This window comes from Python bivittatus, unplaced genomic scaffold (genome assembly GCF_059951505.1).
Source record: "Python bivittatus isolate LINGU-HERP-01145 unplaced genomic scaffold, Pbiv_v1 ctg000080_np1212, whole genome shotgun sequence".
In the NCBI taxonomy this organism is placed as follows: domain Eukaryota; kingdom Metazoa; phylum Chordata; class Lepidosauria; order Squamata; family Pythonidae; genus Python; species Python bivittatus.
In genome coordinates this window covers 2,277,418-2,509,556 of record NW_028277035.1, presented here as the reverse complement: position 1 = coordinate 2,509,556, position 232,139 = coordinate 2,277,418, and the positions used below count along the sequence as shown (strand labels likewise).

The following is a 232,139-nucleotide window of genomic DNA, read 5'->3' as shown; positions in this document are numbered from 1 at the left end:
AACCCCTCCAGCTTCTCAATGTCTGCAAACTTAATGTTACTAACTTGCTGATAACTAAAGCGTAGTCCTGTTTGGGCCGCTGATGGTTGGCTCTCTTGGTGCAATTCTAGGCCTTGGAGACAGAGTCCTAGGAACCTTAAGATATACTGGATTTCCCCTTCTGAGAGCAGAGATCTTGAAAAGTACAAGCTGATAGCAGATTCACTTCCCTTTCCCTACTGGTCTCCAAAGCTGCCACTGTTCAAAGCTGGGAATCCCAACTCTGTGTGTGTGATCGAATGCAGGCCAAGCACCCGCCACCCCCGTTCTTCGGCCACACCCTCCAAAATCACAAGAACTAAATCCGTGGCAAAAAAACAACAGGAAGAGCAGCAAAGAGTTTCCTTCTGTCCTGTCCGTTTGCTGGTGGAGGGCATTTGGAGCCCTCCAATCACAGGACTGCTGTCTTTGTGGCAATATTGTGCCAAGAGCAGAAATTCATTAACAGCATATATTTCCAGCGAAGTCATAAATCTGGAATTACTGTGCAGTAGATAAGCCTCTGCACATCCACTAGCTTACATCAAAGTTAGTCACCAGTGCTCACAAACCCTACCCTAATGGGGCAGCAGTTAAAGACGCTAGCTCAAGGCAATGTTAATTATATGTAGTTCTTCCCCGATGACTTACATAAAGGAACTATAGAGGTTGAAATCTTCAGTAGAAAAAAAGTGCTGGAAGAGAGAAGTCTTTCCCCATTTGGAAATCATACTTCCAGCTGTGTTGAACCCAATGAGGGAAAGAAAATTGGCAACCCTCTTTGATTTCAGGGCAGCCACACTCCAGGGATGATAATCTATTCATGGGGTGGTGGAGTCCAGCCAGATCTTTACTTCAAAGCAGTTCGGGGGGTGGGGTATAGATTTTGATCTGAGCCATTGGACTTAAAGGAATAATTTAATCCTTTGCACAATTTCTGGATCTAAATCACTCTGAAAATGAGTTTAATCTTACAATGAAAAAAGTGCAAGTGATTTATCAAGGACCTATTCCCCTTCCCCTCATTTCTACAGTAGACTCATGACAGTTTTGTGGATTATTCTGATGGAGAAAAAGTTGAGCATTCCAGTTACTCTTTTCCTAGCTTATTTAAAAGAAGAGGAAGAAGACAAGTTGGTGATGGTAGTTGAGTGATTTAATTATCCAGATTGTGCTCCACCTGAGGCTTCCTTGGAAGATTTTTCAGATTTTTCAAGTACAGAATAAATCTGGACTAGTGAACTTGGCTGCTTCAGGGAATCTGCTGGCTTAGTTGAGAAGAACCGTTAGGCTGCTCCCCTCCTCTCAGTGTTTCCGGTGGCCCAGTCTGCAGGTTGGTGCAGCACTCAGGGCTTTGATCTTGCTAGGCAGTGTCTTCAGCTCTTATAAAATGTGTTGCTGCAAGCTGCAGAAAAGGATCCGGAGGCCTGCAGGCAGCCCATGGTCTGGAGGTTGGAGATCCCTGGTTTCAGTTGCCTCTTCCAGTGCTATGGTTTTAAGATCAGAGCTCTCTATAGTCATTTGGCTCCAAGTTAGGAGAGAATGGAGGGGTGGCCATTTCCCCCCATAGGAAAAGAAAGGTGGGAGAAAAAGGACTTTCTCTTTTGTAGCTTGTGAATCAGAAAGGATTTTATTAACACTGGATAGTGTCAGCGCTTGATTAAGGCAGCTGCAAGCCACACGAAAAGCCAGGACACCCATTCCTGTACCCACATCAGGCATTATTTTCATTAGCCAGCTTAATGTTCATAAAATAATAGGGTGCAGGTTCTGAAGTAGAACTATATTTGTACAATATTGTTTCAAGCTTAATCAGTCTGGAGTCAGGGACTCCACATAATGAAAGAGAAATGGAAGGTATTGTCGAAGGCTTTCACGGCCGGCATACGATGGCTGGTGTGGGTCTTCTGGGCTGTGTGGCCGTGTTCTGGAAGTTTTGTTTCCTAATGTTTCGCCAGCATCTGTGACCGGCATCTTCAGAGGGCAGGAGCACAGACAGGAGCAGTTCTCTCTGTGCCCAGTATGTCCCCCTGTGTCCCCTGGGCACAGAGAGAACTGCTCCTGTCTGTGCTCCTGCCCTCTGAAGATGCCAGTCACAGATGCTGGCGAACATTAGGAAACAAAACTTCCAGAACACGGCCACACAGCCAGAAATGGAAGGTTTTAAAAAATATCAGGACTGTGCAGCCCTTTGGATCTGAAGGAAACAAAGGTGCTTTGGAGCACACAGGGACACTCAAGTAGCACCTGCTGGCAACTCATTAGATTAAACATATTTTTATGGGAATCGCACTGCAGTTGTGGAGTGCAGAAGCAGCTATTTTAAGGGGTCTCTGAGAGGTGCTACCCAACTGCTTGAAGCCCCCTGAACTACTGTTGTAGAAAAGTTTCTATGGATACTTTTAGCAGGCTTAAATTTTATCATTTTATTTCAGAAATTAAGCACTGATGCACTGAACCTGAACTCAGCTGGAATGTCTCAACATCCACCCAACCCAAGAGCTTTTCACAAATTCAGTTTTCGCAATGCTTTGTTTGGAAGTGTGCCCACCAGCTCAGAAACAAAGACCTTCAAGATAAGCTGAGATAGTAGAATACACCCTTGGAGTTGTGGGGAGAGGGTATTCAGAAGGCAATCTCACCAGCTTAAACATTGGTGTGATAAATGGGCAATTGCATCTGCCCATGTTCTTTGTGGCAGAGGACAGTCAGAGCTGCAGAAGGGCTGCTCATATGCCTGGTAGCCCTGATAGCTAAGCTGACAAGCATGGACAGGCACTTATCAGAGGTGGACCCATATTTATGGAACTCCTTTCCGAGAGGTAGATTAGCTCTCCACTTATTTTCTTTTAGATCCTTCAATTTTTTAACAGTTGTTTAATTTTCTTGTTCTTAGCAGTTGGGTTTTTAGATTTTATGACAGAATGCCTGACATGAATTGAGCTGATGTTCTTAATTGCTCCTGTTTTAGTGCTTTGGATTTTTTGGGATAGTAACTTCAGTGTGACACTGACATAACCTGTCATTTTAGGTTTCTTCTCAGAGTTAGCAAGGGCTGAACACAAAGTACCTAGTAATCCTTCAGTAAGCCAGCAGCAGATAATGTTGAGCTGCATAGCCTCAAGGGTGGTAGGACACAGGTAGCCAGATGGCTTGATCAGGCATATTCACACTTAACCACAGTCTGCATAGTTAATGCATCATCCAAATTTAGTCATAGCATTAGCCCTATCAGTGACCCTTTACAAAGAATGAGTGGTCTTAGGCCCCTGCCTGAAAGGGCTTACAATCTAGAGATGAGATCAGAAGAGACCACAGAGGCAGCAGCAACCAGAAAAACACACTGTCCTCATGCATTAAAAGGATGATTTGTAGCAGGAGATGGGATATGTCGAGTTTAGGTAATGTCAAATTTGATGAGAGGATGAGTTGTCGCAAAAAGGCAATCCATCAGCTACCAAGAGCAAGATGTACTGGAAAGGCTCACAGGAAAGGCTATTTTGTCCTCCAAGAAAACACTTCTCACTTTCAGCCACTTTCCCTGTTCTACCATCCTCCAGATAGCCTTGCTGGCTGGGAATTCTGGAGGTGACAATCTCAACACAGCTGGAAGGCAGCAGCACGATTGGTGGAAGGTTTCTTTAGACAGTGCTCACAATAAAGGCTGCTCCCAGAAAATGGTATTTATATTCCATCTCTATTCAAACAAAACAGCGCAGTTCTGAGATTTTAGACCTGTGTAGACCATGACAGAGGATGGGTTGAAGTATTTTAAGAGTGATTTGGTCTGGCCACAAGACTCCTCCAGGAAATCCAAAGAGCTGCAAACAGAAGCACTCTTCAAAAGAAGGTGGGGAAAGGGAAGCAATCCACAGCATGCCTTTATGAGCTTTTTCCACCGGTTAAAACTATGCAACTTGTTTTTTTGTTTTTAATTTTGCTTTGCTATGCATGGGAGTGCTGTACCCATGAGTATTAAGTATTAAATAAGCTTCTACTAAGTTCTTTCTAAATAAATCCAGAGTCTCTCTCTTAGAAAAATAGGTTGGTTCTATTCCAGACCAACCTGTAGTTAATTTTATACAAAGGAGTGGATTAAAATTGGCATAGGAAAGAATGCAAAAGCTTCTGAAATGTTTGTAGGGTTGGACGCACTGAGTGATATCCAGGGCAATCAGTGCATAAAAATAGGTTCATGGATGAGAAGGCCTTCCTCAGTAACTTTTTGATTTAATTTCTAAGAACATTATATTGATGTCAATGGATGCAAGGGAATAGGGGAAAACTTGCAAAATCTACATCTTTTTATTAACCTTGAACTATGCCTGGACAGAAATAGGATGGTAGTTACTGCAGTAGAGGCTATATGTACTTACTCTTCTTTGTACCCTCATAAAAACACGGATGGTTCGTCCTGAGTTGCTGAGGTATCTTATGTAGCCTCTTTTGAAATATGCTAGGGTAATCAAGTTCCAGCATGCATCATCATTGCACAATCTTCTGGCCCACTTTTTCCCCCCTATCTTCTCCCCAGTGATAAAACAAGTTAGTTATGTAGTTTGGGTCAAAATGTTGAAAAAGATGTCATGGTAGGGCTGTTCTGTCACTGCAGGTCCAATAGCAAACAAATCATAGCTTACATGATACAGTGGTGCTTAAAAGTTTGTGAACCTTTTTGAATTTTCAGTATTTCTGCATAAATATGACCTAAAACATGATCTGTTCTCCACACTAGTCCTAAAACTAGATAAAGAGAACCCAGTTAAACAAATGAATAAAAAAACATTATACTTGTTCCTTTATTTGAGGAAAATGATCCAAAACTACATATTTGTGTGTGGCAGAAGTATGTGAACTTTGCTTTCAGTAACTGGTGTGCCCCCCTTCAGCAGCAATAACTGCAACTAAACGTTTCCAGTAACTGTTTATCAGTCGTGCACATCAGCTTGAAGGAATTTTAGCCCATTCCTCTTACAGAACAGCTTCAGCTCAGGGATGTTGGTGGGCTTCCTCACATGAACTGCCTACTTCAGGTCCTTCCACAACATTACTATAGAATTAAGGTCAGGACTTCTGCAAACTGTAGATAGGCAGCAATGTTCTTTTTGGAGAGTAGCGGCTTTCTCCTTGCAACTCTGCCATGCACACCATTGTTGTTCAGTGTTCTCCTGATGGTGGTCTCACAAACACTGACATTCACTAATGCAAGAGAGGTCTTTAGTTCCTTTGACATTATCCTGGGGTTCTTTGAGATCTCTTGGAGTATTACACACCTTGTTCTTGGTGTGATCTTGGCTGGTTGACCACTCCTGGGGAGCGTAACGGTGGTGTTGAATTGCCTCCATTTTACATGATCTGCTTGAGAGTGAGTGGACTAATGGAGTCCAAACTCCTTGGGAATAGTTTTGTAACCTTTTCCAGCCTGATGAGGATCAACAACTGCTTTTCAGAGGTCCTCAAAATCTTTGTTCAAGCCATCCACATGGCATGGGGCTGGGTTATCTGAGGGACTGCCTCTCCCAGATTATACCTGCCCATCCCACCAGATCTGGCAGAGAAGGCATGCTGTTGGTCCTGTTTGTCAGGGAACTCACTTGGTGGGTCCCCAGACATGGGCCTTCTCTGCCATGGCACCCACCTTATGGAATCTTCTCCCCTCGGAAGTGAGGTTAGCTCCATCCCTCTTAACATTCTGCAGGTCCCTCAAAACCTGGTTATGCCTTCAGGCCTGGAGGTTCCAGGGAGATCTTGTGATGGCTCCCTTACTGTGGCTAACATCATCCTCTCCTGTTTTTGTGTTTTTTATAGTTTTTAATAATGAATATTTTAATATATTTATTGTTTTTTTAAATTAAGTGTTGTATGCCACCCAGAGTCACTTTTCTGTGAGATGGGCGGCTATACAAGTTTGATAGATAAATAACTGAAACCCGTGTTGTGAAGATGAAACTTTGACAGCAAATATCCAGAATTCTGTTCTTTAAATAAGGCAGGACCTTCTACACTCACACCTGATTATCATCCCATTGATTGAAACACCTGACTCTAATTTCCCCTTCAAACGAACTGAACGAAAACAAATTTTAGAGGTTCACATACTTTTGCTACACACAGATACAGTATGTAGCTTTGGATCATTCTCAGTAAATCAATTAACAAGTATATTTAAGTGTTTTTGACACATTTAATTAGGTTCTCTTTATCTAGTTTTAGGACTTGTGTGGATAACAGATCATGTTCTAGGTCATATATATGCAGAACTATTGAAAATTCAAAAGTGTTCACAAACTGTTTAGCAACACTGTATGTGTGATGCCATTTCAGAAAACCTGTGGCGGGGTTGAGAACAGAAATTAAAACATCTCTAGAACTATCGTGTCCTTGAACTTATCTCAGCATCTTTTTCAGTCATATGAGAATATCTGAAAAGAACAGGTATTCCCTTCTGTAATGCAGCCATGCTTTTAGTCAACATGAAGTCAGCCTGGACAGCTATACATAACATTTTCCATGCTAAATAAATATGACCTCTAAAGTATGTTTATTTTGTCTTGGCCTAACAAGCAATTCACCAAAAGCAAAGAGAAGTACTAAACCGACAAGGATAATGGGGTGGGAGATTTTCGAACTAAGTTTCTGTTATTGTGGTTTTGAATAACCCCTTTATCATTCTGAAGATATGTTGACCCCCTGAGCACTTTTGTATCAGTAATTTTCACCTTAAGTCAGATGCAATTGTGTGGAAATTATTTGGCAGATTTTTACCGAAGTATACATTTGAATGGATGGCATTGGGATGACTGTTTCCAATCAGTTCGACAACACTCACATCTTATACAGAAATCCTGGGTGCCATTTAGGATTAAGTCCATGGTTACTTTGCTTGTGCTTAGTACAATCATTTACAATATGTACAAATATTAACTCTCTAATAATCAGGACAGGCATTTTTCTTCTCCGGCGGGCATAACATAAAACACATATTATTTCAATATTTCTCTTTTTGATATTTCCAATTTCAATGTATTTCAATGGTGGGTGCAGCTGAAGAAAGCAACACTTTTTTCTTGTGACACCCCATTCGTTTTTCTTGACACTCTTTTACGCCCATCCTTCTCCTCCTCACGTAGGCTGCCAGGGAATGGATAAATAGCTGTTCCCAGAAGTCTGAACTATGAAGAAGTCTGAACATACTGAAGTCTGAGAACTGGTGGGGCAAACAGATGAAGTTCTAATCCTTACAGAAAAAAGTTAAAAACAAATAACTGGGATGTTTAAAAGAACTCATATTTGAAAATGGAGAGTGACTAAGGTAATGCTAAATTTTAAAAAGCAATTTAGGAAACCACAGGCCTGTTAGGTTAAATCCTATCCCAGGATAATTACTGGAAAGCAGAAACCCATTGAGTCTTTGAGCATCAAGAAGCGGAGATAGGAAGCACAGAAACCTCAAAGAATACTGTGTCCAGTTCTGCCTGAACACAGTATGGCCAAAAGCTTATGTATAAATGGAAATAGTTTTTTTTAAAAAATCAATCAAATCGAGCAGATAGGATTTCCTCTTTCTCTTTAAATATAAGCCCCAGGATCATCCACCATAAAGGATGGAGGAGAAAAAGCACTACCTTGTGCAAATAAATGTACTGCCTCAAGATGCAATGAAGCCCTTTATTTTAAAAGGTTTTAGGAGAGAATTAGATAAGGATTATGTTAAGAACAGCTATTCCTTGTAATGTCTAGGACGCTCTAAGCTCTGCTAATAATTATTACAAAGCTAGTAAGAGTTGCTAAGGAACTTAGGTGGAAAGGTACTATCCATGTGTGGCCTGCTTGAGGGTTTTCAAGGGTACCCAAATGGCTAAAAAGAGAACAGATTCTTGGGCTAAAGGGGGCCTTTCATCTCCTATTAGTAATTTAAATTTACCAGCACTGAAATAATTCTTGTTGGAATGAAGAAAATCTGGCTGAACACTTTCATCTCTGCTGCTCCCTCTCCCCACCCCAAGTCCAATGAAATTCAACATCCTCTGGATGCTATCAAGTGTCCTATATAATTGACAGCTACAATGGAAGACAAACAGCAGCAATAAAACATGAGACGCACTTTCAAAAGTTTGTTTTTATATTCCAATATTTAAGTCAAACCAGTAAGAAAGCTTATACAAATTTAAACTGATAGTGTGTTTGCAATTACACTGCTGAAAATGGCAGTATTGTACAATTATGTACTTTGGAACTAGGGATGTGCAAAATTTAGAGCGCCGGAAAGAACTGAACATGTGTGGTGGTTCAGAGGATTTACTTCTGAAACTGCCTAACTGTCCCTGAAATGGCATGGTCTGGGAGAAGGTTCAGCATGGTCCAGAGAGGGAATAGAATGTTCTGGAAGTCTCTGGAATATTCTATTCCCAAATCAGTGAGTTATACACATCCCTATTTGGAATCTTTGTTGCTATTACATATGCACAAAAGACATTTAAAATGTATATGCAGAACTCTAACAAAAGGTGTTAGCATACAGAAACTGTATTTGATTCCTTATTCACAAACACCCTCCTTATCAGCTGCGTTCAGATCTGCACAAAGATTCCTCAAATACAGGCATGGCTACAAATGTTATGAATTGTTTCATCCCTCAAATTTCAAAGTGTTCCAGTTCCTGATTTGTGACATTTAATCTAAATGGATTGCATGGGAACAACTCATCCTAGTCCATATGATGACCTGCCTGAAACTGAGTTGTCATATACTCTTCTTTCTCTTAAATTTTTGAGAGGAGTAGTGAATCTTGCCTATAATTCTTGGAGGCAGAGAGAAGAATAAATGTAACTGAATGGTCCAATTCAGTACAGTTTTTCTAACATAGTGACAGTTGTAATACAGCTTTCAGTGAAATGTAAGATTGACACAGCGACGCTGGATTGCGCACAGTACTGTAGGGAGCAGTTATACCAAAGCCTAAGAGCTTTTTTCCACAGAAAACTCCATTATAAATAGGCAAGCCCACTCTTCGTCCTATTTCCCAACAGTCTTTCATTTTCACATCTGGAAAAGAGTGTCCCTCCTTTATTCCAAAGACGGTGATTTTGGTGTCAGTCAAGTCTGAAAAAAAGCTTCAGCCACTCAGTCAGTTTCTTTACTGTGCTTGTCACTGTTTTGCCTTTTTCACTATGGTGCCAACAGCTGAAATCACTGTTGTTTTGGAGCCACTTGCACTGGTGGTAACAGTTACAACAGCTGGCAATGTTGCAGTAGTTGTGAGAATGGTGGGCTGAGCTATTGTTGTCACAGGAATGGCAGAATCCCATTTGCTTTTCCTCTTCTGTGCATCTGTGTATTGAAAGAAGCATTTATTTCAACAGTCTTGGTTACATAAAAGTCTTTTTATCACAAATTTATTTCCTCAAAAGTAAATGTTTTTAAAGTCATTCTATCTCATCTCAGAATGCTGCTGGGGGTCAGCAGCTTTCTGAAATCATTAACCTCAAATGATTTATCCAAGGCAACAACATTTTTGTCACATTTTAGACTAACGATTGCTATAAGCTTTCATGGATAGGCTATCAATGGAAACCTTATTTATTTATTTATTTATTTATTTATTTATTTAGATTTATAAGACTGCCCAACTCAAAGCCAACTTTGGGGGGTGTACTATTAAAAACAACAATGAAAAACAACAACACAAAGAACATTAAATAATAGGAGAAAACATGCATCCCAACCCAAAGCAACAATACATATCAAATGGGCACATCACCAACCCACCCCAGAGCCTGGGGAGAAAGCTAAGTTTCTGAAGAATGTATAAAGGCTTGCAGGGTCAGGTCAGCTCAACCCCTGAGGTTCCAGGGGCAGGTGTTGCAACACAAAAGGTGCACTTCCTAGATCCCATCAGATGACAGAGCTAGGATATAAAGCATGCCCGCTGTGTCAGATCTTATGAGGCATGCAAAAATAATAGGAGAAAGGCAAACTCTCAGGTTTGAGTGATCATTAGGAGGAATTTCTGGTCCAGGAAAGGGCACAACTGGCAGCGCACCAGATGAATCTGTGAGAAGGTCATGAACCTGTACGAAGGCCCTCCAGTCCACAGCTGCCATGTGGTAATTGAGCAGAGGCTGTGAAGTCCAGGAAGGCTCCCAATTGCACACCAGCTCTAAACAGGACTGTGCAATCTAAACAGCCTCCAAGCACTGAACATAACAGTATCATTTGGTTTAGCAGCAGTCAAGATGTATAGTTGAGCATCATCAGTATTCTGAAACCTGACTCAATGTCAGCGGTTGGTCTCACACAGTGGTTTCATGTAGATGTTAAACAGGAGAGGCAAGAGTATCAAACTCTGAGGCACCCTGCAAGCCAGGGGTTTCAGGCTGGCCCTCTACCCAGGATTCTATTAGCATTATTTTCTGCCTATATGTTATTTTCTCTCAGAGTACCAGACAAGTGGTTTGTTACAAAATGATAGGAATTATAACTAGTATCCTCTGGTACCTTCCCAGTATCTGTCAGCATACTAATTTTTGCAAGAAGGCTCACATTCCATAACTATGATGACAAAGACACTATTTTTTGTTGTTCAGTCGTTAAGTCGTGTCCGACTCTTCGTGACCCCATGAACCATATTGCGCCAGGCCTTCCTGTCCTTCACTGCCTCCCTGGGTTTGCTCAGTTTCATGCTCATTGCTTCAGTGATGCTATCTAACCATCTCATCCTCTGCCGTCCCCTTCTCCTTTTGCCTTCAATCTTTCCCAGCATCAGGGTCTTTTCCAAAGAGTCCTCTCTTCGCATTAGGTGACCAAAGTATCTGAGCTTGAGCTTCATTATCAGTCCTTCCAATGAGCAATCAGGGTTGATTTCCTTTAAGATTGACTGGTTTGACCTCCTAGCAGTCCAGGGGACTCTTAAGAGTCTTCTCCAGCACCACAGTTCAAAGGCATCAATTCTTTGGTGCTCAGCTTTCTTTATGGTCCAGCTCTCACAGCCATACATTACTAGTGGAAAAACCATAGCTTTGACTATGCGGATCTTTGTTGGCAAGGTGACGTCTCTGCTTTTTAATATGCTATCTAGGTTTGCCATAGCTTTCCTCCCAAGGAGCAAGCGACTTTTAATTTCATGGCTGCAGACTCCGTCTGTGGTGATCTTGGAGCCCAAATAAATGAAGTCTGTTACTGCTTCCATTTCTACCCCTTCTATTTGCCAGGAATTGATGGGTCCAGATGCCATGATCTTAGTTTTTTTAATGCTGAGTTTCAAGCCAGCTTTCGCACTCTCCTCTTTCACCCTCATCAAGAGGCTCTTTAGTTCTTCTTCACTTTCTGCCATTAGGGTGGTATCATCTGCATATCTGAGGTTATTGATGATTCTCCCTGCAATCTTAATTCCGGCTTGTGATTCTTCCAGCCTGGCATTTCTCATGATGTACTCTGCATATAGGTTAAATAAGCAGGGTGACAGTATACAGCCTTGTCGTACTCCTTTCCCTATTTTGAACCAATCGGTTGTTCCGTGACTGGTTCTAACTGTTGCTTCTTGGCCCGCATACAGATTTCTCAGGAGACAGGTAAGATGGTCTGGTACCCCCATCTCTTTAAGAATTTGCCACAGTTTGTTGTGATCCACACAATCGAAGGCTTTTGCATAGTCAATGAAGCAGAAGTAGATGTTTTTCTGGAACTCTCGTGCTTTCTCCATGATCCAGCGAATGTTGGCGATTTGATCTCTAATTCCTCTGCCTCTTCGAAACCCAGTTTGTACATCTGGTAGTTCTCGGTTCACGTACTGCTGAAGCCTAGCTTGTAGGATTTTGAGCATAACCTTGCTAGCATGTGAAATGAGTGCAATTGTGCGATAGTTTGAGCATTCTTTGGCATTGCCCTTCTTTGGAATTGGAACGTAAACTGACCTTTTCCAATCCCGTGGCCACTGTTGCGTTTTCCAAAGACACTATTTTACAGTTTCATAATTCTGCACAATTAATACTTGCTCCAAAAAGCCTGACATTTCTGTTAATCAAATATCACTCCCTTGATGCATAATCTGAATTTTGGGATAAAAAACTTTCGATTGCCAACTATTATGGGCAATCTATTTCTTTTCTTTTCAATGTCAAAGAGTGGTGGATAAATGAGGAAGCATGGCTTCATGAAGTAAGGAAGAACAGAAATTCAAAGCTAGATATCTCACTCACCTCCACCCGCAGTGCTGGCTGTTGTGGTGGTTGTAGAGGGAGCGTTCGTTGTCCCTTTCTTAGTGCCTGTTACAAATTCAATCTAAGAAAAAAAAAGAAGGGCAGTTATATCCTGTGCTCGTGATTTTTATCCAAAGGAATTAAGAATATGGCAAAAAATTGTTATTAAGAGTACATCTTTGTTGCCTGTACTGAAGATAAACAATTCTGGCATGATCACAGAGATTCAATGAATGAGCACACAGCTGTTTACCAGGAAATAATAAAGATTTTTCTTCATGTATAGCAGACAAGAGGGAGCCACCTCCACTTCCTAACTTATTCAGTTTTATTCAAACCCTGGCTCTCTTAATTAGGATAAAGTGCTTTAAAACAATTAATTAGAACTTCGTATTATTTAACAGTAAAAACCTAAGGAAATTAGAACTGCTAGAATGCATGTCTCTACATGCATAACCTGAACAGTCTGCATTACCAATGGCAACTTAGTAACTGGGAAAATCCCAACAATCTGAGCATACATTTACAAGTTCAAGATCATTGCTGGAAGGAGGCAGAATCACAGAATTGTGTAATTAAAATATAATATAAGGAACAATTTGAATGGCTGTGACAAGAACAAAGGCTCAAACATGTGCTGCTGAGAAACTCTCGCATATATCTTGTTAACTATTTGGATAATGTTCACTAAATCCAGGCCTTTACTAGTTAAATATACCAGGTTCTACAGGAAGGAGGTCAGGTTGGTTCTGGGATAAACAATCACTTAACACAACTGTTTTTTCAAGATATAGATACACACAGAGACACATACACCCACACCCACAAACAAATAAAAATTGGAAAGCAATGGGTTATTGGGAATAGAAACACAGCTATATATCACCACACTTACTTTTCATCCTTATCTATGCTTTGGAGTACTTAAAAGATCTGTCATCATTGTTCAAGAAAATAATTTTTAATTTGCTTAATTTAATTAACTGCAGATTTATGAAAGTGCAAGCTGGGAATGCTAAACTTTAATTCTTTACATTCTAAAACATAACTGATACCTTCGTTCGCTCTTTCTTGGCCTTTTCCAGCTTGTCCATTTCAATTTTCTGTGCTTTTGCTGAAAAGAGAGCCACACAACAGTAAACACACCCAACAGATTCAAATATGTGGGTCAAAAGAAGTACTGTCTCAAATAATATTTTCAACATCAAACCCTATCTATTAAAAACATTCATTCTCCAGATTACAGAATACTGCAAATTTTCTCTAATTCAGTTAAAGGGAAAATAGAAGCCAAAACTAATGCTTTGAGCTCTTTGAAAAAAGACAATATAAAAAGACAAATGCATTGTTTTAACCAAATGTTCCCCAGATTTCACTAGAACTTAGAAATCTAGAGAAAGCCGTTGTATGCCGCCCAGAGTCACCTTGTGTGAGATGGGTGGCTATATAAATATGAGGTAGGTAGGTAGGTAGGTAGGTAGGTAGGTAGGTGGATGGATGGATGGATGGATGGATGGAGAAAGAAAGAAAGAAAGAAAGAAAGAAAGAAAGAAAGAAAGAAAGAAAGAAAGAAAGAAAGAAGGAAAGAAGGAAGGAAGGAAGGAAGGAAGGAAGGAAGGAAGGAAGGAAGGAAGGAAGGAAGGAAGGAAGGAAAGAAAGAAAGAAAGAAAGAAAGAAAGAAAGAAAGAAAGAAAGAAAGAAAGAAAGAAAGAATCTTCAATACCTAGTGCCTCATAATACGAATCCTCAGACCACCCATGAGGATCAAACATGTCCTAAAAGAAAAAAAAAGAAAAAAGCCCTGTTACATCTCTAGATTTTAAACTATGCAATGTTTAAAGAAAAGAAACCCCGACTTCACATCCTAGTTAAACAGATTATCATTAAAAATGTTATAGACATTTTAAACAGATAAAGATTCCCCATTAGAATCACAGTCATGAAAGATTGCGTTGTTGTTGTTTTTATCCTACCTTTTTTATATATAACTCAAGGCAGTGAACATACCAAATTGTGCTATGACAGTGGGAAGTAGAATGGACCACAAATTCAGGAAAGCAATGGTTCTAAAGCTTCTTCTTCATTTTTTTTGGTCCTAGCTATGAGGAAGAATAATTCATAATAATGGCAGAATGGTGAAGATTGTGCCTGTTTTGTGTGATATGATGCATCAAATACAGTACAATCCCTTTCCTCAGCTACTATAATTGCTGCCACTCTGGTGATTCTCATTTTTTCCTCAGGGCACAAAATAGGAAGTTGCTCCTATTTGGAAAAGAATATCATCCACCAGGCTAGATGTGAAAGAGTTTATTTTTCGTAACCAACAACAAAAGAACTAGAAAAAATTGTGATAAATCCAGTCTTTCAAATTTACTTACCTTGGGGTAATTAGTGCCGAGTTCATCAATTGCACAAAACTGGATCAGCTTCTCATAAATGCTGAAACAAATCATCCTAATATATTATTTCCAGTAATTGCACATCCTTTTTCAAATCACTGAATAGTTTCTTTAGAGAAGACCAGTATATGTTAGAAATACTTATGCTCAAAATTGATATCGCATTATATTAGTTGTATTATTTTCAGGAAGCTTTGATAACGCACTAAAATAAAATTATAAAAACACCACCACCACCACCACCAATGAATGTCTAATTTCTTTCTCAGAGGCCTGTGGGGGGAGGGGGGAATCAAGGATGAAACCTTCCATGGCTACACTATGCTATCTATTATTGCCATTCATTCTCTAGATGAATGCTCCAAGCCTCTTGCCTACAAAAGTCATTGTGAACCATTTGACTGAACTTGGGGAATGGTTAAGAATGAGCCCTCAATCATCCGTAGGAAATGGCATTTCAGAACCTAGAATGTTCATGTGGCTTGTTTAATCTCCTTATAGAGGTGTTTTTTTGGGAGGGGGCAGTATACCCAAGCATCAACCAGTTTGCATATTTTCATCAAGCTTAATGAATATATTTTACATAGAAAACCATTCATGTCATCCTGAGCCAGTTCCAGAAAAGAAAACTGCCCCCTCTCCAGTCCAACCCCAGCTCATGAACAGTACACAGATATCCTCTGAATGGTAGTACGATGTATACTTCTGGAACTCTGAGTCTTCATAGTTACATATGAACATGAGAGCTGGAGATTTCAACTGGCAATATCATGATCCCAGCAAACACTTAAAGTCTTTGTATGAACATTTGGCATTCACTCAAGTTTTGAGCTTGGTGGCCTACAAATGTGCTCCCAGACTACTTCTTACCTGGGGTTTCGGAACTCTTTTTTCCTCTGAATGATATAGTTCATGTCCATACCTTCCTTGATTTTCCTCTCATACAGTTTCTGTATTTTGTCCTAAAGGTAAAATATAGGAATAGAGACAAAGGAATGATAATAGTCAGGCATATAGTATTGAAAGAGAAGATAAATTGACACTTTTCTCTCAAAAAGCAAGAGATGAAGGATACAAAACTTAGTACTTTTCCAGATGTTTTGAATTACAGCCCAGGTATCTTCAGAAGGTAGGGTTAAAGAACCAATGGCTCTCAAGATGTTGCTGAACTAAAGCTCCTAGCATCCTCTCATTATTGACCCTGTTAGCTAGTGCTACTGTGGGTTTGTGTTCAATAACATCAGAAGAACCACAGATTCCTCAACCTTGTTTTAATTACATTGCAACAGTGTAATATTCATAATCTATTCTGAGTGAACTAGACTGTTCTTGTACAGAGTGTTGTACCTTAAAAAATTACATACAGTAGCTATAATTATAATTATGCATGGTCACACATTGACAGAAATTTTATTATTTATTTATTTATTAAGCTTGCCCCCACCCATCTCCCCCCAATGGGGGATTCTGGGCGGCTCACAACAAATTTTGGTTGATAAACTAAGGAAATGGATGTTTAGGCTGTAAAAAAAATATAGATCTAGGGCTGAGCATGTCTGAAAGTACCAAAGACTTCCTAAAGATATGTGAAAGGTCTCTTAAGAGTTCAGTGTGCAACAGTTTTTCTTGAAAGGAAAAGAACCAAATACCCTGATACACAAATGCAGACATTCCTCCCCTTTCAAAGAGCGCTCTTCATATTCCCACACCAATAAGCAGTGTTTTAGATATTCTTAATGATTTCAACCTACTTTTCATTAAAAAAAATCAGGTTGATTACTGTGTCAAGTGACACCTAACAGCATCATTTGGCTTAAAAGCATCTGACAGACAGGATCTCTTGTTCTAGCAATGTACAGTTCTTTAAATACATATTGCATATAAGTCTGGCTTCAGTGAATTTGAAGTTTTTTTTCCATCTCTACTGTTTTGGATACTATACTCTATATAACTGAACTCAGTTTGCAAATTCAGAATTCACTAAACTGCTTATCGAGATTCTTAGATAGTATTTTGAGATGTACAGTGTCTTTATGAACATAATTACAGCATTATCTTTGCATTTTTTAGCCTTCTCATCCACTCTTCTACTATATTTTAAATGGCACTAAAATTTCTATCAGGGATGTGTATCCCTTTAATTCAATCACAAATATCCACTACAACAGGTATTACTTACAAGATAGCATTGTTGATAGCTATGCTGTGCTCCTAAATCAAAGACAGGATATAAATCTAACAAATGAACAGTGTGTTGCATATGACCTTTGGTAATCTCTCAATATCAATATCAAATTTAGGACTTTATTTGGGGAGGGGCAATGGGGGAGTTCTTATAGTAAGACAAGTCAATGCAGTCAAAATACTGGCTTGAGTACAAGGACTCCTTATATATGCAAATAGAAGACAGTTCCAATAACAATAAGAGAAGGCCTCAGATTTTCTCCAAATCTTCATTCCTTCATCTCTATTCCATGTTCATGCCATTCTGCAACTTATCCAGCCTTTAGGAATAAACTTTTCTAGTAAAACCTTTCTCTGCTTTTAGATCACCTGATCTCAACTTATACAAATAATATTTAATAACAATAATAATAATTGTAAAGCTATTATAATAGGAGTCAACAATATGAGAGAGAATGTGCACACTCAAGACCTGTGTATAAGACTCCTGAAACAAATACCCTTTACAGAATCTTAGACAATACTTAAGATGGTAATTAAATATAGAAAATCTTGGTGATTAGAAAGAAGAAAAAATTCAGGGAAAATCTCACCTGTAAGTGGTTGGAACATCTCCCTTGTGGCTCTGGGGGGATTTTGATCTCATCAGGTGACATGTTCCTTACGCGCTCAGAGAAAGAAGCTAGAAAGAGAGAGAGGGCCATTAGAATTAGACGTTTTAGCAAATTAAGCTTATTTGTAAAAGTTGCATTCTGATCTTAGCAATAGATAATCCAAACAAGTAAGTGGTTTCTAAAAACTGGGGAGCAAGTTAACTGACAAGCAAGAATGCATACAATATGCTTCTCTCCATGTATTCTGCACTGTAATTTTCACTGTCTCCAACTGCTTGCTACTGGCCACATTGGCTAGAGCTGGTAGAAGCTGCAGTTCATACTAACTGAATATTTTAGGGATCAAGAATATTGGTGTTGCTATATAGCCAAAATTTGCATTTTACAACCTATGAGCAGCCTTCAATATGAGAGGTTGTCAATCTAGAAGTTTTTCAATATACAGGCAACCAGTTTGTTTTCCCTAAGTCATTTGTTAATGAAGGGTTCGATTATTGGATTAAAATGTGAGAGCTTCAACATGCTACAGGGTGTTTGTTGACATTCCTCATTTAAAACACATTGCAAGAACAAAAATAAAGGCATAACCTGATAAATATTCAGCAGGGTCATGTACAGACTGTTGGCAATGGGAGAAAACTGGAGACACAGGACACCTTACAAGAACAGAAAAAAGGCTGCTTTTCTAAGTGGATTATTCCAAGGCAACATTGTGTACTGCACTCCAGTTCTGCCCTTGGCATCAGGCTCTGTCTTTAGTCTGAAAAGCTCATTTGTGAACAAATGTTTTTACTGAACTTTCAACTGTTACTATAAAAAACATGGTAGGGAGGGGCAGTTCACGGAAAAGAAGAAAACCTCTTTTTATTTTCTACCATTTTAATAGTACTAAACTCTGAGCCTCCTGTTACATCTTTATTACCTTTATCTGCTGTCTACGAAAAAAAGTAAACACGAGTAAAGGTAATGCCACAAATCTGTGTCTCGCTTACCAATGGTGACTCTCATTCATGCCTCCATTGTGATATACAGGTAATACTTTCATCTGAATTTTTGTTCTACTGTCAAGCTTTGGAAGTCTGTTGAAGATTCTATAATTGGAACGATTCCTCAACAATAGCTTTTTTTCTAGGATGGTATGTAAGGCTGAATTCTCTAGCAGTCACAAGTAACAAAGAAATGTCCGTTGACATTTCCAGAGAATGTGTTTCCATGAAAAAAGAAATCTTGCCAGCGTCTCCAGAGAAACAGAGGCTGGCTCCAGAACCTCTGGACAACAAGCTACAGACTTGCTTCAGATTACAGCTACTGATGTGAGAGTTGGGCAAATGTTTCTAATTAAGAACTGCATTTCAGTGGGGGCAGGGAAGGCATAAAGCAACATACAAATGATGTTTACTTATCCTGGAGATTAGACCAGAGTCCAGACATTTGAGAAAAGGTGAGGTGTCGTTATTATTTTGGATTTCATGAGGGCAAAACTTTGAACGTATTACTTAGCCTAAATTGAAATCAATGGAGAATGGAGAATGAAGTATATTGACTGTATGTCACCTATAAACAAGACCTTTGGATTTTCCTAAAGCTCCTTTTTACTACCATTTTCTATAAGAAAATGAAGACGACATGTTCAGAGAAATCACACAGAAACAGCATGCTGCAGGAAGACTGACTTAACCATCAAATAGCAAATATTAAACCGCAGACGTTGCTGTTCTTTCATCTCTTGGTTCTAGATTATGCTGTATTCTACACTCATTTTCTAATGGGTGCCTAAAGTCACCCTCGGTGCTCCACGGTCCAATGGGTAACTTGATCCTGAGTTTTCCTATATCAGTCCAGCACAATAACTAACATATTACACTAGTCCTTTAAGAGAAAGACAATGAAAGACAGAAAAGATTATAACAAATGTTAAAAAGCAGCTAGAGGGGTAGGGAAAGCATCTGTGTGGGTATTTAAATCAACTGGATACCTAAGCCTGAGATTATTACAATATAAACAAAGAAGAAAACACAAGTTTATTGTATCTGCTATTTTCACTACCTTTCCCTTGAAAAGGAGCACAATGCCAGGATGCAATGGTAGACATTTATGTATTCTTCATTATGCTATTTTGGCAAAGATCAAATTTCACTTTTGCTTAAGTCCAAATCAGTGACACCGGCTGCAGCTCCTGACAAGGGTGTGTACCCTTGCTGCTTTCCAGACTAAAGAATACTACGTCACGAATCCAGGATGTTGACTCTAGACATGACTCACCACCATGAGCACAACAACCAGCACATTTGTGAAGTAAATAATTATCCATACCTTGCAGCTATGGCTTTGACAAAAGGTTTGACTAAGGCAATGCAAGCCACTTTAATAAGCTGGGGCTTGACTGGAATTGGAACGTATCACTAAAATATTTCTAACTTCAGCAGTATAAGAAATCTGCTTTGCTTAGTTGTTTTTACCCACATACTGCACAAATGTCCTTTATTGGCAGTTAATTGTTTTTAGAACACTACCCAACCTTAGAGAACTACTTTGGTGGAGCAGCTAAGGCATCGGGCTAGAAACTGGGAGAGCGTGAGTTTTAGTCCCGCCTTGGGCACAAAGCCAGCTGGGTGACCTTGGGCCAGTCCCCCTCTCTCAGCCCTAGGAAGCAGGCCATGATAAACCACTTGCAAAATCTTGCCAAGAAAGCTGCAGGGACTTGTCCAGGCAGTCGCCAGGAGTCAGGACTGACTCAGAGGCACAAAACTTCCCCTGTCCTTAGAGGAACTCTACAGAACTGTATCACCTTGCATTTCTCTAAGCCAAAAGCCTTCATTGTATTATTAGTATTCTGCCACCCATTAAAAGGATCCAGGTTTCTCCTCAAATCAGACACAGCTCTTTCCTTGTACCTCATAAGTTCTAAATTATATTATGGCTTTACAGTATTTCCTGAAAATTGAATTTTATATTAGTTTTCAAATTTTCCCTCTACGGATGGATTAACATGGTAAGGTTTGCAGCAACCTTTTGAAATTGACTATTCCCTCTAAGAAAGCCTTTCTGTGTAGCAACCCACTAGTTATTTATTTTTATCTACCACAACTGAAGGACTCTCAGCAAGTTACAATCATAGTAGTAACAAAACATCCATAGTACAATAACACATCCAAGTAAGCAATCACAAGAAGATTAAAACCATTCAATAAAAATCATAGAAACAATCATTAGGTAAGAAATAAAAATACCTAATAATTTCCTAAAGCATAATAAGGTTGATATTATTGCATGTCATCCCTGTAGTACCAGAGATTCTGCAACATGAACTGTAGAAAACGCATCACCATTATCCAGGTCCATGCTCAAAAGTGCAATCGTACTGCCCGCATCTTATCTTTACCAAGCACAGAAGAACAAGGTGAGTTTTCACTTCTGAATCAAGACTCCTCAACCATTTTATGAACTGTTAAGAATGCTAGTATAAAACGGCTGCAAACTGAGGTGCGGGCAATTTAGGTGCAGTCAATCATAAAATGATTCCTAAAAAGTTATGGTCAATCATTATGGCAATATATTATAGCAACATAATTCTCACATTACAGAAGGAATACAGCGAGACTGAAACTTGCCTTAATTAGCCCTTTGCAAATTAACTTCAGATAAATTATTTCAAGGTTATTTCTCCAAGGTCCCTCATAAGTCAAATCTCCTCATATTCACTGTCCAAACCAAATTCTTGTTCAATTAACACTCTATCTACTATTTTCCCTTCCGGCAGCTTACTAACACTCAATTTTTCTCTTTATTCCAGGACCATCAATCATTTTCAACTCTTTCGTGATAATCTTATCAAAACTGATTCTTTCATGCTTTCTCTCACTGACATGTCCGACTCCCATCTATTCCTGCACTATCCCACCCCTCATTTATGTGGCAATTCTGAGGTCACTTTTTAAATAATAATTTTATTAGATATTACAATCATACAGATAAAAAACTAATACAAACTATAAAAAATAAAAGAATAGAAATAAAAAATAAAAAGTACAGAAGTGGACACCGCAACTATGGGAAAATGGTAGGAAGAAAAAAAAAGAAAAAAGAAGAAAAAAATACATAGAAAAGAAATATATAAGTAACTTCCCCCTTCATCACAAGTATAAACAATTTTAACAACTTATCACTTTCTCTTAAAATAAAACAATCACTGCATCCCATATCTTACCTCTTATCTATAAACAAATCCTTAAAACCTCATCATTCAGTTCTGATCAGCAAAAGTCCATTAAGGGTTGCCAGAAATAACAACATATCTATTTTAAATGTAGTCAAATAAACCCACTTTATATTTCTTCCTTTTACTTTTATATCTCATCTCTTAACTATAAACAGAACTTTAAAACTTCATCATTCAGTCCTAATCAGAAAAAAATCCTTTAAAGGTTACCAGAAATACCAACAAAACTATTTTTTGATCAAATAAACTTAAAATGCATCAAATGAACTCTTTTTCCCATATCCCCTCTCTTATCTATAAACAAGACCTTAAAACCTTGTCATTCAATTCCGGTCAACAACAGTCCAATAAGGGTTACCAGAGATAGCAACACAGCTATTTTAACCTTGATCAAATAAGCCAACTTTATATTCTTTCCCTTTACTTTTAACAATCTTGGTCTTTAATCCCTTCAAATACTGTCCTGGAACTTGATTTCTTTTCATTTTTTCTTTATCTTTTCTCACAAAATCCTTCAGAACTTTAACAGGTCTCTTTTGTAAATCCAATATAAGAAAGTTTTCCAAGTCACTCTTCTGGTTTATTATTTGTATGTCCCTTTCAGTTATTAAAACATCAGCCAGTCTCATTTGTATATCCAGTGTTTCATCTTTTTCCATATCATTCTCATAGCCTGTCGTTTCTGAATCTACATTTAAATCATTTCAGTCTTGTCCAGTAAAACTTGTTCCTCTTCCATAACATCATTTACGCACAGTCTATCTATAATGGCAGACATTCTGAAAATTAACTTCTGAGTCCATTGTTCACAAATACCCTTCAGTACATCTAATGTTAAAGTATTTTGCTTCATTCTGTATTAGTGAGTTGAATTTAGGTGTTCTTCTCCTTTAATTGTAATCTTTAGCTCCTTCTGGTTCCCTTTAGTGCCCAAACTTCAAAGTCCCATCTTATTTTTTTTAAAATTTCAAAACATCAGCAGTTTTCCATGGGAAGGACTCTTATAATTAATTCCAAAATCTTATTTCAAATCCATCCTTAGTCCATTTATAACTTTCCAAAATCAACACTTTAATCACCCTTTTGCTGTTTAATTCAGATTTTTTTTTTCTAAATCCTTAAAGTCGTATTTAAAACTTCTTTTGCTAAGGATTGAAGGAAACTCACCTAGTGAATGCCATAAAACTTGCCATCCCAAAGGGTCTCAATACATGAAAGGCAACAAAAAAGCAATTTCAAAAGTGATTAAGAAATGAGGCTTGACTGAACCTATTGTCCATAGACACTACGTTACGACTGTGAGCTTTGATGGAATCCCTCCAGCCACTCCGATTCACAAGCCAACTGTAAAAACTTCAGTTCCTGCCATCTAATCATGAGGAGCAACTGTCTGGGGTACACATGGGCAATCTCATGGTCTTTCCTTTCTCTGGAGAGATTTCGCTGGTCTGCATCCCACATCTGGCCATGGATTTCAGCTGTAATGCTGTCCCGCTCCTTCAGGGAAGTCAGTTTGCCATGTCCTCACCAGAAGTCTCCAGCAGTCCCAAACAGTTTTAATGTTATGGAAAACAAAGCAGGTTTTCCTACTTTCTGGCAGCGGCAAAAGAGATGTATCAGGAGCATCAAAGTGCCAATCCATCATACATTTTGCAAGTGAACTACAGCTAACCAACTTCTTCGTGGACAAAGGAATGCACAAATGAAATCAACATATTTTAACATTAATTCCTGATAATGTGCATTTCCACTCTTGGATACCACCTTAATAATACCGGGAGCATTTTCACAAGTGCTAAAAAAAACTCAGTGTTGTACCAATTATTCTTCCTAAATTATATAGACAGAATGACCTTTTGAGTCTTTGATTCCTGCATCAGGAAGAAGCATCAATCCATTTATAGAAAGAAAATATTAAACTGCAGGACCAGGAAGCCAGTGAAAAGATTTGGATTTTTTTTTTCACAAGCAACTTTTCCCCAGCAATATCCTCAGTGTGATTTAAGAATACAAAATGGGTCCATTTAATAATTAAACTGAAAATAAACATTGTACTAGAGTGGCTGGTGGGTGGAACAGTGATTCTTCTGTAGTTCATCTAGAGTCTTTGAGCCAACAAAAGGATCCTTGCTATGGTTTATGATGTAGATGGGCAGGATAATCGTTGCCCTCTGTAGCCATCTGAAGGAAAGGAGGAATATTTGGCACAAATGGAAGAGAACAAGCATGAAAAAGAAATGACCACATAAGAAAAATGAGAGGGAGAGCTATGAATATGCATGCACTGGAGCAGACTCAAGCAAAGAGGAAGAAACCTGAGTAGGCAGAGAGAGAAGAAAAAAGGTCACAGGGAAGAGAAAGGAGTCAATCAAGTGCTGTTCTTTTAGTGGACATGGCCACCTTGCAGAAGTGAGGCCCAGGCTGTGGAATCTTTCTTTTTTCCCCTCTACCCACTGGCCTTGTTGCTTTCGGAAGCAGGTAAGTTCCCTCTTTCCCTACACCTAAGGACCACAGCAGCAGATTGCAGAAAACAACAGCACGCTGGTGAGGCGGAGTCTTCTGTGAATGCTTTGTCTCCCTTGATTCTACAGTGAAAACTGAACTGCATGAAAATTCAAAATAGCATTAATAGTACAAGAAAAACAAGATGAGCAAAAATAAAGCTTTTACAAATAGAAGATATCACACTTGTTAGTACTTACCAACTAATTCCTGGGGATCTCTCTTCTCCAGTTCTGAAAAGTCCTAAGTACAAGCAAAGAAAAACAACAACAAAAGATCAGCAAAAAGTCCTTTAAAATGTACAGCATTCATTACACAATTCTATGCGATAGACTGCTATTTAGAGACTCACAATACAGATGCATAGCATATGAAACTGAAGGCCTAGATTTAGAAAGAACTTGATATTTCAAATGAATTGTAGATATATAAAAATTAATCATATTCCCAATGTATCATCTCATAAGATGTTACAATTAAATGCAACAAGTATCTGTTGTCCCAGTAATTTATTTGTACTTTAATGCAATTTATTTTGCTTTTAGAAGCACCAAATTTAGGTTGTTTGAAATGAAAAGGGGGACCAAAGAGCTTGAAACGTGTTTTTCCAAATTGGCGGAATGGGGTGTTCAAACTGCAGAGCGAGATGCTACACAATGCGGCAAAGGACCCTAACTTCATGTATGTGCTAACGTGGTCTGAGGGGATGGTAGTTGACAGGAAAGTGGTCTGGGATTATGGCGGATAGCTCAATGAGTTCAATAACCCAAGGCCTGGTTGCTGTGAAAAAGGAAAATTCCATCATGAGAATCATTAGGAGTGGAATATAAAAGCTATCAGACAAATCGATGGTGAAATATTGGTGACAGTCCTGGTCTCCTCACCTCAAAGAGAGGCAGAAATGGATAACTGAAATTCTCAGAAGGTCAGAGCTTCTGAAGAAAGATTATGGTAATGGGGGTATTTTAAGCTTAAGGAAAGGGAAAATAAAAGGGATATGACTGTCCGGATATAAGTTATATATGATTATGGAGAAATGAATAAAGAAACGTTTTTCCCTCCCTCATAATGTAACCATTCATGAGATATCCAGTGCTGATCAATGCCGCAGTAGAATACAGATAAAAGGAAAAACTATTTCTGACAACTAAAACTATGGAATTCCCTGGCATGTATGATACAATTGGCAGTAACAATATATATTCTCATTATTATCTGGGAAACATGGGATGGAGTGGGCTTTTGCGTTCAGGCCTGGCTTGTTGGCTTACCAGAGGTGCCTAACTGCTTACCATGGTGAAAAAACGATTGGATTATAGAGGCTTTCAGTGCTCATGAGCGGGCCTAATTTTAACCCCAAAGTGTGAGAAAAGTATTAAAAACTTGCAGAACCCTCTCCCAATGTTGAAACATTGTTCATACATTTTTGTAGGCAAGACAGTACAGATATGAACTTGAATGTATATGAAGAGATAAAGGACTTCTGGCCCTACGTTTCTATGCCTGATTAGATTCAGCTAATAGCGAGTGACAGCAGTATCAACTAGCGTTATCGCTTAGCTTTATGCTTACGAAGAGCTGCATGGCAGAGAAGGGAAGAATTTACTCAGAACGCTCCTGAAAGATTAAGTGCAAAACATGAGAAAGCAGAGCTACCAGGATGAAGGGTGCAAGGGAAATGAAGAAAAAAGAAGCATAAAAAAGCACAAATTCTTATTAAATTAGACACTCGGAGCAGTAGCAAGTCTTTTGTAATTTGCCAGGACTGTGCCTTAATGTCCAGTTTCTCAAACATGGATACTATTCATTCAAATGGGCAATACTGTCCATTTGTCGCCTAGTAATATGACTGCCACAATACTTCTAGTTCTATTTCAGGTGGGCAAAGCAGGGGACTTTCCTTACAAGGAAAACATTCAGTAAGTTACTTTGGAGATTGGCTTTGCCAAATCCAAGATGCCAACATAACCTTTTCTAAAGAACCTCTAAGGGATTAAGACCTTTTTTCAACCACTAAAAACAGTTAAATAGCTTTATATAGTTTTTTCCTAAAAGAAAGTTATGTGGTTAGAAGAATGCTCAGGTTATAAATACAGAGGACTATAGATTATTATTTTTTTTTAACGAAGTATATTGTGGGGAGGCAAACACTTTTTTTTATTAGCAACAACCTTTTAGTGCAGCAAATTGGCCCTCTATTTTATTTCTCCATACTGTACAATTAATGATACACATTTAAACTCGTAATGGCAACATCATTTTAAAAGAAGCGTTTCCTTTTCATGCTCATAGAGGTATGGATGCCTTTTAGAAGATACCTGCATTATCTAAGCATAAGTTTTGGATCCTGAGTGTTTTCAAAAGAGAAAAAAAGAGTGTGCAATCATGTCAGCTGGAGACTGACTACCCATATCCATATTTTAAAACAAGATCTAACATACGAAGTATGTTTTGATTAATTGTTTGCATATAATTTAAGCTAATGTTTCTTATAACATGTGTTGGTTATATTTATGAATGCAGTTATTATAACCTTTACAATGAGAAATTATTCCTGTTCTGTTCATATGGAAAGAACAATTAAGATGTAATTGCCATTATCATCTTAATTATTGTTCGTACCACAGTTAAGTATACATTCCTGTGTATGAAGGCTAGTAAAAAAATAAAAAATAGCCTGACTTGATCCCACCAGATTCCCAGAAGCAGATTGTTCTGGGAATCTCACAAACAAAACAGGAAAATAGCAGTCTTTTTTTTTCCTGGTGTGTTTTTGGTATTTGTTGGTATCCAGGACACTGTCATGAACATAGATGTTCTAGTCTACTTAAATAAAACACCAGAAGAATTTAGAGCTATTGATTCAATTTATGAGTGTACTTTGATCAGGAAATACACAGAATAGAATCCTTCAAGCATAAATAGTAAGTGCAATTTGCATCCTTTGGCAAAATGGTTCAACATCACTCTATATCTTTCTTGGGCACCAGTTTAGCTGTATGGAAATCCTTCCTGGCTCACATTTCCTTATGTTAGAGTGTCTAACAAGATATACTGTTCTCCTTTAGCAAAAGTTTACATTCCCTGATGTTGTATATTTACTGAGCAGCAGCTTCTCTAATTTCTTATGATGTTGCCACAACACAAGGCAACTGCAATTTTGTTCTAACTCCACTCTCCTAGATTGAATTTTGTGTTTCTTACTCAATGCAGGTACAGCCCTCACACACTTCTAATTGGAGAAGTCATGCCAATTTAACCAGAATCAGAACTGCTTCAATTTTAGCCCTACTTTTAATTTGAAAAGTTGAAGAAAAGAAAAAAGAAAAAAAGAAAAATGCAAATATCTTAACAATAATAGCCATGATTTTGGAAGATCTCTACTGTAGTCTTTTCAAAAGACTAAATGGAAGCATCCATTCACTAAGTTAATTTGAATGACACATAAAGAGAAGCCTAAGATCTCCTTGGCCACAAATGCCTTTCTCCTTCCAGTACATGTGTTACACTAGACAGACTTTGTACAGAGCTAGAGAAACAAACCAGCTTCAAATCATAATTTAGGAAGTTAATATAAAGAAGTTAGCTTCACAAATTATGGTTTGAAGCTGGTTATATATCCATCATTAAAATTAACATTTTGGAGTTTGGAAGTTCCACCTGCCTGCAGTTAACCTGAAAATAAAACTTCTACTTTCTTCCTCAAAGCTCTGTATAAAGTATATGGAAATCCAGGAACAGGGAAAGCGAAGCTTATACCTATGGCACTCCACTATGTACTAACATTAAGTATGCCACTGCATTTTTAAGAATTTGTTTAAAAATGCTACTATTGTACACCAATTACTTCTTTCAGTGTTTGAACTGATTACCATATCTTTCCATATTTTAATTTAAACGTATACTGGACTCATTTGGGTAAATTTGACCAGTAGAAAACTACTAGAAACAGATACAGTTTCCCCTCCATTTGACTAGTAACCTCTTTTAATTAAAAAATATTGTATCAGCAGCCAAAAAAAATGGACTAAAATAAATTAGGACTATAACTGTAGCCTTTGGAGATTTGAGATATATCAAAACTATTAATCACACAAAGAATACAAGGTCCTCCTAAATGAAATCAACCTTTAAGAGCTCACCTTGCCCAGGGGATATGAATTCCACTGACATTGAAGAATTCCAGATGTTTCAAGACTGGACTAGCCCTAACCACAGCCTCTTACTGTAAGATTAAATCACTATCACTATCAAGTATACCTCTGGGAAAGCCAACACACACAGCTTTCAGTTTCATTTCAGAAGTTTAAATATTCATATACCAATCACATAGATTTCAATGTGAAAGAGACACAGTAACCAATCAGAAGTAGAGTCACCCAAAAATACCACAGCTAAACCTCTGGAAGTAGCATTTTCAATGTCGATTTTGTGTAAAGGACTTTTCCAAGCAAGAATAAGCACAGGCCCTTATATACCATATACAATGGTATATATGCCATCTATCTATCTGTCTGTCTCTCTGTCTGTAATATAAGGGAAAGGGAACAGAGAAGAAGCCAAATGGAAAGTCAATATGATTGCACATAGAACAATATATCCTTCACTATTATCTATAAAGCACCCCTATTGGGACAATGTAGTAATATGAGTAGGCCAACAGTACATACTCAATTTCTCTAACACATGTAAGAGGCAGCTATGGTCCAGCTGACGCTTGTAAAAGAATTCTTTTCTCTTCAACAAGACAACTCCTCACGAGCCTTTATTACAATTTCATTTCAAAATTAACTCAAGCTTTAAATAAGGAAGAAAAACTGAAAAGACAGTGATCTTTACGTGTAGGGAGGATTCAAATGAAGATATTTCTGCTAAACCACAACTCCTGGTTTGCACCTGAAGGAAATCAGAATCTCCTGTAATAAAAGTGAATTCTGGTTTATTTGTATTCTGGCTGTCCAATAGGAAAATAGGGAAGGAGAAGCAGGACAGCTCAGCATTGTATTTGCAATATGAAGTAACATCTTTGTACTATGTACAAACTGGCTCACCTAGAATGTAGATAAAGTTCTAGGTTAGGATGGTCAGAATTTCTACAGATCCCACCTGTACAAATTAGAACACCATCCGTTTTCTATACTGCTCACTGATTCTGAATATATGATTCTGAATATATAAATGCAAACTTTAGTTATCATAACCTTGAGTTCTGGAGTGCTGTGGGGGTGGAGAAGACAGGAGAAAAGCCACAATGTGTATTTCCTTATCAGCTCTATCTACTAATTGTAAAACAAGTCAGTATATAGATAAAGCGTGCACTACGTTTGCCTTTGGCGGCCTTGCATCCCCAGGAAAATGTGAACAACTAACAAGAATTAATATTGTGTGTTTCTTTAGTCCACCTCAATCAAATACACCTATCTAATAACTGATACAGGAAGACAGAAAGGCTGAAGCATCAAATAAAAGCCATCATATCATTAACCAACAGGCTCCAGAAAAACTGCCAACTTTTGTATTGCAATATAAAATCTCAATTCATATTAATAATGATGAATCACTGGGTTTATAGAGTTGAATTGGAAGAACATCACTGTTATATAAAGGGGCCAAATGTCTTTTTATCAGAAAGATCTGAAAGTAACTCCCTATCCTGCAAAGTTTTTTCCCATTTAGCACCTATAGAAAACATTCAGAAAAGTGCCTGCACTAACAATGTCAGTTATTTCCAAACTCTACGTGTGTGTAGAATATATGATTAGTGCTCCATACTGTCTGGTCCTTCACCTTTTAGTAAAAAAAATTCTTCTTAGCCAGAGACTTTCTTTTTTCAGTCTTTGTTGATTTCAAATCAGCTTTTGATTTCACCCCAAAAGAGAGGCTGTGGGAAAAACTAAGAGGATCCAGACAAAAGTTGCTTCTTCTCATTCTGTCTTCTACTCCAACACCTCTGTGAGAGTTAGATGTTCTCCTTGGGGACATTTCTCCAGAACTGTCACTACTCAAAGTGTAAGGTGGGGTGCATTTTAGTCCCCCTACTTTGTATGTTAATTCATCTTGCCCATCCCCCATTTTATTCATCACTCCCCCTCCCCTGTATTAGTGGTTTCAGCACATCCATACACAGGCGAGGTTGTAATCATGTCTCTCTGGGCACTCAGGATATTGGCCTTTTCTGCCTAGATGAAAATCAAGTAATAAAACATCAGAAAACTACGTTTTAGTATTGGCACAAAACAACCATAAAATCCATAACTGGCAAATTAACAGGTATGCGCTTATAAATATCTTGGAAGCATTTCTTCACAATGGTTTAGCTCTTAGAGACTACTTTATGACCTGGCTAAAAAAAACCCTTCCTGGCAAATAGAAGGGGTAGAAATGGAAGCAGTAACAGACTTCATTTATTTGGGCTCCAAGATCACCACAGACGGAGACTGCAGCCATGAAATTAAAAGATGCTTGCTCCTTGGGAGGAAAGCTATAGCAAACCTAGACAGCATATTAAAAAGGAGGGACGTCACCTTGCCGACAAAGATCTGCATAATCAAAGTTATGGTTTTTCCAGTAGTAATGTATGGCTGTGAGAGCTGGACCATAAAGAAGGCTGAGCGCCGAAGAATTGATGCCTTTGAACTGTGGTGCTGGAGAAGACTCTTAAGAGTCCCTTGGACTGCTAGGAGGTCAAACCAGTGAGTCTTAAAGGAAATCAATCCTGACTGCTCATTGGAAGGATTGATAAGCTCAAGCTCAGATACTTTGGTCACCTAATGATAAATTCCTTGTGTATGTTTTATACTTGGCCATTAAAGTATTAAAGTAAAGTAAAGTAATGTGAAGAGAGGACTCTTTGGAAAAGACCCTGATGCTGGGAAAGATTGAAGGCAAAAGGAGAAGGGGACGGCAAAGGATGAGATGGTTAGATAGCATCACTGAAGCAATGAGCATGAAAATGAGCAAACTCAGGGAGGCAGTGAAGGACAGAAAGGCCTGGAGTGATATGGTTCATGGGGTCACGAAGAGTCAGACACGACTTAACGACCAAACAACAACAAAAAACCCTATTGGCCCTCCCTAGGACTCTTTTCTAAAGCCTCTACCCATTAGGCTTTTAAAATGCCAGAAGTGTTCTTAAGCAGCATAACCGGGAGATTGATCTTCCAATCAATCCGAATCTGGTTGCCAGCCTCACAGCTCATGGGATTTTTCCAAAAGGGTATACCCCAGCTTCTTTTTCCTCCTCCGTCACAGTTCTGGAATTCTGTAAATCCCTCCTTTGGCCAGGTTGGACACACTTCCCTCTGTTTAACTTTATCTTTTATATTTATATATGTTGTGTGTGTGTGTGTGTGTGTGTGTGTGTGTATGTATGTGTATTCAGTATATGTTTTATTAGTATTTGACTGACTTCGGGTCATACATCCATAATATTGATTGATTCCCCCACAGGTAAAGAAAATCATGTACAATTCTTCAGAACTAGGTATATTCTTCAAACTATAACAACTTTATTAATAGAGAGCAGATGCCATCAATTTTAACAACTGTTTAAAATATATTTTAAAATTAACATAGGATATTGGTTTTTAATATTCCAAATTCAGATGTGGTTTCATCTGTGTTGTGTGTGTGTGTGTGAGAGAGAGAGAGAGAAATAGAATAGATAGAAATGAAAAATATAAATTCTTGACAATTTGGCTGGTAGGAATTTGTTTCCAGTCTAGGGACCAGTTTTTGATGAATATCAGAAAAATTTCCCTCTCTTACAAAGCACTTTATGCATGTTCTGCAACTGTGATAACTCTGTGAAATCTGGTACGTGGTGCCGGCTTCTCCTCTTCCCTCTTACGTCTCTGCACCACAATCTCCCAGGCAATTCAAAATCAGATCTATTGCACCTAAACCTGGGTCCATCCTAGTCATTCGTTATGCTTTTAAAAAAAATAAGATTTCTATGTAGCTTTTTCTTAGCAATAAACATGTGAGAGAGAGACTGAAAGACATTCAAGGGGTACAGATATTTTATTATGCTTATATCACTAGAGAAAAGACTGTTCTCTCTAAATAAAGAAGTTACTACCAGACTAGGTCCATGTATTATATTGGGATAAAACTTTGAATAGGAACTCAAGTAAATATACGGACATCCATGCCGCATACATTATAGATGTGGAAGAATGCATCCTTACCAGCTTCTCTGCTAACTAAATAAATGTTTCTGCAAAAATTACACAGAAGAACCTACTTTCGTCCCTCTATGCCAGGGCTTCTTAATCTTTTTGTGCCATGAATCCCTTTGAGAGTCTGGTGAAACCTACAGACCCCTTTTCCGAAAAATGTATTTAAATGTATAAAATAAAATACATATAGATTGCATCACAAAGGATACAAATTGTGTCCCAATACACTTATCAAGATAACAAATATGTAATATAGTAATACATGTGCTTTATTATTTATTTATTATCCCTTAAATCAATAACAATACCCTTTTCTAGGGTATAATAATTTTAGGCAGTGAGATTTATTGAAGTTAACTAATCTTTTTGGGGTCTAGAGGACATAATTTACTTCATTGCCTCCATATCTTATTCAACGAAAAGTTAAATTTCAATTAGAGTTTAGCGAAAATAAAACTCTATTTTTTTCCCCATGCAATTTCACAGGCTTTGTAAATTTTGTCATGGACCCATGGAGAAATGAACCAAAGAGTTCCATATACAGTATTGTCTTGATGGCAGTACACATTAAGCAGCTCTTCACTCGATTGCTACTCATAAGCAGCTATTTGTAAGATTATCCAGGTAATATGACTGTAAAAAAGATGATATGCTGGCACATAATCAAAAATCTTTAAAACAGTGTATACCCCAAAAGCCTAGAAGCATTTTATGAATGGCCCAGTTAAGTGGCAGCATCTAGTCCAGTGTTGTCCAAACTTGGCCACTTTAAGATGAGTGGACTTCAACTCCCAGAATTCCCCAGCCAGCCATGTAGAGAACCTTCTGTGTACCAAGACATTTCAGAAAATGAATCTGCCGTACAACTTAAGTCTTCAATGTGATTTTTTTTCTCTTGAATTCAGGTAGATTTTTAGATTTGGAATGTGTGGGGGAAACCTTATTAAAAGTTCCTTTCATATTAAGCTTGATCCTTGATGTCTGGGGAATTCTGGCTGGGGAATTCTGGGAGTTGAAGTCCACTCATCTTAAAGTGGCCAAGTTTGGACAACACTGACCTAGTCAATCATGACTGATTTCAAAAAGCAAAGCAGGGTTGGACCTGGTTAGGATTTGCATGAGTCACCACTAGGAAATCCCAAGGTTAGAGTGGGAAGTCAAAAAACATCCCAGAAGAATGTAACTGCAAACCAGTTTTGTACTGTTGTCAGAAAATGACATTGATGTGTCCATAAAGACATCAAGGATCAAGCTTAATATGAAAGGAACTTTTAATAAGGTTTCCCCCACACATTCCAAATCTAAAAATCTACCTGAATTCAAGAGAAAAAAAATCACATTGAAGACTTAAGTTGTACGGCAGATTCATTTTCCAAAATGTCTTGGTACACAGAAGGTTCTCTACATTTCAGTTTTCAGTGTACATGAAGCTATGGTAGGAGAATACTGTAAAGCATTTTTTTCCTTGCCCAACAATGGAGCGGGGGGGGGGGAGAGGTGGAATACTAGGGAAATGAAACCCTAAAAACATTTCCTATGGATGTATCCTGTTTGCCAGCTTTGTGACAAGGCTCCAGGCCAAATGCCAAACTCAGGATAATAAGTTAAATTTCTTGGATGGATTATGCCTCAATGGAAACAGAACATGCTATTCTATGAAGAAATTTGCATATATCTCTATCTAGAAATCCAATTTTCTAGATTTCTGCATGACAACCAGGTTTATTCTACAGAAGAAAGAAGTAATTCATTTGCAAATGGGGAGAAACAACCATCAAGGACTTTAATGTACTATTAAAGTTAAATTAAACAGCAACAAAATGTTACTTCTTTTATTTTTAAAATATATCAATACAGTACAAATCCACAGCACTGGAATGGCAGCTCTCAGTCAAGCAAAGAAGCTTTGGCAGAAGATTATTGCTTCATGAAAAAGGTTTAAAACAGGGAGTCCTAATATTAATACAGTAATAATAAATGATAAATCCAGTCACCTGTCATCAATACATTTTACTAGAATGATGTTCACTAGTCAGGAAGGTATGATGGAAACTGACTTCTCAGATTATGGCAAATGTTTCATGAACCCAATGTAGTATCTTTAAACTGAGTATAATCCAACAACATTATAAATACACAGATACCTTTTCAAAAGAGGAACAGTTGTATCTTTATCTTAGTATACTTTGGTATAACCTGAAATATTTGCATCAAGCATAAACTAACCTAATCGGCAAAGCTATGGGACACCAATAATCTTGACTAATAATTCAGAATGAGTGATGATAAGTCCTGAATCATTTGTTTAAGACTGCTACATACAGGTAGTCCTTGACTTACGACGACAATTGGGACCGGAATTTCCACTGCTAGGTGATGCAGTTGTAAATGCGATCGCATCACTTAGTGATGGCAATCCCTGCAGTTGGGTGCGTGAGTGGCTGGTGCAGCACGAGCGCAGAGGGGCTGGGGAGGGTTTATGGATGGGGGAGACTTACACCAGTGATTTGTGACCTTCCCTGCCGGCTTCCCCACTGACTTTCTGGGGAAGGTTGCAAATGGCGATTGCATGATTGTGGGGTACTTGGCAACCAGTCATAAGTGCGAACGGGTTGCCAAGCACCCAGATCATTATCATATGACCATGGGAATGCTCAGACGGCCATAACTCTGAGGACCAGTTGTTAACCACCATTTCAGCACCGTCATAACTTTGAACGGTTGCTGAACAAATGATCCTAAGTAGAGGACTACCTGTATTGCAGGTGGGGTTTCTTTAAGCCTTTACAAGCAAAGTTTTTTCTTTGTTTCTTCTTGGCCTACTTTTTGTCTTGTTCAACATAAAATTTGGGGAAGGGTACTGTCAACTGCAGCTCCATAGTTATATTTAATTGCTCAATACTTTATAATGTTTAACTGAGCCTAGGAAAAGTATGCTATCATTAATATATTAGTTCTATTTGGTGAATAACTGTTAGGAACACAACCAGTTAAGAATGGTAGGCTTCAACTGTTCTCGATTAGTTGGAGCCAAAATTCTTTACAGTTTCCAGTTATCTGCTGGTTTCAGCAAGTTGCTATGGATGTGTTACATACTCTCCAGAGAGAATACTCACTCCCTAATGTGGAGCTATATTTGGATAGCTACTAGTTACTTAAAACTACTATTTCTCACTGAAGGAAGCAGGAAAAAGGCACTTTTCCGAACATGTTTAACAAGCACTAGAGACTCTCATGGAAGAAAGGAAGCCTATTATTAGCTTGAATGGGAGAATCCCTCCCTCCAAAAATACTTAAAATGCTATACATTTTCAGATCAGTCAAGGATATACTGCATATTTCATTTTGTACAAGTAAACTATTCTTTTAAAGCTGTTTACTTAGTAATAGAGTGGGAGAATATGATCAGTCTAACAATTCCAAATTAATTTAGAAAATTAGCTGGAACAACGCTGTCTAGATGACCAGAGATGTGGAACCATTCATATTTACTCTGGTTTGTTTGACAGACTTAGACACACAGATTTTTTACCAAAGAAGTCAAATGCCAAGGAGCAGTCATAAGGCATCAGTTTGCCCATCTAAGTTGTTAGATCTGTCAGGAAGGGGCACATGGGAAGGATAACAATTTTTGGCAGCTAATGCCAACAAAAATGCCTTTCCTCATTTGAAAGCCACACCACACCCATGTCAGCAATTTGTGGTATTTAGGACTGAAGGAGTCAGGGGGTTGTTGTAACTTGTACTGCTGCTAAGGAAGTAACAAACAGGCATGTAAGAGACATGCCTTATCCTCTAAAAAGCACACAAAAACAGTTATTTAAGAACAGTACCTACAAACCCCTAGGAAAAACAATTCCTTGTTTCCTTCTATGGTATAAAGAATTGGGGAGAAAGGACAATTATATTGAAGGGACACTGGAGAACAACTTTTTGTGATCAGTACATGGCCTTAACACTGGATGAAATTATACTATCTGTGGTTGGTGACTACATAGCCTCTACTAAAGTATCTCCAGTGAAGACTACCACATACCCAGGGCTCCTTTGCTACTCCTTTGCTACTGAACATCCTTTGCTGAAATTCCTTTGCTATTGAACATCCCTTACTATTTTTCTCAGTTACTTAAACCAGCCCTACGTCTTTTCAATATTCCATCTACTGGCTCTAATCTTATCCTCTGGAGCAGGCTTTGTGCTACTTCTTCTGGGCAACATCTCGTCTGGTATTTGAAGATTGTTGCTATGTCTTTCTTTAAGCTTTTCTGCTTCAGGGTAAACACATCCAGCTCCTTCAATCATTTCTCCCAGGATCTGGGTTTCAGGTCCTTCTGCCCTGCACATATTCCCAGTTTGTTTGTCAACATCCTTAAAATCTGGTATCCAGAATTGGATAATGTCTAGCACAAAGTAGATTGGATTATTACATCTTGTAACATGATTACAGAGGCTCTGGGAATTTTGGTGGGGGGGGGGGGGTTTGGGTCCAAGATAGCAATAATAGTTAAATCCACTATAGAGGCTGGGGAAGGAAAGATAATCACATAGTACATTATAAACTGGCCAATAACTTTGAGAAAAGAATGGTGGGCAAAGGTGGCAGTGTAATGGCTCTCTGTAGAAAATTCTGCTATGACCCTAATTCATTTATTCCATATCCATTTTGTCTCTGTGTATTTCATATATAGGCACCCCCACTCTCCCTACCTGGGACTCCCACTGCTTCCTGCTTAATGACCCGCGTGTCTTGGGGTTATGATGGCAACTGGGACTGCCAGGATTGCCTTCACTAAACAATGCAGTTGTAAAGCGTGACGTCACATGACTGCATTGCTTAGCAATGACAATCCCAGCAGTCTCGGTTGCCAGTATAACCCCAAGACATGCAGGTCATTAAGTGGGAAGTGGCCGGAGTCCCAGGTAAGGAGAGTGGGGGAGTCCCAGATAAAGAGTGGGGGGGGCGTGGGGAGTGGGGGAGGCCCTGGGAGGCCCAAGCTAGGCTGTGTGCAAGCGCAGGGAGGCTGGGGGAAGCAGGTCATGGTGCAGGGAGGTTGGGGAAACAGGCTGTAGGTGGTGCATTTGATCTCAATATTCGGGAAAGGATGTTCACACAGCATTATTGCATGGTTTCCATGTCATTGTATAGCCATGTTTAACAGGAATAGTGTTGCTGAAATAGTTACTTGTTTCCAATTCTGTTTCTCAAACAAGCCTCTGGAAAGTTAGGACAAGCCTCTGGAAAGAGAGGGCCTGAGGAGGAAGTTTTTTGGATGGATATATCTCAGTTCCTACAGAAGGTCTGATAAAAATTTCTTCTTAATGAGCTTGCAGAATATGGTAAAGATTTTATAGGAAATTTAATTTTAAATTTTAATTCAGTGTTTCTAATTCCTGTCTCAAAAAATTTTCAAGTATTTTAAAGTGCATTCTGCCTTTACTTTCACAATAGTTACACTATATTACTATTTAACATAAACAACAGCAGTATTATAAATTAGAATGGCTTTTTAACTGCAAGAAGGGATGAGTTTTAAAATATACAACTTTTCATCTTTTCCATAAATTTGTCCAGCTAGAACAAATATATTTTAATTTCCTACTTCAGATGCTAAACATTATGTCATGCTTAGGTTTCACTGGGCAGGGTGCGTGGGCTATCTAAAAAAAGGAGACACATATCACCTATCATTTTTCATGTTGAAAAAACAAAGGATTCTGTTTAGAAAGCCATGTTAAGCTTTTGTGAAAGAAATACAGCATGATCTAAAGACACAAGAAAAACCAAAAAGACTAAACAGATTAAATGCATTCAAAAACATTATGTTGAAAACTACTGTAAACCGTAAGCTGGATCAAATATCCTAGGCTTGTGGGTTTGATCCTCATCAACAGAAATGTATCAATTAAAGAGAGGCCATACCTTTGGAAGAGCATAAGCTTTGTATACAAGAGGTCCTAGGTTTATTTCCTAGCATTTCTAGACAGAGCAAGGAAATACTCCTACCAGGGGCCCCGAGAGCTGCCACTGTTATTGTATACAACACTGAATGAAATAGGCCAATGGCATGATTCTATATAAGGAAGCATTATACTTCATGAATACATAATTTGACAAAGGAACTGTGTGTGGGGATGTATGGAAATGGAGAAAGGACAAATAATTAGTATGGATCCTTAATTGGATTCCTTATTTTTTATATAAAACACAAGATTAGGCATAGATTGCCCTAGAATTAGTTCATAATTTAGAAACTAAAGATTTTCAGTAGACTCAGAATCACCTCACCAGAAAGAAAACAAAATTCAAAATACAATAGTTGGCAGCTAGTAATCAAACATTTGGACTTTGCCACTCATAAAGCAATCATTAACATGTACAAAAAGGAAATGCTAAGAGTCACTACTACCTGGGACCACATACATTGCATTGTAAACTGAAGGCTCTTATGATCTCTTCTACCAAGCCTACAATTTCCCTTAACTAATATTTCCATGGGGGGGGGGGGGGCAGAGCAAGATGGCCACCGAGTGACAGCTTTTTAGTGAGCTCCTAATCCTCTTATTTTATTTACCTTTTAGATGTAGTTTTAAGATAGTTCATTTTATTCAATATTAATTAGTGATCTTAGTAATATTTCCATTGGAGTTACTTGAAGGGTGTTTTAAAGAAAGTACCTAGAACTAGAATTAGGAATTTTAATGAAAAGGTGGCTTCATAAAGCAAGATACTATTACAGATGTAATATACTGCAACATTTTATATATGAAATTACTAAGAATCCAGGACAAAAGGAAAAGGTGAGAAAGTTTAGTATCTGAGATTATATCCATCTCCTCAAAGTCTGGCAGTCTTGTTAGTTAAACAGGTTTTCAGGCGAATATTAACTATTAACATATAGTTAAATTAGAAAGGACGGCTACAGTTATCCCAAACTTTTTCATACAGATTCAACATGTTCATAAGCACCATGCTGCTTCTGGTGATAAGGCAGCTAAAATGTTGAATGTTTTGCATGCCTACCATTCATAAATGACATATAAGAAAAAATGTTATATCAACACTGCAGACCTCTACAACCCACACTGAGATATTCCCCAGTGCTAAAATCAAAGAATAAATTGGATCAAGGTTACAATAAGAAGTAAATGTAACTTCTAAGGGTAATTGCTGGAAGTTATGCCTCAGAACTCATATTTTGCTCTGTAAATACGAGTTCTTTAAACCCAGGCTTCCAACCTGACAATATTCCAAATAAATACTAAAAGGGAAGGAGTAGGGGGCTCTACTGTAGCTGCTCCTCAATGAATTAAGTGCTAAAGGTAGGTCTGCAAGTGGCCATAGCATGATGCTGTTGATGAATGTGCTTGGATCAGTGAAATCAGACTAGTAATCATGGATAAAGTTAATCATTCCCCTGGAACACCCCCTGAAAAGCTTAAGCAGAAGGGTTGGTCGTACTTATCACATATTGTACTACTCTATGCTCATAAAACTATTCAAAATTCTTTCCAGGCTGGTATAACATCAACAGCTACAAGGACTCTGGATTGCTAAAACAACTGTATTTACATGATTACTTTTACATCACTGTAGTAAAATAAAGGCCTTTCTTTTAAAGGCTGTTCTCAGTTGCAACTAGTCTAGCCCTGGAGCTAAGGAGAAAATTGCTAATTGACATCCATGCCTGAACTTATAAAGCTTACTTGGACATAGTGTTCTCTTATTCAGCATGACTAAGAAGCCTAAAAAAAAAAAGTGGCCTTTTATAAAAGAAGTCTCCAGAAAGAGCAAAAGTAGTTTTAAAGATGCCATTGAAATGTACTAGGGCAGCCTGTTACAAATATATATAGAGCAACAGCAATTCGAGATGTACTTATCAAACAAGATCCCCAAATCATCTCCCATCACAGAAGTTTCTGACTTCTACATAATTTTGTGAAGGGTAATTTGACAAGTCTGACTGAAGTCTTGCTAACTATTACCTCTGCATGGAAAAGTGGCAACATTTTTGATGCACTGCTGAATAGACTTCAATTCAAATTCAGAATGGGATAGCCAGGACTAAGGAAGAAATGGGAACACATACAAAGCTAAACTAACTGAATTAACCATGAATAAGGTATCAGAAATACATAATATGCAGCAGTCCAAAAGAATATTTTTTTTCTGCGGTACATTTTATAAAACTCAATTTTTAAAACAGTTATATATACTAAGGTTACTGCAGTTGTGTCTTTTTCTCAAAAAATAATAAATTAACAATTTATTTTACTGATTCTTTAATATATTTTTGTCCTGCTTCCCATTAAGTCGCACCTCAAAGCAGTATAGAAACAAAGCAGTCTATAATAAAAAAGAGCAGCAAGAGATTAAAACAATGTAAAACATATACAGTAAAAAAAGTGGGAAAACAAAACAAAGCAAAATCAAATCAGCCAGCATTCATATATAGAAAGACTGGGTTTGGGTAGTAATTGGTGGCTCAAATATTAATATAAATTTCAGAAATTACAAAAAGGATCTTTATGGCTTTTAAAATATTTTTTAAAAACAGAAATGTATGCCATCTAAACAAAGATAATTGTTAAGTTTATATTTCCAATAGTTCAGTTCATATCTTCTTTACACCCTCATCCATTAAGCTTATTTGTACTTTTATATTTGGGACATTAATCAGGCAGGTTAAATTATCAACTTGGATATGCCAGTTGAGTCACACAGTTCATACAACCTGGCATAATGAAATCAGAGGGCTAGAGAAATTAGTGAAGAAATACTGCCACTACATGGACAACACAGTTTTTAATTAATTTTTAAGTCCCAGATTTTTTAGGTACTGACAGGCATACATTTGGAAAGAGACAAAGCTTTGGGATTCTCTGTAATAAGAAACGTCACATATATTTTCCTAAGTTAACCAAAAAAACCCCAAAACAAAAACAAATAAGTATATCATTCATATACATAGAGAGACAGAAAGAGTAAGCATCTAATCAACATGACAATAAGACATTTATTTTTTTACTTATTAGATTTACATCCTCCTTTCCTCCTTGAAGCTCAAGATGGCATACACAGTAGTTCCTCCTCTCATTTTTCCCCACGACAAAAACCTTGCAAAAGGGTGACTGATCCAAGTCATCCAGTGAACTTCCACAGCTAAGAGCGGACTTAAACTGGGTCTTCCAAGTCAAACATCTTAATAACTATATCACACTGGTTCTCTGCACTATCAAATTATCATGGACATATTTTTAGAAGTACATAACTGTTCAGGATTCAGTTTAAAATACTTGGGTACATGAAACAATATTTTAACTTCAACCAAGTGATACTAAGGAGACAGATGAAATTTGCCCAAAATAGGTTATAATGCTTTCTTACAGCAGGTTTATACATGTGTAACATGTATATATAGCAGGACAATGGTTTATACTCCACATGTATATAGCTCCAATAGATAGGTTTATAGATCACTCCAGCAGGGCTGATATGTGTACAATTTCGAGAACAGGCCTAGGTTCACATTTAAAAGTTCAATATCTGCTGGGATACTATAAACTGATCCAGAACTAGCAATATGTTGAAATTCCCATCCACCAGCATTCCAGTCCAATGCATTCCTAAAACATTTATCCTCACATTCTGTTTGCCGTGGTACAACATCACATGACATCCTCATGACATGACCTCCATCTCAGCCCTACCCCACTGCTGAGGCACCCTACAGCTGTCTTTAGTTGTTCCAATTTGGAAGTGATCTTTTCCTTCTTCTCCTGACACAAAACTTGTTATTCAGACAATCTAGGGCATCTAAGGGTTAAGCCTGGGGATAAAACAGTCAGGGATAATGATCTGCTTAGCTCCAATTGGCCCAGAAAGTCTGCCACAGGAAGGCTGCCTCCCTGCCTAGTTCCTTGACATGACAGCAGTAGGGCTATTTTGGATTAGCTTGTGAGAGAGACCAAGTACCTGGTCTAATTCTCATTACACTAGAATATCAAACTCCCAGGAGATCAGGAGATCTGCTGGCTGGATCTTGATCTTGGGCTGGGGAGATTGCAAAATACAGAAAGTGTGAGTGACACACACAAACACAGTGATCAAATGGGAGATGGGAGAGAGAAAAAGCTTTTTCCTTACCAAAAATGATTCATATGGGAAACTGGCAGGAGGGAGAAAGGAAAGAAAGCTCTGTGGGCACTGTAGTAGCACTGACATTCCCTCATTTGGGCTTCTCTGCTTTGTATTCAAATCAGTTCTTCCAATTACCCAAACAGATTGGGGGTGGGGACTGTTTATGTACCTATTACTTTGACTGACTGACCTGTATTAATACAGGTGGTTGCTAAATGGCAGCATCTATGAAATAGTTTCATGGGACTAGGAATCTCCTTGGAAAAAGCACTCTCTCTCTGAACCTTTCAGCTTCTCCTGAACTATTTTAGCAGACTCTGAATGCAACAGAAAAATCTGCTTGTCATTTTACATATATATACAGCAGTGTTAAGCATGTGTATAATCCTATTCACCATTTAATAGACGTTGAGGTCTAACTGCCACTCCCCACCATTACTCTATTAAGCAGAGGCAGTTCCCAAGGTCTGTCCTTAAGTCAAATTTGTATGTAAGCCAGAACAATATTACTGTACAATACTGTATAAGTAGTGAACTCAAACCATTGTGTATTTAACTCAAATCATTGTGTATTTAACTTGAATTTTGCTACAATAGGCTCTGTTCTTAACTATGGATTGTCCATAAACCAGGTGTTCTTAACCCAGGGACCACCTGTACTACACAAGAAAATGGCAAGCTTTATTATATAAATTATTTTATCTCGGCTACTGACTACTTGAGCAACTTTGCTTGTGTTATATCACATACTTATGGACCACACACTACATTGGACTTACTATACAGATAGTTCTCGACCTACAACCATTCATTCAGCCACTGTTCAAAGCTACGACGGCGCTGAACAAATGGTGGTTATGACCAGTCCTTGGAGTTCCAGCCATCCCAGCACCCCCGTGGTCACATGATTACAATGGGTGCTTGGCAACCCATTTGCAATTATGACAGGTTGCCAAGAGTGCCACAATCACGTGATCGTCCTTTGCAACCTTCCCTGCTGGCTTCCCCAGAAAGTCACCCCACATGTGTACCCTCCCCCAGCCACTCTACGCTTGTGCTGCACTGGCCACTTGTGCACCCCCACCCACTCTCCCCAACCTTCACTGTGTCTCCCTTACACCCTTGTGCACTCCCTCGCACCTGACCCGACCTGTGTCACACCCCCATGCATCCCCCCTGACCTGCACAGCACCTCTCATGCACCCTCTCCGACCCATGCCATGCCTCTCGCACACTCCCATACTCTCTCCCCAGTCTGGGCGGTGCCTCTCACACACACCCTTGCACCCTCCCCAACCATGCTACCCCTCTCATGCACCCCTTCCCAACCCTCCCTCGCACCCTCACACCCCCTCCCCATGCCACATCTCCCACTCACTCTCCCCCACACCCCCTCCCCCACCCGGCAGCAGCCACTTACCTGCCTATGGGCCTGGGACTTGCAATTTCCTGCTGGCTTTCCCACTGATTTTGGTTGTGAGAAGCCGGCAAGAAGTTGCCTTGCCTAACAACCATGGGATTCAGTTAACAGCAGCAATTCCGGTCCAATTGCCATCATAAGCTGAGGACTACCTGTATAATCTTAGTTTTTAATAACTCCAAATTAATCTTAAGCACTGCTTGAACTTCACAAAGCATACTAAAGATGAAAATTTGCAAACATGCTGATTCATAATTCAATTATTTGAAATATATTATTCCTTTTCAGTCATCTGCATTGTTTTTGACCATTAGTGTTAGAGCTCATACAAAGCATAATATTTCATATCCTGATAATTAGCCAATCTCTTTTCTGGAAAGTTAACTTAGTTACTCACGATAATTAAAATTCAAAACTCATATACACTTTGTAGAAGGAGAGCTGTGCGAGTCTTTGGTAGACAAAAATCAGGAAGAGTCTAGTAGCACCTTTTCCGACTAACAATACTTGCATCTGATGAAGTGACCTGTACTTCACAAAATCTTATGTCTTTTAATAAAAAGCTATTAGTCTGAAAAGGTGCTACCTGAGTCCTCCTGACTTTTGTATACATCTCAGGAGCCATCACACATCTCCCACCTCCCCAAACAAGAGTTAGCTTGTCAAGAACAGAAGATGCAAATGACTAACTAAATCATGCTATTATGCTTTACAGTGTATTCCCATCCCATCATAATACTCTCCCAAATACCTTTAGGTCATCAGCCTCAGGTTTTTCAGTCTCTGAATCGTCATCTTCCTATAAGACAAAGAATGTACAGAATTAAGCTTTAAAATGTCAGCAAGTTCTTGCATATTTGGCAAGGGACTTGCATTAAATAGCCTAGTTTTGTCTTTTAATTCAGCTGGGCTGCTCTCCCAACTTCTTTCCCAAGACCTGCTAAAACAGTCATTCAGGGAAAAGAAGGCATAAACAAGTTAAGATTACTTCTAAGGTGCCAGGGTAGATTCTAGGAACCCACACAATACTGGATTAAAAAAAAAAAAGACAGCACAGATAGTATGAATTGAAGCTTTTATCAGTTGAGAATTCTTTATTGCCAGTTTCATTCTAGGAAAGCAGCCCACATTAGGCAAACATGCAAACAACTAGCCTTGTTCCCAGTTAACAACATATCTCTGATTCTAGGGCCTGCAAAACAGTGTGTCAACATAGCATAATTATTATTTGTATATGTGTCTGGTTTTATTCTATTTTTACTGTATTTTATATTGTTTTCATTGTATTTTAATTAATATTTATTGTTGTTTTATTGTGAACCACCCAGAGTAACTTTTCATGAGGTGGGCAATATCTAAATTTGAAATATATAGTACTCTGCAAAAGTTTTATGCAGGTGTGAAAAAATGCTGTAAAGTAAGAATGCTTTCAAAAATATATATTTTAACTGTTTATGTTTATCAATTTACAAAATGCAAAGTGAGCGAACAGACGAGAAATCTAAATCAAAGCAATATTTGGTGTGACTACCCTTTGGCTTCAAACCAGCATCAATTCTTACACTCGCACACTTTGTACATTTGCATAAAGTCAGGGATCTTGTAGGATTAGAGTCAGGTGTATGATTAACCAATTATACCAAGCAAGTGCTAATAATCATCAATTTCATATGCAGGTTGAAACACAGTCATTAACTGAAACAGACACAGCTGTGTAGGAGGCTTAAAACTGGGTGAAGAATGGCTAAACTCTGCTCCTAAGGTGAGGTTGTGGAAGACAGTTTCATGTCACCAGTCATACACCATGGCAAGACTGAGCACAGCAACAAGATACAAGGTAGTTCTACTGCATCAGCAAGGTCTCTCCCAGGCAAACATTTCAAAGCAGACTGGGGTTTCAAGATGTGCTGTTCAAGCTCTTTTGAAGAAGCACAAAGAAATGGGCAGCACTGAGGACCGTAGATGCAGCGGTCAGCTAAGGAAACTTAATGCAGCAGATGGAAGACACATCATGCTTACTTCCCTTTGACATTGGAAGATGTCCAGCAGTGCCATCAGCACAGAACTGGTGAAAACCAGTGGGACCCAGGTACACCCATCTACCGTCTGGAGACGTCTGGTCAGAAGTAGTCTCCATGGAAGAATTGTGGCCAAAAAGCCATACCTCTGATGTGGAAACAAGGCTAAGCGACTCAACTATGTACAAAAACATAGGAACTGGGCTGCAGAAAAATGGCAGCAGGTGCTCTGAACCATGAGTCAAAATGTGAAATATTTGGCTGTAGCAGGAGGCAGTTTGTTTGCTGAAGGGCTGGAGAGCGGTACAAGAATGAGTGTCTGCAGGCAACAGTGAAACACAGTGGAGGTTCCTTGCAAGTTTAAGGCTGCATTTCTGCAAATGGAGTTGGAGATTTGGTCAGGATCAATGGTGTCCTCAATCCTGAGAAATACAGGCAGATACTTATCCATCATGCCATACCATCAGGGAGGCATGTGATTGGCCCCAAATTTATTCTGAAGCAGGACAACAACCCCAAACATACAGCCAACGTCATTAAGAACGATCTTCAGTGTAGAGAAGAACAAGGAGTTCTGGAAGTGATGGTTTGGCCCCCACAGAGCCCTGATCTCAACATCATCGAGTCTGACTGGGATGACATGAAGAGACGGAAGGATTTGAGGCAGCCTACATCCACAGGAGATTTGTGGTTAGTTCTCCAAGATGTTTCGAACAACCTACCTGCCGAATTCCTTCAAAAACTGTGTCCAAGTATACCTAGAAGAATTGATGCTGTTTTGAAGGCAAAGGGTGGTCACACCAAATATTGATTTGATTTGGGTCTTCTGTTCACTCACTTTGCATTTTGTAAATTGATAAATATAAAGAATTACAATATATATTTTTGAAAGCATTCTTACTTTACAGCATTTTTTCACACCTGCCTAAAACTTTTGCACAGTACTATAAATAAATAAAGTGCATCTGTTAGGAAAACAATTGAAGATGTTGGATATAATAGAATGAATGGAACAATGAGAAACAGCACTTTTCCAAAGACAAGCATATAACTACTACTACTAAATATAAAACTATATTATCAATCAATAGGTTGCACCAGATTTTTTTCATTAGTAAAGAATGACCCTGTAAAGCTCTTACTCTCATTCAATAATAGGTAGCAACTTCCAAATTTACTATCACATCCACTATGTCTTTCTGAAACTGAAGTTGTTAATGCAAGTTTTGCCATCTGGATTCTACATTAAGTACTTATTTCAAACTCAGAAAGATATTAAATACTGTACAAACAGTTACAGGAAGATAGTTTTCCAATGCCCGTAATAAAAAGGATTACCTAACTAAAACACCTCTTTTGCCACCATATTATGAAGAAATTAAAAAAGCAAATATGCTTTCTTCTTCAATATAAAAAATGGAATTATGGATACCATTATTCAAGTTAAGCTTAAAAGAATTTACAAATATAAACAATATTATGTCATAACTCTATAATTTAAATTTAGTTTATAGCTGCATGAAGCATCAATACTGTGAACACATATTCTAGAAGTTTGGGGTATCAATATCATATTAATCTGTATCAGATGTATTAAATATGTATCAATATCATATTAATGATACACAGTTTTCCCTTGCATTTCTACCATCTGATCTAGAAGAAACAGCATGAATCCTGAATAGATGTCCTGAATATGTCTTGACACAGATGAAGATAAAAAAGCTTAATCTAGAAAATAGTACACAGTAACAACCATCTGTATGGGAGGGTATCAAAATCAGCAAGATGGTAGACAGGGTATGGCATTGCCACTTTTGAGCCCGTGTCACTGATGCATGTGCAAAATGAGTGGGATTTGTACTGTGATGTTCAAATCTTGCCAGTTCTGACCCTCACCTGCAGATGCTGTTGATAGTACAAGTAGTTGTGGGTTCTGCCAAGAGGTACAGGTAGCCCTTGACTTATGATGGTAATTGGGACCGGAATTTCCATCGTTAAGCGATGAGGCCATAAAGCATGACATCATGTGACCATATTGCTTAGTGACGGCAATTCCAGCACTCCCCGTTGCTGTTGTTAACCAAATCTGACCAGTCATTAGCCAAGGACCCACCCCCATCGAAGCCACTCCAGGCTTAGTCCCTCCCAGCCCCGAGCCTCAGTAAGGGAAGGGACTGCCTCCTCTTCAACATCCCCCCACATGCCTATCTCCCCTCCAACTCTGCCCTTTTGGCTACCCTGCACACTGCCTTGAAGGGTGGCAGCCAGCTCCAGAACCGTGTGGCTCTAGGGCTGCTTGCCGTGCTGTGGCTCAGGGGCTTCTTGGCATGCCACAGCTCTAGGGCTGCAAGAAGCCCCTGAGCTGCAGCATGAAGCCACAGCCACCCCTGGAAGCCTCAGCCAGCCCTGGAAGCCTCAGCCAGCCCAGCCCAGCAGTGCGGTGCAAAACAGCAGCGCCCAGAAAGCCCCAGCCCTGGCCATGGTCCTTTGCGAGGAAGGGACAGGAAGCCCCAGCCCTGCCCTAGCCCTTTGCAAAGCAGCTGCTGGCCACATGAGGCCATCTTCCCCAGGTCAGCCCTGCCCTGGCCCTTTGCGAGGCAGCTGCTGGCCACATGAGGCCATCTTCCCCAGTCTCGCGAGGAAACCGCCGTGCGCAACCTTGGGAAGAAAATCTTGTGCAGCCAGCAGCTGCCTTGCAAAGGGCCAGGCCAGGCATGCTTGGTCAGCAGCAGGAGGAAGAAGGCAGCAAAGGTCAGCTGAGCAGAGCACAGGGTGGTGGGGGCTTTGGAGTGCAGGGTGGCGAGGGTGACTGCAGCTTTCTGGGGTGCTGCAGCTTTGCACTGCACTGCTGGTGCTTCAGATCAGCTAGGGCGGCAGGGGCCGTGGAGTGCAGGGGGCCAAAAGGGCATGAATGGGGGGGAGATAGGTGGGTGGGGGGAGCTGAAGGACCCCCTGAGGTTATATGTGTGGGTGGGCTGCCAAGCATCCAAAATTTGATCACATGACGGTGGGGGCGCTGCAATGGCCATAACTTCGAGGACTGGTTGTAAGCCCCTTTGTTCAGCACCACCATAACTTCGAACGGTCACTGAACGAACGGTCCTAAGTCAAGGACTACCTGCATACAATCTCACTTAGTTGAAATGTGCTCCATCTAGGAACTTATTCTGAGGTGCTTATGCAATTAGCATTATCCTGAATACTGGATATTGTTATCAGCTATAAAGCAAGGTACTTTTTGAAAGATGGATTCCTCTGGCTTTAAATATCCTTGGGATCTATTCATTCACGAAGAAGAATGTTTCTTGAAATAGAAACTAAGCATTTGGCCAGAGAGCATATGAGCAATATACTTATCCTACTACTCAAGTCAGAGCCCCTGTATCTTCTCAAGAGGTCATCCATGCATGTCATATTAAATTTCATTTTCAACAGGAATCAGAAATATTTTCATGCCACTCACTTATTTATAAAAATTATTTCTGTATCTAAACTACAAGTATTTGCAGATAACACAAAACTGAATACAGATGCACACAACAACTGAAAAGTTATAGGAGAATTTTGCTTCCTTCAAACTAGCAAAATGTGTAGGAATTCTCGTTTACAACCCCAGCTGGAGCAATAATACATTATAAGAGGAAAACATGTTTGGAAAATGCCACAGTATCTTGGTATAAATTATCATTTGAATCTCTGGCAATTTTAAAATACTATTTTAAGACCATTTTTATATAATTAGTTTACAGACCTACCCAACTCACAATTGTAACTCTGGGCACTTAACATTGGATTAAACATTGGATTAAAGGAAACAGAAATATCCCCAACTGAAATTTAAAAAAAAAAAACATATCTGAAGCTAATCACAATCATTCTTTCAACCTTCATAGAATGGACTCATCTAACTTCCTGACCAAAGAAGGGGATACTATCTAAAGCAAAAAATGTTATTGCAAAAAAAATGGAACAAGATAGAGAAGCTACATTTCAAAATCTTCGCAGCAATAATCAGCTTAAGCAATGGGTAGGGTGGGAAAAATAAGGGTGCATTGCTTGTACAGTTATACTACAAATAGTCTTTCTTTAATTACCACAATTGGGACTGGAATTTAGGTCGCTAAGCGATGTGGTCGTTAGGTGGATTATCACGTGACTGCTTAGCTTAGCAACTGCAATCCTGGCACCCCCCGGCTGCCCTTGTTAAGCGAGAATTACTGGTCATTAAGCAAAGTTCCAGGTAAGGAGCACAGGGGTGCCTCAGGGGGTCGGGGAGGCCCTGGGATGCCTGGCGCAGGCCACTCATGAGTTGGGGGGGTTACTTCAGTGTGGCACAAAGCCGTAGCTGCCCCTGGAAGATTCAGCTGCCCCAGCCTGGCCCAGCAGCACTTACAACTGCAGGGGAGCTTTAACTCCCCCTACCTGCCTATCTCCTTCACCATCTATGACCTTTTGACCATCCTGCACAGCAGCACTCATCAGCGGCAGCAACAAGGCTGGGGCTGAAGTAGAGGCCCGAAACCTTCAGCAGTTTCAGTCAGCTCCCAGGCCTCGACTCCAGCCCCACTGCCACTGCTGCCACTGAGAAATGCCACCCCAAGCCCCACACTGCTGGCCTTCACTGCCTTGCACCATTCCCCAAGCTGCGCCTCTCATTCCTTCTGTAAGCTGCGCATCCCATGCCTTCCCTAAGCTGCACCTCTTGTTCTTTTTGCAAGCCGTGCATCCCATACCTTCTACAAGCCGCATGTCCTGTTCCTTCCCCAAGCCATGTCTCTTGTTCCTTTTGCAAGCCAGCGTTCCATTCTCATGAGACCTGGGGAAGACCAGAAGGTTTCCGAAGAATCGCAGGAATGGGACGTGCAGCTTGCAGAAGGAATGAGAGGCACAGCTTGGGGAAGGTATGGGACATGCGGCTTGGGGAAGGAATGGGATGCCAGCTTGGGGAAGGAACGAGAGGTACAGTTTGGGGAACAGTGCAAGACAGCGAAGGCCAGAGGTGTGGGGCTCGAGGCGGCATTTCTCAGTGGCAGCAGCGGTGCTGGGGCTGAAGTCGAGGCTGGAAGTTGCAGCGCTCCTGTGGTTAAGTGCAGGTGGGCTGCCCAGTGCTTGAATTTTGATCACATGACCGTGGGAGTGCTGCAACAGCCGTAACTTTGGACATGGGTTGTAAGTCTGTTTTTCAGCACCGTTGTCATTTTGAACAGTCACTGAATGAATGGTCATTAAGTGAGGACTACCTGTATAGATGTTTTTATTTACTTACTTTATTTTTACTTCTAGAATATAGAAAAGTCAAGTATACCTCAACTATAAAACAGAACATTTTATTTTTACATGAAGGTTTGATCTTGTGAAAAAAGGCATTTCCACTAATGCAAGTTAGAGATTTTTTACTGGTATTTCTCTTTTTGCTTTAGTCCTTTTTACCACATTATCACCCTCTTCTAAAATGTCTTGAAGAATGGACTGACAGGGAAGAAAGGAGCAATTTGGGAATACCTAAGTCAAGGTTATGAAGGAACCATCCCCCCAGTGTGTACTTTATACATACAAGACAGACACAAACTCTTGCTTCTATCGAATGGATGTCAAAGTACTTGCTATTAACTGGGTTACCAGATAAGTGATAGACTTTGATTTTATTTAAGCAATCCTTTAAGCAATTCTGTGATAACTTCAAATGTAATTCATATGTAATGAAAGTTCATTCATATGAACTTCAAAATTATTAAAGTATAAGATAAGTATCAAAGTTCATATGTAAACAAGAGCAACAACGAAGATATAAAGATACATAACTGATCGCTATATATACATAACAAAATACTTACTGACTGTCTGCTGTTTTCATCATCATCTTCATCATAACCATCCTCTTCTCCTTCCATTTTACTGAAGTCATCTTCTCCATAGCTTTCTGACACCAAACCTCCTTTCTCTTCTAGGCCATCCAAAGAAGCAAGAAAATGGTTAAACATTCCTTTTGCAGCCCAGTGAAAATACATGCAGAAGATTGATACTGATGTACAAGTCCAATATATAAATACACATGTTGCAATAAATAAAACTATGTTAAACAAGTGCACATGTTGCAATAAATAAAACTATTATGCTAAACAAGAAAAATATGAATGATCTTTTACCTAAGTAACTTTTCTTCAGCCCCTCCAGCGTATGTTCTTCCTTGCTAACTGTTCAATAGAATACCAGGCATTTGACTTACTATGTTTTGCATATACAGTGGTGCTTAAAGATTTGTGAACCTGTTTGAATTTTCAATATTTCTGTAAATATGACTTAACATGTGATCTGTCCCCAACACAAGTCCTAAAACTAGATAAAGAGAACCTGATTAAACAAATGCGCCAAGAACATTATATTTGTGTATTTATTGAAGAAAATGATCCTATGTATTTGTGTGTGACAAAAGTATGCAAACCTCTAGGATTATCAGTTCATTTGAAGGGGAAATGAGAGTCAGGGGTTTCAAGCAATGGCAAGATAATCAGGTGTGAGTGTGGAAGGTCCTGCCTTACTTAAAGAACAGAATTCTGGGTATTATGTTTGGCAAAAGGCAAACACTGCATTCCAGCATAAGTTAATGTTTTAGAATGGCCAAGTCCTGACCTTAATCCTATAAAAATGTTGTGGAAGAACCTAAAGCAGGCAGTTCATGCAAGGAAGCCCACCAACATCCCTGAGTTGAAGCTGTTCTTGTAAGGAGGAATAAGCTAAAATTCCTCCAAGCCAATATGCAGGACTGATCAACAGTTACCAGAAACATTCAGCTGCAGTTATTGCTGCCCATGGGGGGCACACCAGCTACTGAAAGCAAAGGTTCACGTACTTTTGCCACATGCAAGTATGTAGCTTTGGATCATTTTCCCCAATAAATCAACGAACAAATACTGTATAATGTTTTTGACTCACCTGGGTTGAGTCAATTGGGTTCTCTTTATCTAGTTTTAGCACTAGCGTGAAGAACTGATCACGTTTTAGGTCTTTTAAGCACTACTGTACATGCAAAACATATCAAGTCACATGTCTGATACCTCACCAAACACAACACTAAGCCAAAGCCAGTCAGCCGTATGATGGCTTAGCACACCCACCAAAGACTCGAAGCTGATGGGGAACTATCCCGATCAGGTCCAAAGGGAGAAACGAGATAGCGGCGTTCCTATTACCCCAACGTAACCCATCGCCGCCCCAAAGCCTCACCCGTCCCTGCTCCTCGGTCGCTACCGGCTCCGCCGGTCTCGCTATCGGACTCGGGCTCGGAATCTTCTGCATAAACCGCCAAGGACGAGAGAACACTTTTTTTCGCCGCAGCCGCCATCTTCCCTTTCGAACTCAATTGAATTCTCTTCCGGCGCAAGTGAAAGGCGTCAGCGAGGCGGTCGCCGGAACCACCGTCCTTTCTTTCGGGACCGCAGTAGTCGCGGCTTAATTTTCCCAACGTTTCCCCTTCGCTTGGGATGAGGAAGAATTCGTGTACTGCTGAGTGTCGTTCAAAACCGACGGAAAGAAGAGCGTTTTTCCCCGAAGTTCCGGCTCTTTAACGGCCTCTTACGTCATCAACTGGCGCTGAAGAGATGCCGAAGCTCCAGGTGCTGCCGGAAAATGAACCCGTCTGAGTTAACCGGGATTCCGGCAGCACGGAGGCCTATGGCGCAAGAATTTAGTTTCGGAGAGCTGGGAAGGAAGAATGTTTAATAGCTAGTTTATGGATGCAGTAAAACATTCCCCCGCGGGGCTGCGGTCTCGAGTGAGTGGTTTTCCTTAGATGGAAAGGGTTGGAGTGGCTGTACGTGGAGATCATTTTTATCCCGCCGGTTTTTAATCCCTAACCCCGAGCAAGGGTCTGAACTCTTCATCGTACCTCTTAATCTGCTAGATTTTCTCTGGCAGATCTGCGCTAGAAAGCAACTTGAGAAAAGTGATAATAAAAGAGGGTCGGGAAATTTAAATTGGTCTCAGAGTTATGTTTCAGTTAAATAGCAATTTGTTCTCAAAGTAATTGCTTTTTTCCCACCCAGAAGGTTAGATATTATATTGGGTGAATTGAAAAGATGCATTTTCTGAAGGCTGATCTGAAAAAGCTAAGCAGAGTTGGCTTAGTTAGTACTTGCATGAACACCACTGAACTATCCCAAGAGCATAGGCTAGACTGGGAAGAAAAACATCCTGGAAGAGAGCTGCTTCCATGTTGCTTAGGAAAATCACATGGAATTGAGCTCCACTTGAAGGAAACTACTGCTTTTAAGGCAGTAATATTCCTTTAAAAATGCTATAGAATTGGAAAGGTTGAATGAAAAGAAGGTTGGGCCGCAGGGAGCAGCAAGGCAGTAGAAGAAGCAGTAAGTATAAGAGATAGTAATCTGCATTCTGAAAAAGGAAGAAAATAGTTAAATTTCTTGTTGCTAGTTTTTTTTAGTTTCTGGATAATGTTCTATCTAATATACTAATAGCTTTGCCTTTCCTATAGGGTGATGAATAGTAAGAACTGTTTTGTATTTTACTAAATCAGAGAATATAACTGGTATATTGATGGTTGTGTAAAAATAAAATGTACCTCATTTTAAAGACAATTGTATTACTGAAATCTGTTATGCCTATACAGGTGATGGTTTGCAGGAAAAAAAATAATTGCATGAAGGTCCTTCCTTACCTATAGTTTGAATTATTCCCAGTATTGGCTTTTAAGATGAGTAACAGCTCTTCCTCAAGACTGGAAGACAGAGTTCGGCAAACTCTGACAAAAGTTTTTGGATTTAACTCTTTCAAGACTTCATTGCAAGGAAGTGCAACTATAACTGTGGTGAAAGGTAAACTGCAAATACTTTTTTTATGACAGAGTATAAAACATGTTTGTGTCCTTAACATGCCATCCAAAGATTCCCAGCTTCCCAAAATATAGCAAATAATAACATTCTATTCCCTGTAACAATATGAAAAGAAGGTGCAATGAAAAAGCTCTGAATATTATAAAAAGACTTTTTCTCTATAGCTGAAAATACAGAAAATCCTTTAGGTTTGTTATTTCATTTGGAGATTTCCCAAGACTATCTCTTAAAATGAGTAACTGAACTTGCAAAATCTTAGTCATAAATAGATTTATCTGGGAATGAACCCCATAACAGTGAAACTGTTTTCTAAGGAAATGAACTGTATTGTCAGTTCCAAAGGTTATGCTAGCTGAGAAGCCATGGAACTGCAAGCCTAATACATCTAGAGAATGCCTGGCTGGTGGTGTGTTTTACATCATTTTCGATGATGCTGGCTTGGCTTCATAAACTGAGATGTGATTTACTACAATTTACACTGAAAGTTTTCAGTTAACTGTAGTTTCCTATTGCACCTGAACTGAAGAACTGTGGACTGGAGTCAGATTTGGTCATTCCTAGAGTAGAAATCAAATAGAACTGTAAGTCATGACTACTTCTCTGATATAGTAGACCATGAAAATCTATGCATCACTTCATCTTAATCCAACAAGCCATAATATTAAATCAATGTTAGCCCTGTGTTACTGGCTGGGAAACCAAGTACCTCGGGTTCTCCCAACGTATCAGGAATTAAAGCAAGTGGAAGTCCAGTCCCATCCATCACCCAGAAAAGGAACAGCTGCAAGCAGCTTGTCCCCCTCCCCTTGTCACAACACTCAGCTCCATCTTCCATTTACCTGCGGCTGCAGTACCAAAAGATAGCATGCTCTGCCAAAAGACTGAGAGCTGGTAGTGTGCATGCATGAGGAGCCTTTTGGACAAAGAGTTGTTTTCTTATAAAGGTAATTTATTATACAGCACTCAGAAGTGCAAATCTCATAGTTCCAGTTACATTTGAGTAATTTCACAGGGATCACATGTAGGATTGAGTGAAACTCATGCACATGTTTCAGCAACACTGGCGAGTAAGAAATGTTCACTGCCATTGGGTTTTGTGACCTTTTAGTGGCCAACATAGAACCCCATTTAAGCAATATCTTGGTGCATGATGCCAGAATCCATTCATTAAAGTTAATCTATGGTACCTTTTTTCTGGACTCAGCGTGAAAAAAGTTGGGTTCTTTCAGTGAACAGCAGAAAGGCATGCTCACACTGATCTAAAGCATTTCTTCTGAATCATTTTCATAGTGTACATAGCTCTAATAAGTGTTACTACAATGCTACAATGTATTGCCTCAGTGTTGTGCTTATATGGATACTATATATATCCTATAAGATTTGATATTCGTATGTATATCCTAGAAAATATTGAAGTTTGGGCCTTCAAAACAGAATCTAGAGAAACTTGTAATTAAAAAAAGAACTTTGAATATTCCATTGTTGCTTTTGCAGGGGAAAAGGATGTCTTTATATGCATGCCGACGGGGGCAGGGAAATCCCTGTGTTATCAACTTCCAGCAGTTTTGGCAACAGGCATCACCATAGTGATTTCACCCTTAATTTCACTTATTCAGGTATCTTCTACAATTATGTGAAAGAAAAAATAAGAGATGCTTTAAATAGAAAAGATCCCCTAGAATCTGCCTTATCTGAAGAGTTCATTAGCTTAATTCAGATCAATAATTACAGATTATTGTATAATTCAGTCTGATGAATGAAAGTAAGAGCCTCTTAATCAGAAGTTCTAGAATTAGCATTTTCTTTGGCCTTCATGGCCACAGTAAGATTATATGTAATTGTTCTGAATTATATTTCTGAATCAAATTTTTGAGATCTTTAGAAGTTTCATGTAAATAAAAATTCAAAGAATTAACCATTTTTTTTGGTCTTTAGTACTGTATTGGATGATACTCATTGTCAACCTTCTTTAATAACCATGTCTAATTAAATAGAGGCAAATCAAATCATTGTATATAATTTCAACCATTTTTGTTTAAGGAATACTTTTAAGAGCATCCCCCCCCTCCAAAAAACCCAAAACTCATATACAGTAAATGTGTTTGAAAACTCTAGATATAGTTGGTGATCATAAATGTCTTCATATTGCAGGAATTTGCTGGTAAGATTCTTTCTGCTAAGTTACCGTTCTCTTTTCTCATAGGACCAAGTGGATCATTTGCTCTCTCTCAAAGTCAGAGTAAGCTCTTTTAATTCTAAGATGTCTGCTCAGGAGAGAAAAGCCATCCTTGCTGACTTGACAAGTGACCATCCTAAGATAAAGCTGCTGTACATCACTCCAGAGATGGCGGCTTCTGCTTCCTTTCGGCCCACCTTGGAGCGTCTAATGTCTCAAAATCTCATCTCTTATCTGATCGTTGATGAGGCTCACTGTGTTTCCCAGTGGGGGCATGACTTCCGACCTGACTATCTGCATCTTGGCTCCTTGCGTTGTCGCATACCCAACACACCATGTGTAGCCCTGACGGCCACAGCTACTAAGCGAGTTCAGGAAGATATTATAGCCTTGCTGAAGCTAAAGCAGCCTGTTGCTACCTTCAGGACACCTTGTTTCAGGCCCAATCTATTCTATGATGTGCAGTATAAAGACCTTTTAGCAGATCCCTATGAAAATCTGAAGGATTTCTGTCTCAAGTCCCTTGGACAGCAAAATGAATTAGGGGTGAGTGAAATCTCTAAAAAAAGGTTGTTAAAGTTTTATGGTTTATCTGTCTTATGTAGAGTCTAGACAACTTACATGCTAAGGCAGAGCTTTGATTGAATCATATTTCCTAAAAATTACTTGCTGCTAGTTTAAAGAGAGGAATGAGCTAAATAGAACACACTTAAGATACCATATGCATCTATTAAGAGAGGATATAATTTTTCCAGTTAAAAATTAGGAACTTAGCTGGAAAATATACTTGTAGCTACATGGACAATACTGTATGAACATTTAATAGGTTCAAAAGTATGCTGTTCATTCAAAAGGATTTATTTCTGAGTAGACATGCATAGGATAATTATTGAAGCAGATTTTTTTCAGATAAATGAGTAAATGATAGCAAGAACAGTATTACAGAAAGAATAAATCTTATGTGTATCTAGGAGGTAACTTGTGACCCTCTAAATTTTCTTGAGTGCTAGATCCCAACAGCCTTCAGCGTTGCCCACATTAACTTGGGCTACTGGAGTAGTTTATTTCACAGCATATGGAGAGCCATAATCCCACTCTCCCACTATTATTTATAGATATACATGAAAGTACATAGGGGACATATATCCAAAAGGTCCCAAAGACAGAATCCAAATTCTGCAGATTTAATTTAGCAAGTGGGAACTTTTTAGCAAATGGAAGTTTGAATTCTTGATTAATTTAATCACTAGCTAGCAGAGTCAGATAGGAGTACAAGGACTACATGCATGAGCACACATATTGTATAAGGTTATCAAAGGTTCTGTAGAATTCTAGCATACTGTGAAGTAAACACAACCTGTGTCACCTTGAGGGAAATAGAATAAATTAATACTATATTTTTGTACGGTCTACTGATCTGGAAGAAAAGAAAGAAAACTAAGGGTTTTTTTTTTTTAAGAATCATTGAGGCATAGTGGTTAAGTGGTTGATCCCAGACTCAAGTCCACACTCAGCCTTTGACATTCTTGGGCCAATCACTGTTTCTACCGCACAGGTTGTTATTACAGAAGAAATTGGAGAAAGGGATGCTATGTATGTTACCTTGCACTCCCAGAGAAAAAGCAGGAGATAAGTCTAATAATAATTAAACAATATAAATACTAAATTAAAATCCAGAGCCACCCAAAGTTGTGTTCTACAAGTTGGGCAGCCATATATATCTTTTAAATAAATCAACATCTACAAAACCTTTTGGAGTTACAAATTTCAATTTTGAAAATAAAAATACTATCAATTTATATATGTATAAACATTTAGGTCTGTAGTTCAGACTGCAAAATCAAATTAAGGGCACATCGCCTTTAGTCTGCAGTGCGTTTGTTTGTTTGTTTGTTTAAAGATTTGTATGGCTGCTCATCTTAAAACACAACTCTCGGTGACTCACAGCAACAGTAAAAACCCTGAACTATAAAAACCATAAACCATAAAACTAGAACCATAACTCTCTTACATACTTTGATTAACACAGTTGCTAGCCCTTTGTAATACAGTGTTACCCAAAACCTGGGCCCATTTCAGTTTAAATTGGATATGGTATGATGCTGCTTTTGTTGCCTGGTTCTTCTGGACTTCTTAGTGGCTTTTGATACTATCAGTCATGGTATCTTTCTGGACCATTTGGTTCCATTCCTTTCTGTTGGGCTGTAGAAAGCAGTACTGGGAAACTGCTGTTAGACACTGAGGTTCTGTTTTCCCCCCGTGCTGTTCACACCTATACGAAACCATTGGGGAAAGTCATCTGAGTCTTCACAGTAAGTGCTGTTAGTATACTAATAATGCTCATCATTCAAATCTGGGTAAGAAATCTGTAAGTTTGAACACTGCGTGTTCAATAATTGGCTGGCTGAGGGAGAAATTAAATCCAGATAAGATGGAGTGGCTATTAGTAACTTGGAACTGGATCTGGATCTGGAGTTGGGTCTGTTCTGGGTAAGATTGCATTCCCCTGCAATAACAATTCTGCAGCTTGAAAGTGCTCTTTGTTCCTCAGCTGTCACTGATGGGAAGTACATAATTAAGTAGGGCACCAGCTTCTTACTGTTTTTTTGCTGGTCAGATTTGACAACATAATTTCCATCTTGGTTACATTCCATCTTGACTATTGCAATATGCTGTATGTGGGGCTATCCTTGAAAAGTGTCTGGAACTTGCAGTTCATGCAAAATGCAGGCTGCTACCCAGTATAAGGTATAAGGATTACCTGATGGCTATTCTGAAAATTCTGCATTGGTTGCTAATTGCATACTAGGCACAATTGGCCCAGTATTAACCTTCAGAGATCTAAAATGTCTCAAGGCCTGACTATTTAAGAGGCATCTCTCCCATTGCAGACCTGTGCAGTGGTTAAGATTTCCTGGAGAGACCATATTGAAGATGGTTGCCCTGACAGAAACTCATCTGTTTGACATCTGGGAGAGTGCCTTTTTCTCCATTGCTCTCAGGCTGTGAAATGCCCTTGAGAACATTTTGTCCATGGTCCCTCAATATTTAGGAAAACTCTAATAACTTTCTCTTTTGCTGGATTTTACTATTAGAATTAATAACTTCATTTTTAATCTAAGCAGAAAGAAAGATATAAATTAAATAAACATGCTATGTTATGCCACAGTTATTCTTCTCCTCTTCCAAGGAGTTCAAGTCAGCATTCATGGTATCAGACTTTTCATTTTTTCTTCATGTAATCCAATGAAGTAGGATAAGGATACAAGACCAGTTGCCATGATTGGCTCAGCATCAGCCAGTGTATTTCTGGGCAAAGTGAGGATTGGGTCTTTCCAGTATTATACTTTATGTTACTGTTAATGGCTCATCATAAAATTACAGTTATTCTACAGGTGGTCCTTGCTTAAAGACCCTAACTGGGACTGGAATTTCTGTCACTAAGCAATGCGGTCGGTAGACAAAACATCACATGACTGCACCGCTTAGCAATGGCAGTTTCAGTAGTCCCAGTTGTGGTCGTTAGGCCAGAACCTCACACTTCTCCTGTCCTGCCACACTCGCCTCTGCTTCAGCTCCCCCCACTTGCTTATCTCCCCCCCATCTCTGCCCTTTTGGCTGCCCTGCACTCTGCTGCTCTGCACACAGTCTTGGGAAGGCCTCGCATGGCCAGCAGCTGCCTCGCAAAGGGCCAGGCCAGGCACACCTCATCAGCACAGGAGGAAGAAGATGGTGAAAGTCAGCTGGGGGCGGCAGAGTGCAGGGTGGTGGGGGCAGCAAGGCAGTAGTGGCAGCGGAGTGCAAGGTGGCCAAAAGGGCAGAGATGGGTGAAGATAGATGGGTGGGGAGAATTGAAGCGTTCCCTGCAGTTGTAAATTTGGGCGGGCTGCCAAGCACCTGAATTTTGATCACGTGGCCACCGGAGTGTTGTAATGGCCATAACTTCAAGGACTGAGCATAAGTACCATTCATTCAGTGCCATTGTAACTTTGAATGGTCGCTGAACAAATGGTCATTAAGCTAGGGCTACTTGTATAATAATTCCTTTGGCACTTTGGATCTATAGTTTAGAAAACTTGTGTGTTTCTAGAACCCCCTTCTGTCACATTTAGTTGGCATCACTGTAGGTTGCCAAACTTTCTATCAAAGTCAAAGTAATAAGGAAAGTGTGGATTATGTGAGGTGATGGAGAGGAGAGAATATTACCATAGAGAACTGAGAATTGGCCCTCTATAAGGATGACTGGAGTCAGAGAACATAAACCTTGTCTACTTGTAGTCTTTTTCTGGCTTGAGTGTTTATTGTAGCAGATATTGTACAGACATTTGTACAAATTCTGCTTTTGTTTGGAAGGAGGAAAACCAAATAGAAGGTTCATGGGAAGAAGAATGTTTAAAGTCATATATTTCTTTGTAAAAGGCTTCTGAATAAAATATGTATAGTGTTAACCATGAGTTTTGAAAACCATAAGTTTTAAAGCATTTGAAAACTATTATCTTTTAGTACCTCATATCTGTAGTATAAGTGGACACCTGTAGCATAAGCATTGTTGGATTATGATACTAATGTTAGCTTCTTTCTCTTACTCTGTGCAGGGGTATCCTGGCTGTGGAATTATCTACTGCAGGATGAGAGATGCTTGTGAGCGAGTGGCTGTTGAACTAAGCAATAGAGGAGTAAAAGCCAAGGCATATCATGCAGGTAATGAAAGCTGTGTTGCTTTCCACTCCAAGCAGTTATTTAGTATGCAAAAATGTTACGTAGCCTTTATTCTGGTGTTAAAGAGGACTGGTCATAAAATGCAGTTACTACAGATTCTGATTCTTCTCTCCTTTCTTTTTTAAATTTTTGGCAACATTTGCACATCAAATTTGCTGAATAGAGTCCTTCCCAAGACAAAGGTACTGCTATCTGGATTAATAATGAATGAAAGTTTCAGTGGTTTAATAAGTTCATACAGTCCGGTCCTACTATTTGAGGTCTGCCTTTCTATATGGAAGTTGGGAGCTGAATCTTGATGATTCTAGTGTATCTTAAGGGGCGGAGGGAGCAACAGTGTGGTTGCTCAGGGACTGCCCTGAGCAGGACAGTCATCTCTGCAGGGGGCAGGCTCAAGATTTTCAAAGCCCATATTAGCTGCCTCTAAAAGGGGTAAGAAATGTCACGCTCAGATTAGGAACTGAGATGTCCAAAGTGAGGTGTGGACTTGGATATTGATGATTTACCACTGGATGAAGATCTAGTTTTCATGCCAGGTTTATTGCCTTTTGTTTTTATAGATGTTTATCTTTCAAATTGGCAAAGTACAATAGAACAAATACAAGCATAACGGTTATTGGCAGCATTTTTAATAACATTGGGACATAAACAAGCCAAACAAACATTATCTCAAAGTTTAAATGCTGTGGAGCCTCAGACTGAAGTCAACAGGTTGTCGCAAAGCAATTAGATTGGAAAGAGTACTTGGGAACTTGCAAAATATTTAAATATTCTTATCTTTCCTAGGTAAGAATTTTTAAGGGCTAGGTAGAACATCCTTCCCTCTACGGTTTTGCACAGCAGGCATTCTAAAATCCCATTAGCTAAGTGCACCTGTCCATGCAGATTTAAGGAGACAAACAGATTGTAGTCTACAGTGAGCAAGGACAAATCTGAAAAAGGGGCAAATCTGAAAGAGGGTCATAAGGATAAAAAAATTAATTGTTTATGTTTATAACTTTGCTTTACAAAGGAAGATTCAAGAGCAAAACCAAGAAAAACTTTACAAAAATGCATATTGTAATAGAAAATATCTAAAATCAAATAGTATATGTAAATTTATTTTAAAAAGGCAATTCAATTTCTGTATTTTTCACATGAATATGAAAGACTGTGCATTAAGTGGTACCATTTGTACAGTAAAAGTTAAATGACCAAAATAAAGGACAAAAGTGAGTTTTTGAAAAATAAATCTAAAGGACTATCCTTTATAATAAAGGACATATGGTCATTGCAACTATACTGCAACTTCTATAGTGTAAAGGTACTTGGAATACAGGTAGTCCTCACTTAACCACCATTCATTTAATGGTGGTTCAAAGTTATGACAGCCTCGGAAAGGGTGCTTTACAGCCCACAAAGCTCTTCGGCCATCATGAAATGTTGCACCGCCCCCCGCAGTCACATGGCCGCATTTCGGGTGTTGGCAATCGGCTTGCATTTATGACTAGTTGCCAAGGACCCTGTGATCATGTGATCACCATTTGCAATCTTCTCTGCCAGCTTCCCCATTGAAAGCTGGCAGGGAAGGTTGCAAGCAAAGGGGATGTGGCAGTGTGCAGGAACGGAGCTCAAATCCTGAAGATTTCAGCTCTGTTCCTCCAGCCCCACCAAGGATTTCCCCTCTATTCACAGAGGGGAGGGGAAACCCCTTGGTGGTGTGAAGGAATGGAACTCAATTCTGAGGATCTTCAGGATTTGATCTCCGTTCCTTCCCACTGCCAAGGGGTTTCCCCTCCCCTCTCAGTGGTGTGAAGGAACAGAGCTCAAATCCTGAAGACCGCCAAGAAGTTTCCCCTCCCCACTCAACGGTTCCTGCACACCACTGAGGGGTTTTCCCTCCTCACTCAGTGGTGGGTAGAAACGGAGCTCAAATCTTCAAGATTTGAGCTCCGTTCCTGCACATTGCTGAGGGGGTTCCCCTCCCCAGTCAGCAGTGGGTAGGAACGGAACTCAAATCTTCAGGGCAAACCCTTCAACGGGCTTTAGGAATGTTTGAGACAAAACAAGAAAAGAATTCTATCACCCTGTAATTAATAACATTTAATTTGAATGTAACCTTGTTCCTACTATTTGTCCCTTATTTGTCTCCACTTGCTTTTACACAGTGCTTGCTTATTGCATACATGAAGCTATCAACATATGATGCAATTAGGGAAGGTTTTGTTTATCAGCCAGCTTGTTGCAGAACTCAACACTGATGAGGGCTGAGAAGGAAAATTTGCAAAGTTGCTGGCTTCTATGCCCAAGGGAGGACTAGAAACTAGGTCTTCCAGCTCCTTAACCATTACACCACAGTAAATCTTAATATTTCTTACTGTACTTGAAGCATTGGCTTCTCTGTGAATTTTCTTCCAGAATGTTCTAGGATGAGACTTTTTAAGCAAAAAGCTGAATGTCCTACTCTTCTACTTAGTTTCCTGAGATGAAAATGAGTCAGATTTGATGGCCCATCTGCAGACTACAAGATGCTGTTCCAACATGCATTTCATGACATATCAGTATAAGAAAAGATGGATAAACGGATTCAAAAACAAAGTTCTGAATGTAGCAGACACTCTTTCTGTTGATATTGCACTATTGTCTTTCATTTTTTCATAAGGGCTGAAGGTAGTAGAGCGAACCTCAATTCAAAATGAATGGATGGAGGAAAAATTTCCAGTTATTGTTGCTACTATCAGTTTCGGAATGGGAGTTGACAAAGCCAATGTCAGGTATGTGCAAAATCATCACAAAGAGGCCAAACATACTATTTGTGCTGGTTTATATTTTTTCAATATCTGGAAGTATATGTCTTTGCTTCTTTTTATGTAATAAGAAAGGGACAGGGAAAAAAATCATAATCTGGTCTAGATTTATTGTAGTTATGCTGGCCTTTATATGTATATATTTTTTAAAATTTTAGATGTATCTCATGTAATGATTTTATTGGTTTACATCTTACAGATTTGTTGCACACTGGAATATTTCAAAATCAATGGCTGGATATTACCAAGAATCAGGAAGGGCAGGGAGAGATGGGAATACATCCAGCTGTCGTCTTTATTACTCTCAAACTGACAGAGAGCAAATCTGCTTTCTTATCAAGAAAGAAATTACTACACTTCAGGTAAGGGCTTGTGTGGTATTGCTTAGGGAAATTCTTTTATTTGCTAAATCCACTATTCGTATCTAGTAATCCTTCATTTACAGTGGACTGTATGTTGTAGCTCATGTTTCAACCCTCACAGGAGCAAATTTAATTTTGTACTTGAATAAAACAGGCAAGATACATCTTAGTACATACATGACAATGTAGAGCCTTTCAGATTTCACTGCTTCCACTGTGTGAAGGTGGTAGTTGTTTTGTTTGTTAGCACAACAAACAGAATATAAACAGAAAGACAAACCCAATACACAGATAGGTTTTTACTGGTAACTTGCAGGCTATATCAAGAATAAGGAACCACTCTCAAACACACAGTTGGCTCCTTTTATATGCACATTCTATTCTACTGACAAGTAATACATTACAACTCATAATGTTTTTTTTCAAGGTACAAAATTTCCATATTGTACTGACTTACATTTCACTCCACCCCTTTATGTCACTATTGGCTGTATTCCCTCCAAAATCAGATTATTGCCCTTTTTCAGCAATGTTCTGACCAGTTGTAATTTCTTCTTTATTCTGCACTTGATCAGAGATAGCATAAGATCTTTCATCTTTCCTTAAATCCTATCAATTTCTACAAAAAACTATTCCTTCAGCCGTTTGTAAAGAGTAGGATCTAGCAGTTTGATGGTTTTTTACAACTTGGGCAGGTCCTCACATTTCATTATGTCTAAGATATACATGATCTCCCACACCCAAAGGTGGTAAGGGCTTAGCCCCCCCAATTATAATAATAAACTCTGTTTTTCTTGTCTCTGCTTCAATTGTTCATACACACCTCTGCAGTCATTTTGTGAGTTTAATAAAACACTAGATGCTGATAATCTGGTTTGCCAACATTTTCCCATCAGTAATTGTGCTGGTGATTCATTGTCCAAAATAGGAGTATTTCTATAAGCTAAAAGACTCAAAAATCAGAACCATCCAGCGTTAGTTTCTCTAACATTCTGTTTGCAGCCTGTATAGTTGTTTTTGCCATCCCATTTGAGTGGGCATAATACAGACCAGAAATACAGTAGTATGCTTCAAGTCCTAATTTTTTGCAAATTGTCTAAATTCCATTGAACTAAAGTGTAGTCCATTGTCTGTTATGACTTCTTCAGGGATTCCACATGTTGGGAAAAGAGACTTAAAATACAGATCACAGTCTGATTAAATGAATTTTTTGAACAAACTTCCAGAAATTAATTTAGAATAATAGAGGTAGTCCTTGGGTTACAATGACAATTGGGACCAGGATTGCTGTCATTAAGGGATGCGGTCATAAAGTGTAACGCCACGTGACTGCATTGCTTAGTGACAACAATCCCAGCAGTCCAGGTTGCCATCGTAACCCCAAGACACGGGTCATTAAGCAGGAAGTAGTGGGAATCCCAGGTGAGGAGTGTGGGGTGCCGCGAGGGGGTGGGGGAGGCCCTGGGAGGCCCAATGCAGGCCATACGCAAGTGCAGGGAGGCCAAGGGAAAGCAAGATGCAATGCCGCATTAGTGCAAGGAGGCCAGCGAAAAGCAGGGTGCAGTGCCATGCAAGTGCAAGGAGGCCAAGAAGACTTACCAAAGTGGCTTGTGATCTTTTCTGCTGGCTTCCCTGTTGACTTTGCTTGTGGGAAGCTGACAGGGAAGGTCGCAAATGGTGATCACGTGGTCAGTAAGTAAGGACTACCTGTAATCCATCACTACAAGATAATTTTTTCTTTGAAATTCAAATATATCCATACCTAATTTCTGTCAAGATCTCATAGGCAGTTCATATTTTCCATTGCTTCTTTATAGTTCCAGATTCCTGCAAGCTGGACAAATCTTACATACTTGTACCATTACCTCTATTTGAATATTCATGTCTGGTCAAAAGACAACATGTTTAGCCTCTTATACAGTTCATTGCCTACATTACAGTCATGTATTTTTTTTTTCAAGATCTCACCTTTCTAATACTATCATTTTTTTAAAAGTAAATTTCATGGGCACTCATCTCCTGTCTATAATTCCAACATATTTCTGTATCATCTTCAATTTTCTTTTCTTTGCTGAAGCCACTGTATCAAAATAATTTTATTTAATAATTTAAGGTCTTATAATTTAATGTAGCATCTTTAAATTATTTCAGTTTTCTCTCAGTCATAGGCAAATAAGACATCAACATATGTAATGCAACATCAGAACCAATGAATCCAAACATAATTCATTGCTATTATTTAAAAAAAAACCTGTAGAGAGAGCATCTGCAATTGCCAATTTCTTTTCTGACTTATAAACTACTTGCAATTGATATTTTTGCCAATTAGTAACCATCTTTGGATTCTTATAGGTTCACTGTACAATAATTTCTTAAAAGTAGCTGTCAGAGTTTTATGACCAATCTCTATTAAAACTTGTGTTCCATAAATGAACTGATGAAATTTTGTACATCCCAAAACAATAGCCAACAATAGTTATATGATAATTTTTTTTTTTTGTGCTTTATTCATAGCTTTAGATGCATAGGCCAAGGAAATCTACCACTGGTTTTGTCACATCATAATATTTTCATATAGGTGCAGTTGTCAATAATTCTTTCAATTTATTAAATACATCTTCATGTACTGGCATCCAGGGAAATTCCATATCCTATAACAACAGCTGCCTTAATGGAGTTGTTAGAGTAGCCATTCTTCGAACTAATTTTGCCAAATAATTAGCCATACCTAAAAATTTCTGTAGTTCTATTTTATTTTTTGGGCTTGGGATGCTAATAATAGCTTAAATCTTTGTTTCACCAGGTTTCACGCCACTAGAAATCAGCGTATGTCAAATATAAACTTTTGTTTATTTAACTTCAAATTTCTTTCCAGTACGTATCTCTCTTACCATGTTCCCGTTTATCCTGACCCTATATCAATATATCATCAATAAAACACAATACTCTTTCTAAACCTTCCAGAATTTGCAACTCAGTATGGAGTTTGTATTACTTTTTGATATACTTCTGAAGCTGAAGAGATATCAAATGGTAAATGCTTGAATTGGTCCCTTCCAAAAGGTGTATTGAATATACACAGCTGTCATCTAACTGAATTTGCCAAAACCCATTGCATGATCTAGGACAATAAACAACTGGGCTCCCACTAAATTAGTCAGTCATATAATTGCCCAGTCTCGCAAGAATATGCTAAAAATTTTAACTCTATTATGGAGGCGTTAATATCTTCATCTCCCCTTTGTTTCTTAGTTAAAATTCTTTTGAGGGACACAGTGATTTCCAGTTTCTCAAATAATACCTGCAGGTTCTGCTTATCAGACTGTTTATTTTCAAATTAGAACGTATTAAACACGTTACCTCCTCCCTAGCAAGATGCAGAATGAAGCTGTCTGTGGTTTCCCGTTCTTTTTGTTGGCTCTACTCCCCACACAGTACAGCTCGAATACAGCTTTGTTTCCATCTTCTCCAGTTTTTTTATATATTTCCCAAAAAACTTACATGGAAGCTGCAGCTGATTCATGGCTTCATGGTACCATCCAAAACTTTTTCTATGGATTTCTAACACATATTATATTTCTTAGCACAACAAACATAGGAAATATGCAGATAGACAAATCCAATATGGAGGTAGGTTCTACTCTTTACAAAAGTAAAGAGCACACACATAGCTGGCTCCTCTTATTTATTCACAAGTAATATGTTGCAATTGATAGTAATAGTGAGATAAAAATGTGAGAAGACTTATTTGCTGCATTCTTATATGGAGGGGAGGTATGCCCGCAAAAATTATGATTTCAGATTGCTACAGTACTTTTATAGAGTTTAAATAAAATGCATGTTTGTTTATAGCACCATTATGCAATTAAAGATAATGTGATATTTTTGTGAATGAATGGTTTTCTGAATTCAGTGCTTCAGGACAGATAGCTTTGTTTATATAGTTTTATATTTCCTCAGGAGAAACGAGGTGCCTTGAAGGAGTCTGATAAAACTGTGATGAAAGACTTTGAGGCTATGATCGCCTTCTCTGAAAATCTTGGGTAAGTATGGCCGGGTGCTTAGATAGGATGGATAAATGTCTGTTGGCCTTTGGAGGCTTTATCTTCTGTGCTACAGATACATAATGTGGTAATTTATTATTTGACAAGATGGGTGGAGCCAGGGTGGGGCTGGTAGCACAAGGGGCCTATGTTCTACCAACTTTTTCTTCAGAAGATCTGTGAGAAGCCTGCTCTCTATGTTATCATTTTTGGAACCTTTTCTTCTTTGAAAAAAAAAAAAGGAGGGTATGAAGCCTAATCCTCAAGTATGAAGCTTGAGAATGAAAAATTAATGTTCCTAATGTAAAACAGTAGCTGCTATATTCAGTAATTACTGCAGAAATTACTGCAGAATTGTACTAAACAGAATTCTGTATTTAAAATAAATTGTGCTGTTGGAGCCATGAGGAACTTACTTTTGCAGTGAAGACAGTAACATATAGGTTGCTAAATATAGGAAAATATAGGTATGTCTGTAATCTAGAGTGCCACTGTTTGATTTCTAGAGAGCATTTTATGTATTTTTGCAGGGGAAGAGACACAGAAGCCAGGCAATAATGGTAGACAGTCATAATATCTCTACTCTACCCACAGGACTTAGTGTTCCTAATGTAAAACAGTAGCTGCTATATTCAGTAATTACTGCAGAAATTACTGCAGATTTGTGGGTAGAGATATTTTCTTACCTAGTTTTGATGGGTGTGACTGAAGGTTGACCTTAGGACTGTAATAAAGAGGTTCACAAGCTTTTTCTGGATCTGTACCTTCATTCAGTTGAAGATACAGCATGATCAGTGATAACAAATTGCATACATTTACAGAGCGCTTACAAGTTTGTTAACTTCCTTCATATTAAGATAGAATAAGAATAAAAAGTCAAGACTTTGTGACTATATAGTTGCACTTGCATAGTTATTTTGGCAATTTGCATAGTTATTTTGGCAATAGTATGGCTTGCTGTTGTTTTCTTCCAGGATTTTTTTTCAACTTCCCAATCTAACCTGACAGCTTCAGATTTCAATAGAAGAGAACTTTTCTTGTCTCTGTAGCTGCTTCAGGGTCATTTTTTCTCCTATTCTTGAGTGGTCCTAGCAATTCAAGGTTACATACTGGTTGGGATGGCATTGGATATGTACTATTTTAATCAGATTTGGCTATGTACTGAATGAATGGCAAATGAGGCCCATTTAGAATGAGAAGAATCTTTTCATTGTTTCCTAGCTATCCATAATAGCTCCAAATGTAGGGGCATTATCAGTGTTGGTGAAATTTTTCATGAAATCAACATTTGCCTGGCCCTGTGTTGCTCAGATGTAGCATCTAAGTACCTGTGGAAGATAATCTACCTTGTCTATGTAAGGATACATATGTATGTTGTATGAAAAATATTACAGCATATCTACTTGGACTACTGACTAAATTGTATAAAGGGTTAGGGCTATTTTTTTATTTTAAAAAACAATTTGATTTTTTTGTTAATAACATTGATTTTAGATGTAACAGATGCTGGAAACTAACCAACTCTCAGGGCCTTTAACAATAAAAGTTTAGAGTAACATATGATTAAATAAACTGCTCGCTAGAGAAAAAAGTTAAGTATATTGTCTTTAGAAAAATTAGAATATAAGACATAATCTGAACCATTGTCTAAAACTGACTGCTACTTTTTGAATGATTAAATGTAGAATTCTGAGACCACAGCTATTTATTAATGAATTTTCCATTGCTAACAGACACTATCCTTGAATCAAAAACAGAGCAGAAACATGGTCGTTTAATGTAGGTTTCATTTGGAGTCAGCCCTCAGACAGTGACTGGTTACCTGGCTCAGCAGCATCAGTTTCTTCTCTGCTCCATTCATTTCTAAACTCAAAATATAAACAGCAAGAAGAAGCAGCTCTTAATACTGCTTAGTCACTCAGCACTGTAATTCAAATTCTGTAAAGGGGGGTGATCTGATGATTTACACAGAACCTAGTTTATTCCTTTGAGTTGAACAGCAGCCAAAGATCAGAGCAAACAAAATGAGGACAATGATGATAGTGAAGAATGAAACCATCACCACCAGTCCCCCAAGAGCCCAGTCATCTGTCAGAATCCGAGTTTTCACATCTTCTAGAAGTTGCTTTGCAGCTGGCATTGTTTCCAGGCCCTGAAGAATGCAAGAAATGAGATGTACATGTATACTTATTAATTGACAATGCTTTAAAAGCATTTTTCAGTCAAAATATTTCCAGGATGGCTAGCAAATAATAAAAGCACTAAGCAGAGATTGCTAGAGGAATAAGGTCACTAGATACAGCTACAGCAAAGCTAAAGGACTTTTGAATTACAGTACATGCTACCAGAGGAATGCTGCCCATCTGTCTTTTGCAATAAATAAATAAAGCTTCTCTATTTAAAGCCTTACAAGGGACTAAACATTTAAAGTTGGTGAGAGTCAGAGGTTAGGGCTTGTAGAAATCATCAGAGGCTCCCTTAGTTCCTCCCACTGAATCAAAGCTGGATACTAAAGGTTAAAAGTCTGGAGAAGTAAAGATATCTTTGGTGCTGAGAAAGACAAGTTTCGGCTTCTTGTTACTTTATACTGCTGTTGGTTTGTCAGAAATGCAGCCTGGTATAGAAAGATATTTTGTCCTAGTAATTGTTTTGGAGACCCAAAATAGTAATGTACATATTTGTATGCTTGTATAAATATACATATAATATTTTATAGAGAATGAATTGCCGTGTTTTGTATTAGATTTATGTGAAGTATTTTTGTATTCTGGAAGTCAAGTCCCACTTTATTATCTACCTTCAGGGGCTTCTATTGGTTGTACTCCTGTCCAGCTTGCCTTTCACTGAGTAATGTTAGCCTTCCGTTGATGACTTTAGTGCCCAAAGGGATATTGAAACAGAAAAAACGATTAACTTTATTTATTTACTATTACATTTATACCTTTCCTTTAGACTTGTATAGACACTCAGGTGGCTTACAATAATTACAAATATAGAAAATAGTAAATATAGTAGCAAAATCAATCTAATTAAAATCAATTAAAGTCGGAATACAAATATCATTAAAACCAATTAACAATGAAAAGCTTGACCACAGAGATGCATTTTTGCCATTTTCTTCGTTATTGGGAGAGGGGGCCAAAGGTATCTCCTTTGACAGTGAGTTTTGTAGCCTGCGAGCCACATAGGAGAAGCCCCTCGCCCATGTACTAAATGGTTAACAATTTAAGTGCAAGTAGCCTGCCTGAGAAATCTAGGTATCCAAATAAAGTTTTTAGATGTTTAAGTAATTCTTCATTGGAAATCTTAAATATTTACTTTCATTCCTTTTAACAGTGTATGCGAAAAGATATTTAATCTTGTTGCTTGCAACATACCTAGCTAAGGTGAAGAACATGCTGCCCCATAATATTATGGTGGTCATAGCATAAATCAGTGTGGTCCAAACTTGGCCACTTTAAGATGAGTGGACTTCATCTCCCAGAATTCCCCAGCCAGCATGGCTGGCTGGGGAATTCTGGGAGTTGAAGTCCACTCATCTTAAAGTGGCCAAGTTTGGACAACACTGGCATAAATGTTAAAATAGATTAGGGAAAAATTGGATGATTGAAGTACCGTACTGATTGCTTCCTACTATGAACAAATCTGATACATACTGCTGAAAGCTGGTAGGCTGCTAACCGTATTCTGCTATTTTGCCTTATAACATGAATGCAGGCTGACTGGCATTTCACATTGCACTAAGCAATAATGTGTTTTGGTTGTTTTTTGGCTTAATCCATCCAGTTCTGGTTTATTCACTAAACCATGTTTAAACCAACCATGACTTAGTATGATGGCTAAATCAGGCATTGTGATGTGTCGTGTGATGTGTGAGCAACTCAGCTATTCCTCCCTGGCATTAACAATAGTGAATGCAGGGTATCAGCTGATACTGCTGGGCATAATTTTTCCTGTGTCTCACAAATGTTAGTATTTTACCTTTCAAACAGAAATTTCTCACAATTAGCATTTTACTTTTTAAGTGACAGGGATAATGATCTCAGTGCTAAATGTTCGTTTTTAAAAAATGATAACATGTCAATGATCATACAATAATTTTGACAGAAACTTCCAAAATCGCTTTGGGTAAAATTAATGGGTTAGCTGCTTAAAACCTCATAGGTTCAAACTCTTCATTCGCTTTCAGATTAGATTGTTTACATGTACTGTTGTTACGTGTGTGTGTGTGTGTGTGTGTGTTTTAAGCCACTTTCACATTTAATTCCCCTCTTCTGTTTTCATTGAAAGGACATATGAATTATGCAGTGAATCAGTAAATATAAAGTGAACTAATTAAAGACTGAGACTTAAACATTATCTGAATTCAGCCTGTTTGTATCTAGTCTTGCTTTCCAAATTTTGCCCTATATCTGCATTTGGAACAAGAAGGGATTAAGTAGAATGTAAATAATTTCTCTCTTCTAGAGACATACTCAGTTTGAATGTTTGAAATGTGGCCGAGTTGTCATTTATCTGCATCATTAGTGACTATATTTACATGAAGCTTCCTTAATGTGCTACACATTTTATTTTGAAAGGATCATTTATTTTTTACTTCATTCAGCCAGATAGAAGCAGCAAAAGGCCTTTCTAAAAAGTCATCTGTAAGCCTACAGGACTTTTCTAGTAATCCCAGAAAACTTCCTATAAAATGATGACAACTGTGCCAACAGAAATCACTTCAAATCCCAAATCCTTATAAGACAACCGTTTAGTTGTAATAATTCTAATAAACTTGAGGAATATAAAAGAAGAATGACTCTGTTCTCACCTTTGTGTAGATTTTGTCTGTACTATACGTGGTTTCCTTCTGTGGAAGTCTACCCAATGCATTCGTGTCTGCTGAAAGACCTTATTTCAGTTATATGAATTACAAACATATAATATCGAATATAGTTATTTGTTCTTTCGTAAATTATTAACACACGGACAGATTACTTCCCCTCCTGTACAGAAGTTTCTAGGAGACAGGGTTATCTTGTAACTCTATTGTTATAAATACTATTGAAGAATTCATTTTAGCCGTGATTTGAAGTATTGATTAATGCACTGAGTAGAACTTGTCTAAAAGAAAACACACTCTGGAAAACATTCATAATTTTCCAGTTTGCTGGGAAGTAAATTGTGGTCCTAGATTATCTCTTTTCTTATACATTATAAAGATAAATACAATAAAAGCGGGATTTGCAGTAAAGATTCTGGACGAGAATGGGGGGACCCAGGTTCAAGTTGTGTTTACTTCTAAGCAAAATTTAAGCCCAGATGCTTAAACTGAGGAATCCTTCAGTAAGTCCCTTAATCACTTTTGGTGTTGGGTTTTGCAACTTCTCCAGGTTTTCTTTCTCTTACAGTAAGACAAAAGTTTGTTCAGTATTTTTAGTGCACCCACAGCAAAAGATTATATAAAGTATAGTATTATATTTGTGGTTTTACTTTTAGCCTCTTTCCTAATCATTTGCAGTGCTTCATTTGCTTTTGCTGGAGTATCTGACATTTTGACTGAAATTTCTTTTCTGCACAATTCTAGATAATTCAAAAGTATAATTAGGGGTGGGTTTTATTTTTATTTTGTAAAACTATGTATTATTCTACATGCTTTATAATGCTCAGGGATAATTCTGTTGCCTGTTCCTTCGCATTTATCCAGTTAATCTAAGAAAGAATAAAACTTTGTTAATTGAAAATCTGAATATATGAGGTTGTAGTTTCTATTTAAGGCTACATTAGAATACTTTAGGTGAGTGAAGTGTTAATATAGAAATTTTGGTTAGATTGAATTATGGAAGCAAATATTACAGGGAAATATTGTAAATACAGGGAAAATCTGTGTTTGGGAATTTGCATTCTTTGAGAGTTATAGCTTTTCCCTTTTTGATGGGATTCTACTTTTATTAAATAGCAAGTGGATGTTTGCTTTATTGACTTTTCATCTGGAATGATTATAACATTTCATACATAGGTGGCTCCTTGAGCAGGCAATTATTTCTATAAATTATTTCTATAAAGTATATGGCCATAATTTAGCTTTTGGTGCTGAATGTATTTTATAATTTCATGTTAGAGCAATAAATCTTTTACAGAAGTTTAAAACAAAAACATTAATCCACCCAAAATGAAGGAGATAATTAGAGTGAATGATGACAAGTAAGTATACACTAGACTTTTCTTATAGAAACAAACAAACATGGTATTAACTGTCTCACATGCCTTCTCTGACCTGACCTGCGGACCTACTATTTGGAAAAAGGTGCTTAATTTTTTCCTTGCTGGGCCTTTCTCAGTATAACTCGTACTTTGTTCCTTTTCTCCCTGAAATCTCTGAATAGATTTGTGAGAAAAGCAGATGTGTCCAATAAAAGGGTTGAACACTTTCTCCCGTAAGACTTCCTCCCTAATCCTTAAAACAGTTATTTGATTTCAATTTCCTTTCATCCAGCATTTCTCCAGTGTGGTACTTGGTTTGAATTTATTCAGGATACTGTACAGATTTTTTTTTCTTTAGTGCACTGAATTGTATAATCAGAAATCTGGGTAATGATTTAGCTATAGGATCGTTTTGCTTAGCTAACTTGTTCTCTCTAAATGTCTGGCAGCTGTGCAATTATAAAAAAGCAGCCATGTTTGAAATCAAGTTAATCTTTGTGTCTTAGTGATTGCTGAAGCTGTTTTCTTATTCCTGTCATTTGCACAAGGGAGTGACTTCTGAAACAGTGCACACCCAAAATAAATATACTGGTGGCTTTTCATCACTCTTCATAGTGTATAGAAATAGAACTTACTGGCAGATGTTGCTGAAATGCAGCTCCCTGTATCTCTGATAATTACTTGTGTTGACTGAGGTGCCTCCCAATTATAGTTCTACGTGTCTGGGCCATAAGTTTCCCACCCCCCCGCTAAGAAAAAACTGAAAAACAACTTTAATCTTACCTTAATGCAGCAGTACTGCATAGCAACTTGGTTGAGGCTTGATAAATCTGGTATTGTAACTTGCCTGGGATTGCAGGAATTTGGAAGAATTAAATATTTTCAGGCACAGTATATAACTGGTACATTGCTCTAAGCTTGAGTCAAAAAGGTATACAGTTTTAGTTGACATATGACATATATATTCAGCATACCTAAAGTGCTGAACCAGAATATCTAAGGGCTTATTAATCTATATCATTCAAAAATGTGGAATCATAGGATATTACTAGAGATCTATGAGATTGTCTATTGTGGTAACAGGTAACTACCGTATTTACCCCAAAGGGGTATGACTCTGAATTTAAGGTGATCCCCTCAAAAGAAACAGTAGCTAGAGGAAAACAATTATAAACAAACAAAAATCCATGCAGTGTCCAGCTTCCACAGCTTCTCACCCTTTTGTTGCTAATTCCAGCTGTAATTCTGGAGATTTCTCCTCCTTCCAAGAAATGTGTGCAGGTGCCTACTTGTATACGTGTATACAGTCAGTCCCCAGGTTAAGAACGAGTTCTGTTCTTGAGTCTGTCTTTAACTCGAATATGTACGTAAGTCGGAACTTGTATTTATGAATGGGCTGCCTATTACTAAAAACGGTGAATGGTGTTCTCCTTCCTTGAGCCGACAAACCACTGAAGCTGCAGTTTTTATGAACCGCTGAAAAACTGCTGTTATATTAAAAACGCGCAGCTTCAGCAGTTCATGAAAACATCGTGCGGCTTCAGCCATTTGTCGGCTTGAGGCAGGAGAATGCCATCCACCATTTTTAGTAATAGGCAGCCTGTTTGTAAGTATGAGTTGTCCATAAGTTGGTTGTTCTTAACCCGGGGACTGCCTGTATACGTATACCATCAAAAGTTACACACCCAAAAATGGCAGGGCCGGGACAAAAAAGTGCATTTGTATCATTGAATTAGTACTTATTGAGCAGAAAATAAAATGGATCCTGCAGTTTAGGCCTGCAGAGTCAGTGCCCAGTCTGCTCATGTCACCCTTTCAATTGTCCTTTCTCTCTCCTTCTTCCAACACCATAGCTCCAACGTTAGGAGGAAGTGGATGGTTTTACAGTGACAGGTGAAAACCTGAAATTGAAATTTTCTCTCTGTCTGTGCTTAGAGAGGGAGATGAAAAAATCCTATGGTCCCTAAGAGTGCATTTCAGAGACTGTAGAATTTCAGCTTTGCTGATTTAACGTATCTGATGACATATTGTCCTAAAACATCCTATTTTAAGCTTTCTTGCAAAATTACAGTATGGTTATACTACATTTCTTTGAAAAACTCCCCTGCTTTCTGATAGTTATTGTAAAGTATTGTTTGATGCTTCCATCTTTCAAAACAGAGAAAAAGACATAATAGATGTGTTTCAGGGAATAAGAGAGTTCTGGTCAATGAGTTCAAATACAGTCTTTATCAGTGATAGGAAAGGATGGAAACATTCAGGCTGTCAGTCTAAACACGTGCTGGTCGCAATTTGTGAAGTGGGAGAGAAGGCTTCAGTTGCCCATTTTCACTGATCAAATCTTAATGGCTCTTAAATATCATGACAGACGTAGTATCAAAATGAATACATGTGCTGCCCTGAAAACGTATTGGAGTATGTCACCCATAATCCCCAGCAGTATTAGCTGGGAGTGATGACAGATATAGTCCAACACCTCTACAGAGCAGTAGATTGGAGAAGGCTAGGTTAAAGTTCAATTCTTCCATCCTCTTATCCACCACCAACTTTTCTATTTCTACTTACACAGGTCAAGTGCCATTGTTTCTCTTTTGTACACATGTAACTCCCTTTGAAATCCACTGAAGCGGAAACTGCGTACTGTACATAAAAGATCTGTCTCTTTGGAAAGGGATCTGTACTCTGTTGTAAGCTGTAGCTGGGTAGCTCGTTCTTGGTTATGTTTTTGCTCTACTGTTTGGTGTAATGCTATTGTCCAGCTGTTGCACGCATTTCCTGAATTAAACCTGCTTCCACTGTCTGATCTCTTGGTGTATAAATGCACCTTAAACCACAGGCCCCAATGAAGGGGGTGAAGGATTAAACTGCAAGCCTCAGTGAATGGTAGGAAGAATCCCTGTTACAATGCCTCTTCCATGCATACAGTCCAAGAGCTGTCTTTTTTCCCCCCTTTGGTAGTTATATTTTATATTTTAACTGCCTTAAATATAACAAGAACCTACCACAACTATAAATTATTCTCAGGAGTATTCGTAGAGGACATATATATAAATCTTAAGCCCAATAATAGAGCCAAATGATTCTTTTGTTCCCTTTTCTTTGAATTAAGGATTTGCCATATGCAAAGTTTAAACAGAAGACACCAAAATATTAAAAAAGACCGACATTTTTAAGACAAGAAACAATACAGCATTGTGAGCATTATCGTATCCCTTCAGCTTTCATCCCTGGGTAGACAACAGCTACAGCGAGTAATATATGTGCTCTCTTTGACAGCACAAAGACAGTTTATTCTCTTAATAAAAGCACAGAGAATTTGTTGCTGCTTTTCTTTGCTGTCTCTGAACTTGTTTGTCAGCTTCAAGTCTGCATCATTTTCTGAATGAATGACTTGCTTAGACATCATGCGCTCTGGTTAACTTGGCTTTAAATAGTTCAGCAGCAAGGGGAAACCATGCTCGTGTTAAACTTCATTCTGCTGAATGCTTGCCCATATCTTGGTCTCTCTGGAGCTTCCTTGGCTATAATGCAGAAATTAAATCTGGGGTAACTTGCTTCTGCATTTTTGCCCAGATTTTATACTTGGAGTTCTGTGGGATTTTTAAAATTGCATTGTCTTGATAGGTTGGGGAGAGAAGAATACTGCAAATGCTGCATTTTCATCATTGCCATACAAAAGTCATGTTGTAAAATGGAGTCTTGTGTTCAGGTTTAATTTCTTCTTCCCTCTCTCTCTCTCTTGCTTTGTCTCCTCGTCTACCATTATGTTCCATGGATTGGTGTGCCATCTTGGAGTCGTTCCTAGTCTTTCCCCAGCTTCTGTATTCTTTTTAAAATTCAGCTTTATAAATGGGCTGCAGGCTGAACGTGAATCTTTTTGCCCTTCGGTTTTGGACTCCCATCGCCACAGCGGCTGCAGCAAAAGCTGCAAGCTATGATCATCATTGAAAGCATTGTAGCTGAAAGGTGAAAGAAGACAACGAATATTGGCTTTGGAAATGGACCAGAAATTAGAACCAATCTAACTCACTATGCACTGAGTGTAGCAGATATGGGCCAGATGTAGCTTTTGAAAGTATTTTCTGGGATTGCTTATAATGCTTAACAAAATACCGCTGATAGAATCTATTCCTTTTGATATTCAAATTATAGATCGGGGCTTATTGTTTTTAATTGTCCAGCTTCTTGGGCTTGCACAGAATTAAAATTGTTGTGCATTCTGCCACACTCAGTGAGGAGATGTGAAGGGAGAGGTAGTTATAGATGAATATGCGTTACAGACAAAGCCTAAGCAAAGTGTTGGGTTTATGCACCCTTCTCCTTCTGCATAGACAAGAGGAGAATTTTACTGGATTTAGTTTCATTTCCTACAGATGCTAGGTTTTCCTCTTTCCTTTGCCACTGTAGTAAATCTTATCCTTGCCACATAGAAAAAGGGGAGGAATAGACCCAGCACTTTGCTTAGGTTTATTCAGGCTTGTCTGCCAGCCTCTCCTTTTGGCACTTTAACATGTTCTATGGCTGCCTTTATTTCTGCTGTCTTCCTCAAAATTAACAGGCTTTAGTTAAATGTTCATTTGTTCTGTGAACTGTTATACTCCTCTTGGTCTACCTCAGAGCTGGTTCACACATGTACATGTTAGGGTATTTCAGAAGTGAACATGTTCCATGGAGAGATCACCATAGACATTTCATATTGCTCCACACACTCTGCTTTGTAATACTTCAAGTGTCCCCTCTTTTTACACTGGGAAATGTGCAGTTGTATACATGTATACTTCAGCATAATGCTGAGATATGCATGTTTCCAATTACAGGTAGTCCTCATTTAGTGGCCACAATTGGGACCGGCAACTCAGTCATTAAGCAGAGCAGTCACTAAGTGAAACCACAGCTGCGCTTGTGATTTTACTTCTGCTTTCCTTTGCTTTACAGTCCAGCGAAGGTCATAAATGCAAGGATTGGTTGTAAAGTTATTTTTTTTGTCACCGTTGTAACTGCAAATGGTCACTAAATGAGGACTACCTCTTAGAGAGTGATCATAGACCTGGAAGAAAAAGATGCTCATACAGTTTTAAAATCAAGAGCCTTATTCTTGTTATCCTTATTTTGTTGACCATGCTGATTTGGAATTGTAGACATTGTAGTCCTGCATATATGAAACCACCCAGTTGGAGAAACTTAATTTTTTTTTTTAATCCGTTCGATTGTGCCCAATTCTCAGAGACTGCCTGGACAAGTCCCTGCAGTTTTTTTTGCAAGGTTTTTCAGAAGTGCTCCTTCCTAGGGCTGAGAGAAAGTCACTGGCCCTAGGTCACCCAGCTGGCTTTGTGCCTACGTGGGACTAGAGCTCACGGTCTCCCAGTTTCTAGCCTGGTGCCTTCACCACTATACCAAACTGGCTCTCTAAATATTGTATATGTTATTATATTCAAAAGCTTTGCTGTATCGCATTATACACAGAGAAACACTTGAGACTGTCCTATGGTAGAATTATAACAATGTGAACTAAAACATTTAGTTCCTTCTGAGCTTTACAGTCTTTAACAAATCAGAAGAGATTTAAATTACAGAATAAGCCAATGAAGCAGCACACTATTTAGAGCTCCTATCAAACACAGTAGCTGATTCTGCTGAGTCTGGATCACTTGCAAGCATGTAGGAAGTTTGATACTTACCAATGAACAAGACAATAATGAAAAAACAGACAATCTCCAACGGTTCAGCTTTGGGTAGTCTCTGGAGCTTAAGCCATAGCTTGTAACCAATAGCACTAAGTTCTTTCTGAAACTGTTTGAAAGACATTCTGCTGTTCTCAGTCCACACCTTGCAGCACTGGGGCACAGAGAGGAAGGTAGAAGACAATGTGTTTTGCAGTTAATTTCAGCTTGTGAACACCAGGAAAAAGACCTGCCTTTTCTTTGAAGCCAGCTAAAAGCAAGGTCATCAGCAAAACAAGTTTATCTGGGCTCTGCCCCAGGGTTTTCAAGCAGCTGCTTAGATGAAGGCTTGCCAAACTTACCCAAACATAAAGTGCATTGAAAGTAATCAAATGCTGATTTGCATTTGCATTATTTTAGAGTTGTAGCATGCGTGTAGCATCTCCCTGTATAGATTTCTTTTTCTGAACCCAAACAATCATGGGCAAATTTGTTTATTTAAAGTATGTGTATTTCATCTTCTATAGTACATTATCAAAGGTGACATGATTTGTTCTGTTGACAGCACACTGATACTGTAGTTAAAGGGGCCTTATAGTTCACTTGCTAGCTTTTCTTGATCTTCCATTGGTATCTGTTACTGCTCTAGTTGTTCAGAAAAGCTCCTTTCCATCTCAAAATAAAGCAAGTAGTGTTTTGGTTGCTTGAAGCAAATCCAGCACGAAGTGCATCATATTGTCTTCCACGTAGTAAATGACATTCTAAGTTCTAAGTTCCACTCCGCTAAGAAGCATTTGTTTCTGTTCCAGAGTTTCTGGGGCTGAACCTGCTACATGGTGTATTCCGAAACCTCTAGTCCAAGACTGGCATCACTATTTTATTCTGAATTTTCTGTTCAGCAGTGTTTTATAGTATAACTCAGATTAGATATATTCAAAAACATAATTCAGGCAATTGAATTTGTATAAAGGTACAAAATGTCAGCAAAAAATAAGAAAGGGATCACAAAGAAAAAGTCTGTTGGAGGTTCAGTCTTTTTGACCTGGCTGCCAGTTTATTGTTAAAGCTGTTCAAAAATGGCAATGTAATAGCATGTAATATAATTAAAATCTCATGGGAACTAAGGAATCAGACTAGCTCCAACTGTAGTATTAGTGGCATTTGACTTGGAAATGGATTTTGGCTGCTGATGGTGGCGGAAATTGAATGCTTTTGTATTGCAGGATCAGGCAGCCTGACCAAATGACTGTCACTATGGGCAGGGTGAATCACAGAGCACCCATTTACAAATCAAGGACAGTGCTCCCCATTACCTCCCCTAGCACTCCAGGATACCTTGTCTTTTTACTGGGGGAAATGTGGGCATATTTCTAAACAAAGCGGTGGATATGTGGAGGTCCAGAAATGTTCTTTTGAATAAAGAAAATACTCGACACCAGTGCTTTGTTAAATTGAGATTCAGGGGAGATTGGTAGATGCTGAAGTAGGTGTCCATAAAAAATGTTGCCCGTAGGCATCACATAGCCTACTTTTACTTTCATGGGCTGTTTTTCTTATTTTATGATACTTTGTAATATATGCTTTATTTTTAATATTTTAAATTATAAATGGCAAATGCGCTTAGTCATATACTCTATGCATTGGCAGAAATATGGGAATAGATCTCATAAATACATAAAATCGATCAAGTTTGAATGCTAATTGCTAGCCTTATATCAAAATAAATATGATTTTTTTTTCTTTTGCGTCACATATGGGGTAGAGCTCATGAACTTTTGAGAACTATTGTCGAAGCAATGTAATCCTTTTCTGGAGTTAGTGTACTTATACATTCTTCTAACATAATAAATAGTATGTTAGAATACTATACACCCATACATAGAAAGTGCTGAAAATGGATGTTTTCTGTATGGTGCTATTGTTTTTTATTTATTATTTTCTGTTTTCTGACCGTAATGAAGATAAATAAATAAGAATGAAATGCAGCACTTGGGTTTGTCACTTTAATTTTATATTTTGTATTCATATTCTGTCAAGAGGTATTATGAGGGGCATGATGGTGGGTGTTCTCTGTGCAGGTTCCCCTCCTTTGGAAAAGCTTGCCCCTCATGATGGGGATGGCTCTCATGCTCCTGTCCAGGGACTTGTGAAAACCTGGCTGTTGTTAGGCAAATCAGTCAGGGTAACACTTGCTGCTTTTTCTCAAAAATGAGTATTAACTGTTGCACTCTACACAGTTTTTCTTTCTTTCTGCACACGTGCAGAATATATTTTTTTCATTCTGCACATTAATGACCTCAGTGTTACTAATGGCTGTCTTGCTTCTTGAAGTTCTCAGTGCATAAAATATCATTTTGCATCTCTGTTAATCAACTGTTGCAAGTACTGGTGTTCAGGTAGGCAAGGTCAAGAAATAAGAGTAGCAGGGATTCTAGAAATGCTCTTTATCGTTGTAGGGTATAGTAACTGAGTCTTGAAAGCCTCTGAGAGTTTCTCTGCACCATATCTTAATCTTAAACAAAATCAAAGCAGAGTTATTTTGAGCTTAGTTCTCACACTTTCCACTTTCCCAGGACTGAGCTGCTGTTTCTCCTCCCTTAACACTTCATTGGTCCCTTCCCAAGGCCAGGTCTACATTCTTTCATAAGTATTTAATCAATCACAGCTTAAAGAGGGGTGAAAAAAAGAGAGAGTAAAAAAAATTGGTTAAAAATTAGAATTGGGGTATTTGTTCCATGCATTTGTGATGAGTAAGGTGTAAAGAAACAAATTGTTCCAGATAATTATGAAGCAAAACAAAAGTTTAATATTTTTTTATGAATGGATAATGTAGATTTTACAATAAGAAAGCTGTAGCTAGGGCAAGAAAATATATAAAAATGTTACAGGAAAAATGTCAAAGTGTATGTTCAGCAAAGTTCATATGATATTAATGCATGTGGAGTGGAACTAAGCTCTGAAACTAATACAGTAGCAAACCACATGAAATTAAGTTTCAGAGCTAATGATGGATGGCTTTGGCAATATTGTAAAAGGCAAGGAATATTAGAAAGCAAAGTTTTGAATGTCCTAAGGTGGAGATAAAACCATTCATGAAAAATTTTAAAAACCTAATTGATTATGAAGGTGTCATACTCCCACAATTTGTAAGTCAGTGAAAATGCTTAGTTCTGGCATTCACTCCCCAAGAACACTCAGGCCTTCAAATGTGAAATGTCAGTTCCAGGACAAAAGCAAGAATATGATTTATGGTGTTAATTTGTGTAAATGCTGATGGATCACATAGATTAAAACTAATCATTATTAGCAAGTCACCTAATCCAAGAGCGGTGAAAAATGTTATGCACTTCTTCAAAGACAATAATATAGTATGTCGCTATAGTATCATTTCACTATTCATACAGTATTCTTGTGTAAGGGAGTATTGTGTGTTTTAGGCTCAAAAAAATCACATTTGCAATTTGATATAACTCCTTCTCTTCCTCACTAGTCCACTGAATCAAGGGTTTACTCTTTAATCTTCAGTATTTATATTAACATCTATAAAAATTTGAAAACAGCAATTAATTTTCTTCATAAAAACCTTAGAGTTCTGGGCCATTCTGAACCATTCTTCAATCATGAATAAACGTTTTTGCAACCTGAAGGGTTTGAATTGGGAAAAATCTTATTAAGTTTTCAGGATTTAGTGTGAAAAAAAAAAGTGTGCCGCTGCATGGTTAGGAAAGATTTTGGGTTACAAAAGAACATATGATTTTAATAATTAATAGTGGCTTGGATTACAGGTAAAGGAGACTTATTTTTTCCAAATTGTACATGTTGACATTTTTAGATATAGACTTCCTTTGCAGTGCCTATTTTTAGATGTGGATTTCCTTTGCAGTGCCTATTAAGCATTGAAAAAAATCCTACAATAACACAGTGAAATCTGTATAAAAATTAAGGGAGGAGCATATTCTGGAAATTGATGATTTAGTAAGAAGTTGTGCATTCTGCATTAGCTTTTCCATTTATAAATTGTGGCGATTTGGAGAACTACTCTCATCCTCCACTTGGATGCTGCTTTTAAAGCCAAAATCATGGAGTTATTTGCTTATTCCAAAGAAAATATGTAATAAGCAATGCACTCTTGTATACCATTTCATTAATAAACAATTCTCTGTATAAAAATCCCAGCGACTTTAAAAAAGAGCTCTTCCTGCTTAAGGTAGCTTTCTCTTCTTTGAATGCCATTTTCCCCAGTAGCAGGTCAGCTCATATGAACATTCCATTACAGTGCAGAGCAATCTTGGCATTGTGTTTATGTAGTGGTATGCTGTAGCAATGATTGCAGACTTGTTTTTCCTGTATGCTTTCCTGTCAGGTGATAATGAATTGCAAGATAAATATAGGCATCCTCTGTTGTTAGGTTGCTTCTTTCTGAACACCAAGAATGTAGCAGACATCGTTCTCCAAGAATATGATCTCCAGAAGGAATTTCTTAGGCATTCTTCCATAGGATATTCAGAGGTCCGCTGTCCTAGGTAGCAGTTCATTGATCCTAAGACCATTAGCAAGCAAAGTTTTGAATGTCTTGTGCAGACCCCCTTCACCAACCTAATGGTCAGACTTGTAACTACTCTACCTTTGGTTCATGCAGGCACAAAGGGCTTTTGCTCATGGTTACTGAATTTTAAATGATATATTTAGGATATTACAGGTAGTCCTCACTTAATGACACTAATTGGGACTGGAAACTCAGTCGTTAAGCGATATAGTTGTAAATTGGAAAACACATGACCACACCACTTAGGACAGCAGTTCTGGCAGTCCTGGTTGCCATCATTGAGCAAGGATTGTACAGGTCATTAAGCGAGAACCTCACGTGACTGCAACTTGCGACTTCCTGCTGGCTTCCCCACTGACTTTGCTTATCGGAAGCTGGCAGGGAAGGTCACAAATAATGATCATGGGATGCTATGATGGCTTTAAAGATGAAGACTGGTCATAACCATCACTTTTTCAGTGCCATTGTAAGTTTGAACGATCACTGAACGAGTGATTGTTAAACAAGGACCATCTTGTACATTAATTTTTCACCATTGGAGGATAAAATAATGCAATATTTGTCTGCCTAATGAATTCTGCTGTGTGTGCTGCTGATGACAAGCCTCCTTAGAGTTGGCAAATTGGATCAACAGTTTATCTCATGAGGCTGAGTATTACACGTTTATATATGTGTATGTTCAGTCATGACAGAGGCTGAATCATATAGGCACTACAGAAGACATCAGTTTCAATTCTTAGTGTAAGAATTCAAATTTAAGCATCCCTGACAGATCACAAACTGGCTCCCATTGAATGCTTTCAGGAAATGGGAACCCACCATTTCTCTGATTATGTTGTTGAACTACTTTTACTGTTGGAAGTTTTTTCTAAAATTCAATCAGAATTTGTCTTCTTGTAACACAACAACATTAGTTCATGTCTTGCATTCTGAAACAGTGGGAAATGGGTTTCAATCTGCTTCTGGAGCTTCCTTTCATATATTTGAAGAGTACTATCATGTTCTTTGTCTTCTCTTCTCAAGACTAAACATGCTTAGGTCCTTCAATTTCTCTTCATAAGACTTAGTTTTTAGTCTTGTTGCCCTTATCTGAATCTGTTCCAGTTTCTCTGAATTCTTCTTAAAGTGGGTTTCTGTAATGCTGTGTGGGAATGACCTTGGGAGTCAGGAAGAAGAGCCACAACAATTGTTTTTATATATGATAACTGCTGCAAGATTATTATATGCATAAAAATGGAAAAACTCTGAAATACCCACAACAGAGGAATGGCTGGTGAAGATGACATAATTAGCAGAGATGGCAAAATTGACTTGCTTGATTAGAGAAAGGACAATAACTACATTCATTAGTGACTGGAAATCTCTTATGGATTTTTTGCTGAAAAAAGAAAAAAATGAACTTGTGATTTATGGGTTTGATGATTAGAAAGGGTAGATTATGGAAAGAAGGAAATTATGTTGTAACCTTAGAGAGGGTAAAATATATATGTACTTGTGACTGCTGTTAAGACTGGAAGCAGCTTCTTTAAAACTTTTTCTTTTCTATTTCTTTCTTTGCACTTTTTTTCACGTATATGTTACTTTACTTATTTTTCTCTTTCAAAATTTGTATTGTTTTTATTCTTTTAAAAATGTTTTTAATAAAAAGTATACACACATACATACACACATGCACTGTGTGTGTGTAAATAAATAAATAAATTTTAAAAAGGAGAAAGAGCCGCAGCTTAGACAACGGTCATGCCAAAGGTATTTCAACCCACAGAAGGAAAAGAGGCATGGAAAGTGTTTCAGAAGGGGCCCTCCCTAGTTTCCTGGAAAGTAAAAGTAAAGGAGGAGAGAAATGCTTTCAGACTTGCAAGATTCTGTTACTGTAACCTTACAGTAAAGGTAGTGTTAGTACTCATGGTTTATGCTTCTTGTCTGGACTACCTCGAAGGGCTGACAGTTTCTAACATCACAGTACCCAAGATGGAATCCAACTAAAGTGGAATGATTACTTCCTGTTACTTGGAGACCATGCTTAGTTGATGTAGCCTAAAATTGTATTTATCCTTTTCCCATCCACATCACACTGCTGACTCATATTCAGTTTTTAATCCAAAAATGTTTTTATAAGTACCTTTACCAACTAAATATTTCTGCTCAGTACCTGTGGATTTGATTTTTGTTTCCTAAATGAATAACATTATACCTATCTAGTAAATTTCATTCTGTTACTTCCAGATTATTTCTTAACTCATTTCTAAATTCTAGAGTACCAGATTCTTATTTATTTTATGCATTTATTAAACACATTTCTACCCCTACACAAAACTCTCAGCAGCTTACATAGAATACAGTAAATCAGTATAAAACATCCAGGATAGGATGTAAAACCACATAAAAATGTCACAAGTGACAACAATAAAAACAGCACCAAACAAAAACACACACAATGAGAATTAAAGATGGCATAATAAAATCAGGGAAGGCTCTCTGAAACAACCCTGTCTTCAGCAACTTCCAAAATGTCGACAAAGAAGGGACTAACCTATTCTCCGCCAGGAGGTTGTTCCACAGTGTCAGCACTGTGACATGAAAGCACTACCTTTTTGCTTCAGCCCCCCAGACCTTCAGAAATTGTGGGATTTATACCAGCTTCTCCCTAGTTGATCTCATTGTTCAGGCCACTACTGGTTGGGGTAGGCAGTCCCGCAGATGCCCAGGTGCCAAGTCATAAAGGGCTTTGTAGGTTAAAAACAATGCCTTAAATTGTACTTAAAAACCAATAGACAACCAAGGCAGGATCTGGAAAGCCAGTGTTATATACTCCTGCCTCCAGGAGCCAGAAAATATATGAGCTGTGGCATTTTGAGCTAATTGTAGTTTCTGAGTAGTCTTTAAGTGCTGCCCCAAAGGAAGTACATTACAGTAGTCTAACTGGATGGTGATGAAGTAATGAGTTACGTATTGTAGTTAGGTTCTTCTGCCCAGGGTAAGGTCACAACTGGCATGCCAGTTAAGTCCCTCTGGTGACAACTTCCACCTGGTGTTCTAGCAGGAGCTGTGAATCCAGAAGGATGCCCTAAGGACTATGAACCTTCTCCCTGACGGGTGCTGCTTGGCCATCAAGGAACAACTCTGGAGGCAACAACAGCAACTCTGACTTACTTGGGTTTAGCTTCAGTCTGTTCTCTCCCATCCAGACCTTGACTGCCTCCAGACACCAGGAAAGAACATCAACAGCATCTCCCTTGTGACCTGGGATGGTGATATACAGTTGGTTGTCATGAGAATACAGGTACTCCTCACTTAGTGACCATTCATTCAGTGACCATTCGGGACTTACCACGGCACTCTGTGGTGGTGGAGTGCTGGGGCTGAAGTAGAGGCCCAGGGGCAAAGGTGGCAGCAGGCTGAGATTGCAGAAGCCCCCAGAGCCCTACCTCAGCCCCAGCACCACTGCCACAGCCACAGAGTGCCGCAGCAAGCCTATCCCGGGCTGGCCTAAAGCCCCTGCACCGTGGCAAGTTCCACACCATGGGGCATGGCCAGCGTCAGCAAGCCCAGTGGAGGGAGGAAGAAACAACGATCATGCTGAGGAGGACAGGGAGGCTTCTCCTCCCTTATTGTCAGTCCTTTGAGGTAGTCCAGGCAAGAAGCACCAACCATAAGTACAAAAAGACATATTAATAATTAATGGTGCCAACCTAGGGACCGGCTTTGGAAACTTAGGGTGGGGATGCTGCCATGGAGCAGGGCAGTCAGTACACAAGGGCAGTCAGTACACAAGCAGGACCCCTGTCTTGTCTCCAGAGCCCAATGTAACAAATAGGTACTCGCATCTCAGCATCCCAGTATCTCCACAGCAGTAACCTTGTCATGGATGGCATACTCATCATGGTCAGACCATCTCCTACCCAACCATGGCATTGAGGCTGCTGAAGGACCTCATATCTGGCTGGACAAATCTCCAATATGGGAACATTGTCATATCACCAACCCAGGTTTTGATAATGTATTCCTGATCTGCTGCCTCATCCAACACTAAATTGTGGATGAGGATGGTCTTATTGCAGGCATGTCTGGTATTGAGCATCAGTACTTGAAGCCAATAGCACCAATAATCAGACCACTCAGTCCCCAACATGGGGTTGACAGATTGGAAATGGATATTACTACCAAACTGGAGATCTCCTTTCCCCTGGAACAGCCTACCTGCTTCCCCCTGCCATTATCTCCTTTAGCACAGCACCACAGAGATAGAACTACCAAACTCCTCCCACTGAGGGCTACTAGATGATTTGGTGTCATTTTGATAAGTCTTCACATTTTTATCCAGGTCATTAATAAAAACTTTGAAGAGTATAGGATCCAGGACTGAATCCTATGGCATTCCACTTAATGTTTCACTTCACTTTAATGAGGAACCGTTGATGAGCACTCATTAGGGTGATTTTTGAACTAGCTATCCACTTTATTGCCATAATTAACTAGCTTGCTAATTAGCATGTCATGGGGCACTCTGTCAGGAGAAAGAGAGAGAGAGATCTCACTGTCATAATATCCTAAGGAAGTTACCCAATCAAAAAAAAATGAAGTAAGATTAGTGTCACAAGCCTTGTTTTTCACAAATCCATTCAGATTTCTGAGGATTACCAAATGGTTTCCATTGTTTATAGATCTTTTTTTGAGGGGGGGTTGTTTTCAGATCTTAATTAAGCTTTTTGTGTAATTACAATGGCTTTATCATCTGTCTTCCATCTTCCTCAGTAGAATGTTTTTGTGCTTTTAGTATTTCCTTTTTTAAGAACTCCCACTGATCTTGACCTCCTCTTCCTTTAGTTTTCCTTAGAATTCTACTCATTATTGCTCTGAGGTTATTCAAATTCATTTTGAATATGAATTCAAAAATATGAAGTCTGATATGTGTTTGACCATACTCATCTATAGTGAACTAAAATTGTCTTCAAGTCTAGCTTGACTCCTGATCACATGGACATATCCATACATGTAGTTTTCTTGGGTTTAGTTTCTGTTAAAATCAAAAACTCCATTGTTGCACAATGCTTCTTTCATATCTTTGTTGGATATTATCAAGTAAAGAATAACTGATCTTCTTGTGCCTTCCTCTACTTTATGAAGGAAAAAGTTGACAGCAAGTTATAAATTTCCTGGAAGGTCCATGCTTGACATGGTTTGATCTTCTAACAGATGTTGGGGCAGTTAAACTCCCCCATCGCTATTATGTTGTATCTTTTTGAAAGATACGCAATTTGCTTTTGTAAAGTATCATCCAAATCTCCTTGGTTAAGATGAGCAATAGAGACATCAATAACAATATGATTTTATTAATGTAACCACTTATTTTAACTCAGATGCTCTCTACAGTATCACAAAAAGGGAGGAGTTGTACTGTGTATTAAAAAATAACTACATCTGTTCAGCAATCTAAGTGAAAGAACTTCTTTTTATTACTATAGGGAAAATCTTCAACCTGTAACATGAGAAAAACATGACTGAAGCTCTTGTTAAGGAGGCTGTAATAACATATTTTAATGATAAGCATAGTATATTTATAGCCATCTGAATTGGAACACCAGTACTTATCCTCTCTTTGTGTTTGTGAGAAAAAGTATAGTCGGTTAGCTGGCATTCCCAGTCCTACCCATATGACAGGAGTAGAACAATTCTCCTTCAGACTGAAAGCAATATTTTAAGAACATTGACTAGAGCATGTTGAACAAGTGAAATTTGGCACTTCTAAAAATGCATTTGAAGCTTTGGCTTTGGCATTGTTGCCTGCCTGGAATGGCAATTTCTGTATGTGACCTGTGAAATGGGATTCTCTTCTGATGAATTAACAGAGCAGGAGGAGAAACTTTTCGGAAGACAATAATTGAATGATCTGAGTTAAATAATTCTAGTGGTTTCTTTGCCCAAAAGAAAGCTACCTAGTTTACAAAGTTTAACCAGTGGCCAATCTAGATTTAATACATTCAGTTTTTATTGACAGTTGTTCTCTGGATATTCAATCTGGAACTTAGCTGTGAATTTCAGGACTGAACCTCTGCCAGCAAAGTATATAGTCCACTACATGGGAAAAATAGTTTTTCTAGAGAAATGATCCCATCAAGGCTCTTTATATAGACATTTTCTCGGGTTTATAATTTCTACGCATCCCCACAGCTATCAGTAGAATGTGATACAGAACTGATTTTCTCAAAGTCTTTTTGGCTCTGCATTTTCTTTTAATTTGCACGAAGACATGGAGATTGTTAGGTGAGCTGTCTGAGGGCTGCAGTCTCCTCTGATCGAGCTGTGTAGCTTGCATGTGGGATGAAACAGTGATAGCAAGCATGGTTTCTTTTCTATGATATTTATTCCAGCAAAAAGTTAAGGCAAGTTTTTCATGCATACACATACAGGTTATAGTCTCCCCTTTCTTTGCTGCCAAAAATCTAAAGAAAGAGGAAATGGGTGACAGGATCATACAGCCCAGGGGAAGATTACTGTCTAGTGGTTCCTGATGGAGTCTGAGAGTGACATTCTTTAATGAAAACTGCCAGTTGCTTATACTGAACAATTGGATGTGGGGAGCACATTGTTCATCCCCTCACATTATGTGCAGGAGCACAACATGGTCTGGCTAGCTAGTTTAATGGAGCCTTTCTTAAGTGTACCCCTTTGAACAAAGCTAGTCTATTGTGGGAAGTGGTTTGAGAATAGGCCTCATTTGGGAAAATAAGGAAAGCTCTATTAGCTAAAAATTGTACAGATGTTTTTGTATCTGTTTTTGCACGTATGTATGCCAGAACGCCTGTCCTGCCCTAATAACCTGAATTATGGGGTTATTATTTTGGCTTCTAATTCCTAAAGCAGCAGCACTGGGCTATAAATTGGCAGGTTGAGGTCATATGCATACATTCAGATCTTTACTGGGGTGCTTCTACTATGGCTTCAGAGTACTTTACCCCACTGTTTTAAAGTGCTGTCTCTCAGTGATACGCACACTCAAGAAGGGGCCGATGTTATTTTCAGGAAAGGGATCAAGTCCAAATACTTACAGAAAGAAAGGGAAATTATTCTTTGTGTTAATGTTTTTTTCAGATATTGTTCAGTGTTTTTGTAAAGCGAATGGCATTATGCTAGCTTGTTGTGCCTGGCCCCAGCAAAAGCTGTTTGGCAGTTGTGTTCTAGAGCAGTAACTTTAAGATGTGGGGACTTCAACTTCAGCAGGCTGGCTGGGGGATTCTGGGAGTTGAAGTCCACACATCTTAAAAGTTACCGAGGCTGAAGAATGCTGCTTTAGACCAAGAGGCCTCTTTACTACATGACAGCTGGCATTGCAAGCAAGGGCTCCTACACTGAGACATGTGTTTTAAATTGCATGTTTCCCCTTAGCTGCTGCATACATTTCTAGCCAAATCTTCAGTGTTTTGGTTTGGGTTTTTTTTTGCCAGAGAACGTTGGACTGTTTTTCCTCCCTGTCTTTTAGCGTTTTCCTAGAATCTTGTTTTTTATTTAACTTTCCTCCCATTCTCTGCTTTCAGCTAACATCAGCAAAAGGTCTACCTAGAGAAAGACAAATAGTTTTCCTAACAAGTATCTTGGAATTCATACCTTTATGAGCGGTCTGTTGAATGATCACCCCCTCCTCCCTGAATATTCTAAATGCATTGCACTACAGATTAGCAAAAAAACTAACATCAGTTGGATCTACATTGAACCTAAATTTGTAACAAATGTTTAAGGCAAATTGGGGAATTCTGGAAAAGGATCTGTTGGGGAGAATTTAGCTTGAGGCTCCTTTTCTTTTCTTTCCACAAACTAAAACTCTACACTTCTTTGAAACCTTATGCTGTACTGCCATCCAGAAGTGATTGCAGAACATTACTCCAGTTATTTGGTCTAATTGGCTTCATGTGCAAAGAAAAAAAAAATAAGGGACTTGGTTAACTTTCACCTCCAGCCACAAAGGGTGACTACAGTAAGACAAATCCTTACTGAAGCAAACCTACTTTCTGATATATTTGAGCAAATTGGCTGACTTCCTTTAAGCACAAAGACCTTATATGACTACAATGATCCTCTCCACAATGTCTGAATCTGTAACAGTATGATTCAGTCGCTGCTTATGTTGTCACATGCCTTATGGCAGAGAGTCAGAAGGTTTGAGACTCTGAGTTACTCCATATTATACAGTTAACCTAAACTAGGATCAAGAGTAGTATAGAGCTCTAAGGCTCTGATTTATTACCAATGTTACTGAATATCTGAAAAAAACAAATACAAAAGATAGTAGGCTGGTGTGGGTCTTCTGCACTGTGTGCCCAGTTTTTTCTGCTCCTGTCTGTGCTCCTGCTCTCTGACGATGCTGGTCACAGATGCTGGCGAAACGTTAGGAAACAAAACTTCCAGAACACGGCCACACAGCCCGGAAGACCCACACCAGCCTTCGTATGCCGGCCGTGAAAGCCTTCGACAATACACAAAAAATAGTGTTGAGTTTTGGAAGCCTGTATTGTCGACACTCAACATTTCTTTTTCATTCAGATTATTTTTTCAAACAAAATGAGAAAAACTTTATCTTTAGTCCTAGATTGTTGTGGAAGAGAGATAAAGAAATGGAAAATTAATCCAGAAAATGAAGAGGCAGTAATGGCAAGAGATTTAAGTGACTGACCATTCCAGAAGGAATTTTACTTTATTGAAATATAGCTGATAGAAAGGGACTTCTAAGGGCAAATTTGACTCCCACAAATCTGTCTAAAGATTAAGATATTCCTCAAAGGCTCTTCCATTGACCTCTTTCCTTTTGGAAGTGAAAGGAGTACTAACTAAAAACATGGCCTTCTCTTCCTGTGATACCTTGTTGTTGAAATGTTTTATTTTGATGCCAAAAAACAGGTTTTGTAGGCCTACTAAGCTTCTCAGATATTTCGTTTTTTAGCTTGTTGTTCCAATGCTGTTCTGTTAGTTTTAATTTTGCATTCTTTAAACTGAAGAATGAGATATTAAGTAATTGTCATATATAAATAATATAAGGGACTGCTTCTCAGTCCAGTTGGACCTTGCACATCTCAGTTTTTTACTATAAGAGGGGTTTTGTTTTTAGCAACATAATCTTTTGATATGAAGTGTCCCTTCCTAACTAAATGTGGTCTGGCAACTGTTGTCTCTGTTTTTATAGACATCTGAATCTGCTTGTTTTGTTTGGGGCTGCTGTTGCAAACTATCTTGAAACTGCAGCTGATGCCAAATTCCTAAGTAGGCCTGTTCAAGGTGCTGTTTCTTTTTTAATATCTGCAGCTTAGCTGCCTAAGCCTCTCTCTTTTTTTAATCAATCTCCCTACAACTCTAGATCTTCCGAGAACTTTGTATCTGGAAAGCCGGATCTATCTAGACGTAGCCCATGACATCTTAATGGTAATTGCATTTGTTTCAGAACTCTCTCCCAAGGGAAGTTGCTGATAAGCAGCAAGACAGCAAATATGGAGGCTGATGGAGAAAATTACTGTCTCCCAATTAATTTTTACATTTCGAAAATCAGTTTTGGAAGTCCCCAAACTAGAAGTCAGAATATGTACAGTTAGTCTTCTGCCATAGCTGATTATTAATTTTCTAGAGAATAAACTGCTGCTGAGTGTTTAAAATCTGTAACTGAAGGCTAGAAATGTACTAGTTGTTGGTACTAGCTGGAAGCTGATAACAGAATGTGTTGGTGAAGCCAGGCTTGGGTAGAAACAGAAAGAAAATATCAAATTGTACCTCAGTGTTCCTTTATAAAAACTTTTTTCCTCCCCTTTAGACAAGCCTCCTCAATTTTCTCACAATTTGGTTTCTTGGACAAAAGCTCTTTGGTGGACTTAAATCTTTTAAAGATGATAGCCTGTTGCAGTTAAAATAATTAAGTATCTTGAAGGCTAACAAATGCATTGTAACATATGCTTTTGTGGGTCAGAGGTCCCTCTATTTATATATTTAGAAAATGTATATGCTGCCAACTACATTGATGGCTTTGGATAACTCACAGGATGTAGTAATAACATACTAACAACATTCATTACAAATAAAACATAAAATCAGCTTTAAAAGATAAATATGTATTCATACCTGCAGAACTGTAGTATAAATATGTATAACCCTAAGAATAGGAATAAGAAAAAAAAAATCCATGTTTAAGATCAGATCAAGCCAATCAGTGCATATTTGACCGCTCCCAAATACAGCTCTTTCTTAGTGAAAATTTATTTAATATCAGGTGTGTACCCAAGTTCATTTGTTAGTACATGCCAAAGGAGAGAATCTTGAAGGAATCTTGCAGACTATCCAGAGTGTTTGGAATGTCACTCTACAGGTTTCTGGAGTTACCCTTTTAATGCCTTATTTTTTTTCTCACATAGAAATTCACCAATTCAGCCAGGTAAGCAGCAGGAGTGTTAGCAGATGAGATATGTCTTGCTTTTGAATATGCACATAGGTAAAACATTAATATTGCTGTCCATTGTGACTGTGTAATTTGTATTTGTAAACTTTATTGTCATTGCACCTCGTACAACGAAATTAAATGCCATTCCCAGTGCACCTTATAAATATAAAAATCATAAAATAAAAAAACACACATCCTTCACATTCTATTCACCATTGCACAATCCCTGATGTTACATTAAAATTGCACTATACAGTAGAGTTCAATATAGTTGCAGCTCTGGGGTAAAAGCTATTCTTTTAATAAACTGATCCGGTTAATTTTTAAAAATCTCTGTATTATTCATGCACCCCACTAATCTGCCCAGTGCTTCCTAATGATTAAACTCAGATTTCCACAAAATACCAGTCTGTTCCAAAATTATACTCTGCTTGGGCTATGCATGCTTGAAAAGTTATTTGGAAGAAGCATTTCAGCCCTCACCCAAGCCCGACAGCTCTGCTATTTGTTAGAGCACCCCAAGCCAGGAAAAAATAGATGCCGCTGTTTTAAAGATTAATTTAATATTAAGAAATATTAATAAATGTGGTGCAGCTCTTAGAGCAGCTGAAACTTTTTCCTTTACACTGTCTACACAACTGTAATAATAATATCAACATGAATTCACATAGAATTCCTTGATAATTGACTTTGTTAAAAAGGTATTTATGCATCTGTTCCATTCTAACACTGTTGAAAGTATGCAAAGTGATTCTGACACAAGTGAAAGTATACAAATGTTGATATTTTTTTTCCTATATGGTACAATGACCAATTCTGTGAGTCAAATTTCAGCAGTTGTGCAACAGCAGTAGAGCTCTGTTCCTGAAGGCGAAGATTTCACCATCTGAGAAAAAAGTACTACAGTAATAACGATTGGTAACTGAAGTATTCCTTCAAGTATTCCTTCACATCTAGTTGATGATCTGAAAATGTCGGGCCCTATAGCCTGAGACTGGGCAATTCTTGAAAAGATTTCCTAAATTCTACTATATCTTGTTCATAGAAGTAGTTTCTTCATTTTTTGTAGGATAATACATACATTTCAAACTAGCAAGGAATATATAAATTACTTTATCCTGCATAAATGAGCATGGGTGCTTAAGTAGTAGTTGCTATTTTTCATGTAACAATTTAAGTTCTCGGTGCTGAGCTTCTAAGGAATAAGAATACAAGTGAACATGCAGAAACTGATCTGTTAACACACTCTTCCTCCAGCACAACTTTGCCGGCCCAGCAAAAAGCTTTCATCTCCCCACCTTGCATTCCCCTGCCCCGGTGTGTCCTTTCCACACACTTTCCTCTGGCAAGCTGCATTACAACACTTACGTTGAACTCTTTATACAACTGTAAGTTGAACAGATCAGTCTTCTGCTGTGATTCTGTAGAAGTTTGAGAAGAGCTTTTCTCCAATGGTGTTGATGAACTTTCTCTTTTCTCTGTCCTTTGCGTTCTTCTGTCACTGTCCTTTCATGTCAGCGGCCGTTGCGTTGCATTTTTGATTCTCGACGCCTATCTCCCTTCTCAGTCTGTTTCTCTTATTCCTGTTACTGACAGCCAGCTGCTTTCTCTGCCTGCCTGCGTGTGCGTGCGTGCATGCATGCGTGCTCGCGCTCTCTTTTTGTTGTTAGTCGTCCTGGAGATGTAAAGTTTCATATTACATGCTCACCAAGAAGGGAGAAAGCACAACTGGAGTCTTGCTATTACCACAGGGTTCCCTGAATCAACAGTTGTTGCAACTCTTCGTGTAACTCTTGACTGCATCTGAGAAATTTCTTCTCAATTGCTTCAGCTCTTTTCTCACACCGCCTGGACAACTCTTGAGTTCTTTTCAACATGGCTGGAGGCTGCTAATTTTACGATTGGTTTTAGAAAAAGAGTGACTTGCCCTTAGCAAAACCAACAGAAATGGGAGAGATAACTGAAAGGCTCTTCTTCAATAGCAGGATACATAAAGATGTTTGCAGGCTTATTTTTTCCTCCAAGATACCCCATGAAAAAGAATCAAAAGACCCAGTTTGTGCAACGGCTGTGCCCCCTCCCCCCCAGGAATGAGGAAATAACTCCATACTTCACAAGAAGAATGGTTTTGAGAAGAAATGTCACACATGGAAGATATCAGCAGGAGGCATGTGCCCCTCCAGGGCAGTTTGGGGAATTGTTAGGGAGGGAAATAGACGTTCTGATACCCTGCTGTTCCTTGCACAGGAGAGAGTGGCTTCTCTGACTCCCATTTTTTCCTTCCCCCCCCCCCCCCGGCATCTGAACCTAATTTTGCAGGGAGTTTGCTCCTCTAAGGTCATGAATAAAATGTTCCAGAAAAAGCTGCTCTGGCTATTCTAAGAAAGAACATTCGCGCCTTCTAGCCAAGTAACCAGCTGGCAACTCTGGCAGCTCGGCAGTTGTCATAATTCTGCCAGAGATTGACCTTTTGACTTGAAAATGTAACTCCACTGCCTCCACCACTAATTAAAAACGTTGCCTGTATTTTTATTAGCTGGTATCGTGTTAAAGATTAGAATATGGGTTTAGCGGTACATACTGAGTTTTTCCTCTGTTACCTTGGAAGCCCTGCAGGAGTGCTAATAACTAAAAACCAAAGTCCTCCTGGCATGACCGAATTATATTTTGTCCTTCTCCTTTTCTGGAGAGAAAAAAATGGGGTTGCCAACGACCCTTGGCATTTCCAGCTGGGTAACGCTAGCAATTGCTAGAAGGGCGTGGAGAAAAAGTTCAACCGGATAATCTTTCATTGGTTGTGAAAAGAGGCTTTCTTTAAGCCCAAAAGCAGAGTGAGTCAGTGCCACTTTGCAGAAATTATAAGGATAGCTTTGTAGCATTTTTTTTTCTCTTCCCCATCCTAACTTTTTATATTCAGTGACTTGGAGCCAACAGCCAAGTCTCTGGCACAGATACAGCTCTCTCAACCTAATGGGTCCTATGTCTTCCTGTGTTAGCACAAACAGGTGTTTGTTTTATCTGTACATATGCTTAAACATTCATGACTCTTGGAAAGTTTCTGTTTATTCCTTCCCCCATAAAATTCAACGGGCACTTGCTGAAGCCATTTTTCCTTACTCCGAGTAATTTGAAAACCAAAACATCTTCCCTTTGAAGGCAGGCTTGTGCTAGAAAGACATGAACCATGCCAGCAGAGTATTTTTGTGGCATTATGCCACAAAAATACTCTGCTGGCATGGTTCATGTCTTTCTAGCACAAGCCTGCCTTCAAAGGGAAGATGTTTTGGTTTTCAAATTACTCGGAGTAAGGAAAAATGGCTTTAGCAAGCGCCTAGAAATATTGTGAATGAACTCCTAGGATATCGTACCCATCATAGGAAATGTAAGAGCTTGTCACTTCTAACAGGAATGACAAACTGGTGTTCCGCTTTTGCTGCATTTCTTAACGGACAGGCATTGTAATAAATATTAGACTAAAAAGGAATATTTTTAATCAGTGCATTGATAAACTTTGGTAATGCAGAATGAGGCAAAACGTATGTGCAGTGTTTATATGTCTGTAACTGCATTTGTGTTGTTCTGTTGAGCTTGGAAATTAATATGCTAGGAAAAGGGTTTCTGAATGTCTCTATAAAATGGTACTTTACAGCTTACGAAGAACCTGTGCTAAATAGCAAGGATGGAAAGGAGAATGCTGGTTCATTGGCATTTGTTCTATTTATTGTATGTTGCCAGTAGAAATAGTTTATCCTTCTCCCAAAGGTACCCTTTAGGCCAGACAACAAGGACTTCTTTTTATTGACCTTTAATGGTCTGTACAGACAGTTCTATTCCATCTTCAGCCAGTTAGGTGGTTGCTATTTTTCAATTTGACTATCTGCCCAATAACATTCACAAAGACTTGTATGGAGGGATGGAAAGGTTAATATGAACCAACCCTAAAACAAGACCTCAGTGTAATTTTAAATGCTTGTGGTTTTGATGTGTTATTACTGCTTTCATAACTTCTGGTTAAAGATTAGTAGGAGAGGTTGGCAACAGATCATTAAGATTACCAAACTGTATACTCAAATTATCTCAAAATAGAACGCTAGCAATTTTCAGTAGCCTAGAAAACATGGAAAGCCAATAATGCTCTTCGTGTAACTGTGTCCTTATCCTGTGAGAATTTTTAGTTTGGTCACCTTTAGAATTTCTGTCAACTTTCCAAATCACTGTAAGAAAAACAGTTTCTCTGTCCCCCTTTTCCGCAATCTAACATCGCTTCTTGCTTGCCTTTTAGTTGTCGTCACGCTGCCATAGCCAGCTACTTTGGAGATGGCATTCCCCAATGCAACAGAAGCTGTGATTACTGTAAGAATCCAGCAGCAGTGAAGAAGCAAGTAGAAGCATTACAGCACAGTACCACGAGCTGGAGTAGAACCTACATTGGACCTTCTGCTTCATCTTGGAATGCCTGTGACCTTGATCTATATGAAGGAGGAAAGCGAGGCTATGGTAGCTTTGAAAGGTAGGCCTGTATTAACTGACTGGCAAGAGTTGTGGCTGATGTTGTTAATGACAAATAAGAACTGCTCTTCTTTTCTCCTTTTGGTGGCTTTGACGATGCTCCTGGCTAAGGAGGACAAAAGTTGAGAACTTTGTGTTCAGTGGACTGAAATAATGATCTCAGAAACCACAGCTTCTTTATGAATCTGCCATTTCAGTAGATTGCACAATTATGTTTTGTAGCTTAGTTGTTGAGTCAATTTGGAAATCAAAAGGATTGAGAATAAAGAGGATAAGAAATATATATGGGGTTAAAATTGTGCGGAAATGCTTTTGCAAGTTTAAATGTAGTAATTCAATTCTCTTAATACAAATGTGAAACTGATTCTCAGGATGCTTTGAGTTGTGCAAACCTGTTGCAAATAATGCCAAAAGCAACAGCTGTTCTTCTCCCTTATGGGGCTGCGCAATTATTCTGCTTTATTTCCACTTCCTTACTTAAGAGAAGGCTGGAGAATCTTAAAAACAGAATAAGGAGATGCCCACACTTCCCAAGTTGACTTTAAGTTATCCTCAAAAATGCTCACAAAAAAATGACAGTTTTCTTAGAACAATCTGCCAGCTCTTGTTGGTAAAATGATTTCATAAGTTGGAAAATTAAGCATACATTCAGCATCACTCTCCTCCTGTGAGTGAGATCCAAGCATTTATCTTAACAGCTTACTCTCGTATTTGTTTGTAATATTTCTACAGCATACCAGATCAAAGTTAAGGGCATTTTCTTAGATTTCATAGTTAGACAAAATTGTTTCCAGTAATGGGGCAGGCAGTATGTGACCTTCCAGATGTTGTTGCAATGCAGATCCTATCAACCTTCATCAATTGTCATGCTGACTAAGTTAATGGAATTCTAAAAGGCCTGAAATTTAACATGTTGCCTACCATGGTTCCATACTTTATTCATGGGATGCTATTAGTATCCTTAAGTCTCATGAACAAAAGTCATTTAGCTTATGTAGTAAAACTATAATCTTGTTTATGCAAGGGTCCACAATCTTGATGCTTAATCCTAGTGCCTAGAATAGGGCTCCTTGATCCTAATTTAAGATCTGATATAATTTTACATGACTCTCCCGTTGAACTTCCATCTCTTTCTGAGTTATTATTCAGACATGATGAAGATACCAGGAGTGTGGGTGAAGTTAATGAGGACAGTCAGAAAAAGGAATGGAACATTTTCTACAAGAAGCAGATGAAGTTGCGCAAGGTAAGTGGAAGGGCTTTCTATAGAAGACAGAGGCTCACCTATACATTAGAACTATGCTTGGGTTGGGTAGGTCATGCAATCTTTATATGTTTCCTAAGAAGTAAATCACGCTGAGTTAAAATGAATCTACTCCCAAGTAAATAAGACTGCAGTCTAAATATAATTGATCTAAAATATCAAGACTGAACCTTCTACAAATGCTGATAGGAAGAAAGCCATTCAATTGCTAAAAGGCTGGATATTATTTTGGCTTTTTTCTGTTACTGAGAGAATTATATTTTGGGAGTTCCTTTAGTGCTTTATCACAGATAGAGGCATCCTTTTGGTGACTGGAGGCTGCACAGCGCATGTGGGTGAGGGGTGTCCAAAATGGGCAGAACCATGTAGTGTACTTGAACAGGACTGGAATTTTGTCTTTATTTTGTTTTGTTTTAAAATTGAAACTGTTGAGAATTGTTTTAGGGCTTCCAATGCAAACACCAGGCATCAAAGACAGTAAGTTTATATTTAAAAATGCAAACATTAAAGTGGACACGGTTTTAGAAAATCTTACATAAAACCACAGTGATCTTGTGAATGTTGGCCATTTCACAAGAGTTTGCCCATTTTCAAAATACTTTATTTATTGTTATTTATTTTATTCAATTCTTCTAATGTATTTACAGATTAAAGATTAGTTAAAGCAATTAAATTAAAAATTAAATTAAATTTTAATGTAATTGTTTATGAATATTTTTGTAAATATATAATGAAGAGCCAATTAGGAGAATCACAGTTCTTGTATTGCTAGCCCTCACACTACATTTCTCATGCATTTCCTACTTCAAAATAGTGGGAAACCTTGCCACTGAATTTGGGCAGTATGGTGAGAGGTATCCTACAGTGGGGCAAAAAAATATTTAGTCGGCCACCAATTGTGCAGGTTCTCCCACTTAAAAAGATGAGAGAGGCCTGTAATTTTCATCATATGTATACCTCAACTATGAGAGACAAAATGAGAAAAAAAATCCGGAAAATCACATTGTCTGATTTTTAAAGAATTTATTTGCAAATCATGGTGGAAAATAAGTATTTGGTCACCTACAAACAAGCAAGATGTCTGGCTCTCACAGACCTGTAACTACTTCTTTAAGAGGCTCCTCTGTCCTCCACTCGTTACCTGTAGTAATGGCACCTGTTTGACCTTGTTATCAGTATAAAAGATACCTGTCCACAACCTCAAACAGTCACGCTCCAAACTCTACTATGGCCAAGACCAAAGAGCTGTCGAAGGACACCAGAAACAAAATTGTAGACCTGCACCAGGCTGGGAAGACTGAATCTGCACTAGGCAAGCAGCTTGGTGTGAAGAAATCAACTGTGGGAGCAATAATTAGAAAATGGAAGACATACAAGACCACTGATAATCTCCCTCGATCTGGGGCTCCACGCAAGATCTCACCCTGTGGGGCCAAAATGATCACAAGAATGGTGAGCAAAAATCCCAGAACCACACGGGGGGACCTAGTGAATGACCTGCAGAGAGCTGGGACCAAAGTAACAAAGGCTACCATCAGTAACACACTACGGTGCCAGGGACTCAAATCCTGCAGTGCCAGACGTGTCCCCCTGCTTAAGCCAGTGCATGTCCGGGCCCGTCTGAAGTTTGCTAGAGAGCATTTGGATGATCCAGAAGAGGATTGGGAGAATGTCATATGGTCAGATGAAACCAAAGTAGAACGTTTTGGTCTAAACTCAACTCGTCGTGTTTGGAGGAGAGAGAATGCTGAGTTGCATCCAAAGAACACCATACCTACTGTGAAGCATGGGGGTGGAAACATCATGCTTTGGGCCTGTTTTTCTGCAAAGGGACCAGGACGACTGATCTGTGTAAAGGAAAGAATGAATGGGGCCATGTATCGTGAGATTTTGAGTGAACACCTCCTTCCATCAGCAAGGGCATTGAAGATGAAACGTGGCTGGGTCTTTCAGCATGACAATGATCCCAAACACACCGCCCGGGCAACGAAGGAGTGGCTTCGTAAGAAGCATTTCAAGGTCCTGGAGTGCCCTAGCCAGTCTCCAGATCTCAAGCCCATGGAAAACCTTTGGAGGGAGTTGAAAGTCTGTGTTGCCCAGCGACAGCCCCCAAACATCACTGCTCTAGAGGAGATCTGCATGGAGGAATGGGCCAAAATACCAGCAACAGTGTGTGAAAACCTTGTGAAGACTTACAGAAAACGTTTGACCTCTGTCATTGCCAACAAAGGATATATAACAAAGTATTGAGATGAACTTTTGATATTGACCAAATACTTATTTTCCACCATGATTTGCAAATAAATTCTTTAAAAATCAGACAATGTGATTTTCTGGATTTTTTTCCCCATTTTGTCTCTCATAGTTGAGGTATACCTATGATGAAAATTACAGGCCTCTCTCATCTTTTTAAGTGGGAGAACTTGCACAATTGGTGGCTGACTAAATACTTTTTTGCCCTAGTGTATCCTTGACCTCAACTCAAGGATAAGAAGAATAGGGTTTCTTCACATGTGAGACAGCAGTTTTAATTTCTTTCTGCTTCTAAGCACTTTCTTGATAAAAAATATCCATGCTTTCTATATGCCTAGGATATTATCCACTAAGTCATCCAAAATGTACAGATCAAGAAATGTAGGATGTAGATGGATGATAAGTTTAACAGATCTCTGACTATAACCAGCTAGAGAATGAGATAAATTATTGCTGCATATAATAGAGGACTATTTAATTAACAACTCTAATCCTATTTAGCAAAGAATTAAACAAATTTGGCTTAAAATAAAAATTGTGAAGCAAACTATTTAAACACATTGATTTGCTGGGTTCAAATTTCAGATTCTAGATTAAGCTTGACATGCAACATTTTTTAAACATTTCCTGCGGTCATTTTCAATGTGTTGTTTCTGTTTAATCTCTTTAATTTCTTTCTTTTTTTATATCTTTAGGGCAAAGAACCTGAAAATGATAATTTTGTTCCTCCAGGTAAATATTATCAGTTTTGGATAAAGTTTTCATGGTTTCATTGGAAGATCTGAAGGACCAGGTGGGGATAGTGTATCTGGGAGAAAATCTGTCCATGTGGTCGCTAACAGTTGATTCCAACTCAGTGGCACATAATCAGTCAATCAATAGTTTAGCCTGCATAAACCCTGGGGTGAGAGCTAGTTCTGGTAGGATCAAAAGCAAACAGCCTGAAACTATATGGTTCATTCCAGTAACAAAGAACAGGTAGGAACTGTTCATCCTGTTCAGAAGAGAGAAACCTCCAGCCTATTTTATCACATAGACGGGAGGAAAAGGTGCAAAATTTTGAACCTTGATTTCATTATAAATGGAGCTTACATTTTATACATAGTAGTTGCTGGAATTCTTTAATAATGGCTTCCTTAGTTTTTCCAATACACTTACTGTACATCTGCATCACTTCTAGGTCTAATATCTACCACCAGAAGCCTGATAGCTGGAGACATTTTGTTTAATGACTGCTAGAATGCTGTTCATCATTTGTGTATGACATTACTGAGCCCAGGATTCCATGCTGGACTGAATTAGAGATAGTATATTCTCCTATGAAGAGCTCCTTGCTAAACAATTTGGATCTGGCAAAAATAGCTAGATTTGACTTTCACTAGAACTTTGTGGGTACCATTCTGGAAATCTCTGATAAATATAGAAGTTTGATTAATAATGGCACTTGGGTGTCACTTGTATGAGATTTAGAGCTATCTCATGATGAGTAAGATGAAGTATGAGATAGCATAATTGATTCTGTGACTTAGGTGGCACTTAATGACATGGAGAAAAAAAATAAACCCTGCCTTTCCTTTAGTTGGTCTCAAGATGGCTTTTATGCTGTTTAAAACTTCAGAAATACAATACTGTGGAAAGGTTTTAGGCAGGTGTGAAAAAATGCTGTAAAGTAAGAATGCTTTCAAAAATACATATTGTAATTGTTTATGTTTATCCATTTACAAAATGCAAAGTGAGCGAACAGAAGAGAAATCTAAATTAAAGCAATATTTGGTGTGACTACCCTTTGGCTTCAAACCAGCATCAATTCTTACACTTGCACACTTTGTACACTTGCACAAAGTCAGGGATAGTGTACAATTAGAGTCAGGTGTATGATTAACCAATTATACCAAGCAGGTGCTAATGATCATCAATTTCATATGTAGGTTGAAACACAGCCATTAACTGAAACAGAAACAGCTGTGTAGGAGGCTTAAAACTGAGTGAGGAACAGCCAAACTGCTCTTAAGGTGAGGTTGTGGAAGACAGTTTCATGTCATAGGTCATACACCATGGCAAGACTGAGCACAGCAACAAGACACAAGGTAGTTAGACTGCATCAGAGGTCTCTCCCAGGCAACAATTTCAAAGCAAACTGGGGTTTCAGATGTGCTGTTCAAGCTCTTTTGAAGAAGCACAAAGAAATGGGCAACGTTGAGGACCATAGACGCAGCAGTCGGCCAAGGGAACTTAATGAAGTAGATGGAAGACACAACATGTTTACTTTGACATCGGAAGATGTCCAGCAGTGCCATCAGCACAGAACTGGTGAAAACCAGTGGGACCCAGGTACATTCATCTACTGTCTGGAAATTTCTGGCCAGAAGTAGTCTTCATGGAAGAACTGCGGCTAAAAAGCCATACCTCAGATGTGGAAACAAGGCTAAGTGACTCAACTATGCATGAAAACATAGGAACTGGGGTGCAGAAAAATGGCAGCAGGTGCTCTGAACTGATGAGTCCAAATTTGAAATATTTGGCTGTAGCAGGAGGCAGTTTGTTCAGTGGAGGGCTGGAGAGCGGTACAATAATGAGTGTCTGCAGGCAACACTGAAGCATGGTGGAGGTTCCTTGCAAGTTTGGGGCTGCATTTCTTCAAATGGAGTTGGAGATTTGGTCAAGATCAATGGTGTCCTCAATGCTGAGAAATACAGGCAGATACTTATCCATGCCATACCATCAGGGAGGCATGTGATTGGCCCCAAATTTATTCTGCAGCAGGATAATGACCCCAAACATACAGCCAATGTCATTAAGAACTACCGTATTTTTCCGACTATAAGATGATGCTTTTTTCTAAAATCCTTACGCTAAAAATTGAAGGGCGTCTTGTTCAAGGAAGTCAGCCAAGGAGAGAACCGTGTGGTGGCAAAACTGCCCATACTTTGTCTCTGCAAACAGGCTTCCTCCTATTTCTAGCCTCCAATCACGAGTGAAATAGCTTGAGTCTGCAAACAGACTTCCTCCAATCACGAGCCTTATGTAACTGGCGTCAGCTGATGCTGAACAAACCAATTAGAGGAAGTCTGGAGAGACAAGCTATCGGCAGTTTCACTTGTGATTGAATGTAATCAGTTATGCAAAAGAGCATGGAAATAGAGCTGCAGAGAGACGGTTTGGACCTCCTCCCACCAAGTGTATCAGGTAAACGTTAACTAATTACTAAATAAAAATGTGTTCTGCGCTATCTTTAAAATATTGATTTCTTAATTTTGGGTTGGAAAAGTGGGGGTCGTCTTGTACATGGGGGCGTCTTATTGACGGAAAAATACGGTATCTTCAGCGTAAAGAAGAACAAGGAGATCTGGAAGTGATGGTTTGGCCCCCACAGAGTCCTGATCTCAACATCATAAAGTCTGTCTGGGATTACATGAAGAGACAGAAGGATTTGAGGCAGCCTACATCCACAGGAAATCTGTGGTTAGTTCTCCAAGATGTCTGGAACAACCTACCTGCCGAGTTCCTTCAAAACTGTGTGCAAGTGTACCTAGAAGAATTGGTGCTGTTTTGAAGGCAAAGGGTGGTCACACCAAATATTGTTTTGATTTGGATTTCTCTTCTGTTCACTCACTTTGCATTTTGTAAATTGATAAACATAAACAATTACAATATATATATGTTTGAAAGCATTCTTACTTTACAGCATTTTTTCACACCTGCCTAAAACATTTGCACAGTACTGTAAAAAACCAAAAACATGTAAGCAAAACAAAGCACAATAAATAGTGGGTAAATGTCAGTAAAATGATATGGTTGTATTATAATCTGCCCCAAAGATGAAAGAACCAGAAATTTTCCTGGTGGCTTAGCTGACTGCACCTTCATGACAGCAGTTCTGTCGCATGCATCAACCAGCAGGATGTAAGCAAGGAAACATACATGCACCCAGAGCCCATAGGGAGTCACATGAATTCTTCTAGTATAGGATAGCTCTTGGAATTTTCTCTCTTGAGGCACCTTTGATTACAGTTGTTTTTTGTTGATGTTGGGAAAGAAAGTTTAAAAAATATAGACATGAGTTGGGGGAAGTAACAAAGCACATATACAGAAAGAGTACTCTTTTGGAATCTGGTACTGTCTAAATTTATCAGCCCATCTGTGAGAAGTTTGGCAACATATCAGGAAGAAACAGAGATTGGTAAATTTAGCTTGTATATTTGTTCCTTTGGTAGATATTGATTGTCCCTTGAAGGACCCAGCCAGTAGGAAAATTGCTAGAATTACAGTAAAGGTAAGTGTGATTTTTTTCAAGACCAGTTAATTTAGTACAATCTACTTATTTGTTGTCAACCAATTAAGTTGTGATATTCAAACTGAAGACTAACTGGAGAAAAATATAGCACAGATGAAACTCCTGGGTAAAGTCAAGTTGAGGTCAGTCAGAACTTAAGTGGGGCCACACCTTCTCTGCCACCCTGTCTCTTTGTCGCCATCCCAGCCCTGATGAGGTACAGCAAGAAGAAGACTCTCGTATTGCCCCTTCCAAGATCCTCCTGAGTTGGATAGGTTTCCTTTGGAAGCTGGGTCCAAATAGACCCCTGTTTTAAAGGCAGTATGTTACTCTTGCTTGAATGAGAAATGGGTTGCTCTTTCCTGCCTGAGCAGGGACTGATTTCCAAAGCATTGAGCTTCACTTGTTATCTAGTGGACTGTAGGTGCCCTGCCTCTACAGAACTTTGCTTCCAGTATAATACTAAACTGTACCGTACACTGTATTAGATAGAAGAGTGCATAGTAGTGTATTAACAGAGAAGTAGCATCAATCAAGCTGAAATTATAGGGTAGGAGCATGACTGGAATATGTTGTCCAGTTTCAGCTGCTGTAGTTCAGAAATGCCAGCAAATTGAAATGAATGCCGAGAGAATAGCAAGCAACTCAATACGGTTCAAAAAATAGAAGATGTTCATATGCATGGAATTTTGAAAGCAAGAGAGAGACACGTTTATATCATATGTGCTTAATAACGTAGAATGGTTTCTAGAAATTGTTTTGGATTACTTTTTTCTTTACTACTGGAGCAGATGTCCTTATTCAGTAACAAAAATCTGTGTGCCGTTCACCTGAATATTCATGTGGTGATGAGGATTCAGGTTTCTTTCTGCAGCTAGAAAAGCCCCTTCTTCCACATCCAAACCTGAAGAACCATAGTAACTCTTAGCCCCAACTTTCATGCAGTGCAGTTTAGTTCATTCTGAATCTCTTGCCTCCAGTCTGATTGACACACATGTATCAATTGGTAGCTCTAAAATGTCCTGTTTTCAGGATTATTTTTTTTTACTAGTAAGTGTGCTTTATTTCAACTTTATGAGTGGCCTAGAATTAGTGTACCTTTTAACGTTTAGGAAACCATTCTGTAATCCCCACCAAAAAAAACCAAAAAACAAAAACGTACAGAGATTTTCTTTAAATGTTTTTTCAGACTTCCATTAATAAATTTGTATTTCTTTTTCTGATTTTGTTTAAATTAGTCTTCGCTGTTTAGATCATGATATTGGTTTCGCCTGTCCTTATCATCCCAACTCTGTGGAACCATTTTATTTCTACCCTAAAACTTAATGTTAAAAAAAATTCAATTAGTGATGATATTGCAATTCATCATAAATATCACTTGTTTGTATGAATGTTAGTTACACCAAACGACTGTTGTATTGGGCCTGCTCTTTATCACTTCATTGTAGGCTTGGGTTAACCTTTTCTAAGAAAAGGCTTAATAAGCAAAAGGTAGACCTTGGGTTTAATGCTGTAACCCCAACACCTGGACCAGTTATCAAGGTAGCAGGATTGAAATGATCCTGGAGGTGATCCTGCTGCACATACATAAAGTTACACATTTGGTAAGGGTGGTACCTTTTCTCACCACAACTGGAAGGAGCTTCCATATGTCCTCTTTTTGTTTTAGGCTCGAGAACACTGCCTTAAGATGCTGGAGGAAGCACTGGTCATCAACCGGCAAGCAGCACCAGTAACAGAGAGGTAGATCTAATCCAATTGGGTGGAAGAGTCCCAGAGCTCTCAATGGACCTTTTGCCTCCCTGCCCCACTCAGGCAAGCCAAGGGCACATATGCATACTACATATAAGAGCTCCTGTATTACTGGGAGAAGCTCAAGTGTGCTCCCTGTAGCTTCATCCAGCCTTTCCTTCATGGCCCTTGCTAGGTGCAGTTGCAGGTAAAATTTTTGGGTGGGGAACGAACTATGAGAAATAGAGTTTTCACATACGTAGGTACTGCACCAAAATCAAGTTGGATGGAATTGAATCTAACTTATGTTTAAATATGATCTATTAGCAAAATGTTTTGATTTGATCTAAGATTCTTCTTTTACTGTAGTATTTTTATATATACTATATACAATACTATATATTATACTTGTATCAATTGCAAATTTCAGTATGTTGAATTGCCAGATTTCCTAAAAGAGCTAGGGAAATAAATAACTTCTGTTGGTGGTTTTAGATTTTGTTGTATTATTTCATAGTTTTTTGTTCTACTACTATTTCTATTTTTGTTTTAAAGTTGCCCTGGGATTTGTTTTTTCTTCTCGAAAGGCAGTCTATAAATGAATAAACTTGCATACCACTGCCATATTTTGAACCATGGAAAATCTTAAGAGTATTTGCACAAGTCACACAAAATGTCATCATGCTTCAAGTTAAAGCCCTAAATGTACATATTCTTAGGGATAACTATATTGGTTCTCCAGCAAATGCCACTGTTTAAGCTAAAGTATGCAGTTATGTGGTCATTCTTGCATTACTTGGTAAACTTTTTTCTTACAGGAATGTGATTGAATGATTAAAAAGTGAATGGCCCAAGTATATTTGCCTTTTCTTCTGTGATCTAAAGACTGCAATTTCCCTTTGTTCCCACCAGAGGATAGCAATGCGCTTTGAAATGTATAGCATACTGAAAAAAGGAGATAGACAGAAGTACTTGTGCAATAAACTAGAAATATTTAAAGGAAAAGTATAACTTTGAGTTACTGTTCTCTGTCTCTATTTGAGGAAGAATAGTCAATTGCCACCAATACTTTTGGACTCAGGTAATAATTTGGAACTGCAATTGTTGCATTTTGGATGCCATAGTAACACTTTTTGTAGGAAAACATAGAGCATTTCCTTTGTATTTGGAGAAATGCCTTCAGCCACTGCTGATCAAACTGTGGGTCTGTTTTAGTTCAGGTCTTCTAGCATGTGCTGTAGAAATGGAATATGAGGCTTTCCGGACCAGTAAGATGGCAAACCTATACAAGGCATCAGTTCTAAAGAAGGTAATAAACAGTTGTGGAGACTATCGTTGTGGGCCAGTGTTCTCCCTGATAGCTGGATTTCTTGAAACATATGGTCATAAAGGGAAAAGGTTGTGTATTTACTGTTTACTTGTTGGAAAATGCTGATGATTCCATCTCATTCTGTTGTCCTTATTACAGTAGGTAGATCTTTAACTTCAACAGAATACAGATTAAGTAATAATCAGGTTTGTAGCAGTTTTTAGATCAAGCATTGCATCACAGATTAATATCTTCTCTTCTAAAGAACGTGTGCTTTGAAATAATCTGTGGTCTCCGTGTAAGCACAACTGTCCCTAATTCATTTCTAAACTGCCCTTCTTTAAAACTGTACAGTTGCAACAATAAAATAAAACTTCACAAGGAGAAATTACTTCTTTTGTAAATATTAGCAGGATCTTCTAGTTGAACAAATATTGATAAGTAGCTTGGGATGTTCTAGAGAAGTTCAGCAGCTAAAGGTGTCCTCACTTTTGCATGCCTTGGCAGCCCTTCTCTCACATTGGAATAGAAACTGACACAACTCTCCCTGTGGGTAGTTCTATAAGAATCTTATTAGATTAGATCTGATGTGTAAAAAAGTGTCAGTTTCAGAGGCAATAACCTTCCTTCAGATGTAGAGAAGAAACACCATTGACCAAAAATTAGTAACAATTGTGCACTCAATTTATAGCACTCCTCTGTAATTTCCAGAACCTTGCTTCATTTCAAATAAGTGTATATAACTGGCTTGAAAGACATGTGCCTGAAGGTCTGCTGCCTTCTCCATGAAAGTGCCCGACTGTTAGAGGGCAAGTGGCAGGATGATGCTAGAGAAAGCCCAGTTGTGGATTACCCTTTCTTGCACTGATTGTTTGGCACTCCACTGGAATTTTAAGTACAACTAGAACTTTATATTTGTCCAGTCATTCACTGATCACTGCTGCTTTTAAGATTTTGCCCTGTTGTTTGTTAATTTCTCACATTCCTGTATTTAAACTGCTTTGGATATGCATTTAAAGGTGCATCTACTTTGAATGAATCAGTAAAATAGTAAGAATTTTATTTTTTGACAAAATAGGAAAAAAGTCCACGCTGTCCATGCGTAAGGCATTTGAATGAGAGTTCAGACAAGGGAGGAATAGCTGAAATAACATCCCCCCAAGCAACTCTGCTTAAAGTTAATCCAGGTTAGGTTGTTGTGAACCTAATCAGGAATGGTGGTAATGCTGCATTAATTGCATTGTATAAGAAAAGCCTAATTCCTTACATGGATTTCCTGCTTGTTGCTGCTACAGGTAGTCCTCACTTAATGTCCACTCGTTCAGTAACCGTTTGAACTCATGACAGTGCTGAATGAGTGATAGCTATGACCAGTCCTCGTAGTTAGGTCAGTCACAGTGTCCCATGGTCAAGTGATAGCTATTTGCGACCTTCTTTGCTGGCTTCCTGTAAAGAAGTCAGTGGGGAAGCCAGCAGGAGGTCGCAAATGGTAACTACATGACTTCCTTGCTTAACGACCCACAGTGATTTGCTTAATGACAGCAACCAGAAGTGCTGGAATTTCCGTCGCAAAGCAGTGTGGTCATGTGATTTTGCATTTTACAATTGCATTGCTTAGCAATGGGAATTCCAGTCCCAATTACCGTTGTTAAGTGAGGACTACCTGTACTGAATCAAACACTGTACAGTATCAGAGGCAGAGAATCTTTAGGATAGCCCTCCTTTCTCTCTCCCTTTCTTCAATAAAGGTCACAGAAATTAACAAAGCTTCCAAAAGTGGGGAGCTGTATGCCTTCCTGGACTTGGGAATCAGTGACAACCACAAGATGACAGCTGAACCAACTGCTACACATGATGATGTATTCTGTCAGGCATCCAAGGTGAATACAGTAAGTGCTTTGTTTATAATTCATTATTGAGAAGGTGGTTTTGCAACAGATTTTGTCTGATGTATAATTTTCTTGGGTTTTCAGGAATCTCTGTTATATTTGCCATATAGGAAAAATATTTAAGTATTTAATATTTAAATTGGTCCTTATCTTCAATCACACTTAAATTGATCAAGCTTGTGTGGGTATAGCGTATAGAGCGTTGAACTAGAATTTGGGAGATTCATCTGTGTGTAACTATGAAGTTCACTGGGTTACTATCTTACAATGTTGGCATATTAGTAAAATGGTAAGAATCATATATGCTGTCTTGAAATCCTAAGAAATGTAGAATATATGCATTATAAATAAAAAATAAATGACCCAATAGACTATGCTTTCGATTTCAGATTTTCAAAGGCAAACTCAAACGTTTTAGAGATGTAACTATTTTTCATCTCTTTCCCCAAGTTCAAACCTAAGAGAGTGGGGATTGGATTTCGAAGAATGTCTGGCATGTTCCAGTCTGCTTCAGAAGTGCTAGCTGCCAAAGAAGGAGATGAAGTTCATCTTGTGAAGGAGGAAATTGGCCCAAACTGGAAGGAAGACTGTAGCTGTGGTCCCAAGCCTTTGGATATGGGTGACATTCTTGAGAATAAGGAGGAAGCGGCCAAAAAAATCTACAAAAATGGTGGTGAAATCCCTGAAAAAAGGGGACAGCATGGCACTGCTGAGGCTGTCACCTCCTTGGTAGCTAGTCATGAAAAGAGTAAAGCTACTAAGAAGCAGTTGCTCTTGGCAGAAGCAGCTAGGAAAGAATCTCAGAACATCTCCAAATTTTTCTCAATCCCCAAAGCAGGACGTAAAGCCAAGGCTTCAAAAATTGACTTGGCAGAAGAGGAAATCATCTGTCTCAATGAACTGCCTCAGTTTCCCTCCCAAAGAGTGTGTAAGGAGAAAGCTGAACCTCAGGAAACTGAAATTGTCTATAAGGAAGAAGTAACAAGTTCATCCCAGAAAAAAGAGCAGGAATCCAAGAATATAGAAGTTCTGCCTTTGAGCAGTCAGAGCTTAGGGAGAGAGTCCCTGTGCTCAGGATCAAATCTCGAAAAACTAAAGTGAGAAATGGTTTTCTTTGCCTCTCAATTACTTTTTTGGTAGGAGGTTAGGATAAACAGTGGGCAGTTGAAGAAGAGTGATGATTCAGCTATAGTTTCTTTGGTCAAATTTGAGATTGTGGTAGCTCAGGTTGGACGAAGCAATTGAATTTAAGCATGTTGCTCATCCTTAGAGCTGACACAGTTTATACGCGTACAATTGAAGATAAAAAAGCTAAACCTTAGCCTACTATTTGCACTGAATTTGAGCAGATGGATAGCTCAGTACATAGATACTGGAGGTCTTAAGTGTAGGCTGGTTCCAGGCATTTCCTCTGTCTCCACAGTTATATATAAAACATTCAGATTTTAAACTTCAGGTGGCTGCAGATATTTTCTGGATAAAATCTGTCTGTTGCAAAAACTGATTGTGTAACTTCTTGTTTTTTCATATGGGGCACCCATTGAAAGATGCTTGGCCTAGCTATTTTTAAAGTTTCAATATTCTCTTTAACATTGTTAATATATTTCCTTTTGGTTATTCTTATAAAATGTATTTGTTATTCTTTTTTCTTGAAGGGCTGAATCTTTGGGTGAAGAAGAAATAACCAATAGTTGTGAAAATCTTAATGGAAAAAGACCAGGGTCAGCTGAGGTGAGTGATATTATTTTATTAAAATAACATCTCCCTCCCTCCCTCCCTCCCTCCATATATACATGGCAAAGAGAGGCATATGGAAGGGTGGGACTGATATTTGGTGATAGGAATGTAGGAGTGGAAGTAGATATTATTGAATTAGCAAGTGAGATGATTTCTGTTTACCTGAAATTATTCCCAAATGGCAGTTGCATTTGCAACAAGGCCAGCTAAGGTTCATGTAGCAATTTAATGACTGACAAATACATGATGCTTTATCAGATATAGGGATATCTGAGTCTGAAATACAATGAAAAAAGAGAGGACAGTTTCTTCTTTATAGAATTTCTCACTTGTGCTAACCACTAAAATGACACTTCATAGCTTGCTTGGTTGCTTGAGTATTTATTTATTTACTAGACAACCCATGACCCGTTGGGTCATTTTTTCAGAGATATTTCCTTACCTATAAGCAGAGAAACAGAATTACCAAGGGCAAAAAAGCAGTGGGACTGTGAATGACTTGCTGCTGGCTCCACCACTGACTCTGCTAATGGGAAGCTGGCAGAAGTCTCCCTCCCTCCCTCCCTCCTTCTCCACACATAATATAGACTTGTGCCATTTGCCCTCCCCTCACGACCCTCAGGAGAGCCCCAGTGAAGTTGACGCCTGCTCCCCCTCCTCAGGCTGCCATTTTGTTGGGGGCAGGTGGAACCAGAGGAACTGCGCTCTGTGAGGAAAACTGCACCCCTGCTCCCCATTCTGGCATGTCCCCAAGGGCCCCTCTCTCAAGGGAGGAAGAGGGCTCACCCATTGACCACCAGCGCCCTCCAGCCAGCCCTACCTCGCCAGTAGGCATCTGAGTCACTCCCTTATCCATCCCTCACTGCCAGCTGCCATTAAGAGATTTCAAATTTCTGCCTTGGTTCCAGAGCAGCCAATTGCCACTCGCCCATCAGGCCTTGCCACTGGCCAGTTGGGCACAGGGGACAGAGGGAGGTGGGAAAGAGGTTAGGAATATACCCATGACACAAATTTCCCAAATTTCAATCCCATGGGAGTAATGAATCCCAGAATTTAGACACATTCTGTAAGTTAGCCCATTTGAGGTGCCTTGATTCAAAAATTATTGCCCTATGACATACCATTTTGCCCAGTTGAATGTTATAGAGACGAGTGTTTTAGTAGTATATAGATTTAATCAATTTATATAGCCACCCATCTCAAGTACATGATTCTGGGTGGCTCACAACATTAAAATAAGTAAAAAATATATGCATATACAAAAAATAAAACACAGCAGCCAGAAAAATCATAAAAACAGCCATCAACACAAATAAGATCTTGAATAGGTTGTTTCTAGACTGTGATATTAATAGTGTATTGGTTTCATTTCATTGCATTTTAGCAATGCTTATCTATTTACTGGTCTATAAATTTAAAAATGAACCCAAAGAGCACAAATTAATATAACATCATATATAAAATCATAATTAGTGATGTGGAAACATAAGTATCTAAATATGTAAAAAGGAAGTATTAATTTCTGTATTGATTTAATCATTTAAAATCTGTAAGTACTCAGAGCTAAATTTGATAATTCCAGTTCAACAGTTAGTACATAGTTATTTTAAGCGCTGCTAAAGAATAGTCTGGGAACTGGGTTTGGGTTATTTTTGACTGTTCCTTTTTTAATGCATAATTCATGTTCATTTATCTTTCTTGAACAAAGACTAACCTATTTCGGTCATGTAAATAGCAGAAAGCTAATATGACATACCTTGCTTTAGAAGATATATAGATAAACAATTCTTTGTTAATATTGCTGCTTTTGTTTGGCCCAATCATAATACCATTTGAGTAGAGGAAGAGATGGGATTGGCACTGGAGATTTTGTTGTTGTTAATTCCTGTGCCTGGATATCTGTTGGATAACTTCAGGCTGTTAATAAGGGTAGAACCAGGCTTCAGAAAGGTCGTGATAATTCTGCTTGATGAGCTGTATATCTTTGAGATGTTGAGATATCTTAACTGAGAAATGTAGACAACACGGAATATCCTGTTACTTTACTGGGCCTCCCAGATCTGGCTAACACCTGATGCCCCTTGGAGTCCTAAGGTTTTATTTGTTGTTTTGCTTCTTCACTTTACCAGTCATTGTATTTTTAAGGCTGTCTGATATAAGATCTGCAGTATTTGTCTCTGTCCAAGGGAATTGCAAATGTAGTTAATGGTGAAGAGATGGTGAATCTTCTTTTAGATGGTAGGAACTAGCAAACAGCAAAACAGTGTTGGTATGATCCCACCTGTAAATGTAGTTGGTGACCAGAAAGTGACCCAGCCATGTGGAATGAGTCAGTCGTAGGAATGAGTTCAGTCATAGGAATAAGGGGCAGTTGAAACCAAACAATTACTGATTTTAAAATAATTAAATAAAAGTAATTCTGAAATGGTTTAGCCATACTGTTTCCAAGGAAAGATTCCTAGGGAGAAAAGAACCAGGTTCCAAAATGTCAAGTCATTAATTCAAGTAAGAGTTTCTGCAGCAGAGATTTTATAACCACAGAGTGGAACTGAAGTTGTCACTGAGGTTCTAGTAGAATTTCTCAAACCTCTCTTTCCTTTTGTCCAGATGATATTCCTTTTGTCCAGTGTATCTCAAGCACAAATGGGCCACTAGTGCAAGTCTACTTTTTCATGTTCTTTCCCATATAGATTTGAGCTAAACAGTTATATTGTGATATAACCTTGTGAGCCTTAAGCTTGTAATATTTGCATCCTCCTCTCATTTTTTTTATTTGCAAAATTCTATCTCAGGAAGTGTTCACTATCTCTGAAAGGTGTTTGTCATATCTTTTGTTTATAATAGTTATTTAACGAGATACCACTGAGTTATTCTCAAAAGAAATGAAAGTGTCTTAAAAAAAGCTATTACTCTTTTTGATAGTGACCTTCCTAATTAAATATATAAAGAACCTTTATCTATCACTAAGTGAAAATATTAGACATCTAAATAAGAAACTGGGTTTGTGAACCTGCTTCCAGGCAAGGATGGCTTATGACTTTTAATATAGCTTCTTGTTGTATCCCTTGATATTACTCTTCTTTTTTAGATATGTCATTTTGGTGTGGGCTGATCAATTAGGCAAAGCAAATCTTGTCATAATTCTGTGTAGAATTAGTGAAATATCCATTGTGATTATTGCCAGTTTTATTTTCTGTTGTTTTTAACTGGTCTTTTTTTCTTTGAGTACCATTAAAATGTTTTCTGATTCATACTCGTGTCTTTAAATAATCAAACTAAAATATGGTTCAAATGAAAGCATTATGGCATTTCTTAGAATGCTTTTTAAAAGTGATAGGGAAACCCTTTCCATGTGATTAATATGGGGAATGGAAAGGCCTCTTTGGTTGATTAAGGTTAGCCTCATTGGGATTGAGCTACGAAGAAAGTAATGCTGTGATAAATATTATGAACAGACTGTAATGGGATATGCTGGTCAATAGAAATTCTCTTGCAGTTCCATTTTTTGCTTACAGTATAAGAGCAATGATTTATTAGCTTTTAAGAAGGTGAGAAGCAGAATGTGAGTTCATCACAGCCATCTCCCTGCCAAGTTTGTGAATCCGTTGGATCATTCCACCTCTTTGCCCTCTATGACTTCTGGACATCCATATGTGCAGGCCCACAAAAAGATATGTATGAGGTTCTTGGGTTGAGCAATTGATAGTTATTATGGACAGACACAGTTCCATGTAGGGGTAAGGGGTCTAGAGATCTTTTTCCTTCTGCTTCTTGAATTAAGAAATCAAATCATATTATAATCTCTGATGCACACAGTGTGTCAAGGATTTAAATTGTAAACCATATAGGCACAAAATACGTGCTTATTGTATTCAAGAAGGCTGCTTAGGTTTAGCCATATAATATTGCTTTAAGGGATTTTTGTTTCTGTCTCTCAAGGACCTGGAGAGCCCTGCTGAAAAGAGGCTACGGATGACAAACAAGTCTTCCATCTTGTGGCAGTCAGAGGGGAAAGCTGGTGGGTTGGCAAAAAAGAAAGTCACTTTTGACCCAAACCTGTCACGGGTTGATAAAGAAGGGACCACAAGAGCCATCCAGCCACCTACAAAAACATTGTCACTTAAGGAAACAGCGGATATTGTTGTAAAATATTTGACTCCTTTCTACAAAAGTGGGAAATTTGCATCTAAGGTGGGTTATGAACTACTTAATACCCCCTCCTCTCTTTGATTTATGTTACCCTATCAGTTAAAGCATCCGTAAAAGTTAGATATGAAATTAAATACTGTTGCATATAATATATAAAGAAAAGCATGGGAAATAAAATCTCCACGGTAGTGTCCAGTATCTTAGTCCTTTGTAGGATGGGGATGGGACATACAGTGGGGCAAAAAAGTATTTAGTCAGCCACCAATTGTGCAAGTTCTCCCACTTAAAAAGATGAGAGAGGCCTGTAATTTTCATCATAGGTATACCTCAACTATGAGAGACAAAATGGGGAAAAAAATCCAGAAAATCACATTGTCTGATTTTTAAAGAATTTATTTGCAAATCATGGTGGAAAATAAGTATTTGGTCAATATCAAAAGTTCATCTCAATACTTTGTTATATATCCTTTGTTGGCAATGACAGAGGTCAAATGTTTTCTGTAAGTCTTCACAAGGTTTTCACACACTGTTGCTGGTATTTTGGCCCATTCCTCCATGTAGATCTCCTCTAGAGCAGTGATGTTTGGGGGCTGTCGCTGGGCAACACGGACTTTCAACTCCCTCCAAAGGTTTTCCATGGGCTTGAGATCTGGAGACTGGCTAGGGCACTCCAGGACCTTGAAATGCTTCTTACGAAGCCACTCCTTTGTTGCCCGGGCAGTGTGTTTGGGATCATTGTCATGCTGAAAGGCCCAGCCACGTTTCATCTTCAATGCCCTTGCTGATGGAAGGAGGTGTTCACTCAAAATCTCACAATACATGGCCCCATTCATTCTTTCCTTTACACGGATCAGTCGTCCTGGTCCCTTTGCAGAAAAACAGCCCCAAAGCATGATGTTTCCACCCCCATGCTTCACAGTAGGTATGGTGTTCTTTGGATGCAACTCAGCATTCTCTCTCCTCCAAACACGACGAGTTGAGTTTAGACCAAAACGTTCTACTTTGGTTTCATCTGACCATATGACATTCTCCCAATCCTCTTCTGGATCATCCAAATGCTCTCTAGCAAACTTCAGACGGGCCCGGACATGCACTGGCTTAAGCAGGGGGACACGTCTGGCACTGCAGGATTTGAGTCCCTGGCACCGTAGTGTGTTACTGATGGTAGCCTTTGTTACTTTGGTCCCAGCTCTCTGCAGGTCATTCACTAGGTCCCCCCGTGTGGTTCTGGGATTTTTGCTCACCGTTCTTGTGATCATTTTGACCCCACGGGGTGAGATCTTGCATGGAGCCCCAGATCGAGGGAGATTATCAGTGGTCTTGTATATCTTCCATTTTCTAATTATTGCTCCCACAGTTGATTTCTTCACACCAAGCTGCTTGCCTATTGCAGATTCAGTCTTCCCAGCCTGGTGCAGGTCTACAATTTTGTTTCTGGTGTCCTTCGACAGCTCTTTGGTCTTGGCCATAGTGGAGTTTGGAGTGTGACTGTTTGAGGTTGTGGACAGGTGTCTTTTATACTGATAACAAGGTCAAACAGGTGCCATTACTACGGGTACCGAGTGGAGGACAGAGGAGCCTCTTAAAGAAGTAGTTACAGGTCTGTGAGAGCCAGACATCTTGCTTGTTTGCAGGTGACCAAATACTTATTTTCCACCATGATTTGCAAATAAATTCTTTAAAAATCAGACAATGTGATTTTCTGGATTTTCCCCCCCCATTTTGTCTCTCATAGTTGAGGTATACCTATGATGAAAATTACAGGCCTCTCTCATCTTTTTAAGTGGGAGAACTTGCACAATTGGTGGCTGACTAAATACTTTTTTGCCCCACTGTAGGTGGACTGAGCTGAGCATATTTTTCCCTGTTACTGTATTCCAGTGAGATAGGCATGGTGCTTTCAGACAACAGTTTTGTGCAATTAGCTTGCTTTATTTATGAACAGATACATTTTATTGTCATCCATTTGTACTTTTTCTGTCTTTCCCCATTTCTTCCATCAATTTCTGAGAAAAACCCATTCAGGGAGAATAATATAGAATAGCTGCAGTGTTTTTGGACAGGTAAGTGCTAGTAGCTAGGGATGTGCGAATTGTGACATCACAGAATGTTTCACCCCAGAACAAAGCATTTCATGTGATCCAGAAGTGATCTGACCTCAAAATGGGCTTCTCCGGGTACTCCAGAAGCAGTTTAACAAATTGGAACACCCTGAGTGGCTTGTTTCAAGGTCAGAACACTCACATTTCAAGGTTGAACAGCCCACTTCAAGGCCAGACCACTTCGTGACAGAATGTTTTGCACATCATTACTTAGAAGCCCACTGTCTGGAAGCGCTTTCTCTGTTGTGTTTTCATTCTTTTAACAACATGCATGTAAGTCAGCAGTTATTCCTCTTCAAGACTTTGATGTATGCACGAGCCTCTGTTATGTTCAGTTTATCTATTCTGATCCTACTTATGGGCGACTGTGCATTTAATGAGAATGGTAGCATCACTAGAGCTACTTGGCCTTTTTAGCAAGGCAGAAGTGTTGAATTCGAAACTTACTACTCTGCCCCAAGGAAAAAGAGCTGCAATATGTCCAGTAAAGGCCTCCATGAGTTGAAGTTGGTCCAAATTACATTAGTATAATGTACTGGATAGGGAACAATATATTTATTGCTTGCTTATTTATTTAAAATGTTCAAAATTCTGATATATCTAGTGATACTGTCAGGTTCAGCCTGCACCGCACACCTAGGAACTTGCCCAGCCGCGCTTTAGTCAATTTCACCGCTCGAGCGCTAGCGCAGAAAGAGGAAATGCGAAACCGCAAGCTAATGAATGGGCCACCTTGCGCCACTTCAGTAATCTGGAGCGGATGCGTTGTGTTAACGCCAGAGGGCCGCGGGCGCTATAGACAAAGGAGAGATCAGCGAATTGAGGAAGAGATCAGCGCGCGACAGAAGCCCCAACGAAGGCAACGACCATGCCATAGGCAACAACAATCAAAGAAACAAGAGAACTGGGCTGAACCTGCCATTCCAGTAGAAGGGGGGGATTACAGGGGGCAATCTGCAATCTAATTTGTAATATGTAACCTAGCAACGGGGCCCGCGGGGGGATTGAGACAACTATAAAGGAGTAATGTAAATGTACCAAGCCAGTCCTGGCTTAGCTTGTGACTGCTACGTTACGCATGAGTAAACCTCTTTTGTGAACCACACGTGTCACGGGAGTCTCTCTGTCGAACGGGGCAAACCATACCAGACTCTACCTAGCATGAAACAAAGCAAAGCACCGGCATCAAGCACTGTATCTGTTTTATTTCCAGTAATGCTTCTGGGTCTAATATAACCCGAGAGGGAATTCTTAGAAAATAAAAATGGTAGGTGACCTCAACCCTGTGCTTTATAGATATGGCTACCTCTGTATATGCATACCTTCCCTTTTCCTGAGGGGGAAAAAAGGCAAAGGTAAGTTGAGGTAGTAAAAAACACTGTGGGAGTTTTGAGTGGTTGGCAGGGAGCAACTTCCCAGTGTGCCTTCTGGCTACCTCATTAGGCAGAGTCATTGTGTGAGATGGATTCCCAAAATTCCACTTCCAAATCCACTTGCAGATTCCTGGATGGTGTATATATAGCAGTCATACTCTTAGAAGCATCTGGCACAGGTTTCTCAACCTTGGCCACTTTAAGATGTGTGGACTTCAACTCCCAGAATTCCCAGAATTCTGGGAGTTGAAGTCCACACATCTTAAAGTGGCCAAGGTTATTTCTTATTCTTTCTCAGAATTGATGCCACACTGATCTAGCAGAACTTGGGTTTGATTTTTGTTCCTTGACTGCCTTGTATCTTATAATGTCTAATTCATTATGTCACATGCGCCTTCCATTTGAAACACAGATAGTATGTTCCATATCTAATTAGGAGGGTATCCAGCTATGCATCAATTGCTCTGTCTTGCACAGAAGCACAACAGTTAGATGTTAGTAAGGAATTGCATTCCACCATGCTTATTTTGCTCTCTTGTCTCTACCTGGCAGGATTTGTTCAAGGGATTTGCCCGACATCTCTCTCACTTGTTGGCTGCAGACAAAAGTAGTTTCCGCAAAACAGGTGAGTTGCCAAATTTGGGGGGTGTGTGTGTGAAAATGTTTGAAAATGTTTGTGTTGTCAATACAGTATAGGAATTGGATTTCAGATCTGAAATTTAAAGAAATGTGGCAACCATTACTAGACTACCTGTATTTAATTGATGAAAAATGAAGCAATGACAGTGGGTTTCTTATTGTAAAGAATGTGAATGAATAGAAATAAATAGTATACCAAGAGCTTAAAATTATCAGGAGCTATATAAGGAGGTTAAAATTATATCGACAGCTAATTTAGTCGGAAATGTTTAGCTTAGAGAACTTTGTTTATGAGGTTATAATCTTTCTCTACTTTTTTAGAAAAAGAATGTCAAAAATGGATAATGACAAAAAGTACTATCAACATAATGTATTATAACAAGTTGTTTAGAAAGAGATGTTGATCTTTACTGTACGTTATTCTAAATGTAGAAAAAACTTTTTTGTACAAATATTTATTTAAAGAATAAAATAGATTTTTTTAACGGGAAAAAAATACAGTATAGGAATTGGAGATACGTACAGTGGGGCAAAAAAGTATTTAGTCAGCCACCAATTGTGCAGGTTCTCCCACTTAAAAAGATGAGAGAGGCCTGTAATTTTCATCATAGGTATACCTCAACTATGAGAGACAAAATGGGGGGGAAAAAATCCAGAAAATCACATTGTCTGATTTTTAAAGAATTTATTTGCAAATCATGGTGGAAAATAAGTATTTGGTCAATATCAAAAGTTCATCTCAATACTTTGTTATATATCCTTTGTTGGCAATGACAGAGGTCAAATGTTTTCTGTAAGTCTTCACAAGGTTTTCACACACTGTTGCTGGTATTTTGGCCCATTCCTCCATGCAGATCTCCTCTAGAGCAGTGATGTTTGGGGGCTGTCGCTGGGCAACACGGACTTTCAACTCCCTCCAAAGGTTTTCCATGGGCTTGAGATCTGGAGACTGGCTAGGGCACTCCAGGACCTTGAAATGCTTCTTACGAAGCCACTCCTTCGTTGCCCGGGCGGTGTGTTTGGGATCATTGTCATGCTGAAAGACCCAGCCACGTTTCATCTTCAATGCCCTTGCTGATGGAAGGAGGTGTTCACTCAAAATCTCATGATACATGGCCCCATTCATTCTTTCCTTTACACAGATCAGTCGTCCTGGTCCCTTTGCAGAAAAACAGCCCCAAAGCATGATGTTTCCACCCCCATGCTTCACAGTAGGTATGGTGTTCTTTGGATGCAACTCAGCATTCTCTCTCCTCCAAACATGACGAGTTGAGGTTAGACCAAAACGTTCTACTTTGGTTTCATCTGACCATATGACATTCTCCCAATCCTCTTCTGGATCATCCAAATGCTCTCTAGCAAACTTCAGACGGGCCCAGACATGCACTGGCTTAAGCAGGGGGACACGTCTGGCACTGCAGGATTTGAGTCCCTGGCACCGTAGTGTGTTACTGATGGTAACTTTGTTACTTTGGTCCCAGCTCTCTGCAGGTCATTCACTAGGTCCCCCTGTGTGGTTCTGGGATTTTTGCTCACCGTTCTTGTGATCATTTTGACCCCACGGGGTGAGATCTTGCATGGAGCCCCAGATCGAGGGAGATTATCAGTGGTCTTGTATGTCTTCCATTTTCTAATTATTGCTCCCACAGTTGATTTCTTCACACCAAGCTGCTTGCCTATTGCAGATTCAGTCTTCCCAGCCTGGTGCAGGTCTACAATTTTGTTTCTGGTGTCCTTCAACAGCTCTTTGGTCTTCGCCATAGTGGAGTTTGGAGTGTGACTGTTTGAGATTGTGGACAGGTGTCTTTTATACTGATAACAAGGTCAAACAGGTGCCATTACTACAGGTAACGAGTGGAGGACAGAGGAGCCTCTTAAAGAAGTAGTTACAGGTCTGTGAGAGCCAGACATCTTGCTTGTTTGTAGGTGACCAAATACTTATTTTCCCCCATGATTTGCAAATCTAAAAATCAGACAATGTGATTTTCTGGATTTCCCCCCCCCCCCCATTTTGTCTCTCATAGTTGAGGTATACCTATGATGAAAATTACAGGCCTCTCTCATCTTTTTAAGTGGGAGAACTTGCACAATTGGTGGCTGACTAAATACTTTTTTGACCCACTGTATGACTTCTAGTAATTGGAGATTGGTTTCTGCACATTTTCTCCCCCACCATGTAGCTCATTCCTAATGTTATCTCAGCTACTTTCTCACCACGTTCCAGACCTACCAGCTTTCCTTCTCCTGAATGACCATATTTGACAGATACCATTCGGGCAAATAGGCCCAATTTGCATTTGGTAATTCACGTATGTGCGTATGAGAGGAGAGGTAAATTGCGATAAGAATATCATTATCCCAGGTGCTACTTTTTCTGTTTGCAGTGAAAGAAGAAGCGCAGAGGCTGATCAAGACGTTTTTCAAAAGACGGGACAAGTGTGAAAGTGAAACAGACTGGCAAGAGCTGACCAGCTTGGAAACGTGATTCATGAAAGGCATTGCTTTGCTTTGCTGGTTGTGACAGAAGACTGTCCCTCCAAGTTTCACTGTAGCTACGCTTTGCAATGATACAATGGGGCAGCAGAGGGAAAGGGCAATTGAGGAGAGCAGCACCACAGATTTTCCCTGTGTGAAAGAAACTAAGTCATGCCGCTGTCAGGGTTTGGATGCAGTCCACTTTCCTTCTTCTAGCAAGTATGAACGAACTGAATTTTATTATTTGACTAGGCATATGATTGTGACTTGAGAGTCTCCCAATCTTTTAATACAGATTTTACGGGCAGCAGCCTTAAATAGAAGAAATGCATTTGCCTCACTCAGGGTTCCTTTGCTGTGAGAGTGAGTTGTTATAGAGTACTCTGGAGAAGACCTGCTAGTCTATCATTGGAAGGAAACCTGGAGGGGTTATTTTGGCCAAAGCTCTTTGGACGTTTGTTCTTTCATGATGTTGACATGTTTCTTGTGCTCCGAAAGTGTTCTCCTGCACCAGAATTATTATTTTTTAATTAAAACTCAGATGCTGTAACAAAATGAGAAATGCTGAGCCAACCGGGCTGCACGTTGACAGACTCTTCCCTGAGTTGGTAATATAATATCAATTTCAATACAGTAAATTAAGGGCATAGCAAGCAGTATTAATTAAACCTATGCAGCTTTGTTTCAAAGAGCTGTTTAGGGAGGAATTTCCAATGTGGGAACTTTATTGATGTTTAACCTTTCCTACATTATTTTTGTTCCCAATTACTGCTCCAGCAACCCAGCTCTCATACGAAGTTCTACATGCACAATTGCTGGATTCTTTCCTCTTCCTGCGTCCGTCAGTATTTGCTAGATGTGTGGGGTCTGCAGTTTCCTTCATTTCCCGTCAGCATGACCAGTGACTCTGTTATACCCTAAGCTGGGTTTGGAAAGAGAAACGTTATTTTTAAGGAAAGGATCACATTGAGTCTTTCTTCTGCTCCTTGATGGCATGTCTTTCTTTATCCAAGTGGGAATATGCACAACTATTACAATTGGAAATGTCTAGTTAGGAGCAGATTTTTTTTTCTTTCCATGAAACCTCAGGAATAAAAAGAGACCACAGGTCAATCCCCTCCTTCCCAAAGATTCTATTCTTTGGTAGCAATCAAATGGAAATGCCTAATATACTTTTAAGGAAAATCGCCATTGCAATGTCAGTGCACATTGCCCTATAATTATGTAGTAGTAATATTTTACATTATGTTTTTATTTTTGCATATGGAGTAAATTCTGGACTCTTACAGGAGATCATTATTCACAAACGTTTTCAATGGGTTCTTGCAAGGCTGTTTCACAGTTTAGTTGTATGGTGAGGAGCTATAACTTTTCAGGGGACCTTGGAATCGCCACACATATAAAACAGGGGTTTGTTGCATTAAAAAAATATATGCTTTTAGGTAAATATGTAAAATTAGCACCTTAAAATATGAAAAATGTGAGAAATTTATCAGCCACTATAGTCTCCAGTTCTCACCTTGAAGACGAAGTGCTTCATATTTCCTTGTTTCCAGGCAAGGAAAAAAAATATTTTTACAGCCTGCTCACATGCCCTATTATAACTAGGGAAATAAATGTGCATTTGAAAGAGATGAGTTAATTTTTTTCATATGTCAAATACTTAAAAGCCATACTACTGTACTGTGCCTCCAACCTGGACCTAACTGGTAACTCAGTATTATAGCAAAGTGGCCCAGAGCCTATAAGGAGAATGCTGCTTTATTGATATTTAAGAGGCACTGGTCATATTTGGAGATTTTTGATTAAAATAATAATTTTTATAATTGTGGTTTTTTGACCCGTGCCTTAGATCTGTCCCTAGAAAAGCCACTGATCTTTCTGATGCTGAGAGCTCGTAGACAAAGGTGGAACTGTGGAAGAGATCTTCTAAATAGCTTCTGCTGGAGAAATAGGCTTTGTTACTTTAAAGGTACATGGGAAGCTGCTAATAAAGTGAATGTTAAAGATGTTACCATGGTTGCTTTTATTTATTTACAACTAAACTTTATGTGTATGATAAATTTAGTTAGTCTGTGGCTCCTTAACGTAGTCTGTGAACTAGGGGAATTTTCAAATGAGAATCATTCTGTGCTCCAGGTAAAGCGCATACCATTGTTTGTGTTCAACAGCGGAGCTGGTTTATTTCTGGCTGCAGTGTATCTAAAATGACATAAATAGAAATCTTCCCACTTGCACCCCTGAAGCCCTAACAAATTTGCAAGTGGGCTGTTTCTTTCTTCCATCCATCCATCCATCCATCCATCCATCCATCCATCCATGTTTGTTTGTTTACTTATTTATTTAGAATTTTTACATAGCATAAAAGGCTCATCAGAAGAAAAAAGGAAAGAGAGGAAGAGACAAAGGAAGAAAAAAGTGCAAGAAACAAAAAAGAGTAAGATTTTGTACTGTATACAAAATCAATCTACCATGAGTCTTTTCTAATTCATTGTCCATAAGTCCCAATAAAAAGAATTCTGGTTTCTTCGCAATATTAATCTTTAAATCTTTTGCATCATTGTGTGAATTTGTATCCAAAATTTCTTAGCCTTCTCACAACTCCACCATGCATGATAAAATGTTCCCTCATGCTTTTCATAGTTCCAGCACTGGTTTGAAATACCTCTGTACATTTTTTATAATTTCTCTGGTGTCATATACCAATGATACATCATTTTATAAAAATTTTCTCTTAAGTTATGACACAATGTGAATTTAATACCAGTTACCCACATTCTCTCCCAAGTGTCCTCCTCTATGTTATATCCAAAGTTAATAGCCCATTTTGTCTTTAACCTGTTCTTCAAAACTTAACAAAAATCTATACATTTTTGCTATTACATGTTCATCATTTATACATAATTCAATTTCAAATTCCATTCGTTGTTTTTCAATTCCAATTGTCTTTTTATCCATATTAAACCTTTCTTTTAATTGTGCATATGAAAACCATTGAGAACTATGTCCTCCTGCAGTTTCCATAGTTATAAACAAGTGGGCTGTTTCCTGATACTGGGAACTTGCCTTGCCCTCCCTCCTAAGGCCAAGCAGCTTCTTCCCTCTCCTTGCAGAGATTCAGCTCCTGTAGTATCATTCTGAGGTGGTATCATTTCAGCGGATGTTATTAAACCAACGGACAGCTGGTACCTTGGCAGCTTTGCATCTCCTCATAACAGTTACTCTTTTGCTGGGGTGAGGAAAGCACTGGGCGAACAACAGGAACTAAAAATACGGACCCAGGGACCACTGACTGCGCTGTTCTTTCTGCCCTCCTGTAGGACCGCTGGATGGAAAACCTGAGTGGCTCGTGCTATTGTATGTTTTGGGGCTGGTGGCAGTGAAGACCGTTAGTTAACTTCAAACTGCTTTTGAAGGATCAGGGAACAGATATTGTGATGATGTGAAAATGCCCTTGGTTATCACAGGATTAGTAACACTGTTATGCATAGTTTTAGATACGTATACTCCTTTTTTGTTTGTTTGCAAGAACATTCTGATTAAGTGCAGACTAATGAAACTAGCAAACAGCAACCAGGTTATCAGTTAACCAGTACAAAGCCAGAATAAGTCCCTAAGAAGAGACTGGGGAACATAGACCTTTGGTTTTGAATCTCCTACCATTCAGCTGAATGATTTTGGTTTCTTGTATTATGAGAGAGAGAAAAAAATTTCTATTCTTGCTTTTTGTAAAGTATGTATAATTTTATACATCTCTATCATTTTCCACTTAATTTCTTTTCTGAACTAAAAATCAACAAGGTATTTGGACAGAGAGCATTACTATCTCTGAACTTAAAGTATGTTTACCTTGGGGGTGGTGATGGTAATATTATGTGGAGATATTTTAAAGCCATCCAAACTCAGAAAATGTCTGTTTATGAGCCATTAGGCTTAAAAGTTTAATTGATGGTTCTGTATCATCGTTCTGCATAAATAAGTAACTGCTTGAAATCAAGCAGCTGATAAAATCTTCCATCAATTTACAGTAATGTCAAAATTCTTTCTGGTGTGAAACATTTTTAATTTCCTAAATTAAAAACAAAAAAAGATGTGCAGTCTGAAGAGTAGGGCTTGACTGAGCAAAGTTTTATCCCAAACTAATCTGGAAGAGGACTGCTTTAGCCCAACCTTTGTAAAGTCAGTTGCTCAAAACCTGGGCTTTCAAATACCCCAAACAAGAGTTGCTGCTCCATTGACTGGTCTCTTAAAATTTGTATTAATCCAAACGATAAAGCATATTGCTTACTAACTGATGGAAAAGATAATATTGATCCTTCTCAACTGATAGCTCTGATTGCTTTAAGATAGAGATCATATGCATTTCCTCATAGTTTACCATGTTAAAGGATTGGCTGGTCAAATCCCAGATAATGAGTTTGGTTTTAGTTTTTATTTTTGGCTGCTGTTGGAAAACATTTACACTGACGGAAGTAAAGGATTCCCTTCATGTTAAAGTCTACGGAAGCTGTGAACTTCTACACTATAAGGAAGTCCTATTTAACCGTTACTTTGCACTGATTTATTTTTGACAGGATTTAAGATGCAGCTGCTGTGGAATGCAGACACTTGATAAAAATGTAGGTAGTTATTGTACAGTTAGTATTTGCTCTGATCTAAAATAATATTTAATTAATACAATTTTCTACTATTCAATTTTGCATGTGCATGACATTCTTAAAGGCTGCCCATCTGAATTATTTGTATTATTGGAGAAAATATATTTAATTTTATACTTTAGGAAGCAGGGTAATGTGTGCATGTGTGTGTGTGTGTGTGACAGAGCACCCCAGTGGTATAGTGATTTAAAGTGCCAGACTAGGAGTCAGGAGACCCTTGCTCCAGCCCTCGCTTAAGCATAGAAGCCAGCTGGGTGACTTTGGGCTAGTCACTGTCTCTCAGCCCTAGATTGGGAAGTGGAAAAACATCTATCTTCCAATGTGGCTAGATCAGCAAGGTGGATTATAACTTCAGTGAAAGGGTTTTCATCCTGCAGAGGATTGATTCAGGCTGATAATAAATATGTGCATTTGTGTATGTAATAAATAACTGATTCAGGAAAGAATTCTAATGATTTGTACTTTTACAGTTCTGGACACATTTAAATAATTTAGTTACAAATACAGTAAATGGGTATCAGAGAAGAATAATCTCCTCTAATAGAGCAGCTTTTGTGTGTTGGAACAGAACTTTAATACCATCTATATTTATATTATAATACTAACCTAAGTTTTCTCTGCGTTCAAAAGAATGAGAGCCAGCACTGTTGCGGATATGGTGTTAGGTGAGCCACCCAACGATACTCCAAAGCACCTATAGTATATTTGTATTGCTTGAAGTTGAGAAGCTGTTTTTGCTGTCTGCAAGTCCAAGGGCTGGAGGTAATGCAGGAAAGATGATATGAGAATGGTGGGTGGTGATTCGAAAGAACGAAGTTTCCATAGCTCACATCTACTTGGAGAGAAAGCACTTGGCAAGTAGACATATCCAAAGAGTATGGGTGTTTTCTGAGTACTGGGAAAAGATACTGCAGCCACGTTGCATTGGTTGTCACTAAATCTGGGAATCTGCTTCATCAGCGATGATAGTAATTAAATGATATAATGCTTTAGCCTGTCAAAAGAGAAAGCTGTGTGAAATGCTTTTTTCCTTTCTTACATGCAGTTTTTCCTTCCAAAGCAAAGTCCAAAACACACATCTGTCAAACATATAACTCTTTGTGCCTGTACAAATACAATACGTAACTTTCAGGGTGACAGAATGTCCCTTCTTCATAAAGAAAGCATTTGAGTGCTTTAGAACCACAACTGGATCTATCAGAATTTTATCTACTCTGTAAGTCCATCATTTGTTTCTTGCTTGGTCTAGACCACAAATCACTGAGGTAAGCAAGCAAAAACAAGTCTGTTGGCAGGCACGGTATCCTCCCTCTCTCTCAGAGCTAGAACAATCCCCTTTCCCCCAAACATACTGTATATGCTGAAAGCTGATGTTGCCAGCCAGGGTTTGATTTTTACAGTGCAAAGCCACAGCTGCCGTCTGTATTGACCTATGATATGCTATCTTTGGCTGTGATTAATAAAAAAAAAGATCGTGCAATAAACATTTAGGATATTTCAATAAAGAGATGGCATGATTAACGTTACCTGTTGTAATTCAAACCAGATTGTTTTAGGATTTTCTACTGAGCCATAGTTGATTTCTATGCCTGGAAAGCTAGATGCATCAAGTGGGCGTAAGGTTTTCATCCGGAGTATCTGCTTCAGTGGAATGGTGACACGATTGCTCTGCACGTGAGGAAAGACATGCACATTAGACATTGCAGAATCAGTAATCACTACTCGGACTTTTTCATACTTTAGTATTCCATATCTCTTTTTCAGTCAGCTTCCAATAAGTGGCAATGTTCTCAATGAAGGCTATAATTATACAGTATGTCACTATCAATTTTGTGAATGATTTTCAAAAGTAAATTCCAGGCCCACAGTTTTCCGGTTCTGTTGGGGGGGGGGTTAAAATACATCGGTGAAGCTCCATTTGGGGGGCTGAATGTGGCCAACAGCATTCAGATATTGTGAACACAGTGTGTTGCTATCTACATAGAATTTGATAATTTTGGAATGGAAAATTTGATCTAAAATTATATTTGTTTGTTTTACTAGGCTTATAAGCTGCTCCAGTTGTTACCTTGAGTGGCTAACACATAAACAAGGTTAAAACAAGAAGCAGAATAAATAATTAGAGCAATAATGTAGTATCTTCTTCATTCACCACCACTCTAACACTCAATTAACGAGGTTCACCTCATAACATATCAGCTCCCAAAACTTAATTAAATAGCTAGGTTTTATTGGCTTTTTAAAATCCCAGCAGGATTGGGGCTAACCAAATTTTGTGGGGACTCTGTTCCAATGAAAGGGAGTGGCAGTTGAGAAGGCCTGCTTCCACTGTCCCTGCTGATGGCATTTCCAGAGACGAGGGATGTTGGAGGAGGCAGATACCATTGGGATTAGATGGTCCTGAATTGCACCTGGAAGTTGACTGATAACCAGTGTAGCTCTCATAGTAGTGGTATTTTGATGATGATAAAAAGGCTACTCAAGCGACTGCATTCTAGACCAGCTGCAACTTCCAAGTATCAAAGGGCTGTTGTTAGCCCTTTGAGGTAGTCTAGACAAGAAGCACAACCAGGAGCATCAGCACTATCTTTTTTGTGAGATTACATTAAACAGAATCTTGCAAGACTGAAAGTATTTCTCCCCTTCCTCTGTTTAGTCTCCAGAAAACTAGGGAGAGTTCCTTCTGAAACACTTCTCATGCTTTTCCCCCACCTGCAGACTGAGCTGCCTCTTAACAGACCATTGCCTAGGCTACAGGTCTTCCTCCTGCCTCCCAGGGTCATTCCCACATACCATCAAATCTGCAGAGAGAATTTTGGTAGTCCAAACAAGAGGTGATCAAGGCATGAGTGATGGTAAGTAGAGCTTCCTGCTCCAGGAAAGGCCATAACAAGGGGAGTGCAACCCCATCCAGAACCAAAGCTAGAATATCCCTGGAACCTGATGGCTTTCAAACCTAAAGCAGCTCCATCTTGCTGGCACTGAGCCTGAGCCAGAGCCAGACCTTAACAGCCTTCAAGCGAAAGCACCTTGATATCACCTGTTGGGCCAAGTACCGAGATGTGCAATTGGGCATTATCAACATATTGATAATGTCTCATCCCCCTCACAGCTTCATGTAGATGTTGAGTGAAGAGAGTGTTGATTCTGTTACCCCCCACGATGGAGGGCCCTGGGACTCAATCTTCTTCTCTTGCCACTGACTAGAACCTCCCCTTTAGAAAGAAGAACCACTGCAAAACTACATCCCTCCAGTCCCAACCCCTGGAGGTAATCTAGAAGAAGTCCATGACTGACAGTATCAAAGACTGCTAACAGTTCAAGAGAAGAGGGCTGCGTGTTCCCCATCTCAGCCTCGCCAAAGATTGTCCACAAGCACGATCAGTATGGTCTCAGTGCCATTCCTAGGCCTAAAGCTAGAGTGAAAAGGGTTCAGTTAATACATTTCCTCCAGGGTTTTTTGCAACTAAAAACCTATTAAAGCTGAGGATTGGCCAACAGTTGCCAAAATTGCTGTTGAGTTGGGCCCTTGATGATCTAGGTCAGGTCTGTGGTTGACATGGTAACCATGAACTCCCAAATCACTCCTGATCTCACCCCCAAGGAACGTAGGTTGAAGTTACCAGCACTACCATAAATCTTGGTCCTTACTGTACTCAAAATTTGCTTTGTTAAAAACAAGCAAACAAACCCACTAATATGTTTTGGAAAATTACGATCAAGCTAATTTGCAACCTCTTAAAAAGTGACATGCATGGGGAGGGGGGTCAGTGTGGCACATTTACTAAGTTTTAAGTCTGTATTGAGGATAGGAACGTCCATAAGAATAAAAGCAGTCCACCCTCCCACCAACTTCAAAATTGAAATAGCAACTATGGTAGGTCCTAATTCAAGCAGAACTGATGGTGGTGGGAAAAGAGTAAAGGCCTTCCACCCCACCAGCCATTTAATCCCAATCATTTCAGACCTAAATAATGCTGGGCCAAATAAATAATCTGGCTTAGCAAAGGGCATCTTTTTTCATTCCTAATAGAATTATTCTCCCTGTCATCTTGAATTTTAGTCTTTTTATGTATAAATCTTTTTATATAGTATGATTTTTTTTAGCTAATTTAAAGTGGATATTTATTTATTTTTTTACTGCTTTTGTTGTTTGATTTTAATTGTGAGCTGTCCAGAGTCACCCTCTGGGGGAGATGAGTGGCATATAAATTTAATAAATAAATAAATAAATTCTAGCATTTGGTATGTATGTATCTATCATTTCTGTACTGGAGGTGTAACTTTTATACAGGCCATACATAATGGATGCAAGTGGAAGAAGAGTGGCTTAAATGCATTGGTGGAGCTAGAATAAAAATGTCTCCTGACAAATACAGCACAAGGAAAGGTCGCTATCCTTGCAAGAGCCAGGAGGGATGTCCTGACCTGAGGTGATACCATACTACAGGCAGTCCCTGGTTTATGAACAAGATCTGTTCCTAAGTCAAAGACAGAAATTTGAATTTGTAGATAAGTCAGAACGGGTACATATGGTTCTCATTTAATGTCAGTCACACATTTGTCTTAGTATATAGTATATAAAATGGTGGACGGCGTTCTTGCTTGAGCTGACAAACCACTGAAGCTGCTCATAATGTTTTCATGAGCATTACAAAGTGGTGTGTGCATTTGTTATTATGAACCATTGTATTTAACTCATTTTTTTTAATATAATAGGCTTTATGGCAGTCCATTGGTAAGTACGAGTTGTCCATAAGTTGGATGTTCTTAATCTAGGAACTGCTTGTATTCCAGTTCCAGCATCTCATCCATTATGACATTTCTGCTAGAACCCTACCTGGGACTCACTGCCTATGACAACGATCTCCTCCTGGTTCACTCCTACAAGGCAAGGTGTGGGGATATCTGGAGCGCTGATCCTCTCCACAGAGTAAACATTATAGCTAAAGAGTGGCAGCTGAATCATGTGCTCTGCAAGAAGAGAAATAGGACAGGAATGTAATGTCAGACCTCACAGGCAAAACCACACCAGTTGGATGCACGTTTTCCAGGACAAGTTGCCATCTCTGCTAGAGCAAGAATGCGGCTCAAAGCCACACTGTTCAAGCTGTGGCACTTTCAAAGCTGCCTGAACCTCCAGGTCCAAGCACATTGCACACCCCACAACTCTTGCAGCCACGGTTGGACAGATCATTGCCGTACAATTCCCTGCCTGCATGTCTTCCCAAATGGGCAATTACACCAGAGCTGAGCCTGGGAAAGCCTCTGCTTACAAAAGCTCAACTGGAGGGCCTGCAGCTGCTTTTCATGCTGCTAAAGATGTTTGCATCTTCTCCTGAGGGAGCATTTCTGTGCTTGTGCTCCACTAGGTAGACCAAGAAATCAATTCCACAGAAAAGCTAAAAAGACTTTTATTGAGACTGACTATAACAGAATCCTGCAAGCCTGATTGTGTTGCACGCCTCCCCTTTTGTAGTTCAGTGAATTAGGCAGTTGTCTTTGTGAGCTGCTTCCAAAGGTTATCTGGATGTTCTGGACTTAAAACATGTTTATCCCTTGTTGCCTTGGCAATGGAAGTTGCATATCTGTCAAGGTCATCTTCCATACTCTCTTTAGGTTTATAGTCCTTGCCTCTGGCCTCTATATAAAAATAAATATTTATTCCTGTGCCCATTCACAGACTGAACTGACCACAACTGCTGCTATGTGTTTGGAGAAAACAGGTTAACCCACTTTGATTAGCTATGCAGGTAGATCTGGTAAGTTTTCCTAATAATGTCTTGAACAGATTCAAAATAGAGAACTACAAACACCTTGCTTAGCCTCCCATCCATCCATCCCCCCCCCCCCATATAATAAGTGGGAGAGATTCTCTTGACCCACAGCATTTGCAAACTGGAATCGACCTTGGAGGCCATCTACGCATACACAGCTTTGGCAACAATAGGCAACTTATATACACATAAAATAAAATGATATGGCAATAAAGCCATGCCAAAATCTTGCCTGTCACAAGAATGTAACCTACTTTGAGGTTAATTATACAATGCATGTAGTCGTACAATGACCAAAGCAGGTCACTGCTTTGGAGGAAAGCAGGTATAAAAAAATAAATCCCCATCAAATCCCATGACATCACATTCAAGAGGTATGTCCGGTAGCAGCATGAAACCAGAACAAAGGTTAGGATTTCTGTCAAATGCAACAGCTGAACTCACCAATAAAATGTATTTGTGCCTGCAGTGGTTCAAGTGGTTCTGTGGTCTGCAGTTGATAAACCATGGCAATCTGAACAATTTCTGGGCTGATGTGGGTGATTGAAGGAGGAATGTAATCCTTCAGTTCCTCTCTAGTTAGGCAAATAGAAAACACAGACTTGACTATAAAGTCAAATTAGATGCTATTCAAAAAAACCCTTCAACAACTGGGGAAGAATTACAGAGGATTTCTTGCCATTTTTATCAAGAGTAAACTAGAAAGAACTCATGGCAAACTCTCTGAATACCAAGTGCTAGTCATGCAATTGGCAATTCTATCAGTAAATACTGTAGGCATGAGAGGACTGATCTGGATAGAGAATCAAGATCCTGTGTGAGGGCAGGGGAGCTCCTAGTGCAATTTCAATTTAGAATGAGGGTGGCATGCCACTAGAAATAAAGCATGGTGTGCAATAATCATGGGGTCTGGAATCATTTTGGAGATCACCACTCAGGAGGAAGCTGTTGTGAACGGTAGGGAGCTATCACCCCTGTGGTGATTGCCTCTCCTGGACATTAATGATTGACAAGCTCTTGGCAAGAGGAAACAAGATTCTCACAGAGTCTTCTTTAATCAGATCTATTGAAAAGGAAAAGGAATTAGGTTATCTTGTTGGTAAGTAATTTTGCAAACCACTGTCTAGTTTTGTGGGCTCTGAGGAACCCATAACCACAATACTACAGTATTTCACTTGTATCACCTCCAACCTGAGCTACAACATGGAAGCAATGAGCATGATTCAAGAAGCCTGAGATACACATGCAACATTCCATCTACAAACCTTTCCTGTTTTACCCTGGCTAAGCCCCCCAACCCAAAACGCAAGGGATGGAGGAGAATAGAAATGATGTGATTAGGATGGACTAATGATTATTTGATTTGGCATTGCAAGAAATTTGAGGGCACTTTAACTCATACGTTATGGTCATATTCTTCCTTACACCACCTTGGAGTAATGATGTACAATACATTGACAGGATTATTGAGAAAACACTGTTTTTTAAAGACATGTATATTGTACAGTACTGAATTTTATACTGACTGCTTAGAATTTAACATGTTCAGAATAAATTTGGGTTTTTCGTGCTCTAACAATAGCAAACGGAATAAACCTTAGGAGCTAGGAAAATACTATAATTCCAGATATAAAGGATTGGATTTCAGAGATGTGTGATTTAGCAGTTTTTGAAAAAATTATACATTCAAAAAAAAATTGATGCCTTTGAATTGTAGCGCTGGAGAAAATTGTTCAGAGCATCTTGGACAGCAAGAAGAACAGAAAATGTCACATCTTTCCCTTTTAAAAAAATTCTTGGACAGGCTTGATCAACACTGAAAGGTTAGTTTTTTCTTTTTAAAGACTTATAAAATTAGGTGAAGTTGGGATATAGTTGTAGTTACAGTTGGTTTTTTGTTTGTTTGTTTGCTTGTTCTTTTTATATATTTTCTTGTCTAATGTTCTTTCCTTTTGTTTTTGTGTATGGTAAATTGTTCATTTTATGTATGTTTGTTTGAAAATGGGTTAATAAAAAGCTATCTGGGTTGGGGGGGAAGAAATGATACAATAGAATTTGGGGTGTTGCAAGGCTTTTCTGAGTATACTGACAGAGGGATCATAATATGTGAATGTCTTGCAGAGAGCAAAAAGAACTGCTTTAATGGGAAACACCTAGAGGATCAAGGCAGTGACTCATTTCCCTAATACTGTAGGTATCTGGAATCTGTCTCTGCACCCAATCTTTTCCCACTTATGAGCCACTTCTAGACAGCGTGCATTCATGCATGCATGCATACATAATCTAGTCTATACAAGTCTACTCTGAACTGATATTCCTACCTCCATTCCAGTACTGTAGAAAGAGAATGACTTACAGGGAAGGGATCGAGTTAGTTCCTCTGGCCCAGTGCTGAAGCAAAGCCAAGGTGCCCAGCTGCTGCCCAAGTTTATTACTGTGCTGCTGCAACAGGGTTCCTTTCATATAATTCTGCAAGACCTAGAAAATAAATCACAGGAGAGTGTTTTGTACTTCTCCATAGTAGTCTTTTAAAGCGGATGTCACTGAAGCAACAGTTTTGTAATTGCACAGATTCTGCAACTCCTAGCATTATCTTGTGATGACAAAAAATGTGTTTAATAAAGAAATAAATTCAGCAAATTCAGCAAAGTGGGAATAGGAATTTATCACCTGCTCAGGCAATATGTGAGTCACTTTCCAGAAGAATTGTTCAGCTTTTTGTGAAGCCACCCTTTGCAATGGAGCAGGAGGAGGATCATCATCACGGTCACCCCACAGTTTCTCCAAGAGCTCAAGATGGCAAACATGGGGACTTGTCTTCATTTTATCCCCACAACAACTCACTGAAGTAGTTTGGGCAGAAAGTGTCGGACTCACACCCAATCCCACTGTTTTTTCATGGCCAAGTCCTAGTCTAGACCTTAACCACTACCTCATACCAGCTCTTTACAGTCTTACCAACAAAGCAAGGCCTTTCCTTTCATACCTGGTTATAATTAATTTTGATGTAAATCTCATTATCAAGGTGCAAAGGGGTCTTCCAAGTGATCCTGCAGAAATTTAGTCCTATTGAATTTTCTTCTAACAAATAGTCATGGATATATTCCTTCTGGTGCAAGGGCCTTATAATCCTGCCTGCATAGGATAAAGAATGATGGTTATGAATACATTAAGTTCACCTCCATCCAAACCACTGAGCTCAAAGCAAATATTTTAAGTCACCCTATTACCCCAAATATAAGGCAACCTTGTCCTACCAGGAATGACTTTTCACACTATCCTCCCTAATACTTCAAACTTACCATTTTTAGAATAACATATTAGCATTCTACTGAACAGGTCATGCCACCTCAAAGATTTGGGCTATCTTCAAACAAGAAACCCTTTTAACACAGCTGATGTTCAATAGCTTCCGACTCTTCAGGAGTGAATGGACATCATTTCTCCAGGATTGTCTCTCAGTAATTGTTTGTTTGAATTCTTGTTAAGCTCCTGCTTGTGACATCAGTGATCATATCAAGCCACCTTGTCTTCTGGAGGTTTTGATTGCCTTTGATTTTTCCCAAGTATCAGAGTCTCCTCTGATGACTTCTGCCTTTGTATTATGTGTCCAAAACATTCAAACTTTAGCTTCATTATTAGTACTCCCAGTAAACTTTCTGGTTTTACTTTGTCTAGTATTCAATTATGTGTTAGGATTTTCTCATGGGAAAGGATGCAGCTCGTTATCTTCACAGAAATGTTGTGTCTAGAGAGAGATCGTATGACTTGTGTGTTAGCACGTATACTGCTATTTACTGCCACCTATTGGCGTGTATATGCTAGTTAGTCAGGGGGGGGGTATGGAGTGGCAATATAACTGGAGCATTGTATGTCCAGCTCCGCAGTTGTTTTAGCGTTAGCCACCATGTAGTTAAGTAGTTTTATGGGTTATGTAGTTGTAACTAATAACCAAGTAGTGTACCTCTTCTCTGAGAGTTTTTCGCTAGAGACTTTATGTTTGTAGATAAGTCTTGGATGCTGAATTTATGAGAAGACGTCTTTTTTCCTATATTTTGTATACAACTTGTATTTTATGAAATTTTGCATTTTTATCAATAAACAATCAGATAGTATATATTTTCTGGCTGAGTTTCTTTGGAGAACAAGATATGGACATTGCAGTTTGCAAACCTCTCATGCTGGTGTGTATTTTTATCCTGGGCAAAGTTTTTCTGGGAGCATTGCCATACTCTGCTCAACACTTTTTACTGTCCAAGATGCTCTGAACAATTTTCTCCAATGCTACAATTCAACAGCATCAATGTTTTTTTTCATTCAACTTTTCTAATTGTTCAGTTTCACTGCGATACATTTCAACTGGGAAAAGCCTGGCCTTGACAATACATAACTTTGTTGTTAATGTGATGTCTTGACACTTATTTTGTTTAGATCTGTCATCATTTTTCCCCAAAGTAGTAGATGTCTCTATTTCATGGCTACAGAAATTTGTACTATTCCTTCAGATTTTTGAGCTTAGGAAAATAAAGCCTGCTACTGCTGCAGCATCTTCTCCACCTATTTGCATTGGGTTGGCATTCCCTTTGACATCATCTTACTTTTTAATATTGAACAGAAGACTGACTTTGTCCTTTCTTTTTTCATTTTCAACCAGATGTTCCTTAGATCTTCCTCACTTCCAGCCATGAAAGTTATCATCAGCATATCTGAGGTTTTGTTGATGTTTCTTCCAAAAAGTTTAATTCCACTTTCTATTTCTTTCAGTCCAGCATTTCTTGTGATATATTCTGCATATACCGCAGATTAAATAAAGTGACAGTATAAGCTCTTGATGTATTCGTTTCCCAATTTTCAACCACTTAGTTGTGTCATATTTCCAACAATTTGTTGTGCTGTTTACAATAAAAAAAGCTGTGAAAATCAATAAAGCAAAAACAGATGTCTTTTTCGAGCACCTTTGCTTTTGCCATTAACTACTAGAGATTAGCAGTGTGATCTGAGATGCTTTTGCCTTTTCTGAATCCAGCTTCTATGCACCACAGTTCCTGTCCCATATATTGTTGAAATCTGGATCGCTAATCTTGAGGAGTATCATTCTAGCATGAGTGCAAATATTCAGCAGTTTGAGCATTTTTAGCTATGGGAGGGGGTGGAGGGTTGGCACTGGAATATAAATTGATATTTTTCAGTCCTTTAGCCATGTTTTCCCCAACTGCTTACAAACTGCATGTATTTATTTGACAGAAACTCCTCCAAGCTGATCAATCCTGGGCAGTGCGCATGAGTAAACCAAGGCTGAATCTATCTCTTTTTAAAAAAACATTATCATGAAACTTTATTATAAATATACTTTCCACTCTTCAAGTTGATAGCAAAAAATAGTAAATATGTGTACAATTCCACCTATTACACTCATCCGTCTTGTTTGTCAATTTTCTTTGAACATTATCATAGTTTATCAGACTTCACCAAGAGTTTTCACCATTTTCTTCCATCTCCATCTTCCCATCTTCATAAAACCTAAAACCTTTAGTTAAGTTATCTTTCCAATTTAGTTATTCCATACAGAAACCAAAGAAGTTGGTCATGACAGAAGGAGAATATATGTTTGGCATCATTTAAAAGCAAAACACAGCATCTACACTCACATTTAAAAAGAGCAGATGCCATTTAAATGTTATTTTTTAAAAAGCAATTAAGAGCTGCTAACAAAGATATGTGCCTTAACAGGCAATGAGATTTAAACCCTGGAAATACTAATGCAGTGATGACTACATTCAGAGAGACAACTCTTAGTACCACCAAACAAAAGACATTAATAGTTTTTCCCTATTCTCCACCTTAATGTATTTTCTATAATAAGAAGAAAAAGGGAAGAATGGATGGGAAAAAATGGGAAAAATTAAAAAGGGAAGATTAGGGTTTCTGGATTCTTCATCAGATTCCATGAATAAGACAGGGATTGTTCAACAAAAACATAGTTGCTCTGGAAGCATCTTGTATTCAAGACCTACATTAAATTCCCTTAAAGCTGTGTATTACCATGGTCAAGTAAGGAAATTACCAGGCCATGATTTCTAGAAAGAGTTACAAAATTGCTATTGTTGTATCAACAACTGAAGAAAAAAGAAAAATGGTGCTCTATTGCTACCTGAAAATACATATATGGGCCCAGATCCAAGAGTATTGCCAGCTTACAAATCTCCTTTAATAGGGAGGATGAAGCCATCCAAACCAGGCATGCCAGCAAACCACCCACGTATTTATTTGTTCAGTCCATTGAAAGTTCTCCCTTTCTTCTATTATGTATCTTCTATTACATACTTCATGGTGTTTCAAAGTAATCTTTCAACCCTCTACTAATTAAACATGCCTAACTTTTGCAAAGTGTGCTCTCAAACTATGCTGGTATATCAGCACTTTCTTCTTATTGAGTTGCAATGATTTTGACTTTAGGTCCTAAACACAACAAATTTCTGTTGTTCTCTCCCTGTTGACATTTCCTCAGCAGCAATGCCCTTTTTAATTCATCAAATGCTTGCTCATCAGGAATATCCCCTGCACTGAAGATATGTTAACTACTAGGAAGGCTTCATTACTGCAAGAGAAATCATGCATCCTTATGTAAAGAATGATATCTCATTAAATCACAGGATTATTTCTGGAGGTCAATGGTAGTTGTACTTCCAGGATATCCTGAAGACACCAGGTTAGAGAAGGTGATATAAAACCCTTTGAACAAATGCAAGATCCTCCATCATATGCAAATTATAATGTGGCCCTAAAATCATTATCACTCCTATCATCATAAATACATTCTTCACATCTTTGAGGAAGTATATAACTCCAGAGAACTAGGATCCTATCAGTAGAAGTTGGTGAGAAGTGGAAAACTGTATCAGAATGAATCTCCATATTTAACAGATTTCATCATATTAAAATTGACCATTAACCACAGTACACTTACCATTGTCTTTGTTGGCTATGATGGCAAATTCTTGGACCTCCTCCAAGTCAGTGACCCCTATGTGCTCACAGATTTCTTTTAACACATCTGCTGTAACCTACAATCAGAAAAAAAAATAGTTTATTTAAGCATGTGCAAATTGCTTTGTCTGGCCAAATGTAGTCTACCAAATGCAGTCTGGAAGGAAGAAGGAGGCCTTGAACTCATTTTAAAAATCAGAGTGCCTTGCAAAAGGAGTCAGGAGCAGTTGCTGGTAAGCACGAAACTGCGCTCGCCCGAAAAGGGCGCAAAGCAACGGAAACTCCACCTCCTGCACTCGCCAGCTGGGCTCTGCTCTAGGAAGGAGGCTCTGGCAAACCACTTCCAAAACACCTTGCCTTGAAAACTGCAAGGACTCGTCCAAGCAGTCACTGCAGAGTCGGTAACGACTGAGCGCAGATTAAAATAAATAAATAAATAAATAAGGGAGATAGACAAGTGAGGTCTAATATTTTGTTAATTCCATTACTTTTTTTAAAATGTTGGTATGGGAGCAATCACACATACAAAAAACAAGTTGAGAAAGAGTAGGTGAAACAAACCAGCTCAGTTTTCAGAAGGATGATCTGATTCATTTTGGATTCTCATTAGAGAGAGAACTTAGCATTCTTATCATGAGTTTTAATCCAAAATGTGTCTTACAACCTCTGGGCAAGCAGGTTACAAAACTTTGCCCAAACCAAAAAAGGGAGAAATTTTGGGGGAATCCTAATGTAGCCATTAACTTTACAAAGGAAAGAGCACAGGGAATTAAGCCACACCATTGGAGTATCTATTGTCTGCTGTGACTGGAGGAACTCCAAGTTGAGGTCCTTCTCATCAACAGTTACCTGATTCTTTTTAATCCAGGGATGCCAATCCACTGTCACTGAGCTCCTTCAACCTTCCCTTCCCCCCACCCAAAAGACCAGAATGAATGATTGCACGTATAATTTAGGTAATAAGACACAGGAACTTCAAGAAAAAAGAATGTGATTGAGTAGCCCAAGTTGTAGAACTGGCTCTTTAGATGTCTGCATCAAAATTGCCCTTCCAATGTCATCTCAATAAGGCATTTTATTTATATATATATATATTCATATATATATATGAAAAGACTCATCACTAAGGATATGTGAGCACCTCCCCACAATATCCTGTTTAATGGACTAAACAGGAACTTACCGTGAATGTCTTAATCTTTGCATTATATTCTAGACCTCCAGGTAGGATGACTGATATCCGGCGTGAACTGTGTCCCTTCTAACAATAGGAAAACAGGAATCAGTACAGTATAGGCATTTTTGTTCCTAACTGAAAGCCAATTCCTGGCAAAATTGAGCACTTTGATGTCCCAGTAAGAAATAGAATTAAGCATTTGAGTATTTCTCTCCTTGAAATAAATGGAACTTGAAGCTAAGTTTCAGTTTAATATTTGATTAAAAAGATAATTTTGATGAAGGCAAGTATGTGAACCATCTGAGCTAGTCTGACTGATTATGTCTTCAGCATATAGTAAGGGAAAGTTGATTTCTGGGTCATTATAATCACAGATATGATTATGATCCATATAGCAGGTATGGATCTGTTTTCCTTCAAATATTGTTAGCACATCTATTATTCCAGAGAAACCCTGTTTGTTCCACATAACACATGTTCTGTCTTAGACACCTTCCCTTAGACACCCTTCCCTTAGACACCCTTCCTTTAGATACCCTTCCCTCCAGGCCTGTAATCATCTCAAACAAGAATTCATTTGACCAACATATTCCTCTGGCTTAATTCTTCAAAACTTCTTAATGAACACCAGGGATGTAAAAGAAATTTATTGTAAATCCCTATGTGTGCAAAATGATGTGACCTGTCAAAACAGATTTTGACATAGCATGAATAGGTCCATAATTCGCCTCTAAAAATTCACCCCCAAAAGTCTACATTTAGAAATAGTCATGCAAAAATGCGGGAAAATTGTGTCCAAAAATAATGTATCTTGGGGTGGTTGTGCTCTTTAAATAGAATATGCTGTGATGTGTTTTTAAAACGAATTTAAAAGTTTGTACAAAATTACCCCGAAGTGAAAACAGTGGAAATATTCATAGTAGGGCATAAGTCCTCCAAGTAAACTAGTGCCTCATTACCAGATCACGTGCATAGAAAGGCCATAAAAATAAATTTAAGGCAGGAGGATACTGATTTTTTTTTCATCTAAAGGCAACTCCAATGGAAACAAAAATCAATAAAGTCCTATAACAATCAAGAATAAGTTATGTCCTCACCAAACCTAAATAGATTCCCCCCACACACAACTTACACAAACATACACAGAAGTTTCTCTGTGTTTTCTCCTGTTCTGCCTCTCCACTTATACATATGTGGCATTTTTGGCTGTCCAGAGAAAGAAGAAAGGCTTAGAAGCTGGTCTCAGACTCAGTTGTTTGTTCTGCCTTGCCTATGGACTTCCCTCCCAGGCCATTCTGCCCCATTACCATTCAGACTCCTTGGAGGCCAACCATATCGGACTTGTGCCTGCATTTCACTGTCTCTAAGTCCTTTCTATGAGATATTGGGAGAATTAGCCTATCTTATCTGGGCTGAAAAAATCAGGATGACTGTTGGGGGCAGCAAAGGAATATAGACACCACTTCATCTAGATGTCATCTAGATCTGCATAACAGCCCTACAGGAGAACAGAAAGAAGCAAAACAGTGAAAGGCAGACAAGAGGTGATTCTGCCAGAGGATGAAGATGGTCAAAATATCAAATTCTAAAACATTTGGATGGTTCAACATAATTCTGGACATCAGGCCACCCTAAATATGCAACACTAACCAGCACAAATAAACCTTTGCTCAAAAAGCCTGTCTTCTCACACATCAAATTGTCCTCATTCCTTCATTTACCAGAAATGCTGTCATCTCTACCCCGAATGGCAAGTGTTGACGGCCTCCATACAAAATAGTTTTCCTCAGGTTGCTGTGGCAATCCCTGGCCATTCCTGGGAATTAAAAAGGACAGAAGGTTGAGCATATGAAGTAGAAAGTGTGATTGATGTCTAAAGAAGCTTCTGCTAAAATAGAATTAGGTGCTGGAACTCATGCATAGAGTTATTCTCCACACAAGACAGCAGGTTGGCTGTTGCCTTGTGACTATAAAAGGATGTTAAGAAACATACAGAAATGAGAGGAGAGGGGACAGTCTGCTAGCCATGGAAAAGCCCCACCAGATTCTTCACAATTGATAAAGTGCTCAGTAGGATCCAGAGAGTAGGAGGAGACAGATCAGGTACCTGAGCAATGGGTAGTATTATCAGAACAGGCCTGCTGCAAAAACTTGATGACGTAAGGCATCAAGGTGCTGGATGGGAGGAAGTATCCAGTCAAAAGGCTGAGGAGCTGCCAGCCACGGTGGCAACTGTCTCTGGAACAAAGAAAGAGACATGACATGGGACTTTGGGCACATCTGAGAGAGTGGAAGTGAAAAGATTTCTTCTGGACTAAAGGGGAAAAGAAAAAAATAGAATGTTGAGGAGAGACAAATGAGAAAAGGCGGGAAATGAAAAACTACAAAAAAAGAGGCAGTTGGAAATGTACTGTATTTATGGGTCAAGTAGCTTTGTGTACCTATTTGGTGTGACTGCATCTCTCCTAAGGAAGAGCAAAGAGCCTGAAGCTGCTCCTCCTCCTTAGAAGCTATATGTGGGTTTAGGGCACAGAGTTCGGAGAAAAGGCCTTGATCTTCAGACCCAAGGAGTCAAAGATGCGGCTGTAAGCAGCAAGGATGCTCTCACAGCACAGAAGCAGGCAAAGATGTCACATTGGAATCCGGATCCATGCAGCTGGGAGACAAAAGAGCCACTGGATCTCCTCCACACATGATTACTCCCTCCTCTTTCATTTTTTCTTTCCAACCAAACAGAAATCAATTATGCAAAGAGGCTCGGTTGTCCATCAAGATAACTTTCCCTACACAACCCAGACCAGGACCAGATTTTAGCATGGTGGGAGAAGCTGGAAAAAGAAAGGGTTTGAAAATGGGCCAGACTGGGCTTGGGCCTGTGGAGAAAAATGTTCCAGAAAAAAGGTCCTCCCCCCACCCCCCCCACATCCTTCTGGGGAAGCCAGCTGGGCATCGGCCTGGAAGGCTACCGACTGCTCCATTCTAAGCTCCCCTCCCTCCCGGTCACGGGACCCCTGATGCTGCCCATCTGGTTTCTGTGTCAATTCAGGCTTACCAATAAAACCCCTGGGAGGAGCTTCCCTCAAATTCAAAGGGAAAAAATTTACCATCTGTAATTAACAGTGGGCCTATCTTTTCTCTCCTCCCCACAACTGAAACAGGATAAATCCTGATTTATATCAGACTATAAATATCGCCTCTACATTTGAAGGTTATGACTAGAAGGACAGGGTTGGAATTGAATTTGGAGTACCTACTATATATTCTTATTTTATTTTATTTAGGAACCCACCAGCATTGCAGAAAAACAAAATTAAAAATAGACAACATTTCCACTAAAGCAGGGATGGAGAACTTATAGCCTCAGAACTGCAGGTAGCACCCAAGTGCTCTGTTTTGTAGTCCTTGCAGCCTTCTCGGTGATTGTTGAAAACCGAACAAAATTTGTCCTGCTATTTTGAAGTGGGAAATGTGAAAACAGTTGTGTAAGCCCCCAAAGAGACATATCACAGTTTAAAAAATACCATCTAACCCCCCACAACCCCCTGCCCCTCCAAACAATGAAACAAGGACTGGATCATCCAAAGATTGCCCATCCCTGCACTGAAAGTCCATAAACCAGAGAAGATGGGGTGAGAGCTTTCTGTAGGACTGCTATGGGATCTTTAAAAGAAACCTATGAGAGACATAATTGTACTTTGAAGTTAAAATCAGGATAATCCACATTTATCTGGAGCAACTCCCTATCACTATCTAGCCTACTCTGTAGAACTGTTGTAATAATAAAAAGAAAATGTGGGCTAACAATATATCATAAAAATAAATTATCTTGAAAACCCAGCATTTTGTCCATTCCCAGAATTTTAGGACTGGAGTCCATCAGACTGATGTCTCACTACTCCTATCTTTGCTTTTTCCTTTCCTCTAACTCTTTTTATTTATTTATGTATTGCATTTATATCCCATTGCAATTCAATGACTCTCCACAGCTTGTATGATTTACAATATAGGAAAAATATTTTAAAATTTATGTTATAATTTAAAATGTGCTAATAAAATCACACTAATAAAACCCTAAACCAAACCCAAACCAAAAGGCACTATATAACCAAAGTAAAATAATACAAAAATAAAATAAAAAGTGCATAAACTCAGTTAAGACATTCTCTGATAATTGCTCTGTTTTTAACATTTTTCTTGGAACCAACAAGGAGGGGCTAAGCCTTCTTCTGGCTTTAGCTTCCTTTACCTCTTGGCAGTGTGGGACAATGAGGAGTTTCTTGCTAAATGATCAGGCTGATTTCAACAGGAGGAGGTATTCCTGTAAGTGCCCAGGTGCTAAACCATAAAGAGCTTTTATAAGTTAAAACCAGCACTTTAAATAGTACTTAGGAATCAATCAGCAACCCATGCAAGGCCTGAAAAATCAGTGTTATGTTCTCCCAGTGTTAAGTGCCAGTGAGCAAGTGGGTGGCTGCATTCTAGACCTGTTGTAGCTTCTGAGTAGTCTTTAAAGACAGCCTTATGTAGAGCACATTGTGGTACAGCAAGTCCTCGTTTACAGTTACAACAGTGATGATAAAGTAACTTTGGGACCAGTCCTTGCAATTACCACCTTTGCAGGTCTGTAAAGCAAAGGACAGCTGAAGTAAGATCATAAGCACAGTCACAGTTTCACTAAGTGACTGCTTCACTTAATGACTGAGTTGCCAGTCCCAATTGTGGTCACTAAACAAGGACTACCTGTAGTCTAATTAGGTTGTAAGGGGGCATGAGTTACTGTAACCAGGTCCCTTTGCACCAGGTAAAGCCACAATTGGAATACCAGCTGAAGCTGGGCAAAGGCTGCTCTAACCGCAGCTTCCACCTGCTGCTCAAGCAGCAGCCACGAATCTAGAAGGACAACCAAACTGGGACCTGCTTCTTCATTGGAGATAGCTCTGGTGTTGACAGAGATCCCCAATGTATAAATAGCAACTCCATCATATTTGGTTCACCTTCAGCCTGTTCTCTCACATCCAGACCCTTACAGGCACCTAGGACAGGACACTTGCAGCATCTTCCCTACAGCCTGGAATATAGAGTTGAGTATCATCAGCATCCTAATGATATCATATCCCAAGCTGTTGGCTGACCTCTTCCAGTGGTTTCGTATATAAAACTAATAGCCCACCTTTTATATTTCACGAAAAATATAATAGAATAATTTACATGCAAGCTACCTAGCTGTCCACTCCTTAGTTTAATTCCATGAACTTTTCTGTTAGGATAGCATCAACCTCTCCTTTCTAGTAGAAGCTCTCTTATGTAACACTTTGCCCTTGCATCCTACTCCTCCCAATGTATGTTCTCTTATTCCTTCAGTTTCAGAGCTACCACCTTCACACACGCAACTTGTGCTTACGGATTTGGGTTCTCAGTGATCTGCTTGATCACCTGGCAGTAAACCTCATCATGCAGATTCTCCTTCTCTTTGCACAGCTGTAGAAGTCAAGGAAAGTAAGTGAAAAAAATTAGTTTCCTCTTCTCTTGTATGTCACATGAGAGCCACTAGGTTTATCCCCCATCTGAGAAACACTGGAATATTAATGAGAAGTCATCTTTCTCCAATGGTCCCTAATTGCACCTTCCTCCCCTGAGGTCCCAAGGTTGGAGTGCTATCTTTCACTTTCCATAGGAACCTGAGCTTTCACTGAGGTCATTGTCTTGTGATAATCTGCAATGTGGTTGATGGGAATATATGAAAGAGTCTTTGGTTCTGATGCAGAACCCAGAATGTGGAACTCCCTATTCCACTTACCCCTTTTCAGTGCTGGCTGACAACATTACTATTTTAGCAAACAGAATTTGGAGGCCAAAGAGGCAAGTTTTGTGTGCCACAGAAAAAGAATCAACAATGAATTTATTGCTGGACTCAGAGCAGAAGTTCAGATGCTTCTCAGCAACTTTAGCAAAAAGGTCTGAAAGCAACAGAACTAGCTTATCATAGTTTGGAGTAAGTGGACCAGTGTACATATAATCACACTAGTGATAAGAACTCATATTTTGAAATGACTTTTTGAGAACTTGGGGTGTTTAACTTCTTTCCTTTCCTAACATTTTTGCTTCTCTTCCCTCTTCCCATTTTCTCAGCAGGACTTCATCCTGACCGTCAGCTGTATGTCTTGCTCTCTCTTGATATCTTTGACTGATATTTTGCATAAATTAAATTATTTTGTGCATAATTTGTTTTTTTAATTCAAGATGGGAGTTCCCAGAGTTTGCCAAAGGGAATAGAAAGGGGAGTAAACATCTCAAAATCGGCCTCCTTTCAAGGCCAACAATGCCCCTTAAGCAGAAATGTGATGCCCTTCCAGGTCTCATTTGAGTCATTGTTATGTATACAAATCTACCACAAGAGCCACAAACCTGAAGGATTTCATAGAAATAATCCATCTCATTTTGTTTCTTGAGGCCTGGCTGGTCTCCCATCAACCTCATCAGAGCTTCAAAACAAGAATTAGCATTAATCTTAGCTGGAAAATAAAGTAGAAGGTTATGGCACCTAAGACTAGAGATTCAGGGACTTCTGTTTTGGCCAGTATTATTACCATCAAACACAAATAGTAGAATACCATCTAAATTTATCTTCAGCTTAGAAAATAAAACTGCTACGTTTCTTTTTAGTTCTGCTCTTCATCCCCCAATGAATCTGTGTGATTTTTCTAAGGAGGATGATCCAAGCAAAGACTAGCAATATACTTGTGAATATCTGTTCATCCCCAATTATATACAGCAAAATAAAGCTAAAGACCCAAATGATGTGATTTCCCTGTTCTTGCATTAGATCTTTGAAAATCATCAGAAAATGTGGGAGGGGGAATGGTCTAAGCACCATCTCCAAGATCTTGCAGTGCTGCCTGGTGTCTAAAATGATTCCTGATTCTTGCTTCAGAATAAGCAACTAAAAAAAGGGGGAGATTTAAAAAAACATCTAAAAAAATGTTTGTCATTTCAACAGCTTTTGAAATGCCTATGCGTAACCAAAACCCATATGATCAGCTGAAAGTCTATTACGAATATTTGAATGCATCCCCTTCCCACATTTCATTTTAAAATGACAACTAACTGCTAATGCTTTCTCTCCTGCCCCCATCATTCTTCTTTTATTTGCCGTATTGCCAACTGGAAAAGTTTTGGAGAACTCAAAGGCAAACATATATGGAGTTGTCCTAGCAAAAGTATTGTGCTAATAGTGGATTTTCAGAGAACTAGTAAAAGCAGAAATGTTCTCAGTTCCTTCCCTAAATCCATAGCTAAATAAATAAAAGTTTAATTAGTGCTCTTGCAATAGACTACCCATCACTTCCCACTCATTGACTAATGGACCATTACATACTCATAAAATTTTTTGTAGCCAAGCCACTCAACTCGTCATCAGAATGGAACAGGAGAGCTTCCTGGATTGGCACCTACAAGATCAGAAGGCAGAGACTCAACAGAGGCAGCGGATTCTAAAATGATGATCTGATAACGATGGGGAGTCTTTGATGAAACTTCACTGATAAAACTTGGGTAAGCAACACTTTTTTTGGTCAGGATGGGATTAGAGCCAAAAATGGGCAAAGGCCCCCAACTAGCTTTCTGAGCCCTTTTCTTTTCCTGCAACCTATTTTCTTCTCTCTCTCTCTCACCCTCCCTCGCTTTACACCTTACAAAACAGGCTGCTATAGTGAAAAGGTCATGCCTGCAAAACGTTTGGATTGATTACTTGCAAAGGAATTGTGCCCCTTAATCAAGAGCAGTATGTGGTTCTAGGGCAGTCATGCCAACTGGGAGAGGGAGTACTTAGTCCTTAAGTGGCAGTTGGGGCATTCTCCACAAAGTAGGTCTGGGTGAGTAGCACCAGAACAAAATCTAAATTCAACTGAATGTAACTTTCATTTTAATGCAGATTTCATGTAAGTGTGAAATCCAGTTAATATGAACACATCCCACATATTTAATAATGTTCCCTCTTCTGTCACATGCAAAACTATAGCTGAGTAGTAGAGGGGCTGCAAGGCCATACTAACAGCTTCCAGGGGTTGCTTTCAGCCTTGGGTCAGGTTGCATATTCATATATTAAAATAAGACTTCTATTGATCAGAGAAAAGACAATATCTATGTTTACTGTTGACTGGAAACCCCTTATGGGCTTTTTTCAGAAAACAGAAAAAAAATGAACTTATGTTTTATGGTCTTGATGATTAGACAGGATAGATTATAGAAAGAAGAGAGACATGTTGTAACTTTAGAGAAAGAGGTAAATTTATAATTGTACTTATAACTGCTGTAAAGAAGATTGGAAACCACTTCTTTGTATCTTTTTTCTTTCTTCTCTATTTTTCTTTTACTTTTTTCCTTTTCTTGCACTTTTAGCTTTCTCTTTGATTTCTGTCTTTTTTTTCCTTTCTTTCTTTATATTAGTTTGTATTAGTCTTTATTTTCTTTTTAAAAACTTTTAATAAAATTATTTTTTTTAAAAAAGACTTCTATCCATCATCTATCTCTTAACTCTCCGTACCCCAAATGACAAAGAGGAGGAGGCACCCACAGATGAGGACACCTCCTGATTTACCTTTGTATGCTGAACCAAGACAGTGGGGTCCTTCTGTTCAACATCTACGCCCTTCCATTCTAGCCTAGCAGAAACACAAAATGAGGATGTTACCTACAAAATCAATCATGGGAAGATACATGAGATGCTCCAATCTCCAGCAAGCAGCCATTTCCAGCTGCAACCTTTGCTCAATGGGAAAGCAGATGATGTCATGCAGAAGGTCTCAGGTTCTGTTCCTCACTTTTCCAGATTAGTTAGTTGTATTTTACAAAAAAAAATAAAAAATCAAGTAGCAACTGTGAACAGATTTTGGCAGAGACTCTAGAGTTAAAAGATGGATGATCTTTCTGAAAGCAAATATAACATCTGGAATCATACACCAGACTTAGCCAGGCTTTACTTACCAGAGTTCGTTGAATAAAACACATTTGCTGGATTCACACAACAAGCTATGCTAAAACCAAAATATCCCAATAAGGAACATGTGTTGATCATACATAGCTTGACATGCTATAAAGCAGCTTTCTGTGTTCATGATTTTTTAAATTATGGTCTATGAGCTCTCATTTATTTGCAAGGCAATAAATTAGATCTGTGCTAATGGGCTGAAGCACCTCACCTTACTCAAGACACAAACACCTTTAGATTAAAAACTGTAACATTTTGCTTAAAAAATTCAATAGAAATGATCAGATATATAGATGATTCTGTATCCTGAAAGAATAAATAGGGCATGTAAGAAATAAGAAGCCTTGCTGGGAAGTACATAGGTGATGCAACTCCATCTATGCCAGTGTTGTCCAAACTTGGCCACTTTAAGATGAGTGGACTTCAACTCCCAGAATTCCCCAGCCAGCATGGCTGGCTGGGGAATTCTGGGAGTTGAAGTCCACTCATCTTAAAGTGGCCAAGTTTGGACAACACTGATCTATGCAATGGACTTATGATGTGACCATAAGTACAGTATTTGGTACCTTCTCTATTTTTATTCTAAATAATGCAGCTTCAGTGCTTTTATTATATTGCATATTATTTTAATTATTTTTGTACCCTATCCAGGCTTTCTTGCAAATGAAGCTCTCTTTTAAAATGTTAAATAACTAAGGAGTTGATAGCAAGCTCAGTGCTTACATCATTTCATGATTTTCTTTTGGGTGCTGGGGTCAGAAAAACCTACTCCTACATTCTTGAGGAACGTGACAAAAGCAGTTGACCCATAATCTTGACCTGCATAAACCTTACCCTTAGTATCAATCCTTGAAATGGTTGATAGGTTATTCTCAATCCTGTGTTCTTTCCTAAATAACATTTACTTGAAAAGTCTGTCAGGTGTAAATGCTCCTACGACACATGATCTTTCCGTTTATCCAAATCACCTAATTCAGTCTTTGTGAAGCGAAAAGCTGTAGTCTAAAAATGTTAATATTGCTAGACACCTGATAAGACTAATTCCATGAGCTTTTATGAAAATTGGGGATTTCAAAACATCTTGTTCTCTAACAGCACAGAATTACTGACCAATGTGAAGAGTCCCTTAGACCAATTATTATTATATTAAATTAAATTGAAACTCGGAAATACCACCATAGTTCTTATCTATCTGTGACAGTCCTATGGCTTTAGGTGATCCTGAACTAGTAGGAAAGTTAACTGGGAGGTGTGCAAATCTAAAATCCTCTTTCTCCTAGCATCCCTTTGGAAAAGTGGTTTCTTCTGTCTGAGAAACAAATCTTAGGGAAATGCTATCCACCTGTCATGAGGAAATGTAATTATAACCATTTATGTAAAGTATCTTACGCTTCCTAAAGTGGAATACAAAATGAAGTGAGCAATAAGTACACTTTCAGAGTGATCACATAACTTTTTACTTTATAAACATGCTGTGTTGACAAGAGCTATGATATTGATACAGCTTTTAATAGGGAAGACTTCAAGGCTCACCTAAAGCTAGAGCAGGGGTGCTAGAAGGGAATAGGAATGCACAAAATGTTTGGAATCAAACCATGTGAAATTCAAAATGCCCGCATTTCTAGAATGAAACATCCTGCTTCAAATGCGAAAATAGCTACTTTGAATGGAAACATCCTCTTTGATATATCACCACAACAGGATTTCAGTGACACAGGGTCACTTCTGAGGAGGCACCATATCTAGTAAATACCACCTTACTAATCATGACAGGTATGCAGAAAGATCCCCAGAGCAGGTCTCTGCATGGGTCAAAGATGCAGGCAGCCCCTTAGATATCCTTTGTCCCTCAATAGTCTGGGACATGGTCCTACTGGCACAGGTACTTCCTCAGATTGTGATAGCAACTGATCATCTATTTCTTAGTTCCATGAACCTCAATGCACTGTTAATTTAAAAAGTTCAAGTACTTTTTTCAACATTTAATTCTTTATTGACACACATTTTAAATATATAAAAAGCAGATATAAGACCATTATACAAAGGTGATTATAATAAATCAAACAAGTTAAACTAAACATTGCAGATTAAATGAATACACTAAAAAGAACTGATTACGGCACATCAAGAGTGATTTCACTAAACAAAGTGGCAGCAAAAGAATGAAATTTAGATGGTGATTGGGATTTGGTTGAAATTTAACAGAATAAATAATTTAAGGAGAATACATATGTGTGTGTGTGTGTGTTTATTGTGGGTGCATGCATATAAAATGAAATATATATTTAACTGGAGAGAATGAAATAATGGGTTCAGGAGAGGAGAGGATTCTTCTTTGGAGTACACTTACTTGCTGGCTGTAATGGATGGGTAATTTTGTACATAGCCAGTATTTTCCACCTATTATCAAATAGTTAATTTGGAAGGTCAGTGAGACATTTTCCAGAATTACCCAGTTATTTCTAATCAGTGAATTAATAAAACTTCAGCTAGCCAAGCAAAGAACATTTTTGACAGATACTCCTAAACCTCTGCACTGAAGGACACTCCTGCCACCAAAGATTTCCAGTAGAGTTGATTAATCAAACGGAGTCTTGGGGGAATTATATAGGAGTAACTGAGAACTTGATATAGTTTCTCTGTCCATTTTGACAGTATAGCAACGTCTTCTGAATAGATCACCAACCATTCCAAATTCTGGTCCCACTCCATCTCCAGCACAGGAATCTTTTTCAGAAGGAGGGTCAGAAGACTATTTTGTATGACCGACTGAATATTTATCGCTGACAATGTAGCTGTTCCCATGAAGGTCTCAAAAGATATGAGTTTTCATTTGCCAGTTGGTTAAGAAAGTAGTAGAACAATAGCTCAGTTTCCTTCAGGATATCTGCATAGGAAAAAAGGTGCTAGAAGTATTCTTTCCTTTGAATGTTCTTTTTTAGCTGCCTGATATCGTCATTATTCTTCCACAGATGTGTGTCGTTAATGAAAATACAATTCAGAATTGCAGTGCCTGGGGCATTACTGAAGGTTCAACTACTTCTATGTGCCTGAAAACTCTGAGAAAACATAGTGACCTCAAAAGTGCATACATGGAGAAGATTTGGGGGAAAAAACCTGTGCCCAGATAAACCTGACAGCTGGAAACAAAGGATTTTTCAAAAGGAGCAGATCCTCTTTAGACAACCATCTGCACTGATAAAAGAATTGGAAGCACAGTCCCAGACCATATTATTCACTGCTCTATTTAACCTATTTTTACACCATCTTTCCATTAACAAAAGAAATTAATTAACATTACCTAGATAATGTCTGAAGATTTGCACACAGCACAGATGAACAAGGTTACAACCATCAAATGAAGAACATTTTCCCATGCCAGTGATAACATAAGAAATATATAGTGGGCCACAGTTATCAATTAAACCATAACAACAGATTGCAATAGCATAAGGTTTAGGAATCTTTGTTATAGAATACCTACACGGATTGGGCTTCTCGGAAATGTGCCATTGCAAACTCCTTCATAGTGTAGTGGCAAACATCTAGAGGGTTCATAGGTGTGCTAGGGGTGGTAACTTCTGACTCTGTGCTGGGGATAGAATTCTGAAGAGACAGAAAATCAAACATCAGAGAACTGGTACTCAAAAGATTGGTACTGAAGAATTTCATCTCATGATACTCATATTCCATCTCTTGCATGGTCTTCATACTCTGCAGTCTCTGCTGATGATTTGCATTTCTTCAGCAACAATACAGTCTCCTCCCTTCACTTTCTTGTATGACTAATCCCATCGGTCTCTGCTGAACCCTTACCTCCTTGTTAACTATTCTGTCCTGTGTGTTTTTCTTCCAGCCTGTTCGGACTTCTTCCTGTTGATTCATGTGAAGGTTGAGGTAATCAGGAGCTGCCACAACCTGCACCATTCCAGAAGGGAAAAGGCCAGAGCGCCCGCCAATAGAACCAAACTGCCAACCTGAACAGAAAAGATTGAAATTAGGCTAGCCAACTTCTACATACATTGTATTTGCAGCTTATTTCCCATAGGGCAGTCTTTCCAAACTCGAATACCCTGCAGATGTTTGAGCTTGAACTCCCCAGAGTTCCTCAGCCAGCAGAGCTATTGAGAACTGTGACTGTCACAAAAATGAGCCAATCAGTGCTGTGTACTGATTGAAGCAACAGTGCGTGCATTGTCATTATGGGCTCTTGACATCAGTTATTCTTGGCTGGATGATTTAGCAGAATTGAGTTCATGATGGGCAGGCACATTACTAAGGATTCAGTAATGTGTAAGAACTCTTTCAACAATAGCAGCCATATCTGAATTTGAAACACCCTGTTTTGAGCTTGAAATGGCTTGTTCTGAGTATGAGATAGCAGGGCAAGAGATACCCTTTTGAACATACTGGAAGTGTTTGTGAGCTCAGAAGAAGTTAAGAAACCTGTCTGAGTTTGAAACAATTCTAAAATGCTAAAACTATTTAATGTAGTTGGCAATCCTTGAAGCAGCTGTTTCACTCTTGACAATGGGCATTTTGAGTTTGATAGAGGATACTTTGAATTCAGAATGGTTTGAATCTTTCTTACCTGGCTCCAGTCCCTTCATGGGAAGTAGTCGAATGAAATCACCTTTCTTGAAATTTAAGAGGCTCTTGTCATCTGTGATATAGCTACGCATAGCAATGACATAGTTGGAATCCTTTTGGAAGGACGGGGGAGGAAAAACAGAGGTAAGGGATTGCAATTATTGTGACAAGAGCAATCCCTGTCCTCTACATCAGACAAGGAAGATCCATGGCTTGCAGGACGCTCTTGCACTTACCTGTTTCAGTTCTTTCAGGAAGATTTCCACTGTAACCTTAACCTGCTGGGCTTTTGGAGAGTGAAGTATGAGCTGCTCATTCTTCAGAGAGAACTGAAGGATATTCCAACCTATCAGCTCCAAGGAGAGCACATCTGCAAAACTGAAAAAGCCAGAGAACGTAATTTGCCTTTGGCTTTCATCCTTGGTTTAGCTCTTCAGCAGATACTTTACAAAGCCTGCTGGGATAATTTTTGTTGGGATATGCCTCCTAAGCTCTCAAACAATACCTGAAGTTAGAAGAAACCTTATACTAGCGAAAAGTACCAAGACAGAGGCCATCTATCTGCTCTCCCTTGTCTCAGGTTATGAACCTGTATTTATTGATCTCTCTAATCTGCACCAATGCAATCTAGACCTCATGGTGCTGCAGCAAAGAGAACTTGCAGGTTGAATAGCTCAAGATGATTCTGGCAAGTGAACCAAGCCATGAGTTGAATGAGAAGATCAAAGCAAGACAAAATCTGTTTTGGAATATTTGAGTGTTTAAATTGAGAGAGAGAGAGAGAGATGCACATGCAGAGGACTAAAGTAGGCATTGCTCACAAGCATAAAGTCTAGTAGGGTAAGGAATAAAAAAGAACTCAGAAGAAGAAACGAAATGTTTCGGTATAGCTATAAAAAGCCGTAGGTCTTCTGAAGTCTGTTGGGAATTGATGTGCTGTGCAAATTCGGGCCACAGAGGACTTTTCCACTAAGCAGAGCCAGGTGACACTCTCCCACATGCAGCCAGCTGGGCTGCATTATCTGCCGCACTCACACCCAGCATTTGTTTTCATCTTTGCCAGGTCTGTGGAGTGCCTAGAATGAGTCCGTTGTATTCTAAGGGCAAGGAGGCAATGGCCTCCCTTGTGTATTTAGAAAGCAGTACTATATTGGATTTTGTTGCCTCTCACCTAAAGCTGCAAAGGATTTTCAGATGTTTGGGACTGAAACTGGCTTCTTTGGATTTCTTCAACAGCTGCACTCCCCGGTGAGAAACACCCAGTATCTGGACATCACTTCCATTTTCTCCCTGTCAGGAAGGGAACAGCAGCAGCAACAAAATGGTTGACAAAATGGTTTCCATGGTTTACTCAGGCAGAAGGGAAGCCTTTGTGAGGAGAGAAGCAGTCACTCTGGCGGACAATCAGCAGGGCCAGGCTCTTTGGACTGACTCCAATGACCGAGGAAAGCTGCAGCCTCTTGCTCTCCTCCAGTCTTTTGGGCACGAAGAAAGAGGGAAGCAGAAGAGGCAGGCCAGGCCACCCCTGACAAATGATTCCCCCAGGAATGCTGTCATTGATAGAAAAAAAAAAACCCGATCCCTACCTCTTCTCATTCTGAGTTTCGCAGTTTTACCCATGCAGATTAAACGAGACGATGGGACAAGAGAAAAGTCCAGGTGAAGAAAAAATGCACACTATAGTAAGCCACATGTAGTTTACCTGGAAGTATAGGCAAACCCAACCAATAATGATTCATTCTATAAACCATACTTAAACGAAGTATAGTAGAGCAATGGATGAATTCAGCCAGTGTGGTGTAGTGGCTAAAGTGCTAGGCTAGAAACCATGAGCTCTAGTCCTCCCTTAGGCAAGGAAGCCAGCTGGGTGCCTTTGAGCCAGTCATTCTCTCTCAGCCTGGCCCACCTCACAAGGCTGTTGGTGTGGGGGAAATAGGAGGTGGGAGCATTAGGCATGAATGCTGCTTTGAGTTGACAAAAAAAGTAAAGAGAGGATAAAAAACTAATTAATAAATAAATAAGAGTGTTCTGGAGACTGGCTTAAACATGGTGGCCGAAAACTTCCTGGTGTAGTAAAGCTTCCCCACACAGTCCACATACCCACCATCAGATTTCAACAAGATCAGCCTTCATTCACAGGCAACCCTATGTGACAGAGATCCTGGTCCAGAGGGCTGCCATGTTACTGACTTACTCATAACAAGTGAAGCCCTTAGGAGGAAGAAGCCCCTGAATCTTAGTGGAAGGACCATAAAAATGATTGTCAAGTTATGGGAGGCTGAGATAGGCTCACTTACTTTTACTGGAAAAAAGCGAGAGAAATAGCTGGCCCAGTTATCACGAGCAGCCACCACAATTCTTTTCTTTACCCCTTCTTCTGTAATGGAGTTGACATCCATGCCCACTTGGAATTCCGCTGCCAGCAACAACACAGAAGAAAAATTGAATCAGCAGAGTCAGGTTAGGGTTCAGTCCCTGATGGAAGCAAGCTACAGAGATGACTAAAGCTAACACACTTAGGAAGCAGCATCAAAGAATGCCCTGTTTCCAACAACAGTCTGCAAGCAGGGATCTGATGTTCTGCAGCCAGCATTAGAAAGCCTTCTGTTGGAGCTGATGATAGCCCATTGATTTGCATTAGATTGTTTTAATAATCTAAAGCAATCAGATATTTTATCAGAAATTCGTGATTTGGGGATGGCAATGGCATTTGGGAATCTTTCTCCTCCTTTTTCAATGAGAGCCCATCAGAATCTGAAACAGGAGGGAGGTCCAGCAGAAGGAAATGAGCAAATGCTTGTGGGTGTGAGAGGTAGCAGTTTTGTAGCTGAAGGGAGGAGAAAGAACTGCATGTTTCTAAGAGAAACTGTGGGTGTAACTTCAGAGGGCTACCCGTATTGTTTCCTGGGGGATGTTCTGTCTTTTAGAAGTGCTTGTTTGCTTCCACTTATCGCTTCAAATAGAGCAAATACGACAAAGACATTTTAAACCTCTACACCAAGGAATTCACACCAAGGAAACAAATCCCGATCGCGCTGTCCCTAGAAATTTTCTCCTCGTTTGGAAAAAGTAGGGATGTATAACAATACATAATAAGGGTTTAGTTCAGTATTCCTCAACCTTGGCAGCTTGAAGATGTGTAGACTTCAACTCCCAGAATTCCCCAGCCAGCATGCTGGATGGGAAATTCTGGGAGTTGAAATCCACACACCTTCAAGTTGCCAAAGTTGAGAAATACCGGTTTAGCCTGTATAACTGCAATGAGGTTAGGTTGAATCAAGTAAACTTGGACATATGCATGCAAAATATGGTAGCAGGAAGTACTCTGAATTGTTATATTTGTTGACTGGGATCATTTTGGGTTATGTACGACAGCGCTACCTCTTCCCAACTTCTCTGGAGTGGAGATGCTGAAGAATTATTTGCAGGAAGGAGATTTTATCGCCCAAATGGAAGAAAACCATAATGCCATGTTGCCATTGGAAAGGAGCTAGACTGGCAGCTGAATCTTCTTTTGATGGAAGTGATGCAATGCAGCAATGCCCTCCATAGTACCCAAAGCAACAGGCAAGCTCCGGGGGTAGACAACAAGTTGTGTGCCATTGACAGTTCTGTCTTCCAAAGGAAGTTATCTAATGGAAGGAGAGTCCTGAACATCTGGACCTGGGGGGCTGAGTAGGAATTCATTTGACACAACGCTGTTAATTATTTCAGCCCCTAAACCCAGTTATCACTGAGTGAGGAATACTTCAGAAGTGGCTTATTTGTCCTAGCAGGAGAATCTTAGTGGGTTCTGTAATAGGTTATGTGAAGGCAGAACATTGCAGGGTGCTCTAAACATATCACAGTTCCCGTAACTCTAATGAATAAAAGACTTCCAAACAATTCTGCAGTTTTAGACAGAAAGTGCAGGCCTCCAAGATACTTGAGGACTACGAACAGTACGCTGCTTGCTTACCTAACAGATCTTTCATCTTGCGCCTCTCCTCTTTGGAAATTCGAATGCATGACTCAGAGTAGGTGTCTCTCAAGATCTTGGAAGGAACAAAAATGGATTTCAATTCAACTCATATGATCGCAAGTGTCAAGCTTTGAAATAGACAAAACATAATGAAGAAAGAAGATAAAAGATAAAAGATAAAGTCCTTGATGGAGAGGCTGATGGTCCAAAAGAAAAGTGATTCTCTCTTGTCTTTCATACACATGTGCTCGCATGTGCGCACACACACACATACACACACACACACAAAATACTTACCTGATCACATAACAGATTCAAGCAGTAAGGATGACTGAAGTTTTCCCTGGGATAAAAAACCTATTGAGGAAGAGATCCAATACAAAGTTGTTATCGCACACGCAATAATAAAATCATGACTCAAAATAGCAAGTGATTGTGTACATTAATATATTCAAACACTCATCCTGAGTGAAGATAACTTATATTTCATTTTGGGAAGAAGTAATGGCTTGTTGACACAAAACTCTATACTGGCATAGGAAAAGTAATTAAACTCATCCTTTCTCTTTGAATACTATCCTTCTTCAGCCAGCCATATAATCAGACATGTTGTTTCTAACCAGTCTATATTAATTTCCATCACACTGAGTGGGTTATTATGTGCTTCCACATTGTAATTAAAAAGCCTCCCCATTTCTTTTCCTTTTGCCATTGTCCGGGCCCCACTTTATCCCAATCCTGCACAACTGATCACTGCCAATGACACAATAAACCACCCAGAGTTGCTCTGCAGTGCGATGGGTGGTGACAAATTTGAAAAACAAACAAACAAATAAATAAAAATCCATGTGAGCCATCCCAAATTTCATAGTAATCCTAAGCGTACCATAATAAGCATACAGGACAGAATGCACTGAAATTACTCAAACACATTTTGCAGAATGGGAGCTGCAAGAGGATTAGCCACCAAGCGTCCAAGTTATGGGAGATGCCCTCACTACAGATGTAGATGATGAAGCCAACTAAACATGACCAGAAAAGCAATGCCTTTGGAAGTGGGGCCATGACATACCTCTTTCCGCAAGAAGAGTTTCCAAGTAGGATTAGCGTAGGAGAAGCTGACACTAGCAGAGAGATTGAAGAGCTGGGTTTTGATACTAGCTTCTTCCAACACTGTCCTAGCTGAATCTAAGTGGGAAAGAAACAGAAACAAAAGGAAATGTATTGTTCTAGTATTTACAGGTTGCTTTTAAATATCAAAGTTATCCTCAAAGCATATGAGAATATTTTGTGATATCTCCATGATCTACAAGTGCATTCTCAAGTTAAAAACAAAATAGTCATCTCTTCCTAAAATGGGGTTGCAGTAAAGATTCTGGCTATAAACTACCTTGCTCGCAATATCAAAAAGCAGATTTTAAAACTGTATAAAACAAACCTAATTATGGACCCAATAAAGTGTTCTCTGCTCCAATAAATGCATACATTGCCCTTCAATAAAAGGTTCCCAAGGTAATAATTCAATTTAAAGTAATAACGAAAAAATGAATAAACTTAAAAAAAAAAAACACCAATAACTGTGAGCAATGACCTGGCCTAGAGGCCAAGACAGCCTTTCCCAATTTTGGTCCATAGAGGTATGTCTGATTATCCTCAGTCAGGATGGCAATGATTGGTGAGAATGAGAGCTGTGAACTATCATCATCTGGAGATCCCTGGTTGAGAACATCTGCATTATAGTAGAATTGCTAATGCATGTAGACGTGCCACACAAGACAGCCAGATGAATTAAAAGATCATGTTAAACAGGAGGATTATGATTTACTGGGAGCAGGTGACAACACTTTGTCTCTGTTTGCTATTACCATCTAAATATTACTTGATGCTATTAGAATTGAATTCTATAAAATTGAATTAACTATTGAATTATAGTTTATAATTCTATATAAACTATAATCTTGGTCAGCACTCAAATGCTTTCAAAATAACATATTCAATATTCAACCGTTTTGCTCCTGTTACAATATTATACAAACACAAAAGGTGAACCAAAATATTTTGTGGAAATGATAAATTAAAAATAGCGAAGAACATCTCTATTGCATCATGCTTACGGTTTTACTTCTGCACCATAAAAATATACATCACCTATGAAATGTAATGAAGACCAGAATATACTGCACAGCCTTAACTACCTAGTTAAAATTTGATTAAGTTTGTAAAATAAATGTATCAGAGTTACACAAAAAATGCTTACCATATGGGGGAGGGGGGGCTTTCTCCCCAGAGAAAACACTTCACCTGTACAGACTGCTGCTTTCTAACTTAATCAAGAGCAGATGTACCAAAGGGGAAGTCTGCAGGATCAAAGGGCATTTGCTTACCTTCCATGCCAGTTTCATCTGTGTCAGAACCTGAAAGAAAGGAAGGTGGTGGCCCAGGAGGGGGAGGAGGAAGCACTGAGCCAAGATGACCAACAACATCCCTAAGAGCCAGTTGTTTTTCCTGGATGGAACTGGATGGTTTGACTGGTGGTGGAGGTGGTGATGGTTTCATTTTTCCAGAGGACTGCTGGGATGAGGGAATAGAAAGGAAGAGCAAGGGGACTGTCCAGCCATGTTACACACATGTGATTAGAATGTCATTCACATTCTACAGCTAGCAAGTTAAAGCTTTCACAACAACATGCAATATTAAAAAGCAAACAGTGATGTAGCTGGAAGCTTTCTGGCAGAAATCTTCTAAATCACTGAAGACAATTGGCATTTAACTTGTTCATTTCCTTTGATAAATTCTACAGGTGGACCCACTAGGATGATTTAAATGGAGCAGATATTATAAATGCCATAACACTTTATTATTAGTAGTAGATGGATTTTAAGAGCATCTAAATAGAGTTAGTGGTGACCTGTCCATAAATCAAATCATGGTGTCTCTTGATTTAGGCTCTCAAAATTCTTTTCAGAAGATTGAGTTCCATTCAGAGAACAGACTTAGAACTGCTCCAAAGATGTTGACCAGTGATAGCTACAGCCATATAGTCAGGTGTTATTTTCATAGGTTATAAAAATATGTTCTGTTTTGCCCATGGTGGCAAATATAGGTTTATCTGATTTTTATCCACAGGCTAAGCAAAGAAAAAGTGAATTATTCAATGCTTACCAGTGAGTATCATGAGCTGACTGGAGATTTTAGCCTGCAAATTTTGACAGGATGTTTCCTTCTGCACACTAAGATGGAAGTAGCAAATCAAACACTCACCAATGAATGATCCAATCCTACAAGTCCCAGTTTTACTAGAGCTTCGTCCTTTGGGTCATACTTCTTAAAAGATTTAGAGACGTTTCTGCAAGTCAAATAAAAAAACGGCTGAGATGACCTGTTGTATGTGGGCCACCATGGACTATCTACAACAAAAGACCTATTCTTAGAAACTTTATTTACAGAAGTTCTCTTAAATATGTAGATGCAAAAGCTCCATGGCTGCTCCCACTCTAGGAAGAGAATCCTGTCACAAACCTATGTAAGAAATGTCCAGCATTTGGGGACAAATATTGTCTCAATGATCAACTGACACATTAACATACTTGCCCCCCCTCAAACTGAGATGTTCTCTGGATGGCCTGGGACAGCTGTGGGAGTTTCTTCAACTTCAGTCACAAAGGCAGATCTAATTCCTTGACCAACCTGGCACATTTCTTACCTAACAGGCAAGATGGGTTTTGGTGGTGGGACTGGACGATTCTTGTGGGTTTTAATAATGTTCCGTATCTCCTGGCTTGGTTCAGGCTGTTCAGGCTTCATATTCAGGAATTTCTTCTCTTGATCATTTTCCATTTGTGTAGGAGGTGGCAAACCTGAAGTAAAGAATTAAGAATATGGTTTTCCTTTCTTTTTTTAATTACAACCCCATCATCCCCCCAACTGTTTTGTATTCCCCAGTAGTTTCTAAACAGCTTCTTCCCAATCTCTTACACAAATATCCTGCTGTCTTCATTTGTGTGTGTGTGTGTGTGTGTGTGTGTGTGTGTGTTTTTAAGAAACTAGAATGTGCAGTGAGGCAAACAGCAAAAAACATCTGCTTTTCAGAATAGAAAAGGTGAAGGAACAGGGTGGAAAAGCAACCCAGATTTCCTTAATCAACAGCAGATATGCCAAAGAGAAGTCTGCAGGCTGCTATATAGATTTGTTGAATGAATGAATGAATGAATGAATGAATGAATGAATGAATGAATGAAGTCACGTCTGTTTATCCTGTGCCCTTTCCATAGCCCTGTCTGCAGAGATAATATGAAGGGAGCCATTTGGGGGGCAGAATCACACTGTCACCCATGAAATACTACTACAACATGGTTTGGATCTTCTCAAGAACATGCTGTAACATGAAAGACAATTAGAAAAAATGGTCTATAGAAGATTAATGTGAGAAATCATGGACTGTCCTGCAGGTTGCTCAGATCAAAGTGTGGTCAACATCTAACTGAAGCCGCCTTCCCTGCGTTGTTTTGGTACCATTATTTCTTTATCACGTCTGATGAAATAGTTATTATCTACAAAAATATCTGCTGCAACAAACCAATCATTCCCTAAACTGGTGTGACAGCACTTTTGGCTCTTTTGCAACACCTTTAAGAACCAGGCTGTTGAAAGTCTCTTGTATGAGCTTCTTACAGTATTCAGATGCTGATTATAAGTGGCCACAGCTTACCTGAATTTGATTCTTGGCTGGCACTTGGGTCCTCTGACTGTTCTTTTACTGTACATCTTTTTGAAGGGGAAATTACTTTCTTCATTGGAACTGTTTGGTATCCTATATACAAAAAGAGGGTCAGGCATTGATAGTTTCTTAAATCTATGTTTTGTTCTGGCATCAGTCTAATCAGAACCTGCAAGAAATCAGACTAACAGAGGTTGCAAAGGACTTAGAGACTGCTGCAGCTAAATTTCACTTTTTAAAAGTTTACAATTATAGAGAGTCAGAAGTAGAGCATATGGGGGGAAAAGAACCACACTGAGACTTAGATGCCACTAGGACAAGGGAAGACTTTAGCAAAACAAAGATTTTGATTATTTTGAACCATGTCTCATACTAAAGAGTGAAACGTGTAAATGTACTAGGGAATATGAGATGTTTTTCTTGTCCTGAATCCTAATAGTCGGACAATGGAAGCACAAAGCCGGCTTGTCATTAGAAGTCCTCATCCTGTTTCTCTTATCAATATTAATTTCTATTTGGAGAACTGAGAAGACTAATTATATCCCAAGAATTCATTCTTGTTCTTACAAAATAGGTAAGAGCAGGCTACAACAAAGATCTTGTTGCATTAGTATGAAGATATGGATTCTGAGAAGGACAGCACCTTATAACTCACCCATTTTCTGGAAGAACTCAACTTTCTTTTGAAAAGTTCCTCGAGAGAGGGAATCCACTCTGATGTCTACAGGGAAAGTTTCTTCAAAGATGTTGATCTAGGATACATACCAGACGATGGGTTACAACTTGGACAGTATCTTTGATCTCTTCTTTAGAGAAACACCTAAACCATAGAATTCAGACATACTTCTAGATTCAATTTCCCAAAATCCCAGATGAGTGATGAAAATCCATGGAAAATAGTTTGATCAAAACACATTAGCAGCATTGCAGGAAAAAATGGAGGATGTCTCCTCCAATATGTACTGATCCTGACTGTGGTTTCATTAAATTCTTTGAGGACTCAATTTTTCCATATTACCACCTTTACATCCTCAGACCAATATTAAACTCCAAGGGAGACATGCCTGAGCCTCTTCGTCTAATAAGATGGATGCTTTTCATGGCAATTCAGTCATCTACCAAACCTCAAGTCTATTTTTTACAAATAGAAAATGTGGTGGTAAACCTAAGTCTACGACTATACATAACCAATTCAATAAATCCTCTTCTATTAAAGAAAATACCTCTGGATATAAAACAAGATGTCAGGGGGAAATGATTCTATTCTAGCTTTTTCTCAATTTTATTGTACATTTTATGTACTTGCACATTTTAATGTACTTATGCTAGTTCACAGATTAAATGGTAGAACTTAGTACAGGATTATTTTTACAACAGAAAATGAATTTACCTTGTCACCTGTTGTTTGTAATATTTGAGACCAAGTCTTTTAAGTTAAGAGCAAATATAATGGCAGAAAGCTTGAACTTCATTTTATTTATTTATTTAATAAATAAATTTAGTTGGTTGCCCAACTCCAATGGACTCTGGGCAGCAATCTCTCTCTCCTTCTTTCTCTTTAAGCCTTGGGAGCGGGGCAGAAATCACTTTTTTTCCCTTATGAAAGCCTAACCAACTTTTTGTTCCACAGCATTTGACCAATCAACAGAGCAGAGGAAGATATGCATCACGGACCAAACTACGAAGGATAATGACAGGAAATTCAACCATCCCATTGGTTTCCTTTCCCAGTCCAACAACTTGTGTAATTTGGAATTATATGGCTAGTTCAATTATTTAATATAAGCTGTCAAATAGCCAGAAATTTAAAGAGGTGAATATAGTTGACCCTTATTATAGGTACAAGTATAGGACTTACATACTAACTTTCAAATCCATGCTCAGCTATAAAACAAACTGGCAGACTGACTAAAATTAGATAATCTTATCTATGCTTTCTGAGTTGCTTAGAATTCAGATACAACATACAGTACTGTGCAAAGGTTTTAGGCAAGTGTGAAAAAATGCTGTAAAGTAAGAATGCTTTCAAAAATATATATTGTAATTGTTTTGTTTATCAATTTAAAAAATGCAAAGTGAGCAAACAGAAGAAAAACCCAAATCAAATCAATATTTAGTGTGACCACCCTTTGCCTTCAAAACAGCATCAATTCTTCTAGGTACACTTGCACACAGTTTTTGAAGGAACTCGGCAGGTAGGTTGTTCCAAACATCTTGAGAACTAACCACAGATCTCCTGTGGATGTAGGCTGCCTCAAATCCTTCTGTCTCTTCATGTAATCCTAGACAGACTCAATGATGTTGAGATCAGGGCTCTGTGGGGGCCAAACCATCACTTCCAGGACTCCTTGTTCTTCTTTATGCTGAAGATCATTCTTAATGACATTGGCTGTATGTTTTGGGTCATTATCCTGCTGCAGAATAAATTTGGGGCCAATCACACGCCTCCCTGATGATATGGCATGATGGATAAGTATCTGCCTGTATTTCTCAGGATTGAGGACATCATTGTTCCTGACCAAATCTCCAACTCCATTTGCAGAAATGCAGCTCCAAACTTGCAAGAAATCTCCACCATGCTTCACTGTTGCCTGCAGACACTCATTCTTGTACCGCTCTCCAGCAAACAAACTGCCTCCTGCTACAGCCAAATATTTCAAATTTGGACTCATGGTTCAGAGCACCTGCTGCCATTTTTCTGCACCCCAGTTCCTATGTTTTTGTGCACAGTTGAGTCACTTAGCCTTGTTTCCATGTCCGAGGTATGGCTTTTTGGCCACAATTCTTCCATGAAGACTACTTCTGACCAGACTCCTCCAGACAGTAGATGAGTGTATCTGGGTCCCACTGGTTTCTGCCAGTTCTGTGCTGATGGCACTGCTGGACATCTTCTGATATCAAAGGGAAGTAAGCATGATGTGTCTTCATCTGCTGCATGAAGTTTCCTTGGCCAACCACTGCGTCTACAGTCCTTGATGTTGCCCATTTCTTTGTGCTTCTTCAAAAGAGCTTGAATAACACATCTTGAAACCCCAGTCTGCTTTGAAATGTTTGCCTGGGAGAGACCTTGCTGATGTAGTCTAACTACCCTGTGTCTTGTTGCTGTGCTCAGTCTTGCCATGGTGTATGACCTGTGACATGAAACTGTCTTCCACAACCTCACCTTAGCAGCAGAGTTTGGCTGTTCCTCACCCACTTTTAAGCCTCCTACACAGCTGTTTCTATTTCAATTAATGACCATGTTTCAACCTACATATGAAATTAATGATCATTAGCACCTGCTTGGTATAATTGGTTAATCATACACCTGACTCTAATCCTACAAGATCCCTGACTTTGTGCAAGTGTACAAAGTGTGCAAGTGTAAGAATTGATGCTGGTTTGAAGCCGAAGGGTAGTCACCCCAAATATTGATTTGATTTGGGTTTTTCTTTTGCTCGCTCACTTTGTATTTTGTAAATTGATAAACATAAACAATTACAATATATATTTTTGAAAGCATTCTTACTTTATAGCATTTTTTCACACCTGCCTAAAACTTCTGCACAGTACTGTATATCTGGGGGATATCATTCACTACACTCCATAAAATGAAGTGATAGGATTTTTTCCCTCATGTAGGCTCAGTTGAGTATTATCCAGAAAAATAATTCTATAGTGCTATTAAGGAATACTCAGTACCCGTGCTCGTGATGGAAGTGGAGATTCTGGCGGGTCAGACATTGGCTCATCTTTGTTGCTGCTCTTGGAACTCATATCATTGGCTGGCTGAGATGGAAGAGGAGGAGGAGGAGGAGGAGGAGAAGAAGAAGAATCTCGTATTGGTCTTGAAGATTCAGAAGGCTGTTCCTGCACTGATGCTCTTTTTGTTCTTGAAAGTTTAGGAGACTTCTTGAACAGTAATGCTTCCTTTGGGCTTGAAGGTTCAGATGACTTTGTTTTTGGTGATATTCGTCTTGACCTTGATGATTCAGGTGACCTCCTCTTTGGTGATATTCGTCTTGACCTTGGAGATTCAGGTGATTGCTTCCTTCGTGATACTCGTCTTGACCTTGATGATTCAGGTGACCTCCTCTTTGGTGATATTCGTCTTGACCTTGGAGATTCAGGTGATTTCTTCCTTGGTGATATTTGTCTTGAACTTGAAGATTCAGGTGAGCTTTCTGATGATACTCGCCTTCGTCTTGAAGGTTCAGGTGACCTCCTCTTTGGTGATGCTCGTCTTGGCCTTGACAATTCAGGTAAATTGTGTGGTGAGGCTCGTCTTTGTCTTGAATATTCATGTGATCTTTGTGAAGATAATTGGTTTGGGCTTGAAGACTCGGGAGATCTATGCTTCTGTTGCCGCTGATGCTCCTGTTCTGAAATTTTCATAGCTTGAAGTGTCATCTGCTGAGCCTACAAAACAAAATTCAAATGTTGTTGCTCCTTATTTATTTTATGGATTTATATCCACCAAACATTCAGATCTCAGGTTACTTTTAATCACTAGCTAGACTTTGATTTCTACTTTAACGTTTTAAAAATTCCCCTTTCTTCTTGTTGTCTTCATGTGTCTCTCCTCTACATCTATTATTCTCTAATATTTCTCACCTTGCTCTTTGTTCTCTTAAAAAAAATAAACATGACAATAATTATGGTATTACTGGTATCACATCTTTAATTCAGGAATTCAGTCATTTGTATTGTGGAGTCCTTGGGGTTCTCTGAGCTTGGTTGTTTTCTTGCAGACATTTTGTTACCCAGCTAGGTAACATCTTCAGTGCATCATTTGTATGTTTCAATCATGTACAAACTTGGCAAAAACAAAAAACAAAAACCCTCCCCATGTGGGAATTTCTCTCTACTGAGCCCACTCCCTAGTATTAGATGCTAAATCAAAGCTTGGCTTTTTGTTGTCTTGTACTGCACAACAAATTATTTCTTCAGCCTGTTGTGGGAAGTTGTACAACACATAGCTAGCAAGTTAGGCATGACTCACAGCCAAGACAATTTACTGTCTTGCATACTAGCTCCTGGTTCTTTCACTCTAACCCTGTCACATACCAAAAGTAAGGCTTGTTGGTTGATGACAGACTGTTGCTGTACGGCTGCCTGGTTAGGATCCACTGATGGCATCATGGGCTGAGTCATCATCATAGCTGAGAGAGAAAGCAAAAGAGAGGTGATCACATAGAATCACAATCAGCTTCCTCCTAGTCTATGTCCCCACATCCTGTTAAATGCATGGAAATTCTTGTATAAGCTACAAGTGGAAAACTTCTACTTTGATTGAAAGTGTATAAGATTTGTATGCTGCCCAGAGTCCATTGGAGTTGGGCAGCTAATAAATTCAAATAAAAGATAAAAAGATGGCTTCTTCCTAGGGAAATTATCACTGCCATAGGATAAGACTGTAGAAATCATTATTATAGATTGATGAAGAACAAGCAGTGCTCCTTCTTAAAGTGTTTATCCCAATATAAATGGAAGGCAACTGAACTAATCCAAACTTTGGGACAGCGATAGCAACAGTGCAGAAGGACAACAGGTTGTGTCTGATTCACTTCTCCAAAGCTCTCACTGTACATGTACCCATAAAGGCAGCAGCTGAATGGTTCAGTTGCATGGTTCTTAAAAGGAAGTTTTTCTTTTTAAAGGCGGGTTGGCTGAATGGTGCAACAAGACACCATTACCCTAGGTTGAAGCTTATGTTTGTGTAATCTGTTGTCCACCCAGCACTCTTTAAGATGTGTCGCTGAATTTCAGCTGCAGATTGTCTTGGTTCTGGAGTGGCTTTAAGAGAGTGCTTTGTATCAGAGCCCTTCTGCTGGCAACCCATTCTTAAAAGCCACGAAAAAAGCTAGAAGCCAGAGTTGTAGCTCCTGATCCTCCATACATTGCCCATCCCTACTCTAGTCCCTCAGGATCATTTGAGGGGCCCGGACCAGCATACCACTGTCAACTCTGATGCTGCCATTAATGGGAAGAGGGATGTTTTTCCTTCCTGAAGTTTATCCACTGGCAGACTATCAGAGGTCTTGATAAATGAAGAGCATAGTCCAATAAAACTAAAACTAAACACATATATACATCAAACCTCTTATTTGTGCTACATTATGTTTTGGGGATGGATTTAATAATGTGACAAATTGTGAAAAATTATTTGCAAATAAAAGCTTTTAAAAAAAATCATGCTCATTAAGCAGAATTACAGGAGCAAGTAGCAAAGTATGGCACTGACAGATAGTAACGGATGTGTTTTAAACCCTTACAATGGGGTCTTTTAGTATTGGAAAGCCTAATGTGGTTAGTAGGATTGTGGCCTCTTCCCAGAAGTTGGGCCTTTTCTTTCTCTGCTGGGTTTCATCCCATTTGAACCCTCAAGTCACTGTATTTTTGTTACCTGGCACTGATCCCATTCCTGGCATTCCTGGCATTCCTGGCATGGTGGCTGGCATCATTCCTCCCACAACTGGCACAGAAGGATAAGCTGGCATGTTCATCATTCCTGGGTAACCTGATGGATGGAAGGAAGACAGTCTGGCCTGTTCCCATGAAACTAAGAACAAATTATTTCTTTATTTTATTTTCGTTATATTTCAAATTTAGTCACCACCCATCTCACTCAAAGAACAACTCCATTTTGGGCTGCACAAATCTAGATGACTACCAGATTACAGCAATATGTTATCCTTGCATTTGTCTGGATTTCTCCACCCTAGATCTGGTAGCCCTAAACAAAATTCACTGGAGATTCTGTTCATATCCATGATTTGAGAAATCTTCCAGATTTCAATTACCAATGTATTTTAACTACTGTAGTAAGGAGCATACAAAAGAGATACAATCCTGGGATTTCATCATCCATCACATACAAAACATACACATACCCACATAACATAATACTAAGGACAACAATCCTATGACATGCAATGAAATTAAACTCTCTCTGATATGAGTCAAAGACATTGCTAACTCACTGAATAGAGAGGGTTTGGAAAGCTAGAAACAGCAACATGGGCATTGTAAATTTCTCAATATGAAGCTCCACCTTCTGCAGGTTATAGAAGATGGTTATTTATTTATTTAATCAAATTTCAAGGCTGTCCAACTCCTTGATGACCCTGGGTGGCTTACAAATAAAAGAAAAACAATATATATCAAAAGAGATCATGGCAGACCAGAAGTGTATAACACCCAGCCACAAAGTACCCATAACTGAAGAGGGCTCCAAAATCACCCTATTCCAAGGCTTGGGAGAACAAGAAGATTTTTAGTAGTTACTCTACCTAAACATTGTAAGTTCTAGCTGTAAGCCAAGTAACGTCTATCATGGTGTAGACTTTATAAAGAAACGGTTACATAAGAAAGAGGCAGTATGTATTGTAAGAGTATTATATAAATCCCACCAGGACTGAATTACCACAGAGACTATATACTTCCCATTAATTAAGAAATATTCTCATGTTGTTGTTTTAATGTGACTTCTTTGTTCATTAGCCATTTTAACAAAATGAACTGAACAATATCTGTAGGACTTTAATCCTTTGTTTTGGGAATTTAAATAATTAAATCAAATAATAACATCTGGTGAGTAGGAGAGAGCTTTTAGCAAGAGAACTGATAACACAGCTTAAATAAAGGAAACAAGACTTTTGATTGGTAGTTTTACCTTATTGAGATAGGATCTGGTATTCCAATAAAGATTATTCATTGTATTTTATAATACTGATGCATTGTTAGTTATATTATTGTTACGTATGGTACATATGTTTTATCTTGATAAAAGATGACTGAAGTTGTAAATGCATTTAATAACATGCACCTTGTAACATTTTTTACATTTCCCCCTATAAAGGAACTACCACATGCAAATACAGACCTCTATACAACAGTTTTTAGAGTTTTTTCATGTTGTGCTTATACAGCTGTTTGCCTCCCCCCTTTTTTCCCTATTTACTAGATGCAGTGAGAAATATTTAGGTCAATAATCCTCATTCCAGCAGCGTGAATAGTAAGACTTGATTCCATGGAGTTGCTGAAGCATCCTTAAAAAAGGACAGCCACCACTCATCAGAGCCCCCTATTACCCTCCTGCCAAGTACAACCCTGCTGCTCTCCTCCTCATGTGCAAACTTGTACCTGAATAGACTCCTTGATGCATTTTCCCACCTCCTTTCATACGCCCAGTCAGGCTTGCCTCACTTTCCATAACCTGCAGAGAGGCAGGAGAGAAAGAGATACTAACATTTAGTTACAACTCTGCCAACCCACCTACTCCTGGAGATCAGGTATCTAAATGTGTGGCAAAGAGGCAATGATCACAACCACCAACAGAGCTATGTTCTCAGTGCCCACCAAGGAAAGGTAGATTGTCAGAAAGTGGGTATATGTGGAACAGCAAAAAATGTAGAAAAGATTAGACTTACTGACATATGATCTCTGGAGCCAGCATGTAGCAGGGGTTTAAAGAGGCCATCCACATAGTGATCCAGTTCTCTAGGGGGGCTTGGTCTATCCATACTGTCTAATTTAGTGTGGGGGGGGGGATAAATCCTTGTTAATCAAAGAAACAAAAGACCTGTCACTCTTCATTACCACCCCTTGCTCACTTTCTTCACCCATCCTCAATGCATTCGTTGAGTCAATCCCCCCCCCCCACAGATCCAAATATGGCTGACACAAATAGTAGCTTTCATGGCTTCAGGATGCAGAAACCAAGACCCCAATTTGCCCAGCATTCTCAGATGCCTTTGAACGTCTGACCTGAGATTGAGACTCACCTGGATGAACAGCCTTGTCAAACATGGGAGGCAGGGAAGGTGGGGGGAAGGAAGGTGCCTTAATGGTTGGCGCAGGAGGGATATCCAAGGACACCCTATCAAAAAGAAATACAGTAGGGTCCCAAAAGCAGAAATTTCTGGGAATACAAGGGAGGTTGTTGGGGATAGGAGGCAATGAGGAAGTCACTTACCCTTCTGGAGAGTTCTCTTGAGAATAGCTCATATCCCTCTCAGGGATAATAGGATAATCAGAGGAGGACTGAGAAGGACAATTTACTTCCTCCATTTCACCAATGAGATCCAAGACAAAGTCACAGCCTGCCAAGTCCTGCCATTGGTTGCCTGTGAGCATTGATATGGACCAACCACGAGGGACTGTATCGAGACCCCTGAGATCAACAAAGTGAGGAGACATAGTGTCACAGGAGGTAGCAGAGGAAAAGGACCAGGAAGATGGTATGAGATGGGGACAGGAAGGAAAAGCATATGTCATTCCACCAGCTTCTGCATGATTACTTATGTGCTGGTTAAATGTCTCACATAGACAATGTGCATAAGAATATAATAAAATGCCCCAGAAGAGCCAACAGATTTCAGGTCTCCTCTAGGGCATTATTGCTCCATGGTGTTGAGATAGAGTCGGGCTTTATAGCCCTGCAAATTAACAAATAAACCAAAAGAATATAAAATCCCTCACTGCAGAGGAGTCACCGTTGAATCCCTAATACGGGTCACTAAATGCACAGGATTGTTACAAGACTAAATGAAACAAACTTCATCATTTTCCTCCAAAGTTCTGCCTTTCCTAAGCCTTTGAACTGGGACTTGCAGGACTACCTTGCAAGGCTAAGAAGTAATAAAATACAGTCTCGTAGACCATTTGGATGAGTCTTTAAAGGAATAGGAGATCCTGTTCTAACAAAGAATTCAGCCCAGGCAGGTGCGTACCCCTACTCCTCACATCATTCTGCAGCCTGCTTATTCTCAACAAACCAAGAGAGGCCGTAGTCTTCACTGACTGAGGGATGTAAGAGCTACCTTTCTATGACCAAAGCCAGATACTAAGCTCCATCCTGTATGGACACAGGAGCATGGCCAGAAATTGCTTCCTGCGTAATGGTTTACCTGACTGACTACACCCAGGTAGCTAAACTAATACTGAGCAGCAGCTCTGAACACTTGGCTCTTGGAAGGGGCACTATTTTTTCTATGTTGCTGATTCATGCTGCTGCCCTCAAAGAGTTAGAGTTCTGGTGGATATCTAAAAAAGAACCTAACTCAGTTTTTTTAAAAAAGAGGCAAATCCCAATTTCTTTTGCCTTTAGATTACCTTGAGCTCAAGATCCAGCCTGCATATTGCTCTCCTGTGGTCCAAGACTCTACCTCTGCTGAAATTCTCTCCTCTAAACCAGAGAAAGAGAAAGACAGAGTTTAAAGAGAATGATGAATATGTAGGGAATAGGAATATGTAGGGAATAGGAAACACTGACAGGGCAAGCTACTGTATAGAAACAGAGAGCAAACCCCCCTCCCTCCTGTGACTGAAGAGGTTACCTAGTCAGATAACGAAACGTCTGCAAGAAAACAGCCAAGCTCAGAGAACCCCAAGAACTCCACAGTTCAACCCTGAGCTACGTATAGTCTCTTCTACTGGTAATTATGAATATGACCTATAGGAAAATCTTGCTATATAGTGTGTGCCAGCCAGCCATGCTTCTTTCCTGTTCCCCCCACCCCCAGGAATATATTGTTCTGTATATATTTTTAATTCTGCAAAGTTGGATTCTTCTGGACACCTCTCTTGGGGGTGTGCAGGGTGCCATTCTGATAACTGAAATGACTTTGCCAAAAGTGAAGGGGCATGCCAGTTGCAGTGTGAGCAGTTCTCCATAGGGACAATGTTAGACTGACAGCTTGATGTTATAGATTTACTCAGAAATACTGTAAGCTCTACTTAGGAGCTTGCACACCACCATTGTTTTTACTCCCTAAATCCTCAGAAACAATTTAAAAACAACCTGTGGTTGTATTCAGTGCTGCCAGCTTCAAAATGCAGAGAATACCCCATTAGTGAATTGATCAGTAGGAAGACCCTCCTATTGATTAGCCCTCCCATGGATCAATACGAAGGCACAAAAAGGACATTCAACTAATGCCCTGCTCCCTTTCACAGTCTTAGTTCACGTTGTGTCCTATGTTTGGCAGTTTGTAAAACAGGCAGAGCAGTAGCTGGGAGAGAGGAACAGCAAAGCCACCAGGGCACCATCTTTCTGTTTGGTGTAAAAGATCTGTGAAATGCTAGCTTGACACTCTGGTAACTGAACCTGTACAGCAGAAGGGAAGTGAGCCTTGGAACTGAGAAGAGGCAAAAGATCCCATCAATGGGAAAATACCCACAAAAGGGTCACATCACCCTGGGCACAGAGAGAACTGCTCCTGCCTGTGCTCCTGCACTCTGAAGATGCCGGTCACAGGTGCTGGCGAAACGTTAGGAAACAAAACTTCAAGAACACGGCCACACAGCCCGGAAGACCCACACCAGCCAATGGGAAAATAGTCTACTCCCAAGCTCCACATAGCACTAATGCTGCTAATGGAAAACTGGATTAACTGTAATTTTGAATGCAGCATGGCAGAGCCAGAAAGAGAGCCGGTTTAGCCTAGTGGTTAAGGCTCCAGGCTAGAAGCCGGGAAACTGTGAGTTCTAGTCCCGCCTTAGGCATGAAAAACCGGCTGGGTGACTTTGGGCCAGTCACTCCCTCTCAACCCACGATGTCAGGCTTGGCCGACAAGCTGGTTGGTTAATTCCTGTTGCAACCAATGGATCAACATTTGGTTGATCTGAAAAAGTGGACCTTGCACCTATGGGAAAATGCTAGGAAGGAAAAAAAAATGGCTGAACCAGAAACCAAGCAGCTCAGCTGCCAGACAGAGGCAATGTGGAAGCAACGCAGTTGTCAACTCCAGCTGATACTTGAACTAACAAGTAGTCAGCCAGATTCTGGGATATAGCTCTGATGCTTTTATTGCAGATGCTAGAGAAACTCTTCATAACACAGAAAACCAGCTACAACTAACTGTAAGGCTCAAGACCTACATATAGCAGACCGAGGTTCAAATCTTATGTCTCTTTCTCCTGCCTATATATCATAGAGGACCGAGAGCCACTTGTTTCATGGTGGTACACGTGGGTGACTCCTGTGCTCTGTTATTGTAATGGCCCAGTCTGTTCTTTGCCCCTTGGTTTCTGACTTTGCCCACTGTAGCCCTCATGCTAGCATTGGGCTAGATATTAACACACACGGTGGGGCAGGAAACCCTTGTCTCTATGTAGACTCAAAGGGAAATAATGGATGTTTGTTGCACTAGCAGTCTTTCCAGTCAGACGAAAAGCTTTGGAACAGAGAGCTTTACTGCACTCCACAAGCAGTTCCACAGTCCACCCTACAGTCATTAAAACGCTACTCCCACAAACATGAAGCTGAATAGGAAAGCAACTATCACCTTTATAAGTGCAGACCTCCAGCACCATCTTGCCTTTCCTCTGGTTTGCAGTCCACTCCAGGCGGGTGGGGGGGAAACTGCGGGACAACTCTGAGTAGCTCTCTGTCTGCTTCATGGATGTCAAGAGTTTGCGCTGGCACATTCCATTGTAGCCCTCCAGACCATGATCTGACACAAACCTAAATCCCAGCAAGGTGAAAGACTTCAGCGACTACTCCTACTATTTCAATGCAGCCCAAAACCCAAGGGGGAAGAAGCCCCGCTTCTTACTTCAGCAGAGGCTTCTCCAGAGCAGGTGAAGGCATGAAGGCACTCAGGAGAGTAGCCATCAATACCCAGCCTTGTTGGCATTGTTCCAGATCTGAGTTCTTCCACAGCTGGGTGGCCACCTGGCTCAGAAGCTCATCGCGCAGGGGGTGGCTGGCTAGCCCCCGGCTTGCTATGTAGTTTCCTAGAAGCTGTTCATGGAATCCCTGCAAATCCCTGTCATGGATGAATCGCAGAATCTGCAGGAAAAGGAGGGGATGTACAATAAAAACAAGTCACATTGCTGTCAGATATAGATGGAAAAATCACAGTAGCCTCATCTCTGACCCTTTCTTACCATTCTTGTAAGAAGTCAGGGCTAGGTAATCCACTGGGCACAATGGGCAGAGGGCCTGGGACCCCTCCAAATTCAAGTAAAGTTTTAGCACCCCCCATTTATTTTATATAAACTATTATTACATTATGGAACCTATACATTGGATAGAATGCAAGCACAGAATCAATTTATAGATCTATCTCGAGAGACCATAATTATAAAAATGTCCAGGGGATACAAAAACTTCAGTCTTTCCTGAAAATATAATCCTTCCTCTCCATCACTAAACCGGAACTGGAGATGTCAGGAACTGAAACTATCAAAGTTCTATTATGATAGCTTTCCAGTCACACCTTACCCACACAAAAGTTGTCTGAGCCTTTATGCACAATTCTAAACACAATTTAAATGTCAGATCACAATCCTGTGGTCTCTGGACAAAAAGGATTCTAGATAGTAGGGAGGAAATTGTGAAAACAGATGAGAGGCAAAAGTTTATTGGGAATAACCAGAGAAGTTGCATAGGCTGGAAGAAACTGGATCTTTTTTTCAAAATTGCTCTCTCCACTCCCTCTGTCCCATTCTTTTCACCAATGCTGCACTAAGCAGTTGGAGGAAGGGAAGATTGGCAAGCAGCCATTTTGCCACCCCGAGTAAGTGTGTATGTGAGAAGATGTCTTACTAAAGATATGCCCATTCTTCCATCTGACCTCTGAAACTGTTCCTGAATGGAGAAGATGGGGCTCAGACACTTGTATCCAGTTTAGGCACAAGCACAATCCTTTCTTTGTATTCTCAGTTGCTGAAAACTTCTTTTTCTGAATTTCACCATAAGCCATTCAAATACAAATCCTAGTGTTTGAATAAATTATTGTGGAATCCTAAATTGTCTAGAATTAGTCTTAGCAACTGACAGTTCCCATCTGAAAATAAGCTCAAATAAGGATAGTTTTCCTTCCTTCTTTTCCACCATCTATCTAGAAGACTTTTGGCCAGGTCTGGTCATCCAGGGTCAGGGTGAATTTCCATCCTTGGAAGCTACGTAGAAATCCTTCTGCTGGATGAAATTAACAACAGGAAAAGAACAGAACCAGAAGAACAGAACACGTCTTTACTTGCTCAATGACCAGCAAATTTAAGAGAACAATGACAGAGTAAAACAAAATGATAGAATAATATACACATAATATTATTACATTCACTCCTCTATAACAATATTAATACATTAATTACCCAAGTAATAAGTTTAAAAACTAAAAACTATGATTTTGAGTAAATATCTCCTAGCAACTTATTAAGTAAGAAATATTGATCCAAAAGTGATATTAAAAGTAAAAATTATTTAATTATAATTAATTAATTATAAATTAACAGTAGGAGTAAAAGCCTGAGAAAGCTGTGAAGTTCCTGGAAGCCCCCTCTAACCTGAACTGGTAAAGGATCCTCAAGAGCCTTCATAAGTTTAGCTTGCTAAATCTGTGTTTTCATTTATTTTTAAAAAATAAAACTAAACATTTCTGGCTTTTTTGTTGGATTATTTAAAACTTGTACTGGATTTAAACTGGATTTGATTTCCTCCTTTGGTCAAACCAGGGAAGTCGTTTTTCCCATGGGCCAGACAGATGGGCTAACACAGTCGCATGGTTGTTACAGAGCTTGAAAGGAAGTGCTGGAAAAGGGGCGGAGCTTTCTCCTTTGGTGTAAACCATAAACATGGAGTCCCATATATTCAAGTGGAGGGTTAAGTAACACATTTACTTCTGAAAGATGTCATTTTAAAAAATTGGAGTTGGTGGTATAGAGTCCTATTTGTCATACATTACAGAACTTTAAAAAGCTAGGATAAACATACTGGTCCATGAAAACAAAAAGTTAAATCCCTAGTTTGGGTAATACATTTAAAGGGAATAGCCAAATGCCATCAGGTGAAAGGCATGGGACTGGGAAAGAAATGAGGCCAGATGTCTCTGCTATGAGATTTGCAGTTTGCATTTTGTTTGAAAGTAAAGATTGCAGACTGAATGAACGTCCCCCAACAGATGTTGTGTTAGATTACACCTATCATCATAAGCCAAAACAGAAAATAAGACAAAAGGCTAATTTCTCATTTTGAAAACATGAAAGCAGCCGTAACTCAGGTTTCTTTCTTGCTATGGCAAAGGTCATAGGCTATGTTTGCACAAAACACTGGAGTTGGAGTTGCAACTGGTTGGGTTTTCATGATGCCCTGGACCACAAATGAACCAACAGTTTCGGTTCAGTTTGTGTTGTGCAAACCAAAAACAAAAGAGGGTTAATTGTGTAAACCATGTGGCTATGTCATGTGAACACAATTTAAACTTTCTGATTAGGAAGAACACACAAGTAAAAGGGAAATATGACAGCTGATGGGAAACGTTAAGTGCTGCTAGGGCTTTTTTTTTTTTTTTAGCACTAGCCAAAATGAGAATGACACCCCACCATGAACAATAATACACCTCTCAAGACCCCTTTAAATTTCTGAAAAATAAAACATTGCCTATTTCTAGCTGGGCCTGCTGGTTGAGCTGCTTATTCATTTCTTCTTACCAGCTTGTTGAGCTGTAGAGCATTTTGTCTGTGCTCAGGGCGGAGTTGGGTCAAAGGCTCTTGCAGGGGCTGCCCAAGGGCAGGGAAACTCACATCCTACGAAGGACAAAAGACAGACATGTGGAGGGAGTGTGGCACTACCGGCATTTAGGTCACAAAAGAAATTGTCACGTACGTCCATTTTAGCGCTAGCATTTGTTGACAGGTGGCACGCGTGGACGAAAGGACCTTTTAAATATGTGTAATGGCAGCCACAGCCAAGGGAAAGGGAAGGAGTTTAGATGCCCAGTAGGCTGGGAGGTAAGATGAAGGGGAAAATGCTATGGCTCACCTTGCTCACAGGACACACCTTCTCCGTCCAACTAATTGATCTTTAGATGTTGGACAAGAAGCAGGAAAAGGGGGCAAAGAAATAGTTCTGGTCATATTCTGGGGAAGTCATATTCTGACTCCATAGTCTTACCTGGAAGTGAGTTCTCACGAAGGTGGAGAAGGGAAAGTTGCTGATGTCAGGAGGAAGAGAGAAAGTAGCCTTTGCTTTGACTTCTGGAAGGGAAACCTCAGTGACTTGATTACTCTGAGCATGTTTGTGATCTAAAACAGATGGAAAAGAAACTAGGTCAGAGGTCTTCCCCGTGTGATAAGTGGGTGTAAGTTAACCCATGAAGTGAAGAGGTATTTTCAGTTCAGGGATATGGCCATGCATTTTTCCGGGCAGCAATGCAACATGAATCTCCTATAAAGCTCGCTGCAATGACCAATCCTTGCATGTATGAACATAGCATGTTGCAGTCAACAGGCTCTGAGAATGAGATTAGCTTTCCTAACCTGGGGACCCTCTTCAGATCTGTGGACTTCAATTCCCAGAATTCTTTAGCAGCACGGCCATTGCAGAGAATTTAGGGAGTGGAAATCCACCCATATAAAGCATATCTGGTTAAGAAAGGCAAGTAAAGTTATGTTACGCTGACTACGTGACATTTCCAAATTCCTGTTGGGTTGTCAAAATATTATCTGGCTGAGCTAAAATTCTTACTGGCTGCGTCCTGCTCATTCTTGTCAGTGTTACAATTTTACTTAGTAGTGGGACATGCTCATAGATGCTAATAATTATTTCAGAGGACTTTTCTTTCAGCCAAGGTACGTTGTCCACTGACTCTGACTACAGAATCTTTTCCCCCGAGTCCAGCAGCCACTGAAGCCCAAATTATAGGGGGTTTGTAGGTGGCTGCTGCAAAATATGAAGAGGCTGTTCAACACAGTCAATGGTATTTTTGTGAGCAAGGCCTCCGTGTGATTACTGTGATTTTTACTATTTCACTGCAACTTGCAGGTTGGGGAAGAATTGCAGTGATGTGGTGAATAATACTTCAGTTCCATGGAGAGAAAGATGTTTCCTATAAAAATGTTGGATGTTTACAGCTATGACTTTAAGACATTGCTGCTGCTTTTCCGTTTTCGTTGTTTGTGGATCTGCAATCTAGTCTTACTATTTAAAAACTCAAAAAAACAACAACCCTGCAATGTTGGCCAATGGGAGGGCATAGGAAACGTTAGTCAGCTGGCCCTCTGTCTCTGTTTTTACTCTTCCCTCACATGTCCTTTTTGCAGTGGGAGGGGGGCAACTAATCATAGTGCAGGAGAACAGTAAAACTACTCCTCAGAGCAATAGGAAAGGGGGTGGGGGGAGATGCCACAGCTCCTTGGCTTCAGGTGGGAACTCTAAGCAGCAAGGAGACAGGATGAGGCAAGACTGCCTCCCAGTGGAATACCACCACCATATATCTCCAGAGGAAATGTGCAAAACTGTCTTTGGACCACTTCCTCTGGAGCAGAAACTGAGCTGAGCTAGTCAGTTGCCAGATCCTCTTAATCATTATAAAAGGAAAGGTCCTGTTAAAGGACCCATTGCTCTCAATTTTTCTTCCTTCCCCCCTTTAATGCTTCCCAGGGCAAAGGAAATGATTGTATCAAAGAATTATCCCTAGAGGACAATGCTTGAGATATTATCTGCAAGAAGTCTGATGTTTGCTTCATAGACCTTTTCCTCAGTTCAGAATCAGTGTGGAATGGAGGTAATCTTTTGTTCATGCCTATTCATGCACACAGTCCAACATGAGAATGAAAAACCAAGTGCCCCTTCTGGGGTTGTCTTTACATGACCTATGTGCATATACGTGTCTTAATATGCATAATATTAAGAAGAGCAAGCAGCAAATCCAGGTGTAATTTCAGCATTAGAAATAAAATATGAGGCTTCTTTTGAAAAAGTTAACATTTCCTTTAAGTCAAGCTTACCTCCCAGTGCCTATATTAACATATTCATACAGTTTTAGCAGCAATACATGAGCAGTTTGTTATCACTTCCTTCTATGATGTTTTTCAACATCCCAGTCTAGCCTTATTTTTTTTTATCTGCACTCAGTCGTTACCGACTCTGCAGTGACTGCTTTTGGACAAGTCCTTTGCAGTTTTCAAGGCAAGGTGGTTCGGAAGTGGTTTGCCATGGCCTTCTTCCTAGAGCAGAGCCCACCTGGCGAGCGCAGGAGGCGGGGTTTCCGTTGCTTCGCGCCCTTTTCGCGCTTACCGGCAACTGCTCCCGGCTCCTTTTGCAAGGTGCCGCCAGTATTCTTCCTCCCACCAGAGTGAGAGTACCCATTTATCTACTCACGTAAGTTTTTGAACTGTTGGGTTGACAAGAGCTGGGGGAGGAAGCAGGAGCTCACTCTGCTGCGGGAAGGCTGGGCTCGAGCCGCTGAAGTGTCGACCATTTCTGTAGCCCTGGAATTCTCTCATGGTCCCACCCCCACTTTGTTGCTAGTTTCCAAGCCCAAACAAGGTGGTCCAAGTGCTGATGCATTTATTTATTTTTTCAGATTTTTTTTTTAATCCCACCTTTATTATTTTTGTAAATAACTCTAGGCAGTGAACATACCTAGTACTCCTTCCTCCTCCTGTTTTCCCCACAACAACAACTCTGTGAGGTGAGTTGGGCTGAGAGAGAGGGACTGGCCCAAAGCCACCCGGCCACCTTTCCTGCCTAAGGCAGGACTAGAACTCACCGTCTCCTGGTTTCCAGCCTGGTGCCTTCACCACTGGACCAAACTGGCTCTCTAGTACATACTGAGACTTTGGGTATTAACTAACTGCTGAAAGCCAAATATCTTTAGTCTGTGGAATCTGAATGTAAAATAAACTGTTTCAAAAGAACAGGTGCTGTGTTAGACAAACCATCACTGTACGCATATTGCCATCGGGTCAGGCTTGACTTTTGGTGTGATAACTTTATGGACAAATGCTCACCATCCTAACCTGTCTCTAGGTCCAATTCATAGTTCCTCCAAAGACATTCCAATGATCTCCTTGACATCCTATCTGTTGTTCTCCTGATTCCATCTACTTTGCCATGCATAATAATTTTTTCTAGAGATCTGCTGGCAACACATGACCAATATTGGTGAATTTCTGCTTGTTGATCCCAAAAGTATCTACAGTATTCTTTTTTTGAGGTGAATATGTGTAGCTCAGGGTTCAATTGTGGGGTCACCAGCAATCATCCCCAGCAATCACCACCCAGATAACCAAAGGTTACCACCAGGCACACAATCAAGCAGCAAACACATGCCAATTAAAGAACTACCAGAGGAGCAAAACAAACCCCCCACCCCCACCAGCACTGGCAAGGCAGACCACAGCACATAAATAGAGAGCAAACCCCATCCCACTTTAGCACTGAAGATGTTACCTAGCCGGTAATGAAACGTTTGCAAGAAAAGAACCAAGCTCAGAGAACCCCAAGGACCCCACTTTCTTTTTTTGGTCCAGAATGGATTGATCATTCTCCTTGCAATCCATGGTACTCTTAGTAATAATCTCCACATTCACAAACTGAAGATGTCTATTTTCTTTATCTCATCCTTTCTCAGTGTAGAGATTTCACAGCCATGAGCCACACATTATTACCAGAAATATCTTTGTTTTAGTTATTCCAGTCTCACTGAGATATCCTTCATGCCCTTGTCTAAGTTTGTCATTGTCTTCTTCTATAGGATTAAGTTCCTTCTTATTTCTCTAGGAAGCCATCCTTCTTTATTTATTCTCGAACAAAGAAAACAAAACTACCTATCACCTTAACACCTTCACCATCAACTGTAGTTTCACCAAGCATGCTGACTGACATTAACTTTGTCTTCTTAATATTTAACATATTCCTAGAAATATAAATACACAAAAATTATTCCAAATGACAAAAAAGAGCTGTTTCCAAGATAGTCTTTTAATGTTCATTAAGGCTCTTTATTGTGGTAATTTTATGCAGCATAAATAGAGATGACTGAAAGGGGGCAAGAGAACCATGCTGGATGAAGACATGGAAAGAACTGAAAGGGAAGAGAAGTTAGGGAGCCACGTGTTTAAAAATAAAAATGAAGGATGCCTCCTTCATACCAAATTGGGGAAGAGATGATTCCTTATGGACTTTTTAAAGCTGACAAGTGTTTATTTTGGGAATTTTATGAGTTATCAAACACATGTTGGGATCATCCTTTAGTCTTCAGGTCATAGTTTTGTCTGATTTCTTCCCTTAACTTGGATAAGCTATATAGCTAGAAAGGCTGGGAACTGAAGCACATTTTAAAAAATATGCTGATGTTTTGTATCACTTTTCCCCCATAGGTTCCGATACTGTATATCCTTGATTTTTGCAATCACATCCATGTTCTTTCCTTCCACTTCTCTGCTATTCTAAATGTTCTCGTTGTGAGCATGTAAACAAGTGTTTTGCACACCTATATGTACATTTAATTTTTTTAAAAAATGATTTAAAATCAGAATTCCAAAACTCTGAAACACAAAATGTGCTCTTTGCTCCTCTTTACCTATCTTTTTGTCTTTCCTCATCAAAGTCGAGCAGAAGGAACATCTGTCTGTTTGTGAGTGAATAGACATACATCTTGGGGTATTATCACATTCAGTTCAAACTTTAATCCCTTTTTCTGAATTTCAAATTTTAAACACAAAGTCATATTATCAAATTAAAAAACCTCACTTTGATCTGAGGCATTCAGAAAATATTCAAGCAGTTGGAGAAAAGCAGGAAAATATTCAGTGACAAAAATCTAATTTTTTAGGTGATCTTTAGGTTTATTTTAAACCTGTTCTCTGGAACTGAACTGAAAACATTCATGTAGTTCAGGGACACCGTCTTAACTTACCCTGAGCCAAGCGGAGGACAGCTGCAAGTTCAGCAGGAATTTCCAGCCGTCGGACATCCTAAGGAAAAGAAACAGCAACTGAATGAGCAACAAAGGGCACTTTTTTTTTAGATCTATTTATTTATTTATTTATTTATTTATTTAATTAATTAATTAATTAATCTAACTTATCCCCGCCCATCTCCCCCCCCCACAATGGGGGACTCTGGGCAGCTTACAACAGATTAAAACAATAAATAAATACATAGTTAAAATTTATAAAAAAAACAATCTCGCCTTTCTTATTTTTATAAGTAACTCAAGGCGGCGAACATACCTAATACTCCTTCCTCCTCCTGTTTTCCCCACAACAACAACCCTGTGAGGTGGGTTGGGCCGAGAGAGGGACTGGCCCAAAGCCACCTGGCCGGCTTTCGTGCCTCAGGCGGGGCCAGAACTCTCAGGCTGCTGGATTCTAGGCCAGCCCCTTCACCACCACACCAACCTGGCTCTCAATTTCTTCCTCTCTCCTTCCAATATCTTAAAAATAATTATAAATTCTTATTATGGTTGGTCGCACAGTCAGCCAGATGTTTAGTCTGGATTTGGATTTTTATCCACCTATCAAGTCCTTCCCAAGGACTGGGATAGGCAGATGTTGTTGTTTGATGCTGTTAAAGGCACTGTCGCAGGATGTAAGCTGTTCCAAGTAATTACTGTTGTTGTTGTTGTTGATGTTATTGTTATTCTGCTCTGGGTCACATGACCAGGAAAGGGGGCAGCAGAATGGAGCAGTCAGCAGCACTCCAAGCTGCCGGGGTGCATTGGGGGCGTTTTAATATTTATTTATTAGGTTTTTATCCCACCTTTATTATTTTTTATAAATAACTCAAGGCGGTGAACATACCTAATACTCCTTCCTCCTCCTGTTTTCCCCACAACAACAACCCTGTGAGGTGGGTTGGGCCGAGAGAGAGACTGGCCCAAAGCCACCCGGCCGGCTTTCGTGCCTCAGGCGGGGCCGGAACTCTCAGGCTGCTGGATTCCAGGCCAGCCCCTTCACCACCACACCAACCTGGCTCTCAGGGTAAGTTGGTTTAATTCCTTTCCTCATCTAAAATGCAGTTTATCTGAATACTGCAGAATACTGAAACCCTCGCTTTCATAATTATATATAAATAAATCATAAATCAGATTTAAGGGAAAACTATTGACAATAATAAAATAAATAAATAAACCGGGCAATATGAGAAACATATCATGCTGCCATGATATATAGAATTGTATATAACGCTCTAAGGAAAGAGGGAAAAAAGGCACCTGTCTTATGAGATGCTAAAGAGTCTATTTTTGCAGGTTGCCAGACATCCCCAAGAAAGGACCTTGTTGAGCTTTAGGCACTTCTAAGAACTGTTATTACTTGGTTCCTTACTGCATTTCCCATATATTTTTGGATTCATGGCCCATAAAGCTTTTCTTAGATATTTAAATTCATTTAAAAAAAAAACAAGCTATGATATTGACTGTTGCAACATTCAGTGTCATATGAGCTGTTGCGAGAACAAATTCCTATTATAATCCAGCCTACAGGTCAAATGATCACCTCTGATTTGAAGCAGTATAACAGGGTTAGATCTGGGCTACCTCCAACACTTGTTATGTTATGTTATGTTATGTTATGTTATGTTATGTTATGTTATGTTATGTTATGTTATGTTATGTTATGTTAGTGTGTATGTGTGTAATGATTAATGAGGTTTAACATATTTGCAACCAGTTAAACTGGGTCATGATCAGCAGACTCACAGAGGCAAAGCTAGGGCTTTTGCAGTCTTTCAAAGCTTAAATGGCTAAACCTACATTCTCCCAAGTAGGGAACAGCATGGTTTTAGCCACAGAAGCCTGTCCCCTTTGCCGATGAAGAGAGGCTCGCAAAAGCAATAGCTAAATCCATGCTGCCCTTTTGTGGCTCTGTACAGGGGAGTGCAAATTAAGCCACTGTCACAACTCTGGACTGCTCAATTCTCTGGCACTTTCTTGTTTAGCAGTGTGGAACAGCCAGAGTAGAGCCCAAGATCAGGTCAAGCCTGGTCAAACCAGGGTGTGAGGGAATCCTACAATTAATTCCTTAATTACAATGCTAGACGTGCTTCTATGAACACTTCCCATTGTCCCTGCTACCGTTCCTGGGACTGGAAGAGCTTCTAGCTGGAGAGGCTCCCAGAGCTCCCAGTTAAAGGTACTGTGCAGCTTCGCTTCCGCAATGGAAAGGAAAGATGGGGTAAACAATGGGAAAACCCAGAAAGGATGCAAACAGCAAATGATGCCTTCTAAACCCTTCCCTTGCTCTTGTAAAGAGAGACGATGACTGCCCAATTAAAGCTCACTTGTGTGCCTCTGCCTAAAGCAGTTTGTCTTCCTGTTAAATACTAAAGGCATTACAAATCTGTTCATAAATCAGATCAGGGTACAATGTCTGATACGCAGGATAGCAGAGAGCATGTGACTTCATAATGTTACCACCATAAAGCTGTAAAATACATTCCATTTCCATTTCCTTGTGGCTATAACTGCTAAGAGAGCCAGCCTGGTGCAGTGGTGAAGGCACCAGGCTACAAATCGGGAGACGGTGAGTTCTAGTCCTGCCTTAGGCACAGAGCCAACTGGTGACCTTGGGCCAGTCCCTCTCTCTCTCAGCCCTAGGAAGCAGGCCAGGGCAAACCATGTTCTGCCAAGAAAACTGCCAGGGACTAAAACTGACTCAAAGGCATGCACACACCCATACATTGCTAATAATTGCCCAAAGGAAGGATATCTTACTGCATCAGTTCAACACAGCACATGCTGGAATAGTACAAGTAGCTGTTTTGAGCAGCCCATCACAATGGCAACCCAACCCCCTTAATTAGGAGCAACCTAAGATTTTAGTATTCGATAATGACTGGGGCAAAGGCTTCTGCGGTTGAGCAGTGGGTACATGTCTTAACTGCATCTCAGCCTCCGTGAAATAGAAAAAGACAATAATGTGATATTCAGTCTATAGGCACATTACATTTGTTCTCTTTTTCGGAGGGAATCAGAAGGCAACAAAGTTTCAAGCAGTGTAAAATGGAAGTGCACCTTTGCATGCTCGCCTCAGTAGCTGTCACAGTGACTGTATTTTTGAACTCACTGCATTAAACTAGTAAATTATTCATGCAGAAATTAATGAGGAATGGGTTATTTTTCTGTACATTATTACCACTCCATTATAGCATTCTAAATTTGTTAATTTCTGCCTGTTTGGGCTTAAAAAATAACTTACAGAGCTTAGTTCCATAATGTAAATGAATGTTTTCTGGTCTGTAGGGTTTGTTTATTATTTGTAATAATCTCTGTTTATTATTACAGAAGATTTATTTGATACCCTCATCATAGACCGTGGGTGACTCGCAATCATAAAAACGGAAACCACAACTTTTCCTACTAGGTATAATCTCAGAAAAGATCAAGAAGAAATATCATAATTTAATGGGATATATGCTTACCCAGCGAGAATAAAGTTTGTTCAACACTGGAAGAAAAATACAAACCTGGCAATATCTGATTGGAAACTTAAACTTGGAGAATACAGAGCAATGGCAAAACTAACAGGACACTTACACAATAGAAGTTTAACTAAATTCAAGCAAGAAGGGTTCCCATACATACAATATATCATGCAGCATGGTAAATATAACCACTTACAATCTGGCTTTTAAGGGCACCTGAATGTCCTCAAATATCACAAATTAGTAAATGTATAAAAAAAGGGGGAGTCAGAAAACAATAGTTCTTATTCTTATTATTTTCCTTTTCCTTTTTTTTCTTTTTAGGTATTTTAACTTTTGTTAAATTTGCTTTCTCTATCTTTTTTCCCTTTTTATCTTTATAAAGTAACAATATAATGGAGATTTTAATATTAAGTAATTAGCTTAAGATCGAAACCATTATCATATAACCAATACTTTGATGTGAGTTGCAGCGGTTCTGTTTTTAATGTTATATTTAACTTTGGATGAAAAAGGCCAAATAATTTTATGCTTGTAATATTGACATCCTAAATTGTAATTAAAATTGATATAATTTTTTCTTTCATTTCTTTATTTTCAATACTTTAAGTTATCTAAATAATAGAATGTTAATAATCTCTAATCATATCATGTAAACACCACAATGTATTAAGATTCATAACAATATAATAAAAAGGGGAAATTTTAAAAAATCATAAAAAGGAAAAGCTAAATAAAAATCACAAAAACATCAATGTACATTTTACAACACAACCAGATCAAATACACAGCAGCTGCCATAACCACATCCTATGCTCCAAAAGTCTGGTAAAAGAGGATCATCTTAATCTCTTTCCTGAAAGTTAGCAAAGAAGCCTTCTTGACCTTGGGGTAAGTTATTCCATAGTAACCAGGCCAGCTACTGAAAAGATCTGTTTCTGGACCTCAATCACCTGACCTTCCAGGCGGAAAAACTCCTCAGCATACCTTCCTGGAACTGAACCCCCACAACTGGCAGACTATTCAGAGCACTATGTCCCCTAGATAAGAAGGGCTCCAGAATCATCACCAACACATTCAATTGTACTCTGAAATAGCCTGGCAAATAATGCAGTATCCTTAAAACAAGAGTTGTTTTGCTGAAACAGTTCTCACTCATCAGCAAGTATGTAGTTGCATTCTGCAATAATTACAGTTTTTTGAATAGTCTTCAAGGGCAGCCCCAAGGAGAGCACACTGCAGTAATTCAGGTATAGGGTGATCAGAGCACAAACAACTGTCGTCAAACATCTTTCTCCCAAAACAGCTAAATTTGTTAATGCTAGGTTACATGGATATTTGGACAAATCATGCAAGGATGTCTTGTCCAATACAGAACCAAGCCACTCAGAGGTGTCTGCAGTGAAAGGGGGCAACCATGGCTTGAAGCCCTGGCTCTTTCTATGCATGTTGATATCATATGCATGTACAAAGGAGCAGGGCTTCAAAATATCCCACCAGTTGGATCCCCCCCCCCCCGCCTTGCAGAAGCATCTGAATCCACTTGATTAAATTAGTAAATTACTCATGCAAAAACTAATGAGGAATGGGATATTTTTCTGTATACTGTAACAATGTAAACATATATTTATTTCTGTCTGTTTTGATTTAAACAATAACCTACAGAGCTTAAGACCAAAAACTGGTTGTTACAATTGTGATAAGAGTTTTCCACAAGAACATTTAACTTGCAAGAAATTCTTACAATTCAGATTTCAGTATTTTGGCTACTCTTCAAAGTTACTTAAGAGAGTAGAAGGAAGTGAATAAAATATCTTGGAAGTGGACTACAAGCTCAACCTAAGGCTTTGCAAAGTCGAAAAGACAATCCAGGGCCTGCAAGACCATCTTTCCCTGAGGGTATCTGCCATTCCACCAGATCGGATAGAGTAGGCATGCTCCAGGTCCCTTCCCTTAAATGTTGCCATCTAGTGGGACCTAGGAAGCATTCCTTTTCCGTGGCAGCCCCTGCCCTGTGGAATACCCTTCCCCCAGAGATCTGGCAGACCCCCACCCAGCTTGCCTTCTAGAAGAACTTGAAGAACTGGTTCTTCCCTTAAGTGCTGGGATTGGGTGAAGTCAGAGCTGGAAGTTAGTGGTGTTGGCTTCATTGAAGAAGATTGGTTATGGTGCCAGGTTTTTGTTTCTGTTCTTGTTTTTTGCTTGTATTGTTTTATGATGTTTGGTTTTATATAACTGTTGTGAGCCACCTAGAGTTGTGTTTTTGATGGGCAGCCATACTAGTCAAATAAATAAATAAATAAATAAATAAATAAATAAATAAATAAATATCTCTGTGTACTAAATACCATCATACGTGGAAGTTGGAAATACACACACAGGCACACACACAGAGTTCCCATTTCCATGCATGATCTGGCAATGCCCAATAATAAATGTTTGTGTGTAGAGTACTGAGTGTTGCCAGATGACATCCCGTACTTTATCAACTTAACTTACCATTTCCAGACACTTCCTGCTGTCCTCAGTACCTTTGATCAGTGACTGGTTTCTCTGCTTTCTGTCCTCACACCTCTGGAACCAGGATAGGAAAAAAAAAATTCAACTATGCATGGTGTGTTACCCAAGACCAAGCTAGACTCTTTCAAAAAGAAATCTCAGCATTATGACAAAGAGAACGGAATTCTTTGCTCCTTATAAATTATACAGATTTATACTGCACCATATAGAGTACATTTACTCCAACTTCCATCTTATTTGAAGGGGCAATTGAAAAAGTAAATAAACTGAACTTATGGAAAGCTATGTTTTCGCTCTTCTCTCACCTCTGGCTTGTCTTCCAAACAATCTTTTACTTTCACAATTAGCAGTGTCTGCACTCTACCTTAGCATTGTTGTAATAATGCTATATGCATACATTCACCACCATTATTCACAGAATTTTAATCAAAATACAAATACATGTTTATAGCAACATCTTTATTCATTAAAAGTGCATATGCAGTTTAAAAAAGAATTGGTTTTCTACCTCAAGGACTGTGCAGAGGAAAACTACGACAAGAATGTGAGATACCATTAACTAGGATGGGTGGGCATAGGTCATATCCTTGAGTTGACCTTGGATGCAGGAGGGGTGAACCCATGGTCCTACAGATGAGTTGCTGAATTCTAACTTCAAACAGCCCCATCATCATGGCCATGGGACTGTGGTCCCAAGAACAATTCAGTCCAATGCATTCTAATCCTTGTCATCAAAGTAAAGCTAGCCTGGAACACTATTGTATATAATTCCTCTGTTTTATGGTGTTTCTGTAAACTAGGTCTCAACTGCAGTGTTTTACTCCTCCTTCCCATAATTAGATCATTCAGATTAGGGCTGAACATGATTTTAAAATGATTTGGAATATTAAAGTGATTCTTAAAGTAGCCATTCCTTTGTTCAGGTTCATGTAGAAGCCTCAAAAAAGTTATGGTTGCTTAAATTAGTAACAGGGAGGTGCTGTGCTTGGATGAGATCCAAAACCCTTTTTCCAAATCCTTTTCAAAGGATGTACATCCCTACTGCAGATGTCATTAGCAAAGTTTATCTCCTGAACAATCAAAGCATTTTTCAAGATTATGTATAGGCTACAAATGCTGGGCCTGGGGGCGGGGGCACGATCCTTACGGTAGATCCTATTAAGTCACAGTTCATTGAGTCCTTAAGCCTACCTTAAGGGCATATAAATTGTATACCTTTAATTGGTGGCCCTGTGTTTTCCAGACTTTTTGATACACAACCATCAAGGTATACAACAGAATGTATATAGCTTGGAAGGTTGGATTTGCATACCACCATTCTGATCCACAAGTATTCCTTGCACAGTTGCTACAAAGTGCTGATTGCCCCATATCATTAATTTGCCTAATTTTTAGGAGAGATTTTTACTGTTAAATCACCTGCACATTTTCTAAGAATAAAATGTGTGCTAAAACGTTTCTTGCTAACACAACAACTATCTACCCAGTTGATTTACAAATTACAGCCTTAAAAATTATTGTCCATCAAAGCTAGCATTTTGTCTCCTACAATGTCTAGAATATGATATTCCTGGAAGTTTTAAATGCTCAAAGTAGAAATAAATCTATATATGTCTGTCTGTCTACCTACCTACCTACCTACCTACCTACCTACCTACCTACCTACCTACATACATACATACATACGCACACAAAATACTTTGTTCATTAAATCCCAGGCTCTGGTTATTAACTAGTAACTGAATTAACATAATACTGTAAATGTTATGTATAGTTGCAACTACCAATTATACTGGCTCGAAAAGGTATTCATCTCATCTTTCTCCCCTATTGTTCAAGCCCCTGAAGGGGATGACTGAAAATGTTTTTGCTAGTTCTGGAAGAGACACATCCTGCTTCTTTCTCCTCCAAAGACTGACCAATTGGACTACAGTAATCAGCTCTTCCCTGGCTTTGTCTTTTCTGTCTGTAAACCAAGTGCTCCACAAAGGTACTCACCAGTTTTGCTGTCAAGTGATATATTGGGTGTTTTTTCTCTTCTTCCCCACAGCCCAGGGTTTGGGTGCCAGTTACCAGCTCAACTAGCTGCTGGGGTCTGGGGCTGGCTAAGACTAAAAGAGTCTAAAGTCCATCCAACGCAGTATCGACAGGAGGAAAACGAAGAGGGAGGACCTGCAACTCTAACACTGAACTTTGAGACCTTTTATTGTTGTAATTTTTCCATAAGATCTCTGCATTTGTACACTAAATACAGAGGGCAAGGATGGTGAACTAAAGGCATAGCTCCGCTTTGTTCCTAGCAGAGAACAACAGGAGCCATTCAGAGGGGGAAGAACAGATGCAGAATACACACTTAGGCTAGGAACTGGCTCTGAAGTTCCAATATATAACAAGCTGTACCTGCAGTGGCCATTTTCCTGGTACCTTCTCAGGTAGTTTTTGGGTTTTATCTAATTGTACTTATTGATCAGCAGCAGAACAGACTCTTCCTTCTCCCTGCCTTCCCCGATTTACTTTGGAGAGTGGGGGTCCCTGAACAGATTGCTCAAGGGATTCATGGAGGAAGACAAACAGAAACCTTGAAGGAAACTTCACTCACATAATATTAGATGTAATTTAATGCCATATCTTTGGGCTATACAATAATACCTGAGGATATCAGTAGGTTCTTAGCCAGGTTTAAAAAAAATACATTAAATTTGTACAGTGCCTGACTCCCAGCAATGCTTATTGAAGGAAATGGTCTCAAGTGGAAAAGGGGAATAATTATTGGGTTCTTAGGCTAACTTTGCACTTCATTTAGCACACAACATCCCAAGAAGCCTATCTGGTAAAGTGTTCCAGTATAAGGTTCCAAGGATGTTGTTTTATAACCGTAACATCCCCACCCCAAAAATGATTCAAGTACAGATTGTTTATGTACAAATAAAGATGATGGTGAAGAAGAAATCTATATTACAGATTTCTAAAATGCATTAGATGCTAATAACCATATTCATGTTCACCATTGTTTTGCTGATAAGCCCATGTTATTTTGGACCATCCTCATACACAACTTGGGATTTTTCACCATCAGAATGCTAATGATACAGATAGTGACACATTCTGGCAACATCTGCGGGGGTGGGAAAGAGTGATTACTTTATCTACTATATTCCTCATTATACTCCCCCTGAATAATTGTCTTCCCATTCACAGCAATTTTTTTTAGTGTTTCCTTATATTAAAGGAGCTTCTTGTGGGGAAGAAAATAAATGTAGCATATATGTACCCTTTTTCCTCCCTGTCTTTTGGACATGAACCAGGATCAGACCCAGCTCCTCTCTTTGCCTAATCCTATCAGACCCAAATTGACCCTCCCTGCCCCCTTTGCAAATGGCAAATCCTGTTGCAATCCCATCTAAGCCAAGAATAGAAGCCTCCTCACCAGCTCACAGTACAGCCCAAGGGCAGCCTTAACAAAAGAACTGCAGCACAGTGAAACCCCAGCAGTCAGTCCTCAATCAGGGACATTCCCCTGATTACCTTAAGGTTCCATCTCCTTAACAGTGGGCTTCCCCAGCTCAGCTGCCCCCCTGAAAGGGCTGCTCCATCTAACCTCATGGAAATAATCTCATGGAAAAGGAGAAGGACTTGCTTAACTTTCCCAAAAGCTGTCAACAAATCAGATCTCTAGGATTTCCCACCCTGCAGCCCTCAAATTTCTGTAAAAATCTTTGCTTTCCTATTGTTCAGGGTTTCTCTTTCATGTAAAGTTGGGACCCAACGCTTGTTAAATAAATGTTTGGTTATTTCTCCTCAGTGTGGTTCTCTTTCCACAACACTTTTTGCTTGTAATAATGTGGCACATCAGGAAGAGGGTTATATTAAATCTTCCTCTCTCATTGTCAATAACTTTATTACCTTGTAGTGCCTCATTGTGTGAACCAGTGGCCCAGAAACAAGTATGGCCACCCCAAACTGTAGCAGAGTTTTCTTCAATCTTTGGTATCGTTTTCTGAAGGTTACAAAGAAAGAGTAAAATTAGAAAACAAGAGGTAAGTGTGGGACTGTGAAACCTCTGTTGGGTAAAACTGCTATAACCCACTGGTGTCAGTAAACCTACCAGTTGACACCAAAAGTAAATGGAATTTAAGTTTTCCTTGAATATTAGAAGTATTATATGAGCTCTGCCCGCTTGATCATTGTTTTCTGACCTTGCCAGATGACCTCGGAAGTGAGCCTGGATCACTGTGATCTTCTGCCTGAAGACCTGGAACTGCCGACGGTTGATGAGGCCCCGGAGATTGCGCTGGAGGGTGACAATGGCCCAGGTCAGCTTTTGGTTTCGCTGCCTCTCTAGCATTTGCCGTGCCTTTTCTTTCAAGAACACCTGAAAAAAATCCCAAAGCACGGACAACAGAAGAAATGGGAGGCTACCTGACACATACAGGTACTAGGAAGCTTCACACCCTCACTGCCTTATTTGTCTAAAACAAGCAGAAAAGGGGAAGGGGAAAAAGTTGTTCACTTAATTTTTTAAATCTTTATTTCACTCATGAAGAACAGCGACTTAGGGTATCAGTATACTTCCTGTATTCATGTCCAAGGCATCCATTGCTTTGCATTTTACCAACTTGATAAATGGCTCACCTTGGTCATCAACAACAGTAAAAGAAATAGAACCCAATAAAACAATAAAAAGATATTTATAACCATTACACAGCCAGTAGCCAGCAAGCACAGAAAACTCCCTGTTGAACTAAGATTTTTTTATCAGCAGTCTAAGAGCCAAAGTAAGTGAGGCAGTAAGGTTTTGAACAGCTGTCTGGTCCCACAACTATGTATTTCCACACACAGTATGTAAAAAATATTCTTAAGAATAGGAGAAAGTGGATGCCACTGTGCCAGGGAGCAGAATGGGAATTAAACTGTGGCCATAGGACCTGGGAAACTCTTTTTGATAGAAAGTAGCATACTAATGTATGACCATAAGGCTCATTCTCAATTCTGGCAGTAGGTAAGGGCGTACCAATTCAGGACAAGCCTGTGAAAGAAATACCCGTATTTGAGCTTTCAAAAGCCAGACAGTAGGCAAGCACTTAGACAACCCACCTTGGTGACTCCAATTTGATAGAGCCCTGAGATATCTCCCACCACCTGGGAAAGCACAGCAGCACAGCCATCTCTCTTCTGCAAGCAGCTGGGACCTTGGCCAGCCAAGACTCCATACCTGAGACATACAGAGGAGGGCAATGCTCATGTCCCAAACTGCTCCAGTCCCGCGATATATATTCAGAGAAAGGACATACATCCCAGTGCTTCAGAGGCAAGTTCCAATGGAGCGGTATTCTGCAGACATTGCAAATATTTCATTGCTATTTTGACACTATGGGCAATGACCATTTTCCTGGTTTGACAGGATTGCATTTCAAGTGGAGACAGAGGGCCATAACCAGCTAGCAGATCTATTCATGAGCATAAAGTCTGCCTATCAGTTCAACCATAGACAAGGCAACTCACTACTAAATACATCTACTGTTTATTTTGATGTGTGAACTGCACAACAAGAAGCAGTACCATGAGGGGCCAAGGAAAGACAGCATTCTCCTGCTGCCTCTCTTGACGTTGGTTGTTTCCTGAGTCTCCCTGCTCTACAGAGAAGAAACCCTGCTGATTAGAATACAAATTGATCTGCACATTGTATAAAGGCAGCCAACACGGATGTGCTATGCATCCTATCCTTCCCATAACAGACCCCCTGGACCCTGGAATCATACAGACAAACCCTGCTGGAACTAAGATTAGCTGACCTACTGAGGATCACACAATATGCCAAGTCTGTATAGGTTTAATCTTTTAAAAATGTCCTGTAGCACAGTATATTCTAGAAACTTAGCCAGTGTGGTTAGTTTATGGCTCAGTCTGTTATGCTACCTTGACAAGCTGAATATGTTACACAAATGCAGCCTTCATGCATGACCATTATATTTTGGAGTAAGTTAGCTCTTAAAACCCATTTGATACTAGCTTTGTGCCTATTCAAATGTCATGTATGCTTAAGTCAGTCACTGTTTTCTCCCCTTTCCTGTAATATGATTAATATACTAATGTTATTGCATCTTAAATGGGGTTTTATTGGTATGCATTTGCTTTAGGACAGCAACAACTTTAGCATCATAAGCAGCAGCTCTTGCTTCTCCTCTACCATCATCAGGAACCTACTTTGCTTCTAGGACTGTGTAGGAGTTCCACCTACCTCGGCATGAAGACCTTTGAAAGGGTAGGTGAGGCATTTAATCCAAGCTCCCTTGGGGAAAGTCACTTTAGAGGTGGAACAAGAGTACAGTAAAGGTTATATTATATTTTGTATTGCTGTTGTCAGCCCTTTGAGGTAATCCAGACAAAGAAACCACAACCATGACTACTAACACTACCTTTATTGTAAGGTTACAGTAACAGAATCTTGCAAGTCTGAAAGCACATCTCTCCCTCCTTTGCCTTTACTTTCCAAGGAACTAGGGAGGGTCCCTTCTGAGACACTTTCCACCTCCCCATTCCTCCTGTGGACTGAAATGTCTCTTATCTGACCATTGCCCTGGCTGCGGCTCTTCTTCCTCCTGCCACTCAAGGATATTCCCCAGACCATTACAGCTGTTTATTTTACATGTCTGAGAGAATCCTACAATAATATCCTGGAGAGGGGTAAGAGGGGCTCCAATTACGGTAATTAAAAGTAGAGGGAAGGACTTCATTTGCAGGAGTAACTTGTCAGGTAACAAGAAGTGCCCCCTTCCAGGTTGTTTTCTTGCCTAGAAGACTCTAATGGCCATTCTGACTGATTCTCTGCCAGGCAGGTGCTGCTGCTAAATGTCAGGGGAATGAACAACAAGATCTCTGTCTTATGTTGGGTACTCAGGGCAGGCTGCAGATTCTACTAGTGTACTGCCCATCTGCTTCCCTGCCTGAACTGGCAAAGGTAGTCTTGAATTTTGCAGCAGAAGGAATGCCTTTTTGGGGCTAGGCGAAGACGTTTTAGTCTCCCAGGCTGCTTAATAAGATGCTAAGGTGACTGTGATGACTTAGACTTTTTTATTGTTGTTTTTACCCTTTATTCTGATTTATTATTTCATTGCTTTTTGTTTATTTTATTTTGTATATTTTATTTTGTATATTTTATTCTAATGCGTTACACAATATTTTTAACTGCACTGAATTTTACTAGAAGTCCAACATTTTTTAAACAGAAGTAGAACACAAACACTTTAAATAAATTATTATGTGTTGATACAGGAAAGAGAAGGAACATCTTTACCTAGTTAGGAAATGGTGGAATGAGATGCGGATAGGATAGCCCCCTTTCCTGATACAAACGGCTTCTAAAATCCCCAAATGCCTTAACTGACAAGCCACGTATTCCGTATCAAAGGTGTTTGGCACCTGGGATCAAAGAGCAAAAGAAGAATGGAACAAAGACAGAAAGGACGGCTGAGAAGGATCAGTACATTAATAGCTACCCGCTCTGCATCTACAAAGTGCGGTTGTTAGAATTTATAAAATAAAATACCAGCCAACTACTTAAACAATAATGTTTGGAACAGAATCTATTCCAAAAGGCCACGGTATACTGAAAAAAGGAATTGTTTTTAAATGAAAGGAATATTTCACAATGTCATGGAACTAGGTTATGTTCTTCTTCATGCATCTTACTTATCCATATCCCATGTTCAAGGCAGCAGGGACCAAGCCATCTGCTCTCCTAGGCAACTGGCTTACCCCTGTGTACCGTGGTTGGTCAGGAAGCAGACGCTGTTTGAGCCCTTACAGTTGTGACAAGACTGGGAGACTGCTGCTTCCTGCCATTTCCACTATTATGGTGCTATATATGTATATATATTAATGGCTATATTATTATTATTATTATTATTATTATTATTATTATTATTATTATTCACAATAATGTGAAATCCCACTGCCAGTTCTTTAGCTGGTGTAGGCCTTCATTCACATCGAGTTCTTCCCTAGAACCTAGGATGTCATAATGTATTGGCATCCAAGCAGTGTGGCCTTTTGTAATTGACAGACGGAAATTTTGTCAATGTGCAGATTTTCTAAGTGCTGTCCAAGGCTTTTTGGTATGGCACTCAGTGTGCTGATTATTTAGATTTAAATAATAATTAAATCTAATTAATCTAAATTCCCTCCCTTTGTGTAGCAGCTGGTAGGGAAAGAATAATTTTTAAAAATGCCTAGAAAAGTCCTTTCTGTGGAGGGGATAATTAATCCTTTTGTAAGTCATTCACCTCCTATAACTGAGCAGGAGGGCCTACTTTAGTCTGAACAGGGGTGTTTACAGTAAAACTAACTCCCCTCTGGGTTAGCTGCTAGCTTAACTGAGCTGCAGTGTTCACATGACACACTAACTTTCCCAAGTAAACATAATCTTTAATTTAACCCATCTCACTGTGGTAACGGTTGAACTTCAATATTTTCTTACTTCTCTCTTGCTAACAGCATTCAGAAAACACACTTAATTACTTTTTGCTGGATGAATGAGATGTGGATATTTGAGGTGGAAGGATGGTATAAACTTCTGAGTAATCAAAATGGTTTGTCTGTTACCCTCTAAATAAATATAATTTGATGCAGCAGCTGAGTCCTGCTACAAACACTAGCTGACATTCTCAGTTGTTCTTGGTTGCTGCTTGTTAAAAGTAAGTTTCTAGCTTTGTTTAAGAAAGAAAAACTCAAATTCTCAGGTGCAAATCTTCCTCAGCTTTGACAAATGGCTCTTCATAAATGAAATAGTGCTGCTGTTTCTTCCTATTTTTCCAACTTTCATTTCTTTGTTTCTTGTCACAAATGTTCAATTCAATTCTTTGGAAGTGATCGACAACCACCTCAGTTACAGTTCTGGAAAGAGAATGACTTTCTTACCTTTTTGGAATTAGGTTTGATGCACTGAACAAAGAAAACATGGCTCCTGTAAGGTATATAGGGAAAAAAAGTGAAACGCTGAAAAATGAAATCACTATTTTCTGACCTGACAGGCCAAATTTAGGAGAGCTGTTATAAAGATGGAGAAAAAAAATATTGTTAAAATAGATGCAGACTGACTTTTGAATTTACTCTGACTCAGTAACAAAGTACAACTAAAATTGTTGTTTCATTGCTATGAATTAATGTTGAAGAGTGTATTTCACATTGTGTTGGTATTAAAAAGATATTGGTTATTGTTGGTTACTGTAGCTATTAACAGACTTTAAAAAAAAAAGTCATTAGTGAATAGAATGAGATGGAAGGCTGTAGGCAATCTTTAAGTCACTACTGATCATGCCAAGTATAGGAAATTAGTTTCCAGTTAGCTACACTGGATAGGGAAAGTCATAGGAATTAGAACTCGCCTTTGTTTATTTTAAAATTAAGTCTCCTCCAAGTTGGGTTTTATTCCTGTTGACATCACAGACAGATATATATGTGGGTTGGGGCAACATTATGGCTATAGCTGAAAACAACAAATTGCACCTGTATCTTCAGAATTACCTCACAATGTATTTGTGACTAGATCCTCTTTCTGCTATTGCGTACCATTTTAATCTATCCTCACACATTCCAAACATAGATATGGTAATATAGGCACAGGAAATGGCAGCTATATAACTATATTTCCTTACCTCTCTAATTTAGTAATGAGATCTTGTAAGGATTGCTGGAATCTAGACACTAATGTAGATGCTTGATGCTTTAGCCTTTGGACTCTACTATGTGACTCTCTCTGGTTGATTTGCTGTTCCCTGACATTCTGGAAAAGGCTGGACACCAGCTTCAGAGAACACAGGAAAAGAATCAAAGCCCCACTCATCACCAAAATAACCACAGAATATTGACTTGAAAAGTCAGCAAAAAGAAGAGCCCATTCCTTTTATGCTCCATTCACCCAAGACCTGAAAGAGGCATGCTTTGAACTTCAGTAAGCAAACACATTGGCATCTAGAAGAGAATGGATGCTTTTTACACGAGGAGTGTATAAAGCATTATGTCATGGAGTGCTGTAGAAGTTGTATACCCCCAAAATAGGCCATGTCAACAAGAGAGCAGACTGCTCCAAGATTCAAATATTCCATGAAAGGATGTTTTTCATACACACACACCCCATTATATCTAGTTCCACAATTCTACTGCATCCTATGAGTGAATGTTTGGTCATATAATGTCTGTACAATAGGCAGAACCTGGAAGGCATTTATATAATGCATTCATTATAAAGTCAGCCTAAACATGCATAAATATATGCTATAGAAAGTACATGTGACTGGTTAGGTGATTATTCTATTGATCTAAAGAGGAATGTCTTTAAGAGATGTCCATCTCATGGATAAACAATTATGCATATACTAAAAGTAAACAGTAACCTAACACATTCACTGTACCTTGAGATGGCTCTGGGAAAAAATGTCCAGGATCTCTGGGCGTAACTGGTCATGATTTTTATTCAGAAACTTGTGAACCTGAAAAGCCAGAATTTATATCACCCCACAGTTGGTTTTTGTTTATGGTTTTTAATTCAATTAATTGGAGGCTGGCAATTTAAATGGATTTACTCAGGCGGTAAAATCTATTGAACTCAAGGGGGCTCACGTCTGGGTAGATGCGTTCTGAATTGCACTGTGGCTGTCCTGCAGTATATGTTTCTCTTATCTATTTCCAGACTTTTTCCAAGATGGATCCTTAGGCTTCACCTATTTTACACAAAAGAGTAAGCCAGAATGACTAAGTAGACATGCTGCAGCTAATCATGCTCCCTGGGATTCTTCCTACAAATGAGATCTACAGGGACCAAGAATGTATCAGCCCCCAAAGAGAGGACTAAATTCAGATTCTGACCTTTTCTCCTAACTTGAAAATTCAACCTGACTTCCAATGCTAACTGGATAGAAAAAAGACAGTCAAGAGTCTGGATGCAAATGTATCACTCAACTTTCTACCATTAGTAAGTTCCTGATAGCTATAGCTGCTCTCATTAGCAAATAAGACTGAACAGTATACAAATACATGCTTGCTCAGGACCAAAAAGCCAACATCTCAGCAATTCTGGCTTACTATTTTGTCTGAATTATTTTGAAAATTAAAATGCTGCTTCTGTTTTTACCTGTAAAGTACACAATTTTGACACCCACAATAATATTACTTTAATTTTACTTTGCCTTTAAAAAAAAATCCAGTTCTTATTTTTGTAGAGAACCATTTAAAACCATGATCATAATGTGTAAGAAGAACATTTAGAAAGAACTTTTAAAAGGAAAGTTACCACCTTTGAGCTAACATTAGGGTTTCATTATGCGCTCCAGGTGGACAACGAAGCCAAAATGAAAAAGGTGCCACGTGCAGATTCTTTTTCTTAGTTATTTATTGAAAACCGGCAGCTAGGAATGCTGTAACCAAGATTCCTTACCTTAGAATATCTATCTCACTTTGTTGATGAAATCAAGACCACTTCGTCCCATACAATAATTAAAATTCTGCCTCCCTAGGCTACCCTCAGGCACATGAAAGCAGGAATGTTTGAAGTTGAAACTTCTCAATATACCTGGTAAGTAACTGGTCCTGCATAATGTTGTACAGTGAAGATAGGCAAAGGAAGATTTGGCTTGACATACCAACGATTGTTGGCATGACGGTAATGGCATTTCTGAAGAAAGGTGTGGTCTGTAGCCTGGAAAGAGATTAAATTTTGAGGCACAAAATATTACAGTCAGCAATGACATCCATTGTATCCTTTGGAAGCATTTGGAAGCTTTAGAGAGCCACACCCACAAATATAACCAAGTGTTATAATATTTCTATATGAATATATATACAAGGCATGAATATTATCTATATTTATGACATTTATCTTCTACCCTTGTGCAGCAGTCACATCTACAAATATTGGTATGAGAATAGGAAACTAGGGTTTTTTTGCCAGCTCAAGGGCTTGATTTCTGGGGAGGAATGAACGTCCTTGGAGATAAACATCCTTTATAATAGCACCATCACCTATAAGAAAGGTGGGAAGGAGTTTGAATCTCTATCTAAGCTTTGACCTTTTTTTGACCTTCAAGTCAGTGTTGACTCCTGGCGACTGCTTGGACAAGTCCCTGCAGTTTTCTTGGCAACATTTTTGGAAGTGGCTTGCCATGGCCTCCTTCCTAAGGCTGAGAGAGAAGGACTGGCCCAAGGTCACCCAGCTGGCTTCATGCTTAAGGTGGGACTGGAACTCAGTCTCCCGGTTTCTAACCTGGTGCCTCAACCACTAGACAAACTGGCTCTCAAGCTTTGACTAACTGATGAAAAATATATCCAGTAAGGTCCTTACTGTCCAAAATCCTGACAACGGATTTGGATATACATTAAGAATGACTTCAGCTGCCCCTCCTAATCATGTCGAGTTTTAGTCTTTTGGCTGACAGCTATCTTTGAAAACTGGGAAATATCTTCAGAATAATCCTGATGTTTAGGGAAATGTAGTTTTATTTAAGATCATTACGTTTCTGTCAGAAAACAATTTGGAAATTCAGAGATGTCCACTATGAGATTGACTATGAATTGATATCTATTATATGCATATGCCATTTATTCATGATGTGCAAACTTGGGAGAAAACAATGAAGGTTTCCAGATGCTATTTGTGCAAAGTTGTTTCATTATGCCCATATCTGTTGTTAATCAGATATGGCTACAACATATTCTCATATATTATCAAAATCATGCATTGCTTCATGAAGAAAGAAAATGCAAAATCCAGAGTTGGGTAATGCCTTCATTAGGATTTAACAAAATGCAAAGGTGTAAAAGATTCTGGGTTTTCCAGAACTTGTCATCTGGCAACCTGGACCCAAAAGCAGGGATAGGGCATACAGCAAAACAAAAAGCTCATTCTGCTGATAGAAGTCTTCTGCATTCCAAATGCATAGAGGAACATGAACCCTAATAAAGTCCTGACCTGTGACAGGAGAGTTTGCTCATCCAGGATATGCAAGATCCCGTGGGGTTTTGCAGCTACCAGATCCAGGCACAATTCAGAAGGCATCTTAGACACAGGACTCCAGAGGAGATCTTCTTGGGTATACTCCTCCTAGTACAGTAGTCAGAGATCATACAAGTAAAATCCCATTGACATTACACAAAATACTCATATTTCTAAACAAGGTCTTAATTAGTGTTTTAGTGTTTCCCATTGCAAGTACAAAACCATGCACATCACATAAATGTTTGCATGAGTGTTGTAAAATTTAGAAAATATGGAATAAAGACCCAAATATGTGATATATGCCTGCAATTGCCCACAGTGGGCAGTACCAAAGAGCTCCAGGTAACATACATAGTATTCCCTCCAATTTCTTCTCTCCCCCAGGAGTCCTGAGGAGTACATTGGGCTGACAAAGTCATCCAGTGAGCTTTTATGGGTGAGGATAGACTTGAACCTTGGTCTCCCCACTCCTAATTGAAGACCTTAACTACTACACCCCACTTCCCTTTGCACAGGGAAGGAGCAACCTCACCAAACTGTCTCTGTAGAAGGTGACATTTTCTTTAATGTTCTTATGCAGTTGTGCACCCACACATTCCTAATTGTCTCTCTTACCTCTTCTTGGGTGACAACTATCTGATGGAAGAAGTGCTGGAGATGTTCATTGGCAAAATTAATGCACAGCTGTTCCAGGCTGTTCATCCCAAGATCCTGCAGATCAAAAAAAGAAAAAGAAAACATGATCCAAACTTCTTTCACTTCCAGTTCACAAGCTTGCAAACAAACCACTATGCGCTTGGCTGAAGGTGGGGAATTCTTCTAATCAGCTGTACTAGGAGTCACTCCCCAAATGGTGGATAGGGATGGGACAAAAACTAAAGTTGACTTCATCTTATTTACCTTTACTTGAAATGAAATACATGTAATATTACTCACCAGTCACCTGCTGTATTTAAGAATTTTCCCCTTGTGTCAACATTAAAACTTACAAATTGGTAAAAGAACACACTCCAACTTTTTGGAGAGGGTACAAGCATAGGACTGTGTGGCCTTGAATTAAGCATCTTTGCAATTAGCTTACTGTATGGCTTTAGCATATACGGTAAGCTGGACAGGTTTCAAATGCTGAGAATTGAAATTTTATTGTTTCTTCTTCTTTGGGATTACAATGCTTCCCTAACAAGGGGGAAATCATTCTGCTTCAGGCAGATGAAGATGAAGTAGTAGGTGAAGTTAAGCAGAAAGAACATGAAGTAAATAACATTAAAACGGCTTCTAGGAGACAAGTCATGTTGGTCTCCTGCAGTATGAACAACAAACTGCAGTCCACAAAATGCTTCTGCCATAACAACACCATAGATTTTAAGACACCACAATTCTTGGTTAAGGTTAAAATATTATATTTATGTAGTTCTGGACTTTCCTCCTCTAAAGGGAAGCTATGAGTCATCTCCTTATTGAGATAATTGAGTAATGAAAAGGATAGGAAAAATAGTTCTTTTGTATCTCAGCTTCCTTCACTGGAGATAAGGAGGGACCCACAACAGCTTGGAGAGTTTTCCTCCATCCTATAATCATGAACTAAGGTAAGATAGCAAGTGTATACATGCCCTGACATGCAAGGTAGCTGACAAAAAAAACATTAGCAAGATCTGCTCAATACTATGTTCTAGTTCCATCACTGCAGAGGGCCAGAGTGTAATTGCAGCTATCAGCTGCTGGGTTAAGATATTTCCATCTGATCCTGTTCAACATATATGCTTGGCTCTGGTTTTACAATCCTCCACTAGGCAAGGCACTTCAGGTAGGTCTTCATCAACATTTATACCCAACCAAGCAGAGGGGAGACCACAAACTATACCCCTCCCCCAATCAAAAGCATACTACAACGTTGTACGTAGAAAGTGACCTCAAATCCATGCATGTCAACAATGCCAACGGTGCTGTCCATTTCCAAGGGAGCTAGCCACTCATTGATTTTCAGCAGCAGCCAATCAAACAGCTGAGAGTACAAAACCTTGGCTATAGAATCCCTGAATAAGGAGTGGAGGGGGAAAGGGGGAGAAAGCAAGAGAAGGATTAGTACATGGATGAAATGTTTAGGGTGTCAGAGAAAGAAAGGGAAATTTACCTGGCATCTATAGCACTTTCTACTGACAATGGAGTGAGTATCTGGTCATAACGTGTTTCCTGAAAAAAAAAAAAAAAAGAGCCATTAGATACTGAGTTTGATAAGATCTATCACATCTAATTCATTGGTTAAAGTGAGGGAGGCATTTAGACTATGGACTCCAATCTCCTGCCAATGCAGAATTCCAGATTAAATTATCCCTGACAGATGGTTGTCTAAGTTGTGCTCAAACACCTCCAATGAAGGGGTGCCTGCCACCTCTCTGAATAATTGGTTCTACTGTTAAGCTGTCATTAGTAATTGTCAAGTTGGTGTGCGGTAAGAACATATCCACCAAGTATGTTCATATCTGTCCTCTTAAAAGGTATTAATGTAAGGTGTGCATTCCTTTGATCACCTGGTTCTGGAAATAAATTAAAAAACTGCACATTATAAATATCTTGATACCCAAATGTTTTGCCAGATTAGCACCAGTCATTACAGTGGGATATAATATCTATATATTTATCATCTATCTGTCTGTCTATCTATCTACCTACCTACCTACCTAACTGAATCCACTATTTATGAACATATTTTTTTTGATAACTCATAGAAAATTAAAAGCAAATGAAGGGTTGGATCCAGACCAAGTTAATTGTATAGGATTCCTGCTGAAATTAGTAGACTTAGTTAAGTAATGAAGTCTACTCCCTTAACTTGGATCCAACCCAATATTATACTGCAACTATCAAAAGCAGTATAAAAGCTGTCCTGCCTGGTAGAGAAAGAAATAATGCAATTGACATGCAATAAAATACAAGCTCTAACTGAGAGATCTATATAGTTAAAATACTTTTGTTTATAAAGGAATATAATATCACCACAGCAACATAATCATAAAAATAATATACAGGATAAAATCAACCAATCATTTAGCAGTGTCCTGGTAAACTTCCCAGAACTCATGAGAAGTGAAAAATGTTCTGCAAGTAAAGCATCTATTCTGTGTTTCTGAACTGTGAAGTGCCCATGAAGGCCATTCAATGACTTCCTCTATCTTCTTCAGGCCATTGACCAGATTCAGACAAATACTGAACTTACAAATATTGCGATTAAGACATGCAATAAAACACAAGCTCTAACTGAGAGATCTATATAGTTAAAATATAAATAGGAGACAATGGTTTAATAAAAAATGAAGCAGATTTTCTTCTCCCCCCTTTCAAGTAAAAAGGAGAGATAAAACTTCTGAACTTGTGTATAGCTCTTTTGCAACCATGGTTTAGGACTGCCTGAACTGGGATGCTTATCTGTAACATCTACTAGCCATCTATTCTTGCCAAAGAGTTTCTTCTCCACAAAGAGGGAGACACCAGAAACAGACACAGGATATTGCCTTTGTACTTCATATTTTACTAGCATTTCCTGAACAAGTAAGAATTCATTCTGAGTTCAATACATAAACCCTTGTGTTGATTTCTGTCATTGGCAAACTAAAGCAAATGACTTTGGAAAGCTGTACTAAAACTATCCTCTGTCCTGAGTGTAACCTGCAACATCCAATTAGTCTGTCAGTTATACTCATTTGACAAAAGTGTTGATTTTTAAAACAGAATGACTAGCAAAATATTAAATAGACGCTACCTAGAAATCCAACATTTTTGGAATGCAAAAGCCCATGTGCCTCTTCCAGTGACACTGGGGAATCCCTGTACCTGAACCAGAATCCATAGCTATCAGGACAAAAAATAGGAAGAGCCTCTATTTCCTCTTGAGCCACAAGAGAAACACTCATACTGGGATATTTAGTCCTTCTGGAATTTTCATAATTCATGGATTGAAATCTTAAAATTCTTCTCTGTATACAATGCTACAAAAATGTTAGGGACTTACAATATGCTTTTTCTTTCTTTTCCTTTTAGTATCTGAAACTGAACTATGCACCTTTAACTTCAGCAAATCAAACACATATTTTATTACTGTTAGCACAATAAAGTAATTCAATTTTTTGCTGTCGTCACTGAGGAATACAGTAATCTTATAAGCAAGGCCAGAAAAATTACAAGGAAGGGAATCGCTTTGGGAAAGCAGATGAGAAAGGCCAGCCAAGGAAGGAAAGCTGTGGTGTATATATTCCTAAATATTTACATTGAGATAAAAAGGGTAAAAGGTTTACTTATTCTGGTTCAGAATAGATGGCTACAGTATATCAGACACTTGGCCTGACAGATACCCAGTGCCATCCCCAGCTCTTCTGCTGAGAAAGTTGTGGACCAGAGAAAAAACTCACCCTCCAAGGTCAGCCTCTTTCAAGGACCACCGTCTAAGAGCCACCCAGTTCTCTGATTGGCTCCTAGTAGCCCACCATCCTCTTGCAAGGTCTGGCAACTAACCATTTCCTAGTTGGCCACAAGAGGCAAAAGAGAGACTATGCTAACTCCAGCATAACACACAGAATCACTCAACTTCAAATCCTCTACAGAGAGCCCAATGCAAACTCATGAGATGTGGCTAGAAGGGGGAATGATACTCACAGTGACTCGATGAGTGATGGCTCTGTGAAGAAGATCTGCCGAAACATGCAGCAACTTGGCAACAATCTGGATTTCAGTTTCACTGGGGATGACCACAGGCTCAAAGGATTCTTTCTAAGTAATATGAGTGTGTGTGCGTGCATGTGTGTATGCATGTGCAAGAGAAAGAGAGACAATAAAATGAGGGCATTATATGTAAGAGTGTATATGTACTTCATATCAAAATGTATTGTACTTACACCAATATTATTGATGTAATAGCAATGCTCACTATGCAATTACATGAACATATTTTATTATTTTATGTTTTTGTAGTGTTTGTTGTTTCTTGCTTTGTTGTACACCATCCAGGGTTTATATGATTGGGGTGGCTCATAAATATTGTAAATAAATAAATGGAATATTCCAAGGTTAACACTTAACCATCTTATTAGTCTAATCTGAATAGGCGTTCATGTATCTCTTTCTTGGAGAAAAACGGCGGCCCAGTGCAGAGAATGGAGAGGATATTGGACTCAAGCAGCATTATTAATACTGCCTGAAATTAACAAGAATGCAACATACCTCAAAGGAGGTAAAGCAGATATTTCCTAGTTGCAGGATTCCAGCAAGGACTGCCCAGATGGAAGTCAGTTGGTCTTCAGAAAGACCAATCATCTGGAGAGCTTTAATCAAGACTAGAAAATCCTGATCATCATATTTTCCTGAAACCTTGCATGTTCTACCCTGGAAGAGAACATAAGCTTCTCGTTAGTTATTAACTTGAATCATGAACACCTTTATGATATTTCCCTGGCCCTGCCTATTGCTTTGTCTTTGGCCTGCTGACTCTTAGAGTGGAGTCCCTGGCACACCATTCATGGGACCAAAGTTGTTCTCATCGTAAAAGAGCGGGGCACCCTTGTCCCAGGCAGAAGGAAAATAAAACAGTTGATTACACTGAAGTCAGTTGGAGATAGAAAGCTCAGCTTATATAATTTCCTTTAACTGGTGAATAGTAAGAGGGGGGACCATTTGGTGATAGCCAGACTTCATCAGAAACTGATCTGAGAGAAACAACATGGTACAAACCTTTCTGTTCTTAGAAACTATAGTTTGACAAAAGTACTAAGAATCCTTTAGAACAGAGAATGGCTATTACACACCAGTCATCTTTATTTAAAAAAACTGCTCTCCAGTAATCAAACACTCCTTTTACCATGACTGATCCTCTTGTGTGTTTATTGGGTAGCCTTCAATATGCAATATACTTCAATATATTAATATTTTTATGGGATGGGGAAAGGGCCACAATGGATGGAGTTTTCTCATGTGTGGCAGGAACTGAGATATCCTATTTTTTATGGGATGGGGGTGATTATGTGTATACATACACACACACACACACACATTACAGACAGGCAGACATACACCCGCAGACTGTTTTCCACTCTTTACTGTATTTTGTTCCTTAAAATGATATGAAGAGTTAGCAGCGCAATCAGAAGGGGTTTGGAGGCCATTGAAAAAATGAGCTCTGGGGTTCATTTCTTCCACCCTTTCTTCCACCCTTGGTGTAATGCAAGGACAAATCCTGTTATAGTTGAATCATATCTCTGGAGCATCTGTTTACTTGCCTGATTGAGATAAAAGTAAGTCTCCGGCTCTTGCAAATACAGTTTTTCTTTCTGTTCTGTTGGCAGGCCAGCCAATAGCTCATAAAAGACATGGAAGCTTCTCTCACCACATCCCTTAAAAAGAAAACATGAAAAGAAAAGAGAAGAGGCTCCAAAGCAGCCTATCTCGGCCTGCTACTCACCAGATGTGTTGGGAATTGCCTAATACATATGGAAGGTGCCAGGCTAGTGGGGAGTCCCTTAGGGGGCATTGCCAAGAGTAGTGTTATTTAAAAGCATCTCTGTGAGGTTGAGGTACTGATCAAAAACTGATTGACAGAGTTTCTTCAGAGCTTGTAGTATGAAATTAATCTGCCTCATTCACAGGATTTCACAGGAACTCTAGATGATGAATCTTCCCCTCATAACCCTCTCATGTTTTCTATCTTTTCTGTTGCCACCAAAAAAGAGAAGGACAAAGAACAAGAAGGAAGCAAATACAGCAGAGCCACACAGGGCCTTTTATTTGGTAATGAGAAGAGCTGCCCATGGGAAGGTACTCTCCATTGTTTTAACAACAGCAATAATCCATGCCTCCAAACAAGTTAAATCTATAACTTTGTTCAAGTATCTTTGGGATTTATAAAGTGCTTCTTATATGGAGTTGGAGCTTCTGTACAGGACAATGTGGTCCTTTCCACTTCAGGAGCTCAGGGGCAACTCTCAAACATCTAGCCTAAGTGCAAATCTCTACAAGGTGAATATATTTCACAATTATTCTTTTTACCAAACATTCAGTTCCGTTGAATACTGTATGGATTTACAGGCCACACAACTAGGATTTTTTGATACATACTGTAATTATAGAATGCATACACATAACTGATCTGGTCTGACATGTAAGGATGAATGAACCTTACCTGAAAAACAACTCTAGACTTTTCCAAAAGGTACTGAGAGATCAATGTACCCACAATGAAACCACTATAAGGGGGAAAAAAATCTTCTTTTAAAAGGAGTCATTTTACTTCTTATCCTGACTATAGACTTTGTACTTGAAATCAAGAAGAGGAAGTAAGACCCAGCAAAATTCTGAGACTCATTAAGAGAGCTCATCACCACTATATTTAAATTACTTCCAAAATCAATATTGCAATCTCAGAATAGAAAAAGTTTAGACACTCCTTCTCTGGTTTGCACCTAACACTACGCAATGATTTATTTTTGTCTGGCATAGCATTAAATATGAATCACGTATGCTTTGCTCAACAATGGTTAAAACATTGTGGCTTAGCATTACATGTGACTTAGCCAATGAATTCAGCATAGATTAACTTTCAAAAGAAACACCTGGAGATTAGAGCTGTTGATAGATTACATTTTGACAGTTCACAGCAAACCTTAACGGTTCTATGTCATCCCATAGTGAAAAAAACCTTAACTCCTTTCCATATTTCAGTTAGATTTTTACCATTTAAGTGTCAATGGACAGATTGGGTTTACACACTGTGCTAATGTGACTGGTTTGGGGTTAACATGCTGTATGAACCAAGCCAACTGTGGTTTATTCACAAAATCATAATAAACTAAAGATGGGTAAACCCTGTGAGTGTCTATCACTGGAAAGGATCCTATAGTTAAGACTCTTTGGAGTGTAGATCAGGATATTAACAGCAAGTTATTTTTCCCCATAATGAAGAGAAGCTTGAATAGTAGCTCCAGCTTCTGAGAGACAGACTTCTCAATCAGGGAACCTTGATTTAGCTACCAGATTATTGATAAATCGAGCCAACATAAATATATTTATCAGCTAAAACAATTATTAAACATATGTTTGGGAGGGATAGTTGGACCCACTAAGGTTTACAGCAGGAATATGCCCATCTGAATGTCTTTCTCTACTCACTGTTTCAAATGGACCTGCAAGAATTTTCCCAAACGGCTGGAGTTGTCATTCAGGACAGTCTTTGCATTTCCAAAACTTTCTAGGATGGGAAGCACATTGGATGGCTATAAGGACAAGAGAAATATTGTTGTTATTTAATATGACTGCAATTTAATAAAAGGAAATTAATGGAACCCTTACATGAGTTTTAATTAACAGAGCAAATGTACTTATTGAGGTGGGTGGGCACAGGGACAGGATATCTACAGATAATCAGACGTATCTAAAGTTTGCTGGCTTCACGATAAGCAGGGGTGCTGCTATGTTTTGAAGTACCTTTGTGTCTGTACCCCCCTCACTCCCACCCCATCCTTGTTCCTCCTCACTGAAACCAATGTGATTATTTAGAAAGAATGAGCGGGATCAGAATCCTGCAGGTTCAGCACAAAGCATGCCCTAGAATGTTCTATTTGACTGTCATCACTAATAGACCAACAGAACTAGCTGAGCCACCACAGCAGAGGATCTTGGTTCACAGCTTACTTTGTTCTCTCTGTTCACAGATCTCCATTTCTACTTGCAGAAAGAGACATCTGCAGCAACTTGCAGATCTTTAGCAGCCTCTTCAGGAATTTCAGACTGCTCCCTAATTGATCAATTTTTTGGCTGGTGTGGGTCTTCCAGGCTGTGTGGCTGTGTTCTGGAAGTTTTGTTTCCTAACGTTTCGCCAGCACCTGTGACCAGCATCTTCAGAGTGCAGGAGCACAGGCAGGAGCAGTTCTCTCTGTGCCCAGGGTGATGTGGCCCTTTTGTGGGTATTTATTTGTGGGTATTCCTACTATGATGCAGAGACACTGGGACCATCCCAGCTTTTCTCAGAATGAAAAGGACTCTCAAATCTCCACAAGCTAACCGCATTTACGACCGACTTGAACAAGCCCTCCTGCGTGAGAGAATTCACACAACCCGCAGAAAACTTGCCATCACAGACAAAGAACTATTTGACACACACATCGGCATCAGTCAGAAAATGAGAAGCCAGGATTGGGACAAGATTGACACCCTAACCTACAGGAAAATGGAAAAGGATATCATTGACCACACAACCAGGCAAAAGCAAAAGTTTAACAAATGCCAAAACAGTCAACCAAAACCGGCGCTGGATCCCTCCCGCATTGTCATCAATTTGATGGAACGCCAACTCGTGCCAGAAGAAACCGCCATCCTAGCCAAGGGAGGAAACTTCGCAATCACCCCCCCCCCCCAGAATTCCTATGGAAGATATCATCGCCAATGTGGAATCAGCCATCCACCACTGTCCTGAAGAGGAAGCAGAGGAAATAAGGGGTGAAATAGCAAGGATCCTACAGAGAGCAAAGCCCCCCATCAGCAACATAATGAAGAAAGAGAGAAATGCCATAGAAACCCTCAATTCGGACCCCGACATCATCATCCTGCCGGCTGACAAGGGCAATGCCACGGTAATTATGAAAACAGAGGAATACAAAGACAAAGTTAGAGAACTACTAGACCCCACCACATACAGAAAACTAAAACGGGATCCGGCCAGCAAAATCATGAAACAAACCAACACCCTGACGAGGAGCTCCTCCCTTCACCCCAACGTACTTCAACGCATATGCAAGACAGAAGCCCTTACACCCAGACTATACGGACTCCCCAAAATCCACAAAGACTCGATCCCACTCAGACCCATCGTAGGCGCCATTGGCTCCCCAACATATGAATTATCCAAACATCTGGCCACCCTTCTACAGACCCACGTTGGACAGACTCCAGCCCACATCAGAGACTCAGGACATTTCATCAACAAAATCAGCACCCTGAAACTCAACCCCACGGACAAACTGGTCAGCTATGACGTGGTCTCCCTGTTCACCAAGGTACCAGTGAGGGACACCCTGGCACTCATCAAACAGATCTTCCCAGAAGACATCACAGCTTTATTTCAACACTGCCTAACAACCAGTTATTTCCTATGGGACAATGAGTACTACGAACAGATGGACGGTGTTGCCATGGGAAGCCCCCTGAGCCCAGTCGTAGCAAATTTCTACATGGAACATTTCGAAAAATGGGCTTTAGAAACCGCACCCGTTACCCCAACAGTCTGGTTCCGATTTGTGGATGACACCTTCGCAATTTGGAGTCAGGATGAAGAAGACCTAGAGAAGTTCCTGAACCACCTAAACAGCGTCCACCCCAATATACAATTCACCATGGAAAAAGAAGTGGATGGCCAACTTCCATTTCTAGACACGTTGGTCATACACAAACCAGACCTCAAATTAGGACACAAAGTCTACAGAAAACCCACCCACACAGACCGGTACCTACACAAAAACTCCAACCACCACCCATGTCAGAAAAGAGGCATTATCAAAACCCTCATGGATCGTGCCAATCAGATCTGTGAAACCCAATTCCTAAACTCTGAACTTAACCACCTAAATTGGGTCCTACAAGCGAATGGCTACTCCAAGAATGAAATAAAAAGAGCCATCAAACCAAGAAAACAACATGCGACTGAAGAAGAAAAACAGCCACCCACCAACAAAGTATTTCTGCCCTACATCAAAGGGGTCACAGACCGCATGGGAAAACTGATGGAAAAACACAATTTCCAATCTTCAGACCCACCAGAAAAGTACAAGAAGTGCTAAAATCAGCAAGAGACAAAAGGGATCCCCTCACCGCCGCAGGAGTATACCGCATACCATGCAGTTGCGGGCAAGTATACATCGGGACCACAAAACGCAGCATCCATACCAGGATAAAAGAACATGAAAGACACTGCAGACTACAGCAGCCAGAAAAATCTGCAGTAGCTGAACATGCTCTCAAGCACACTGGACACAAAATCCTTTTTGAAAACACAGAGATACTGGACAACACCAACAGCCACTATACCAGGCTATACCGGGAAGCCATTGAGATTCACAAACACCAGCACAGTTTCAATAAAAAAGAGGAGAGTCTAAAAATCAACAAAACCTGGCTACCAATCCTAAAAAATACAGCCTGCAAAAGGTCAAGGAACTCAGCTCAACCACCAGGACATGTGAACAGTTCACACAATGAACTTGCTAATCACCCCCAGCAGCCCCTTGTTAGCAATTCAATAGAAGAAAAAACCGTGCCTAATCCCCAGGAAGATACACACAGATTCTGACACCAAAACAAGCAGCCACGCAGTAACCCAAGCACCCCCACCTCCCCACTCCCCCCCAAGCCCCCCCTTCCCCCCCCTCAGATCTCTATTTATTTATTTATTTTGTCTGCGCTCAGTCATTTCTGACCCTGCAGTGACTGCTTGGACGAGTCCTTTGCAGTTTTCAAGGCAATTTCGGAAGTGGTTTGCCAGAGCCTCCTTCCTAGGGCAGAGCCCAGCTGGCGAGCGCAGGAGGCGGGGTTTCCCGTTGCTTTGCGCCCTTTTCGGGTGAGCGCGGTTTCGCACTTTACCGGCAACTGCTCCCAACTCCCGTGCAAGCGCCGCCAGCATTTTTCCTCCCACCAGAGTGAGAGTACCCATTTATCTACTTACGTGCGTTTTCGACCTGTTGGGTTGACAGGAACTGGGGAGGAAACAGGAGCTCACCCTGTTTAACGCGAAGGCTGGACTTGAACCGCCGAAGCGTCAGCCATTTCTGGCCGGCAACTTTCAGCGTCATTAAGCCGCTGCGCCACCGCGTCCCCCTCAGATCTCTATAAATACCTACAAAAGGGCCACATCACCCTGGGCACAGAGAGAACTGCTCCTGCCTGTGCTCCTGCACTCTGAAGCTGCTGGTCACAGGTGCTGGCGAAACGTTAGGAAACAAAACTTCCAGAACACGGCCACATAGCCCGGAAGACCCACACCAGCCATCGTATGCCGGCCGTGAAAGCCTTCGACAATACATTGATCAATTTTTTGTTTGTTGTTCAGTCATAAAGTCGTGCCCGACTCTTCGTGACCCCATGAACCATATCATGCCAGGCCTTCCTGTCCTTCACTGCCTCCCTGAGTTTGCTCAGTTTCATGCTCATTGCTTCAGTGATGCTATCTAACCATTTCATCCTCTGCCGTCCTCTTCTCCTTTTGCCTTCAATCTTTCCCAGCATCAGGGTCTTTTCCAAAGAGTCCTCTCTTCTAATGAGTCCTTCACCATCATTAGGTGGTGATTAAGCAAGTGTCACTGATATCAGATCATAGTAATGTAAAGAGATGTTAAATGTAAGCTAACTGTGAGCAGGGACCAAGTTACTTGTATATCGTTCTATCAAGATAATGATCATGATCATCATACTTGCTTTCCTCCATGCCATTCTTGCTTTTGGTATAGCCTAGACAAGTATAAGACAATCGCTTTGGCAGCTCCACTCTTCCCTGAGCCACTGCGTCCACTGCAGCAGAAAACATGTAAAAAGAAAATATCAGTTTGATCAGAATTTCCATCAGACCAGCTTGATATAATAGAAAAGTGCTTGATTTAATCTATTTATATTTTAATCCATTAGAGCACATTGCCTAATTAATGTGAGATATTTAGACACACTCATATATAGACATAGGGGATACATTAAAAAAAACAAAAGTTCTAAATCATTTCGGCTAAGAAAAAGTACGTCAAATACTTCATAAAAACACAATAATCCATATGCTAATTTACTTCAAAATAATTGGGGCTTGAAATAATAAGTCTTTCCAGCAAAGCATTTTGGTAGTACCCGTTGTACTAATGTGTTACAAAAAATATAGTACTCTCTCCATGTAACTTCTAATTCTGTAAATTCTTTCCCTACAATATAAATTGTGCTAATTTCACCAAAAAATATTCTGTACACCTTTGAAGTAATACTGTAACTTGAGGCACATATGTGCATCTAGGTCTGTACTTTTCAGTCCATGTTAGGACAATCTAATTAGGATATTATGTTCTTCATATCTTATTTAATATGCATTTACTGAATCTTTGGCTGGTAGGATAGGACTTGTGGCTGTAGCCTGACTTAAATCAATCAGAAGAACAACAGCCTTTCAATCATACAAATAATTTTTGAAGTAGGTCCCCAAATAAATATTTTGGTAAAAGGTGTGTCTCAGATCTGACAAAGCTGAAATCTCCAAATAAATCATCAGAACCACTAACAGCATTAATGACAAATTGTATCAGCAGGTCTTTTCCATCCTATTTCCCTTAAGTTGCTTTTCCTGGGGGCACTGTGCCACTCTGATGCCAACTCATGATTGTTTCAAAGTCACATCATTACAGGAACTTCTGCCTTTTAGGAACAATTGGTTCCTCCATAAAATGACATCACAGAAGAGATCTCTGGCTGTTTCTCCCTACCATCCATAGATGTTCTAACTGAAAGCCCTCAGAAGGTAGATATGGGGAGTTGGATAGGGTGCAAAACACAAGGTCAGATTATTTCTGCCTTTCCTCTTGGCCCACCCCAGGCCTAGCTGCTTGGTGAGGCCAGTTAGGTGACTTAATTTCCATGCCCTCTACCAAAAATAGCTCCAGATTAGCTGCAAAAACTGCAAAACCCTAAAGAAAAGAGAAGGAGGGAGAAGTGAAAACAGAAATAACTTCATTCAGAAACCTGGATACATGAAGTAAAGGGGACAGGCAAATGCCTCTTGGTTAATTTGTATTTATTCAACAGAACAAGGAAACATCAAACAAAGAAATTTGAGACTATCTTGACAAAGGTACCTTTACTCTCACCTGATAACAATACACTGATCTTTCTCTGAGCTCTGAGAGAAGGCATAAGCCATTTCCGTTATAGCAAAGATGTGTCTGGAAAGCCACAAAGAAACAAACACAATGTTCTTAATGTACACACCAAACTTCCAGCTCCATTCAGCAATGTTAGGTCAGTTTTATTTCAGAGATAAAACATAATACCTAAATCTTTCAGCAAATTTTTCCTACTTTAGCCTTCACTTAAAAAGAAATATATGTCTGCAGATACTGAAATGAGCATTGGAGGGGGAACATACTAAAAATCAGTTCCCAATCCAAAGTCCCAACGTCTATAACCCTACAGAACTACCTGGATTGAAATACACAATGGGGCTTCCTTCTGAGTGAGCATATATAGGACCACACTGTTAAAGAATTTACTAACAGGATTCTTAGTAACGTTATTTTGGGGAGACTTTTTCTGACTAGGCTTTTCAATGTTCTTAAGATTTGACATATCCACAGTCTAAGATATAATGTCCACAGCTCAGAGAAAGTTAAGTACACTTAAGTTCACTGTGATATGATCTTATTTTTTCTTCAGCTGGATATCATTTCACCCACTAAGAACAAACCTGATGCCTATCAGTTTGGAAGTGAAACTGGGCCACATCAAAATAAGGTGCTCCAGATACACAGAGCTATCATTGTACAATAATGATACACTTTAAAAAAAACTAATTCCATATGCTAAATGTTATGGATACAGAAATAAGAAAATCTGAGAGCCATTTGTCTCTTTGTCTAGTGAGAATATTTGAAGGTTCTTTAATTCAAAGGCCTTCTGTCTTTGGTGCTAGTTTTTGTTCAGTACCATCAGGGCAGAACTTTGGAGCACAAATCTAGGACCTCGTGCTGCAGACCCCATAGAGCTGCCCTGATCACCCCAATTTGAAATAAATGAAGCAACATTATAATTTAAACAGCCCTCATGAACCCATTCAGATGGAGGGGAAGGCATCCATAAAACTACTAGGTCCAGAGTCCAGTATGACATAGTTGTATCATCACTGCTGCTATAGTAAATCATAGCTACAGATTTCTCTATTGTTTCTGCCCTGTGAGAGGCAAAAAAGAAGAGAACGTTAAGTAAATACAACAGAGAGTGAAAGTTCCATCATTACATTCTATGGATAAAAGGCTCTAGAACCAAGGATAGCCTTAGTTAAGAATGGGCTGAGTAGAAGGTCAATGAAGGTGATTTGCACAGATCAGCAAGAATTTCTGATTTCCAACTCTTTATCAATAGGGGCATCATTTTTTCCCCAAAGTAGGTTGCTAAAGCATCAAGGAAAAATCCCATGCTCAGTTATGATAATTACATTGTTTTGCTTAATTTCAAATATGATTTTGGCCAGAAGAAACTATTCTAAGATCCTGAGGGAAAGTAAGAATTTTAACTGATTAATATAAATTGAAGGCTAAATAAAAGATTGATTTATTTGTTTGTTTGTTTGTTTGTTTAACATATATAGCCACCCATCGTATGTACCATAACCCTAGCTGGCTCACTGAACAGCAATAAAAAAAAAAAAACCTACAAAAACCACAATAAAAGTTCCTGGAGCCCCAAAGGGAACACTTCCCCATACATCCACATTCAACCGTACTGGGCTCTAGCCTTACTCTACCCCAACAAAACTCCAAAATAAGAGAGGAATTAAAAATACAGACATACGGGCTATTTCTAGAGAGCATTCCTTTCTGGTACTGGATTATCACATCTTCTGAATAAAGATTGAGAGTCTTGAATGGATTGATGCAGATCAAGATATGACCCACATAGGTCTGGGAAGAAACACAATATAATGTTATTATATTTCTGCTCAGTAGCTTACTGGAATTTCAAATCCTTCCTTCTTTAACTGTTGTCTGACAAATAATTACATTTCCCTTGCAGAGCATATGCTTTGCATGAAAGCTCTCCCATGTTCAATCTCTAGAAGATCAGGAGGAGCTAGAAGAGATCCTTGTGTGACCCTCTAGAGAGCTGTTACAAGACAGTTGTTTCTCTTCCATTGTTATTCAAGATCATTATAGACAAGAACATTCATAGACAAAATGTTCCCTTCTCATGCCCCACCTCTCAAATATATACAACAATCAGAGATATTGCCAACAATCACAGATATTAAGAAAGTAATAGTCATACATAAATAATATTATGATGAAATCTCTTCTTCAGGCACAACAACACAGAGCTTTCACAAACTTCCCTAAAAAGAAACAGAAATATTGTAGTTATTTTTAATATGCACATACCTAGCTTTTACTAACCCCAAACCAGAGTCAGGTAGAGAAATGCTTGCTATGCTTTGAAGTAAATAATTATATACTGTATTTACATTTCCAGGGATGGACTGGTTTCAGAATGTACAGAGTTGAGTTAAGAACTGCTTCCCTAATACTTTAGAGAAGAAATCAGTGATAGGCCAGAAAAGTAGCATTGCATGTTCTGACAATAAATATCTGTGTATTTTACTTACTCCAGTCTGGAAAGGTCTTCCACCTTTTCTAATTCTGTGTAACAATATCCATCTTTATATACCTGGAACAATATGACCGAGGTATTACTTACATAGTATCATTTCAATCACATATACCCCATAATGATCCTTTATACATGTGGTTAAGCACAATGCAAATGCTTTATAAAAAACACTTTTAAATACAAGCTTATGTAGGACAAGATAGTGGATCTGTGACTGAGGATACATTTGGATACAAAAGTCCCTATATAAGGCTGTACATCATTCAGCCAAACACCACAATCTGAGGAAGCATGGAATGATTTGAACCAGATTTGCATCGCCCTAGGTGGAACAGATGGGTCTGAACATATGTCATTCCAGTTATAGGCTGAGCAAAGCTCTGATCTGGAAGTGTTTCCCCTGACCTTCAAGCAAAGTAGTCTATACCTCAAGTCAGACCACAGTGTCTCTGGAATGACTCAGATTAAACTAAACCTTTTCTGCAGCTATGGATCAGAGAGTTTCTATATGCCCCTAGACCTAGGTTCATCTTTGTGTAGGCTAAGAAAGAACGCTTTTGAAATGAGGGCAAACCAGTGCCAGCAGACTGAATAATGGTATAAGACAGCTTCCTATGTTCCTAACCTGTTTCAGTGCCATGTCCTTCTCAAGAATATCTTCAGTGACATCTTCTGCCTCCCATCTTTCCAACAGTGATTTTTTTGATTTATGAGACTGGGCTGGCCTCTTCTCGTTATATAAAGTCCACTTGCTTAAGTTCTCAATGGTAAACCGTGGAAGTAACATTTCAGAATTCAACCAAATTGTAGGGTCACATGTAAGAGGTTGATGCTGAGTCCAGTGCACTTGCTCCATGCTTTCTGGTTCAATTCTCTGAATGAGGTCTGCCATATCTTCTTCCTCAAAGTGACATGGTGCAGAGCCCTGTGACTTTTTCTCTTCCACTAAAAGAGAATTAATAACTATAATGATTACTGCTTGTATTTCAAGAGATATGAGTCTGGGGTGTCTACTTAAACCCTTGGTCCTTCCAAGGAATGGAAATCAAAAACCCTAGAGAAATATCCTAGTATAGAAGCTTTAAAAAATGGGAACATATTGTTTGGTGTGTTATTTCCCCTCTCAAATTTCACTTTCAGATTTTTAAGCAATGATGTATCATTGGAAAGACGATTGTCTTTTGATTTGATGATAACAAATCTAATTTCAGCTAGAATTTTTTAAAAATTGCAAAGTCATTCTGAATCATAACTATAAATACCCCAAAGGAAAAAAAACATTTTCTTCTTCAGATCTTTATTGTATGAGTCTATGAAAGGGGGATGGGGATATATTTTTTTTTCTCCTTTGACAATGTCACATTTGAAGTTTGTAATTAACATATGTATTTTGGAGAACAGTAGAGATCATGAATATTGGACAATTCCATTAATTTGTGTGATTTTTGTTTGTTTCAATGTCCAACATTTGATTCACTCAAAGTACTGTAGAAGGGAAGAATATAATCAACATGAGAAATGGACTCAGCAAGGCTAAAGCAAACAAACAGCAGAGCAGAGAACTGGGGTTGATCTCCTTGGTTCTGGTAAATCTTGATTCTATAAACCAAGAACATATGCAGCCCTTAGTGAGAAAGTGGAATTGTATAGTAGCTGAGCCCAGAAAGAGAACGCACTGCAACCTAAATTTGGAAGAAACAGGACACAACAAAAACATTTAGAAAATAATTAATTGTACATGTTTGACTTTAAAGTCTTCACATGCTTTAAAGAACTTTTATTTACTTTAGATTTCACTTGATTGAACTTACTTATTATGGATTCATCAGCCTGAAGACTGCAAGGAAATCCTTGAGTGTTCCTTTGGGCATAACTGCCAGAGATTCCAAGAGAAACATTTTCTGAATCCGCCAGTTGGTGAACCCGGGGTAATACAATGGCAAACTTAGTGTCGGTAACATGGTTTTTCTCTTCTTCAAACAGTTCATTGGAATTTATCAGTGGAGTCTGAAAAACAGCTTCATTAAAGAGAAGATTTGAAGTCCTTTCTTCTTGCTGATCCTTTAATGTCTCTTCATTTGAAATTTGATCACATTTTGATAAAGAACAAGAACATTCCTTGATACCCAAACCCTTTTTCGTGTGCTGTCTTGTTGAACTACTACTATACTTCTTGGCCAGTCCAACAGAATTAATAATTCTGATGGCCACTCTTCTCCTGAATCCAAATGGTTGGCTGCTCCTCATCTTCTTACCAAACTTCTTGGAGAACCATCCTGAGATGCCAACTGCACGCACTACATTTAAGAAAAGATCTTTCAAGCTTGCTTTTGGGTGAGGTTTATGGCTAAGCCAATGGGTTACTTTTCTAAATGTTGAAACTGTTTGTAGTGATTTGTGTCTTGTTTGCTTAGATGTTAAGTGTTTTTCAGCAGCAGTTTGTTCCCCTACAATCTCCTTGGTCTCTTTTCTGTCTAGGGTCTGGTGTGCAACCATTTTGACTTTTTCAACTGTTTTTCCATCTGTACCTTTCTTCTCAGCAGAACATTCTTTCTCTTTAGATCTTGAAAGTGCTTTATTTTTCCTTGTATATTTTTTTAGATGGATGCTTTCAGTCTCCTCCAATTTGGAGCCAATTTCTGTTTCCTTTCTGGGAGGACAAAGCCTGCTAATGGCTAATAGTTTGGTTTCAGCATGCTTGCTGTCTACGTTCAACAGAATTTGAGGCTGAGAAGCTGGGTGAGTATATCTTTTTGCCAGCAAAGCTACTCTATCCACCCTTGTTCTACCAGCTTGGCTTGACTGCTCTTCTAAAAGGGAGCTTTGTTTGACTGCATCAGATTTATTAGGAGATTGACTTCTACATTTTACCAATTGTAGTGAAGATGTGCTTTGAACTCTGGCCATTTGGTCACTGACACTTGCATTTTCTTCTACCATATTGTTCCCTTGTAGGGACTCATTCAGACTAACCTTATGGAGCTTTGACCTTGCCGTGTCAAGAAGTGGTGTTACCTTGTTACTGCCACTTTTCCCTCCAGTGCTACTTATCTCATTTTCAGTATCTTCGCTTCCACATCTACTTTCCTCACAGTTAGACTCTTCTTTACCACTTCCATTTTCTGATGGATTTCCATGGTTCCCAGCATCTCTCTCTTCTTCAGTGTGGCTTCTACTGTAGTTTTCTGGGCTGCTTTCATCATCAGTTTGCCCACTGCTATTGCTCAGTGCAGCTATTTCTTTCACTGAGCTTCTCTCTCTCCTTTTTATTTTCTCATCTCTCTCGCAATCAATCTCTTTAGTTTGAAAGTCCTTTTTTTTGTTTATGATCTCAGGCTTTTCTTCACTTTGTCTAGTTGTTTTCTGAGATGTCCGAGAGCTGCTTCTTTCACTGGCAAATTGACTTTCTGTAAAACCTGGTTGCCATTTCTCACCAAAGAGGTTATCTTCCAAAAAGCTTATCTTCTCTGTTGATTTGAACTTTGCCTTGTCTGTCCCTTTATTTCCACTTCTTTGGTTCCACCTGCATTCATCTTCGGAGTCCAAACATGATGAACCTTCTGAATTCACAGGACTTGCTTTGGAAGGTATTTTAACTGACATCTTAGCATTTATTGTTTTGCTTTCCTTGCTTTTTCTGTTGCAACTCTTATCACTGTTAGAGTGAGTCTCCCATTTACACTGTTTTCCACTTTTATTCCAATTTCTTCTTTGACATGACTCTTGTTTCCAAGAGAAATCTTCCTCACTTCCTATTCTGAGGAATTCTGCATCAGGAGCAGTTTTGCTTGTTTGCCCTCTCTCTTCCCCTTTCACTGAATATTTTTCATGGCCTTCAATGCCCCTAGGCTTGTGGCTTTTGACAATAACATTGCGTACTTGCTCTGAATTGTGATATTCTGGTCTCTGGGCCCTTCTTTTAGTCTTCTCTCCAGAATAGGCTATTGGCTCTCCACATCTTCTCTCAGAATGGCCTTCTCTAGCCCCTCTCTTTTCTTTTACTTCTTTGAAGCTGCTTTTTCTTTCTCCTTTTGGCTTTGTCAAATCTTTCTCACTTGTTGTCACTTTTTGGAGGGAAACAGAATCACCATCCTTATCAGAGAACACATCATCAGAATTAACTTCTTCATTGCTCTTTCTTTTTTTCTGTCTTCTCCGCTGCCTCTTAAATTCTTCAACATGCTTTTGATTTTTCTGAGAAAGATTGCTGGATTTCTTTTTTCTGGATGTTTTTTGTTCTGCCTTAGATTGAGAAGATGCCATTTTTCTTTGTTTGTGAGCACATCTATGAAGGGGAGGAGGAGAAAAATGCCATTTCTGTGTCCAATCGTCTGCAAATAACAATCCTGATTTGCAACATACCTACAGGTAAGTTGGCCAACTTCTATATTAGCTAAAGTCATTCTGTCCTCCATTGCTCTAGGGATTTGACAGCCCATTCAACTGTTCTGCTATGTTTTTACTTTAATTGGGTAAATTGGTTGTCAAGACAGTAAGGACATCAAAGTTTTATTACTCCAACATGCTTATGCTATTACAAGCAAATCCTTTGCAAAATATTACCAGAAGTAGAGAACTTATTTCTCTCTTTATCTCTTACACCTGGAACTTTAAATACAATTTCCTTTCTCTCTGCATTGAAACTGAGGACAATTTTTGCTGCTCCTGAATTAAAGAGTTGGGAGTATTAAACTGTTTGTTAAAATGCAGTTAAAATGCAGTCCTAAGAGGAAGGATATGTCCTATGCAGTTTATGATAGTGTCCAAAATTACAGCTTCTGCTTATGTCAAATAAGACAAGTAACCTGGGAGTTGCACTAATACATTCTTTCACTAGAAGGAAATATGCTAAATTAAGGTAGTTGGTCACCAATACAGAATGTAATTGAACTGTTTAATATTTCTCAAGTGCCAAGCATCTGCAGAAATGTCCTTTTACTTCTCCTTAGGAAAATACAGCAGTCCTATGCCGTGGAAACTGAGAAGAATAAATTGTGTTCTAAACTCAAATAAGCAATATCTGTATCCAGCAACCCAAGGGAGACGTGTCAGATTCTGCTGATAGGGAGTATGTGAAAAATATTATTGGATATGAGAAAGAAAACTCTGCATTTGATTAACGGGTAGGCCTGATACTGAATTTGTTAGCACTACAATTATTTCTTTTTAGTTAGAATAATTGAGATTTCTTTTAAAAATGGTGACATACATTTTAGGAAAACTGTACGTAATTGCTAGCTTTTCGCTACACTAAAAATTTGCACTGTAACACAGGTAAAATTCTACAAGGTAGGTAATTATAAGAGCAGTCAACCCCTACTTTTACCTTGCTTGCATGCAGACAGTCCTATCTGCCTATCACATTAATAAAAGTGCCTCCAATAAAATATGGTACATTATCCTGCATCCCAAATGGATGGAGCTACCACAGCAATACTATTTTATTGACTCAGGATCTAAACCTATATTTTCAGTCATCCTGATTTAAATATGTTTTTATTTATAATTAAAGGTTCTATTTTAATTATGTTTTAATTCTCTATCTAAAAAGCAGGCATATTTATTCACTTGTTCCTACTTACCTGTCTACTCTGATTTCATTTATTGGACCGGTTGTGATGAGATTAGCAGAACTCACACTTCTGCAGGACTAAGGAAAGCATGTTCCTTATTTCTCTAATAACCAGTACAGGTCCATTCCAATGTTTCCAAGCAGATCTACTTTGATAGCAAACTTTGGTTGAACTAGGATGTCTATGCTGTGAGGAACAGAAGGATGAAGGGAAGCTAGTATCAATAATTCAAGATTCTGTATGGCACAGCTGAACTTTTCAACCAACAATGGCACCAGGTGGTTAGCAGTCCTCCGAGAAAATAGAACCAATGAGTTTTGATTGAATGTAGAGGATGTGCCAGATTCAGATACAGGGGCCAAAAAGTGCTCTTAAAAAACAGTAGATTTTATATTGGAACTAACTCAAGGAATCACTATGACTACATTTTTAATTTAGGGATTCCAGATTACGAAACGTGGATTTGAAGCTGGATTTTACTAAATAATTTTCCCCAGTGAAAAGAAAAAAATGACATTCTACAGCATTTGAAAAACAAATGAATTACAAATTTTTATTTGCCAGTACAAATATACTGGCAAAGAAAAGAAGAAAAAGAGTGAAATGAAAGTGAGGCTCAGCAAAACATGGATTTCCTCAAGTGGAGAGAATGGGGGGGAAAATCATCAAATGGTAGAAGATCCAATTAAGGTTGATGTGAGCCTACCCCAGCTAATAATGGTATGGTAAAAACTGTAATTGTTTCCAATTACTTTCTGTAGCCACTCTAAGCCTGAGAGTGTTAAATCTGCATATCAATTCAAAGCCAGCAACTTCACGCTGGGGCCGTTTCTTTTTCTGCTGAAGCCTGGCAGGCGAGTTAAACAAATCCAATCCCAGTATTTCAGCTACTGGGCTAAATGGGAGCAAGGAAGAGTGCATACAATTTGACTGTGCCAGAATTGTATGAAAGACACTGATCCCGAAGTTCTAGCTCTTGCCTCTTGTATCTTGCTGGAAAGATGGGGAAATATGCCTGTACTCTGAGAAAGACTGGTTTCCTTGGTTCTGCTTGATGCAAGGCAGTTTTGAGATGGAACCAAGAGGAAAGAGAGTGGGCCATGTAAAAAGGTAATGAAATACAGACCCCTTGTCTACTGTGTAAGGAAGCAACAGCTTTTTTGAGCATTTAGCACTGATGAAGAATTGGCAAGCTGTTCTCTCTCCCTTCCATTATTCGTGGTTGTATCATATGCCTGCTCGCTAATGGCATCCCGACTGAACCGTAACTGACAGCCTCTCTCAATGACATTCTATTCATTTGATTTATTAATAGAATCTAAATGCACATGTTCCTTTCCAAAGAAAATGCTGCCCTCACCTTGTGTGTATGTGTGTATACACATATACATACATACACACTGCTCTCACCTTGTGTATGTACACACACACACACACACACACACCCTCTATCGCTTTTTAAGGTTTTCCATCTCAACTGCTGAGGTAAACCATCTTTTCTTTTTTGTAGACCGCGGGTTAGCTGCTGAGGGCTTCTGACCTACAGAGCAGCAAGGCACCCTCGCTGCGCCCTCCTGCCTCTCACCGCGGCCACCGCCGCCCCGTCAGTATCATTCACGTGCGGGCGGGCGATCCACAAACTGAACAGGCGTTTTGCGTAGCGCTCGCCCACCACTGCTTTTGCAAACTAGCTTGCTCGCCTGCCTAGGGGCAATGGAAAGAGTCAAGAAGGAACAACTTAAAATGCTGTTATCTATTGTTAAAAAAGAAAAAGGAAGCTACATCCTACACCCCCTTAAGGTCGTTAAGATAAGACCTGGACGCTAAGGTTCAACGCTAGCCCTTCTTTGCATTTTGGGTGGGGCCTGAATTTCTCCCTCTGCCCGTACGAGGTTACTTAGTTAACATCCACTTACGGGGGCGGGGGGGGGGAGCGAGGGGGAGAGAAATCTCCAAAGAGCTGGCCTTGATTTACATTTTTCCTCCAATCGGTTTCCAACCAGGTAGACTCTGCTTTTCCCGAGAGCTCGTTCACAGGGTCTGAACGTCTGAAAAGAAGCAGGTTAGTTCGCGTTTTCATGTTCTTCTCCTTGTGTACAGATTTGTTTAATTGTTCCCAGTCTGGCCCATAAAAGTCGAAAAGTCGGAGGTGTCTCAGTTGGGCGAAAGAAGTATCCATCTTTCCCGTTTGTTTGGTTCGCCTCGCCCGCTTCTTTTTCAAGGCCAGGCGCTGCAAAGAAGAGGCAACGGGGATAGTTTGGGGAGGCGGGAAGGGCTGCCCCCTCCCCACCGTGAGCCACCCACCCCTTTCTGGGTCGAACTTCAGAGCGTTCCCTTCTGCCCCTGATTTCTTCGATATCCACTAGGAAGGGGCAGATGTGCCTTCCTGTGAAAGATTATGCTACGATCACATTAGCGCGTTTCTTTCCACCTTTAGACGTGTGGAATCTCCTTGTTTTTGAGCGCTCCTTTGGAAAATAACTGAATCAGTCAAATCGGTATTGTTTCCCCCCTTGGGACCGGGTATTTCCAAGATCCAGCCTCAAAGCTTTTTTTTTTTTTTCCGCTTGGTGAAGCGTGCCCTACGTGGGCTCACGAGAGTGGCGTAGCAAGATGGTTTTGTTTTTTTTTGCATGACCCGGCCGGCTCTTCGCTGGCTAAGAAGAGATCCAGGGGCTGCTTGCAAGCTCCTCTCCCCCAAGGCCTTAGGAGAGGGCCAAGGATCCTCCTCCTCCTCCCGCCCCACAAGTTTTTGTTTGAGGCAGGCTTAGAAGCGGCACCGAATGGCGTGTCGGTATAAAAGTGTCTGTGACAGTGAATTTCTCAGGAACGCGTGGTAGAAGAAAAGCGGCGTTCGCCCATCCTTGGTGAACTAAGTAGCAGTGAGCCGCGGTGCTGCACTTCGCTCGGTTTAGGGGACAGGTTCAACACATGGCCCGAATAATCCCAATTCACGCGCTCTTTTCAGCGAAGGGGAAGAGGGGAGGGAGCGCCCGGGCGGCGAGCCCGGGCCGGGGCTCCACAGCTCGGTTGGGAGTGGAGGACGCGTCTTGCAGGGCCCAGCGTGGGCCCGACCGCAAAATACTGTAATACTGTAACGACTGTTGGAGAAGGAACCGAGAGTGGACGTGACTGAAAGACTGGCGCCTTCTCGCGTACATTTTAAATTGGATTAAAAGCTTCAGAGTGGTGCTTAACCCAGTGGCTCACTCTAATCCTCAGGATGTTGTTGTAAATGCATGAAATAGCTATTTAAATTGGGTCCAACAAGGGAAAAGGGTGCTTATGAGATTAACTCAGAAAAATAACCAGAATCTTGCAGTTCTTCCCTCTTGTTTTCCAGACAGACAGTGCTGCCCCTTTACACAGTGAAGCAGGGGAGGTGATGATAGTAGGTTATGAATTCTATTTATGAAGCCGCCAAGATAACAAATTCTACAAAGAAAAAAAAAAGCACTAGTATTCTGTATTCAGCACTAGGTGGTGTAATGGATTTTGGAATCCACTAATCCATGTACAGTATAAAATATGACCAGGCTAGCTTCCATGTATAAGCCTACTAGCTTCAAATCCCATGTAATCAAATTCTTAGTCACTCATCTAGTGTCATCCAGAGATAGATAACTAGCCATCCAAGGACTGTACATGCAATTGACCAAGTGGACTGTTGCCTGAAGGAGTTTGCCTTTAAAAGTCAGCACTAAAGTTCACAGATCCTTTGTTGATCTGCTGCAACATGATTACCCATCTGGAAATAAGCTATAAAATACTATTTTCAATTTGAATTAAGCCTCTTACAGTAATGCATCCCAGAGTGCCAGTCTTAGTGTGATAGCAAATTGGGAACACAGAAAGAATAACATCTGCAAAATAAATAAAAGTAATTAGGGAAGACAAGTTGAGAGAAAGAGTATCCTCTGCAAAAAAAAAAAAAATCTAACAAATGGAAATAATCTTGTGCACCTTCCAGTTTCAAAGGCAAAAAGAAACTTGGTATAACTTTCAGCAGGAGAAGGAACCAGGTGACTCTGGAAAAACAATTATCAATCCCCAAGAACACTTAACCTAGGAGCCCTCATAGGGTTGGCCTGCTCCCTGGACTGAATGGAGCAGAATTATTATTATTACTACTACTACTATTATTCACTCTCCATCCCCACCCCTTTTTCCCCTCCTCTCTATATATCAAACATTTTAGAGATATTTTATAAATAATGGAAGTACTAAATAAGCATAAACATAAGCAGAATAACTTAGTTTCCTTCAGAACAATTATTGAAGACAGCTTCCCCCCATCCCAGCATCAGAATGAAAGGCATAGTTTCCATGCAACTAGATCGCAAGACACCT

The 232,139-nt window shown here is 39.3% G+C and overlaps 5 protein-coding genes across 12 annotated transcripts; 1 reads left to right on the top strand and 4 right to left on the bottom strand.

The window, feature by feature from the left end:
• Positions 1–8,122: 8,122 nt before the first annotated feature.
• On the bottom strand, positions 8,123–53,331 carry SAP30BP (SAP30 binding protein). Of its 2 annotated transcripts, none has more exons than XM_007429430.4 (11): positions 53,120–53,331; positions 51,730–51,836; positions 44,626–44,673; positions 24,337–24,379; positions 17,395–17,483; positions 15,488–15,579; positions 14,597–14,657; positions 13,939–13,990; positions 13,271–13,329; positions 12,216–12,297; positions 8,123–9,348 (listed from the first exon to the last, which is right to left on the bottom strand). In XM_007429430.4, the coding sequence occupies exons 1-11, from the start codon at positions 53,235–53,237 to the stop codon at positions 9,167–9,169; spliced, it is 933 nt and encodes a 310-aa protein (XP_007429492.1). In that variant the 5' UTR covers positions 53,238–53,331; the 3' UTR covers positions 8,123–9,166. The 2 variants fall into 2 exon arrangements, with proteins under 2 accessions (XP_007429492.1, XP_087989467.1); XM_088133341.1 differs by having other exon boundaries at positions 51,730–51,839; positions 53,120–53,330.
• Positions 53,332–53,336: 5 nt separating this feature from the next.
• Positions 53,337–127,512, top strand: RECQL5 (RecQ like helicase 5). 4 transcript variants are annotated; one of them, XM_088133338.1, is made up of 20 exons: positions 53,338–53,666; positions 54,522–54,726; positions 56,239–56,360; positions 56,948–57,466; positions 61,516–61,621; positions 64,281–64,392; positions 64,625–64,787; positions 68,748–68,830; positions 99,919–100,146; positions 101,295–101,391; positions 104,358–104,394; positions 107,877–107,935; positions 109,605–109,678; positions 110,882–110,975; positions 112,724–112,855; positions 113,315–113,961; positions 114,520–114,595; positions 118,541–118,792; positions 122,778–122,850; positions 125,249–127,512. In XM_088133338.1, exons 2-20 carry the CDS (start codon positions 54,606–54,608, stop codon positions 125,347–125,349), a joined length of 3,096 nt encoding a protein of 1,031 aa, XP_087989464.1. In that variant the 5' UTR covers positions 53,338–53,666; positions 54,522–54,605; the 3' UTR covers positions 125,350–127,512. The 4 variants fall into 4 exon arrangements, with proteins under 4 accessions (XP_087989465.1, XP_087989464.1, XP_087989463.1 ...); XM_088133337.1 differs by having other exon boundaries at positions 53,339–53,666; positions 112,724–112,864; XM_088133339.1 differs by lacking the exon at positions 118,541–118,792 and having other exon boundaries at positions 53,337–53,666; positions 112,724–112,864.
• On the bottom strand, positions 69,061–97,277 carry SMIM5 (small integral membrane protein 5). 4 transcript variants are annotated; one of them, XM_088133342.1, is made up of 7 exons: positions 97,005–97,271; positions 95,321–95,351; positions 88,376–88,465; positions 80,695–80,851; positions 72,395–78,975; positions 71,628–72,277; positions 69,061–70,982 (listed from the first exon to the last, which is right to left on the bottom strand). In XM_088133342.1, exons 4-5 carry the CDS (start codon positions 80,819–80,821, stop codon positions 78,860–78,862), a joined length of 243 nt encoding a protein of 80 aa, XP_087989468.1. In that variant the 5' UTR covers positions 80,822–80,851; positions 88,376–88,465; positions 95,321–95,351; positions 97,005–97,271; the 3' UTR covers positions 69,061–70,982; positions 71,628–72,277; positions 72,395–78,859. The 4 variants fall into 4 exon arrangements, with proteins under 4 accessions (XP_087989468.1, XP_087989470.1, XP_087989469.1 ...); XM_088133344.1 differs by lacking the exon at positions 88,376–88,465 and having other exon boundaries at positions 97,005–97,277; XM_088133343.1 differs by lacking the exon at positions 95,321–95,351.
• Positions 127,513–127,661: 149 nt separating the features above from the next.
• LOC103054299 (unconventional myosin-XVB-like) lies at positions 127,662–194,960 on the bottom strand. The gene is made up of 43 exons (XM_088133336.1): positions 194,853–194,960; positions 192,834–192,908; positions 186,826–186,883; positions 182,076–182,206; positions 181,613–181,708; positions 178,732–178,967; positions 178,462–178,640; positions 176,288–176,360; positions 175,149–175,346; positions 174,958–175,052; positions 174,604–174,701; positions 174,317–174,389; positions 172,578–172,691; positions 171,239–171,333; positions 169,874–170,590; positions 166,848–166,944; positions 166,184–166,285; positions 165,179–165,332; positions 164,737–164,821; positions 163,860–164,046; positions 162,548–162,663; positions 161,773–161,832; positions 161,473–161,548; positions 159,812–159,930; positions 158,686–158,804; positions 157,751–157,892; positions 157,516–157,627; positions 156,741–156,901; positions 156,409–156,530; positions 152,535–152,598; positions 151,314–151,386; positions 150,344–150,420; positions 149,340–149,416; positions 146,046–146,176; positions 145,660–145,754; positions 143,945–144,022; positions 142,742–142,838; positions 138,761–138,909; positions 138,131–138,252; positions 136,219–136,349; positions 134,838–134,971; positions 131,525–131,665; positions 127,662–130,991 (listed from the first exon to the last, which is right to left on the bottom strand). Exons 2-43 carry the CDS (start codon positions 192,834–192,836, stop codon positions 130,932–130,934), a joined length of 5,247 nt encoding a protein of 1,748 aa, XP_087989462.1. The 5' UTR covers positions 192,837–192,908; positions 194,853–194,960; the 3' UTR covers positions 127,662–130,931.
• An 8,294-nt stretch (positions 194,961–203,254) lies between these two features.
• LOC103053502 (unconventional myosin-XVB-like) lies at positions 203,255–219,757 on the bottom strand. Its single transcript, XM_088133542.1, has 13 exons — positions 219,705–219,757; positions 218,280–218,376; positions 213,991–214,094; positions 213,005–213,068; positions 212,106–212,219; positions 211,054–211,215; positions 210,490–210,603; positions 207,974–208,032; positions 207,752–207,875; positions 206,458–206,553; positions 205,816–205,947; positions 204,421–204,546; positions 203,255–203,341 (listed from the first exon to the last, which is right to left on the bottom strand). Exons 1-13 carry the CDS (start codon positions 219,755–219,757, stop codon positions 203,255–203,257), a joined length of 1,332 nt encoding a protein of 443 aa, XP_087989668.1.
• Between the last annotated feature and the right edge of the window lie 12,382 nt (positions 219,758–232,139).

Bases quoted from the DNA above. Each gene is read 5' to 3' on its own strand.
- SMIM5 (XM_088133344.1), bottom strand. From the start codon at position 80,821: ATGTCTTTCAAACAGTTTCAGAAAGAACTTAGTGCTATTGGTTACAAG. The intron at 78,976-80,694 runs GTAAGTATCAAA...TTCACCTTTCAG, and splicing joins CATTATTGTCTTGTTCATTG to CTACAATGCTTTCAATGATG.
- SAP30BP (XM_088133341.1), bottom strand. From the start codon at position 53,237: ATGGCGGCTGCGGCGAAAAAAAGTGTTCTCTCGTCCTTGGCGGTTTAT. The intron at 44,674-51,729 runs GTAAGTATTTTG...TTTGTCTTATAG, and splicing joins ATGAAAACAGCAGACAGTCA to GAAGATGACGATTCAGAGAC. The intron at 15,580-17,394 runs GTGAGATTTTCC...TTTTACCTTTAG, and splicing joins GATGTTCCAACCACTTACAG to GACAAAATACAGAAACTGTA.
- LOC103054299 (XM_088133336.1), bottom strand. The intron at 149,417-150,343 runs GTTTGTGGCTCT...TGACTTCTACAG, and splicing joins ATTTCTATGAAATCCTTCAG to CTGTGCAAAGAGAAGGAGAA. The intron at 131,666-134,837 runs GTAGGGTTCTAG...CCTCACGTGCAG, and splicing joins TCATAGGCAGTGAGTCCCAG to AGCAATCGTGTCACCATTCC.
- RECQL5 (XM_088133337.1), top strand. From the start codon at position 54,606: ATGAGTAACAGCTCTTCCTCAAGACTGGAAGACAGAGTTCGGCAAACT. The intron at 61,622-64,280 runs GTAATGAAAGCT...TTTTTTCATAAG, and splicing joins AGCCAAGGCATATCATGCAG to GGCTGAAGGTAGTAGAGCGA. The intron at 112,865-113,314 runs GTAAGTGCTTTG...TCTTTCCCCAAG, and splicing joins AGGCATCCAAGGTGAATACA to TTCAAACCTAAGAGAGTGGG.
- LOC103053502 (XM_088133542.1), bottom strand. From the start codon at position 219,757: ATGGCTTATGCCTTCTCTCAGAGCTCAGAGAAAGATCAGTGTATTGTT. The intron at 213,069-213,990 runs GTGAGTAGAGAA...TCCCCCTTATAG, and splicing joins TTGCAGGTCCATTTGAAACA to TGGTTTCATTGTGGGTACAT. The intron at 207,876-207,973 runs GTAAATTTCCCT...CTCCTTATTCAG, and splicing joins GAAAGTGCTATAGATGCCAG to GGATTCTATAGCCAAGGTTT.